The following is a 288,358-nucleotide window of genomic DNA, read 5'->3' as shown; positions in this document are numbered from 1 at the left end:
ATCTCACCGATCGCTGCGGTGAGTCGGTAAAAGCACCGGAGGGTGGCGGGAGGGGGGACGTTCCCTTTCGCCGTCCGTAAGAACAATCAAGCAGTGGAACAGCCGATATGATAATTTTTATGGTGTAGGGAATCGCCGGCTGAAAATGCCGATATCTGAATGATGCCTGTAGCCTCAGGCATCATTCAGATATACCACCGTAAAGTCGAGACCATCATATGATGGCCTACCAACGTCAAGTGGTTAATTAAAGAAGCCTATCCTGCTTCTAACACTGTTTTACTTCCTTCATCAGCTCATCCCCCCACAGCTATTAACTTTTGTATTAATTGGCCCTCCCTTTTTAGATTGTAAGCTCTAATGAGCAGGGCCCTCTGATTCCTCTTGGACCAAATTGTAATGTAACTGTAAGGTCTGCCTTCATTTTGTTAAACACTGCACAAACTGTTGGCGCTATATAAACCCGTATAATAATAATAATACTAATAATATATACATACACATATAACACACACACACACACACACACACACACACACACACACTAGTATATACGTCATATATGAATGAAAAAATGCAATTCAATACATTTTTACAGTTCTCCAGTTGTATATGAAGCAAGCTGTGTATTATCTAATAAGTATTCCAAGTAATTGCAGATGTATAATGTACAAGCATAAGGGGAGGAAATAAAAAAAACGTTAACAAGCACTAAGCTTCATAAGACACAAGTATACACTTGGAATATATATATATATATATATTCCAAGGGCCTGATGGTGACCCCCAGTGCCAGGGAGAACTGGCATTCCTACTCAGGGTGCAGGTTACTAGGCATAGTGGGTGTGGTGCAAGGTGGAAAGATTGGGCGCCAGGTACTTTTTGTAAAAAATTAACAAAGGTATTTTTCTTAACAGGAATGGTGGAGGGAACGTTAGGGCACACGATCAAACAATCCGGTGGAAAAGTCCGGCAAACTCAAGTCCGCCAAACAATCCCCCCCTGTGTAGCCTCCGGCATACTTTTTTGACCCGACAGTACGGCGGACTTAGAATTTCGGTTTGCACAACAATCTGCCCGCCGTACTCGCATTTCGGCAGACAATCCAGCCGTGTGTATGCCAGTCCGCCGTACTTTTGAAATGAGCGGACTTTTCCCGCCCGGAGAAAAGTCCGCTCATTTCGAGCGGGTCTCCAGGTAGGCGGGGCCCGCGAAGGAGACGTCGCTGGCCCCGCCGCCTGGTATGGACTTAAAGGGGAACCCCAACGCCAAAAAAACTCGACGCTCTCTCCGGCCACAATGCCAGGGACGCGCTGCGCGACGACTTATATAGGGACAAGGGGCGGTGTCACATGGCTTTATGTCACATGGGTTGGTCACATGGGTTGATGTCACATGGGGACTGTGACATCGTAAGGGGCGGGGTCACCATGTGACACCAACCCATGTGACATAAAGCCATGTGACACCGCCCCTTGTCCCTATATAAGTCGCCGCGCAGCGCGTCCCTGGCATTGTGGCCGGAGAGAGCGCCGAGTCAACATCTCCAGGAGAAGAAGGAGAAGAAGAAGAATAAGAACGGAAGGCGGCAGAGGCGACAGAAGACCGGGCCACCGCCTGTAAAAGAGCTATAAGAAGGCGCGGTGGCCCGGCAGAAGAACCGAAGAGGGGGACAAGACCCCTGAAGTCAGGAGAAGAGGCCGGCGGCGAGGTAGAAAGCTGGACTCTTCCGCTAGCAAAAGAGCTACAAGAAGATAGTGGAGGAGTCCGACGAGAAGACCCCCGAAGACGGAAGACCCCCGGAGCTGTGCAATAAAGTATTTTATCTCGTGTGTTGTGTTTTTTTTGTACTTTTATTTTACAGGTGAATGAGTAGGGGTACATTGTACTCCATACTCATTCACATAGGGTGGGGGGCCGGTATCCTATTAAAGGGGGCTCCCGGATTCCCGCCCGCCCGCAGACCCCGACAACCAACGGCCAGGGTTGTCGGGAAGAGGCCCTTGTCCTCATCAACATGGGGACAAGGTGCTTTGGGGTGGGGGGCCGCGCGGCCCCCCCCTTCCCCAAGGCACCCCACCATGTTGAGGGCACGCGGCCTGGTACGGCTAAGGAGGGGGGGCGCTCGCTCGCCCCCCTTTCCTGGCCGGCCGGGTAGCGTGCTCGGACAAGGGTCTGTTGTGGACTTGGGGGACCCCCACGCCGATTTTTTTCGGCGTTGGGGGTTCCCCTTTAAGTCCATACCAGGCGGCGGGGCCAGCGACGTCTCCTTCGTGGGCCCCGCCTACCTGGAGACGCGCTCGAAATGAGCGGACTTTCCTCCGCGTGTGTGGGCGAGTCCGTTCATTTCGAAAGTACGGCGGACTTAGTACGGCGGACTTAGTACGGCGTATTAGTCCGCTGAAAAAGTGCCGTGTGTGGGCAAGTAGCCCGTTCGAAAATTCCGACGGACAGTTTGGCGGACGTCCGCCAGACTAAGTACGTCGGACAGACGGCTACGTGTGTATGCGGCTTTAGCAAACCCTGCAGACAAAAATAGAACTAGGCAGACAGCCATACAGAAAAAAGGCCTTTAAGCTGAATGCAGCAATCTCTCACTAGACTTCTTGGACTCTCAGCTACCTGCTGGATCCCTCGAGCTTCACCCACAGCTGACCGCTGTACTTATCTTCAAACTTTACTTACAGCTACCTGCCGTATGCCTTCAAGCTTTAGGCCCCTTTCACACAGGCGGATAGAATTCAGCTTTTGGCTGCGGATAGATCAAGTTATCTAACACAGCTAAACATAAACAATGCTTTCCTATGGCCCCATTCACACACTGCATTTAGCAACGGTTTCCTTACATGGGGTTTGGTGCAGATAGAAAAAATGTATTTGACTGTGTCCAGGAAGGATTTATTGCAGCTATCTGCACATAACTATACTATTTCTCCTGCAGATAGCAGCGGCAACAAGGAAAGAAAAACAACAGAAAGCACAACAGAAATGGCAAGAATGTTCCAACGCAGCTAAACGCATGTAAACGCAACTAATCGCAATGTACAACTGCAAGTGTGCCAGGATTCTCTGGATTTCAAAACAAAACATGTACAGCCATCCATGTGAAAGGGGCCTTACTCATAGCCAACTGGTGTATTCCTGGATAAGTTTCCACTGAAGCTTACCCATTTACTTCACCGTGCCTGGCTAGTGAAGCGTCTGCTCTGGTACTCTTTCAGAACTTTATCCCTTCCAAACTTGCCTCTGGTAACAGGAGTGACCGTTCCTCCGGCAACTGTTTCTCCTTTACATCGGGCAATGAACAGGCCCCCCTTGGACTGAGCCTCTAACACACATGGTTCTGCCCCAGGCTTAACCTCTGCTGCTCCTCCTTTGTGGACCCTTGAATTACTGGATATGCTTCACATAGCCCTAACAGCCAAAAGCGACCTGAAGCTGTTTGACACACACCCACCCAGACCACAGCCCTGGGCAGAAAGAACCCCAATCACCTGACTCCTTCCGAAGAAATAGCCTATCCCAGCCAAAAAGAAACTACTGCTAATTGGCTGAGACAGCTTATTTACTCATCACCTGAATTCACTGTAATCCATCATCCTATTGCTAAAAGCAACAGTGCCACCTATTTACAGAAGAGAGAGACTACGAATTGGCTTAGGACAGAAATCAGTGGATCAAAGACTACCAATTACCCAGGCTAGTTACCGCCCAGCACAACTAGATTTATTAGCAGCCCTGTTTAGGACCAGGGTGCTACATATATATCGGAGTAGTTGATATCAGACAATGTAGGTTTCCTTGCTTTTACATAGTACATGTCTAGCCATCACAGAAATAATCCATATGGGAATACATATAACATCATATACACAGTAACATGTTTACTTCCCTTATTAGTCTGCCTTACTACATTTTAAGGATTCATATCATATGTGACTTGTCATTGAAAAACAATTTATGATGGACTGACACGTGCAAATTAAATGAATGACTAAATGTATTTGCCATCGCAATTGTAAACATTTTAAGGACATTGTTAGCATTGTTTTATAATTTATATTTGAATTGAAAGACAGCATATACAGTATTTCCATTGGTGATCAATACAGGTATTATTGGTGCTGAAACCTTTAATTAGGAAGGTAATTGTGCATATTTAACAACATAAGTAGTATATGGCTTTAGAGCTACTAGCCTTTATCCACATAACTCTTAAGAGGGAGAACATTAGTCAGTTACATGACTACGCTGTCATTTTTTATGGGGTGGATGTTAAAAGGGAATTTTTTTATATGCTTTATGCATATGTGAATGTATATTGTTTTCTATTTTTAAGTGGATAAATCTTGGTGGCATCTATTTTTCGCTATTTCAATTCTTTATTGATTTAATGTGTTTAGAGTAAGGGCACCTGCTAAAAATGTGGAATATTACCTCCCAACTATTAGCCGCAGCTCACCCCCAACATTTTACTTTTATCTATTAAATTTTCTATGAGACGCAGTCACTGCTCGGGTACTTGAGGAAGCTGTGGGTGCTTTGGTTGCCTGAATACAATAGCCACAACTGGAGATTTCTTCTATTGATTTTTTAGCTGTGCATGGCTAGCATTAGGGTTGTTTGAAAGTCACATGCAGCTGCTCTATAGCCTATAAAAAGACCATACCTTCTACCTGCCAATTAAAATCAGCAGCCCATACCCAACTAATTATCATTACGTAAGATCCTAGATAACCTTGTGTACATGTAACATGCATGCATATGTAGATTATTCATTTTTATAAGATGTATAATTGTTATAATTATAATTGTATAATTAATTAGCTATAATTATAATATAATATTATATATATAATTATAATTAGCTATAATTGTTATAATTGTTAGCTAAAATATTGTAAAGTTGTATTCTAAAGATTGATCTATTTTAATGCTATGTTTTTCTAAGCAAATGCTCTAAATAATGTATAACGTGCTACTCCACTACTCTGAGCAAAATCATAATGTACAGTCTGTGTGCAGGCTGTATGTTTTTCACAACATTCAGGGTACACCCTAACTGATGTAAGGTGATCTTGGCACAATTAAAAAAAGACTGTAATATATATATATATATAGTAATATAATATATATAATATAATATATTTGTAGCATCTACCGCCGAAGGAGCTGCTAATTTGAATTGGGCCTGCACTCTTCAGAGAAATCCCCCTTTAGTGTAACTCTGTCCCCTTGACACTGTGGTGCAATAATACAGTACAATATAAACAGTATAAGATACCTGTATCGATCCCTCAGGATCCTCTGGACAGACAGTATGCCACACAATTGTACTCTTAACCAGAAATACTTTTACTGAAAGTATAACAAGTAAATGGTTACATGGATTGCACTGTCGTCCAAACGTAGAACGTCAGTACAGCATGAATCAACAGTCAAATACAATAAGCAATATACAAGTGTGTTATTATCTAGACCTGGGAGCTCCCACCACTTAAAGTTTTACGTGAGGCCTCACTTAAAGTACTTTCACCTTTATCTTCGTTCTTTGCTAGCTTAAGTAGTTCCTCAGATATTTGTAATCCAAAGGGGTAAGTGAAAAAGTTAACTTAGAATGCTCCAGGTATAGTTCCAAGAACTTGTACACACTTGGGCGCTAGAATGAAATGGGCCTTAAGCCTACTCAGTGTCAGTTGCTCAGTTGCGCTCAGGTTCCAGCAAGGCCTACGAATGAGTCTAACTGCGTGCAATAGTAATAAATAGTAATAAATGGTGGGTCACAACCCACTCACCAACTGGATCAGAGTTCTGGATGATAGCTTGAGTCCGGTAACTGCAGCTTGCTTCAGCTTAGACTGGGCCAGATGCTCTGTGTAGCTCTGCTGACTGGATCTGGTCTTCCACTACTTCGACAAGCGTCTCCATACCTTGCCAATCTGATCACCAGCTTTCAGGCTCCATCAAGTCACCTCGTAAACAGTCTGATTTGCAGTCCGCGGTGACTTTCTGCCTATGTGTCCGAGGATCCTCCTCACAGTTCCGCACAGGCAGGCAGCGTGGTCCCAAGAGATCAAATATGGCCACGCAGTCCCTTTTATACCCTACCCAGCATGCACTGCATATCAGCGTGTTCATGGGTAGGTCACACAGACTCCTGGGTAACAAGGGTCAAACCTCTTAGCAAAACAAACAGTACTTCCTATGAAAGTCTTTGTGTTTATAATCACCATATCTTGTGCGTTAACAGATTTTGTCAATAGATGGCTCCAAACACTGAGCCATCTCAATGTCCACAGATTTACCATTGACATATACATAACCACGTTAATAAATGAATATGTCCCTGTTACACACTCCCCCTACTTGATCTCTTTGGTCCCCAAAGAGGCTTTGCACTTTAGCATCTATATGGCTATATAAAACGGATAGAGGAGCCTCCCACCAGTTGTCGTATGGTGGGGAGCTGTCCTGTGCACTCACAGCTGATATTACCATGTTTGGTACAGATGTGCCAAGGGGTGAGGTGGGGTTGTCCCCTACTGAATCAGTAGTAGGTGGACCAGGCAGTTCAGAGTTTCTTTTACTAATGTACTGTGATCACTCAGAGCATTCGCCCAATGTGTCATAAGTCAGTCTATGGGGTGAGCAAATGTCTCTCTTTTCTCTTGGAACTTTTGGGGTTTCCATTTCCAACTGGCAGGTATCTTCAACCCCTTTCTCAGTTTCAACAGGCAGAGAGTAACTAGGAGCATCCAGCTCCTCAATAGAGTCAACTACCGGCACAAACTCTGGGGCCTCTGCTCTGAGAGTTTCAGTATGATCCTCCTCTGCTTCAGGGAGGACCTCCATATCTATTTCTGGAGCCTCCGTGGGCCACAACCAACTCATCCCTAATCCTTTATCTTCTTCCTCCAAGGGCTTTGACTGAGATCTGGTTGTCAGTCTACTGACTTCACTGGATGTGGATGGGAATTCCTTCTCAGTACTTGTCCTAACCGCCTCTGTGAGGGGCAACAGGTAGTTCCAGTGCCAGGTTTTCACTGGTCCAGTGCTCCCTTCAGGTTTGATTTCATATACTGGAATGCCTGGGAGTTTTCTGCACACAACATTTCCCTGGGATGCCCAAGTTTCTTAGCAGTACCCGGTCACCTACTTGAAGATCTTGAATCTTTACTCTCAGATCAAAGTTCTTTTTGTTTCTGCTCTCTCTGGACCTTGAGGTGGCTTGGGTTTGCTCATAAGTGATTTTCAAGTTCTTTCTCAGCCTGTTCACATACCCTTTATGAGAAGACTCTGAAGTATGGTCCAGAGATGTTCCAAAGACCAGATCCACTGGTAGCCGGGCTTCTCGGCCGAACGTTAACCGATAGGGTGAATAACCTGTGGCATCACATTTGGTGCTATTGTAGGCATGAACTAATGCAGCGATGTGTCTACTCCAGTGGGGCTTCTGCTCTGCGGTTAATGTGTCAAACATGTTCAGGAGGGTCCGGATAAATGTTTCTGGCTGGGGATCCCCTTGTGGGTGATAGGGTGTGGTCCTTGACTTCTGTATGCCCAATAACCTCAGTAGTTATTTTATTAGTCTACTTTCAAAGTCTCCTCCCTGGTCTGAGTGTATCCTTTGAGGTAATCCGTAATTGACGAAGAACTTCTCAACAAGAGTCTTTGCCACCGTGATTGCTTGCTGATCCCTAGTGGGGAAAGCCCGGGCATACCGGGTGAAAAGGCCTGTCACCACCAAGATGTCCCCTGTTCCACTCACATCATTCTCCAGACAGAGAAAATCTATGCAGACCAGGTCCATTGGGCCCTGGCTTTCCAGATGGCCCACTGAAGCAGCCCTCTGTGGCAGCGTTCTTCCATTGTATGCACCTGAGGCAGGAATGACAGTAACTCTCCACTTCTTTCCTCATTTGGGGCCAGTAAAATCTGTCTTTTACTAACTGTAAAGTCCTTTTGACTCCCAGGTGGCCATAGTGGTCATTTAAAGCAATTAATACCCTCTCTCTGTGCTTCTCCTGTAAGAGCAACTGCCACTTTTCTTCTGGATTGTCGGAAAGGGCCCCTTCGGTAGACCACTCCCTGTTGCAGCTGCAACCAATCCCACTCTTTCAGCAACAGCCGGGCTTTCTTACAAGGACTCTTCTGGAGCACATCTGGTTGTTGGCGCTCCAATGCCTTCCTCACCAGTTCACACAATGGATCTTCTAACTGATCTTTCCTGAGATCCTTCCTGGACAGCTTGGGAAGACCCTCTTGCACCACTTGGGAGACATCACAGTAACATCTGGGGACTCCTGCTGCAGATACTCCTACATCTTTGGCTCTGGCCCCACCCTTTTCGTAGTGACTTGTCCCCTCACATAGGGCCCTGACTCCTTCAGGAGTGAGTGGAGTCCGGTCTTCTGGGGAACTCAAGGGGTCATGAGGTCTTCTGGATAGGGCATCAGTGACCAGTGGCACCCAGCTTGGCAGTAGTGAGCAAGTAAGTGAAGGGGTTGTTGTCTGTCTTCACCACAAACTCAGCCCCATACAGGTAGTCTTTTAGCTTGTCTACCACTGCCCACTTCAGAGCCAGGAACTCCAGCTTATGAGTTGGATAGTTCTTTTCTGTGGGAATCAGGCTTCGGCTCACATAGGCAACGGGTCACAAAGACCCTTCATGTTCTTGGTAGAGCACTCCCCCCAGTCCCTCCCGACAGGCTTCCACATGGAGCTCGTAGGGCCTGGTAGGGTCTGCATAGGCCAAAACTGGAGCAGTGGTAAGGCTCCACTTCAGTGGTCAAAAGGCCTCTTCACACTCTGAGGTCCACTGACTCTGGATGGACTCTCTCTTCCTCCTGGGTCCTTCTTTCGGCTTCCCGGGCCGTTCTGACTCTTCACCAGCCTCCTGGTTCTTCAGGAGCTCAGTGAAAGGATGGGCTATTTTTGCGAACCCATCCACAAACCTTCTATAGTATGAGCAGAACCCCAAGAATGACCTGAGTTCAGTCACGTTGGAGGGCCTGGGCCAAGAAGTGACAGCCTCTAGCTTCTTTGGGTCAGTTGCTATGCTCTCTTTAGACACGACATGTTTCAAGTAAGTCACTGAGGGTTGATAGAACTGGCATTTTTCCATGGAAAGCTTCAAGCCCTCTTCGTGGAGTCTCTTCAGAACCTTTTCCAGACGTGCCTCATGCTCTCCCAAAGTTCTCCTGAAGACTATTATATCATCCAGGTAGACCAGCACTCCAACCAAGTTCATGTCGCCCACTGTCTTTTCCATGAGCCTTTGGAAAGTTGCTGGGGCCCCAATCCCTGGGGCATCCGGTTAAACTCAAAGAACCCCACTGGGGTTATGAAGGTGGTCTTTTCCCTATCTGATCTGATAATATCCGCTCTTCAAATCCAGCACACTGAACCACTTGGTCCCTGATAGGCTCTGTAGGGCATCTTCTATCTGAGGGGTGGTGTACTGATCGGGAATGGTCCTTCTATTCAGGGTTCTGTAGTCGATACACAGGCACAGCGACCCATTTTTCTTTCTCACCACTACTATGGGGGAGACGTATGGGCTTCTAGACTCCCGAATAATGCCTGTTCTCTTAAGTTCAGCCAACTGCTCTCTCAGATCTTCTAGATCTCCTAGTGGGATTTGCCTGACCCTCACTTTAAAAGGGCTGTTCTCCTCCAGGCAGATTCGATGGGTGGCACTTTTAGCTAGTCCCACGTCGAACTCACTTTTTGAAAAACGTCCTTCCATCTTAGCAGTTGGGCCTTTGCTCTTTTCTTACAGGCAGTGGTGTATTCTTGAGACAAACCTCCTCCAGCGGAATCTCTGTCTGGCTTTCTTTCTCTTTATCACTCGCCTAGACTGGGACGACTGAGCTAACCTGTCCCAGTAACAATCTGGGTGGCACCTTCACTGGGGTAGTTCCCGTGTTACGGATACTGACGGGAATCTTCCCGTGAGTCCTCTTCAGTGCTCTGGTGGGCAGCACCTCTGGGATGAGTTCTAACCCCTCTGGGCTCTCTCGATTTGCATCTTCAAAGAGAATGAAGGGCCCTGGAGTTTTCCATCTCAGCTTGACAAAGACCTTTAGGCATACTACTCCTCCTGGCGGGACACACTTCTCTCCTCTGCCCACAAACAAGACCTTTCCTTCTCCCCCTTCAGGAGCCTCTGCTTCTTGCTTGAGATTCCTGTATGCCTGGACCAGCATCGGATGTATTTTTGCGGGGGAGGGCCCCGGATGGATTACCAATGGAATCAGGAGCCTTCTCACCAGGTCGGTGTTCGTCCCAATAATCAGGGAATTCTTGTCAGCCCCTCGGGGGTCTTTCACACCAAGACTAAGGTGTCAATGTCTCAGCCTTTCCCACTGTGCTGGGGTCAAACGTGAGTCTGACCAGTAGGTAACCGTCGTATGGGAAGTTCTGGGTACCTAACCCCCATATTTCCAGTTCTTCTAATTTCTGTAGCGGTAAGTGCTTGAGATGTCGGTCGAAGAAGTCCCTGTATAATAAGGTCACCTGGGCTCCGGTGTCCAGCAATCCCTTTGTGTAGATCCGTTAGACTTGGATGGGGACAATTGGTGAGAGTACCACTAGATTGGGAGGGATCCCACTGAATGTAGTTCAGTTGGCTTGTTTGGTGGCCCGTATCTTTGCTTTTGGCTTTGGGGGTCTTTTGGAGACGGAGGGTGTTGAAGTCGGTGTAGCAGGTTTTCCAATACCCGGGCACCCAGTTGACTCCTTCACTGGGGCCCTCTGAAGTTTTCCGCCGGCTGTTTGCTGACTTTGTTTCTGTCACTGGACTCAGGCACATTCACCTGAAATGTCCTACCCCTCCACATTTAAAGCAGGTTCTAGGTGTGGATTTGGTAGGGCGGTCAAAGGTCTCCGGGGTTTCTTTCAATAGTACTTTCTCCAAATGAGGGTTCGCCAGCTGAGTCACCAGTATTATCATCATTTCTAGTATCTCTCTCTGGGTCTGGAGCAACTTTTCCAGTCCGGTCTGACTTGCGGAAAGGTGATGATTGGGCGAGAGCCGTGATCCCTGTTCAGGGCTGGTGCAAGGATTTTTGACACCCTAGGCGAAACCTCATTTTGTTGCCCCCACTTTGGCTCCGCCCCTGAATCCACCCCCTTTGCCCCTGTAACACATGTGACTTGACACATACATTGACCTACCTGACACATACACTTGCCTACCTGACCAGGGCCAGTGCTAGCCTATTTTGTGCCCTAGGCAAGACCAGCTAATTGGGGGGAGGGGAGAGGGGGGCTAAGAGAAAGGGGGACTGAGAGAGGGCTGAAAGAGAGGGGGTAGGAGGGAGGGCTGAGAGAGAGGGAGGCTGAGAGAGTGGGGGCTGAGAGAGGGAGGGCTGGCTAAGAATGGAGGGAGGGCTAAGAGAGGGAGGCTGAGAGTGATGGGTGGGCTGAGAGTGACGGGTTGGCTGAGAGAGGGGGGCTGAGAGAGAGGTAGGAGGGAGGGCTGAGAGAGGGGGGTTAAGAGAGTGGGGGCTGATAGGGGGGCTGATAGAGACAGGTGGGCTGAGAGAATAGGGAGGGCTGAGAGAGAAGAGAGGGGGCTAAGAGAATAGGGTGGGCCGAGAGAGGGGGGCTGAGAGAAAAGGGAGGGCTAGGAGAGAAGGGAGGGAGCTTAGAGAGAGGGGGGATGAGAGAATAGGGAGGGCTGGGAGAGGGAGGGTGGCTGAGAGAGACTGGTGGGTGAGAAAAGAGGAGGGCCTAGAGAGAGGGGGGTGGCTGAGAGAGAGAGAGAGGGGCTGAGAGTATAGGGATGGCTAAGAGAGGGGGGGTGGCTGAGAGAGAAGGGAGCGGGGCAGATCGAGGGTGGAGGGCTGAGAGAAGGGGAGGACTGAGAGGGGAGAGGCTGAGAGAGAGGGGAGGGGGCTTAGAGAGAAGGGTGCTGAGAAAGAAGGGAAGGGGCTTAAAGAGAGGGGGAGGGCTGAGAGAGGGATGCTGAGAGAGAGGAGGGAGGGCTGAGGGAGAGGGGGATTAAGAGAGTGGGGGCTGATAGAGACAGGTGGGCTGAGAGAATAGGGAGGGGTGAGAGAGAAGAGAGGGGGCTAAGAGAATAGGGTGGGCCGAGAGAGGGGTTGAGAGAAAAGGGAGGGCTAGGAGAGAAGGGAGGGGCTTAGAGAGAGGGGGCTGAGAGAATAGGGAGGGCTGAGAGAGGGAGAATGGCTGAGAGAGACTGGTGGGTGAAAAAAGAGGGGGACTTAGAGAGGGGGGGTGGCTGAGGGAGAGAGGGGGGCTGAGAGTATAGGGATGGCTAAGAGTGGGGGGGGTGGCTGAGAGAGAAGGGAGGGGGCCTGATCGAGGGGGGAGGGCTGAGAGGAGGGGAGGACAGAGAGGGGAGGGGGCTTAGAGAGAGGGGTGCTGAGAAGGAAGGGGGGCTTAGAAAAAGGGGGGCTGAGAGAGGGTGAGGGCTGAGAGAGAAGGGAGGGGGGCTGATCGAGGTGGGGGCTGAGAGGGGAGGGGCCTGAGAAAGAAGGGAGGGGGGCTTAGAGAGAGGGGGAGGGCTGAGAGAGAAGGGAGGGAGGATGAGAAAGAAGGGAGGGGGCTGAGAGAGAGGGGGAGGAGGAGTTGAGGGGAGATGAGAGACTCCCTAGCCCTGCTCCTGCAGTCCCACCTCTGTCCCAGTCTCTGTCTGCAGCTGTGTGTGACACACAGTACCTTCTATACCATGATGCCAGTCTCCTGCTTTGATACGTTCAATTCTAGCGGCTCCCGCTGCAGCCTGCACCTCCTGCCCGTCCTCTGTGACAGCTCTGTGCCCCCCAGTGAGCGGCGAGCCTGTCATCAAGCTTCGGAGAGGAGCTTGGAGCAGTCCGTGCTCTGGAAGCATGGGGTACACTGCACGTGCTTGCCTCCTGGGGAGGCGGGGTCAGGGGGTGAGGTCAAGGAAGAGGCGGGGCCCCGGCGGAGCTCTTCTCCCGAGTCCCCGGCTCTCCGGCTTATCTGCTCTCTGCCAGCCCCTCGCTGTTCACGGCCATGTAGCGATGGATGCCCGGCCGCCCACACCTCCCCAACTTCACACATTAGAGAGCACCCAGGGGGTTTCTGGACCTGTGACCCTCATTGGCTGATAGAAGAGCAGAGGGGGGGATTACTCGACTGGAAACACATAAGAGCGGAGAGCCAGGGCGGGGGCGCTGTGTGACATGGCTCTGTGGAGGACAGTGTAAAAAAGCCAGCAGCCGGGCGCCCTAGGCGGCAGTGCGCCCTAGGCGGTTACCTAATCCGCCTAGTGGTAGCACCAGCCCTGTCCCTGTTCAGCCCTTGCTGCCAGTACATTGGGCTCTCAGACATCCGAGGGAGCATCCACTTGCCGCACCTGAACACAGGAAGGGCTGGGGGATGGCATTTCCTCTGTTTCTGGTCTCTCTCAAGCTCTATTTTCTCTGCTTCGTTCACCTTCTCTATAAGAACTTCATCTGGCGTGGAGGGTTCTTCCAAGTACTGTCTCAGAGCCACCTTGACATGGTCAATCTTTAACCCTGTGGTTACTGATCTCCGGAATTTCCGTTTTATGAGCTCAGCCCCAAAGTGATCTCCGAGTCCTTCCTCCTGTGTGGCTGCCAACAGGCGATCTTTGAGTTCAATAGCCCGGAATAAAAAGTTTTGGGAGGTCTCGTTATCGCCTTGCGTAATGTACTTCAGTTTATAATACGACTCGGGAGTATCTTCCTCCTCATTAGTAGCTCTTCAGAACCCTCATCAACAGATTCAGGGCCAATCCAGCTTTCCTTTCCAGCATAGTTCTGACACTAGACCCGGGACTGATAGCTTGGATTACTGCCTCCTTAATTTCAGAGTCTGAGTATCCTTTCTCTAGTCCCAACTCTACTTGGTGTGATAGACTGATGTAGGACAGTTTATCTTTCTGCCCCTTTTCTCCTATTTGACCGTCTAAGCGTAAATCCTTCCAGATGGTTATTTCTTGCAAAGGTCCCAAGGGGTGTATCTTCTGCACAGGGCTAGGGCTCTCAGCCGGTTGGCTGACAGGAGTGCCTTCCTGAAAGGCGCTTGCTCCACTAATGCGTTCAGCCATAAATCTGGAGGACTCATTCATTAATTTCTTCAAAGTGTCGTTTCAGATCAGCTACTTGTTGTCCAGTTCCCTGCTGAGTAGAAACCCTTGTTTCATGACTTGAGGGTTCCAGCTGCTTCTGAATTGGAGAGTCCCACACTTTCTTACTAGGGTGTGTCAATAGAAATTCCATTCTCTCAGATATTTTTATGCTAGCACCATTTTGCCTCCTCTCTATCAACGCGTAGGTGCAGTCAGTCTCATAGCCGGGCCTCACTGAGACCACATAAGCTTTTTTGTCTGGGGACAAGGTCTGTACCACCTCTTTAATTTCTTATAATAATATATATATATATATATATATATATATATATATATATATATAGATAGATAGATAGATAGCAAAGTCTAAGTTCCCCTTTGATCTAATAGATAACCCCCAGAGTTGGGGACAGCTGACATCCTTCTGTGTACAGTGGGTTACAAGGCAGGGTGGGTGTAATGCAAGATAGATTCATGGACGCCAGACACTTCTTGATTGCAAAGAGATTTATTTTCTCTTGAACAGAACTGTGGGAGAGGGGGTTTAGGGTCAGGACACCCTTTAGTAGTTGTAATGGTAATTAGCAGACTCTGAGACGTCTATAGGTAGACAGCCATGCAGGAAAAAGCACCCAGCAAGATACCACATCTGCATATGTAGGATTGCAGTCTCCTATCGCAACAGTCTTTTATAAAAGTTTCTAACACAAGTTGTAATGAACATCTGTACTTCCTCTACAATCACTTCTTGTAGATCTTCACTCCACTGAGCTCCCAGTCTCTTCTCACTAGACTTGCTGATCCACTGCCACTGGATCTTTTCTTTTCACTGAGTATCTTCCTCAAGCGTCACCCTTACTTCCCTGCTGGGTCCCTAGATTGGTACTCAGAGATACTCGTCAAGCGTTACCCCACTGGCCTGCTCGGACCCTGGCTTGGCACACAAGGCTGCTCTGCAAGCATTACCTCCGCTGGCTGGGTCACTGGCTTGACTCTTGCTGAAGTTTCCCAATTGTTCACCGTCCCTGGTTGGTGAGAATACTGCTCCGGTACTTGCTTTAGCTACTCACTGTGGTGCCTGGTAATAAGGTGGTTGTTCCCTTAGTGGCGACAGATTCCCCTCTACCTCCAACCATGACAGTTTCTCCAGCTGGCAGAACCATCACTTATGGTTGGACTGCAAGCTACAGTCCCAACCCTGCACTGCTCTCTTGTTTCTGGATAGGCCCTCAGACAGTCTAGCAGCCAGATGTCCCTGTGATAGGCCTCAGGCTCTGGCCTAGCAGCCCTGGGCAATACAAACATGTCCACCCAGACAACCTTACAGGTGGCACAGAACCCCAATCACCTGACCTCACCTAAATAAATAGGCTCTCCCAGCAGGCCAAGGGACCCAAGAAGTTCCCTGCCCATTAGCTGAGATACCCCATCTATTCCCAATCTGTCCTTGCAATGCCCTTGTCTTATCTAATGTCACCAGATACCCAGCCATCTAGTGACAGAAGAGGGAAGTGCAGCAATTCCAGAATTAGGGTGGAATCAAATGATCTCCTATCAACTGGCCAAGGCAACTACACCTGGCAATATATATATATATATATATATATATATATATATATATATATATATATACATATATATATATATACATACATATACATATATATATATATATATATATATATATATATATATATATATATATATATATAAAATAAAATAAATATATTATTTATTTATTATCAATGCAACATGAGTTGTGAAAAATCTATAAGAAGTAATAAAGCTGTATAGGCCTCTTGAATCATGTACAGTGTGTTCAGTTGAGGAATTGTGAGGAATTTATTCAGTACAAAATACATGGTGACTTACTGCTGATCTGTTAACTGAAGCTGGAATTTTGCTGAGCTGCAACTTCTTAGCTGAATTATTACCAGGGGATCTGGCAACTGCTTCTCTCCTCTGTATTACTAATGACTTCTCAACTAGCTTGTAATTCATTGTCAGTGGATACAAATGAAAGCTATAAATTGATTGAAATCCCACTTTTAAGTCCCAATAAGTTTAGATACCAACCCATAATCATTTGGTTTACAGTGTACTTAGCCAACAAAATCTGTGTCTAATTTGTAATGTTTCCACTTTAGTACATATTTATGGAAACAATTACTTGCTGAGAAAAAAAAATACAAAAAAGAATCTACTAAAATGACAAGAAAATGTAGAATGACTGCTCTTTGGCATACTGTATGTGCACGTTTGTGAGCTGAGGAATTGCTTCCTATTTGCACTAATACAAGATAACTATGAGTAACCAATTAAAAATTCCAAGATGCGCCTATCGTATCATATGCTATGCTTACATGAAATTACATCACCATCCTACCAAGGCAGATTCCTAGGTGCACACAGGCTATTGCATCAGAGTGTGCACCTTAAAGCTCAAACACTCACTATGGTGGTTATTTATGAAAGGCAAATCCACTTTGCACTGAAAGTGCACTTGGAAGTGCAGTCGCTCTTAATCTAATGGGTAGTTCTGAAATGAGTGGAAGCTCTGATGATTTATCATCCAATCATGTGCAAGCTAAAATGCTGTTTTCCTTGTATGTTCCCCTCGGATCTTTCAGTGCAAAGTGGATTTTCCTTTAGTAAATAACCCCCTATACACACACACACATATATATATATACATATACATATATATATATATATATATATATACATAAATATAAATCACTTTAAGCTTTCTTAAAATCACTGCTCCTGAAAAAATAGCATTTTTTTTTTGCATTGATACATGTCGCCTGGGCCAGGACCCAGGTCCCCAAAACACTTTTTATGACAATAACATGCATATAAGCCTTTAAAATTAGCACTTTTGATTTCGCATCCCATAGATTTTATCGGTGTTTGCACACATTTTTTGTCTGTTTGCAAGTTCTGGTGTGAACCGAACCAGGGGGTGTTCGGTTCATTCCTAGTTATGATGTACTCTCTATTGCTATTATCATAGATTTAATTGATATTAGACACTGTCGTTTATCTTCATATGTAAGCTCGCCACTCACTTTTGGCAAAAAGAGAACAATTCTTTCATCTTTAAAAGTATGCTTAAAAAGGGCTATCTATCGCTCTTTACAAAGGTGTTTCAAAATCCTTACTTAGAGGCAGGGGCGGACTGACAACTCATGGGGCCCCCGGGCAGTAGGGGATCATGGGGCCCCCCTTGTCCCCACCCAAACACAAGCCACACCCTCACAAAGCACCACGTATATATTGCACTGGTGCATCATATGCATTGGTGACAGAATTTCTCTACTGTATGTTCAAAATAAAGGTTTAAAGAGTTAGGAAAATAAAGAAAAATAAACTCACATTAACCACGTGCATTTACTGCGGGGCTGCGTCTCCTGTGAGCAGAATCACATACAGGTACTCGAGTCCCCAGAGAACCCCCCCCCATACATCAGGGTCCCCAGAGAGCCCCTCCCCCCATACATCAGGGTCCCCAGAGAGCCCCCCTCCATACAGCAGGGTCCCCAGAGAGCCCCCCTCCATACAGCAGGGTCCCCAGAGAGCCCCCCTCCATACAGCAGGGTCCCCAGAGAGCCCTCTCCATACATCAGGGTCCCCAGAGAGCCCCCTCCATACATCAGGGTCCCCAGAGAGCCCCCCCATACATCAGGGTCCCCAGAGAGCCCCCCCCATACAGCAGGGTCCCCAGAGAGCCCCCTCCATACAGCAGGGTCCCCAGAGAGCCCCCCCATACAGCAGGGTCCCCAGAGAGCCCCCCATACATCAGGGTCCCCAGAGAGCCCCCCATACATCAGGGTCCCCAGAGAGCCCCCCCCATACTTCAGGGTCCCCAGAGAGCCCCCTCCATACTTCAGGGTCCCCAGAGAGCCCCCCTCCAATAGGGTTCCCAGAGAGCCCCCTCCATACTTCAGGGTCCCCAGAGAGCCCCCCTCCATCAGGGTCCCCAGAGAGCCCCCCTCCATCAGGGTCCCCAGAGAGCCCCCTCCACACTTCAGGGTCCCCAGAGAGCCCCCTCCACACTTCAGGGTCCCCAGAGAGCCCCCTCCATACTTCAGGGTCCCCAGAGAGCCCCCCTCCAATAGGGTCCCCAGAGAGCCCCCTCCATACTTCAGGGTCCCCAGAGAGCCCCCCTCCATCAGGGTCCCCAGAGAGCCCCCCTCCATCAGGGTCCCCAGAGAGCCCCCTCCACACTTCAGGGTCCCCAGAGAGCCCCCTCCACACTTCAGGGTCCCCAGAGAGCCCCCTCCACGCAGCAGGGTCCCCAGAGAGCCTCCTCCACGCAGCAGGGTCCCCAGAGAGCCCCCTCCACGCAGCAGGGTCCCCAGAGAGCCCCCTCCACGCAGCAGGGTCCCCAGAGAGCCCCCTTCATGCAGCAGGGTCCCCAGAGAGCCCCCTCCATGCAGCAGCAGGGTCCCCAGAGAGCCCCCTCCATGCAGCAGCAGGGTCCCCAGAGAGCCCCCTCCATGCAGCAGCAGGGTCCCCAGAGAGCCCCCTCCATGCAGCAGGGTCCCCAGAGAGCCCCCTCCATGCAGCAGGGTCCCCAGAGAGCCCCTTCCATGCAGCAGGGTCCCCAGAGAGCCCCTTCCATGCAGCAGGGTCCCCAGAGAGCCCCCTCCATGCAGCAGCAGGGTCCCCAGAGAGCCCCCCTCCATACAGCAGGGTCCCCAGAGAGCCCCCCTCCATACAGCAGGGTCCCCAGAGAGCCCCCCTCCATACAGCAGGGTCCCCAGAGAGCCCCCCTCCATGCAGCAGCAGGGTCCCCAGAGAGCCCCCTCCATGCAGCAGCAGGGTCCCCAGAGAGCCCCCTCCATGCAGCAGCAGGGTCCCCAGAGAGCCCCCTCCATGCAGCAGCAGGGTCCCCACAGAGCCCCCTCCATGCAGCAGCAGGGTCCCCAGAGAGCCCCCTCCATGCAGCAGCAGGGTCCCCAGAGAGCCCCCTCCATGCAGCAGCAGGGTCCCCAGAGAGCCCCCCTCCATGCAGCAGGGTCCCCAGAGAGCCCCCCTCCATGCAGCAGGGTCCCCAGAGAGCCCCCTCCATGCAGCAGGGTCCCCAGAGAGCCCCCTCCATGCAGCAGGGTCCCCAGACTTAAACACCCCCCCCCCCCAGGTTTCCCTGTACCTGGCTGTGCACCTCCAACCCCCAGCACGAGGAGGTGGGAGGGGCGATCGTCAGCTCTATGGTGCCTGTGGACCGCGGGATCTCCCTGGGGTTTGTATTTCTCCTTCACAGTGTATAGAGTGGAGAGGGGAGGAGCCTCTGACCCGGGCAGCAGTCGGCAACAGTGTACAAGCTGAGCAACTCACAGAAGAGTCAAACTTATAGCTGCCCGGGTCAGAGGCCCCTCCCCTCCCCTCTCCACTCTATACACTGTAATGGAGAAACACAAGCCCGAGGGAGATGCCGCTGTAACGACATATTCGATCGCCGCCTCCCATCTCCCGGGCCCCTACTGAACTGAAAGCTAGAGGTGCAGGGGAGATGCTGTGTCTTGGCCGCCCCCCCCCCCCCCCCCGCAGCGGCAGAACGGCTCCACCGCAGCACTGCCAGCAGCATAGGAGCTTCTCACGGGCCCCCTACTGGCCGCGGGCCCTCGGACGGCGTCCGAATGCCCGAATAGTCAGTCCGCCCCTGCTTAGAGGCTTGGAGGAGCAATAGCTGCATATCGTGGCAGTACATCATCTTTTCCTCTGCAAACCCTGATCTCTACAGAAATGCAGCCTTCTCAGTTCAGGCCCCTTGCAATCTGTTGTTTTTATTTCACAAAGAGGAAACACAAAGTAAGGTCTGTTTTGGGAGGCCCCATCTATTAAGGGCACAGTCTTCCCTATCCATGCATCCATCAAGGACACAGGAGCCCGATGCCCGCTGCGGATGCCCGATGCCCATGCCCGCCACCTGTCATCTAGATGGGGTAAGTGCCAGGCCGACTGGCAGACAGCGAGTGGGCGCGGGGGGGGGGGGGTTGAGATGCTGCGGGTTACTGGGGGGTGATTGTTTGCTGCCCCTCCCCTAAAAAAAACCCACCAGACACCACTGGTCTGTTTGATATCCTTTGTATAATGAGAAACTGCCAGAAAGTAAAATAAGCTTTTAGGCAGGTTTAGTCTGCTTTCTCCACTGCACATAGCACTGCAGTTTGCAGTTGGAGAGGAAGTCAAGAGAAACATGATTCCTCTATGGTTTCCTGGGTCACGGTAGAAGTTATTAAATTGGATGCTGCTACTCCATGTAACTCCAGCAGCCATCTTGGGTCAAGCAGAGCCTATTTAAGGCTCCATTCACACCTAGATGTTTGTAATCGTGGGCAGAACCTGTCCCTACTCTAACCACTTGAAAAATGCATGACTGGGAGCTCCATTCCCACCTAGGCATTTGGAATTGCATGTGGAAGCTCAGAGATTCTGCCCACGATTCCAGAATCATGGCAAAATGTGATTGCAATGCCATTACTTGTTTATAGCAGCCTAATCGTGGTGCAATTTTGCCACGATGAGCGGACAATAAATATTGCTACATTCATAACAAAATTGCAACTCGTGAACTTTGTCACTCAAAAAGGAGCAGGAGCTTCTTTTTGGCAACAGTGTAGTGCGTTGCGATTTTGCTGCGATTGCAGTATGATCGCACTATGATTGGGATGTAATTAACAAGTAATGGCATCACAATCGCGCCTGGTGTTTTGCCATGATTCGGAAATCGTGGACAGAATTGCAGCGATTCTGCCCACAATTCCAAACACCTAGGTGTGAATGGAGCTTAAGGCCCTGGCTCCCAGGCTTGGTGCACATATTTCGAGTAGGTAGAGTAGGGACAGGTACCCCCCTGACAGAACTAGCATCAGGGAAAGGTTCCTGACAAGGAGGGAAAGAGTAGGACTCGCAAATTCATTGGGTATCTTCCTGCTTGGGCATGAGACGGCCAGGCTGCATTTTGCCTCTCCCAACAGGTACTGTCAGTTCAGCTGAAATCTACCCTCTACATGCTTTTGGACCTGTGAGTGTTCATGGTTGGGCTGACCTCCCACCAGGTTTATTGTGAACTGTCTTTGCATTATTTCAATACAAGTTCTTTCACTGCACTGGATTGTATGTGTTATTGCCTCTGCACCTTGATGCACCCCACCTACAAGCTTGCTGTAGTAAGTTTGCATAATAGCAGGAGTTCCTAAACTTTCTAAACAAAGGGCCAGTCTATTGTGTTTCAGACTTAATAAGGTCAGACTCTATCCAGTAGCAATTTAAAATGCCCTGGAATCAATGGTAGTAAGAAATGCCTGAGGTCTGGTGGACATGCCAGTGGTTGGTGGAAGGAGGAATAATGCCACATTATTGGTGCCAGCAGGAGGAACAGTGCCCCATCATTTGTGTCAGTTGGAGGGATATTGCCCCATTGTCGGTGTCAATGAGAAGGACAGCTTCCAATTATTGGCATCAGTGTGAGACATAGTACCCCATTGTTGGTGTCAGTGAGAGGAATTGAACCTTATCGCTAGTGTCAGTGGAAGGAATAATGTCTTATTTATGGTGTCAGCCGAGGGAACAAGGTAACTGATGCTCTGCAAAGATAAGGACTTATCGAAATAAAACACTATAAAAAACACCAAGGCAAAAATAATCCTTATGGTTCCGCTTCCTTTAAGAAATATTTGACAGTTTTGAATTCTTGAAAACATTAACTTCATTCACAGCTTTCTACAGTTAAAAAACAGTCGCAAAGGAAGCTGATGATGGAAGATCACAAGTCTGAACAGGGAGCAAGTAGATATATGACAACAAATCAAATAAATGGTGTTGCGCTCCCTTAAACTAAATAATATTAATCCATGAAATGCTAACCAATAAACACATAAATTATCTGTGCATAAATTCTGATTCCCGTGATAAATCGTGATCAGTGATCAAAGTGACTAGTGCAACAAAGCATTCCAAACGAATATATATATATATATATATATATATATATATATATATATATATATATATATATATATATATATGTATATGTATATATATATATATATATATATATATATATATATATATATATATGTGTGTATATATATATATATATATATATATATATATATATATATATATATGTAAAGAAATAGAAACCACATATATAAAATCGCATAGACCAAAGTAAAAAATCACATAAAATCACCCAGTGATAGTGATGATTACCAATAAATAGATTTTCTTACTCGGTGTAAATAGAAACACAATATTTTTGCGATTTTATGTATTTCTATTTACACCGAGTAAGAAAATCCATTTATTGGTATTCATCACTATCACTGGGTGATTTTATGTGATTTTTTTACTTTGGTCTATGCGATTTTATATATGTGGTTTCTATTTCTTTACATATATATATTGTGGCAGCACGCAGGTAAAATCACCTGGTTGTATTCAGGATGGGAAATATGTGTGTCCTAGATTCAGGCTTTATGCAGACTTTTACAATTAGAGGGGAAGAGTTAATGAGCCCAGCTGTAGTAAGTGGGCTCATTAAGGCCTCTACAAAAAACCCCAGCATGCATAGGGAGATGCTCCATCCTGGAACCAGTTTTGTGTGTATAGACTGGGGAGTCTGAGATCTGTTCTGTGCGGTGAGTTAACGCCTGTGTGGCAAACCCCTACAATAGAGACAGGGACTGGGGCAGCACAAGGCTGCACCCAGTTGTTAGACAGGGAGTCTACGTGTGTAGTTAGAGGTCAAGCTGACCAGGATTTATTTTCTTGTTTTATTTTGTTTGGCTGTTTATGTATCACTGCATGTAGCAGAAATAAACCGGATCTTTTGTTTTTTGAACCTACACCGCTGTCTGCTATGCCTGACTTTGTGTTGTGAACCCATCCAGGGGGTCACACACACCCGCTACCGAGCAAACCCCCCCACAGTTGGTGGAGAATGCGGGCAGTTTTTTTTTTTTTAAGGCCAGCATGGAGGAGATACTGAGACAGCTGGCTCTAGCCAATGAAAATCAGCAGCAAACAAATGCGGGTTTACAAAGGAGCCTTGCAGCTCAACAACAGACAAATGCAACTTTGCAGCAGAGTATGGAAGCTCAGCAACAAGCCAAGCAGCAGGCAAATGCAAATCAGCAGCAGACAAATGCAACTTTGCAGCAGAGTTTGGAAGCTCAGCAACAAGCCCAGCAGCAGACAAATGCAACTTTGCAGCACAGTTTGGAAGCTCAGCAACAAGCCCAGCAGCGATCTGAAGCCCGCTTCATAGACCTGTTGCAGAAGCAAGAGCAGAATTTTCAACAGCAAATAGAGACATTGATACAGCAACGTCCGCAGACCAATGAAGCAAGTGGGTACAATAATACCGCATCCTTTGGTGTGAGCCGTTTACTGACAAAAATGACTGGAGAGGATGATCCGGAGGTGTTTTTGACCACATTTGAAAGGACTGCTGAAAGGGAAAAGTGGCCTAAGGAGCAATGGGCTGGACTGGTGGCCCCTCTGTTAACTGGGGAATCGCAGAAAGCTTATTATGACCTAGAGCATGACCAAGCAAAAGACTATGTGGTGCTAAAAGCAGAAATATTGGCACGGCTGGGTGTCACCCTGGCAGTCCGGGCTCAGCGTGTGCATAACTGGACTTTTCAGGTTGGAAAACCTCCCAGGTCTCAAATGTATGATCTCATTCACCTGAGCAGGAAGTGGCTGCAGCCAGAGATTTTGACCGCACCAAACGTTGTGGAACGTGTGGTTATGGATCGTTTCCTGAGAGCTCTTCCTACTGCCATCCAAAAATGGGTAAGCCATGGAGACCCAGAAAATGCAGATAAACTTGTGGATCTGGTTGAGAGGTACTTGGCTACAGAGAACTTGACCACCTCTTCCAGGGACTCACGGACTTTCCACCCTAAGACCAGATCATCCCCAGTGGCGGGTAAGATGACTCCAAGGGGTGAGGGTGGAGAGAGTGAGAGGGTGGGAGTTCTACCTAAGGTCTGGCGGGAGCAGCCCAGGAAGCCCATGCTGCAAGAGGCAGCGAAAAAGATTATTTGCTACCGCTGCCGGCAAGAGGGACATATTGCAGCCAATTGCCCAGTTGTGGATGAGCCTATGCAATGTGACTTTATAAGGGAGAGACGCCAGTCGCTGTTTGCGACAGTTGCATGCACTGCCATTCGGGGACCTGAGAAACATTTATGTAAAATGTGTATTAATGGTAGACATGTTGATGTGTTGCTAGATTCAGGTAGCCTGGTAACATTGATAAAAGCTGAATTAGTTACTACAGAGGTCTCTGGGAAGAACAGGGTGGCTGTTATTTGTGTACATGGGGACACCCGAGAGTATCCTGTAACTTCAGTGTTTTTTGAGACCCCCAAAGGTAACCTCTCTCATCAGGTGGGGTTAGTGTCTCACTTACCACATGATGCTATTGTGGGAAGGGATTTTCCAAAATTCTGGGAACTCTGGGATTGTCCTGAGCCCCCCACTGGTGCCCCTATAGACCAGGAAGATGACCAGAATTCCTCTGGGAGTGGTGAGGACTCTCCTGAATTTCCCTTGTCGGTATTGGCGGGGGAAACTCGAGAAACTGGGGAGGAGCCAACATCCTCAGTTGAAAACATGCCGTCTGTGGAGTTTTCGGATCTTGAGGTTCACAGGGAAAATTTTGCCACAGAACAGTTAAAAGACCCCACCCTAATAAAGGCACGGGAAAATGTGGTGAAAATAGATGGCGAGTTAGTGAACCCAGATAAGACTTGCACTTACCCGTACTTCACTGTGGAAAGGGACCTGCTGTATCGAGTGGCTCAAAGGGCAGAAGAAACCATTGAGCAACTTGTGGTGCCCAAACCTTACAGGAAGTTGGTGTTAGAATTGGCTCATGGGCACATTCTGGGAGGTCATCTGGGGACCGAAAAAACCAGAGAGAGGGTACTGCAGAGATTCTATTGGCCTGGGGTCATGAAGGAAACAGAAAATTATTGTTCCTCCTGCCCTGTGTGTCAGAAGTCGGCACCTATGCCACATTTCCGTAACCCGCTGGTACCTCTTCCTATCATTGAGGTTCCCTTTGAAAGGATCGCAATGGATTTGGTAGGTCCGATAATGAAGTCTGCTAGGGGACATCAGTACATTTTGGTTATATTGGACTATGCCACCCGTTATCCGGAAGCAATTCCTCTCCGAAATACCTTGGCCAAAACCATAGCCAAAGAGCTATCCCTTGTTTTTAGCCGCGTGGGTATTTGTAAGGAACTGCTTACGGACCAAGGTACACCCTTTATGTCCCGGGTTATGAAAGAATTATGCAAGTTGTACAAAGTGAAGCAATTGCGTACATCTGTGTATCACCCCCAAACAGATGGGTTGGTTGAAAGATTCAACAAAACCCTAAAACAAATGTTAAAGAAGGTGGTGGATAGAGATGGAAAGAATTGGGATTGTCTAATACCCTATCTGATGTTTGCCATTAGGGAGGTACCCCAATCCTCTACGGGTTTCTCACCCTTCGAGTTGCTCTATGGGAGACACCCAAGAGGGCTGCTGGATATCGCCAAGGAAACTTGGGAAAATGAGAGTTCTCCTCACAGGAGTGTGATTGAGCATGTCGCCCTGATGCAAGATAGAATTGCACAGGTAATGCCAATTGTAAAGGAACATTTAACCCAAGCGCAGTTAGCACAGCAGAGAGTGTACAACCGTGGGGCCAAGACCCGTACTTTTTCCCCGGGGGATAGGGTCTTGGTGCTAGTCCCTACGGTTGAAAGCAAATTTCTGGCCAAATGGCAAGGTCCATATGAAGTAATTGAAAAAATGAGTGAGGTGAACTACAGGGTTAGACAGCCAGGAAGGCGAAAGCCGGAGCAGATCTATCACGTCAATCTGCTGAAAGCCTGGAGGGATAGGGAATCCCTAGTCGCAGAGACTTTGGCACAAGTACAGCCTGATTGCTTAGTTCCTGAGGTTGGAATAGCAGACACCTTATCGAAACCCCAACAACAGGAGGTTAAAGAGTTTGTACTTCGTAACAAAGAGATTTTCTCTGAGCTTCCGGGACAAACATCTGGCGTAGAGCATGACATTATCACCCCGCCAGGAGAAAGGGTAAAACTAAAACCTTATAGAATACCAGAGGCCAGACGGGAGGCAATACGTGGGGAGGTTCAAAGGATGCTGGAATTGGGTGTGATAGAGGAGTCCCAGAGTGACTGGTCCAGTCCTATCGTACTAGTGCCCAAACCTGATGGGAGCTGGCGGTTTTGTAACGATTTTAGACAATTAAATAAAGTTACAAAATTTGACACCTACCCCATGCCACGTATAGATGAGTTGATCGACCGGCTGGGAACAGCCCGATATATGACAACTCTTGATCTCACCAAAGGGTATTGGCAAATTCCCCTGGCCGAGTCGGCCAAGGAGAAAACTGCGTTTGTAACCCCAGATGGGGCATTCCAATATAAGAGAATGCCGTTTGGGTTACAGAATGCACCGGCAACATTCCAGCGGAAAATGGATAAGATTCTGAGGCCCCACCAGAAATATGCTGCAGCTTACCTGGATGATGTGATTATCCATAGCACAGACTGGGTCTCACATTTGCCAAAAGTACAAGCAGTCCTAGACTCTATCCGGGAAGCTGGGTTTACGGCCAATCCAAAGAAGTGTACCATTGGACAGGAGGAGGCCAAATATCTTGGGTACACTATTGGGAGGGGGGTGATAAAACCCCAAGTCAATAAAGTCGAGGCCATACAGAGTTGGCCACGTCCCAACAGCAAGAAACAGGTACGAGCCTTTCTGGGAATCGCTGGCTATTATCGACGATTCATTCCCCATTTTGCTTCTCAGGCTGTGCCCCTCACCAACCTGACAAAAGGGAAAGAGTCGATTATGGTTAAATGGTCCCCAGAGGCTGAGGAAGCATTTCAGTCCTTAAAAACAGCCTTATGTAGCCAGCCAGTGTTGTACTCACCAGACTTCTCTAAGGACTTCGTTGTACAAACTGATGCATCAGACGTTGGGTTAGGAGCAGTGTTATCCCAGGTCTGGAACGGGAAGAGCACCCAGTCATTTACCTCAGCAGGAAGTTGAAGTCCCATGAGGTAAATTACTCCACGATTGAGAAGGAATGTTTAGCAGTGAAGTGGGCTCTAGATTCCCTTCGGTACTATCTGCTAGGTAGGCACTTTGACCTGGTGACTGATCACGCTCCTTTAAAGTGGATGGCTCAAAACAAGGAGACCAATAGAAGGGTAAATAGGTGGTTCCTGGCCCTACAGGAATTTAACTTTACAGTTAAGCATCGCCCTGGTGTTAAAATGGGGAATGTGGATGCTTTGTCTCGGATACATGCATGTCTGGCTGCTTGTGTTACAACCCCAAGGTTGAAACAAGAGGGGGGGGGGTATGTGGCAGCACGCAGGTAAAATCACCTGGTTGTATTCAGGATGGGAAATATGTGTGTCCTAGATTCAGGCTTTATGCAGACTTTTACAATTAGAGGGGAAGAGTTAATGAGCCCAGCTGTAGTAAGTGGGCTCATTAAGGCCTCTACAAAAAACCCCAGCATGCATAGGGAGATGCTCCATCCTGGAACCAGTTTTGTGTGTATAGACTGGGGAGTCTGAGATCTGTTCTGTGCGGTGAGTTAACGCCTGTGTGGCAAACCCCTACAATAGAGACAGGGACTGGGGCAGCACAAGGCTGCACCCAGTTGTTAGACAGGGAGTCTACGTGTGTAGTTAGAGGTCAAGCTGACCAGGATTTATTTTCTTGTTTTATTTTGTTTGGCTGTTTATGTATCACTGCATGTAGCAGAAATAAACCGGATCTTTTGTTTTTTGAACCTACACCGCTGTCTGCTGTGCCTGACTTTGTGTTGTGAACCCATCCAGGGGGTCACACACACCCGCTACCGAGCAAACCCCCCCACAATATACATATATATATATATATATATATATATATTCGTTTGGAATGCTTTGTTGCACTAGTCACTTTGATCACTGATCACGATTTATCACGGGAATCAGAATTTATGCACAGATAATTTATGTTTTTATTGGTTAGCATTTCATGGATTAATATTATTTAGTTTAAGGGAGCGCAACACCATTTATTTGATTTGTTGCTATATGTTTCAGTGGTAGGGCTTATACCTCTGTCGGTGTTTGGCTGCAACCCTAATTGAGGCTTAATAGATTTTTGATAGCGCAGGGATACTTTTGTCTATTAAAGTAGATATATGAAGTCCAGCAGCTGGCTTGACGGCAGCTACCATTCTTACTGAGGTCTTATTGGGGAAATACCTAATTTAGAGCCACCAACTCAATATTTATTATGTGTACTGTTCCAGGGGGCAATTGCCTCCCAGCCCAGTCCCCCCATGACCATGTACTAGCATGCGTCCTGGTCGGCCTTAGCATAAACACAAACAAATACCCATTTGCTCAGGTTCCTCCTATGCAAAAAAAAAAGTATGTATATATGCTCTACTACTGGCAATATAATTTGGTAAATGGAGATTCCTGTAAATGTAATTGTGATTTTTTCAGTTCAATAAATGCAAAAAACAAAAGTGCTTACGCTCTAAAAATGTCACAATGTAATCATGATGCCAGTCTAACTTTATCTCTGCAGTGTGCGGGGGCTTAAGCAGGATTTAGGGTTTATGCTGAACTAGTTTCAGCCAATACATCACATAGCAGGAGTGATTTTTAATCACAGTTTTCAATAAACCAAAATCATTAAAGCGTGATGATATTGTCAGGGGAAAGAACCTAACACAGACATTGCAAGTCTGAAACATAATTAGGCATCAGCCCCCTTGGATAATCCCACCATAACACCGCAAATTTTTATTTTTTTTATTTTCTGCTCTTATGATCTTGAATTTGCTGCAGGAGGAAGGCTCAAGCAATGTGCAAGTCTGCCTTCTTTCTGATATTGTGGAAGACAGTACAATGACCAGAGAGTGAGAGGAGGGCGATGCCTGCAATGCTACAGGCAGGGGACATAAGGCAGGAGCAATCAGAGGCAGTGAAGTTCCAGCAACTGGAGCTTACTGCAAAGCGGGCTCCAGTGAGAAAAAGGGGATGGATGATGAGGTGGCAGACCATCCACGGGTATCACAGATTGGAGGGGAGGAACATTCAGAAGGATGGGCTGTATAGTAGCATTGCCCAGAAGAAGGGGCACCTCCCAGAGAATAGAAGGGAGCAGCCATCCAATTTCATCTACTGGTACTGCCCCACAGGATGCTGCTATCCCCAGGGCAGGTTTACAGGGCTCTGCAGTGTGGGCCATTTTTAATGTGTGCTGCTGGGTGGGAGCAGCACTTAAAGAGGAACTGTAGTCTGCTCAAATAATTTGAAATAAAAACATCTTTGCCATTTGGAAGCTTCCCTCCTGCTCTGCAGCTCTCATTGGCCTTTTTACAACTCCCCCTCCCTTCCTGACAAACCCTCATGTGAGAGAGAGAGAGAGAGAGAGAGAGAGCTGTGCATCGTGTCAAAAGCCTAGGCTTTTTTCCAGACAAGAATCAGGAAGTGGGGTGTATAAGGTATTTACTGGCAGAAAAAAAAGTTTTACTATCCACAGAGAAAACAACAAGGGCAGAAGATTTAACAGATAGAAAGATGAAAAAATTAGTGAAGTTCCGCTTTAACCAAGACAAGTCGGCAGCAAAAGGCCTGCACTTCTTGTTCCTCTGTTGCTCCTTCCTCCGTCCTTCCCAGCATTTTCTTGGTGCAGTAACATCAACATTCAGCCATACCATCTTTCCGCAACATCCTATCCATGGTGGACTGACCTTTCCAAGTTACTGGAGTGGAAGAAAAAATTTCCCCAAACCACCCCCTTGTCAAGCAACTTAATGTCAGTTTGGCATTGGCATTGTAGTAATATTTATAATTAGTAAAATAATTCCAATAGTGCGGTGATCTCATGATTTCCCACAATCAAAGTGGCTGTAATCTTCCTCCACCAACACCGGTCACTCAGTCTACTCCCCAGATATACATGACCCTCATTACAGAAGTCATATACAGCATTAGGATACAAGATGTTGCCATGATTCGTCACAGAACCCGGTGATGGAGCCTCCAACCGCTCATCAAAAGAAAGAACACCCGCAAAATCTCTGGACACAGGATCAAAAAATGAAAGAGGAACAATCTCTCATGATGAAGCATGTTGGTGTTTTATTTAAAATAGCGCTTAAAACCACTTAAACAAGTGTACAAAAGATTTAAAAAGAACAGATGAATGTGGGGACACCATATGCGCTCCACCTGTGTTCCACTGTGGGTGAAAATAACGGGTCATGCTCGACAACACCAATGCGTTTCATCAGCACATTTGACACAATCAGGGATCCCTGATTACGCCAGACGCGCTGACAAAACGCGTTGGTTATGGTCGAGTGTGACGCGTCACTTCCACCCACCGTGGAACGCAGGTGGATCACATACAGTGTCCCCGCGTCCATCTGTTCTTTTAAAATTTTGTACTCTTGTTTAACCACTTCCCACCAAGCTTATAGCAGATTGATGGCTGGGAAGTGGTTTCGTTATTCTGACCGGACGTCATATGACATCTTTCAGGATAACATGCCAGCGGGGGTGCGCCAGTGTGGAATATCAGTTTGGCACACCGCATCTCCGATTGTAGTAAGGAGCCTCTAATAGAGGCTTCTTACCACGTGATCAGCTGTAACCAATCACAGCTGATCACAGCGTGAAACAGGAAGTGCCGGTAAATAGCTTTCCTCTGACCGTGCTGACAGGAAGAGCCGATCGGCGGCTCTCCCTTTCAGAGGGGGGGGTCTGTGCTGATGATTAGCACATTGATTATTAGCACAGCCCCCATCAGATGTGCCATCTACAATGCCAATCAGTGCCCATCAGCTGCCAGTCAGTGCCCCATCAGAAACACCTGTCAGAGCCTATCAAGTGCCAAATCAGTGCCCATAACAGTGCTAATCAGTGCCCACCACAGTGCCAGTGTCCATCACTGTGCAAATCAGTGCTCATCAGTAACACCTGTCAGTACCTCATCATCAGTGCTGCCCATCAGTGTCATCTATTATTTTCCATCAATGCCACCTGTCAGTGCCGCCTATCAGTGTCCACCCATGCCACCTGTGAGTACCACCTATCAGTGCCCATCAGTGCTGCCTATCAGTGCTGCATATCAGTTACCATCAATTCCACATCAGTGCCCATCAATTCTACATATCAGTGCCTCCTCATCAGTGCCCATCAGAGCCGCCTCATCAGTGCCAATAAGTGATGGAGAAAGCACAATTGTATAATAGAAATGAAGAAAAACATTTTCTTTTTCATTAAAGTCTGCCTTTTTTAGATTGTTTAGCAAAAAATAAAAACCCCAGCGGTGATCAAATACCCCTAAAAGAAAGCTCTATTTGTGGGAAAAAAGGGAAAAAAATTATAAAAATTTAGTTTGGGTACAGTGCTGTATGACCGTGCAATTGTCATTCAAAGTGCGACAGCACTGAAAGCTGAAAATTGTCCTGGGCAGGAAGGGGGTAGAGTGCCTGGTATTGAAGTAGTTAAGTGGTTATTTTAAATAAAACATCAATGTTCTCCACCATGGGAGATTATTCCTCTTTAATTTTTTGATCATGTGTCCAGAGATTGTTTGGTTCTTTCGATGACCGATTGGAGGCTTGTTTAGCAATTTGTAGAGCATCATTATCACCCACTGGGGACACCTAGTGGTTGTTCATGATATTGGACTTTATTGTATATATTTGAAGGGTGCGCAGTTCATTACCAAATTTTAAAAATACTATCAATAATTTGAGATATATATACACAAACACACAGATGTTTTGTCTTTCATTTCTATTTTAAACTGACTGGGTTGTTTTACAAGTTGACTGTTTACAATCACTTTAACTTTAAAATACATTTCAATGTAACAGAGCCGTGACTAGCTGACATTGCTGGCTCTCCGTCAAAATTACCCATATAAAAATATGAGCTGTATTTAAAAGCAAATGTTATGTTTTCCTTCTCTAAACCTCAACACATGCAGCAGTTACAAATAACTTTATAGTTTATATTATATAATAGAAAATTGTTATTAATACCATTAATTTTCCTTTCCTGGTGTGTCCTCATGTCAGCACACTATGGATTAACTGTTCCTCATTAACCCTCAGGACCACCTTCTTCCAGCCTTATAAATCCCTATCCTCCCCTCCCACTCGTGTTCTTTTGTAGCGGCGACAGACCACTTAGAGAGGGAAGCAAAGTTGTGCTGACGTAAGGACGTGAGGACGGACCAGAAAAGGAAAATTACAGTGAGTATTAATAACAGTTTTTCATTTTCCTGGTCATCCTCCCTTCAGCACACTGTGGGATATACCCAAGCCAATATAGCGTGGGAAAGAAACAACAAAGACTCACCCAATTCCATGCTTCACCACACTTTAATTAATTAATCAAAGGAGTCAACACTAACGCCGCTCCAAACATCGAAAAACTAGCGGCGACAACATCCAGTTTGTAGTACCGATCAAAAGTCTCACAGGAATTCTAGCTAGCGGTCCTGCATATGTCTTCCACCAGGATCTTTGCCACGGACACTCACGAAGCTGCCATCCCTCTTGTAGAATGAGTCCGTATAGTCTGCAGAGGAGCAAGGCTCTGTTGCTTGTATTCCAAGGAGATAGTTCTTGTGATCCAGGTGGACAAGACTCTTGATGGTGCTGCCTCCACTTTCTTGGGTCCCAAAGGGAAGATGAACAGATTATTCAATTTGCGTATCTGTTGTGCCATTTGAAGATATGTTGATCTTAAGCTGACTATATCCAGAGGTCTCAAATTCAGCCGGTTCGCCTGCTCTGGAGGCTGCGTAAGGCAAGGTAACACTTTTTCCCAGTTTACATGAAACCTTGACACCACCTTGGAGGCCAAGGCTGAAGCAGGTCTCAGGATCACTCTGTCCGGATAAATAATGCAGAATGGTTCTTCACAGGATAAGGCTGCTAATTCCGACACTCTTCTGGCCATTGTAATGGCCGTCAAAAAAAACAGTTTGATTGTTAGAAATCCCAGTGTACATGATTCAGCCAGGCTGAATGGGGGCTGCAACAGTGCCTTTAGGACCATGCCCAAGTCCCAAGTTGGGAAGAGGTTCCTCCTTGGTGGCCACACTCTTATTGCGGCTCTGAGGAATTGCTTTATCAAAGGCTTATTAGCCCATGTCTGGTGAAGCAGTACAGGGCTGACAGTTGTTCCTTTATTGAGACAAAAAAGGTCAAGGTGTGGTACAAAGTTTAAATCAAAAGACATAGTACAGGCGAGTTTTTAAGACAGGTAATAAAGTGTACATCAACTATGCGACAATCCACATCTATACAGTTGGGCTCTGTCTTCATTCTACTTTAGCTAGAACCACAGCTGGCACTGCGGCCCTATATACCAAGATTCATCAGCAGGGAGTTACTACTACCTATGCCGTCCATGGCTGCCATATCTTATTACATTTCTTAGGACAGTTTCTATTAATGTATGTCAATTTGTAAAGTGGAAGAACAGCATTTATTGACTTTTCCCAAGATCCTAACGAAGGGGGGGGGTTCCCTCTCTGCATAAAAGAATAAGCTAGTAACAGCAGCAAAGTCTCCGATCATCGTCCTGGATACCCAGAAGCACCAGTTCCGGGGAGACAGGAAGAGTCAGTTGGAGGCAGGCATTAACAGAGTCTACTACCTCCCCCCAATATCTGGCAATCTTTGGACAGCTCCAGAACATGTGAAAATACATTCCTGTTCTGTTTCAGCACCTGAACAGTCCTGCGACCCTTGTGGGTATACCTTGAGTAGTCTCTGAGGGGTGTAATAAACCCAGTGTAGGAATTTAACCTGTTTTAACTTTTCTTTTGCGGAGATAAGCAAACTAGTGCTATCCGCTAAGCAATCCTCCCAGTCCACTTTATCTAAGCCCAGTATGTCTGCCTTCCACTGGTCCCAGAGTCTGTCTATTTTGGTGGAGTCAGTTCTCAGTAGGTCCAAGAATAGAGCGGAAAGGGGTTTCAACAACTGTTCCTGAGCCAACAATTCCTCTATGGGGTCCATGCTCAACCTAGGGGGTGATGGGAATTGGGCACGAGCAGCATGGTGTATCTGGAGGCGTCTAAAATACATCCACCTGGGTAAGCGGTGTTTGGTTTGGAGAGTCGCAAATGGCAGCAGGACACCGGCTGAGAGAATGTGTCAGCGGATCAACAGATTACAGTCCTGTCAGCGTCTGTTCTTCCCTGTGCACCTGCGGGATAGAACGGCGCAATGGCGCACATGGGTGCGCAATGCGACGCGCATATGGGTGCGCAAATTAGCAGGTCCACGCGCACACAGTACTGCGGGTTGGCGCACGCATGTGCGCTATGTGGCGCAACGGTGGGCGCGCATGTGCACGGCTATGCACACAACGTAATTTCCCCTGACAGGCCTATAAAAGGCAACATTGTGCTCTATGTCATTGCTGGTTTGTCTCTTCAGCTCCTGTGTTCCTGTACCTTGCCTGTGTTTCCTGTGCCTATCCGTTGTGACCCGGACCGTACCTGACTACTCTTGGACTTCTCCTGCAAATGACCCTTGGCTTGCCTCTCGGACCTCTCTCTGCTGACACCCATGTTTGACCCTCTGCCTCCTCCTGGACTTGTCTCAGTCTACTCCCCGTGTTTGTCGCCCACGATCTGCTGCTTGACCTCCTGTATATCACCTTGGCTTGCTCTCTGACGCTGAATCCATTTGGACTTCCTTGTGTTTGACCCTCAGCCTCCTATTGTACCAAGCTCCAGGTTCTAGAGCCTCAGCCAGGCCTTTCTCCAGTCAAGTACCAAGTCCATCTTGCATGGGTACCTCTTCTCCCAGAAGACCTTCAGCCTATGTGTCACATGCTGGCAATCCGTGCCCCTCCATGCCCAGTGCCTGCTGTTCCACCCCCAGGGCCTCTGTGCACCCAGTTGGAAGGGAAGCTGCTCTCGGCCCTGGTGAGTACCTTGCCTCTAAGAAGGTTCTAAAGTATGGGAGGCTAGGATTCCCCCAAAGGGGACAGAAGGGGGACCAGCTTCAGGGACTGAGGAACCTCCATCTGGCCACTGTCCAGACCTTGAAGGTTGTTTTAGTGGGCTGTAGAAGGTTACCATAGGCCCTGTGTCCCCTGTAAACCAATATCCCCAGTTCCCGAAGTTATTCCAGAACAGCTGCCTCTAGGCATACCGCAGCATTGCGCTTGGAAATCACATACCACCATCTGACTGGGTAAGATACCTGTCAGACTTTACGGACCTGACTGATGAGACCGAGATAGCAGGGGAAGGTCTCCCTTACGTGTTTGGTTTGCGGCCCCTGGTAATATGGACAGGAAGCACGGGAGCACAGACTGGTATGAGAGCCTGGTGGGTTAGATGCTGGAGAAGAGGCCAAAGGCCCTGATGCAGATGGGTTGGAGGTCTCCAGACAGCTGGACGTAGGCAGTGGATACAGAGCAAGAGATGGTGAGGCAGGTCCAGTCACAGGCAGGGTCAGCAACAGGCAGGTGGTGCGGTACAAAGGATCAATCAAGTTCAAAGTCTGGGTCACAGGCAGGGTTGGCAACAGGCGGGCAGCGTGGTACAGAGGAGCAGGCAGGTTCAAGGTCACAGACAGGCCGAGGTCAAGGGCAGGCAGCAAACATGACAGTCCAAGGGTCAAGCTGGGTAGTCTGTAGATCTGGAATTCCAAGCAAGGTTACGGGTACTAGGGCACAGGGAGCTGCAGATCAGACAGCACCAAGCACACTGTGGGGGACAACTAAATAGGCCGCTTGGCACCAAACGCTGTGCGCATGCTTTTCCTCCTGACCGAAAAGGGGCCCAAGAACTTAGAACCTAATTTTCTGGAAGGGCAGGCCATCTTTAGGTTAGCCGTAGAGAGCCAAACGAGTTCTCCCCGCTTCTTCCTGTCAAACATCCTCTTGTTGTATTCCTGAGTTTTGGCCTTAGTCTCTTTTCGCCATAGTAGCAATTTGTTGTTGGTCAGGAAAAAGTCCATTGTTTCGGACACTGCGGGAATGGCACACTCAGGTACAGAACCAGGCAGGAAAGATGGATGGTAACCGTAGTTTGCTCAGAATGGTGTCTGTTTGATAGCCGAATGCAACGAGTTGTTGTAGGCAAACTTGGTAATAGGCAGGAGAGAGACCCAGTCATTTTGTGAGAAGGCAGAGAAACAGCGGAGGTATTGTTCCAAAGTTATATTAGTTCTCTCCATCTGCAAATTCGTCTGGGGGTGATAGGCAGACGAGAAAGCCAACTCAATTTCGAGAGAACCACAAAGAGCCTTCCAAAATCTGGAGGTGAATTGAACACCTCGGTCGGATACGATGCTCAATGGGCCCCCATGCAACCTCACTACCTCATTGATGAACACCTTTCCAAGGCCGAAGGTGTGCCCTTCATAGGCAGGAAATGGGCCATTTTAGACAGCCTGTCGACCACCACGAAAATAATAGAGAAGCCTTCTGCCTGAGGCAGCTCCACGATGAAATTCATTGATATCATCTTCCAGGGTCTTTCTGGAACAGGTAAGGGCCTCAGTAAACCCTAGGTTCTTGCCCAGCTAGTCTTGCTCTGGGCACAGGTGGTGCAAGACTCCACATACTTCTTACAATCATTAGTTAGTTGCGGCCACCAGAATGCAGGCTGCACCAACTCCGCCGTTTTCAGAGAGCCAAAGTGACCGGCCAGCTTGTGGTCGTGGCAGAGTTCCAGAATTGCCACCCTCAAATTCTCCGGGACCAGAATTTTGTCCTTGTCCCAGAACACACCATCCTGCGACCTTACATCATTTTCAACCGATGGGGTCCAACCCACAGAGGCTTGCTTAATTCAGGACAGGAGGCCCCCCTGGAGTAACAAGAAATTTCCAGCAGGAAGCATGGTATTTGGGAGTAAAGTTTCTTCAGTATCATGAAACATGCAGGAAAGAGCATCCGGTTTGATGTTTTTGGAACCAGGTCTGTAAGTAATGTGAAACTGAAATCTGGAGAAAAACAGGGCCCTTCTCACCTGCCGTGGTTTCAATCTCTTCACTGTCCTGAGATACTCCAGGTTTTTGTGGTCAGTATAGACCAGGATTGGATATGCAGCACCCTCTAGCAAGGTAACGCCATTCTTCCAAAGCTGCCTTTATGGCCAGTAGCTCCCGGTCTCCCACGTTGTAATTTTTCTCCACTGTGGAGAGCTTACGTGAGAAGAAGGCCACTGGGTAGAGGAGGGCCTTGGCACCTTGCCGCTGGGAAAGCACCGCTCCCACCGCAATCTCCGATGCGTCCACCTCAAGGACAAAGGGCAAGGCAGGGTCCGGGTGCTTCAGGATGGAAGCGGAGGTAAACAACTCTTTCAATTTTTCGAAGGCGGCTTGGGCCTTAGGGGACCAACATAAACGATTCCCCTGCTTGGTGAGTTCAGTGATGGGGCACTTATTGCAGAGAAGCCCCTAATGAATTTCTGATAAAAATTTGCAAAGCCAATAAAATGCTGGACTCCTTTCTTATCGGTAGGTGTGGGACAGTCCAGGATGGCGGACACTTTTTGGGGTTTCCATCTTGATACCGTCAACGGAAATGATCAGACCAAGAAACTGTATACACTGGAGCTCAAATTCACACTTCTTCAACTTGGTGTAGAGTCCGTGCTGCCTAAGTCAGGTCAACACATTTCGGACGTGCCTGCAATGGTCTGTGACTGATGAGGAAAAAATTAGGATGTCATCCAGGTATACTATGACATACAAGTCCAGAAGATCACGGAAGATATCATTTACGAATTGTTGGAACATTGCGGGTGCATTGCATAGACCGAAGGGCATGAGAAGATATTCAAAGTGCCCGAATCGCTTGCAGAAAGCTGTTTTCCATTCGTCCCCCTCTCGAATGCGGATCAAGTTGTAGGCACCACGGAGGTCTAACTTAGTGAAGATGACAACGGATCCCAGTCTTTGGAAGAGTTTGGGTACAAGAGGCAACTGGTAACGATTCTTGATTGTTATTTTATTTAGCTCCCGATAGTCGATACAGGGCCGTAGAGAGTGGTCCTTTTTTCGACAAAAAAGATGCCAGCTCCAGCCGGAGAAGTACTGTAGACAGGCGAATAAAGCCTTTCTTGAGGTTTTCATCAATGTAAACCTTTAGAGTTTCCAGTTCTTGCTCTGTTAATGGGAAAATACTCCCGAAGGAAACTTTGGTTCCTGGTAGAAACTCTATCAGGCAGTCGTAGGGCCTATGTGGGTGTAAAGTCTCTGCACCTTTCTTGCTGAATACGTCCATGAAATCCCGATAGGGTGCAGGAATCACTTGTAGTAATTCGGGGTCTGTGTCCAGGCAAAGGAGCCAAGTAGATATTGTAGGGACTTCATGCAAGCAGTGCTGCTGACAATATCCAGAAAGAAACTTGATTTCCCCTGTGGCCCAGTCGATGTTAGGATTGTGGGCCTGTAACCAAAGCATTCCCAGGATAATGGGAAAAAGAGGTGATGAGATGGCGTCCAGGCTTAAGAGTTCTTGATGATTAAGGCCCATGGTGGTCAGTAAGGGGATGGTTTCCTGAGTGACAGGACCAGAACTGAGGATGGAGCCATCAGCAAGGTGCACCGCAAGGCTCTGAGGTTTCGGTCGGAGGGGAATGTGATGGTTAGCGGCAAAAGTCAGATCAATAAAACATCTACAGGCACCGGAGTCAATTATGACTGGAACTGGGATATCCTTGTGGGGAAGCTGTAGGATTACAGAGAGGGCAAGGTGAGAAGCAGATTTAGGCAAGGTAGATGCATGCTTGGAAGGAATTGGAAAAGACTTACGTGTCTTGTTGGGACAAGATCTCACGTAGTGACCAGGTTCACCACAGAACATACATAGGTTACTGGCTCTTCTGCGTTGCCATTCTTCCAGAGTGAGGGATGGATGGATGAGACCCAGCTGCATAGGTTCGGGGGAGTCGAGGCCCGGAGCTGGAGGGTTAAGAGCGGTCGGCCGAAAGGAGCCGGTAGCACTAGGGACCTTGGGGAGGACCCAAGTGGGCCGAAATTGGCTGGAGGACCTCTCAGAACGACGTTCCCTGAGGCGTTGATCAATTTGAATGGAGAGATTTATGAGCTCTTCCAGGGACTGGGGAATACTGACCCATGCTAGCTCGTCCTTGAGCGAGTTGGACAATCCCATGCGGAATTGGTAATGCAGAGCAGCGTCATTCCATTCGGTATCAGAACTCCAACGCCTGAACGCCACCACATAATCTTCTACTGCCCTGTGCCCCTGCTGCAAGGCATGCAAGGTGAACTCCGCAGTTGCTTTTAACTGGGGATCCTCATATAGCTGGGACATAGCAGCGAAGAAGGTATCCAGGTTATCAAGGGATGTCGACTTCTGTTCCATGAGGCAGTGGGCCCAGGTCTGTGGTTCTCCGGATAAGAGAGAAATTAAACAAGCCAACTTTAGTCTCTTCCAAAGAGAAGGTGCGGGGTTGCAAGGCAAAGTAGAGCTCGCAAGCGTTGCGGAAGGACCGGAATTTACTGAAATCTCCAGAAAATCTCTCGGGGGGTAGGTACCCTGGGCACAGGAGGTAGCATTACTACTGAGGGTGCTGATGCTGCTCCGGCAGCAGAAACACCTTGTTGATGTGCGGGAGAAGACAGGACCTGGATTTGACCTTCCAGTCTGATTAAGCCTTCTTGAAGGCTCTTCACGGCTTGTGTGAGACCTGCCAGGTGTCTGCACAATTCCTCCATGGGGGAGGCTCCCTGCTCGGGCTCAGACATGGCTGTCCGATACTGTCAGACTTTACGTACTTGACTGATGAGCCCGAGATAGCAGGGGAAGGTCTTCCTTACGTGTCTGGTTCGCGGCCCCTGGTAGTATGGACAGGAAGCACAGGAGCACAGACTGGTATGAGAGCTTGGCGGGTTAGATGCAGGAGAAGAGGCCCAAGGGCCTGATGCAGATGGGTTGGAGGTCTCCAGACAGCTGGACGTAGGCAGCGGATACAGAGCAAGAGCTGGTGAGGCAGGTCCAGACCCAGGCAGGGTCGGCAACAGGCGGGTGGTGTGGTACAAAGGATCAAGCAAGTTCAAAGTCCGGGTCACAGGCAGGGTTGGCAACAGGCTGGCAGCGCGGTACAGAGGAGCAGGCAGGTTCATGGTCACAGACAGGCCAAGGTCAAGGGCAGGCAGCAAACAGGACAGTCCAAGGGTCAAGCCGGTTAGTCAGGAGATCAGGAATTCCGAGCAAGGTTATGGGTACTAGGGCACAGGGAGCTGCAGATTGGACAGCACCGAGCACACTGTGGGGGGCACCTAAATAGGCCGCTTGGTGCCAAACGCCATGCGCGCGCACCGGCACACGCACACACAGGCATCAGTTAGGGTGAAGGTGCTGGCCCAATCAGCCAAGCCTGGTATCCAGCGGGATACAGAGTGGAGTCTGTCTAGATCTGAAGCAGGGGTCAGATTGAAATCTCCCATCACGAAAATATTCTCTAACCCATAGTCGATCGTTGCCTACATAACTGTATATAGTAGGGCCGGGTCAGCCGGAGGAGGGAGGTATAATCCCACCAGTACACAAGGACTTTTAGCAATCAATGCGTGGAGGACTATATATCTGCCCCATTGGTCCGTCCTGATATCCCAGAGCTGGAAAGGCAGCTGCTTGTGCATCAGGATGCTGACTCCCCTAGACTAAGTGGAGTACATTATGTGGTAATGAGATCTCACCCAGGCCTTTTAAAGGCTCAGGATCTGGGAACCTAGTAGGTGAGTTTCCTGTAACACGCAGATGTGAGGGGAATATTTCCTAATGAAATTCCAGGAAATTATAGATACCTGGGCCATATTAGTGTGAGTGTGCTATCATGACAACTATGATGGTCTAGGTGAGAATACTCCATCTCTCCAAGGGGGCAGCCAGCCATCACCCGTCCTCCCAGTCCTTCCCGTACTATAGTCAGAAATAACAAAAAGGTGCCACAAAGGAACATACAAAATTTTAAATGTTGCTAACTTCCAACTATAAAACAGCCCCAACAATACAACCAAAAATTGTCCAGCAACAGCTGACACCCCCCCCCCCCCCACAGATCCCACCCAAGGTAAGTCTGCATGTTACCCAATTAACCTGCCCGAAGGCAGCCAACGTCTGGGAGGCATGTGTGTATATACCAACCATTCCGAACCTGGGGGGGGGGGGGGAGGTTTGGTAGGGGGGTGGAGCTGGAATTCAGTCTGGTGGCCTGGCGACCAATGAAAAAATAACACGAGGGGGAGGGGAGGACAGGGATTTATAATGCTGGAAGAAGATGCTCCCGGGGGTTAATGAGGAACAGTTAACCTATAATATGCTGACCAGAGGACGACCAGAAAAATAAAATTGTGCAAACTATGATTATATGCAAACAGTGCCAATAATGAGTGCAACAATATGCATAAACATTACAATCAGAAATTCCTTATAAATAAATTCATACAAAAAAAAAAAAAAAAAAGTTCCAACCAACGTGCTATAATGTTTCTTAATAAATTGCTTATAAATCAATTCAAGAAAATTCTTCCAATTCATGTGATACATACTGTAAATACATACATACATTCCCAAGTAACTCCAATACAACCAATGTGCCTTTAAATCTACACTGCAATCCATTGTGTTGTGACTTTAACTTTGAAGTTCACATGCAATCCTTCACTCAAGCCCTTTTAGGTGAAGACACCCACCAGATGTCTAGACCCCTCACTCATTTCTAAGGGGGCCTTGCTTTGCATTCTAATGTTCCCCATAGGTTTATTTAGGTGGACTGGTGTTGAACTGATCTTTTACACTAATCACTTTCAAAGATCACTCCTCATGGCAACCCATATAGGAAAGTACCAGATGGAAATAGAAAACTCCCATGACGTAAACCATTTATTTTGAATTAAACATAATACTCACATCTTATTGTGCTTCAGGATAAACTGCTTACTCCCTCTGTTTTCTTTACTTAAAGTGGTTCTAAAGCCTTACATATACCCATGGAAGTGACTGGCCTCAAGTGATACACAAATGAAAAAAATATCCTCTTGTAAAATAAGTACCTGTTTCTCTGCACCCCTCTCTTCTCTACAGCCGTTCAAAGTGCACAATTTATATCCCAAACTTATTAGCTGCGCTGAAAAACCTTTACATAAATTATTAAATTAATATAATTAAATAATGAATATAAACATGCAGTGAAATAACAATCCCACAATGAAATGAATTAATAATTAGAGCAAAAAATAAATAATACAGTCCTGGGAAAACCAGTCAAAAAGTGAAAGTCCATCAAATGGATTAAATCCTTAGTGATCTGTTAATCCTGACACCACACCAGAAACACCCGAGAAACAGTGATGAGTTCCAAAGGAAAAGTCCTCCACCTCTAATCACACTGTCGCTTACCAGATTCTGAGATCTCTTTTTAGGGAGATCTACAAACGCCTGCAATTCCTTTCCAGCCAAGGGTTCACTTTAAGAGTCAAGAGGGTAGTCCCCACTGCAAAATCCCAGATGGGTAACGAGATATCGAGATATCCTAGGCAGTATTCCTCCCCCATGTAAAAGACAGAAGAGCCTCCATAGTGTAACTCTCACACAAATAGTTTATTAAATAATAAAAATTCCACACTTACAAACATTCATTCACAAGCGCGCTTCAATTAAAATCATCAAGCCGGCCGGCTCCTGAATGCTGCCCGTGTCTTCCGGGTCCAGCACGGTATGCGGTGCCGTGCCCCTGGAAGACATCATCTGTGACGAAACGGCGCAAGAAGGAGCGACGTGCTGACGTCACCGCATACCACACTGGACCCGGAAGACACGGGCATAATATCACACACATATACGTTGGACTTGATGGACTATTGTCTTTTTTCAACTATGTAAAGGATAGCTGATTGGAGGGAAGGGACACTTCCCCTCCCTTCTCACAGCAACAGAGCTGAAGCTGTCAATCACAAACTGCCTTCCCATCACCTTTTTTCTCTTGGTGTCAGGAAATTTGTCAGAAGTAACTCATACAGATAGCAGAGGAACAAGGCAGTGCACAGAAATGACACTTAGTGCTGTGGATTGAGACAAGTATACACTGCAGAGGGATACATTTTGTTCATGTTTCATGTCAAAGGTAAATAACCACTTTAACCAATTCCCACCCGCGCTATAGCTGAAAGATGGCTACAGCACAGGCTTACATTGCCGGGAGGGCATCCATGGATGTCCTCCCGTGATTGTACTGTCCACTTGCCCTCTGCAGCGTGCAGGGCTGCAGGCTCTTTGATTGCTGCATCCTTAGGACATAGCTGATCACAGATTGGGGTAAAGGGTCAATCACAGCAGCCCATTACCACATGATCAGCTGAGGAGAGAAGAGCCGATAACTGGCTTGTGTGAAGGGTTACATCTACACTTATAATTAGTCCCAACTGTGTCTACCAGTGCTGCCAATCAGTGTCTACTCATCAGCGCACCTATCAGTGCCACCTATCAGTGCCCACCAGTGCCACCTCATCAGTGCAGCCTAACAGTGCTCATCAGTGCAGCCTCATCAGCACACATCAGTGAAGGAGAAAAATTACCTGTTTGCAAAATTTTATAACACACTATGAAAAAAAATGTTTTTTGTTTATTTAGCAAAAAAGTCAAAACCCCAGTGGTGATTAAATATCACCAAAAGAAAGCTCTATTGGCGTGAAAAGAAAAGACAAAAATTTGATATTTGTCATTTAAAGTGTGACAGCGCTGAAAGCTGAGAATTGGCCTGGGCAGGAAGGGGGTTAAAGTGGTTAAGTAGAATTCCCGGATAAAGTAAAGTAATCTTAAAACTGTTTCTTCCCCTCTCCTGCAATATAACACCTATACTAACTAACCTGTGTAAGAAAGATCTGTTTATTTGCCTATTTTCAGGCCACTCTGGTCTGGTAATGTGATCCAGCTCCTCTGAGTCAGCTAGCGTTGCTTCAGGGGAGAGGAGGGAGCGTCGATAACAGGTCGGCCATAGTAATCCTTATGCCGCGTACACACGATTGGACTTTCCGGGAGACTTGGTTCGGTGGACCGGAATCCGTTGGACAATTCGATCGTGTGTGGGCTCCAGCGGACTTTTTTTTCCGAAAAGTCAGACGGACCTAGAAATAAAACATGTTTCAAATCTATCCGACGGACTCAAGTCCAACGGACTAAAAATCGGGAAAACCGTTCGTCTATGTGCTAGTCAGACGGACCAAATACGATACAAGGGCAGATATTGGCTACTGGCTATTGAACTTCCTTGTTTAGTCCTATTTACGTCATCATGTTCAAAACGAACTGACTTTTGAATGGACTTAGTCCGGTCGTGTGTGGCCAAGTCCGACAGACCTCCACCAAAAGTCCGTCGGGAAGACCATCAAACCTAGTCTGTCGAAAAGTCCGGTCGTGCGTACGCGGCATAAAGCCTTGTACACACGATCGGATTTTCCACCGGGAATTGTATGATGACAGACTGTTGGTCTATAATCCAACCGTTTGTATGCTCCATCGTACAATTGTTGGATTTTCCACAGACAAATGTTGGATGGCAGGCTTATAAATTTTCCACTGACAAATGTCTGTTGTCAGATTTTATGATCGTGTGTACACAAGTCCATCAGACAAAAGTCCAAAGTACAAAACACACATGCTCGGAAGCAAGGATGAGCTGGAAGCAGTCAGTCTTGTAAACTAGCGTTCATAATGGAGAAAGAACATTAGTGACGTGGCAAATTATGAAATATAGAAATGCAGCGCACATTCTTTTCTTCTTTAACCGCTTGCCGACTGGCTCATGCCAATATACGTCGGCAGAAGGGCACATACAAGCAGATTAACATACCTGTACGTTGCCCTTTAAGAAGCGGTTTGTGGGTGGCGCACGCACGCGCCCCCCGGTGACCTCCGTGAGGGCAATCGTGGGTCCCGCGGACTTGATGTCCATGGGGATACCCACGATCGTCTCACGGAGAGGAAGAATGGGTAAATGCTGATGTAAAAAAGCATTTCCCCATTCTGCCTAGTGACAGGACATTGATCACTGCTCCCTGTAATCGGGAGCGGCGATCAGTGTCATGTCACACATAAGAAGGGGAGATAATACTGCGCTAAACCAAAAAAAAAAAAAAAACAGAAAGTTAAGGAAATAACTTTCTATAGCAGCTAACACTCAAACAAAGTCAAACAGATTTAGAGAAACATATGTGTAGCGCTTAAACACTTAAGGTCATAAATGACATGAGCCCAAATAAATATGAAATCAAAACATTCAATAGTGCACAATATTCAATGTGAAGTCCAGTGACCAGTAATGAAACTGGTTCGTGAAAGTCTCTCTTGGAGAACTCAAATGCAGATAAAAATGATCAATGATGTCTCAGGGACAATAACTCTGACAATAATCCATTGGATTCCCCTGTTGAAGACCACTCACGTCAAAACGCGTAGAGATGCTTATTTGAGATTCCCGCATTGCTTTTTTAAAGTTTTTTATGCCACTATATTATTATTGGACTATTGTTCCTTTTTTCATGTCTCCTTTATTGTGAGAATATATCCCAATAAAGCATTATTGGTTGACCTGCAGTTCATGAAGCACTTTTCTCCTATTTTTTATATCATATTCCACCATCTGTGATCACTGAGGAGTTGGAGTTCGAGGTCCCAGACGAGCCAATAGACTATCCTTGGCCGCGAGTTTACAGCCTCATGGTGTGCCCTTCGTACCAGGACTCGTTGTTACATCCAACGGGAGAAACACAAGCGTATTTGACTCACTGACATATGGTATGTGCGTCCACCATTGTTGGTAAGAGTACCTCATTGTGTGTCCATAGTACCGGTGTTCTCCGTGTTTCAAGAAACATATCCCTTCTCAGTTATTGTCTCTGAGACATCATTGATAATTTTTATCTGCATTTGAGTTCTCCAAGAGAGACTTTCACGAACCTTTCATTACTGGTCGCTGGAGTTCACATTGAATATTGTGCACTATTGTATGTTTTGATTTCATATTTATTTGGGCACATGTCATTTATGACCTTAAGTGTTTAAGCGCTACACATATGTTTCTCTAAATCATGTCACACATAGCCCCTCCCCCCCACTGTTAGAATCACTCCCTAGGACACACTTAACCCCTACAGCGCCACCTATTGGTTAACCCCTTCACTGCCAGTCACATTTACACATTAATCAATGCATTTTTAATTGCACTGATCGCTGTATAAATGTGAATGGTCCCAAAATCGCTCCAAAGATGTCCAATCTGTCTGCCATAATGTCACAGTCATGATAAAAATCGCTTATCACCGCCATTACTAGTAAAAAAAAAATATTAATAAAAATGCCATAAAACTATCCCCTATTTTGTAGACGCTATAACTTTTGTGCAAACCAATCAATAACCGCTTATTGTGATTTTTTTTAACCAAAAATATGTAGAAGAATACGTATCGGCCTAAACGGAGGGAAAAAAATTATACATTTTTTGGGGATATTTATTATAACAAAAAGTTTAAAATATGTTTTTTTCAAAATTGTCACTATTTTTTTGTTTATAGCACAAAAAATTAAAGCTGCAGAGGTGATCAAACACCCCCAAAAGAAAGCTCTATTTGTGGGGAAAAAAGGACGTCAATTTTTTTGGGGAGCGACATCACAGGAACACGCAATTGTCAGTTAAAGTGACACAGTGCCAAATCGCAAAAAGGGGTCTGGTCTTTGGGCAGCCAAATGTTCCGGGGCTTAAGTGGTTAATGGGATAATAATGAAGCTGCTTTGCTGGTGATACTGATGGCATTCAGCCAAACATATTTTTTTTTTAAAAAAGGCTTTTATTTTCTAGTGATATCAAGAATAATATTATTCTTTTTTTTGTTTGTTTTTTGGGCAAGTTACCACAACACCATTATCCCATAGTTTATAAGATCAAAGATACAACTATGTTGGTGTCCCTTGTTAATTTTACATTGTATTTTTTAAAATGTAACTGTCTACTCCCAAACTGTCATTTGAAGTAAAACACACAGTCAAGTATTATTCTCCACAATTTTTTTTATTGTGCATTAAAAAAAGAAGAAAAGAAAAACAAATAAAATTAGACATGCTATCTGCCAATAGATCTTAACCAAAAAGTGCATTCTATGCATCCAAAAATATAACAAATCAAACCATTATGCAACCAAAAAATAAAATAAAAGCCTCATGCATGTGTCCTGCTTCTTAATATATTGTGTCAACAATGCCAAGAATTCGTGAAAACAGGGGTCCGTCATCCGGAGAGAATTCTGAAAATCATCCGGATTATTCTCCTGGAGCTCCCGCAGCAAAAGCATATGACATAATTGGTCACGATTAATAAAGCAACCAATTTTTGGTCCAAGAAATCCTCCTCCTTCTGTTCCTGGACTGGTCCGGGGTCAAAGCAATAACTCCAAGGCCAATTATAAATAGCACGTTATCTCCTCCGATTTCGCAACATGTCTGGTTGACGAATGCTCGTTCAGAAACTAACTGAGTAGCGCAAAATGAAAAGTGCGACTCAACACTCACCAAACTTCTACTAACACGAAATTAGCAGAAAGAGCCCAAAGGGTGGCGCCTAACAATTTAACTTCCTCTTTATCGGCTCGTAGTACGTCTAGTACGTCACTACGTTTGTGTTTGTTGGCAGACAATAGTGTATCGTTTGTATGCAAGACAAGTTCATGGCACACGCCCTTCGGACAAAAGTCTGATGCTTTGTCTGCGGAAAAATCCGTATATATGAGGCTTAAGGGTGATGTCTTCTGTATCCAGCCGCTGGCTGATACAGGGGCGATCACGTAACCAGAATGGAGCAGCCTGTGAATAGCTAAGTATAAACATTTTTCTTCTATAGGATAGTGTTAGTATAGCTGTTAGGAGGAGGGGAGGGAGCAGTTTTAAGATTAGTTAGAAATATTCTAGAATTCCACTTTCATTCAGAAATTCTTTAAATGTTGTTTTGATAACATTTGTTGTCCTGAATTCATCCTGATCTTCATCTTACTTACTTAGTCAAAGTATAGCACAAGTTGTGAATATTGCTCCCTCTTGTGGCAATTCATTGATATGTTAAGCTGTTTAAATTGGACACGTTAGCATGTGCAGTTCACACAAACAATACTTTTTTATTGCCAATATTTATTTTTTATTTTTAAGCAGTACAGCTTGGCCGATCCATGCATCTTATTACAAGAATCCCATGTCAGGGCTCCCAAAAATAAGATAGATTTACAGTTACTGTAGCCTTTGACTGGGGCTACATATGAGATTTTAAAAAGCTAAATAGTAAGCAACTGAAGTTGTTTGTAGTTAAATGCCTCCTTGATATTAAAGTGTTAGAGCACTATAGATATCTACATTTGAACTAAGGTGCTATAATTAACCCCGTCATGAACTCTTTGGAGTAAGAAGACAATAGGGATGTTTTAAATAAAAACAAACAAACAAAAAAAATATATATATATATTTTTACTTTGTAAAGTGAATTTTAACTTTAACTACATTTTTATTTCCCTTGCACATGACTGGGTATTCAAAGGAAACATATATCCACCATATTCACTAAGTTAGACTAGCTAAATATTGTCGGCTACCTTAAAGTGATTGTAAAGCTTTGATTATTTAAAAAAATAAATAAATAACATGTCATACTTAGCTTCACTGTGAAGCTCGTTTTGCACAGAGTGGCCCCGAACACTGTCTTCTGGGGTCCCTCTGTGGCACACGCAGCTCCTCCTCACATCAGATAACCATCAGATAACCCCCTAGGAGAAGCGCTCTCCCGGGGGGTTACCTTGCAGGAGTGCTCCTGAGTTCATAATTTGGCGTCCATAGCCGCCGAATGTATGACTCTGCCTCGCCCCTGGCATCCGTGTCATTGGATTTGAGCCAATGGCTGCGCTGCTATCAATCTATCCAATCCAGAGCCGAGAACCCCTGGGCAGAGGGACAGCGCATCCCCGCCAGGTCAAGTTCCAGGGCTCAGGTAAGTAAAACAGGGGGGGAGGGGGGGCGGTGACTACCAGGTGTTTTTTCACCTTAATGCATAGGATGCATTAAGGTGAAAAAACACAAGGGTTTACAACCCCTTTAACAAATTTGATGGTGAAAAACTGCCACGGTACTGTGCAGTAACCTCTAGCAACCAGGCAGTGAGTGATAATGTGTAGTAACCTCTAACAACCAATTGGTAAGCGATAAATATGTAGTAACCTACATGTAGTCTAGCAACCAATCGATGAGTGGTAATGTGTAGTAACCTCTAGCAACCAATCTGTGAGCAGTAATGATACGTGGCAACCACTAGCAAACAATGGGAGGACAGTAATGCTGTGCATTAACCTCTAGCAACCAATGGGTGAGTTCAAAGGATGTGCAGTTACCACTAGCAACCAGAGAACCTGGACTAATTTGTGAGTGTGGACCAGCTCTTTTTGTTTACATGATTAAAAAATTTTGAGTTACGTCTATGTGTGTGTCTGTTATTATAGGTTTCCTGTGCAAAGGAGGTGAGCTTTAGGCTAGGTTCACACATATGTGTATTGGATGCGGGTTCCCCCCCATGCAATTCACATGACTGGAGAGTGTGACCGACTCTCAATGGAGCCCGCTCACACAGCTCCGGGGTGGCTGCAGTCTGCATTTAAAAAGGGCTCTGTGCATTGATATGGACTTTCACTGTATTGTTCATTTAAGCACAAGAGACTACATTTTGTTCACAGTGTTGAAATGTATTCTGTAACCGTCACCTAACACACAGACACATTTTCTGCTAGAAGCTCTCTCTGTCTTTACTCCCCTCTCCCCTCTCAAGGTTTACTTTTTGCAATTATTCTATTCGCTATCTTTTAATAACATAGTTCTATTTGCTAGCTTTTAACCACTACATGCCCATGCTATAGTCAAAAGACGGCTACAGCGCAGTGCTGAATTGCCAGGAGGGTGTCCCTGGACGTCCTCCTGTTTTCCAGTTCCACGACAGTGCGGTTGCACATTGGGGAAAATCTGTGTTGGCTGTGTCCCTTGGACACGGCCAATCACAGATCGTGCTAAACGGCCAACCACATCGGCCATTTAGCACTTGGTCGGAGTGTCCAATGAGAGATGATCTCATATGTAAACATATGAGCTCATCTTTCATTGTCGGCTCTCCCTCCTCACACAGAGACCGCGTGTGAGGAGGGAGAGTGACCTGCGGCTGTAGCGTGAGTGTTTGAACACTAACACAGTGCCACACACACAAAAAACACACATGCCCACAGTACCTATACCCAGTGCCACCTGTCAGTGCCATCTATCCCCAGTGCCACCTATCGGTGCCATCTGTCCCCAGTGCCACCTGTCAGTGCCATCTGTCATCAGTGTCACATGCCATCTGTCATCAGTGTCATGTGTCATCAGTGCCATGTATTAGTGCCATCTGTCATCAGTGCCACATCAGTGTCACATGTCATCAGTGCCCCGTGTTAGTGCCATCTGTCATCTGTGCCACATCAGTGTCACATGCCATCAGTGCCATGTGTTAGTGCCATCTGTGCCACATCAGTGTCACATGCCATCAGTGCCATGTGTTAGTGCCATCTGTTATCAGTGCCACATCAGTGTGACATGTCATCAGTGCCACGTATCAGTGGCATCTGTCATCAGTGCCAAGTCAGTGTCACGTGTCATTGTTCTGGTGCTTAATGGTCTTCAAAAGTGTAATAGGTAGTCAACAAGTTAAATGTGTCATATATGCTCCTAGAACACCTGATGGTGCTCCCTGCATGTTGGGCCTCTCTATGGCCAGGCTGTGTAAAAGTCCCACACATGTGGTATCATAATACTCAGGAGGAGTAGCAAAATGTATTTTGGGGCTTCATTTGTGGTATGCACATGCTACGTGAGAGAAATAACCTATTACAATGACAATTTTGTGGAAAAAAAATCTTAATTTTGCAAAGAATTGTGGGAAAAAATGACATCAAAAACCTCACCATGCATCTTACTAAATACCTTGGAATGTCTACTTTAAAAAAGGGGTAATTGGGAGGGTATTTGTACTTCCCTGGCTTGTTCGGGTCGTAAGAAATGAACATCAGGGGGAATCAATTTTTTATGATTTGCACCACAGCTTTTAGACTCTCTAACTTTCACAAAGACCAAATAATATCCACTAATTTGGATTATTTTTACCAAAGATATGTAGCATTATAAATTGTGGCCAAAATGTATGAAGAAAAAATTATCATTTGCAAAATTTTATCACAAAAACTAAGAAATTTTTAATTTTTTTTTCCAAATTTGTTCATTTATAGTGCAAAAAATAAAAAATAAAACAGAGGTGATCAAATACCACCAAAAGAAAGCTCTATTTGTATGAAAAAAAGGGCAAAATGTGTATTTGGATACAGTATTACATGACTGAGTAATTGTCATTGAAAGTTTGAGAGCACTGAAAGCTAAAAATTGGTCTGAGCAGGAGGGGGATTTAAGTGCCCAGTAGGCAAGTGGTTAATAACATAGTTCTATTTGTCAGTTTTTAATAACATCTCACGCCACCACTTTCTTATCCAAGTATAAAATAACATGTAATAATACATTTTGGCATGAAAGCACATTTTAAACACAGTGATTGCATCCTATGAATCTGTTCCTGCATTTGCAGTATTAACTTTTGTTTTTAGAGTCACAATCAGAAATATTCCCATTACAGTTGGTGAGTCATAACAGTTGGCGAGTTTGGCAGAGTGTCCAAAAGGAACCATGTTTTGATCGGTAATGCAGACCCCTAAATGCTGGCTAGGTAAGCTGTCCTTAAGCTTGCTATATTTTCTGCCTCTCCTATGTATTCTGACAGTTCTCAAGGAAACCAGACCACTCTCTGACATTTCTGGTTGTGTAACATGTGTGTGAATGTGTTTGTGTTCCCTTCACCGGTTGGACTGTGTGTGGATAGGGAGAATCCTCTGCATTTCCCTGCATTGATTCCATGTGGGCAACCTAGGTCAGAGGCGCATGGTAGGCTCAGATAAAACCCATAGAGAAGAGAAGAGATGAGGAGGTCTCTTAATGAGTGTTTTGTCAATTGTCATAAACCCCTTCTATCCACTTAGATAAGTGGAGACTATTCTTGTAAATCTGCAGATTTGCTATACTATTTGTTTTAGAGACAAGAGGGTATAGGCACAAGTAGAGAAGAGAAAAGCCCAGAACAAAATGAGCGCTAGAGAAAATATGAACCGAAGGTACGGTTCCGCCTATACAGAGCCTCCAGATAAATGGGTAGAATGGACAAAGGGATGAGCTAAATCTTTAAAATCTGAAGGGTCTTTTGATTTACAAGTATGGCAATCTTTTCTGCATGATTATGGTCCACTACCGTGCAGTGAGGGAGCATGGAAAGTAGCTTGCACATGGGAGACAGAAGCTAAAGTAGCAAATCAAACTGATTTGATGAAGATATTTAATAAAAGCACTGCCCAAATTTACTATGTTTGGCCAGAAGTCTCTGTAGAGAAGGATCCCCACCTTACGTGTCTGCCAGTTTTGCTTTAAGAGGTCAATCCACAAAAGAACAAGAATTAGATTACATAAAACACACAAAAGATGAGCTGGATAATATAATAGAGAGCAGAGGTTTAACAGTCCCATATCAACCTAAAAAGAGGGATTTGGCTTGTATCTTAGAAACAGAAGATGGCATAAATCTAAAGGCACATAAGCAAAACTAGGTCTCTCTTAACTTAGGCTGCTTTCACACTGGGGAATCGGCAGCGTCGGTGGTTAAGCGGTGCTTTACCATCGTTTTTGCGGAGGACTTCATCTGCTAGCGGGGCACTTTTAACCCCCGCTAGCAGCCAAAAAATTGTTAATACGACCCGCATTAATTTTAATGGGCAGGGGCTGTGTATACATTGCTCCTTCACCGCTCCAAAGATGCTGCTTGCAGGAGTATTTTTAACGTCCTGCCAGCACATCGCTTTAGTGTGAAAGCACTCAGGCTTTCACAATGAGACTGTTTTTCAGGCGCTTTACAGGTGCTATTTTTAGTCCAAAAGCACCTGAAAAATGCCTCAGTGTGAAAGGGGTCTCAAGGTTGTGGCCAGAGAAAGAGAGATAGAGTCTGAACTTCCGGAGCAAACCATCATTTTCAAATTGTGGCAGCAAGATGAAGAGAGAAGGAAGGGAGAAACCACCCCTTCTGCCCATGTCACAGAGCAATCTGTTGAAGTTTATCCTGTAAGAACTCTATTTGTTTTTGAAGGTAATGCTGTTGACAGTTTTAAATGGCATGCACTTTTTAGTCCTCAAGAAATGAGAGCCATATTAGAGGGATTGGGAGATCCTATAAATAATCTAATTGGGTTTGCAAACAAACTTAGTGCTGCACAGGAAGCATATGAGGCTTCTGCTACTGACATTCAGCTTCTTTTTAAAGCAGTGGGAAGCAAAATGTCTGGGTATATACTTAAGGAATGTGATGTAGACGTCACAAATCTAGATACGATGGTTAGTGGATGGAAGATTTGTGATAAATTGCAGAAAAAATTGCCCTAAATATATGGACAAACCAGACATGCTGAATTTATGAATGCTAAGCAAGGGAAAGAGGAAGCCACAGGGGCTCATTGGAGGCAGATAAGCGATATGGCTGAGGAAGCAGGCCTTAAAATAGAGGAAGAAAAGGCAGGAGAAACTGCAAGTCCATCTACACAACTGGTGAAACAAAGGTTTCTTGATAGTTTAATACCTCAGTTGAAAGAAAAGTTGTTCACAGCAAGGCCTGAGGCAGGCAATATGTCTATTCGAGACCTCCTCCAGGGCAGCCATCAGAAATTTTGGGGCCCCTTACACAGCTTTAGGTCTGGGCCCCCCTGGGCCTGACCACAAACATTCCTGAAGGCCTGCCCACTGGCTGTCCTACCAAGTTCTTCAGTGCCCCCACTTTTATTTTAATTCTCTTACAACACAATATATCCTCCATCCCATGTCCTCTTCCTCCTCCACTCCCATATCCTCCATTCCATGTCCTCCTCCGTTCCATGTGCTCCTCTTCCTCTTCCAGTCCCTTCTCCCCCTTTCCAAGTCCTCCTTCTCCAGTCCCATATCCTCCATCCCATGTTCTCCTCCTCCAGTCCCTCGTCCTCCTTCCCATGTCCTTGTGTTCTCCTGCTCCTCCAGTCCCATCTCCTCCATCCCACTTCATCCTCCTTTTGAAGTCCCATCTTCACCATCCCATGTTCTACTCTTCCTTCATTCTAGGTTCTCCACCTTAATCCCATGTCCTCCATTCTCATCTCTGCTCTATGTTGGTTATCTCTTGCAGTGTCCTCCCTCTGTAGTCCTTCTATCCCTTCTGTACCGTCATTACAGCCTAGATCCAGTGTAATCCCTCCAGTATGTACAAGAGAGGAGTGTGGAGGGTATGACAGTGGCAGAATGGGGAAGGATTTATTTTAATGGCAGTCTGCGGGGTGACCAGGGAGTGATGTTGGGTAGATAAGGGTCCGAGTGAGTTCTGTCAGCTGGATACATGAAGTGGTCTGAGGGTGATACAAGCGGGGGGAGTAGGGGGCTGAGATGTGGTCAGATAGTGATGTTTATAATAATTAAAAAAAGACTATTGTGCTAATCTACTAATATATACAACAATACATAATACAAAATTGATACTCAAAGAAAACATCCTCCTGTTATATGATGTAAATATGTATCTATATAATCCAGCCCCTAGCACTCTATATTTAGAGATAATATGAAATTACCACGTTTATCGGCGTATAACACACACACAGGCATATAACATGCACATTCATTTTAGGCCTCATGCACACGAGACGCAGATGAAACCTCTGTTAAAAAAAAGCTGAAACGCGCGTTTAGAAACGCGCGTTTTGCCGCGTTTGCATGTCGCGTTTAGACGCGTTTAGACGCGTTTGCGTTTAGACGCGTTTATAAAGATAACATCATGTAGACCCTCCCCAAGCTCTCAAAGCATTTTTTTTAACTATTTCTGCTATTTTGATCAGAGTGAGCAGCAGCAGCATAGAGAGCAGTTGTACACTTGCATTTGCCGTGTCACTTGCCACGGCACCTGCCACAAGTTGTGGATTGTCCACTTGCCACGTCACTTGCCACAAGTTGGGGATTGTCCACTTGCCACATCACCTGCCACGTCACCTGCCACAAATTGTGGATTGTCCACTTGCCACGTCACTTGCCACATCACCTGCCACGTCACTTGCCACGAGATGTGGATTGTCCACTTTCCACGTCATCTGCCATGCCACCTGCCACAAGCTGTGGATTGTCCACTTGCCACGTCACCAGCCACATCACCTGCCACAAGTTGTGGATTGTCTACTTGCCGCGTCACTTGCCACATCACCTGCCACGTCACTTGCCACGTCACCTGCCACAAGTTGTGGATTGTTCACTTGCCACGTCACCTGCCACGTCACCTGCCACAAGTTGTGGATTGTCCACTTGCCACGTCACTTGCCACAAGCTGTGGATTGTCCACTTGCCACATCACTTGCCACGTCACCTGCCACATCACTTGCCACGTCACCTGCCACAAGTTTTGGATTGTCCACTTGCCACGTCACTTGCCACGTCAGCTGCCACGTCACTCGCCACGAGATGTGGATTGTCCACTTTCCACGTCATCTGCCATGCCACCTGCCACAAGCTGTGGATTGTCCACTTGACACGTCACCAGCCACATCACCTGCCACGTCACTTGCCACGAGATGTGGATTGTCCACTTGCCATGTCACTTGCCACGTCACCTGCCACGTCAGCTGCCACGTCACTTGCCACAAGATGTGGATTGTCCACTTGTCACATCACCTGCCACATCACTTGCCACATCACCTGCCACAAGTTGTGGATTGTCCACTTGCCACATCACCAGCCACGTCACCTGCCACAAATTGTGGATTGTCCACTTGCCACGTCACTTGCCACATAACCTGCCACGTCACTTGCCACGAGATGTGGATTGTCCACTTTCCACGTCATCTGCCATGCCACCTGCCACAAGCTGTGGATTGTCCACTTGCCACGTCACCAGCCACATCACCTGCCACAAGTTGTGGATTGTCTACTTGCCGCGTCACTTGCCACATCACCTGCCACGTCACTTGCCACAAGTTGTGGATTGTTCACTTGCCACGTCACCTGCCACGTCACCTGCCACAAGTTGTGGATTGTCTACTTGCCGCGTCACTTGCCACATCACCTGCCACGTCACTTGCCACGTCACCTGCCACAAGTTGTGGATTGTTCACTTGCCACGCCACCTGCCACGTCACCTGCCACAAGTTGTGGATTGTCCACTTGCCACGTCACTTGCCACAAGCTGTGGATTGTCCACTTGCCACATCACTTGCCACGTCACCTGCCACGTCACTTGCCACGTCACCTGCCACGTCACCTGCCACGTCACCTGCCACAAGTTTTGGATTGTCCACTTGCCACGTCACTTGCCACGTCAGCTGCCACGTCACTTGCCACGAGATGTGGATTGTCCACTTTCCACGTCATCTGCCATGCCACCTGCCACAAGCTGTGGATTGTCCACTTGACACGTCACCAGCCACATCACCTGCCACAAGTTGTGGATTGTCCACTTGCCACGTGACTTGCCACATCACCTGCCACGTCACTTGCCACATCACCTGCCACAAGTTGTGGATTGTCTACTTGCCGCGTCACTTGCCACTTCACCTGCCACGTCACCTGCCACGTCACCTGCCACAAGTTGTGGATTGTCCACTTGCCACGTCACTTGCCACAAGCTGTGGATTGTCCACTTGCCACATCACTTGCCATGTCACCTGCCACGTCACTTGCCACGTCACCTGCCACAAGTTTTGGATTGTCCACTTGCCACGTCAGCTGCCACGTCACTTGCCACATCACCTGCCACGTCACCTGCCACAAGTTGTGGATTGTCCACTTGCCACGTCACTTGCCACATCACCTGCCACGTCACTTGCCACGAGATGTGGATTGTCCACTTGCCATGTCACTTGCCACGTCACCTGCCACGTCACTTGCCACGTCAGCTGCCACGTCACTTGCCACAAGATGTGGATTGTCCACTTGTCACATCACCTGCCACATCACTTGCCACATCACCTGCCACAAGTTGTGGATTGTCCACTTGCCACGTCACTTGCCACATCACCTGCCACGTCACTTGCCACAAGATGTGGATTGTCCACTTTCCACGTCACCTGCCATGCCATCTGCCACAAGTTGTGGATTGTCCACTTACCACGTCACCAGCCACATCACCTGCCACAAGTTGTGGATTGTCCACTTGCCACACCACTTTCCACGTCACCTGCCACGTCACCTGCCACAAGATGTGGATTGTCCACTTGCCACGTCACCAGCCACATCACCTGCCACAAGTTGTGGATTGTCCACTTGCCACGTCCCTTGCCACGTCCCCTGCCACGTCACCTGCCACAAGTGGATTGTCCACTTGCCACATCACTTGCCACATCACCTGCCACAAGTTGTGGATTGTCCACTTGCCACGTCACCTGACACAAGTTGTGGATTGTCCACTCGCCACGTCACTTGCCACATCCCCTGCCACAAGTGGATTGTCCACTTGCCACGTCACTTGCCACATCCCCTGCCACAAGTGGATTGTCCACTTGCCACGTCACTTGCCACGTCACCTGCCACAAGTTATGGATTGTCCACTTGCCACGTCACATGCCAGTCACCTGCCACAAGTTGTTGATTTTCCACTTGCCACGTCACCTGCCAAGTCACTTGCCGCGTCACCTGCCAGGTCACTTGCCACGTCACCTGCCACAAGTTGTCTATTGTCCACTTGCCACGTCACATGCCAGTCACCTGCCACAAGTTGTTGATTTTCCACTTGCCACGTAACCTGCCAAGTCACTTGCCGCGTCACCTGCCAGGTCACTTGCCACGTCACCTGCCACAAGTTGTCTATTGTCCACTTTCCACGTCACTTGCCACTTCACCTGCCACGTCACTTGCCACAAGTTGTGGATTGTCCACTTGCCACATCACTTGCCACCTGCCATGTCACTTGCCACAAGTTGTGGATTGTCCACTTGCCACGTCACTTGCCACAAGTTGTGGATTGTCCACTTGCAATTGCAATTGTTTAAAATATTTTTCTAATGGTTTTTCATCATTTGCAATCATTTTTGAGATTTTTAATGTAAAAAAAAAGGTCACCTTTAAAAACGCATATAAACGCAAACGCGGCTAAACGCGGTAGCGGCGTTTTGCCGCGTTTTACCGCGTTTTGCCGCGTTTTGCGTCTGAAACGCAGAAATTTTTGTTTCTGAACGCATTTTTTTGCTTCTGGAAAAACGAGATTAAACGCAACTGCATATAAACGGAAAAAAACGAGACTGTGTGCATGGACACATAGGATAACATTGAATGAGTTCAGGTGCAGTTGAAAAAACTGTCCAACTGCATCTGAACGCGCGTTTAACTGCGTCTCGTGTGCATGAGGCTTTAAGAGGGAGGTTTCAGGAAAAAAAACGTAAGTTTTAAATAAGGAACCTTGAAGCAAAATATGGGTCAGTACCCATCTGCAGCCTCACCATTGCCATTAATGCAGCAGCCACACTATTGCCTTCAATGCAGCGGCCTCACCATTGCCATCAGTGCAGCCAGATCGATGCCCAGCTGCAGCCTAGAGGGGACAGGGAGGGGGGCTTGATGAGCACCGACAGATTACATACAGTGAGAATCTCCTATGATAGACAGTGGTCCATTGGCGGCACAGGAGATGGGACTTCCTATTACAGAGGCCGACAAGTAAATAGGAGATTCTCACTGTATGTAATCTGATGGCACTCATCCCGCCCCTCTCCCTGTCCCCTCCGAGGTAGCTAAAATTGAAATATTGGTGTATTTGCACCCAATTTTCAGGGTGAAAAAGTACATATTATATGCCAATAAATACAGTAATTTATGACAATTCATGTAACCCTGTGTTGATCCAAGCTTGGAGTCTGCACCATCAGAAGTGTAAACTCCCCACATAAACACAGTTTTACATGAATAGTCATAAATTACATTCACATTATCTGGACATAGTGGTTGGGGAATGTTTATATAGATAGGGCTGTGTGCCAGCTTGGGAGATATCTGTCACACCATCTGTCTCTTCATCCTCATCTTATCTTCAATACCTACAAGACAAATCCTACAGAAACTCTGGCAGCTTTTCTTCCAAGGAGACTTTACTCTGTAAAAAAAAAATCTTGCCTCCTCCCTGTAGTTTGAGCAGCCATCCTGGCCAGCAGTAGATACAGTGTGCGCCCCCCCAGCACACCGCACTGGTGATTGGAGGATGGGGTTGAGTAAGAGATCTCACAATGCAGAAGATGGGGGAGGGAGGGTGCAGGAGCTTTGGACATTCTAAATACATACACCGCCGGCACAGTGTATGTATTTAGAAGCTGCTATACCCACAGTGACAAGTGTACCCCCCCCCCCCTCCACTTACCCTGGGCCTCAGTCTGCCCCTGGTCAGAATGGAGGAGCCTGGCTCCATCGGCTATGTGTGCTGCTGTGATAAGCTGTCACAAAGAGCTTCATTATAGCACTGGTCCTCAGGGGATATGTGTGGAAAATACCCAAGGAAGCGGTCCCTGCTCGGGCCCCTTATAGGTGTATGGGCTGTACCGCCCTGATGGCAGCACTGCCTCCTGCCTATCCTGTTATCCAGAGAAAACAGAATTAACCAGAAAGACAGCAAACCCAAGGTTATGTACATGGGGAAGCAGAGAGGAAGAGCAAGAGGCAAGAGCAATTTCAGAAACCATGGCAATCAGAGAATAATTGTAATTGTAACGTAGCCAAATTCTAACAACTTCCTGACCGTAGACTAGGAAGGAGCTTAGATGCACTTCATGCTGATCACAGTTGTCTGCCAAAAGCACTGGATCAGGCATTGATATTGGCATTTTAAGACAATGGTCCAGAGGCCAGAATAAAAGTATTTTTACAAAAACTCCCCTATCCTGGAGGAGAAACAGAATTAACCTGTTTGATCAATACTAGTGCAAGCCAAAGCGTTTTTAATATAGAGGACTTACCTCCAGGATTATTATCTGAAAATGTATTCTCTGGTGTTGGCCTAACTGGGACCTCTACTGATTTGGTAGTCCAAGCCACTTAAACTCAGGCTAGGGCAACAAACAGAAATTGCCACTAAAGTGTTTGTTTCAGACACAATTCCTACCAATCTTTTGGGAGCTGACATTTTTAACCAAATTTTTAGCAAACAGACTACACTCCTACAGGAGTCCAAGTGGTCAGTAATCTGTCAGGAGAAGTTTTAAATTCTGCCTGTGGAAACTCCACTCCACCATTGATTGGCGCTGATTTATCGGCCACCAGCAAATATGGTGTAGGTGTGCTGGACTGTACCCCAGTTATGATAAAAATTAAACCAGGAGCCCATCTCCCACAGATTAAACAGTACCCACTGAGTATTGCTTATACTGAAGGGATAAAGAATCAGATCACTCAACTGAAAGCAGCATGGGTTGTTGTACCAATTAAGCCCCAAGCCAATACCCCTCTGTTCCCAACTGCAAAGAAGCCAGACAAGAAGGGTGGGCAAGTAACATACCGCATGGTGCATGATTTGAGAGCCCCAATTATGCCAAACCTCCGCACTTTACTAAGTGGAATACCTGCCTTCAGCACCTGCTTCACAGTGATTAATCTTGCAAATGCTTTTTTCGGTGCCACTACACCCAGATTGCTGGCACCTCTTTTTATTTACCCATGATGCTCAAAAGTTAGCATGGACAAGATTGCCCCAAGGCTGTGTGAGTAGCCCCTCTGAATATAAAGCAATAAAGCAAGTATTGGACCACTGGTACCCCTCACACTTCAACAGTTTTTCTTCAGTACATAGATGATGTGCTTATTTGTTCTGATACAAAGGACATTTGAAAGCAAAGAAACAGTAAGCCTTCTCATGTTTCTCTATAACAGTAACAACAAAGTTAGCAACGATAAGCTACAATACTGCCAAGAGAGAGTGATCTTCCTAGATCACTGCATTTCACATGGAATTCATAATCTAACCCCAGATAGAGTTAAAACTCTACAAAAATTTGAAAAGCCAAGAAATTTATGGCAACTACATGCCTTCCTGGGGTTAGTGGGTAGGGATGGGCGAACGGTTCGCATAAGTTTGAGCTGAACTTTGGTTGTTCGGATGTTCTGCAAACACCGAACAATATGTGGTGTTTGGGGCAAATTCGAAAGCTGCTGGAACACCGTTAAAGTCTATGCGGCACTAAGATGAAAAATCAAATGGTAGGGTTCATGAGAGGGGGCTCTCTCGTCCCCCCTCTTTTCCTGCGGCCTGACAGGTTTCGTGCTTGGATAAGGGTCTGGTATGGATTTTGGGGGGACCATACGCCATTTTTTTAAAATTTTGGTACAGGGTTTCCCTAAAATCCATACCATGTACTTTTGCTGTGGCACTGTTCTAAACGCGGGAAAAATGTGCCACTTTACAGGCATACTATAGACACCCCCAGGGCATGATATTTTAAGGAATATTACATTTTTATTGTTTCACTTTAAGCATTAAATAAATCACTGCTCCTGAAACAATAACCATTTAAAAAAAATGTTTGCATTGATACATGTCCTCTGGGGCAGGACCCGGGTTCCCAAAAACTTTTTTATGACAATAACTTGCATATAAGCCTTTAAAATTAGCACTTTTGATTTTTTTATGTTCGTGTCCCAAAGACATTAACAGTGTTTGTGTGTTCTTCCAAATTTTTTACCTGTTCGGTATGTTCTTGTGCAAACTGAGCCAGGGGTGTTCAGATCATCCCTATTAGTGGGATATCGTAGAGACTGGATTCCAAATGCATCAGAACTTATGGCTTCTCTGTTTGAGGCTATCACTACAAACCCTTTCAAACTCGCATGGGACAATGAATTGCAGATGAAGGAGCTTATTAAAATTTTGTCTGAAGCGCCTGCCATTGGACTTCCTGACTATACTAAGACCTTCTCATTGTTTTTTCATGAAGTCAATGGATTTGCTGCAGGTATACTCACCCAGCTACATGAAGACAAACAGAGGCCTGTGATGTATGTATCAGGCTCATTAGACCCAGTCAACATAGGCTCCCCCAGTTGTATGCAAGCCATAGCAGCCTGCATTTTGCTGCTAGACATAGTTACTGAGCTTGTACTAGATTCTGCTCTGATCCTGTATGTGCCACATGCAGTACAAGAAATCAGGTAAATACCAAACATATGCCTGCAAGCAGATTTGTCAGGTACCAGTCTGCTCCTTTTGCTCCATCAAATTTAACAATCAAACAATGTGTTACTTTAAATCCGACTACTCTTTCTATATCTAGTGAGGAAGATGCAACAAATGGTACAGGGGGTACCTGAGAGTTTTTCTCATGATTGTATGGCTCTATTTGATGTAGAAAGGGCCTGTCACACCAGCAAAAGATGAGTCTTTATCAGATTGTGACACACACATATTCGTAGATGTTCTAGATTTTACACTGATGATGGTCAGCCACACACAGGGTTTGCTGTAACCACTACAGATACTACTTTACATTAGGAAGCACAAGAAGTGGAGTTGTGTGCTGTAGTCAAAGCATGTCATCTCCTAGAGAATCAAAGAGGAAATGTTTACACTGACAGCAGTTATGCATTTGGAATAGCTCAAGATTTTGGGCCTATTTAGAAAGCACGGGAACTTTCTGACTAGTGAAGTTAAGCCAGTGAGACATGCAAAACTCACTGGTGTCAGTCATCTTGTCTTGCTAAGGGTGCAATGGTGGCACTTACTGACTACTATTGGGTAGCACCTGGATTTAGTGCACTTGCAGCCAGGTTTTGTGCTTCATGTCTCACTTGTGCTCTGTACAATGCACGGAGGCCTGGCTATGTTCCCCAAAAGAATTCTCCTAAGTCAGATTTCCCTTTCCAAAGAATTCATATAGACTACATTCAGATGCCCAGAATAGGCTAGGCACCTATGAGTACGCTCTAGTGTGTGTTGACATGTTTTCAGGTTTGCCTGGCAGGTAGCTAAGGCAAATACAAAAACAGCCAAGAAAATTTTTAATGAAATAGTTTGTAGATATGGAGTTCCAGAATCTATTGAGAGTGACAGAGGAACCCATTTTACTGGGGAAGTACAGTAGTAAAAGAGGTAATGGAAGCCCTTTACATATAACAAGCTTTTAACACTAAATGTACATGGTTGGGCAATTTGGATTGTGACAGGAATTCTGGTTCTGGGAGACCACACTGATTAACTTTGGCAGACCACCGTGTCCCCCGGTACAGTGAGACACCCAATGAAAATAGGGTGTGATTTTAAAAGATGTCTGTCTTCAATGAGCAGGTAAGTAGCTTATATTCAGTATAGAACAAACGAGAGGGAGTGGTTAGTTTAATGCCTACGTGTCTAGGGTTATCAGGTTTGTTAGCTGATATACAGTGCCTTGCGAAAGTATTCAGCCCCCTTGAACTTTTCAGCCTTTTGCCACATTTCAGGCTTCAAACATAAAGATATAAAATTTTAATTTTTTGTGAAGAATCACCAACAAGTGGGGCACAATTGTGAAGTGGAACGAAATCTATTGGATTTTTGAAACTTTTTTAACTAATAAAAAAATGAAAAGTGTGGCGTGCAAAATTATTCGGCCCCCTTGCGTTAATAATTGTAGAGCCACCTTTTGCTGCGATTACAGCTGCAAGTCGCTTGGGGTATGTCTCTATCAGTTTTGCACATCAAGAGACTGAAATTCTTGGCCATTCTTCCTTGCAAAACAGCTCGAGCTCAGTGAGGTTGGATGGAGAGCATTTGTGAACAGCAGTTTTCAGCTCTTTCCACAGATTCTCGATTGGATTCAGGTCTGGACTTTGACTTGGCCATTCTAACACCTGGATACGTTTATTTGTGAACCATTCCTTTGTAGATTTTGCTGTATGTTTGGGATCATTGTCTTGTTGGAAGATAAATGTCTGTCCCAGTTTCAGGTCTTTTGCAGACTCCAAAAGGTTTTCATTCAGAATGGTCCTGTATTTGGCTGCATCCATCTTCCCCTCAATTTTAACCATCTTCCCTGTCCCTGCTGAAGAAAAGCAGGCCCAAACCATGATGCTGCCACCACCATGTTTGACAGTGGGAATGGTGTGTTGAGGGTGAAGAGCTGTGTTGCTTTTACGCCAAACATATCGTTTTGCATTGTGGGCAAAAAGTTCGATTTTGGTTTCATCTGACCAGAGCACCTTCTTCCACATGTTTGGTGTGTCTCCCAGGTGGCTTGTGGCAAACTTTAGACAAGACTTTTTTATGGATATCTTTGAGAAATGGCTTTCTTCTTGCCACTCTTCCATAAAGGCCAGATTTGTGCAGTGTACGACTGATTGTTGTCCTATGGACAGACTCTCCCACCTCAGCTGTAGTTCTCTGCAGTTCATCCAGAGTGATCATGGGCCTCTTGGCTGCATCTCTGATCATTCTTCTCCTTGTCTGAGCTGAAAGTTTAGAGGGACGGCCAGGTCTTGGTAGATTTGCAGTGGTCTGATACTCCTTCCATTTCAAAATGATCGCTTGCACAGTGCTCCTTGGGATGTTTAAAGCTTGGGAAATCTTTTTGAATCCAAATCCGGCTTTAAACTTCTCCACAACAGTATTATGGACCTGCCTGATGTGTTCTTTGGTCTTCATGATGCTCTCTGCGCTTTCAACAGAACCCTGAGACAGAGACTTGATTACACACAGGTGGATTCTATTTATCACCATCAGTCATTTAGGACAACATTGGATCATTCAGAGATCCTCGCTGAACTTCTGGAGTGAGTTTGCTGCACTGAAAGTAAAGGGGCCAAATAATTTTGCACGCACCACTTTTCAGTTTTTTATTTGCTAAAAAAGTTTAAAATATCCAATAGATTTCGTTCCACTTCCCAATTGTGTCCCACTTGTTGGTGATTCTTCACAAAAAATTAAAATTTTATATCTTTATGTTTGAAGCCTGAAATGTGGCAAAAGGTTGAAAAGTTCAAGGGGGCCGAATACTTTCGCAAGGCACTGTATATCTCAGGGGGTTTAGTACATGCCCCACACTATATAAGGCCGCCAGCGCGGCGGCCTTGTGTAGTGTGTTCCGGCGTGCAGGGAAAGAGCAAGATAGGCAGGGACAGTATTCTTACGCATCTGCAGGAGTTAAAGTGGATGTTGTGTGCCTCCAGCACAGTATACACCTGTATCTACCTATTTTTGCTGCTGTTCTCTAATACAGGCATTTACAGGAGTTAGTGGCTGCTGTGTGCCTCCAGCACAGTATACACCTGTATCTACCCTTTTATGCTGGTGTTCTCTAATACACTCAGCACACGTCCCGGCGACCCTGGGAGGACTACAGCACCCAGCAGAATGCCCAACACAGATGGGGAAAGAAGAAAACAAAAACAGGTAGACACAGGGAACAGATAGAATGGACACCACTGCATTATGGCCAAGCCTGTTTGAGGCTTATATGCCAGAGTGTTAAAGCTTATCATGTTGAATAGGAGGCGACACCCGAGTCTATTTAAGACTCAACTGAAGATAGCTGAGGACAACTTGAAGCTGTTTTAAGCCCATTTAAGGCTTTTCCCAAGGTCACAGAGAGAGTTTTGAAACATACCTCTGAGATCACCAGAGTGGGGTTCCTTCCATTTAGCTTAGTTTAGAGGCTGTACCGGTAAGGACTGCCAACCAGGAGAGGCTAGAACCTGGCTGGAAGCAGTAAGGGGGTGCTGATCCGTGCGGTCCCAACAGGTGAGGAAAAATAAGAGAATGCTGGGACAGGGGCCGTATCGTCATCTTATAGTTATGTGGTCCTATCAGTTTGTGGAGGCGGAGTTACAACCCAGAGTGTATGCTGCCATGATGCGACAGGAAATGCATTTGGGTTGGTCTAGGCATGCTTAGGGACTTTTTTGTGCTTTTTGGGTGTGAACAGCACTTTTATTTTTCTGGGTATGCTCAGAGCGTGTGTTTTTGGGCTAGTAATTTAAGGACATCCTTAACAGGTGTACCCACTTTGAAATTCTGTTTATACACTGGGTGAACTTGCATTTTGTGCGTTTCATGGAGGCCACATTGCTTGATGGTCTGTCCGTCGGTTGTAATACATGTATTTTCTCTTTGTAAAACAGACGTGTTTTAGAGCAAGTATTTTTTTTACTTTTGTTTATTTTTCCCTGAAATATTTTTGATGTTGTCAATGTGTGTTGTTTGTAGGTTATAAGTTTCACTTTGATTTACTTGTCTGTGCTGCATTATTTTGCAAAACCTTCCTCAAGATGTTGTGACTAATAAATGTTTAAATCCTTAAGAGAATGTCAGTTTGTGGGTGCAGCCCTTTTAACTCCTGTTAATTTCCTCTGCAAAATGGTCAGACCTCAAAAACATATTCTGTTAGTATCTCAAATTAACATACATGTATTTTTTGCTATTCTTGCTCCTTTCCAAGTCCTGTTTTCTTGACCAATAAAATTTGTAGCAATGTTTTATGTGTTTTGTCAATAATTTGTTTTGCAGATGCATGCTCAATCCAAGTAATGCATTTTACACTCCCCCAACTAACAATTTTCATGCAATAGAGGTGTGATTTGTCTAAAAGCTACTTTCCTGGCACCTTCATGACAGCATACGCACGGATTGTGCGCATTCTGCCATGGATGGGCACCAGGATATGAGAATTAGAAGTATTACACTTTCCATTTTAGTGCAGTGGTTCCCAGCCTCAGTCAAGTAACGCACAACTGGACATGTTTTGGGAATTTATCTTAGCTAAAATAGCTGTCCAAAATACCAAGCCATTGACTCTGATTTAAAGCACCTGTGCAAGATGAAGAAAAACCTGAAAAGATGGCCTGTTAGAGGTACTTGAGGACAGGGTTGAGAACCCCTGATTTAGTACACGGATCTAAAATCTAGCTTAAGACAATCCTATTCTAAGACCCCATACACGCTATTAGATATTCGTCTGCAGATTTACCAAAACCATATAATATGAGGTTAAACTTAAGAGTTTCAATTTGTATGCAATCGGGCAGGCTCTTACACTACATGGTTTTGGTAAATCCAAAGACAAAAATCTGCGGAAAATCTAATAGTGGGTATGGGGCTTTATTGTGGGCATTTGAGGGAAACCAAGTGAGTGTTAGAACCCCAGCTTGTCTTTTTTAGGTTGGGCTTTGTGTCCCTTTTTGGAAAATTGGCTTCACTTCCTGTCACATAGCCAAACAGTAAGTGAGGGTAAAACCCTACCAATGTCTTTCCTTGGGGACACACAGGTCAATATAACTAGTGGCCCCATTAGACAAATTGCACTCTAGCACTTTGTTGTGTACACCCCAATTTATTAGGTATTTTGGGGTTTATTAACCACTTGCTTACTGGGCACTTAAACCCCCCTCAGTCCCAGACCAATTTTCAGCTTTCAGCGCTGATGCACTTTGAATGACAATTGCGCGGGCATACAACACTGTACCCAAATGAAATTTCTATAATTTTTTTCCCACAAATAGAGCTTTCTTTTGGTGGTATTTAGTTACAGCTCGGAGTTTTATTTTTTGCTAAACAAACAAAAAAAGATGCAAAAAAAAAAAAAAAAAAAAAATCATGTTTTAATAGTTTGTTATAAAATTTTGCAAACGGGTCATTTTTCTCCTTCATTGAAGTGCGCTGATAAGGCGGCACTGATAGGCTGCATTGGTGGGCACTGATGGGCTGCATTGGTGGGCACTGATAGGCTGCATTGGTGGGCACTGATAGGCTGCACTTGTGGGCACTGATAGGCATAGTTAAGGAGGCACTAATAGGCACAGATAAGGCGGCACCGATGGGCACAGATAAGGCGGCACTGATGGGCAAAGATGGGCACAGATAAGATGGCACGGATGGGTGGCACGGATAAGTGGCACGGATGGGCACTGATAGGTACCACAGATAGATGGGACTGATGGGCACTGATAGGTGGCTCTGATAGGTGGCACTGCTGGGCACTGGGGTGCAGCACCTTTGAGGCAGATTGGGTGGCACTGTGGGTGGCACTGTGGGCATTATGGGCACAGACGGGGGGCACTTACTTTTACTTTGTTATATTTCAGGATGGCACTGCGGGAGGCAGGTGGGCACTGGCAGGTGGCATGTGGTGCCTTTCATTGCTGGCCGTGATCGGGACTGATGTCCCGATCACGGCCGCCGGTGATCGGCTTTTTTTTTTTCTCCTCGCGCTGTCAGCGCGAGGAGGAATAATAGCCAATTACCGGCTCCGTTCTATCACATGATCAGCTGTCATTGGCTGACAGCTGATCACGTGATAAGGGGTCGGGATCGACCCCTTACACGGATCGGTGATCAGGCGAGTCTCACGGACTCGCCGATCACAGAGCGCGCCGCGCGCGCCCCTCAGGGGGCGCGCAGGCCGCTCGTAACCAGGACGACGTCAATAGACGTAGTCCTGGAAATCTAGGTCCGCGCTAATGCCGTCATTCGGCAATAGCGCGGTACCCAAGTGGTTAAAGGCAATTCCACTCTGCAATATAAGTGTACTCGCTGTAAATCGGAGGGTAAGCACTGGTAATTTTATCATTCAATCATTTGGAAGCGACAATGCTGTTTTTTTAAATTTTCCTTGCATGTCCCCCTCGGATCTCCAGCAATTACACTTCCAAGTGCACTTGTAGTGCAAAGTGGATTTGCCTTTAGTAAATAAACCCCAAAGTCCAAGATACCTAATAATTTGGGGTGTACACAGCAAAATGCTAGCGTGTAATTTACCTAATGGGGAAACTATTTAGATTAACCTATGTGTCCCCAAGGAAAGACATTGGTAGGGTTCTACCGTCACTTCCTGTTTGACTAAATGACAGGAAGTGAATAAATTTGAAGGAGAAACTGGCAAAATTTGGGAGGTCGTTTCACCCTATCAGGGGTGCAGATCTTCCCAAAAACTGACAAGACTTCTAATCGCTCTGCACTCTATTCCCAAGCAAAAATAAGAAAGGATTTCATTTAGTTCAACTTTGCAAAGCCACATTCCTAAGTTTAACTGTTATGCATGTCAATGGCCCAGTTAGACCTTGTTTAAAAGAAAACACCATTTGCCTTTCACTATAAACATTTGTTAATCCAGTCCTGGAAATCTACATCTGCTTTATTATTAATTTCCATAAAAATTGGGTTCCTGCAGCTAGATGCGCCACCGCTCTGTATGTGAGATGAGCAACTGCTGTGCGTGGCCGTATGTACCCGTGACGCATATCTGGTTCCCGGAAGTAGCAGCCAGCACACAGGAATGACATCACACCCCTCCAGGAATCTGCTTGTACTGCTGCTAATTTCTTCCCATCACCATGCCCCACTAACTGTTCTCTGAGGAAGCATAGATCCTTATTTGCAAATTAAGATACATTTTTATTTATTTTTACATGGGGTGGTGTTTGCGGGGGTCATGGATGTACGTCTAAATGATTTGGCCTCAAAACACACACCTACTTCCTGGGTACAGATTCACTTCCAGGCCAATGTATATTGCTTCCTGCTTCAGTGGTTGTGTGTGTATGTGTGTAAATATAAATATATATATATATATATATATATATATATAGATGTAGGTTCTTGTGTCCACCAGCAGAAAGAAGTTGGGTAGATGCCACACTCACCATTCTGGAGCCATAATCATGGTCTAGCACAGGGGTCTTCAAACTACGGCCCTCCAGTTGTTCAGAAACTACAATTCCCATCATGCCCATGTCTGTGAATGTCAAAGTTTTGCAATGCCTCATTGGATGTGTAGTTCCGCAACAGCTGTAGGGCTGTGGTTTGAAGATTCCTGATCACTCTCGCATGTCTTGAAAAAGGGTGGTTTCTCATGTGCCTTGTATAATGCCCAAGAAATATCGTTTGGAAAATACAAGTGGGTTATGGCACATCTACATTCCACATTTGGTACTTAACCACTTTCAGACCGGACCATTTTGCTGGTCAAAGACCAGACCACTTTTTGCGATTCGGCACTGCGTCGCTTTAACTGACAATTGCGCGGTCGTGCGACGTGGCTCCCAAACAAAATTGACGTCCTTTTTTTCCCACAAATAGAGCTTTCTTTTGGTGGTATTTGATCACCCCTGCGGTTTTTATTTTTTGCGCTATAAACAAAGATAGAGCGACAATTTTGAAAAAAACGCATTATTTTTTACTTTTTGTTATAATACATATCCCCCGAAAATATATATAAAAAACATTCTTTTCCCTCAGTTTAGGCCGATACGTATTCTACATATTTTTGGTAAAAAAATCGCAATAAGCGATTATTGATTGGTTTGCGCAAAAGTTATAGCGTTTACAAAATAGGGATAGTTTTATAGCATTTTTATTATTTTTTTTATACTAGTAATGGCGGCGATCAGCGATTTTTATTGTGACTGCGACATTGTGGGGGACCCATCGGACATTTTTTACACATTTTTGGGACCGCTATATAAATGCAGTGATTCCTGTGTAAATGACAGTGGCAGTGAAGGGGTTAACCAGTGGGTGGCAGTGTAGGGGTTAAGTGTTCCTAGGGGTGTGTTACTAACTGTGGGGGGTTGGGCTTTCATTTAGTGAACACTGATCTCTGCTCCAATCACATGGAGCAGAGATCAGCGTCACTAGTTGCTAGGCAGAATGGAGAAATGCTGTTTACACGGCATTTCCTCCATTCAGCCGTCCCGTGAGACGATCGCGGGGATGCCCGCGGCGATCGAGTCCGCGGGTCCCGCAACCGGACTCACGGGGGTCCCGACTGGCGCGGGTGCGCGCCGCTGGCGGCACGCTCCCGATGGCAGGGCGGCATTGAATATTGGACGTACATGTATGCCAATATGCCTGCCCGTGCCATTCTGTCGACGTACATCGTCGTGCGCTGGTCGGGAAGTGGTTAAAGTGTAAGTAAACCCCCCTATCGTTTTCAGCAAAGGAAGCGGCCATCTTTGCCTCTGTTTAATATAAAACTACCATGATGCTGCACATGTGATCAGTCATGACACCAGCCATTGGATGGTTTAACAGTTTGAGAGCACAACCAATGGGAGTGTTACATTGCCGGCATGCCCCGGAAATGAAACTGTTTTATGGATGGGTTTACTTCCGCTTTAAGATGCTCATGCACTATGCAATGTGATTGGCTAATCTTTGTACAACTCGATATTTAGCCAAAATAGGTAATAGGACGACATACTTGAACAATTAACTCAAATTATAGGAAATCAAACAAGCTCTTGCACTAAATCTAATTTATTTAAGATCTAACTAATTGCAGTGTATGGCCACCTTTAAAGATCAAGATCTGAAAATATTAATTTATTGGGTTTAGAAAATCTTCTCTGTTCTTTGTAATGTATTGAAAGATTTGGGTAAAAAAAAAAAAACACATTTCAAAGATATATTAGAAGAGATCGGAATAAGATTAGCATCAAAAGTGTTAATTAACTGAGAACACCTACTAATTGCCTAACAAGACACATCCAATTAGTTGAAATTAACCAACTGTATTGGACGTGCGCTATTATCATTGAGAAAACTGCCGTTAGCCTAGCAGCAGTTGCAGTTTACATATGTGGGTATTATCGCTATTTGGCTTCAATGCATGCCAGTATGTACATTCAATTAATGACTTTTCCAGCACACCAATTAATGTATGAACTGGTGTGGTGCCTTCTTCTTAGTAAATCACCCCCATGTCTTTCTTCATGTCAGGCTGCAAAGCAACAAATTGTATATTTTTTTTTTTTATAGGGGGGGCGATTCTTTTCGATACCCTCTGCAAGTGAAAAACATGTTAGAAACTTCAGTATAGGTACTTTTGCAGTGTACATAAAAACTAGAGATTGATGTTTTTTCAATGATCATATCCCATACTGACTAATGATGTCACAATATATAGAAGTATACATTTTACACAAAAGCTATAGCTTGCATTATTTGAAAAAAAAAAAATTGTTCTTGAGCTCCTCAGTGACTTTGTCCAGGCTGGGATGTGTCAAGGTCTTCTGCGAGGAGGAGGAGGAGGAGGAGGAGGAGGAGGAGGAAACATTTCCTCAGTCGCTCCACCCCCAGTGATCAGACTGCAATACTGTAAACTCATAACTAATCACAAGGGAAGAGGCTGAAGCAGGGGCTGGTCGGGGTCAGACGTGTGAACACAGCCAAGAACTGAACAGGCACTAGGTTTTGTCAACTCCATGCAAGCATCTCAGTTAAAGTGGATCCCGACTCTGGATGATGGTTGAACAAGGATGGCTTAGATGCAGGAATTGTCAAGTGGAATACCACGAGCTCTGTAAAAAAGCACTAAATACCTAAAGTGGCACAATGACATTACCTGGCATGCATGCTCTGATCATATAAAAAAAAAAAAACATACACATGATGCTAGATCAATTTTAAATGTTATGCTGCTTTAGCCATGACGAGCATTATCTAAGACATGTTACATTATGAAAATATTAAAAACACAAATATATTACTCTTCAGCCATTTAAAAAAAAAAAGTTATTAATCCTTTCACCATGTGCTCATTATTGACGATGGCAAGGTCCAATCAGTTAAGAGAAAAACGACAGTTTTGAAACTTCTGCTCCAGAGGGCAGTGTTTATCATTTTATTCTCAAACATTTTGTAGTGTCTTATGTTCTTTGTTGCAGATTGAAATTCGTAACTTGTGCACCGGTTGTAGCTTGACTCCCTGAGACGTTTTTTTTCCTTTTAAAAACAAACAGTCACTCGTAAACAGATCAAGTAATAAACTTGTAAATCACATGAAGTGGAGTAATGAGGTAAAGAAATTTCAGGTTAGCTGAAACAAAACTCCATAGCACCAAAAGTAAAATTATTCAGAGAGGCTTAAATCACTAGAAGAATGCAGTCAATTTCTGTCATAAATGCAAACTTTTCAAAAAAACAGGAAGGCGAATTTCAACATTTGAAAAACAAAATTTCTATAACAAGTTTAAAATCCAAGTAAACAGTCCGTTCTCATCGTAAAACTTTCTGCTGCACCCAGTTTAATACACAAACGGTATCAGGATTTTTCGTGAATTGGGATAGTTGTCAAATTTCTCAAGATACCATCTGAAAGACACAAAAACAAGTGAGCTTAAGTAATAAAAAACAACAAACAAAAAAAAAAAAACCCCCAAAAAAATAATTACAATTACGGTAATACGAAATAGCCACTGGATGATAAACAGTGCACAGAATACAATGGAGAAAGACACACAAACAGATAGCATGGCACTACTTGCGCTATGAAGAATTTGTCATGGCTTATAAGAGCTAAAGAGATTTGTAATTTTGTTTTTGTTCATTTAAAATATTACTTCAAATCTAGAGCTCACAGTCTATTGTCTCAACCAAAGCCACATTTTACAAGAAAACACAGCAGAATGTTTATTTTTGGATGGTGGGAGGGAGGAAAGCAGAGCGCCCTTAGGATATCAATAGAAAACAAAAAAGAGACTATAGAATATACAGTCAGGGACTACTGTATAAGATATCACTAATATAAAAAGCAACTCATGTGGCTTCAATTTATTACAGTGCCTTGCCAAAGTATTCGGCCCCCTTGAACTTTTCAACCTTTTGCATTTCAGGCTTCAAACATAAAGATATAAAATTTTAATTTTTTTGTGAAGAATCACCAACAAGTGGGGACACAATTGTGAAGTGGAACGAAATCTATTGGATTTTTGAAACTTTTTTTAGCAAATAAAAAACTGAAAAGTGGTGCGTGCAAAATTATTCGGCCCCTTTACTTTCAGTGCAGCAAACTCACTCCAGAAGTTCAGCGAGGATCTCTGAATGATCCAATGTTGTCCTAAATGACTGATGGTGATAAATAGAATTCACCTGTGTGTAATCAAGTCTCTGTATAAATGCACCTGCTCTGTGATAGTCTCAGGGTTCTGTTGAAAGCGCAGAGAGCATCATGAAGACCAAGGAACACACCAGGCAGGTCCGTAATACTGTTGTGGAGAAGTTCAAAGCCGGATTTGGATACAAAAAGTTTTCCCAAGCTATAAACATCTCAAGGAGCACTGTGCAAGCGATCATTTGGAAATGGGAGTATCAGACCACTGCAAATCTACCAAGACCTGGCCGTCCCTCTAAGGCTGCTTTCACACTGGGGCGAGAGCGCCGTCGGCGGTAAAGCGCCGCTATTTTTAGCGGCGCTTTACCGTCGTTTTAGCAGCAGTCTGCGGGCGCTAGCGGGGTAGTTTTAACCCCCGCTAGCGGCCGAAAAAGGGTTAAACCCGCCCGCAAAGCGCCGCTGCAGCAGCGCTTTGCCGGCGGTATTCCATTGATTTCAATGGGTAGGAGCGGTTTAGGAGCGGTGAATACACCGCTCCTTCACCGCTCCAAAGATGCGGCTAGCAGGACTTTTTTCACCGTCCTGCCAGCGCATCGCTCCAGTGTGAAAGGCCTCCGGCTTTCACACTGGAGTGAAAGGGGCCGGTTTTTTTCAGGCGCTACACAGGCGCTATTTTTAGCGCTGTAACGCCTGAATACCGCCCCAGTGTGAAAGCAGCCTAAACTTTCAGCTCAGACAAGAAGACTGATCAGAGATGCAGCCAAGAGGCCCATGATCACTCTGGATAAACTGCAGAGAACTACAGCTGAGGTGGGAGAGTCTGTCCATAGGACAACAATCAGTCGTACACTGCACAAATCTGGTCTTTATGGAAGAGTGGCAAGAAGAAAGCCATTTCTCAAAGATATCCATAAAAAGTCTTGTCTAAAGTTTGCCACAAGCCACCTGGGAGACACACCAAACATGTGGAAGAAGGTGCTCTGGTCAGATGAAACCAAAATCGAATTTTTTGCCCACAAAAAGGCATAAAAGCAACACAGCTCTTCACCCTCAACACACCATCCCCACTGTCAAACATGGTGGTGGCAGCATCATGGTTTGGGCCAGCTTTTCTTCAGCAGGGACAGGGAAGATGGTTAAAATTGAGGGGGAAGATGGATGCAGCCAAATACAGGACCATTCTGGATGAAAACCTGTTGGAGTCTGCAAAAGACCTGAAACTGGGATGGAGATTTATCTTCCAACAAGACAATGATCCCAAACATACAGCAAAATCTACAAAGGAATGGTTCACAAATAAACGTATCCAGGTGTTAGAATGGCCAAGTCAAAGTCCAGACCTGAATCCAATCGAGAATCTGTGGAAAGAGCTGAAAACTGCTGTTCACAAACGCTCTCCATCCAACCTCACTGAGCTCCAGCTGTTTTGCAAGGAAGAATGGCCAAGAATTTCAGTCTCTCGGTGTGCAAAACTGATAGAGACATACCCCAAGCGACTTGCAGCTGTAATCGCAGCAAAAGGTGGCTCTACAAAGTATTAACGCAAGGGGGTGAATAATTTTGCACGCCCCACTTTTCATTTTTTTTTTTTTATTAGTTAAAAAAGTTTCAAAAATCCAATAGATTTCGTTCCACTTCACAATTGTGCCCCACTTGTTGGTGATTCTTCACAAAAAATAAAAAATGTATATCTTTATGTTTGAAGCCTGAAATGTGGCAAAAGGTTGAAAAGTTCAAGGGGGCTGAATACTTTTGCAAGGCACTGTATATACACAATGCAGACAAAATTAAGCAGTTCAGTTCTACTAAACAGCATGGGGTATGATGTAGGATTTGGATGACGATAGAACGGCTGTTGTCATTGCTGGTGAAAGATGTCGTGGTTGCAGCATCTGAGCCTGAAAACCTTCTGAGGTCTTCAGGAGAATCATGCAAAAAAAACAAAAAAAAAAAAAACAATACAAGTGGGCACTAGTTCTGTGTTAATAAGAGAGGTCAAACTTGAAAAGTCAGGTTTATTTAAAGCACACAGGAAGTTCACACCAATTCAGATAACTAATCTGTACATTAAATTGTGTGCAAAAGCCCATTAATTCATACACAACACACTAAACATAGTAAGGTTGAATAAAGACACCAGTCCATCTGGTTCAACCTGAGTGAGTGTCCACAATTGTCCCCATCCCTGTACACTGCGTTTCATTAAGATGCTCATCTATAATATTACAGTATATATTTACGGTACCCACATAGTGCCGTCAATTTACACAGAGCTCCACACATAAATTGCGCACTCACATTGGTCCCTACCCTCAACGAACCCACATTTCAAGGTCCCCAACTCACATTCATATACTAGGGCCAATTTTGGACAGAAGCCAATTATCTTTGGAAACCCACGCAGGTGATCGGGTAAATGGAATCGCCATTTATTTATCAAACATTTAGTTATTATCAAAACATGTATTCTGATTAAGCAAATGTTTTTGTTGCAAATGTTCAGGATATATGTAAAATAGCTTTCTTGATTGCATCCAAGTGCCATTCACACCTCCAGCTGTGAATAGGCATTTTCCCAGAGAACTTTGGAAGTGACGTCTAGGTGCCAAATGACCATCTGTCTATCAATGTAAATAACCAACAAATTGATTAGGCCTACAAAGAGGCTCACAAAAGGTACTCCCACCTTCTTTAGAATTGTATAAATGTTTTAAGGCTCCCAGCCTCAGAGAGCAATTACTTCACCATGTGTACTGTATATGCTTGCTCCCCTGCCTATGGCTAAAACTATAGGCTTGAATATTAAATACATTTTTTTTTTTATGTGGTTCAGCAGTCAACATGTTATTGGAATCCCCTAAGTTCTGGGATTTCCCTATCACAGGCATACAGAGAACATGCAAACTCCAGGCAGGTAGTGTCGTGGTTGGGATTCAAACCAGCAACCCTTTTTACTGCTAGGCGAAAGTGCTACCCACTACACCACTGTGCTGCCTAAACCTTGACTAAGGGTTCACACTCGTGCACTGAAGTTTGAATACAGTACAACAGTATCTCATTTTACACATGGTTTTAGGTGTGCTCCCATTGACTTCTATTAGACATTGCATGCGTTTCCATAAAAGTGTATCAAAGTCCTGCATGCTGCATCTTTGATGCACAGTCAGAAAATGTCTAATAGAAGTCAATGCAAGTATACCTAGAACCAATGGGAAAAATGTGTGTACCATAGCACTGTACCCAAACAGTAAGCACCACTGTGTACCTTACCTAAAACGCCATACAGCAGCAGGAAACCATGCCAGCTTCTGTGGGCTAAGAAAAGTAAAATTAGGCTAAGCCCAGGTTCACAATACTACGATCGCAGACACTGTACGTGATTCGCAATCGCACCTGTGGTGGCGATCACATGTGATGTCTGTGAGATGCAAGTTTAGCCATACAGTTATTAGATTTGAAGGAAAAAAGTGCAGGGACTTTTTTTTGACCCCGCACTGAAATCAGATTGCATGAGTGTTCTCACCTATGCGATCCGATTACTGTGCGAGTTCACAGTTCGCACTGCGATCCGTGAACTGATCTGGAAGGGTCATTAATGATGTAATGACACCCGCAGCGGTTCATAGAAGGCAGTAAGAACTGCCTGCAGGAGAGGTGCAATGCGGGAACCAGTGCTGTAATTGCACTGGTTCCCACATTGCATCAGTGTGAACCTAGGCTAAATCAGGCACAGATCACAAACAATGGAGGATTAAAGATCAAAAACACTTTGCTAAATGCGCCAAACATGCAGATGACTGTGTAAAGATATGGTGTGTACATAGCATGATTCTTTGAGCAAAAAATTTTGTATCTAGACATGTGCAGAATGGAAAAATTTGTTTAGTTTGGTTTCGGAATTAATTTAGTTTCATTTAGAATTCGTTAGAAAATTCTTAAAAGGAAACTAATTTTAATGAATTCCAACTTTTCAGAATGATTAGAATTCGGATTGGTCTAAAAACGAGCGACCGATTTGAATTCTGTGTGAAAAAAATAGCTGGTTGTTAAGCAGCGCACCGAGAAGCCAGCCGCCCATTTCGTTAACTACCATGACGCTGGCTTCCCCACTGACAGATTGTTTATCCTGTTTTTATTTTAGTTTCATAGTTTCGTAGTTAGTAAGGTTGAATAAAGACACCAGTCCATCCAGTTGAACCCAAGTGAGTGAGTGTCTACCCCTATCCCTGTACATTGCACACTCACATTAGTCCCTACCCTCAAGGAGCCCACAATCTAAGGTCCCCAGTCATATACTAGGGCCAATTTTGGACAGAAGCCAATTAACCTACCTGCATGTCTTTGGATTGTGGGAGGAAACCGGAGTACCCGGAGAAAACCCACGCAGGCACAGGGAGAACTCCAGGCAGGTAGTGTCATGGTGGGGATTCAAACCAGCAACCCTTTTTACTGCTAGTTGAGAGTGCTAACCACTATACCACTGTGCCACCCTGAATGTAAAGAAAACAATGCTGGCAAAAAAAAAAAAAAAAAAAAAAAAAAAAAAAACAAACAAACACATTGTGCACCCCCCCAGTCCATACCAGGTCCTTCAGGTCTGGTATGGATTATCAAACGCCAAAATTAAACATGGGGGGGGGGGGGGGGGGGGTGGAACACAAAGGAATATGCTTGATTTTCACTTACGTTTTTGAAACTATAACAAAAAGAAATAACTCAGAAATTAAAAAATTAAGATAAAATGCTCCACCTCCTGCTCTGCTCTGCACTTTGATATTTCTTACATAGACAAGGGCGGTGGCCCCACCCATTCTGACGTCACAACCCAGCATGCATTAGTCCGCGACGTCATAAGGGTAAGTGCCACTGGGTGATGTAGCCAAGTGGCCCTGCCCCTTACCTATATAAAGAAATGTCAAAGGGTAGAGCAGGCATTCGGCAGGAGGCCTCCCAGGAGGTGGAGCATTTATCTTTTTATTTTATTTAAATTTTTTTTGGATGGGTGAGCAGCGTGCTTGACTCTTGTGTTTTATTGCTTTTTGCGGCTTTTTTGGTGAATGGGTATGGGTACTACATAACCCATACTCAGTCACACAGGAGGTGGAGCGTTGTGTTTATTTTTTTGGGTCAGTGGGCGGCGTGATTAACAATGAATTTACATCGAGGGACACCAATTTTTATCCTTTAATAAAGGAATTGTCAAAAACTTGTCTCTTGTGTTTATTACTTTGACATTTCTAATATAGGTATCAATTCACCAAAAATTGTCAAAGTGCAGAGTAGGCATTCGGCAGGAGGCGGAGCATTTTGGATTTTTTGGATGGGTGAGTGGCGTGATTGACTCGTGTTTTTTACTTTGACAATTTTTTGGTGAATGGGTATGGGTACCATGCACCCCATACTCATTCATATAGGGATGGGCTGGATTCACTTGGGGGGCTGGGATCTGGGGGGCCCCCACTTGTTAAAAGGGGCTTCCAGATTCCAATAAACCCCCTGCCCAAATACCCCCACAACCACAATTGCACACAGATTTTTTTTATTTTTTTAACTTCATGCAGGCATAAAAGGTAATAAACCTTCAGCCTTTAGGACCAATTTAAGAACAGTACAAGCCTGGCAATTTTTTTTTAACTAATATACATAACATTCTCATAGAATATAAAGACCTACCCATTGCAGATAGCGTGAACCAAAAGCATTGAAGGCCCGAGGCATTCTCTAAGTTGCAGCAGTAATTGGGAGACATTTAAAAGGGCCTGGTGTTGGCTGTAGGTAGGTTCTACCTAGACATTTCTGAAGTCAAGGGCTGATTTGGCCATAGCTAGTTCAGGCAGGTATGGTGTTGCTGTAACATGAAGACATTGGCCTGTTTCAAAAGGGTCTGTTGTGGATATAGGTTACGGTAGAAGTGGGAGTAATGTAAGAGGCTTGGTTTGGCCATAGGTTTCCCAGTAAGTCACTGAAGTGAATGCAAATTTTAAAGAACATTTTTTTTTATCCCAGTTTAACGTTTGACAGAGTTGTTAGTAACACAAAACAGTTCAGGGAAAGTGTTGTAGGTTATACTGTCTATAGTTCAACTTTTGAAGTGGAAGGGACACGACCTGCCAAAGAAAAAAAAAATACAATTTAAGCATTGTTCCTTTTCAAGCCTCATGCACACTGGACATTTCTACAGATGCTGTTTTTGGCTTCAAATGTTTTTTTTTGTTTTTTTTTGCAGCCAGTAAACTCCCTAGCACGTTAACTTAAGTGTCCATGCACACATCGGCTGTTAACAGTTTTTGTCAAGGGTGTTTTCTGTCTGGGAAAAAAACCCCAGAACTAATGGGCTGTAAGAGGAGTTTTTCAGCTGTAAAAACACTCAAACGCTGACTAATTGTGGCTATTCTGCATTTATCAGTGTTTTTTGAGCCATACAGTATCCTTTTCTGGGAGTATAGTTTTGCCAATTGTGGTGCAACAAAAAAAAAAAAAAAAAAATGTTCAGCATAGCATATGGTGGAGGTTGTGATGTCCGTAGTCATGCTGCAAGTTTCAAGCACAAGTCTACTGCTGCAGCTAGGCATGCAAACTCTGCAATTAACCACTTAACAACCGCCCATTCCCGATTAACGGCTTCAGGGCGGTTGTTTAACTCTAGGAGGCCATTAATTAACGGCCTCCTAGAATTCTGCTCTCGCACGCCCCCTGGGGCGCGCACACGAGAGCATCCATGACCGCGAGAGCATCGCGGCCGTTTACCACGTGATCGCTCCGTCAAATGACGGAGTGATCACTTGTAAACAAGCCGGCGTCATGTTATGACGCCGGTTCCTCCCTCCCCCTCTCTGTACCGATAGGTACAGCGGAGGGGGAAGAGATCGGTGTCAGCAGCGATGTGGGCTGCATCTGCAGTGCCCACATCGCTGCTCACCGAAAATTAACCCCTCAATTCCCTGCAAATACTCTGCAATTCCCTGCAAATACTCTGCATTACTCTGCAATTCCCTGCAAATACTCTGCATTGCTCTGCAATTCCCTGCAAATACTCTGCAATTCCCTGCAAATACTCTGCAATTCCCTGCAAATACTCTGCATTACTCTGCAATTCCCTGCAAATACTCTGCATTACTCTGCATTACTCTGCATTGCCCTGCAAATACTCTGCATTACTCTGCAACACTCCGCAATGCCCTGCAACACTCCGCAATGCCCTGCAACACTCCGCAATGCCCTGCAACACTCCGCAATGCCCTGCAACACTCCGCAATGCCCTGCAACACTCCGCAATGCCCTGCAACACTCCGCAATGCCCTGCAACACTCCGCAATGCCCTGCAACACTCCGCAATGCCCTGCAATAACCTGCAACACCCGCCAATACCCTGCAACACCCGCCAATACCCTGCAACACTCTGCAACCCCCGCCGATACCCTGCAACACTCTGCAATGCTCTGCAACCCCCGCCGATACCCTGCAACACTCTGCAATGCTCTGCAACACCCGCCAATACCCTGCAACACCCTGCAATGCTCTGCAACGCAGTACTCTGCAACACCATGCTCTGAGATACCCAGCCATAGTCGGTGATACCCTGCAATACCCAGCCATAGACATCTCCCGCCGCCCTCCGGTGCTTCTACCGAATCGCTAATACGATCAAAGCCAGAATCTTTTTTTTTTTTTTCCAGGCTTCCCAGCTTAGAGGTGAGATGTGGGTCTTATTGACCCCATATCTCACTGTAAAGAGGACCTGTCCTGCCATATTCCTATTACAAGGGATGTTTACATTCCTTGTAATAGGAATAAAAGTGATCAAAAAAATTATTTTTGGGGAAAAAAAAAATGTCAAACTAAAATAAATAAAGTAAAATGAACAATAAAAAAAAATGTTTTTTTAAAAGCGCCCCTGTCCCCATGTGCTCGCATGCAGAAGCGAACGCATGCGTAAGTCCCACCCACATATGAAAACGGTGTTCAAACCACACATGTGAGGTATCGCTGCGAACGTTAGAGCGAGAGAAATAATTCTAGCCCTAGACCTCCTCTGCAACTCAAAACATATAACCAGTAAAAAAAATGTAAATCGTCGCCTATGGGGATTTTTAAGTAGCGACGTTTGCCGCCATTCCACGAGCGTGTGCAATTTTGAAGAGTGACATATTAGGTATCTATTTACTCAGCGTAACTTCATCTTTCACATTATGCAAAAATTGGGCTAACTTTACTGTGTTTTTTTTTTTTTTTTTTAAGCACAAAACAGTTTTTTTTCCAAAAAAAAGCATTCGAAAAATTACTGCGCAAATACCGTACGAGATAAAAAGTTGCAAAGACCACCATTGTATTCTCCAGGGTGTTTGCTAAAAAAAAAAACATACATAATGTTTTGGAGTTCTATGTAATTTTCTAGCAAATAAATGATGATTTTTACATGTAGGAGAGAAATGTCAGAATTGTCCTGGGTGCTCCAGAACACCTGATGGCGCTCCATGCATGTTGGGCCTCTGTATGTGGCCACGCTGTGTAAAAGTCTCACACATGTGGTATCACCATACTCGGGAGTAATAGCAGAATGTGTTTTGGGGTGTAATTTGTGGTATGCATATGCTGTGTGTGAGAAATAACCTGATAATATGACAATTTTGTGAAAAAAAAAAAAAAAAAAAAAAAAAAAGTAAAAAGAATCTTGATTTTGCAAAGAATTGTGGGAAAAAATGACAACTTCAAAAAACTCATCATGCCTCTTACTAAATACCTTGGAATGTCTTCTTTCCAAAAAGGGGTCATTTGGGGGGTATTTGTACTTTTCTGGCATGTTGGGGTCTCAAGAATTGAAATAGGCCGTCAGTACTTCAGGTGTGATCAATTTTCAGATATTGGCACCATAGCTTGTGGACTCTATAACTTTCACAAAGACCAAATAATATCCACCAATTTGTACTTATTTTTACCAAAGATATGTAGTAGTATAAATTTTGGCCAAAATTTATGAAGAAAAAATTACTAATCTGCTAAATTTTCTAACAGAAACAAAGAAAAATTCGTTTTTTTTACAGAATTTTCGGTATTTTTTCTTTTATAGCACAAAAAATAAAAAACCCAGCGGTGATTAAATACCACCAAAAGAAAGCTCTATTTGTGTGAAAAAAAGGACAAAAATTTCATATAGGTCCAGTGTTGCATGACTGAGTAATTGTCATTCAAAATGCGAGAGCACCGAAAGCTGAAAATTGGTCTGGTTATTAAGGGTGTTTAAGTGCCCAGTGGTCAAGTGGTTAAGTTTGCTAAAAAAAAAAAAAAAAAAAAAAAAAAATATGGCCACTATTTTTGCTAGATGATCTTATGCTGCGTACACAGGATAGGAATTCCGGCCAGAAAAAGACCGATGAGAGCTTTTCATCGGAAAATGCGACCGTGTGTATGCTCCATCGGAATTTAGCTGTCTGAATTCCCGTCAGCCAAAAATTGATAGCATGTTCTCAATTTTTGCGACAGAAAAACTTTGGTAATTCCGATCGATCATGTGTATGCAATTCCGACACACCAAAAATCATGCATGCTCAGATTCAACTACGAGACAGAAGCTATTGGCTACTGGCTAATGAACTTCCTTTTTCTAGTTGCGTCGTACGTCACCGCACTATAAACAATCAGAATTTGGTGTGACCGTGTGTAGGCAAGACAGCTTGAGCCGAATTCCGTCGGGAAAACCCATCAGAGCTTTTTCCGACGAGAATTCCGAACGTGTGTACGCTGCATTACTGATAGAATGGCTCCCTGGTTTCAACCAGCTGGAATCCAAAATTGCTAAATCCCTCAGTTGTAAGTGTACCAAAAGATCCATGCTAATTAAAAAATGTATTGCCAATTGCAATAAAGAAGCGTTGTGTCAAAAACCTGCATGTTGTCACTTTTCACTACTGATCGATGAAACTACAGACATAACAACTCAAATTAGCCATGGTTGTCATTTACTTTGATGATTCTAGACAACCCAGTATCATTTCTTCTACCTTGTTGACCTCACTGGAGGTTTAAGCTGATGCTAAATTTGAGCAGATTAGACCATGTTTTCTGGTAGAGGGTATTCTTTCAAAAAGGTTCTGGCACTTGGTACAGATGGTGCAAGTGTAATGTGTATGACTATGACCACACTAATAGTGCAAACTTCAAAGCAAACAACATTTTCATTGGCTACCAAACAAGGGAACCTCTCTCTATATTAGATGATTTGTCAACTGTTCAACAATTCATGGTCCAAGCAACAACATTTTACAGATGCTTGTTGCAAACAGAATTATTAAGCTGCTGCATCTGGGGACATTATTGAACTTGCAAAGCATTTTCCACAAATTGTTCCCCCCATCTGACTTTGATGCACTACATTCAGAATTTATTGAACACCAAGTGACGGATTTCACCGATACCACAGAGACCAACACATGTGATTCTTATTGGCACATGGTAGAACAAAGCTGTATTATCCATCAGGACAATCTGAAAGTAAGTAAATTCCAACATTGGTAACATTTGCAAAAACCATGCTTTCCCTTCCCCATAGGATAGCAGAGGTAGAACAAGTGTTCTCTAATGTTAAGTTAATGAGAACGGAGCTTAGGAAAAAAAAAATCCACTCCAATGTTGTAAGGACTGCTGTCAGTTAAGCATGACCCAGAAAGAATTATATGCCAAACAATTAAAAATATTGATATCACAATGTAGGACCACAAGGTTGAAACTTCCTCTAAACCACTCAGTGTTTCTGATCCTGCTGGTGGTCACGGAGGGTATAAGGAGAAAGCTGAGGTGGTGGTGTAGAAAGATCACCGACTGCAGAAGTATGTGTACACAGTTGTGCTCATAAGTTTACATACCCTGGCAGAATTTATGACTTCTTGCCCATTTTTCAGAGAATATGAATGCTAACAAAAAACATTTTTCACTCCTGGTTAGTGTTTGGCTGGATCAAATTTTTTATCAACTGGTTTTATGCTTTTTAAATCATAATGGCAACAGAAATTACCCAAGTGACTCTGATCAAAAGTTTACATACCAGTGATTTTGGCCTGATAACATGCACACAAGTTGACACAAAGGGGTTTGAATGGCTATTAAAAGGTAACCATCCTCACCTGTGATGTGTGTGAGTGTGTGAGTGTGTGAGTAAAAGGCCAATGTGTTTCTGCACTCTTGACAGATCCTTGCATCTTTCATCCAGTGCTGCACTGAAGTTTCTGGATTCTGAATCATGGGGAAAGCAAAAGAATTCTCAAAGGATCTGCGGTAAAAGGTAGTTGAACTGTATAAAAACAGGAAAGGGATTTAAAAATCTGTCACTCAGCTGTTGGCTAATTACCAGCTCCCATCTCTCCACAGTTATTCAGCTGTTGATAACCCGCTTGTCAGTCCTGCATACTCAAGCCGTCCAGTCCAAAGGAGCTCTAGCTTCGCCTTAGTCAACATCACAGAAACTATCGCCTGCGATCTTGTTTAAGAGTTGCTGTCAGGAAATGTTCCATCCGCTGATAATATCTGTCTCTTGGCGTGCAGTACTGAGGTCCACCAGCAGGTGTCTCCTGTCAGTTTTGAGCTGTCAGGAGAGCTTTTCCCTGCTGATGCTAGATCATCTTTGGGCCGCAGTACTGGTGTCCACCAGCGGATGGATCCTGGCAGTATGGAGCAGGCAGCACCTCCTGCAATCAGGTGTCACTTGAGGCCAATCACAGGCCTATAAATAGCTGGCAAGCAGTCATATGTTTGCCTCGGTATTGTTCCTTGTGCCCTGACCTGCTGCTTGCGACCCTGTACCCTGTACCCTGTACCCGTGGCTCTGATCCTGTTTCCCTGTCCTGGTCCCAACCCTGTCCCACCTGTTACCATTATTCCTGTCCTGAAGTCTGATCCATCCATCCTCTCCCTGTCCTGTGTTCCTTACCCCATTTGCTGATCTCCCCGTGTATGACCTTGGCCTGGCTTGTGACTCTGATTCTGGACTGCCCTTGTTTATTTGCTGATCCTCTGTGTATGACCCTGGCCTGCCTATCGTTTACGGTACTTGCATTTCCCATTTATTGTACATATCTGTCTGTTGTTGTTTGGGGGTCTTTGTTGGTTGGTTTATTGCACTGTGTGGTTGTATTCATATTATTCACTTTCTTTAATAAATCATATTTCACTTATACACGTTTGGGTTTCCTCTGTTGCAGTCCACACAGTTCTGGTCTTATCTGATACGTGACAGAATACCGAGGCACATCCCTGACCAGAAGTGGCTACACAGAGGAACCATCTTGGTTCAGGTTGCTTACTAAAATGAATTTAGAGGTAATCCGTTATTATGCTTTGTTGGCGTCTGAGAGTGGTGACTATCTCCGCCAGACACTGAAAGAGTGGACCAGTGATCAGCTGTTGGAAACCATTCGTTTAGCTCACTCCTGGGTTGATCAGGGCTGTATGTTGTTTGGGGATGTTCAGCCGTTAATTAAAATCTGCACAGAGCTGGCCCTGCCCTGCATCCCAGAGGGCCAGGATGATTTTTCTCCCCCCTTCAGTATTAATCAAGTCGCATCACTGGTATGGCTTCTGGAAGATGATTCCCCTTACTTTTTTGAGCATTACACAGCCTGTTCCCAACAGATGATAATAGAATGTGTTGATTCCGTACAATCCCTTGTTAGACAGGCAGTCTGTAACCCGCAGTTTGTACAACCACTACTTTTAGCATGGTCTGGTATTTTGCAATCGGCCACAGCCAGCCCACAACTTACCCTCTCTGCTACCAAACACCCGCCTGCCCAAGAGTCTCTTCCTCCATCACCTATGGCAACCTCAGTTTCAGCCCAATATACTCTACTTCCCACCAAATATCAATACCCTGTTTCTTCCTGCTGCACATATCCTGCCTTTAATCCAACGGCCTCTTTACTACGGCCCACTATCCCTCAAGAACTTCCCCCAGCCACTGTTACCTCTTCCCTGCCATATTCCAACCCTTCTCTCCAGTCTTCTTCATCCCCTACCTATAGATCTGCAGCTACCTACAGGCCTTCAGTAGCTAAATCTAAAAAGAAACAGAAGTTCTTTCCTACCCATTTGATCCTGCCAGTAACGCAACCTGCCTCCGCACCAACCAACCTGCTCCAGTCTGCCTGCATGCCAGCCGAACCTGATCACCCTCCTGATTCTGCCAATCATCTGCCTGCTATCCAGCCTGACGACTTCCAGCCTGATGTCCCGGCCTTCCAGCCTGACGACTTCCAGCCTGATGTCCCGGCCTTCCAGCCTGATGTCCCGGCCTTCCAGCCTGACGACTTCCAGCCTGATGTCCCGGCCTTCCAGCCTGACGCCTTCCAGCCTGATGTCCCGGCCTTCCAGCCTGATGTCCCGGCCTTCCAGCCTGACGCCTTCCAGCCTGACGCCTTGCAGTCTGATGTCCCGGCCTTCCAGCCTGACGCCTTGCAGTCTGATGTCCCGGCCTTCCAGCCTGACGCCTTGCAGTCTGATGTCCCGGCCTTCCAGCCTGACGCCTTGCAGTCTGATGTCCCGGCCTTCCAGCCTGACGCCTTGCAGTCTGATGTCCCGGCCTTCCAGCCTGACGCCTTGCAGTCTGATGTCCCGGCCTTCCAGCCTGACGCCTTGCAGTCTGATGTCCCGGCCTTCCAGCCTGACGCCTTGCAGTCTGATGTCCCGGCCTTCCAGCCTGACGCCTTGCAGTCTGATGTCCCGGCCTTCCAGCCTGACGCCTTGCAGTCTGATGTCCCGGCCTTCCAGCCTGACGCCTTGCAGTCTGATGTCCCGGCCTTCCAGCCTGACGCCTTGCAGTCTGATGTCCCGGCCTTCCAGCCTGACGCCTTGCAGTCTGATGTCCCGGCCTTCCAGCCTGACGCCTTGCAGTCTGATGTCCCGGCCTTCCAGCCTGACGCCTTGCAGTCTGATGTCCCGGCCTTCCAGCCTGACGCCTTGCAGTCTGATGTCCCGGCCTTCCAGCCTGACGACTTCCAGCCTGATGTCCCGGCCTTCCAGCCTGACGACTTCCAGCCTGATGTCCCGGCCTTCCAGCCTGACGACTTCCAGCCTGATGTCCCGGCCTTCCAGCCTGACGACTTCCAGCCTGATGTCCCGGCCTTCCAGCCTGACGACTTCCAGCCTGATGTCCCGGCCTTCCAGCCTGACGACTTCCAGCTTGATGTCCCGGCCTTCCAGCTTGATGTCCCGGCCTTCCAGCCTGACGACTTCCAGCCTGACGCCTTCCAGCCTGAAGCCTTGCAGTCTGATGTCCCGGCCTTCCAGCCTGACGCCTTGCAGTCTGATGTCCCGGCCTTCCAGCCTGACGCCTTGCAGTCTGATGTCCCGGCCTTCCAGCCTGACGCCTTGCAGTCTGATGTCCCGGCCTTCCAGCCTGACGCCTTGCAGTCTGATGTCCCGGCCTTCCAGCCTGACGCCTTGCAGTCTGATGTTCCGGCCTTCCAGCCTGACGCCTTGCAGTCTGATGTTCCGGCCTTCCAGCCTGACGCCTTGCAGTCTGATGTTCCGGCCTTCCAGCCTGACGCCTTGCAGTCTGATGTCCCAGCCTTCCAGTCTGATGCCTTGCAGTCTGATGTCCAGGCCTTCCAGTCTGATGCCTTGCAGTCTGATGTCCCGGCCTTCCAGTCTGATGTCTTGCAGTCTGATGTCCCGGCCTTCCAGTCTGATGTCTTGCAGTCTGATGTCCCGGCCTTCCAGTCTGATGCCTTCCAGTCTGATGTCCCGGCCTGCCAGTCTGATGCCTTCCAGTCTGATGTCCCGGCCTGCCAGTCTGATGCCTGCCAGTCTGATGCCTGCCAGTCTGATGCCTGCCAGTCTGATGTCCCGGCCTGCCAGTCTGATGCCTTCCAGTCTGATGTCCCGGCCTGCCAGTCTGATGCCTTCCAGTCTGATGTCCCGGCCTGCCAGTCTGATGCCTTCCAGTCTGATGTCCCGGCCTGCCAGTCTGATGCCTTCCAGTCTGATGTCCCGGCCTGCCAGTCCGATGCCTTCCAGTCTGATGTCCCGGCCTGCCAGTCTGATGCCTTCCAGTCTGATGTCCCGGCCTGCCAGTCTGATGCCCTCCAGTCTGATGTCCCGGCCTGCCAGTCTGATGCCTTCCAGTCTGATGTCCCGGCCTGCCAGTCCGATGCCTTCCAGTCTGATGTCCCGGCCTGCCAGTCCGATGCCTTCCAGTCTGATGTCCCGGCCTGCCAGTCCGATGCCTTCCAGTCTGATGTCCCGGCCTGCCAGTCCGATGCCTTCCAGTCTGATGTCCCGGCCTGCCAGTCCGATGCCTTCCAGTCTGATGTCCCGGCCTGCCAGTCCGATGCCTTCCAGTCTGATGTCCCGGCCTGCCAGTCTGATGCCTTTAAGCCTGCCGTCCCGGTGCCTGCCCTGCAGCCTCCCGGTCTGATGTGCCTGCCTCCCGGCCTGAGGTGTTCCTGCCCGCTGTCCAGCCTGAAGTGCCGGTGCCCGCTGTCCAGCCTGCGGTGCCCATTTCACCAGCTTGAAGTGCCTGTGCCCTCTGCCCAGCTTGATGTACCCGCTGCCTCGCTTGATGTGCCTGCTGCTAAACCTGTTATGACTCTGCCTGTTGCCCAGCTTGATGCCATGGACTTGTCCCAGCAGCAGCTAGTTGGAGCGTCCGGAGGCCGCTCCTTTGAGGGGGGGTACTGTCAGGAAATGTTCCATCCGCTGATAATATCTGTCTCTTGGCGTGCAGTACTGAGGTCCACCAGCAGGTGTCTCCTGTCAGTTTTGAGCTGTCAGGAGAGCTTTTCCCTGCTGATGCTAGATCATCTTTGGGCCGCAGTACTGGTGTCCACCAGCGGATGGATCCTGGCAGTATGGAGCAGGCAGCACCTCCTGCAATCAGGTGTCACTTGAGGCCAATCACAGGCCTATAAATAGCTGGCAAGCAGTCATATGTTTGCCTCGGTATTGTTCCTTGTGCCCTGACCTGCTGCTTGCGACCCTGTACCCTGTACCCGTGGCTCTGATCCTGTTTCCCTGTCCTGGTCCCAACCCTGTCCCACCTGTTACCATTATTCCTGTCCTGAAGTCTGATCCATCCATCCTCTCCCTGTCCTGTGTTCCTTACCCCATTTGCTGATCTCCCCGTGTATGACCTTGGCCTGGCTTGTGACTCTGATTCTGGACTGCCCTTGTTTATTTGCTGATCCTCTGTGTATGACCCTGGCCTGCCTATCGTTTACGGTACTTGCATTTCCCATTTATTGTACATATCTGTCTGTTGTTGTTTGGGGGTCTTTGTTGGTTGGTTTATTGCACTGTGTGGTTGTATTCATATTATTCACTTTCTTTAATAAATCATATTTCACTTATACACGTTTGGGTTTCCTCTGTTGCAGTCCACACAGTTCTGGTCTTATCTGATACGTGACAGTTGCTGTGCTGACAGCCCTAGCTCCAGATCCTGCTTGCTGTTCCACTACATTGATCCCTGACTTCTGGCTTAGCCGACTTTCAGTTCTGGTTGCTGAACTTTGGCTGTGTTTTGACTATATTTGTTCTTTTGACTTTTTTTTATTAAACAAGTGCGATTTAACTGTACTTCTGTCTCGGCCTGATTTCATGGTTTCTGACAGCCCCGTAATTCCCACGCTGGAGACTCGCTCTTCCTCTCTGGCCATTGTCTCGGCTTGATTGGATAGATTGATAGCAGCACAGCCATTGGCTCCCGCTGATGTCAATCAAATCCAATTATGCGGGGTCGGGGTCAAATCCGGCATACTGCGTTTATGGACACAAATGCTGGGCTCGGAGCATGCCCGCAAGATAGCCCCCCCCGGGACAAATCGCTTCTCCTCGGGGGTTATGGGATACGGGGAGGAGCTACCAGCGCCGCTGGGGGACTTTTACATAAAAAAACAAAACAAAGCTTTACAATCACTTTAAGAACGGAGGTATGTAAATTTTTGATCAGGGTAGTTTCTGCTGCCATTATGATTTAAAAAGCGTTAACACAGTTGATTGAAAATAAATGGCTTCAGCCAAACACTAACCATGAATGAAAGAAGTTTGTGTTATTCATATTCTCTGAAAAATGGCCAAGAAATCAAATTTGGCAGGGTATGTAAACTTATGAGCACAACTGTACATATAGTTATATAGATACATACCAAATTCCTTCCTCGTGGGACTGAAAAAAGGAATAATTTGTTTCCGTCATAGCATTTACAATGGGGCAATTTAAGACACTAAATTAGGGCAGTTAGTGGTAGGCCTGGGTAGCTTTAGGGTACCCAATAAAGGTTTAACCTCCTCGATCACTCCCCGTCAACAGTGATCACCGTATTAGTGTTACGGATGATGCTGGTTAGTTATTTTTTTATAGTATCGTGGTACCCGTCATATTAAATAAAAGGTATAAACCCCTGATCACCCGGCGGTCAGTTTCAGGTTTTAGCGTCAGTTAGGGTCTGCGTCGCCCCAGGCAGCAAAAGGTTAGTGCCAGTAGCGCTAACACCCACAGATGCCATTTATTACCCCAGGATGGTTGACTGACAGGCTGCATTTTCTGGTAGACCAGGGGGTACCCAGGCCACCACTCTCCAGTCTTCCTTCACCCCCAGCTGAGGCTTCCAACGTCCAACCTGGGCCTTCCAGGCAGCAACATGTGGTGGGGCCCAGCTTGAGACAGGTATTGCATTGTTGAACATATTTCTTGTGTTACATTTAATGATCAGTAAGTTGTGATTTATCAAAGTGGTTTACATCTCAAGAGGCAGTAGAGACCAAAAATGATTGGGACGGGAAAGAAAAATGCTGGGCTCAGATTGATAGTCTGTTCTATTTGGTAACATTCAATTAACAAAAGCCAGGAGCACAAAATGGTGTGATTGATGATCAAAAAACTAAAACTATGTCCCCTTTTCATACACAGGAAGGCCTCAGTCGGGGGGAGACTGTGGCAAGTGGCTGTGTGTGTGCGCGCGTTTTCCTTCCAAAAGGCCAGTTTATTTGTGAGCAGGCAGGTACATTTCCCAAAAAATAAGTGAAATTAATAACAAGGGGTACCAACACTAAACAACCTCCTGTAGATTAAAAAAGAAAATCTCAAAAATACAATAATGTTGTGGTAAGTTTACACACACAAAACACCCCCCACCCCCCCCCCCCCCCCCCAAAAAAAAAAAAAAAAAAAAAAAAAGGGAGAAATGAGCAAACTGTCTTTAAAGGAGTTTTTTTTTTTTTTTTTTGGATTCCCTAAAAAAGCATCCAAAAAAGAATAAACAAAATCTAAAATTGTGACGCAAACTAAAATTGTATTGCTGAATTGGTTAAAAATGAGTAATGAAAAACGTTCGGGAGAAGTGTGTGCGACTATGAGCATCAAAAGAAGTTAGTTCTTGCAGCATTGTAAAGAACAAGAGAATGCACTTGATGAAAGAATTTTTTAACATTGCAGCGTGACGAATGTGCTATATCGCTTATGAGCAGTAGTTTTACCTGAATGAGCGCTACACATGATCGGAGTATGTCCGATCGGACCAGTTTGTCAGAAATTATTTCCAGCAAGTTGTAAAACTTGGTCCGACTGATATTCCGACGGAATCAGTCCGATGCATACCACACACAGTCGGATTATCCGACAACACGGTCCGATAGGACACATTCCGACTGGTTCTCCGACCGTGTGTACAAGGGCTTAGAAAGCCTGAATCCTGTACGTGGCTAGACTGCCAAAAAGTCCCAACATGGTATCCCTGTACTCAGGAGAAGCAGCAGAATGTATTTTGGGGTGTCATTTCACATATGCCCATGGCATGTTTGAGCAATATATAATTTCAATGAAAACTTTTGGTACATTTTTCAATCACTTATGACAAAAATAAAATGTGCTTTAAGAAATGCGATGGCAGTCAAACTAAAACCTGCGTAAATTCCAGAAAATATACCCTAGTAGACGCTACAACTTTTGCACAAACCCATAAATATACGCTTACTGAATTTTTTTTTTTTTTTTAACTGAGACATGTGGCTAAATACATTTTGGCCTAAATTTATGAATAAAATTGAGTTTTTTTTTTTTAATAACAGAAAGAAGAAAAAAAAAAAAAAAAAGAAAAAAAAAAGTACAGTATTTCAGGATCACGCAATTGCCAGTTAAATCAGCGCAGTGCCCAATTGTAAAAAGTGCTCTGGTCAGGAAGGGAGTAAAACCTTCCAGGGCTGAAGTGGTTAAACAGAAACTTAATGTTTGAGTTGTGAAAACATTGGGACTTATGCCCCGTACACACGATCCGAAAATCGTACGGAAAATACCGCTTTCGAAGCGATCGTACGATAATCGAATCGTTAGTACAGAGCTTTCGAGAGCCGATTAGGACAGTTCATCCGATATTATTCTATCGGACATGCACGGAAATGTTTTTCGTACGATGCCAGATCGTACAATTTTTGTTTAATCAGTACAGCTATCGTTCGAAAATGCAATACAAATGCATTACAACACATGACATCACTTCCGAATTTTTTTTCTGTCGTGCGGGAATTTGTGACTTTAGTAAACTCATCAGATTCGATCTGAGATTAGCATGCAATAAAAAACGGACGATCATTCGTCCGATAATCTCATCATGTGTATGGGGCATAAGGCTAGGTTTACATGCCTGCAATCTGATTTTGAAAACACTTTTAGTGTGACTATGTATGTAGTGCTACTTGGATGCAACTTAAAGGAAACTTTGATAAGCTTGATTATTCAATGCAGCCAAGACTGCACAGGAGTTGCACCCAAGTAGTACAGGAAGAACTTTTCCCAAAATTAATCTTTGCTGCTGAGTCACTGTGATGTGAATGGACACCATTGAAAACAATGATTTAATTTCCCTTGTCATGCAATTCCACGTGACTAAAGTTGCACCTCAATTCACCGCAATAGTGTGAACTAGGCCTTATTTTTGGTTGTTTCTCTGGCCTAAAAAGGGCAATTTAATTTATTTTGCTTCATTTTTTGGAAGCAGAGCTATTGCCGTGTGTTAGAAGGGTCAACCTTTTTTTCTTGGCCAATATTTGGAATCCACCAACATCCCTTTGATTACAGGACAAATAAAAAAACAAAAACACACACACACACACACACACACACACACACACAAAAATGCAGCGTTCAACGCCCTCGGGACCAGGGTTTGCAATTCAAAAATACATTTTGATTCTGGCCAAGTACCCCAATTTTATTACATCCCCCAAAAAGTAAGGCCCTTTTGATCCTGGTTATGGGCTATAGTACATTTCTTGTAGCAGATATGCAACAGATATATTGTACACATGTTCTTGAATACGTTTCTCATTTTCCTTTTGTATGCCCACTATACTGAAGCCCACATGGACATTGTATACAGTACAATGCCTTCTGTATGACATGTAATACAAATCTCTAATAGAATATTCCCTCCCAGTCACTCAGGACTGAAAGGACTTTCTTCCTTTTTATATTATTCCTCACTTTGGGACAGCCATAGCACCTACTCCAGGCATAAAAATACATGACTATCCTTTCACATGGTGGGTCCATAATGTTCTTTGCCATACAGTTGTGTATTATAGGTGCTCTTCTATATACGAATTTGGGTTACACCCAAGGTGTCACAGATCAGCTGCGGAGCTGATCTGTGTCTCACCTTTACTGCTGTAGGCTGGCTGGCACCTGTTCCACTAGCTTGTGTTAAGCTCTGCTGCACTCTGCAGCTATGGGTGTCGTCGGCTCCAGCTGTTGCTTAACCACTTCAATACCAGGCACTTAGACACCTTCCTGCCAAAGCCAATTTTCAGCTTTCAGCTCTGTAGCAATTTGAATGACAATTGCGTGGTCATACAACACTATACCCAAACAAATTTTTTATCATTTTGTTCCCACAAAATAGAGCTCTCTTTTGGTGGCATTTGCTCACATCTGCGATTTTTATTTTTTATGCAACAAATAAAAAAGACCGAAAATTTTGAAAGAAAAAAAAAAAAAAAAACACACACACACACACACACACACACACACACACACACACACAAGTTTCTTTGATTCTGTAATTTTTTTTGTAAATAAGTATGTTTTCTTCTTCAATGACGGGCACTGATATGGCTGCACTGATGAGGTGCCACTGATAGGTACTTTTGGGTGGCATGGATGGGCACTGATAGGTGGCACTTCTGGATAGCATCGCTGGGTGATGGGTGGCACTGATAACACTAATTGGTACATGATGGTGCCAGTCAGTGCCCATTTGTGGGCACTGACTGGCACAGATTGGGAATAATTTGCATATGTGGATGGCCAGGGGGTGCATACCGGGCCATCCACATATTGCCCACTTGCCTGGTGGTCCTAGTGGATTCCCTGGTGGTCCAGTGGGCATCTGAGGGGGGCTGCGCTGATAAACAATCAGCGCAGACCCCCTCTCAGGAGAGCCGCCGATTGCCTCTCCTCTACTCACGTCTATCAGACATGAGTGAGGAATAGCCAATCACCGGAATTTCCTGTTGACATCGTGATCAGCTAGAGGCTCTTAACCAAAATCAGTATAGTGGTGTGTCAGATTGACACACCGCTCCACCGATCGCCGCGTGGCGGCATGTTATCCTGAAGGACGTCATATGATGCCCAGTCAGGATAACTAAACCTCTGCCCGGCTGTCATTCTGCTATAGGCCAGGCGGTAAGTGGTTAATATAGGATTACTTCCTGACACTTCCTGTCCAGCCCCTCATGTGCTTCTCTATTTAAGTCCCTCTCAGACTAACTGATTGCTTGAGCAACATTTGTTTCTGAGCTCCCTTCATGTAACCTGCCTTAACCTGACCTCTCGTGAACTGATCTCTTGTGTACCGACTCAGCTTGTTCCGATTACGTTGTCTGCAGCCCGCCCTGACCTTGTCTCGCTATCCGGCTCTCCTTTGCTTCATCCATCCACCCATGTCTGACAGGGTCTTCTGGTACTTCCCTAGCGAACGGGGTGAACCCGGGGGTCGTGACCTGGGGTCAGAATGCAGTTAAGCCCAAACCCTCATGAGGGGATCCCTCGCAGAATACCAGCTGGCCCTTATACTGCACGCCCTGGGGGATCCCGTGTCACCTGCTTGCCTGTGGACTCACTGAAAGTAGTACCGTGACACAAGGTGTTTGTCTGCCCTCAATATGGGACTTAATTATGTTTTCCACTTTCTTATATTTTTTTTATTGTAGTCAAAGACTTCCACCAATGTGTAATTTTTATTCCCACGTCTCTTCTGTTGGGGACAGGGAAGAAAGAGGGGATATGTTCCCAAAGCACATGGCTCTGCGAGATGTGGGAGCTGCCTATGATTTAGTCTGTCAGAGGGATGTCTGTATATATATATATATATATATATATATATATATATATATATATATATATATATATATATATATATATATATATATATCTTTCCTCCGAGCTCTGAAAGGGATTATCAGATGCAGGGAGCTGGAGTACTCTTTCTTGCAATCTTGCCTGTTAACAATGCAGAGGAAGCATTCAGATGTTGTCTCTGGCCAGGACTACAGCCATACATCAGTGGCAGGCTGTGAAAGATGCAAACCTTTGTCGGGGGTGTTGCCTAAAAGTTTTTATTTCTAGATTAAAATATTTGCATACTTAAACATACTTGCTTCAAGTATGTAGATTCTCACTTACCTGGCTGCATATTGGTTTAAGGCTAATGGCAGAGTTAGAGACTGAAGCAAAGGATGAGAACCACATACAAGATGTTGTACCTTTTATAAGCATTTATTCCCTATATAAGCAGTATTTCCTTAAAGGGCCGATCTTAGTAATGCAATACTTACTGATGATGCTGCTGTGCACGGGATAAGAGAACCAGCAATGTGAATATGGCAAAAGCAGATCCAGGTGCTGACCAGCCAGCTACTGCAAATCCTGTCCATTCAGCAATTTCACCAAAGAAATTTGCCCCAGAGACATATTCAAACAATCCACCTATGAAATAAAGGGCAAATACATTTTAACTATAAAAGCAAAAAGTACTTATACCACCCCCCCCCCCCCCCCCCCAACACATATTACAGTAATCCAGTGGTACTGATTAGCTTTCATTATTTTTCAACTGATCTTACATGTTAATAGGTAAATATTGAATGGCTATGGATTAAAGTACAGATAAGCAGGAAATAAAAGTCATGCATATCAGAAAGTCTGACTTCAAATGACACATGCTGGTTCTGGGTTCAGCAATCCGAAGGTCAACAATAACAGCCAACATTTTTATCCAGAGAAATATTTATTTAAAGGACATCTCTACTCTGAAGGATGACCAGGATATAAAAAAAAATAATAAAAAAAATTCAGAACACAGCATCACGTTCCCATAACCCCAATTCAATCATTCATTTTTTTTCCTTAGAAGAAGTTGCTTGAAAACAGAACAGTAGGCTCATATAGCCAATCACGGAGGAAGCATTCCTCATTACCGTATATTACTTCTCTATTGAAACGGTATTCCATTGTTTGGAAAACATTGCAAATGCCTGTTAATAAATCTGATATTGATATAGGCTGCTTTGTGTGCAAAACTCAGCTGCTCGAATGAGCTGAAAAGGTTAAGAGATCTAAATATGATGCAGACAGACTAGGTGCAGTTTCTTTGCAAGTCTATAATTAAAGACAAGGCCATAAGCCAGACATGACACATACTACGCTTCATCTTAAAATTTTAAAAGATTTCTTGAATTGGATGATATATAAAAAAAAAAAAAAAAAAAAAAAAGAGAAGGAGAAGGAGAAGGAGAAGGAGAAGGAGAAGGAGAAGGAGAAGGAGAAGGAGAAGGAGAAGGAGAAGGAGAAGGAGAAGGAGAAGGAGAAGGAGAAGGAGAAGGAGAAGGAGAAGGAGAAGGAGAAGGAGAAGGAGAAGAAGGAGAAGGAGAAGGAGAAGGAGGAGAAGGAGAAGGAGAATTTACAGTGGGTTTATTTCCCACAAAAAAAGGCTCAAAATTGTACCAATAGACTGCAGCACATTAGGAAGCGATCACTTCCTTTGAAAGATTAAGGGTTTTAAAAACACACACACACACACACACACACACACACACACACACACACACACACACACACACACACACACACACACACACACACACACCCCCAACTGTAAGGCCCCTTTCACACGGGACGGATCAGTAATGATCCGCCCTGTGATGATCCGTTTGCTCAGTGGGGATCGCTCCGTTGTCCCCGCGGATAACAGGGCGGTCCCTGAACACTGTTCAGGGACCGCCCTGTCAGCTCTGCCGCTCTCCTCTATGGGGATCGGATGAGCACGGACCGTCTGTCCATGTTCATCCGATCCACTCTGCAGACGGATAGAAAAATAGGATTTTCCTCCGTCTGTAGAATCGGACAATTGCGGAGGCGGACGATATCGGGTGTCTGCGGATATTCATCCGCAGACACCCGCTATCGCATAGGAATACATGTCCATATTTCATCCGCAGACGGATGGATGAAATACGGACATAATGTCTGCATGTGCCTAAGTGAACAACCATTTATTTATTTTTAATTACAGAACAGTAATCTTAATATGATAGTGTTAAAGAGGTTGTAAACCTCCATGGGGAAGTTTTACCCATTACCTTTTTCTAGGCTTACCTATAGGTACTGTACATATCTCCCAAACGTGTGCTGTTAAGGAGATATTTACTGTTCATTGCACCAATGACGCTCTGAAGGAACGGCCACCCGTGCCATTTCTTCAGACGTGTGTATCGCGACCAGCGGCTCTTGTGCGAGAGTGACGTCACACTGTTCCTGCCAGTCACAGAGCAGGGGTCTGCTGCCCCGGGAAGGAAGACGGGTGAAGATGGATGCAGCCTGCAGCGAGGACGATGCAAGCTTTGTTTGCAGGTGTCACATAATGTGCTAGTATGCAATGTATACTACCACATGCCTTTACTTTGCAGGGAAGAAGGAAGAAAAACCCACCCTGGTTCTTCTTAGAAACTTAGGATTAAAGCGGAGGTCCACCCTAAAATGGACCTCCGCTCATCGGAATCCCCCCCCCTCCGGCGCCACAATCGGCACCTTTCAGGGGGGAGGGGGGTGCAGTTACCTGGATAATCCAGGTAACTGCACCCACTTCCGGGCTAGCTCTCTGCGGAACGGGCGTAGGTTACGCCCCCGTTCCGCAAGCGCCCGCCCCCTTCAGCAAGTGCCCCGCTGCCTGCTGGGAAACACACAGCTCCCAGAGGCAGCGGGGACCGTCCGGATTGCGCCGCGCGGCTCGCGCATGCGCAGTAGGGAACCGGGAAATGAAGCCGAAAGGCTCCATTTCCCGATTCCCATACCCAAGATGGCGGCGGGACCCGGCAGCCGAGCGAGCGATCGGCTTCGGGTGCCGACATCGCGGGCGCGCTGGACAGGTAAGTGTCACTATTTAAAAGTCAGCAGCTGCAGTATTTGTAGCTGCTGGCTTTTAAAAAAAAAAAAAAAAAAAAAAAACGCGGAGTCCCGGTGGACTCCCGCTTTAAGTCTTCAAGACTAGGCTTCCTGACTCAAACATTACTGCAGGTCAAGTCAGGGCTGTCAGGTCCTTAGGAAGGTATTTGTCTTTAGTGCCAACATTTTTCTAGAATCATCATTAGGCTGACATTTCCCTGGATTGTGAGATAGGAGTTTTAGCCCTGATGATTTATTGGCCAATAAATCTGCTCAAGATTGTGAGTCTCATGGAAAGGACTAGTAATTTTTGTCAAGAGGGCAGAGACTGCTCTGCATGGCAGTCATATTTGTGGATCACTGGACTTAAAACAACCTCTAAATTATTAAAATCGGGAAGGATATTGTTGACTTTTTGGATCCTAGTGGGGTTATGTCGGACCTTAACTAATATCTTTGTAGGAGTAAGGAAACTATTTACCATTAATGCTGGTTTCTACATATTAATTGGGTGGCATTTAGGATCATTTATTGGGACTTACAGGCTAGTTCAGTACAGGGTATGGATTTAGATTACCCTGTTATTTAGGGATAAGGGGGAAATCTATATTTGGCAATGAATTGAGAGTGACATACAAGTCTTTTGCCTTCATCAATTCTCGGTTAGTAAATAATGAGGCAGTCTGTAGGATAGCAGGAAATGGGGGGGGGGGGGGAAGAAGCACAGCTCACAAAACCATTTTTCTTGACCAGATCCATTCCGTTCCCCCCCCCTCCCAACCTCCATTTCAGACAAGAGAGGTAACTATCCCATGTAAAAACCCAGCAGCACAAAAGAGCTTATCTAAATCGAAGTATCTATTTCTTTATATTTGTATTCACCATAAAGAAAACTTTTCTATAAGGCAGGTTTTTTTTGTTTGTTTTTTTTATTTATTTTTTTTATTTCAAATATACTGTGCCTTTAGGCACTCAATTGTATTTTGTCCAGATAAATAACAGCAATGAAAAGCAGCATAAAAACGCCCATGAATTTGTATTTTCACAACGTTTCTATATTTGTCAGGTGAAAATACAAATTCATAGGCGTTTTTTCCAACTTTCCTGGTCTCTCCTGTATCACATAACTAAATCCTATTAACTACAAACAAAACATACCAACCTTGGGTGGCTACTTACCATGGGGTATTTTGTAGCCCGACTCCCCAGGTTTTCTCAAATTTCGTAGTATGTGGTCAGAATAAATATTGATAGACATTCCACAAAAAAACAGTGCCAAACCTAATAAAAAAAAAGTTATTATTATTAGGAAGATGTTTTTTCAGTAAAAAACAAACACACAAATACATTCAGAATTAGCTGGTAAAATACTGCACAATTGAGGATAACCACTTTCAGTAAGTTAAATCTCCCTAATGGGGTCCTCGGCTTCTTACCCTGGTGACCATTTTTATGCAAATTGGATAATCTACATGGAGAAAATAAATGAACATGCTATGTGCATATGAGGCCTGGAAAAATAAGTGGACTTTTATTTCATATCTTACTAAAAACAAACCCAAAATTATGTAAAACATGCACTGAGAATGTTTCTGAAGAAATCTGTAGTCTTAATGGGTATTCTTATCCAGTCAAATTTTTGGAAATCCAATTCATTCTTGATTTTGTTTAATTTCTTCACCCAAATGAATGAAAATTCACTACTTTTCATGTACCAGTGGGCAATCAAGGTTGAGGCAGTTGCAACTAATTACTAATCAATTGCAATTGATCTTTTAATGTATTAAATCTATTTATATCCATAGAATTGATTGAGCTTTGGCGGTCAGTCAAATTTGTCATTAGTAAAGTGTCGGGGGGGGGGGGGGGGGGGGGTTTCAATCATTTTTGAATGTATTAACAATCTAAAGCTATGAAGGTGGCAGAAATGACTACATGCATGGTGAGTAGTGACCTTAGCTGTGTACGCTTTTATTTTATGATCTTTCCGTGCCACATCAGTTAGGTCAGCTTAGTGTCTGTCTGGCTGTAAAGGCCTTTATTGGTTTCTCGATTGATAACTGACACTCTGGGCTGCTGGCAAAAAAAAAAAAAAAAAAAAAAAAAAAAAAAAAAAAAAAAAAAAAGAACAACTGTCAATTAACAAAGCCTTTAAATGTTCTTAATCTAATCACGATAGGTCCTTGGTTTATGACAGTTTATTCATTTGTTGTTATCAGCACTAAGCCCAAGGCCAGCCATAGATGGAGTGTGGTTGGAGAAAAAAAATAAAATAAAAAGATAATTGCGCGTTGATGGTGGAACCCCCTCCTGCGGAGCCATTGTGTTCTCCCGATGAAGGGGTAGCTGTCCCCGCTGGGAGAACCCAGCGATTATTGCTAGTGGCATTAACAGCCGCTAGCAATAATTGCATGTAAAATCCGGCAGACTGGTTGTACCCAAGTTGATTGCTCCAGCGATCAACTTGGGTGCATTCAGTCTGCCCTTACATGGTTCTAATCTCAACTGGTTCCTGCTGAACCGGCTGAAATTCAAACTTTCTCTCTGACTTAAAGAGAATAAAAGTAATAGGCTGCACATTAAAAAAAACAATACAATAGTGGTTATCTAAATTACTACAATATGCCCACAGATGACTGGTTCTCTTTAAAGTACAACTCAAGCCAAAACTCTCCTAGTTTTGTATAGACTTTGGAAGAGTAAATACTTCTGTCAAGTTTTTAAATTATGTCCATGGCCCTGTTGGAGAGATTTCACCTAATTTCCTGTCTCGTTGACAGTAGGACAAGAAATTTGGTGAACAGTCTTCATTGGCACAGGCAATAATGACCTGACAGAAGGTTGAAACTCTGTTCCATTTTACAATAAAATAAACCAAAAGAAAACATGTATTATGTTGCTGCTTACTAATTCTTAAGTGTGATGGCTACATTCATTTCCTTTTTAAGGCTTTCCTTCCAATTTCATCTGATGATCCAGCCAGTAAGTCTGTTTAACATAACAAACTCTTTTGCACTTAGAGATGAGACAAACTATTTACTGGTTCGTCTCATTTGTTGGTTTTTAGTCAAACAGGAAAAGCTTTACCTGCAATAAAGCGTGGGTCATGCGTCCAACCAGGGGGGAATGTAGAATGCTTGCACAAGTAACTGCTTTGTAAGTAACCATTATAACAACAGAAAATGAATGCAAGAGCAAAGGGAATGAGCGGTGTAGGCTTTCCTCCACGAATCAAAACTGGAAAAATTAGTGTCCTGTGGAAACAATCAGATATGTATATTCAACATCTGCTGTACTGTAAAGATCCCAATTCTTCAGCTTAAATGTTTATTTTTCTAAATAGCAGGGTGGATTTGATTTAAAATTATGATTTGAATCACTAGTAAAAAGGCTTAAATTTAAACCCATCATTTTTAAAGAGCAACTGTCATCTGTCCTGCAGCGGCTCCTCCTCTGACCCGCTGTTGACTCGCCAACAGTCTCATTCACTTTAATGGGACAGTTGGTGATGCGGCAGTGACACGAAGTGAGGGACGAGGTGGCAGCAGGTGAGTGGATGCCCACTAACAGACGTTACCATCATGGATCTGAAATGACAGGTGCTCTTTAAACGCAAGGACTCATTCTTGCTGGTAGTTAGAATTTTTAATATTTGCAAACAAAATGAAGGTTTCCTATTTAAAATAATAAGCGGTCAGGTTAGTAAAACAGCGATATCAGAGGCATATATTATGAGGCACTCGCTCTCACTATGCAATGTTAATACAGCAATCTCCCTGCTGAGCCATTGTATTCTAACAGGGAGGTGCCAGCACTAATCGAATGCTGGTTTTCCAGCATGCCTGTTCTACAGAAGCTGGCCGTTTGGCGAGTTCTGTTAGACAGGCTGATGTACATATGGGCTGAATGCCTGCAGGTTTCTGTTGAACCGGCTGATACTTGGTCCATGAGTACCATGCTTAAACAGTCCCAGTCACTGTCCATTAGGGCACTTTCACACTGGGGCATTGATGTTTTAGCCATTTGCTGCTTTCCGCTAGCAGCTGAAAAAGGGTTAAAGGCTTTGCAAGGGCTTCGGCGGTGCTACCCATTGATTTAAATGGGCAGGGGCGCTTTAGGAGCTACATTGCTCTTAAAGCGCTGCAAAGATGCTGCTTGCACACTGGAGTGACAGGAGAGGCACTTTACATGCATAATTTTTAGCACTATAGCCCCTGTAAAGCGCCTCAGTGTGAAAGTGGCCTTAGAGGGGTTAGAAACCCTCATGTTTTTTTTCACTTTAATGCATCCTATGGGAGAGCGCTTCTCCTAGGGGGTTATCTGATGGCGGGGGAGCTGCCGAGGGACCCCAGAAGAGGATGTTTGAGGGCCACTCTGTGCAAAACGAGCTGCACAGTGGAGGCAAGTATATGTTTTTTTTTTTTGTCAAAATAACAAGTTTAAAAATAAAAAAACAGTCCAGCATGATCAAGTAACCTTTATTTTGTAATTCCAAGCTTGTAACCTTTCCATTGAAACATGTATATGTAAATAGATGGAGGTTCTGGTTGCCTAGTTGTTCCAAGTGGCATCTTCTGCCAATAAATAGGATTATAAATAAAAGTAGTGTTGGATATTCTAGAATGAATACATGCTATGTGGAGTGTTAAATAACATGTAAACCCTATATTGCATATTCCTGGTATGCGTCTGTGCTGTACGATGTACTTGTATTAAAATGTATCCTGTTATCTTCGTAGTTCTTTCATGTGAAATACTGTACCTGGTATTCCTGCTAGTCCCTCTAATCTCTTAACAAAAACTGGCCACGCTAGGCATGAGAGCACAGCGTGGTAAGTTTTCTAGTTATGCTCAGTCTGCTCTGCTTCGATGATCAAACTTGTGCTGATATGGCCCCCTGCACAGCCAGTCACTGGAATGATCAGTGTGCTGCAGTTTCTCCACCCTCACTTCTATGCAGCTGAGAACATAGGTTATTTGAGCACCTTTAAAAAAAAAAAAAAAAAGAAGGGGGGGGGAATTATTTATATATCTATATCTATATCTATAATTCCCCCCCTTTTTTTTATATATCTATACACAAATATTTTACCTTTCATTTCTATTTTAAACTGTATGGGTTGCTTTATAAGAAAGGGGATTACATATACCAGGGATATGCAATTAGCAGACCTCCAGATGTTGCAAAACTACAAGTCTCATTATGCCTCGGCCTCTGGGTGTCATGCTTGTGGCTCTCAGAGTCTTGCTATGCTCATGGGAATAGTAGTTCTGCAACAGCTGGAGGTCCGCTAATTGCATATCCCTGACATATACTTTAAGCAATTTCATTTTAGTCTTGAAAATGGAGGAAAACAAAAGCACTTGGATGATAGATAGATATTGGTGGAGGATATACATAAATGGTGGTTCTATTAATGAACACAAAATGTAATATGGGAAATGGTGTAGAATCTCAGAACTTTTATATAGTCATAAACTTATACTGTATATGCTAGATCTATAAAATGGGGAGGTTGTAGAGGGTATGGGTATATGTATGCGTGTGTAAGTGTACGTATATGTATGGATAGATTCGTTTTGATGAATAATAAGTATTCGCTGTATGTCCATGGAGTGTCTAACAAGATCACTGGAGACAAGTGTTTTGTTTATTAAATTGTATGTACAGCAGCTCACAAAAGGTGAGTACAACCCTCACATTTTTTGTAAATATTTTATTACATCTTTTAAAGCGGTAGTAAACCCGCACATTTTTTTTTTTTTAAACCTTCAAAGCAAAAGGGATAATGAGCTAGTATGCACCGTATACTAGCTCATTATGAAATACTTACCTTAGAACGAGGCCCCGACATCTGGCCCGATCCACGCCGAGGGAGCTGACATGCTCCCTCGGCGTTTCTTCCGGGTATCGCGGCTCCGGCGCTGTGAGTGGCCGGAGCCGCGATATCGTCACTCCCGCGCATGCGTGCGGGAGATTTCAGTCCGGCCGCTGCCGGATTTTGACGGCGAGAAACCCCTTGTGCGCATGCGCCACTGCAGTCAGCGGCGCATACTGAGGGGAATATCTCCTAAATCGTACAGGTTTAGGAGATATTTTTTTACCTACAGGTAAGCCTTATTATAGGCTTTCCTGTAGGTAAAAGTTAAAAATGTGGGTATACAACCACTTTAATGTGACAACACTGAAGAAATGACACTTTGCTACAACGTAAAGTATTGAGAGTACAGCTTGTATAACAGTGTAAATTTGCTGTCCCCTCAAAATAACTCACACAGCCATTAATGTCTAAACTGCTGGAAACAAAAGTGAGCACACCTCTAAGTAAAAATGTCCAAATTGGGCCCAAAGTGTCAAAATTGTGTGCGCACCATTATTTTCCAGCAATGCCTTAACCCTCTTGGGAATGGAGTTCACCAGAGCTTCATAGGTTGCCACTGGAGTCCTCTTCCACTCCTCTATGATGACATCACAGAGCTGGTGGATGTTAGAGACCTTGCACTCCTCCACCTTCCATTTGAAGATGCCCCACAGATGCTCAATAGGGTTTAGGTCTGGAGACATGCTTGGCCAGTCCATCACCTTTACCCTCAGCTTCTTTAGCAAGGCAGTGTTCATCTTGGAGGTGTGTTTGGGCCACAGGGCAGTATTCCAACATAACGACCCCAGTCTCTGAAGGGAGGGGGGGGATCATGCTCTGCTTCAGGGGGTCACAGTACATGTTGGCATTCATAGTTCCCTCAAACTGTAGCTTCCCAGTTACGGCAGCTCTCATGCAACCCCAGACCATGGACACTCCCACCACCACGCTTGACTGTAGGCAAGACACACTTGTCTTTGTACTCCTCACCTGGTTGCCGCGACACACATGCTTGACACCATCTGAACCAAATAAGTTTATCTTGATCTCAGACCACAGGACATGGTTCCAGTAATTCAGGTCCTTAATCTGCTTGTCTTCAGCAAATTGTTTGTGGACTCTTGTGCATCATCTTTAGAAGAAGCTTCCTTCTGAGATGACAGCCTTGCAGACCAATTTGATGCGTATGGTTTGAGCAGAGACATGCTGATCCCCCACCCCTTCAACCTCTGCAGCTATGCGCTGGCAGCACTCATGTCTATTTCCCAAAGACAACCTCTGGAGTTGATCTGAGCTGATTTACAGGGCTTAATAAATGTGTGGGTATCTTCATGCAATATTTATGAGAGAATACCAGGGGCCAGTTATGGGTCATTGTTTTTATTTCATTTAGTGAGTTTATGGCCAAAACTGTAAGAAGATAGTTTTTTTTATTTTTTATTATGTTTCTCAATAAAAATGTGTAATTTGTATACCACACAAGCAGGGCTTGTTTTTCTAAGAGAATAGGTACTCTCCCCTTCCAAGCCACCCCTTGTCTCCATCCCCTACCCACCTCTGAGCACGAGCCTGTACAGCCAGCAACAATAGATCCCCCAACAAGAATAGACTCCCCAGCAACAAAAGCCGCCCCCCCCCCCCCATATTTAACAAAATACAGTGGATCTCCCAGCAGCCAGCATCAACAGATTCTTGAAAAAGTGTAAAGGGTGCTAACTGGACAATTAAACCATAACATGTATAAATAAAACCATAAATGAAAAACAATCAATGGACCAATACTGTGAATCAATTCATAAATAGATCAATATATAATCAAATCGTGCATAATCATAAAAAAAAAAAAAAAAAAAAAAACCACACCCCCACATAAAAGTTCATAATTGCTGTGATTAATAAAGCTTCAGTATAGTCTCCAAACACTGTGCTCTTGAATAAATAAGTGCTCCAATACTCCAAAACAATGGTGCTCCAGCCAGCAAGTGACCATAAAGCATGGATATCAGAGATAACAGACTCCTCGGTTCAAGAGTCAATCTCTATTTCCATCCGATTTCCCATATAATGCTCTCCTCCAAACTTGGGTAGGTACGATCACAATCCATTATACAGGGGTATGTGAAATAGAAAAACTCTCCAGTATCATATCTTCCACACTAATCATCTGTCTCCTTCTCTCATTACAGATTGCTGTGAAAAATTGGCTCAGCCAAAAAGAGCCACAGGAGGCAGATATAGTGTAGTATATTATTTATTAAAAAGGAAGCTGCACTTACAGCGAATCCTCCAAAAGGAGGAACCCTAAAACCTAGTACACATGGGCTGAATGCCAGGGGAAATTGGCTGGTTCAATAAAAACCATCCAACATTTGGCCTGTGTGGCAGCTGGTCTGACAGAAGGTGGCCGTTTGGCCGGCTTCTGTTGGAGGAGCATGCTGGAAAACCAGAAGTTAACAGGCCCCTGATCAGTGCTCTCAGCCAATGGCAGAGCGCTGACCAGAGTGTTCTGGCGAGGGGGGGGGGCATCCCCCTGCCATAACACAAAAGAACAGCTCCGATGGATGTCTTCTGCAGGAGGAGCCATGATCGCCCTCTGACGTCAACTGGGGAGATCACGTGGCTGCTCCTCTCCACCGCAGAAGCTCTGTCTCATAGCTGTAAAGCGGATGCAAGTCATGTGACCAGCCCGACGACAGCTCAAATTCGGTATTTAGAACTCTCATTTTTGAGGAGGTGAACAGCCATTGGTTATGGCTGTTTACCACGTGATCGGCTGCGACTTCATCACGGCCGATCACAGATGGTCACACCCCGACTGTGCACGATCGTGAGTGCTCTGCGAGTGCACGTCGGTGGCGGCGTGTTCCCCAGGAACACTGCTCATCACCAATGCTGGTAAAAAGACATTGGCCGGCTGTTTACCCACGTGATCGGCTGTGATCCTTTCACAGCCGATCACTAAAATGTAAACAAACAGCGGTAACGAGATGTTACTAGGTTCTCCTCCTCACACATCGATCGTGTGTGAGGAGGAGATTGCGGTAACATCTTGTTACCGCCTACAGTACACATCAAGCACACTGATTGCGCCCCCCCCCCCCCCGATTGGTCACCACCCCTTATAGTACCTGTCCATCAGAGTACCCGAGTACCTGTCCCGGCCCATCAGAGCACCCGAGTACCTGTCACTGCCCTTCAGAGTACCCAAATACCAGTCACCAAGCCATCAGAGTACCCGAGTACCTATTTGCAGCCCATGTCTCATAGAAAATACGTTGGGATGTTTGCTTTCCAAAATGGGGTCATTTTGTGGGTAATTTCACTGTCCTGGTGCTCCAGGACCTTCCAAAGTGTGATGGGTAGGAATGAAATGAGATGTGTCATTTATGCTCCTAGAACGCCTGAACGTACTACTTCAATGTTCGGCCTCTCTATGTGGCCAGGCTGTGTAAAAGTCCTACACATGTGGTATCGCTAATCGTAATTTTTGCTATATACATGCTATGTGTTAGAAACATCTTAAAAAAAAAAATAATAATATTGTCAATTTATAACACAAAAGCGTTTTCATTTTTTCCCCACATAATCCAAAAACTTCTGGAAAAAAGTGAAACGTTCAAAAGACTCATTATGCCTCATAGATTATACGTTGGGGTGTCTGCTTTCCAAAATGGGGTCATTTTATGGGAAATTCCATTGTCCTGGTACTCCAGGGCCTTCAAAAGTGTAATAGGTGGTTGAGAAATGAGATGCGTCATTTTTGCTTGTAGAACGTCTGAAGGTACTGCATCAAAGTTGGTGCTCTGTATGTGGCCAGGCTGTGTAAAAGTCTCACACATGTGGTATCGCCATACTCGGGAAGAGTAGCAGAATGTATTTTGGGGTGTAATTTGTTGTATGCATATGCTGAGTGTGAGAAATAACCCGATATGACAATTTTGTAAAAAAATAAAAAATAAACACACACACACACACCACACTTAATTTTGCAAAGAATTGTGGGGAAAATAAAACACAACTTAAAAAAAACACCATGCTACTTAATACCTTGGAATGTCTACTTTGTAAAAAGGGGCCATTTGGGGGGGGGGGGGGTATTTTTACTTTCCTGACTTGTAAAGGTCTCAAGAAATGAGATACACCTGATGTACTGAAGGCCTGATCAGATGTGATCAATTTTCAGCGATTGGCAGCATAGTTTGTAGACTAACTAACTTTCACGAAGACCAAATAATATACACTAATGTGGGTTATTTTTAGCAAAGATAGGTAGCAGTATAAATTTTAGCCAAAAGTTATGAAGAAAAATTACTAATTAGCAGAAACAAAGAAAAAGGCATTTTCTTCACAAAATTTACGTTTTATTTTATTCATAGCACAAAAATAAAAAACCCACTAGGGATTAAATGCCACTAAAAGAAAGCTCTATTTGTGTGGAAAAAGGACGCAAGTTTCATATGGGTACAGTGTTGGATGACTGAGTAATTGTCATTCAAACTGAGCACTGAAAGCTGAAATTTGGTCTGGTCAGGAAGGGGATGTAAGTGCACTGTATTGAGGTGGTTAAAGAATTTCTCTTCATTATCCTAATGTGGCCATAGTGCTTTTCTCCTTATGCCTCTTAACAGCTTGGGGGGGGGGGGGCTTCCTTTTTTTTTTCTCCTCCTCTTCTAGCTAGGATGGAACACAGCAAAACATTGTTTAGATTAGAAGATGGTGCTACAGATGGGTAGACAGGCTTAGAGGTTGAAGGTAAATAGTAATCTAGGACCACTCCAAAGGATTGGAAGGTCAGGACCATTTCAGTTCTCAGAGTCTGTACACCCCATTCATCAGTGAAGATGTTTCTACTGGTCTGCTACCAATTTATGTATGCATAAGACGCAAAAAGGTTAAGGATTAGAAAAGGAAATTCTCTCGTTAAAATTGCCACTGATTTTCCTGGGTTGGTTAGACTTTGGTGCAGAGGCCAAAGAGAGGGCAGCAGTAGACATTAGAGCAGATGGTTTACTGGATATGTGTGGGAGGAGGCAGGTATACAACTACCAAGCATGGCCAAACCTTCAGGAGCACAACCCCCCTGTGTAAAATGCATGGGGAAAAAAAAAAAAAAAAAAAAAAAAAATTTTAAAAAATAAATAAAAAGCAAAAGCACAAGGTTCCAGTTGTGTCCTGTTGGCAGGCTGAGTCCCCCGATTTTTCGTGAAGGATTTATCCCGCTCACTATGTGAGCTGGGTATCTTCGCCTCCATGTCAGCATGGCCAAGCACATTACCCATCTTGCTGCCCAGAAGTGACGCAATGCTGGGTACAAAAGAGGCTTGAAATGCTTGCTCCAACCTACTGCACTTTCCTCACAAAAGCAGGCGTGGCAAAGAGGCAGGGACAAGGGCCATAAGAAGGTGGATTCAGGAATTGGCGCAATTAGTAGGAACAACCGCAAGCACACAGAAAGCAAAATCAGTGAGAACTTACAATATGTATACTTGTTTCAGTTCAGTAACTTTAGTACTCAAGTGTAAATATTAACATGACAGGCAGGTAACTAGAAATTTCCAAAGTGGTCAGCAATAGCGGCCCATAGTATTTCTTAGTACAAGTTTCTTTTAAAGACCACAATATTTTAAACAATAACACCATCACAGTAGATTCTCATTAGTTATTTGTAGGTCTAAATTATATTGGATTGCAATGTATATTAGACATGTGCATTCGTTTTCGCTTGAATGCATTTTCGTCCGAATTTCAGCTATTTTCGTTTTGACAAACGATAACGAAAGCACAAAATCCGAAAAACGAAAGATCCGACATAAATAAATGCTTTATTTTCGTTTTCATTGTTACAACAGTTCGATATAGAATAGGAGATTCGACATGACTGACAACAATCTGTGTCTATAGAACCTGTGGTCGAATGTGCCTAACCTTACCTCTATTAGTCCAAGATTATATAGAGAAAATATTCGACAGAAAAAAAAGATTTGACAGAGAGAAAAGATTCTGCAAGTTGCTGTCCTAAAAAGTGTTTGGGGACCCGGGTCCTGCCCCAGGGGACATGTATCAATGCAAAAAAAAGTTTTAAAAACGGCCGTTTTTTCGGGAGCAGTGATTTTAATAATGATTAAAGTGAAACAATAAAAGTGTAATATTCCTTTAAATTTCGTAGGGGGGGGGGGGGGGGGGTTGTCTATAGTATGCCTGTGAAGGGGCGCATGTTTCCCGTGCTTAGAATTGTCCCTGCACAAAGTGTCATTTATGCAGGAAAAAAAGTCCTTTAAAATCACTCGCAGCTATTATGAATTGTCGGCTCCGTAATACAGAGAACACTCATTGAAAGTCATTGATAAAAAAATAAATAAACTAAAAAAAAAAAGCGTGGGGGTCCCCCAAATTCAATTACCAGGCCCTTCAGGTCTGGTATGGATATTAAGGGGAACCCTGCCTCAAATTAAAAAAAAAAATTGACGTGGGGTTCCCCCTAAAAATCCATACCAGACCCTTTATCCGAGCACACAACCTGGCAGGCCGCAGGAAAAGAGGGGGGGACGAGAGAGCGGCCCCCCCTCCCTCCTGAACCGTACCAGGCCACATGCCCTCAACATTGGGAGGATGCTTTGGGGGTCCGTGACCCCTCAAAGCACCTTGTCCCCATGTTGATGAGGACAAGGGCCTCATCCCCACAACCCTGGCCGGTGGTTGTGGAGGTCTGCGGGCGGGGGGCTTATCAGAATCTGGAAGCCCCCTTTAACAAGGGGACCCCCAGATCCCGCCCCCCCCCTGTTTGAAATGGTAAGGGGGTACAAAAGTACCCCTACCATTTCACAAAGAAAGTGTAAAAAATGGTTAAATAAAACAAACACACTTTTATAGCAAGAGTGGATTACCGCCGCTGGAATCTTTTTATTTTTTTATTTTTAATAAAGGAATTTTTCAAAAGTGTGTTTGTTTTATTTAACCATTTTTTACACTTTCTTTGTGAAATGGTAGGGGTACTTTTGTACCCCCTTACCATTTCAAACAGGGGGGGAGGCCGGGATCTGGGGGTCCCCTTGTTAAAGGGGGCTTCCAGATTCTGATAAGCCCCCCGCCCGCAGACCTCCACAACCACCGGCCAGGGTTGTGGGGATGAGGCCCTTGTCCTCATCAACATGGGGACAAGGTGCTTTGAGGGTTCACAGACCCCCAAAGCATCCTCCCAATGTTGAGGGCATGTGGCCTGGTACGGTTCAGGAGGGAGGGGGGGCCGCTCTCATCCCCCCCTCTTTTCCTGCGGCCTGCCAGGTTGCGTGCTCGGATAAAGGGTCTGGTATGGATTTTTAGGGGGAACCCCACGTCAATTTTTTTTTAAATTTGAGGCAGGGTTCCCCTTAATATCCATACCAGACCTGAAGGGCCTGGTAATTGAATTTGGGGGACCCCCACGCTTTTTTTTTTTAGTTTATTTTTTATTTTTATCAATGACTTTCAATGAGTGTTCTCTGCATTACGGAGCCGACAATTCATAATAGCTGCGAGTGATTTTAAAGGACTTTTTTTCCTGCATAAATGACACTTTGTGCTGGGACAGTTCTAAGCACGGGAAACATGCGCTCCTTCACAGGCATACTATAGACAACCCCCCCCCCCCCCCCTACGAAATTTAAAGGAATATTACACTTTTATTGTTTCACTTTAATCATTATTAAAATAACTGCTCCCGAAAAAATGGCCGTTTTTAAAACTTTTTTTTGCATTGATACATGTCCCCTGGGGCAGGACCCGGGTCCCCAAACACTTTTTAGGACAGTAACTTGCAAATTAGCCTTTAAAATTAGCACTTTAGATTTTGAACGTTGGAGTCCCATAGACAAAATGGCCTGTATAACCCAGGCTTTGGAGTTACTCTTCCACACAACAGGAAGAGAGTCCTTGGCTATAATGTTTAAGGGCTCTTGGGTTCTTGAAATGATAAACTAAGAGGCTTCGGTTTCATATTGCCGAAATAATTGCCACCACAACAATGGAACCTGCTCTTTTCTGCTTCGTAGCGTGGCATCAACTTTTCCTTCACACTGATGCAACTTTGGTCTGGTATCCTTTTCAAGTACAGTCCTGTCTCATCTACATTCAAAACCTGCTCAGGTAAATAAGCGCCTTTATCTATAATTTCTCATGTTGATTAAAAGAAGCAGCCGGCAACTCCATAACTTCAAGCGTATTTATTTGATGTTGATCCTGAATCCAAACTTTAAAGTTTCTCTTTTTCCTCTATCACTTTTCCAAACTTTGATATTATTGTCAAGATCATTGGCACAGCAGACTTCACATGTTCCATCATCTTGTCCAGTGTTATTTTCGTTGACAAAATATTTTCATCAGTGGCATGTTTTCAGTGACACCTGTCTGTTAAAGCCCTTTCCCCCTGACAAGCTGTATTATATGTGAGATGCAGGCCTCCTCTATCTGCCTGCTGCCTGGGAGTTCTGGAACAATTCCCTGCCAACCATGCAGTGAGTGTTTCCTCTCCCAACAAGGTAGCAGTGCTTAGCACTGTGTAAACTAACAGCCTCCCCAGATCAGTTCTCTGCCCTGTACAACTCCCTCACTCCCATTTATTTCCCATCCCCAGTACATGTTATTTGATTTTTACTCCAGAGAGTATATAATAGTTTGGAAATTCTAGAAAAATGCTTAACCGTTTCCTGACCGCCTCAAGCAGATATACGTCGGCAGAAGGGCACATACAGGCAGAATCATGTACCTGTACGTTGCCCTTTAAGAGGCAGCGGGGGCCTGCAGGAAGCTCCGTGAGTCGGGTCGCGGGTCCTGTGGACTCGATCGCCGCTGGGATACCCGCGATCGCCTCACAGAGAGGAAGAACAGGGAGATGCTAAAGTAAACAAGCATCTCCCTGTTCTGCCTAGCAACAGTGACACTGATAACTCTGCTCCCTGTGATTGGAGCAGAAATCAGTGATGTGTAAAACACAGCCATGCCCCCCACAGTTAGAAACACACACCTAGGACACACTTAACCCCATACACTGCCACCTAATTGTTAACCCCTTTACTGCCATTTACACAGGAATCAGTGCATTTGTATAGCACTGATTGCTGTAGAAATGACAATGGTCCCAAAAATGTCTAATGTCATGATAAAAAAAAAATAAAAAAAAATAAAATAAAAGTACCAGTTACTTACCGGTAACTGTCTTTCTGGGAAATCTTCCAGGACGGCACACCTGAGAGATGAGAGGCTCCTCCCTACAGGAAACACAATCAATCGACAGCTGTTTTAAGTCCCCACCCTTCCCCTTGATCCTCAGTTTGTAGAGAAGTAACTCCTGAACCAGGTTCACAAGGGAAATCATTCCTCATAGGTACTCACCTTCTAGTGTTCTAGAATTTTCCCTCCTCCAACGGGCGGGAAGTAGGCCTGCCGTCCTGGAAGATTTCCCAGAAAGACAGTTACCGGTAAGTAACTGGTACTTTTCTCAAGTCATCTTCCAGGACGGCACACCTGAGAGGATAAACAAGTACCTCAGGCCTACCTTAGGGTGGGGCCACTGCAAAACCCTCTTGGCGAACCTTGGCTCTGCAGTGAGCTTTACCTCCACTCCATACGCTCATATGCTTGATGAAGGCATGTTAGCTGGATCATGCGGCTGATCTGCAGGTCTGCTCCACAGATGTTCCTGCCTTTTCCGCTTCAGATGCAGTATCTAGGTGAAATGGGCTCTTAAAAATGGAATCAGAAAACATGTTAAACTTGTAGGTTAGCAATGTTGCCTATCTCACACATCTAACAACCATGGCCTATTATGCCTGTAGGTGCTACTTAGAACCACTAAAAAGATAAATAAGAGACCTGTGTAAGACAAGGACACTACATTAATTAATAAGAGGGCCTGTCTTAACACTATCCTGTTGAGGGAAATAAAACTGCTTCCCTTTTATCTTTATGTCAGCAAAAGACTAAAGGGAAGCCTACTTAAGGGAAACAGATTAACAGAAGCTTGAACCCTGGGTTTAAGGCACGCCCAATCTATGTCCTTACTTACGCCTGAGAGCCTTCTTCAGGAGATTAAAGTCCCTAGCAGGAGTAGACTACCCATATTGCTATGTCTAGTTTTGCTAAAAGGGCAAAATGAAGGCCATGCACCGAGCCGAAACCTATTCGATCGGGTATACATCTTTATACTTCATCCTCAGGCCCTAATACTCCTCTGAACAGAACTCTCCAAGTTCTTACTAAACAGGGCGATTCATTATCCCCTTCCTCCAGTGTCCCATAACCCTACAGGGCTTCAACCCTAGGAAATGGTTCTGGCATCCCTGAATGCAAGTGGTCAAGGTTTTCTGACATGTGGCATCTGCAGCCCGAACTCCTGGCCCCTCCATGGAAAAGAAGGCTGAAATACAAAAAGGTGATACATGTATTATTAATATCACAAATAAAATGATCATAGATTGTGGGCACGGCACAATCGATTTAGACAGAAAGGACACAAGCATAGACAACAATGTTGTGTGCCTAAGTGTGAGTAGCTAAACCAATATATCAAATATGGGAAGAGACCCAAATCTGAACCTCAACGTAGACGTAGACAAACAGTCCTCATAGTCTGGTTTTCTGATGTGCTGCCAAGATGTAAAAACATTAAGACTCAAGCAAACCCTAAGTGCTGCGTATTTCTTTAGTGCAGCTAGCTAGGTCATAACTGATCTATAAATACGGAAAGGACAGGAACCCCCTTTACTGTTGTGCTTTACCTATGTACAGCAAAACAAGGCTATAAAGACAGAAAGACCCAAACTTCTATGTTGTGTATTTCTGACAAACCACCACAGTTATAAGATTAATATGAACACCAACTCCCGTGTTGTGCATTTCTGCTATGCCACAGGGAAAAATATGGAACACAAGACAATCCTTTCTGTCATGCACTTCTGTAGTGTAGTTCAGATAGAACCAACACTGAGAAAGGACACAAGCAACCTGCAGCATTGTGTTTTTCTGAAACAGAAAGCACCAACAAGCTTCAATCTTGAGTATTTCTGCTGTGCAACAACATAAAAGCAGACACTGAGGAAAAAGACAGACAGCCTTTACAGCTGCAATCTTTCTGGTCCGCTGCAAAATAAAACAATAACGCCATGATGAGTATTCCTGCTGTGTAGCAAAACCTCAATCAGAAGGGACAGATAAGTTTAGGGTTCCCACACCCGTGCGACCCAACCTGCGACTTGGGACTGCAAGACGCATGAGAAGTCATATACTATGGCTTCCAATGGGTACCATTTGTGTCTGTGCGACACCAGCAGTCCCTGATTCCTGGATCCACAGACCTCAAGATTACACAGGTCTCAGGGAAAAAAAACAAATAGCAATTTTCAGGTCGAACAAGTAAGGGGTCCCCAATGCTGTGACTTCCTGGAGGATTGCAGCCAACAAACCCCTGCTGTGTATCCCTAAGATGCAGAAAGGTAGATCCATGAGAAACACTGCTTAGCCTGATATACAAACGATTAGGCAGTAAATATAGGACATACAGGACACAAACATTCAATCTTTGTGCATGTCTGATGTGTAGCAATATACCAATACTGAGCAGAGAGGCCACCATCCTCAATGTGTCTCTCAGCTGAGCAGCAAAAACAAAATCAGAAAAAGACAAGCAACCTTCACTGCTGTGTTCTTTCTGATATGCAGTCAATAAGGCAGTATATGCAAGACATAAAAGGACAGACAACCTTCAATCTTGTATATGTCTGATGTGCAACAATATAACAATTCTGAATAGAGATAGCACATCCATATTGAAGCGATTTGGCCTTGCGACTCAACATGTCAAATCACATGGCTAAAATCAGCACAACACCACTTTGTGGTGCTACATGGATTACCAAAGGCAGTATATGTACTACACCTGGCAGGGGTTCAATTTGTATTTCTGCTATGTAGCCCAACAAATTCGAACCATCAATTTTCACTGCTGCCTTTCTGATAAGGCAGTAATACAGGACACAAAAACCTCACAGACCTTAATGCTGTATAAATCTGATGTGCAACAATAAAACACTATGAATAGAGATAGCACATCCATATTGAAATGATTTGTCATGCGACTCAACATGTCAAATCGCATGTTTAAACTCGGCAGCCATTGCTGTTAATAGCACTGTCTGAATCAGCACAACGCCACGCAAATCAGGACCATCAGACTTCACTGCTGCCTTTCTGATAAGTAACCAACAAGGCAGTAAAACAGGACACAAAGCCCCACAGACAGACCTCAATCTTGTGTATGTCTGATGTGCAGCAATATAACCATTATGAGCAGAGATGTCACCAGACTCAATGATGTGCATTTCTGCTGTGCAACACAAAACCAGAAAGTACAGATCACCTTCACTGTTGTATTTTTCTGATCTGTAGCCAAACAAAGCAGTACCTTTAGTATATAAAGGACAGCAAACAAGCTTCAGTGCAGTGCATTTCTGATGTACAGCAATATAGTCCTTATGAGCAGAGATGTCACAAATCTCAATGTGTATTTCTGCTGTGCCACAAAAACATCCCAGCAAGCACAAACCTTCACTACTGAGGTCTACTGGTGTGCAGCCAATGAGGAGTCATGGTCTATCCCTTTATGAAATAACCAACAGGCAATTTATTTCATAGGCATAGCCAGGGCTGTAGATACTAAACCTTCACCACCAGAGAAGGAACAGATCCTAAAATGGTTGGACACCCTACTATTAGTAGTAGTTGTTGTCCTACCTTACCTCCATAGACTGAGAAAACACTAGCCAGCACAAATCCAGGTGGTGCTGATTAGCAACTAAAGTCTCAATGAGCCCAGCCCTAGAGACCGATTTAAGACCTCTCTATAAGAGGTGGTTACCAGTTTAGCCTGGGAGGTAAATAGCCATTTGCAGGCTTCAAACAATCAATTATGTAGCTCTTGCATAGGTTTGCACAGAAAATCCTCAATTAAAAGGATGTAGGGAGCGATCTATGGTGAATCGCCTTTAGATCTGCCACTGAGTGGATTGTAGCCCAAACCAATAAAAAAAAAAAAAGTTTCTTCTTACCTCCTACACTATAATATAAACACAGTGTAAAGGTGGAGTGGGAGGTTGGAGCTTATGAAAGTTAACTATAGCAGGCAACCCCCAAAAGGAGGATCTGTGACAAGGGAACCCCTACTGTGCCACACAGTAGCTTGGTCTCTGCCCATCCTTGAATGTTAGGTCAGCTCTTAAACATTGTGAAGCAACTTCAGATTCCTAGCAGCTGGGCTAATAGGGCCGGTAACCTAGTGCACCTGCTGACCAGGGGAGCTGCTGAATCCACCAACCACTGCCCAATTAATAACTTGTTCAGTGGTATACCTGGCCTGTAAGTAACTTTGTATCTACCAGGTCCCCTCTGTATGCTATATTCATCCCTACTAATGTACCACACCTGGGCATGTAGGGAGAGGCTGGCAACCTACTGCTGCGATAACCACAGTGTCTCTGCTGTAAGAGGGAGCTGTGGTTGGTGGTTTTAGCAGTGGTGTCTGCGCTATTTGTATCCCGACCCCAAGTTCTGCACTGCACCAGTCAGTATATACACGGGGAAGGGGGAGCAATGGCCTACCTGCCTCTTTCTCATCTGAGGTGGTTTAGGTACACTCGTTCCTCTGCACCACCTGTCCACCATACAGCTTCTCTGATGTAAGAGGGGCTGCAGCTGGTGTTTTTAGCAGAAGCTTAAGGGCTATTTGAATCCAGACCCCAGGTGAGATCTCAAATGCCCAGAAACCCTCTGGCTGGAATTGGGGATTTTGCAGCTAATTTCCCATGGCAAAAGGAAAGTAAAGTACTCACCGTTGTCGTCTTCCTCTTTTTGCCACAGCCAGCGGGCTTGCTTTTCCATCCTTATGGTCCACACGCAAGGAGGATAGCCGCCAAAGTGCCCCCCCCCCCCCCCAACTGCTGTCCCCATAGGGAGGTGCTAGGTTAGGCTGTGTCCTGCACTGTACCAGTCAGTCAGTCTATATACATGGGGGGGGGCAATGCCTTCCATTCCTCATTCCCATCTTCATATCTGAGGTGGTTAAGGCAGACATCCACCGTAGTAAACTGGTGCCTCCTCGCTCTAGAGAAAGGAGGATGTGGGCGCCTGCTCCTACTGACTCTCAGCCTTCCCTCCTGGGTAAGAACGCCGCTGCCATTTTTCCCGAAGTTTGAAAATGACGCGGGTGCTTGTTGCCACGCGAGCTACCGGGGACCCAGGAGTCGGGGACAAGATCCCCCTGGAAAGAACCGATGGCCAGCACCCCCGTCTGAAAAGCCACCTGTACAGGTAAGGAGGGGGAGACAGGATAATGGCCCCTGAAGTTCTGGGTACACCACTGTACCCAGGGTCCTTCAGCTCTCAGGGGGGCTCTTCCAATTTCTGCTGCCCGCCCTGAGGAAAAGATAGGGGAACCCCCCAGGAAGGACAAGAATATCCTACCAGACCCAGAGGCTTCCCAGGCTTGTGGTCCGGCTCCCAGGGGGAGACCACCAGCCCCAGGCTTCGGGTCATTTGGAAAAAAACAAACAGTTTCGCTGTGTAGGGAGAAACACAATCAAAAACTGAGGATCAAGGGGAAGGGTGGGGACTTAAAACAGCTGTCGATTGATTGTTTCCTGTAGGGAGGAGCCTCTCATCTCTCAGGTGTGCCGTCCTGGAAGATGACTTGAGAAAAAAAAAGCCATAAAACTATCCCCTATTTTGTAAACGCTATAACTTTTTCAAACCAATCAATAATCGCTTATTGTGATTTTTTTACCAAAAATATGTAGAAGAATACGTATCAGCCTAAAAAACGGAGGAAAACATTTTTTTTATATATATTTTTGGGAGACATTATAGCAAAGTTAAAAATGTTTTTTTTTTCAAAATTGTCGCCCTTTTTTTGTTTATAGCGCAAAAAATAAAAACCGCAGGGGTGATCAAATACCACCAAAAGTAAGCTTTATTTGTGGGGGGGGAAAAAAAAAAAAAAAAAAAAAAAAAAAAGGGATGTCAATTTTGTTTGGGAGCCACGTCGCATGACCGCGCAATTGCCAGTTAAAGCGGCACAGTGCCGAATCGCAAAAAGCGCTCTGATCAGGAAGGGGGTAAATTCTTTCAGGGCTGAAGTGGTTAAATAATGCATTACAAATTAACGAAACCCATTTGTTTTTAGTCAACTAAAATTCACTGGAGATTGTATTCGACTAAAACATTCAGATGACTAAAATATCAGTAAAACTGTATTTTTGTCAAAAGACTGACTAAAATGAAATCGAAGTTGGTGTCAAGATTAGCACCGACATTTTCATTGTTCTTCTCTTTAGAATTGTGCAGATGGTGTTATAAGAAAAAGTGATGTCAATCTACCATTTTTCCTCCTCGGACCACTCAATTATTTTCACTTTTGTTTCCATGGTGATTGCTTGGCAATAACCATTGCTAAGCAGACCTCCAACATCACCATTGCTTTTACGCTTGCTTCCGGACATCCTGGGCTTGAAATCAACACTGTACTATTATACCGTAAAGTACACAGCAGCACAACCACTTGCAGGAGAAGGTGCACACATGTGACAGTTTTCAGCAGACATGTGAGTATTTTCCATGATTTGACATGTGAACACATGTTCGCATCTTTGAAAGTTTACAACTTGAAGATTTTCACATTCCTCCAGGACAAAGTTAAACTGCAGACTGCATCTATGACAACAGCATAGCCCAGGTGCTTCATGGGTCTGCTTACAGTCCAGACCTTTCACCAATTGAAAATATTTGACACATCTTGAAGGGTAAAAATATGAAAGAGATGACCCAGGACTAGGGATGAGCTTCGTGTTCGAGTCGAACATACGTTCGACTCGAACATTGGCTGTTCGTCCGTTCGGCGAAGTCCGAACATTTTGGTCCGTTCGCGCCAAATTCGTGTGGCGCTCACGGCCCACAATGCACTGCGATGGCGCAGTGCATTGCTGGCTCATGATTGGCCAAGCATGCACTGTGACCCCGCATTCTTGGCCAATCGCAGCGCCAGCAGCGGAGAGCCATGATTGCCAACAGGCAGGATGCCTGTGGCCAATCATAGCTCAGGCTGTGTAGTGCACGCCCCACACTATATAAGGCCGCCAGCGTGGCGGCCTTGTGTAGTGTGTCGGCGTCTGAAGCAGTGGGTGTTCTGTGTACCTTCAACACAGTACACACCAAGCCTTTTCGGCTGATTTTCGATCTTGCCGTTTAGTGGTTATTGTCTGCATGCCCTGACCGCAGTATACACCGCTATATTCACCTCACCTATATAGCTAGTGATCTATCTTTTATAATAGAGCTTGCAGTCAGTAGTGTTAGGAGCTTCTGCGTGCTGTCTGCGTGCTCTGTACCCAGTACATACCGCTATATCCACCTACATAGCTCTTCTCTATTTGAGCCCACTTGCCATCTGCAGGAGTTATTGGAAGTTGTGTGTGCCTCCAGCACAGCACACTATACATCTGTATATACCCCTTTATCTCTGGTGTTCTATAATAAAGGCATCTGCAGGAGTTAGTGGGTGTTGTGTGCCTCTAGCACAATATACACTACCCAACTGCTTTTTTACCCAACTCCCTTCAGGCCATTACCATGTCTGGAAGGCCAGCAAGGAGAGGCAGACAGGCGCGAGCCGATAAAAGAGGGCAAGCAGGCTCTGTGTCTAGAGACAACAGTGCTGGTCGTGGACGCGATGCATTGTCATCAGCACGTGGTCATGGGACACACTTGTCCTTTTCGGCAGCTGGACATGTTGAACCACAACATGCCAACGACTTGGTAGAGTGGATGACCAAGCCCTCTTCATCCTCCTCATCCTCTCTCACCCAGTTTCAGGGTACTAGCAAAGCAGCTGCCAACGCATCGTCTTCCCTCCTCTCAATGTAATCATCAGCGACTCCTTCCCTAGACCCACCACGTCCTCCTGAGGAGTCTCCTGAACTCTTTGAGCACAGTGTTGGGTACATGCTCCAGGAGGATGCCCAGTGTTTTGTGGGCTCTGATGATGACACTCAGCTAGAGGAAGGCAGTAGTGTGAGCGCAGAGAGAGGGGATGCTCAAGAAGGACAGCAATCTGGCAGTCATGTTCCACAAGCTGCAGCATACTGCCAGGTTTGCTACAGCGATGAAGAGGGAGGGGATGATGAGGGCACTGACTCTACGTGGGTGCCTGGAAGGAGAGAGGAGGAGGAGGAGGAGGAGGCACATGTCCAACGAGGCAGGATGCCCTCCGGGGGCCAGCTTAGGGGCAGCACACCGACTGAATCACACCGCAGAGCTCCGCCTCTGCAGAGCGCTGCCTCTGCGCGTTATTCTAAAAGTTCTTTGGTGTGGGCCTTTTTTGAGACGAGTGCATCAGATCGCACCGCTGCCATTTGCAACATATGTCTCAAGCGTATCTCACGTGGCCAAAACATCAGCCGCTTGGGCACCACATGCTTGACCAGACATATGTTGACCTGCCATGCAGCTCGTTGGCAAGCGTACCTCAAAGACCCACACCAAAGAACAAAGCGGACCTCTCCTTGCTCCTCATCAGCTGGCATCTCCAACCCCACTAGACCTTCAGTCCTCTCTGAAACCTGCTCTGAGAGGAATGAAGGTGTAGAATTAGGTGTGTCACAGCCAAGTGCTTCCGGGAACTCTGCTAGCGGTACACCCACGTCCGATTATAGCAGGCAAATGTCCCTGCCCCAGCTGCTGGACCAGCGAAAGAAGTTCACTCCCAGCCATCCACATGCCCAGCGGTTGAATGCTAGCTTGGCTAAATTGCTAGCACTTCAACTGCTGCCTTTTCAGTTGGTAGACTCGGCCCCCTTCCGTGAGTTTGTACAATGTGCGGTTCCTCAGTGGCAGGTCCCCAAACGCCACTTTTTCTCACGGAAGGCGATTCCGGCTCTCTACCGGCATGTGGAAGGCAATGTCCTTGCCTCGCTGGACAGGGTGGTCAGCGGTAAGGTGCATATTACCGCTGACTCATGGTCCAGCAGGCATGGACAGGGACGTTACCTGTCTTTCACGGCCCATTGGGTCACTCTTCTGGCAGCTGGGAAGGATGCAGGACAAGGTGCAGTAGTGTTAGAGGTTGTTCCGCCACCACGCCTCCAAAATGCTACTATTGGTTGTGACTCTCTCCTCCACCCCCTCCTCTTCTTCTTCCTCCATGGCCTCTTCCAGTGCTCTGTCCTCAGAACCAGCGGTGCTTTGTAGGCGTTCCAGGGGCTACGCAAGTACGCAGGCAAAGCGATGCCATGCCGTGCTTGCGCTGGTTTGTTTGGGGGACAGGAGCCACACTGGGGCGGATGTTTTGTCAGCTCTGCAGGGGCAGGCCGAGAGGTGGTTGACGCCACGCCAGCTCAAGCCAGGAATGGTGGTTTGCGACAATGGCACCAACCTCCTCTCCGCACTCCGACAGGGACAACTGACCCATGTGCCCTGTGTAGCTCACGTCCTTAACCTGGTGGTGCAGCGGTTCTTGGGCAGGTACCCCGGCTTACATGATGTCCTGAAGCAGGCCAGGAAAGTCTGTGTGCATTTCCGCCGATCATTTAATGCCTGTGCTCGGCTGGCTGAGCTCCAAAAAAGGAGTTGAACCTGCCCAAGAACCGCCTTATATGTGACATGCCCACCAGATGGAACTCAACATTGGCCATGCTGCAGCGGCTGCACACGCAGCAGAGGGCCATCAAAGAGTACCTGTGCGACTACGGCACCAGGACAGGGTCAGGGGAGCTTGGTTTTTTCTCACCACGCCAGTGGGGCATGATCAGGGATGCATGCACTGTCCTGTCACCGTTTGAGGAGGCCACAAGGATGGTGAGCAGTGACAGTGCATGCATCAGTGACACTGTACCTCTTGGAGCATAGGCTGCGTGGAATAATGGACAGGGCACTTGAGCCAGAACAGAGGCAGGAAGAGGACTTCCTTGCCTCTCAAGGCCTCCTTTATCCAGACAGTGTTCCTGCTGTGCCACCCATCACACAGGACGAGGATGAGGAGGAGGAAGAGGAGGAGGAGGAGGAGGATGATTGTGTCAGCATGGAGGTGGAAGCTGGCACTCAGCATCAGCAGCAGCAGCCTTGTAGGGATGATTTACAGTCCCAAGAAACACGTGGACTTGTACGTGGCTGGGAGGAGGTAGCTGCGGATCATGTTGTCCTTAGTGACCCAGAGGACTCCGGACCGAATGCCTCAGCTAACCTACGCTGCATGGCCTTCCTGATCCTGCAAAGCCCGCGGAAGGATCCTCGTATTCTTCGGATCAAGGAGAGGGACCATTACTGGCTGGCCACTCTCCTTGATCCACGGTACAAGGGTAAGGTTGCCGACCTTATCTTGCCATCGCAGAGGGAGCAGAGGATGAGACATCTCCGGGAGGCCTTGCAGAAAGGTCTGTGCAACGCGTTCCCAGAGACTGGGAGGTTACAAACTCCTGGTCCTGGACAACGTGTTGCTGAGGCATCGGTCAGAAGGAGCGGTGGAGAAGGTGGGCGTCTGACTGATGCTTTCAGACAATTTTTTAGTCCGCAGCCCCAAGGTATGATCGGTTCCAGCACCCATCGCCAGCGTCTGATTTACATGGTGCAGGAATACCTAGGGGCAAGGTCAGACTTGGACACCTTTCCCACCGAAAATCCTCTGGCTTACTGGGTCTTGAGGATGGATCACTGGCCAGAGCTTGCACAGTATGCAATTGAGCTACTGGCCTGTCCTGCATCCAGCATTCTTTCGGAACGCACCTTCAGTGCTGCTGGTGGCTTTGTTACTGATCACAGGGTGCGCCTCTCCACCGAATCAGTTGATCGACTGACCTTCATCAAGATGAATCAGTCTTGGATCACCCACAGCTACCAAGCACCTGAAGCTGATGTAACAGAATAATTTTTTTGAAATATCACATCCCTTCAAGACTGCCTATGCTGATGCTGAGTGACTGTCCTGTTATGTTGATTATCTATCCTCTTCCACTGATATGTTGGAAGAACATTTCTGGTTCTGGTTGATGCCATCAGCCCAATTTTTCTGCCCCTGCTTAACAGGGGCGTTTAAGTACAATTTTTGATGCAATGCTTTGCAGCAGGGCTAATTCCTGCAATCAAACAAGAGTATATGGCAGAGGTTGCAGTGTGGTGGCACCAGCACCAGTGCCTAAGGCCCAATTTTTCTGCCCCTGTTTAACAGGGACATGCAATTACAATTCTTGATATAATATTTCACAGGAGGGCCCCTTCCTGTGACCACCCAGAGTAACGGTGAGGACTTATAGTGTTGTGGCACCAGCACCACAACCACCAAATGTCAATTTTTCTACCACTGTTCAACAATGGCATGTAATTACAATTCTTGATATAATCGTTCACAGCAGGGCGCTCCAGCGCCCACCAAGAGTCACTTTGAGGGCTTACAATGTTGTGGCAAAACCAACACCTTGTTCCGCCATTTCTGCAGAGCATATAGGGCAGGCCCCTACTTTCAAACATCCAATTTACAAACATCTCCTACTTGCAAACAGAAGGAGACAACAGCAAGTGAGATGAAAAAAGATGGACGACAAAACAAATTATACAGGGGTGATAACCCTTCCCTATGTTTTCCAAAAAGCTTAAAAATAGTTTTTTTGACTGGAGCTACACTTTAAAAATGTACCAGTTGAAAATTACAAACAGATTCAACTTAAAACAAACCTACACAGTCCCTGTCTTGTTTGCACCGCCTGTATACTGCTGTTCTGAGTATATAGGGCCTGGGGGCCAAACGCATTTCCTTTTTTTAATATGGGTACAGGGTTCCCCTTAATATGCGTACAAGACCTAAAGGGGCTGGTAATGGGCAGGGAGGGCTACCCATGCCATTTTTCTCAATGATTTTCAACCATATTGCAGGAACCAGATATAACATTAAAACCGCAAGCAGTTTTAAATGGCATTATTTCCGTTTAATGTCATTTTGTGCAGGGACTGTTCTAAACACGGGAAACACGTGGCACTGCACAGGCATACTACAGACACCCCCCAGGCACCATATTTAAAGGAATATTTCACTTTTTTTTTTCACTTTAATCGTCATTAAAATCAGTGCTCCCGCCAAAACGGCCATTTTTAAAATCATTTTAGGCATTGACTCATGTCCCCTGGGGCAGGAGCCAGGTCCCCAAACCCTTTTTAGGACAGTATCTTGCATATTAGCCGTTAAAATTAGCACTTTTCATTTCGAACGTTCGAGTCCCATAGACTTCAATGGGGTTCTAAAGTTCGTTCGAATTTGGGGTCCGTTCGAAAGTTCTGGTGCGAACCGAACCGGGGGGTGTTCGGCTCATCCCTACCCAGGACTGTTGAGCAGTTAGAATCCTATATTAGCCAAGAATGGGACAACATTCCTCTCCCAAAACACCAGCAACTGGTCTCCTCAGCTCCCAGACTTTTACAGAGTGTTAAAAGAAGAGAGGATGCTACACTATGCTAAACAAGACCATGTCCCAACTTCTTTCAGATGTGTTGCTGCCACCAATTTCAAAATGACCCTATTTTTAAATGAAATTGGTACATTTTCTCAGTTTAAACATTTGATGTGTTCTCTGTTTTCATTATGTGAATAAAATACGGGTTTATGAGATTTGCGACAGACCCAACCAGGACAGGGGCTTTTGGAGAGGCCCAGGGGCAGGCCTCCTACCTACCGATTATGGCCCATGGAGAGAGCAGATCATGCTCTAATGATGGACAGCAATGTGATGAATGCTGAAAGTGTGGTTTGGATTACTTCTCTGAATAAGGTCAATAAAGCTTCCCTTCTGGAGTGGCTGGAAAGGTGTAATATTAATCTTGTACAGGGTAATAGTTAGAGGGAATATGGTGCCCTCCTTCACTTGGAACAGAAATATATTTATCAACAAGATCCTTTGAGAAATATATAAATTGATCAGACTGCTGGAACATTGTTTGTCTTCTGATGACATGTCTAGTGGACAGAATACACAAGTTTGTGTGCCTCCTAGGTGTCCATTCCCATTGTTATTTGAGTCACCTATTGTTTCTGTCTGTTGGCTAATTTGTCTAACTTTTGGAGGATCCTACATGATGGGATTAGCCTTGTGTCAACTCTACATCGTTATATAACCACTGTGCTGACTGCCCTACTTTTGAAGTGTATAAACACCTGTATTTGTTAGATAAACAGTCATTCCTTTGGGTCTAGCCAAACATCTTGTCTGTGTACAATGCTTGGGGTAAAAAGAGCTGGTAGTAGCGCTTGCTCTGCTGGAATTGTTTGGAGGGCAGGAGGCACTGTTTGGCGGAAACACCCAATCAGGGTGCCAAGAGGTTCCATCACAAGATTTGCAAAACATTGCATTGTGTTTTTATGTAGATTGAACATAGCATCCCAACTTTTTTGGAATTGAGGTTGTAGGTTTTTGATCAACAGTTGAGTGGCATATAAAACTGGAAGTAGCACATTTTATTCTCCAGGGTCTCTCCTTTTTTGAAAACACATGGTGTGTGTGGGGGGGGGGGGGGGGGGGGAAGGGTTTGATTTACTAAAGTTGGAGAACGCACACTATGGTGCAGCTCTGCACAGAAACCAATCTTCCAGTTTTTTTGTCAAAGCTTAATTGAACAAGCTGAAGTGAGAAGTTGATTGGCTACTATTGACAGCCACACCAGATTTTTCCCCTCTAGAGTTTTAGTAAATCAACCCCATAAGCTTTGGAGTTTGTAATCTTCAAGTCTAAAATGTCCATTTTTATACATACGTGATAAAAAGGCAAAAACAGCCCTGCCAGGAAGAGGTTAAACTATAATTAACTGCTTTAGGAATGCTTTCAGTACCTTTACTGTAGGTGAGCAGCACAGCCAGGCTCAGCAACGTAAATGTACATTGCTTCACACATGCACATCGGCGTGCTCCTTAGGGCGTGCAGCGTGCTGCTTCCGTGACAGTTCCAGTTCCCAGCTGCTTTAAGGGGTCGAGGGTTCACATTATCACAATGTATAGACAACTGTTATAAATGAGTTTCATTCTTAACAGCTCTGCTTACAGTAGTGATTTGCCCACAGCTATCACATGGCACTCTGTACCATGTGTTTAGCTATAGCCAACCACAGCATGTCAACAAAAAGCACAGCTGTTAGAGCTGCACAATTAATTGTTAAGAATCATTATTGCAATTTTTTTTCCGTTGTGATTTTGAAAAAGTGTTACAGGATTCTTGTTATGCAAAGAATTCTCTCTGCTCTTCTGAAGCCACAGCCATCAAAAGCAAGGAAGAGAAAAACTGGGCAGTCTACCAAGACTCATAACATTCTTTATCAGTTGAACTTAAGTATAAACATTGTAACAATTTGTCAATGGAAAAGACTTCATGTGTAAGTAAAAAATGTTTAACCACTTAAAACACTAAACTTTTTTCTGACATTTGTTGGTTTCAAGTTAAAATCATTTTTTTGCTAGAAAATTTATAATATATATATATATATATATATATATATATATATATATATATATATATATATATATATAGTAGACACCCTAGAGAATAAAATGGTGGTTGTTGCAATATTTTATGTCACACTGTATTTGCACAGCAGCCTTTCAAATGTTTTTTTGGGAAACAATTACTTTAATGAAAAAAAAATAAAAAATAAAAAAAAAATAAAAAAAACACACCACACTAACCAGTAGAGTAGCCCATTTTTTTTTTCTTTTTGTATAATGTGAAAAAAAAAATGTGATTCTCATTTTTGGCCAGAATTGTGCAGCTCTACTGTTATTAATGAAACATATTCATAACAGTTCAAATGAATCCTGTTACAGTGATCATCATTGTAAAAAACAAAAAAACAAAAAACAAAGTAGGTAATAAAAGTTTAAATGAAAAGTTAAATAAAAAATATTTACAATTATATATATTTTTTTTTACATACTGCCATCAGCCAGTATCCTTCACTGCTACACCAGTAATAGGATACTGATGTAATGCAATTCGGTAAAAGAAAATTGGGAAAAAAAAAATACACCTACAAAAAAACTCATCATGCCTCTTCCTAAATGCCTTGGACTGTCAGGTAATTGGGGGGGTATTTGTCCTAGCATTTTAGGACCTCATGAAATGAGACCGGCCACCACTACCTCAGAACTTGTCAGTTTTCAAAGTGTGTGTGTGTGTGTGTGTGTGTGTGTGTATACACACACTATATTGTCAAAAGTATTGTGACACCTGCCTTTACACTCACACGAACTTTAATGGCATTCCTGCCATAGTCCATTGGGTTCGATATTGAGTTGGCCCGCCCTTTACAGCTATAACAGCTTTAAATCTTCTGGGAAGGCTGCCCACAAGGTTTAGGAGTGTGTCTAGTAGAATATTTGACCATTCTTCCAGAAGGTGTTCATCGGGTTAAGGTCAGGACTCTTAAAAAAAAAAAAAAACGACATAAACTTTATTTGGGTACAGTGTCACATGACTGTGCAATTGTCAGTTAAAGTAACGCAGTGCCATATCATAAAGAATGGCCTGGTCACGAAGGGGGTAAAACTTGCAGAGCTGAAGTGGTTAAACTCGCATGCTAGCTGATAGACGGATTGCCATCAGTTTTTAGCGGATTGGATGTCGGAGGGTGCAAAATGACACACGTCTGTTTATACCCATCGCACTAGTGGCTCCATATATAGGAAGAAAAGACGATTTGTTTTTAGTTGTACATTCCAAAGATTAGAAGTAATAGAAGTCTCATACCGATGCATGTAGTGACAGATGAAGAGTCCCATCAGGAACAGGGCGGGTGCTGGGAGATCAGGATGGACTGACACATAATACAGGGGCACAACCAAGCATGGCAGCTCTTGCGTAAACCAAGCCAACCTCACAGGAACCGGCGGCCCAAACGCCGAGCTGGCATGGCGCCCATAAGGCAAACGGATACACCTAAGTAAGGCAAATGATAGGAGTCCCATCAGAACCATGAGCAGGGACAGGAGGTCCAGCAGGCGGGCCTCGTCTTCCACCAGCTCAGCCATCACTACTGACCTCCAATCTAGGCGGCGGAGGGGGCGGAGACCTTTGTCAAAGTCCAGCTAATCAGAATAGAAGAAGGCATAGTGGGCGGTGACGTTGTACACTCACACCACACCACAACTTTCCAAAGGCTAGTGTGGTCTCTCCAAGACGTAAGTTGGCGTGGTCGCCGCTGCTGGAAATACATGGCACAGCAATGCATGTCTTCCGAAGAGAAAACAGCTGCACAATAACCAACACTTATTTCTGCCTCCATAAACTGTTTATACTATAGTTTTGCCACTACTGCCCTTTTCAAAGATGGCAAAAGGAGACAGCAGATAGGTGGGCGAGGCTTGCCCCGTGATTGGTTGGTAGTTCGGACTTCCTTTGCACGGGCTCACACGGCTTCCGTAATTTTTTACGTCAGCGGTGCGGTCAGATAGGAGTTTGGTGCGTGTATACACGTGGGTTCATGACTGATTGCTCCGCTACAAAGTATACTGCTCCTACAGAATAGACGGTGGAGTGCTGCTGCCGGGACCTTACTCCTAAAACCGTGTACAATCTGTGACTTGCTGTACATTAGGAGCTGCAGTCTGGCGATATTGTCCCCGTTAGTCACACTTTCCAGGCTCTGCGTGCGAGCTGTCAGTGCGGGGATGGGGCGCAAGAACCGGAGGAATCGGCGCAAGGATCAGCGGCCTGCAGTGCAGAGAACCCCCGCTGAGGAGGAGGAGAGGCGCCGGGCCAGAGAGCAGGCGGTGAGTTCTCATCCTTATGTCACAACCCATTCCTGCCCACGGCAATTGGCATCTTTTAGGGCTCTCACACTTTTGTCATAGAAAATTGAGTGCTGTCCCTGATACTTTTATTTGCATTAACATACAGTTTTTTAGGACAAGCTTTCGGGGTATGTCCCCTTCTTCAAGGTCCAAGCAGTACTGATTTACACATTTTTAAGCTGGGACCTTGAAGAAGGGGACTTACCCCTAAGCTTGTCCTGAAAAACTTTGTTAGTGCAAATAAAAAAAAGTATCACGGACAGTACTCAATTTTCTCTGTCACAATTGCACTAATACGGCTAAAATCACATTAAAGCGGTTGTATACCCGCTGTTATGTTTTTGTTTTTCCTACCTGCAAAGGAAAAGGCATAATGAGCTAGTATGCACCACATACTAGCTCGTTATGAAATACTTACCTTAGAACGAGGCCCCGACATCTGGCCCGATCCATGCCGAGGGAGCTGACATGTTCCCTCTGCGTTTCTTCTGGGTATCGTGGCTCCGGCGCTGTGAGTGGCCAGAGCTGCGATATCATCACTCCCGCGCATGGGCGCAGGAGATTTCTTCCTGGCAGGGTCCGGCGTCTGCTGGACTTTCAGCCGAGAATCCCCTGTGCACATGCGCCGCTGCAGTCAGCAGCGCATTGTGAGGGGAATATCTCCTAAACCGTTCAAGTTTAGGAGATATTTTTTTTACCTACAGGTAAGCCTTATTATAGGCTTTCCTGTAGGTAAAAGTCCCCAAAATGACTATACAACCATTTTAAGTAGGTGAAAACTCTGCTAAAAAAAAAAAGCTGAAACGCGTGTTTTGCTGCGTTTGCGTGCCGCGTTTAGCCGCGTTTGCGTTTATAAGCGTTTATAAAGATAACATCATGTAGACCCTCCCCAAGCTCTCAAAGCATGTTTTTTTTTTTTTTTTTTTTTTTTACTGTTTCTGCTATTTTGATCAGAGTGAGCAGCAGAAGCATAGAGAGCAGTTGTACACTTGCATTTGCCTCTCTTTCTGTGGTATATATTTTGAAATGGATCCCATATTGAATATATGTCAGGAAATGCTCCTGATGTTTCTCTTGATGAGACAGCAACGTCATCGCAAATTTCGTGAGAGGTCCAGAGTCAGAGCTCATCGATATTGGACCCATCCGTTGATGGGACAGCGAATGTCTGTTGGATATTTCACAAACATGTATGTGCAGCTGCGTACCTACCCCGACAAGTCGGGTTACAAAATGTCATTCTCTGATGCAGAAAAGTGCATGACATTTTGCGACCCAATTTTGGGGCCCCCTATGTCGGGGTCACTTGGTGATAGTAACCTCAAATTTGGATATTTTGTAGTGCTAGTTCCACAGTGTCTGCATACCGAATTTGGGCTTCTTGGCAATAAGAGGCCCCAAGCTATGGGCCCCCCAAAGTCGGGTCACAAAATGTCATTCTCGGATCATATTTCTGAGTTTTTAGGTCCAAAAAATTGGGTTCCTTTAAAAACGCTTATAAACGCAGCTAAACGTGGGTGCCGCGCTTTGCATCTGAAACGTGGAAATTTTAACGTCTGAACCCATTTTTTTGCTTCTGGAAAAACGCGGTTAAACGCAACTGCATAAAAACGGCAAAAAACGAGACTGTGTGCATGGACACATAGGATAACATTGAATGAGTTCAGGGGCAGTTGAAAAAAGTGTCCAACTGCATCTGAACACGCGTTTAACTGCGTCTCGTGTGCATGAGGCCTAACACCTATGAAACTGGTATAATTTCCTTTCTTTTGGTGGGATTTAATCGCCTATGGCAGGGATATGCATTTAGTGGCCCTCCAGCTGTTGCAAAACTACAAGTCCCACAATGCCACTGCCTCTGGGTGTCATGCTTGTGGCTGTCAGTCTTTCTATGCCTCATGGGACTTGTAGTTCTGCAACAACTGGAGGGCTGCTTATTGCATATCAGCATATCACCTATGGTGTTTTCTGTTTTGCAAAACAAAAAAAAAGCTAACATTTTAAATAAAAATGACGGCGCTGCGCTCTGGTGGTCAATACCCTGATTATCAATGTAAACCATGTTCTCACAGGCTTGCTAGTTACTGGCTCTCCTTTCTTCCCATAGACATAATCAGCAAGTCTGTTTACATGTGATCAGCTGTGGTTGGACACAGCTGATAGCTTGGTAAAGGGCTCCTGTGTTTTTGATTTTTACTTCTGTATTTTATTTTTGACAGGAGCCTGAAAAGTATTGCACCTGCTACTGCAAATTTTCTATTCAGCTGTCTGCCTGTGCCTCTGTAGTGGCTGCCAGTTGCAGAGCTGGAGGATTCTCGGGCTACGGTTGCACCAGTTTAGGGCTGCAACAAACAATAATTTTCATAATCGATTAGTTGGCCGATTTATTGTTTCGATTAATTGGTTAACTAGGGATGCACCGAATGGGTTTTTTTGGTGCCAAAACCGATACCGAAAATGAAAAATACACTAGGCCGAAAACCTAAACCTAAACCGATACCGGAAACAGCACCGATACCGAAAATGACTGTTTTTAAAAAATATTTTTATACAGGAGGTGGTCAGAGACTGGCGACGTGGTACAGGAGGCGGTCAGAGACTGGCGACGTGGTACAGGAGGCATCCCCTATTGCAGGCCAGTGTCCCCCTATTGCGCGCCAGTGTCCCGCCATTGCGCGCCATTTTGCAGCCAGCCTGTGCAGGGAAGAGAGCCACCTCCGCAGCCTGTTTGATCACAGCGCCGAGAACATAACGGCTTTCATTTCAATAGCTGTGTGTTCCCGGCCGCGCGCCGTCACACGCAGCCCCTCCCCCTTGTCCGGGCACTTTGATAGACAGATCATCCGCAGGATTGGACGGATGATCTGTGTAAGTGCCCGGACAAGGGGGGGGGGCTGTGTGTGACGGCGCGCGGCCGGGAACACACAGCTATTGAAATGAAAGCTGTTATGTTCCCGGCGCTGTGATCAAACAGGCGGCGGAGGCGGCTCTCCTGCGCTATACACCCCCCATGATGGGCATCACCAGGGGCGGGGGGCGGAGCCCCGCCCCCACCCATGCCACGCCCCATTTTCAGCTCCATTATCGGCCGTTTTTCTCTTTCGGCAAGTTGCCGAAAAGGGCATTTTCAGCCGATATGTTTCGGCGGCCGAAATTTTGGTGCATCACTATTAATAACCTTTAAAAAAAGTGGGTCAAATTGACGTTCATTTTCAACCACAGTGATGGGAAAATTTGGAAATAATAGAAAACTTCTTAGTCAAAGGAATTTTCAGACGGTGTATGTGGTTTTCGTTCAGAAATTACAAATTACAGAATGTTAAAAACAAGTGAAAATTCCAAACAAAATTCTTTCATTCAGCGAATGTACAAAGATTTTTCGTCTGAATATTCTCACCTAAAAAAATTGATCCATGTGGCCTGCATAAGGCTCGGTACACACCTATGCAGTTTGCTTTTTATCTGTTTCCGCAGTGCTTTTTGCTGTACATTTTGATTTTTGCGCACATGATTTTACTGCAATTTGCATTTTTGCATTTTTTTGGGCAGATTAAAAAACACAAATTGCTGCAAAAACACATAACATGCTTTTCTGCAGCTTCTCCATTGAAGTATATTGAACCAATAAAGCACCATTTTGCGTTAAAAGTCCCTGACCCTTTCAGATGTGAACGTGTCCCATAGGAAACCATGGAAATGAACTGTAGTGTATTTCTGCAAAAAGCACCAATAAACAGATGTGAATGAACCAGGTCTAAGATGTTTAGTAACAAAATGGGGGTTAAAAAAACTAAAATGAGCCCTTTATAGTAGAAAAAAACAGATAATCACTACTGTAAAGGGTTATTTTTTTAATGTAGAATTGTGACTGTAATATTTACAGTAGCGATTTTTGCTCTTTCTGTACTATAAAGGGCTCATTTTAGTTTACGGAACGAATTAAAAAAACATGCTTGTAATCCAAAGCACTTGTATATCAAAGCAAATTTCCCCATACGAAATCATGGAAACAAAGATGATTCGTTCCACACCCATTTATTCATGGGTCCTTCAGTTTATAATCCTTATAAAAAGAATATAGTAATGTGACCAGGTTGTGTCATCGTAAAATGTCCATCCACAAATGGAAGCCTCCACAGAGGGGTTAAAAGCAAAATCCAGCAGGAGCTACAGAGTATTAGAGAAGAGAACCATTTTAGTGTAGCACTATGCTACTAAGAGCCGGTTCCCACAGGGGCAACACGACTTCCAGCGAGACTTTGGGAGGCAACTTGGACACGACTTGAGTATTAATCACAGCGCGAACTTACAAGGCGACTTGAAGTTGCCTCCAGGACAGGAGATTTTGCCAGTGGCCAATCACATAATAATCAGCTCTGTAGGAGGGACGGGTTAAACTATTTTTTACTTCCTGGAAAGTTGCTTCAGTTAACACAGGGGATCCGACTTGGAGACAACTTCCATTGAAATCAATGGGTACAAGTCACCTAGAAGTCGGATTGAAGTCGTACAGAAACCTTTAATGAAGTCAGAGTGACTTCAATAGTGTACATTTAAGAGGACTCAATTCACTTCCATTGATTTTCTGAACCGGGCGACTTTAAGTCAGATCCCAGGTCGCCCTTGTGTGAACCTGCTCTAAATGTTCTACCTTCATTAAATGTATCCATATTTCTACACTTATGCCCCATACACACAATGAGATTATCGGATGAATGGTCATCCCTTTTTTATTGCATGCCAATCTCAGATTGAATTTGAGTTTACTAAAGTCATAAATTCCTGCACAACAGAAAAAAAAATTGCAAGTGCTTTCATGTCTTGTAATGCATCTGTATTGCATTTTCGAAGGATAGCTGTACGGATTGTACGATTTTTGTTTAATCTAGTATCGTACGAAAAAAATTTCTGTGCATGACCGATAGAATAATATCAGATGAACTGTCCTGATCGGCTCTCGTAAGCTCTATATGAACAATCTGATTATCGTATGATCGATTTGAAAGCAGTATTTTCCATACGATTTTCTGATTGGGGCTTTAGAGGCGCCTCTCTTCTCTTTTTTGTACTCGGTTGTGACATGACACTACTTGTATATCAAGTCAACATTTATAAAATTTTGCTTGTCCTGCAAAACGCTCTCAAACCAAGGTTTTACTGTATTCCATTGAGAAATAAAAGTCTGTCTGCCAAGGTTGTGGACAGGACTTGTTGTTTGTTCATTCACAGATCCGTGAATAAATGATGTAGCTGTGTGGATGGAGCATTGCACGGCAGCAGAAAATTTAAAAGTGACAGCAGCTGCAGGGGAGAAAAAGCAAAAATTTCATATTGCAGCTTACCAATGCTTAAAATATAACTAGAGGCAAAACTTATTTTTTTGTTTTGGATAGAATGCAGAGGGATTAGAATATTTCAGTTGTTACTGCTGTCTGTAAAGGAGATTCACCTATTTTGTTCTGTTTACCATTGTCATTGAAAGAAAAACATTTTGGGTTGTCCCCAGAAAAGTAATAGTGGGGAAATCTTCCAATAGGGACACTAGTTCTGGTGACCGGGGGGCCCCCAAGTTATTCCCCTAATTAGCAGGAATTTCCCCTCACCACTTTGGCTAAGGAACAAGAAGTGAAGGGAAATCTTCATAATTGGACACAGATGGTGAAACAAACATGACCGGTTTATAACCTTCCCTTGCTGTATGCAAAATGTAAAAAAATAACATTGCCTATAGTTCTACTTTAAAGTGGAGTTCCAGCCACAGGGTTTTTTTGTTTTTGTTTTCAGGTATCTAATCCATTAAAGCGGGAGTCCGCCGGGACTCTGCGTTTTATTTTTTATTTTAATTTTTTTTTTAAGTCAGCTACAAATACTGCAGCTGCTGACTTTTAAAATAGTGACACTTACCTGTCCAGCGCGCCCGCGATGTCGGCACCCGAAGCCGATCTCTAGATCGACACTCGAGTGCGGCCGCCGCCATCTTGGGTATGGGAATCAGGAAATGGAGCCTTTCGGCTTCATTTCCCGGTTCCCTACTGCGCATGTGCGAGACGCGCTGCGCAATGAGGACGGTCCCCGCTGCCTCTGGGATCTGTGTTTCCCAGCAGGCAGCGGGGCACTTGCGGAAGGGGGCGGGCACTTGCGGAAAGGGGCGTAATGTACGCCCCTTTCCGCAGAGAGCTAGCCCGGAAGTGGGTGCAGTTACCTGGATTATCCAGGTAACTGCACCCCCCTCCCCCCCTGAAAGGTGCCAATTGTGGCGCCGGAGGGGGGGAGGAATCCGATGAGCGGAAGGTCCATTTTAGGGTGGACCTCCGCTTTAATGACACAAATAATGTTTATATATGTTTGCTAGTGGATATGAATTTTATCTTTATACTTGCTATTTAGTAAATCCTCTTCTGACCATTGCCATGATGATTGTGGGAATGTGAAGCCCAATCGCAACCTCTTCTGGGATTACCAATGGAGAGGTGCATGCTGGGTAACCAGCATGCACCTCTCGATATCGTGCGTGTGCGGTGCTGTAGCGCTGGTTGTTTAGAAAGTTGCCATAAGGGAAGCCAATGGAAGATGGTCCCTCCCTGTTGTCATGGCAACCGCCTTAAATCGTGTCATTTCCTGCCGGGAAATAACGCAATTTTTGCTCACAGTACTGACTCCTGGGAAATAATGACTCGCATTTCCCAGGAGCACAGGCGAGAGAGGAAGTGATGTGGAGCTCAGCTGACCCGGAAGTGGCAGATTAGGAGCCACTACATGGCAACAGGGTGTTTCTGGTGAGTAAAATCCCCCCCCCCCCCCACAAAAAATGTTTATTAATACTATGAAAGGACTGTGAATATGTAAAAAAAAAAGTTTGAGACACTTCTCTAGTCTAAAGTTGTGACTTTAGTTATACATTAAAGTCCAATTGCAGGTTTTGGTGAACTAAAACGTTGAAACAAGCTGGTCCAAATGAACTATTCCTTTCATTAACACATGCAGCATTACACATAAGTAGTGCAAGTAAGATGTCAGTGACAAATTCACTTTACTGGAAATAAAAGAAGCATCCACAGACATCCTTAATCTTTCATATAAATGGATGCTCATTTTATTTCCAGTAAAGTGAATTTGTCGCTGACATCTTGTTTGCGCCTTGGCTTGCTCTGAGGCTGGATCTTCTCAACGGGCCTTTTCATGTGAATGCTGCATCCTGATGTATGGCAAAACCAAAGAAGACGGTATACCACCAAGCATTTCTTTCCAGTTAATGGACGGATGTAGGATTTTTTTTTTTTTTTTTTTTTTTTTTTTAATCCTTGAATATCGGTTCACATAACAGCTGTGTTTACATTGTTCTTTACTAGAGGTCAATATTTGGCATTTTTTTTAATTTATTGGCATCGTTCAGCGCAACTTGCAAAATACTTCTGTAATAGAAGTCAATGTAAGTTGCCTGAAGTTAATCAGTGGAGTGACTTTCCTCCTCTCTGGGCAGTCTGCCAAGAAAAGAGCAGAGAGATACAATGTTTCTTCTTCAATGAACTGAGCTCTGTGGGTAGCATCTCTGTTTAACCATTTAAATACTAAATCTTTTCTGACACTTGTTGCTTACAAGTAAAAATCCTGTATTTTCTGATAGAAAATTACTTAACACCCCCAAAAATGATATATATTTTTTTAACAGAGACCCTAAGGGAATAAAATTGCGGTTGTTGCAATATTTTATGTGATGCGGTATTTGTGCAGAGGTCTTTCAAACGTCATTTTTTTGGAAAAAATACACAGATTTAAAAATAAAACAGTAAAGTTAGCCCTTTTTTTTTTTTTTTTTGTCCAAAAGTTTTAAATTATACATACAAGTGAACTGATTGGAGGTTTGTTTTGTTAAATGTAAGAAATTTTCTGTATTACTTCTTACTGAAGGCTGCTTTCACACTGGAGTGGGCAGGCGTTGACGGTAAAATGCTGCTAGTTTTAGCAGTGCTTTACCATCATTTTAGCGGCGCTATTCGGCTGCTAGCATGGCACTTCTAACCCAGCTAGTGGCCGAGGAAGGGGGTTAAATGCGCTTGTGAAGCGCTGCTGCCAAATCGCATTGAAGGTGCTTCAGCAGTGGTGCCCATTCATTTTTAAATGGGCCGGAATGGTGGAGTGGTGGTATACATCGCTCCAAAGATACTGCTTGCAGGTCTTCATTTTTTTTTTTTTTTTTACTTCCTGCCAGCGCGTCGCCTCAGTGTGAAAGCACTCAGGGTTTTCCCACAGACTGCAGGGGAGCCGTTTTGAAGGCACTATTTTTAGCCTGAAAAACGCCCTGGTGTGAAAGGTGTCTAATTTAGATTTTGAGATGAAGGGGGAAAAAAAAAACAGCATCGTATATCTGCCGCCGTGATTTCTGAATATTGGCATCAGCCAGAGAAAAACCCATATCGGTTGACCTTTATACTTTACCAACACATGCAGTGGCTCGACTAAATACAGTATACTGAGGTGTGTTCCAGCAGAAGGATGTCAACCTCTTGCTCGTGGGACTAACTTGAATCAGACTGCTCAGCTATTCATAGAAAGCTTTGTATTTTATGAATGACTGCAGGGCTTCCTCTGATTGGCTGAGGTGAAAAGGTGGGCAGATGACATCATCTCCAATAACCCCCCCAATCCCCCTCCCCACCCCCCCCCCCCCCCGTGAATAGCTGAGCAATGCTCACCCTATTTTGTTCCATCCAATAATATAAAATGCACTGCTCCAGGCCACTCCACCTCTATTCTAGCCCCCAAATCCACACAGAAAGATACTGGTCTGGCTCACAGCCACATAGTAGTTCAGAACTAAAGGTGGTGACTGCACTCTGATGTTTATAAGAAATAACCTATCATTAACCACTTGCCAACCAGCCGATGTAGTTGCACTGCGGCAACATGGCTCGGCTGTGGGAATCGCCGTCATGTTATGGCGCTTCTTCTGGTGTCCACTAGGAGCGCTCGCTTGCCCCTGGAGCCGATGTGAGTGCCTGGCGGTCAACAGATCCCGGTTCTCTGAGTGGAGAAGAGAGAGATCGTGTGTTCATACAAGGTATGAACACCGATCTATCTCTAACCCTAGCAAGTCCCACCCACCCCCTTCAGTTAGAACACACAAGGGAACAATTAACCCCTTGATCGACCTAGTGTTAACCCCTTAACTGCCAGTGACTTTTTTACAGTAATTAATGCATTTCTATTGCACTGATCGCTGTATAAATGCCAATGGTATAAAAAATGTGTCAAAATTGTCCCATGTGTCCGCCATAATGTCGCAGTCACAAAGAAAACAAAAACGCAGATTGCCACCATTACTTGTGAAAAAATAAATAGTAAAAAAAAATGCTATAAAATCTATCCCCTATTTTGTAGATGCTATAACTTTTGCGCAAACCAAACAATATACGCTTATTGTAATTTTTATTACCAAAAATATGTAGAAGAAAACTTATCGGCCTAAACTCAGAAGTAATTTTTATTTTTTTCCCCTTTTTAAAAAACAAAAAGGGGGATATTATTAAAAAATGTACAAAATATTGCGTTTTCCTTTTTCAAAATTTTATTTAAACCAAAGTTAAAACAAGTCCTTTTTCATAAAAGTTGTACTTGTTTATTTGCAGCCATTTGTTCTGTAAATTCTTGTAAAAATCTGAGATGAAAAGGATTTTTTACAGATTCACAAAGCAGGTGGCAGGGAGCTGCAGTTACACACTGTACAAAAGCGCCGAGAGCCGATTGGAGGGAAGGGAAACCCTCCCCTTCATTCAGTACAGAGACCAGAGCTGTGGTATCAATCACAGGCTGTGTGCTTGAGCTCCATCCCGTCAACTTTAGCTCTTTGTATCTGGAAAACTGGTCAGAAGTGACTCGTGCTGATAACAGAGGGACTAGACAGCAGAGAGAAATAAAGAGCCAATTAAACACTATAGAGATATGTTCTCTGTTCAGATTTAAGGTTTATATCCACTTTAAAGCAGAGTTTCACCCCAAAAATTTTGTTCAGTCAAGGCCCCCTTTAAAATTATGCACAATCTTGAGGCACCCCACTATAAAATGTAAACTAATCGTTTTACATAACGCAGCAACATTCACACATGTAGGACACCCAACGATTTATTCGTCCAAAGCAAATACACCTTTACACACTGGTACTGACTAGTATTCCAATGTTTCTCCTCTTCCTCAATTTCTCTCTTTCACTCAGCTAATGTCATCCCAGTGCTAATGGAGGGGGCCTGGGAGAGCCCAATAAGGATGCTGTGCAGGCACCCAATGTCCTCCTTATCAACCAATGACGTTATTGGGACATAGTGGCTGGAAGGTTGTAATGGTGCATTATGAAAACCTGTGGTTTTGTGTAAGTAAAAGGCCGGTTTGATCTGCCCACTGGATTGTATACAGTTTTTGGGTATCTAGACATTTTGCTAAGGCACCATGGTTTGAAAAAGGCTGGGCTAAAGTGCAGGGGGATTAGAACATCGATCAGGTTTGCAGTGCTGTCTTTGCCCCTATTGGGGAGATTTACCCTTTATTTGTTCTGGTGACCTTCCTCACTGAAAGTGAAAAAATCCCCAATTTTGGGTTGTCATTGGTACATGTTTATCAACTAGTAAGAACGTTTGTATATATGTAAGTGTGTAAATTAAGGCTAAACAAAGGGGAAGAATAAATGATCATAAAAACAAATTATATACGCAAGTATTTTACTGATCATTACGCAGGACGTTTACTTTTAGAAAGCTTGTATAACATCAGTACAGGGGTCCCTTTGAGGCCAAAATATTTATTTAAAAATAGGAGCTAGGTATATTTGGCAAGTACAGAATCACAGTAATATATAAAATAATATACAAAATGGTTGGAGGGAAGCTTCAGAATGGCAAAAAAAAATGTATTACCAGTTGTGAGCAGACTACAGTTCCTCTTTAAGTTAGTCTTTATACAGTATAAGAATATATTGCTTGATGTAATCTATAACTTTGTGTTCTCTAAGGCCTGGGATGGTGGCTATGCTGAAATCGTAAAGGAAAACAAACTCTTTGAACATTATTACCAAGAACTGAAGATTGTGCCTGAAGGCGAATGGGAGCAGTTTATGTCTGCCCTCAGGGAACCTCTCCCGGCCACAATAAGGATTACTGGATACAAAAGGTTAGTGTGTGCATTGAAAAATAAAACAAAAGAAGGAAAGGGGCTAGCAGTGTAAAATCCTGTTTCAAACAAATGAAATCAAGTTTCCCTCAAAACTGGTAAATGCTGTTTTAGGGTGCTTGTTTAATGTTAAGCCCCAGAGAGTTTATTTTTAGTCAATTTCTACCTGCCTCTGAAACCCACCATGTCTTCTTCCTCCCTGTATTCTTGGGCATGATTCCACTTGTAATTAGAATATGAACATTCTGTCTGAGAACTAGCAGTGTGCATAGTTGCGCACCAATGCATAATGCTAGAGTGCATAATACACAGCGCAGTGCTGCTCCTGATTGGCTCCCATTTCATCCCTGTAAATCATTAGGTGCCTGTCCAGCTCATCGCTGATAATAATCTACTGCATAAAGATGGCACTACTATGTAATGTTGCAGATACTTATTGCAACTCAAGTAGATGGATCTGTATTTCCATGTATCTAAATTCATGCTTAATCGTAGAGACTGCTGAGTTCTGAGACTGCATTGTCACTTGGCAGCTGCAGATCACAGGGACTAGTTGGCAAGAGGCCTTATTGTATGATCACCATGACAGTCGGGTTTGCTGCTTAAAAAAAAAAAAAAAAAAAAAAAAAAAAAAAAGCCTTTTATTATCGTACATCTCAGGACACAGATCCATAGTAGTTACTATGTGGTTTATAGGCCACCTTCAGGTGATGGACACTTGCACACTCTAAATTAAAAAGTGCACTCCCTATATAAACTCTCCCACTGGTGGGAGTACCTCAGTTTTTTCACCAGTATCTAAGGTGTTGGTCACGAGTAAAGATGTGCTATGCTGAGCTTCACTGGAACAATCCTTGCTGGGGCTAGCCATGCTGGCTGGATCCATTCAAAGTGTCTTTTTTGGCCAGATTGAATGGTACCTGGGCTTCGTAGCCGAAGAAACTAGGTTTTTGCCTGTGAATGCTTCTCTTTTTAGAGAGCTGGACCCTGGGATCCAGTACTTTTTAGTAGTAAGGCCATAATTATTTTTTACTGGCAGGGGGCTATTGTGGGTTTCCCCAGCTCCTGAAGGTTTAATGTAACCCACCGTAGACAATGCGCAGATGTTGACGGATCCAACAGAAAAAAAGTAGAAATTTGTTTAGCAACAACATTGCACTTGCAGGTTCAGCCTGCACTTGCGGCAATTGGAGTATCTCAGTCCATAAAAGTTTGTAGAGGTACTCAAAATGTATTCCTGATTAGCAGGCCCAGCAGATGGCTGGCATATCAGAGGCACTGTGTTTCACAGTGGATGCTATGAAAAATTCTATTATTCAAGCCTCACGACTTATGCTAGGGCTGGTACATATGCGCAGAGTCCTATGGCTGAAAAATTGGTAAGCCAAAGCGCCATGTAAAAAGCTTTTGGCCAGTTTCCCATTTCATGGTGAATGGTTGTTTGGAGATGATCTGGATAAGTATATCCAAAGAATTACTGCTAAAATAACTTTTCCCATTAGAAAAGACTAAGTTTCAACGTGCATCTGCCTTCAGGCAGTCTCGACGGCCTCTACCATCAGGTTCAAGAGGAAGACCAAGGGCAGTCGCAGGGCCAAAAGAGGACTTGGGGCAGGAAACCCATGAAGCAAAAAACTAAAGCTTATGAAGGGGCACCCCCACTTGCTCAGGTTGGCGGAAGGCTTCTATACTTTTCAATGATCTGGCAGGAGCATTATCAGGACAGATGGGTGGCTTCCTCAATTTCTCTAGGTTACAAACTATAATTCCTAGAATTCCCATTTCCCCCGTATTTTAAGATCGAACGTTCCCAGAGATCCAGGGAAAAGGACATTTTCTGGATCATCTATTGTCTCAGAAGGTGATATCGGAGGTTCCCACAGAAGAGCAGGGATCAGGGTTTTATTCAAACCTCTTCACGGTACTAAAACCAAACTGAGAGGTAAGACCCATTTTGCATCTCAAGGATCTAAACTGGCACTTGAATATCTGTTCCTTCTGCATGGAGTCAAATCCGATCGGTTGTCTCCATTCTACAAGGAAGAGAATTTTTGCCATAGAGCGACATCAAAGATGCCTATCTCCGTGTGCCAATTTTTCCCACTCATCAGAAATTTCTATGCTTTGAGGTAGAAAATTTTAATTTTCAGTTTGTGGCTCTGCCTTTCGGTCTCGCCACTGCACCTCGAGTGTTCACAAAGATCCTGGCCCCTCCTTTAGCCAGGTTAAGGGCTCAGGGTATAACAATTATAGCCTACCTAGACAATCTACTCTTAGTAGATCAGTCGCCTGTCTAAACCAAAGTTTAGTCTCCGCTGTGGGTTACCTAGCATTCCTAGGCTGGATTCTCAACCTAGAAAAATCCTACTTAAATCCATGAAGGAGATTGCAGTACTTGGGGCTGATCATAGATCCCGTTCAAAAGAAGGCATTCTTACCCCAGGGAAGGATCAGTTCCATAAAGGCACTGATTCGGCTTGTCAAAACCAAGTGAAATCCTTCAATTTTGGCTTTGCATGAAATTGTTAGGAAAGATGGTGGCCTCCTTCGAGGCCGTTCCTTATGTGCAGTTTCATTCAAGACTGCTGCAAAACAGTATTCTGTCAAATGAGAACAAGAAAGTCCAGGCTCTGGACTTTCCGATGCGCTTATCCCTCGAGGTGCGTCAGCCTCAATTGGTGGTTGATATCCAGCAACCTTCAACAGGGGAAATCCTTACTACTAGTATCCTGGAAAGTGCTAACAACGGATGCCAGCCTTCTAAGCTGGGGAGCAGTCCTGGAAGAGGCATCTGTCCAGGGGAAGTGGTCCAAGTCAGAAAGGACCTTGCCCATCAATATTCTAGAAATTCAGGCAGTTCGTCTGGCCCTAGAGGCCTGGACGCTCAAATTACGAAATTGTCCTGTCAGTATTCAATCCGACAATGCCACAGCTGTGGCCTACATCAATCAGCAAGGGTGCACAAGAAGCCGCGCAGCCCAAAAAGAGGTGAATCATGTTCTATCCTGGGCAGAAAGCAACATTCCTTGCTTATCGGCGATTTTCATTCCAGGGATAGAAGATTTGGCAGGCGGACTAGAGTTGCCAACAATTGTTTCAAGGAGACTGGTCCCTTCAGCCTGACTTCTTTCTATCGATATGTCAAAGATGTGTTTCGGATGTGGATTTGTTCGTGTCCAGATTCAACAACAAGGTTGACAACTTTTGAGTCAAGGACGAGGGATCCGCTGGCGTTCGGAACAGGCACCTTGGTCTTTCCATGGAATCAGTTTTCACTATGTGTTTCCTCCTGGGTTTTGCTGCTTCCACGCTTTTTTTCACAGGATCAAGCAGAAAGGTCAGGAGGCGATTCTGGTGGTCCCCAGCGTGAGATCTTGGTTTGCCGAGTTCATAAAGATGGTGGTAGGGAAACCTTGGACCCTGCCGCTGTGGCCAGACTTTCTCGCCCAAGGTCCGGTATTTCATCCTACCTTACAAGTGCTAAATTTAACGGTTTGGCTATTGAAATACACATTCTAAAGGACCGTGGGTTGTCTTCTTCAGTAGTGTCTACTTTGGTTAATGCTAGGAACCCAGCCTCCAGAGTCGTATACTATAGAGTTTTGAAGGCATATGTCTCCTGGTGTGAATCCAGAGGTTGGCATCCCAGAAAATGTCATAGGTAGGATCCTTGAATTCCTACAGATGGGATTGGAAATGGTACTCAAGGCCAGCTTCATCAAGAGCCAGGTCTTGGCCTTATCAGTACTATTTCAACGGCCTCTTTCTTCTCACACTCTGGTTCGCAACTTTATTCAGGGGATAACTTGGATTAATCCACCTGTCAGGACATCCCTGAATCCTTGATTTGAATTTTAGTCTTGTTGGCTTTACAAAAACAGCCTTTTGAGCCTATATGGGATATTCCCTTGGTTCTTTTGATGAGGAAAATATTATTTGCTTGCCATGTCCTCTGCCAGAAGAGTATCGGAATAGGCGGCTCTTTTTCTTGTGAAGAGCCATATTTTATTATTTATAGGGATAAGATGGTATTGCAGCCTCATCCTAAATTCCTACTAAAGGTAAGTAGTGACCGGTTTTAATTTAAACCAGGATATTCTGCCTTTTTTTACAGAACCTCATCTGTGGAAGAGAGGTCACTACATTCTCTTGATGTAGTGAAAGCGGTCAAGGTCTATTTAAAGGTGACCGCTCAGATTTGCAAAACACATGTTTTGTTTGTATTGCCAGAATGTCCTAAAAGAGGACAGGCAGCATCAAAATCTATTTCCAAATAGATTCCTCAAGTGATTGATGTAAATGGTCATGAGGATATTGCCTTTGGGCCCAGTGTTCTGCAGTATGAGTCCTCTAGTCTCTTCCTTTTTATGTCTTGTATCTCCCTCCCTTCAGTTCCAATTGCTATGGGACATCCCACATAGTAACTACTATGGCTCTGTGTCCCGTGATGTATGATAAGAAAATAGGATTTTTAAAACTGCTTACCTGTAAAATCCTTTTCTTTTGAAGTACATCGGGGGACACAGAGGTCCTTCCTTTATTTGGTATACACGTGTATTGCTTGGCTAAAAAACTGAGGTACTCCCATTAGTAGCAGGGGTTATATAGTTGTCTTAGGGGGTGCCAGTGTCCATCACCTGAAGGTGACTTATAACCCACACAGTAACTACTATGGCTCTGTGTCCCGTGATGTACTTTAAAGAAAAGGATTTAACAGGTAAGCTGTTATTAAAATCCTATATTTTTCCAATCATATATATTTTTTTTTTTTTGTATAGTTGTGTTTATTCACTTTGGACCAATGTAAGAATGCGTATTCCATACCTGTGGGATCATTGTGGCAGCATAAAATCACTGTAGTAGAAGCGCTGCTACAGTGAACCCCACTGTCCTGTATCGAGCATTTTTCTCCAATGAATGCAAGATGTTCTGATTGGAATAGGTGGAGATCTTGATGTAGCTGCCCCTCCTCTACACCTCAATAAATAAGTGAACACCTTGTATTAAGAAAAATGTGAATCATGCCTGTGCAGGGCAGCCATTGTGGGGTCCAGAAGACAGCAGTGATCACTGTAGAAGCAGTTCACACTGTAGCTGGTTTGGGAGCATGTATAAATCGCACATGTTCCTTTACCCACAGGGAAAATGTGCTGCTCTTTAATGGACGTGGACGCTGCTATTCTTAATGGCACCCCCATGCATTGGAAAACACAGCACCGTTTCAGGTGCACAATGTACCATGCAGTTGTGTATACCTGTGATTTGAAGGATTAGGGACTTTTTCCCTGCATCCCTGGAATAAATATGCTATGTTTCAAGCTGGACCAGTGTAACTGTAATAAAATTCATACCTAGATTTCAGCTTTAAGTCCTAGCGGTCGGTTTTCAGAGTGTTTAGAGTTAAATTTTATGAAAATCTTCATTCACACTTTTTTATTTTTTTCTTTTTTTTTCTTTAGCCATGCTAAAGAAATTTTACACTGTTTGAAAGAAAAATACTTCAAGGAGTTGCAAGATATTGAAGTTGATGGTCAAAAGATAGAGGCTCCCCAACCACTGAGCTGGTAAGTTATTTATTGTCATAGAAAGGATACTTTCCTTTTAGGAGTCCTATACATTCTTAAATGTTCTTAAACTACTTTTGAAGCGGTAGTAAACCCCGCTTGGTCCTTTTAACAAAAATGAATTTGTAAAATCAATATCTCCTAAACCTGCACTGGAGATATATCAGGAGATATTCACCCTGGTTGCAGCCAGTTACATTGCATACTAGCACATTATACTATTGCCTTGAAGGTGTTTATTTTGATTTATTTTTTTAATTCTAGCTTTTTTTTATTTTAACCACTTTTAATATTTCAAGCCCCTTTCACACATGCAGACCGTTCAGTTAATTCACATTTTTCACAATTCACAAGTAAAACATGGATGAAGTTTCGATCAGTGTTTCATCTGTTCTCATCAATGTCATAGGTTTTTTTTTTTTTTAAACGTAACTGTATTGAAAATTCGATACAGCAGAATAGAGACATCGCTAAATGGGCATACCCAGGCGTCCTGCATATATAAAGGTTAAATGGTAACAGGAGTGAGGTGTCTAAACCTATTGTATCTAAATAGTTGCATTAAGGACTTATGAGGTTGGCAATGGGTAGACATTGCTGGATAGGGGAAGGGGGGGGAGGGGGATGAAGAACATGACTGCAAATAAGTAATGTCATCATTTTTAACAGCAGTTTTTTGTTTTGTTTTTTACATCTACTACCAATGCTAAAGTGGGGAAAAAAAAGACTTTTTTTTATTTTTTATAGCCGTTTTTTAAAAAGGAGCAGATCCATTTAAAAAAACAGATGTTGATGGATGCAGAAGTAAACTGATGTAAAAAGTTGATCATCTGTTTTACATCCATCTTTCCATACAGATGAATTGATGTCTGTTTTTCATCCGATAGATGGAAAAACGAACAAACGGTCCGTATATGTAAAAGGGGCAAAAAACTGATTTCCATGTTTCCTATGACTTACATTTGTTTGGGCCAATTTCCTTTACTAAGTGCTGTGCTTCTTCAGCTACATACTGTACAGACTTCCCATCCCACACTCAGAACAATGCAGGTTCGGTCTGAGCTGCGCTTAGCCTTTCGTAGGCAGCTTTGTATTCTACGAATGAATACAAACCTTCCTCTGGCTAAGTTGGGGCTTGCTGATGTCATAATCTTTGACTCAGTTTATTGCGTGGGGATGTCCCATGCTCCTATAACCACAAGCCCTGTATCCTGCACTGAACAATTAAGATAAAGTGAATTTTGACTTGCTTCTAAATGCCTTTATAGGCTACATAGTGCAAGACCTTCCTCTCTGCTTTCTGGTTCTTCCCTGTTGCAAGCTAACGAAAAAATATTGGAGCCTCATGGTGTGGATAAGGTTATATGAGCTTGTGCTAGGACGGCCCTAGTAAAGTTCTTTTGCCAGTGTCCAGTAACCAGAATGTAGCCTGCATATACAGTAAACATGGCCCATAACTACAAGCCCTTTGTTCTATACTGTACTCCCGAGATGAGGAATTTACAAAATTGTCAAAATTGATTTTTTTTTTTTTCCCTTAGGTACCCTGATGAGCTTGCATGGCACACAAACTTGAGTAGGAAGATAATCCGCAAGTCACCAGACTTGGAGAAGTTTCACCAATTTCTTATCAGTGAGACAGAGTCAGTAAGTAAATTTTAGTTTGTGTGTTTTTTTTTTTTTTTTTTGATGCTCTCGCTCTCTCGCTTTTTTCTTGATTTTCTTAGTGAGGTTAACAACTAAAAATAGCAGCAACAATCTTAACTTGATAATATATAAGCATTGTATATGCTTTTAAAAAGGGTTTCTATACAACTTAAAATGTATAGTAATAAAAAGTAGAGATGCATTATTATCAAGAAGGTGTAAATCCCAGTCAGAAGCTGGCTCCCTTCCTTGTGTCGGTGCCAGTGACCTTGGGTGGGTGGGGTGGCTGGTCAGCCAGTCAGTCATCTCGTCTCATGTGCGATGTTTAGGGAGTGTGAAGTACTTCCTCCACCGTCCCAAGGGTCTGTGCTGCAGCTTATTGCCTCCCCCGGAACCCTACACCTCCGATAAGGCATTTGGGCATTCTTCTCTGCAGGCACCTTATTCCAGCTCCCCTGCTCCAGGACTACTTTGGTTCAGTCTGTCCCTCTGGTGCAGCCTGTGGAATGGGAGGGGCAGTGCTCAGAGCAGATTAGCCATGGGAGAAGTGTGGTGGCTGCTAGCTGACCTCTCGGAGGCGGGGCTATCGAGCAGCTGCATGGCGGGGACTCCTACAATGCTGTCTGGGGAGAGCTGGACGATGAGGCCATGAAGAGGACAGGTAGATCAGTGTATGTTATGGAGTATATTCTGGGCACAAGGCATTCCTGAACCCTGTATTCTGAGTGAATCTCTCAGAATCATAAATTTTTGGTCCCTTAGGGCTCATTCAGAGGGATGATCAGTCCGGTCCTCTGTACAGAGTCGCTGGTAGGTTTAATTCTCTGTTGGCAGTTTGAAAGAAATAAGTTGGTTTTGTGTCACGGTTTGGGCATTTGGGCTCAAAAAGGTTCGCCATCACTGCTCTATAGTGTACTTGTCTCAAGTCAGGTTACGAAGTGTCATTTCTGTTTGCTGCTTCATTCTTCTGTTATCAGTGTGCATGGTTTAAAGCAGTTTTGTACTCAAAATTGCAACTTAATGTTCTTCCAATCGCTTTGGAGCATAGATGCAGAAATGACCATTAAAAATTATTATGCACTAATTACCTTTTAGCAGAAATTATTATATTGACTTCCGGGCTCTCCTCCCGTGGGAGTAGGCGTGTTTATCGCCTTTCCCCGGCTTCGCAATGACCCCTGGGAACTTTGTTATATTCTTCCCAAGAATCCGTGGGGGGCGCCGTCATGCCGAAATCTCGTGCGATTTCGGAAGGAAGACGCCGGTCACGTAACGAGGTTGTTGCCATCACAATGGGGTGGGAACTTCCGGCGACGCCGCCCGTTGTGATGGCAACCCGAAATTCTATGGCGCTGCTCACTGATATCACTGAGCATGCGCGGGATCGAGCAGTGAATGCTGGGAGCACAGCATTCACCGCATCCAGGAAATCAGTGCTTGTGGGCTTCAAATGCCCACAATAAAAATGGAAACCACCAGAAGGAATTTTTATAAGTTTACCTCGCGAACTAAATCTGCAAGCAACGGATCTAAAAGCTGCAAGAAGTGAGTGATAGCATAATACTTTAAACGTATAGCAATGTGACACAAAAATAGAAAATAGGTCAGTGGAATCCTGCTTTAATCTGTGCTTTTTAAAAGGGGATATATTGCCTCCTTACTACCTGATTTAATCCTATAATGTCGCACTGCCTCTCTGCATACATTGCACATAGTGGTGCTGCCCAACTCAATGGGTGTTTGACAAGCAGGGCCGTAATGGGTGCTAGGAGAAAATGATCTGCTTTTGTAACCAATAAGCAACTGTTTGTTATCCTTTTTTTATTTTCAGGGTAATATAAGTCGTCAAGAAGCAGTCAGTATGATTCCTCCTGTTCTTCTGAGTGTCCAGCCACATCACAAAGTATGTTTTACAACCCAGGGAATTTAATGATATAAATACAGTACTTAAATTACCCAAAGTAGTATATTGATGGTTCTTTAGGAAATCATCATTTTACTTTAAATAGGCATTTCTAATTCTTGGTTTTCATCATAGATCTTGGATATGTGTGCTGCTCCAGGATCTAAAACAAAGCAACTTATAGAAATGTTACATGCAGACATGGATGTTCCATTTCCTGGTATGACATGACTTAACTAAATTCACACGTTTTTACTTGCAGCCCCTGATTACAGTTTGAGGGCTTCCAGAAAGGGCTGTGGGTTCTGTGGGGTGGATTTATTAAAACTGGAGAGTGCAAAATCTGTTGCAGCTGTGCATGGTAGCCAATCTGCTTCTAACCTCATCTTGTTCAAATAAACTTTGAAAAAAAAAAAAAATGGGAGCTGATTGGTTTCTATGCAGAGCTGCACCAGATTTTGCGCACTCCAGTTTTAGTAAATAAACCCCTGTGTTTTTACACAAGCTTTTCAATTACACAGGATTTCTCTAACAATTTTTTTTTTATGTTTGATGTCTTTCTATCTTCTGAGTCCTTCTGGCAAACACTCTTTGCTCATGTGAAAGTATTAATGATAAAATGACTGGTTATTCCAGAAGCCCATGGAACTGTTAACACAACTGAAAGGGTACACAACTTTCCATGGGTTGAAAAAGTATTGGCCCTCCAAAGGGCCCCATCGCATTTTATTTTATTTTTTTTGAAAAACTTCACCAAAGATGCAGCATGCGGTACTTTTCAAAGCATAGCACACCTACAGTGCAAAGAGGTACATGGGATTAAATGGGAAATCATTTTTATGTGCTTTTTCCACCCTAAAAAAGCATTGCAAAAGCACACCACTGTATGAAGGGCCAAAAGTTTTTTTTTTTGTTTTGGCTTCAAATCTGGCCCAAATAGAGGAAAAATCCAAATTTGCAATTGGCCGTTTGCTAAACCGTATACAACATATTACCGATGCCACCTGCTGTTTTGAAAAGACACCTCTTTCGATAGTTGGCCTGGGAAATGTGATTTTTTTTTTTTAAGAAAATTCCAGTTCTGAATGTAAAAATATAAATAAAAAAAGTGGTTAAAATGTAATGACAAACGTGATGGATGATAGGTGATTAGAAAGGGGAGCATCTTGGATCAAGGTGATCATATGTGAGACTTGGGACCATATTTAATACTGGCAATTACATCACACCGTGTCTGCATTTTAAACTGTATTGATAAAATGCAGAGCAGACTGTAAAGCTTTCAGTGTCCTATATAGTGTTCTATGACCGGTCTCCAACTTCTCATTTTTTCCCCAATAGGACTTCATTTGCATAGTCGCAAAGCAAGGTAAATTGTGGGCACGTCAATACATCACACAGCTGTGCTTTATAAAATGTGCCCCAGGAGCTCCTAATAGAAAAGCAGTGGTTGGGCTATACTAATACAATACACATTAGAAGTGCCTAAAGCATGGCAGGGGGACTGTTTGTGGGTGTGCTAATGCTGGTAAGGGGGATGGGGGAGGGGGGGGGGGGTGAGAGCAAGAAGAAATGGATTTTTTTTTTACCGTACTCACTGTGTAGTGTTGTACCACCTCCTTGCTTTCAGTGCTTAATGTCTACAAGTTTAAACATGCATTAGGGCAGTGATCCAAAGAATACTTCAAAGCTATGAAAAAGCTGTCTCGTGAAGGTCCAGGTAATGGGAGCACTGTTCTAAATGGACTATCTGGCACAATCGGCAAGTGTCAAGTTTATCGACATATGACATTTCCAAAGTGTTGACTATAGTTAGATAATACATTTAATCAAAACATTGGTGTGTAAAAAAGCATTCATTTCTGTTGATATGTTGAGTTACTCTGAATAGCTAGTATATACATGAAAGGAATAAACCATCTGTATAATCTTTTGTGCTTTAAAAAAAAAAAAAGTGAAAAAATATTTTTTATACAGCCATAATGGTGGTTTGCTGATTTTTTTTTTTTTTTTTTTTTTTTTCCCCCACTGCAAAGACTATCGGAAAACAAACTAGGCATGAAACACCCGTAATCGGAGAGCTAGAGACCCTGTGATCTTGACCTTCTTTGGAAGGTTGTGTGGGGGCGGGGGGGGGGTTATTTTTTTTACAAGATTTTTGTTATAAGAAGAATGTCTCTTGTGTAAGAATAACCACCTTGCCAAGTTGTTCATGTGAATTCTAGCAATAAATACAATTTAAGTTACAATTGATATCGCTGCTAGCTAACTTTATTTATTTTATTTTTTTTCTGCAAATTTTAGAGGGCTTTGTCATTGCTAATGATGTGGACAACAAGCGTTGCTATTTGTTAGTTCATCAAGCTAAGAGGCTAAGCAGTCCCTGTGTTATGGTGGTGAACCATGATGCGTCGAGCATTCCCCGGCTCCTAGTTGAAAATAATGGTGCTAAAGAAGTGCTGTACTATGACCGGATACTTTGTGATGTACCATGCAGGTAAAACAGGGATGAGACATTTTGCTCCAAATACAATTTTTTTTTATTTTTTTTATTTCGCTCTTTTTTTTTATTTTATTTTTATAATATTTATGTTAATACTATTAAGGGGCACGTATACCTTATATCAAAATATACCTGAACACAGAGTGCTTTAATGGCCTTTACCCTGCAAAAAGCAAGAAAGCCCACTGACTATATAGTTGACTGGTTGTGCATACTGAAATTTTAGGTCCATCCCTGCAAGCAGAGAGAGCGGGGAGGGTTGCGCCCCTTATTTAAATCATCCATTGGTGTGCATAATCTTGTATCCAGGTTTGATAACTGAGGGTTTTCAAATTATAGCAGTAAACCATGCTCTGGAAAACTTGCAGGCATCTGAAGAGCACGTAGCTGCAAATAGTACATGTCAGCTAATTGTATGTGCCATGTAATATTTATCCTATGTATTATTGAAGAGGATTTCTACTTCAGTTTTCACATTGAGATAATTCCATCATCGGGGTCCTTGTCCCATTTTACTTTTTAGTACTTTTATAGATTTGCCTTAGGTGATGAGCCCTGACCAGCTGTTCTCAGACCTTCCTCCTGTGTGGTGTAAAGTGGTGGTTTTTGTTTTTTTTGCCATCACTTTTTGGAGGTGTCTGCCACCATACATGACCCAGGACTTTTTTTTTTTTTTTTTTTTCCTTTCTTTCTTTCTTTTTTTGGTCTTTCAATTGTGTTTATTCGGATTTAAAAAAATGACCTATAAGCGTACATAACAATAGTCTGTTACAGATTTGTACATAAGATGTCAGAGGAGAGTAAATACAGAGAAACTTTGGCTACATCTCTTAAAAAGGAAAAGAACAGATAATCAACAGTGATGTGAGCAACTGAAACAAGGCAGGGGTACCTAGGGGGTTCATATGTGTGTATTACAGATGAGCAGACCCAGGAACTTTTTATTGTCCAATAATGAGTCAACCAACACAGCATGCAGCTTTGGGCCACTTTGTCTTTTCTGTTTAATTTCCCTAGCTTTGAAAGCCCTTCCTCCACTCTTGGCATATTGTAGGCCCATTAACTCAAGTACAGAAATTGCATCAAATTTATTCCTTGAAAGGCTTAAATTGTCACCTGGTTTCACATTTTTGCATATCAAAAGTAAAACATTGGATGTGGATGAACTGACATTTTAAGGGAATTATTTGAGGAAAGTGGAAAAAACACTGGACCCTTAGGGTTAGCGCACTGGTATTACTATCTTAAAGTGTTGATGTAAATTATCTAGTATCTTGGTAGGCAGGTTCTACACCCCAGAAGATCGTCATGGTCACCTTGGATTGTAGTGTTAAAAAAAAAAAAAATGGAATTTGAAGCACCATACCAATGCTAAGAGGTTCAGATACAAATGTATTGCAATAAGTCAGGGGGACAATCCAAAAAGTATTGAGCGCATTTTAGCGGTCCAAGAGTGGCTCTTCATTAGGCTTTTTTCCAGTGTGATTGCAAGCACAGACCTTATCAGTAGCTGGTTTGGCAGCCTAATGCATTGGCTACTTTTTTGGATTGTCCCCCTGACGTTTATTGGAATAAAGTTGCATCCACACCCTTTAGCAAGGAAAGGAGGAGGGAGGGCGCTTCTGTGTGAATTATACTTCAGTATCAACCAGCAGGCTTCTCGGTAGTATGCATGGCAACAAAGTGGTGGAAGGAATGACACTTGCAGCAGCACTTCAGGGGAGAAGAAGCAACTCTATGTGCAGAATTCAGATATTTATTTAAACAGTGGTTAAAAACACAAGATCCAATATAAATTAGGCATGTCAGCCAGCATGGTAACATCTTAAGTCCTTTTCACCTCTAGGGGGAGGGTCAACCAGCAGCTGTATCCAAGGAGGGGAAGCAAGGTGGCAAGAAGACCTGCTGGTTTCCGGGTCCACACTGGAATGCATCTTTCTCCTTTTTCTGACTTCCGCAGTGGTGTGGCACTTTAGTTTCCATTTTTGTTACTTTTAGGAAAATTGGTTATAATCCTCCACCCCTTAAGGCTAGTAATTCACTCTTATATAATTATTGGGTGCTTTATTGCATGTGTCTTGTGAAACTGAACACATACCATTTAGTAGAAATAAGATTTTAAATCATAGATTAACATATAAATAATCATAGGACCAATCAAGTGGCCCCATTTGCGGGCCCCCCCTGTGCATTGGCAATTGTACTGCTCTTTATTGTGATCCATGTTTTGTGTTCAGTTACACATGCCTTTTTTTCTAAGGCCCATGTAGAGCAATTTTCAGCTGTAATTTTTATATGAGCATTTTTGCACATGAATACAAATGCTATTTACTTGAATTCCAAGTGTTTTACATCCAAGCCTCTCATGGCTATTATGTTAAAGAACTCTCTACTGGGATGTCTTCTCTTAAGAACGCTAAGAGTCTGGGTCCAGATGGGTATATTGCTCACTTCTATAACATTTTTCAAGACCTCACCCCTTTCATGACTAAATAATTTAATGCGGTTGGCACTGACTTCCCATTCCCGACGCAGACACTTGAAGCACATATTACGGTCTTGCCCAAACCAGGTAAGGACCCTACTTCATGCGTCAGCTACCACCAGCATAGACATTCGGTTGCATTCTAAAATTATGGCTAACCGACTCACTCCTTTTGATTCTCAATCTTGTACATCTTGATCAGGTGGGGTTTACCCCGTGCAGGGAGGCTAAGGGATAATACCGTTTAAAACCTTTACCCTAATGGAACATGCCCAGAAGTGCCATATTCCAGCTTGCCTCCTTTCAGTTGATGCCGAAAAGGCGTTTGACCAGGTCCGCTGGTCCTTTTTACAACAAACACTTCAACAGATTGGTATTGGCCCTAAGTTGCTGACTAAAAAAATTGAATTTATATCCTCAGCGAGGATTCCAGATCCTATACGGATCTGCAACTGCACGCTGCAGGGAAGGTCCTCTCCTCCCCACTTGTATCTTCTCACCATGGAACACCTAGCAATTGCCATTCGTCAAGGCATAACGGTAGGCCCCCCCATCGGTACAAACTCTCCCCTTTATGCAGAGGACCTTCTGTTATATATCACCAACCCCCTGACCTCACTTCCGTCTCTGCTATGGACGTTTTTTTTGTTCATATTTTTTAATAGTGCAGGGGCTTATGTTAACCACTTCATACCCGTCCCAATTCTGACATTTCTCTCGTACATGTAAAATTCATAATTTTTTTGCTAGAAAATTACATAGAACCCCCAAACATTATATATGTTTTTTTAAGCAAAGACCCTAGAGAATACAATGGCGGTCGTTGCAACTTTTTATCTTGCACGGTATTTGCGCAGCGATTTTTTTCGAACACTTTTTATTTATTTTTTTCAGAAAAAAAAAAAATAGTATCATGCTTTAAAAAAAAAAAAAAAGTAAAGTGAACCCAATTTTTTTTGCATAATGTGAAAGATGAAGATACACCGAGTAAATAGATGCCCAACATGTGACACTTCAAAATTGCACGTGTTCGTGGAATGGCGCCAAACTTTGCTATTTAAAAATCCCCATAGGCGACGCTTTTAAATTTTACTGGTTACACGTTTTGAGTTAGAGGTCTTGGGCTAGAATTATTGCTCTCGCTCTAACGTTTGTGGCGATACCTCACATGTGTGGTTTGAACACAGTTTTCATATGCGGGACTTACGTATGCGTTTGCGGATTCTGTGTCTGACTCACCGATGGAAGCAGTGAGTCAGTAGAAGCACCGAAGGGCGGCGGTGGGGGGGGATGTCCCCTCCCGCCGCCCGTAAAAACGATCAAGTGGCAGAACAGCCGCTATGATCGTTTTTATGGTGCAGGGAATCGCCGGCTGAAAAAGCCGATATCTGAAGTCTGTAGCTGTAGGCATCATTCAGATATACCCCCAGAAAATCATTCGGCGGGAAGTGGTTTTAATATGTAGACACAAACCAGACTAAGGGCGTATGTTTCTTGTATCCAATGTTTAAAATTGAATGCATTTTTTTTCTTTCCCTTTTTTTTTATTTTGTTCTACAATGCTTATAGCTTACCATTATGAATGTCCAAATTTGGACACCATCTATGCAGTAACAAGCTGTATTTGTATTGTAAACCTGTATGTTCTGCAAATACTTAAGAGATTAAACATAAAACTATTAAAAAAAATAAAAAAAAATCTATATCTATAATCTATCTCTAAAAATGAGGTGGGTGAGGTGCTTTATTGTCCAGGACCTATTTGCCTTTTTAGTCTGGAACTCTGCTTTAAACCATATATGCACTTCATATTTCTAAAGAGGCGCACACTACCATTTTAATATTTTTATTTTTTTTGTGATAAAAATGTTGTCTTGAGTTTATTAAATGCACTTTGAGCGTGATCTGTGCAGCTTTTCTTGTCTTGTTTTTTAAGCTGTGCAAAACCTTCAATAAGTGTTCAGTCTTAATTTTACAGAAGGCTATTTTGGTAATTGTATCAATTTATTAAAAAAGTTTAAATTTTTTTGTTTCTGGTCTGCGTTATTATGGTAAGTATGGTCATTCAGTGTGGAGTTTAATTATTTTGTTCTTTGTTGCAGTGGGGATGGCACTATGAGAAAGAATATAGACGTTTGGAAAAAATGGACAACATTAAACAGCTTGCAGTTGCATGGGTAAGAATAAGCTTTTTAATTGGTGGTAGTTTTTTATTTTTTAATAAATATTCCTAGTATAGGAACTGTTGTCACTGCATGTTATGTCATTGTTTTTTTTTTTTTATTTTTTTTTTTTTTTTCTAATTAAAAATGTTTAAATTACAATTTGTGCAAGTCAAACATTACATTTAAAATTGATACCATTTTATAGCAGTCCTGTCCAAGTTAGGCGGCATGGGTTAGGTTTTCCTTTCTAAACATGCTGTAGGACACGATTTGCTGTAGCGTACTGTGTGTATATTGTTTGAGTAAGTTATATGGACATGTATTGACCCTTTCACATTATAGGCTGCGATAATGTAACTGTCTGTGGAAGTACAAAGTGTATTAGTGGAGAAAATATCTATATCTATATCACATAGTGGGGAAAATTATTTGATCCCTTTCAGATTTTGTAAGTTTGCCCACTTAAAAACAAAGGGTCTATAATTTTTATCATAGGTGTATTATAAATGATAGAATATCAGCTAATAATCCAGAAAAAAACACACAATGCAAATGTTATAAATGTGAGTTGCAGGAGATCTGTGTAAAAATGGTCCAAAATCCTTCCTGAGATGTGTGCTTGTCAACAAGATACTTGGTGGAGAAACCAAAGTCATAGTTTGCTTGGGGATCAAATCCATTTTACTTATTGAACTGCAATTTAAAATGCTACTAAACCCAGTAATCTGAAAATAGTTCATTCAACCCCCCCCCCCCCCCACATTGCCCACAGCTTATCGTTTTTTTTTTTTACAATAACTTTTTACCACTATATACCTTTTTGAACGATCTGCATACCAAGGTTACATTATAAACTGCACAGTTTCTACAGTGCTGAGAGTTCAGGAATGTGGAGAATTTCAGCCTGTATACACATGCATGTGTGATGTCATCATTGTGTGACTTGGCGATCTGAGAAGGTTACAGCTGACTAAACATTGCAGGAGGGGGAGGATCTATGCATACAGGGTAAAACGGCTTTTTTTTTTACACAATGCAGAGGATTAACTCCTAAAGTTCCAACGCAGCGCTGTACCCAAACAAAATTTGTTCTTTGTTTTTTTTTCTCCCCAAATAGAGCTTTCTTTTGGTGGTATTTGATCATCACCTCTTTTCCTTGTCTTTTTTGCACTATAAACAAAAAAAACAATTTTCAAAAGAAAACATATATATATTTTTTTTACTTTTTTTGCTATATCACTGTATGCCTATGTATTCTGCTACATATTTTTGGTAAAAAAATCACAATAAGCATATATTGATTGGTTTGCGCAAAAGTTATAGCGTCCTACAAAATATAAATATATTCTCTGCGTTTTTAGTGTGTGTGTGTGTTTGTGTTTGTTTTTTCTCTAGTAATGGCAGTGATTTTTAGTGGGACTCTGACATTGCAGCGGACGCTTTTTTACTTTTTTATTTTTTTTTATTTTCTTGAGACCATTGACAATTATACAGTGGTCAGTGCTATAAAGATGTACTGATTACTGTATAAGTGACACTGGCAGGGAAGAGGTTAAGTGTGTCCTAGGGAGGTGTGACTGACTGGGAGTACAGAGAGATTTCTGTTCCTAATCGCTAGTAACAGACAATCACACTACTCCCGTGACAGAACGGTGATCTGCTTTGTTGGCAGATCAAGGAGATTGGAGTACTTGGGTCTGATCGTAGATACAGCTCAAAAGAGGGCGTTTTTGCCCCAGGCAAAGATCGGTTCCATAAGGGAACTCATTCAGGTGGTCAAAGCAAAGAAGAATCTTTCTATTCGACTTTGCATGAGATTGTTGGGAAAGATAGTGGCTTCATGCGGGGCCGTTCCTTATGCTCAGTTTCATTCCAGACTGCTGCAAAACAGTATCCTATCAACTTGAAACAAGAAGGTCCAATGCGTTTATCCCCAAAGGTGCGTCAAAGCCTCATTTGGTGGTTGGTGACCAAGAATCTCAAAAGGAAAATGCTTTCTACTAGTTACCTGGAAAGTGGTAACAGATGCCGGCCTTCTGGAAGCATCTGTCCAAGGAAGATGGTCCAAATCAGAAATGATCTGGTCCATCAATATTCTAGAGATTTGGGCAGCACACCTGGCCCTGAAGGCCTGGATGCTCAGATTACGGAGTTGTCTTGTCAGGATCCAATCCAACAGTGCCACAGCAGTGGCCTATATCAATCACCAAGGGGGCACGAGAAGTGGTGCGGCCCAGAAAGAGGTGAATTATATCTTAACTTGGGCAGAAAACATACCTTGCCTATCGGCAGTCTTCGTTCCAGGAATAGAGAATTGGCAGGCAGACTACTTGAGTCGCCAGCAGTTGTTCCCAGGAGAATGGTCTCTTCACCCCGACATCTTTTTATCAATGTGTCAAAGATGGGAAATTCCGGACGTGGCTCGGTTTGCATCCAGTTTCAACAAAAAGATCAACAACTTTGTATCAAGGACAAAGGATCCGCTGGCATATGGAACACATGTTTTGGTTTTCCCATGGGATCAGTTTTCACTGATTTATGCGTTCCCTCCTGTTTTCTTGCTTCCGCGACTTCTTCGCAGGATCAAGCAGGAAGGAAAGATGTTGATTATTGTGGCCCAGGAGATCTTGGTATGCAGAGATCGTAAAGATGGCAGTAGGGGACCCATGGATCCTACCACCATGGCCAGACCTTCTCATCCGGTATGCCATCCTTCCTTACAAACGCTAAATTTAACGGTTTGGCTATTGAGACCCACATTCTGAAGGCGCGTGGGCTCTCAGGTTCATTAATATCTAATTTGGTTAATGCTATGAAGATGGCCTCCAGAGTCATATATTATGTCTGGAAGGCATATGTTTGTTGGTGTGAATCCAGGGGTTGGCACCCCAGGAAATATGTCATAGGTAGGTAGGATCCTTGAATTTCTACAGATGGAATTACAAATGAAGCTGGCCTTGAGTACTATCAAAGGCCAGGTGTCGACTTTATCTGTATTTTTTTTCAATGACCACTTGCTTTGCACGCTCTGGTTCATAGCTTTATTCAGCGGGTAACGTGGACTAATCCTCCAGTTAGGTCACCCCTGAACCCTTGAGACTTAAATTTAGTCCTGGCATTACAGAAATGGCCTTTTGAGCCAAAATGACATATTCTCTTGGTCCTTTTGACAAGGAAATTTCATTTTTCTGGTTGCCATATCTTCTGCAAGAAAGGTATCTGAGTTGGCTGCTCTTTCTTGTAGAGCCTTATTTGATTATTCACAAGGATAAGGTTGTATTCATCCTAATTTCCTACCGAAGGCAGTGTCAGGTTTTCATTTAAGCCAGGATATTGTTCTGCCTTTTTTTTTTTTTTTTTTTTTTTTTTTTTTTTTTTTTCCAGAACCCTGTTCTATGGAAGGAAAACCACTGCATTCTCTTGATGTGGTGAGAGCAGTCAGTCTACTTAAAGGCGATTGATCAGATTTGGAAAACTGATGTTCATATTGCCAGAAGGTCCTAAAAGAGGACAGGCAGTATCGAAATAAACTATTTCTAAGTGGATTCAACAAGTAATCGCTCAAGCTTATGGGTTAAAGAGGTAAATTCCACCCTCCCAAATCAAAACCCACTCCTCTAGGGCTGTTAGTGCTCTGTGGGCAGTGCATCACTAAGCCTCCATGGCTCAAATCTGCAAGGCCGCAACTTGGTCTTCAATCCATTCATTTACCAGATTCTATCAGGTGGATGTAAAAAGGCATGAAAATATTGCCTTTGGGCATAGTGTGCTGCAGGCAGCAGTATAACTCCTCTAGTCTCATGTTGCCCTAATTCTGTTGTCCCCTTCTCCTCACCTGGCATTGCTATGGGACATCCCACATGGCGAGTACTATGGCTCTGTGTCCTGTGATGTACGCTTAAAGAAAATGGGATTTTTAAAACTGAGGAGGCAACTTCCTGTTTACGGTGTGCCAGTGTCCAGCACCAGAAGGTGGCCTATAACCATATTGTGATTACTATGGCTCTGTGTCCTTCAAAAGAAAAGGATTTTTTATTTTATTTTTTGCAAGTTTACAACCACCCATACACAGAAAAAAGAACAATAATAAATTGTGGCACTTAATAAACCATCAAACAATTCACATGCTACATGTAATTTACATATACAAAGACTTCCAACTCTACTGAAGCATATATCTAAACATTCAAATGAGGATGCTGTAATCTGATAAGATATATAGGATTACATGGTAATATGTTTTGGAAACAACATATCTGTCATACTATAAACACAATGCCTCAAGAAACCGCGTCCCTGCTACTTAAATAGTCTAAAGCATTGCACCTCCTCTGTGTTATCACACTCATTGTAGGATTTATAATCCATCACAAATGTACCTATTTGCCAGAGTAAAATATTGCACACATGTCATTATGCAATATTCAGTATCCGCATAAGTGCAACCTTGGTGGCATTTTTAGCTACCTTGCAGTATTCTGAGGGAGACCAATGAGAATGGGGCTAGTCATTGCCAGCCACGGCTCTTATAATTTGTAAAATGTATTCGGTGTGCTTCTATTTCGATAGGCCTGTTCTTTCAAGAGGGTGTCCTTTACCTGGAGGTGCCATTCCTCAAATGGAGTGCTCGGTGAAAACCATTTCAGAGCATCAAGTTTGCATGCTATAAACAATAGCCTGTTGGTGTTAATATCTCCGGCGGATATACTTCCTCATCCAACCATCCCAACAAGGATATTTTGGGATCCAGGGCAACGGGCATGGAAAAAGCCCCTTTTAATGGTATTCACCAGCTCATGCCAGTATCTGACCAGCTTGGGGTTAACTCCATAGCATGTGGAGCAGGTCCGCTGGAGATTGTTGGAAACTTGGGCACATCTGGGTGTCCCTTCTGCCTCAATTAAATAGCTTCTCTGGAGTTCTATACGTTCTGTGTATGATAAACAGTTGGGTCAGACGTTGCACAGATGACAATGAAACATTGTCACATATATTACTTGGGTCTTTCTCCCATCCTCTACTGCCTGAACATTTGGAGGTATCCTGGGATTTTTCCATTAACTGGCCATACGTAGATGAGACCTTCTCCCCACCGGTAGCCCACACCAGAGCCCCGGGAAAGTGGAAGCCCCTCCTGCCCCTGACTGCTGATGGGACTCCTCCCATCCGGAGGCCGGAGGCTGTCACATCTTCGTCTCTCTGAGGGTGTCATGCTGGGACCTGTAGTGCTTCACTTTTGGGGGTCACGTCCCCGCAAAAGTGAAGGATTACAAGGCTCAGCATGAACCCCTGATATCTAAGGATTGGATGCCCACCAAATTGAAAGACTATAGGTCCCAGCAATGGACCCCTTAGAATTAAAGGTGTGACCCCCATAGATTTAATGTGCTAATGCTGGGACCTGTAGTCCTTCACTTTGTTGGGGGTCACATCATCTAAAAGTGAATGACTGACTAAAAGTCCCAGCATTAACCTTGCCTGACATCTAAGGGTGTGTACTTTCATCTCTGAGGGTGTAATCTAATCTGTCAGTGTTCTCTCTCCTTCTGCCAGCATACTTACAGTCCTTATCAGTGCCACACACACACACAAACACACACACACACAAACGCACACACAAACGCACACACAAACGCACACACAAACGCACACACAAACGCACACACAAACGCACACACAAACGCACACACAAACGCACACACAAACGCACACACAAACGCACACACAAACGCACACACAAACGCACACACAAACGCACACACAAACGCACACACAAACGCACACACAAACGCACACACAAACGCACACACAAACGCACACACAAACGCACACACAAACGCACACACAAACGCACACACAAACGCACACACAAACGCACACACAAACGCACACACAAACGCACACACAAACGCACACACAAACGCACACACAAACGCACACACAAACGCACACACAAACGCACACACAAACGCACACACAAACGCACACACAAACGCACACACAAACGCACACACACAAACGCGCGCGCACACACACAAACGCGCGCGCACACACACAAACGCGCGCGCACACACACAAACGCGCGCGCACACACACAAACGCGCGCGCACACACACAAACGCGCGCGCACACACACAAACGCGCGCGCACACACACAAACGCGCGCGCACACACACAAACGCGCGCGCACACACACAAACGCGCGCGCACACACACAAACGCGCGCGCACACACACAAACGCGCGCGCACACACACAAACGCGCGCGCACACACACAAACGCGCGCGCACACACACAAACGCGCGCGCACACACACAAACGCGCACACACACACACAAACGCGCACACACACACACAAACGCGCACACACACACAAACGCGCACACACACACAAACGCGCACACACACACAAACGCGCACACACACACAAACGCACACACACACACACACACACACAAACACACACACACACACACCTACACCTCATGTGAAATGCTGACAGTTGAGCACAGAACGCTGGCTGATGGGAGAGGCTGACTGAGGATTTTAATTCCTCCCTTTGTGCACTTCTGCATGCTGCTGGCTGGACGATGCACAGAGGAGGTGGGTGGCGCTAATCACTAGGCATGGAGAAGGAGGAAGATCATCCTCCGCTGTGAATGCTGGGCCTCTGCCTCTCTTCCTCATGACTTCACTCGCTGCTAGACGCCAGGTGAATAGACTTTGTCCAACAAAATAATAAATTGTAGCAAGCAATGGGGAATACAGACCAAGAGGGAAAGTTTGTGCGTGTGTTGATAAACTCAAAGATGTATTTTACAGGTAAATTTAAAAATTCTAATTTTTGTTAATCGTACGATGTCCTGATTTTATTACTTGGAATGAGGTTGCACAATACAGCAACAAGATCAACATGCCCAAATGCAAAAACATAAAAGGGGAAACCTCCCACTACAAAGCTGCCTGTAAGACCTTTTGCCCCAAAACTGGTATTCGGAAGCGTGAAGGTCTGCCTGGTAGGACTTGATAGAGGTGGTGGCCTTACAAACTTGAAAAACAGAAGCCTAATACTGAAACACCCAGGAAGCACCCCTTGCAAGGACCCCAAGATAAAACGGATGGTCAAAACCAGCTGCTGAGGAGACCTGTTTGTAATCGCACTGAAAGAAATACCATAAAAGGTTAAGTTTATGTCTAGTCCATTTAAATTGTTTTTAATCAAGCCCTCATGAGGGGGGGATGTGTTTTGTACTGCCGAAACTTGAGGTCTACTCCTTTTTTGGATTGTCCCCATAACTTCTAATGGAATAAGACTGTTTTCTTAGCAGTGTGATTTGGCCTCCCTCGATGGTTGATGTATTGATGCAACAGCACTCATCAGACTTCACCCTGACAGGGAGACCATGTTGGCAGACAGGCCAGTGTAGGCGAGCCAGTCAAATTGTCCAAAGTTCCAGTATGTTTATCAGCAAATTCTACTCCTCTAAAACCACCTGCTTTTCCAGAATTCCTCCGAGCCCTGTAAGTTGCCATCCATCATCAAGACTTTTAAATTCATTGGAAGGAGTCTCCTGATATCCAGCATCCATGTGCATGGATATTCACCATTCCATATCTGACCTGTGAAGGCAGCTACCGTCTTCCCTCATGCATGCCCAAACGGATATTTCAACAACCTCTGGGATAACACCTGGGATTGAAAGGAACAGGCACTTCTCCTGCGGAAGTACTTTTACCTGTGCCATGTCTGGGACTATTCCCAAATACTCCAGCAGTTTTGTCAATTACTTCTGAAGGTTCAGCACCCAACTGAATCTTTCCAAAACCTGTAAGTTTTGCTTGAAAATTGATGTTGGCTTCTGAGCCAATTGCTGCCAGAGAAAAGTTTAGTTGCCCCATAATAGGGATACTCCATGTCTTCAAGATCCCCAGAATTGGAGCTAACCCCTTGGTAAGCATCCTTAATATTCACTGATGCCAGGTAGTCCCCCTGATGGGGCAAAGCAGTCACCCACTGGGTCGACTCCATCCTCCACTTTGGACCTTCAGAAAATGGAAACCATTGAGTTCCATAAAAGACCACATGTCTCCATTTAGCTTGAGACCTAAAAACCAGTTTGGAAAGAAACCTTGAGTCCACTTTCCTTCCAGCACAGGTGTGATGACTCCCTGGTACAGCATCCATATCTGCAAAGAAAATTCCAGCTTTTAAATTCTTCACTTCACACTGAAGACCCAGTCGTTAGTGACTCCCTGAGTCCAGAAGGCTGCAAAGGCACATAGATGGCCCCCCTACCCATGGGATTTGGGTATCCTAATTAGTTAGACCAGCACTGGATCTAGGTCCCTGCTGCTGTAGCTGGGAGCTGCCATTCACATGTGCTTCCATGCTAAGGAATTAGAAAAAAATGGCACCTATTACATATTTGTTGTGCCCAATCAATTCCTTTTTAAATGCTGCTATTGGGGCTGGGTCACACCGCACACAGTAACCAGCGCGTACTGCATCAAATACACAAGAAAAAACTGCCACATCTTCCACCACAAAGGCACTCGCCATTCCTTGGTGCATTGTCAGAAGACCCAATCTTCAACTCTCTCGGTGGTAGCGCCCAGCAGAGCCTTTAGGCACTTAAAGGGGGTTCATTGCCCTGGACCTGTACAGCACTCTGCCAGGTAGGTCATGGGATACAGTATACCCTGGAGATCACTGCTCGCAGGATCCAGCGCTGGCTGGCAACATTACAGGCCACCCCTGCTCTTGCATGGGGTTTCTCGGGGTACATTCCCTCTTGGTGTCAGTGCAGTAGGCTGCAGACAAAGCCTTTCCCTTTCCCAACAGGGGTGTTTAGAATAGGCTATAAATATGGAACTCAAGTCCACCTTCTTAGATAAACTGTTCCTACAGCTCTCTACGAACACTAGCTGAAAACTAAGGCTTAGCTGAGCTTGGATAAGTTTTTTCCTGGGTAGGGATTCCTGCCTTATTTTGGGACCGTGTCCATTCATCTGATGGTTGTAGCATAACCCAAGTAGTCATGAATAGCAGGGTAAAGTGTTTCCTGTGATGTATGATTTAATACATCCAAACTGCTGGTTGGAAGCTAAACAATGGGGACCTTGAGTGGAGAGTAAACAAGTCTTGCTTTTTGACTGCTGCTGGTGATTGCTGGATTCCATTTATAGGTTCTTTTTGGGGATTTTCCTTTGTAGCTTTTTAACACCTTTTTCTGACCCCTTTTTTTTTCTTTGCTTCCTTCAGCCTACTAATTAAGGGGAGTGGTTAATTGGTCACAGGTGCTTGAGGCCTATATAACCTTCTGTAGGTTATATTGTGAGCCTGCTCATCTTTTGAGCTTACTGAAACCTAGACCTAGTGGAACTGGTCTAAGTGGCGAGTTAACCACTTCAGCCCCCGGACCAATTGTCAGCCTAAGGACCAGAGGTTTTTTTACAATTTTTAGCACTGCACTGCTTTAACTAGTAATTGCGCGGTCATGCAATGTTGTACCCAAACAAAATTTGCGTCCTTTTCTTCCCACAAATAGAGCTTTCTTTTGATGGTATTTGATTGCCTCTGTGATTTTTATTTTTTGCCATATAAATGGAAAAAGACCGATCATTTCGAGGGAAAAAAAATATATTTTCTACTTTTTGTTATAAGAAAAATCGAATAAACTCAATTTCAGTCATACATTTAGGGCAAAATGTATTCAGCCACATGTCTTTAGTAAAAATGTCAATAAGCGTATATTGGTTTGCGCAAAAGTTATAGCGTCTACAACCTAGAGTACATTTTCTGGAATTTACACAGCTTTTAATTTGACTGCCTATCATTTCTTGAGGTGCTAAAATGGCAGGGCAGTACAACCACCCCCCCCCCCCCCCCCCCATGACCCGTTTTGGAAAGACACCCCAAGGAAATTGCTGAGGGGCATGTTGAGCCCATTGAATTTTTTATTTTATTTTTGTCCCAAGTGATTGAATGACACAAAAAAAGTTTACAAAAAGTTGTCACTAAATGATATATTGCTCACACATGCCATAGTTATATGTGGAATTGCACCCCAAAATATTTTCTGCTTCTGAGTACGGGGATACTACATATGTGGGACTTTTTGGGAGTCTAGCCACGTACGGCACCCCAAAAACCAATCACTGCCTTCAGGATTTCTAAGGGTGCAAATTTTTGATTTCACTCCTCACTACCTATCAGTTTCGAAGGCGATAAAATGCCAAAATAGCACACCCCCCCCCCCCCCCCCCCCATGACCCCATTTTGGAAAGTAGACACCCCAAGCTATTTACTGAGAGGCATGTTGAGTCCATGAAATATTTTATATTTTGCCACAAGATGCAGGAATATTAATTTTATTTTTTATTTTTTTTTGTACAAAGTTGTCACTAAATGATATATTGCTCACATGCTATGGGCATAAGTGAAATTACACCCCAAAATAAATTCTGCTGCTTCTGAGTACGGGGATACCACATGTGTGGGACTTTTTGGGAGCCTAGCCGCATGCGGGACCCCGAAAACCAAGCACCGCCTTCAGGATTTAAATATAAAACCCTACCAATAAAACTGTTAGCGATCGCAGGGATCAGGCCTGACTCTGCAAACGCTGCAGTTATGTGTTTAGTGTTTTGTAAGTGACAGCGATCGATACTGCACTTGGGTGGGCTGGGCGGAGGGGCAAAACGCAGGTGCTAGCAGGTATCTGGGCTGATCCCGTTAACAATGCGTTTTTTTTGGAACCCTAAACTGCTGGGGACGCTAGTATGGCTCTGATCAGATTCTATACCACTACAGGAGGTGTATGCTTTGCGCGTGGGTGTTGGTGGTGCTGGCACTAACCTAGCGCTGCCTGGGGCAACGCAGACCCTGGCCCTAAAACCTAATTGATATCACCTGCCGGGTGATGAGGGGGTTAAACCTTTATTGGGTAATAAATGGTGGGTGCTGACGGGGGAACCTAAATAACTAACTGGCTAACCAGCGTCACCAGTGGCACTTATACGGTGATCGCTGGTGAAAGGGTTTACTCTAGGGGCAATCAGGGGGTTAAAATCTTTATTAGGTAGTATATGGGGGTACCTAACGCTATAAAAACCTGGCGGTGAACCTAAAAAAATAGCTACCTAGCGGCACCAGTGACACTAATGCAGCGATCAGAAAAACGATTGCTTAGTGACACTGGCAAAAAGGGGTGAAGGGGTTAACTCTAGGGGCAATCAGGGGGTTAAACCTTTATGAGGATGGGGTAGGGGGCTACCCTGGACCTAACACTAACTGCCCTGACAGTTTTTACTGTCACAACTGACACTAAATGCAGTGATCAGTAAAAAAATGATCACTGCAATCAGTGACACTGTGGGGGGGGGGGGGGGGGGATGGTGTAATTTGTGTGCCTATGTGTAACTACATGTCAGTGTAGTGTTTGGTGCACTTACTATTGTGTTCTCACAGTCCGGTCAAAAAGACCGCCCCAAGGAGAATGACATCACTTACTCCATGCCTGTTTTTACGCTATACAGGCGGGGGAAGCTTCTCATTCGCCAGGAGCGGTCGAGAGGGGATGGCTGGAAACCAACGGCCATCTCCCTCATCCCGGATCACTCCTGAAGCGAAACGGACCACCGCAGCCAGCGGGAGGGGGTCCGATGGGACCCCCCACCTGCTGGAAGGCAAGCAAGTACATGTACGTCCTTGTGCCTGTCGGTGCCATTGTGCCGATGTACATTGCCATGCGGCGGTCCTTAAGTGGTTAAAAACCAGACTTGAAAATGGGTTATAACAGGGGTCATAGTACCTGGTGTAGTGTGAGTACCTGAGTGTTTGAGTAGTGTGTGTATCGTTAGTACTTGTGTATTGCGAGTGCGCCTGGGTCTACGAATACTTGTGTATTGTCTTGAGTATTCGTGTCAGGAAGCTAGTTTTTAAGGAAGTTTGGTCAGGGTATAATCCCCAATCCTCCAATTTATTAGGTACAATGCCCGGCGGGTGTGGAGAGGCGACTTGTTGTACATCTTGCGGCATGTATGCGTTCCTCGATCATCCAATCGAGAGTGAGTACTGCTGTGCAAAATGTAAGCCTATTTCCCTGGAAGCCCAGGTTCTGAATCTGGGGAAGCAACTGTCAGCACTGAGAAGTCCCTCCTTACTAAAGGAGAGCCAGGAACGTGCACGGCAGGTGCAGGCTGGGGCCAGCACAGAGGCGGGTGGAGACAAAGGGGTGCAGGCAGTAGCATAGGGTATATGGGTGACAGGAAGGGTAGAGGGGGAAGTGCCAGAGAGGCTGATCCAGGGCTGTAGCGTTCCAATAAGTATGCTCCATTGAGTGACATTACTGAAACCAGTCAGGGACCAGCACTGCTGGAGCTGAGGGGACTCTTAGCTGCCGGGGGGGAATTACTCCTCCAGTGAGAGTGGCGGGGAAGCGGAGGTAAAGGAAAGACAGATTCTGGTGGTAGGGGACTCGATTCTTAGGACAGAGAGGCAAATCTGTAACAAAGACCTGAAGCGCCGAACAGTATGTTGTCTACTGGGCGCTCGGGTTCGGCACATAATGGATCTGCTGGACAGATTACTGGGAGGAGCTGGGAAAGACCCAGCTGTGATGGTGCAGGTTGGCACCAATGACAGTCAGCGGCAGATGGAGTGTCCTAAAGTACGTTTTTGCGGACTTAAGAGCTAGATTGAGGAAAAGGACCTCCCAAGGTAGTATTTTCAGAAATACTACCGGTACATCGAGCCACACCAGAAAGGCAGAGGGAGATTAGGGAAGTTAAAAGTAGCTGAAGTGTAGTAAGGAGGGGTTTGGGTTCCTGGAGGACTGGGCCAACTTCTCAGTCGATAACCGGTACTGTAGAAGGGACAGATTGCACCTAAATGAGGAGAGTGCAGATCAGCTGAGAATGAAGATGGTCAAAAAGTTAGAGGGTTTTTAAGCTAGGCGATTGGGGGGCATCCAGAGGTAGAGAGAGCGTGGAACATATTCCAGAAGGTAGTACTGGGGGCATTAGTGGTAGGTTGACCAAAGCACATAAACCCAATGTAAGTATAGTAGCAAGTCCTAGTAGCAAGTCCTAGTTGCAATCTCGGAACACCCAATAAGAGGATATGTGACAGGTTTAAACTGCGTGGCATGTTCACCAATGCCAGGAGCCTGGCAGACAAGATGGGTGAACTAGAGATACCGTTTTACGAGGAAGATTTGTGATTTTGTGTTAATTTCAGAGACCTGGTTCAACAGCTGTCATGATTGGCTGGCAAACATTCAAGGGTATACCCTGTCTCGCTAGGATAGAGTGTAAAAAGGGGGTAGGGGTATGCCTATATATCAAGAATAATGTGCAAGTGAATGTGAGAGATGACATCACTAAGGGAGCTAGGAAGGAAGTGGTATACTGGGAGTATGCTATAGGCCCCCTAACCTGAGGGAGGAAGGGGAGACGGATCTATCACAATTTTGGATTGGCAGCAAGGATGTGAAGTGTTATCGTAATGGGGGATTTTAACTATCCAGACCTAGACTGGGTGGAGGGAACTGCGCATTCATCTAAGGCTTGCCAGTTCCTAAATGTCTTGCAGGCCAATTTTATGGGTCAGATGGTAGACGCACCAACTAGAAATAAAGCGTTCCGTATCTACTGATTACCAACAATACAGACCTGATCACAGATGTGGAAATTTGGGGCAATTTAGGAAACGGCGACCACAGGTCAATTGGCTTCAGTATAAATCACACAAATGGGAAACATAAGGGGAATACAAAGACACCAAATTTCAAAAGAGCCAACTTCCCTAAACTACGAGCCTAAACTAAGAACACGGGGGAGCAATGGGTTTGCTTTAAGAGCATATTAAATAAGGGCATTAGCCAATGCATCCTATTGGGTAATAAATTTAAGAGCGAACAAAAGTTCTGGATGGCTTAATTCCATGTAAAAATGCATATAAAAGCAAAGAATAAGGCCTTCAAAAAATACAAGGTTGAGGGATCGTCCTCAGCATTCAGACTTTATAAAGAATGCAACAAGAAATGTAAGGGTGAAATAAGGACGGCTAAGATAGAACATGAAAGACAAATAGCGGAGGATAGCAAAAAAAATCCCAAGAAATTCTTTAAGTATGTAAACAGTAAAAAAGGAGGACAGACCATATTGGCCCCATAAAGAATGAGGAAGGACATCTGGTTGCAAAGGATGGGGGGATGGCGAAGGTATTCAATTTTATTCTTCTCCTCATTCTTCGCAAGGGAATGGGGTGGGGGGGGGGGTGGGCTTCAGTAACCAAAACTGCAGTGTTTATCCTCATGATACATCACAGGAAGCACCTCCATGGTTAAGAGGACAGAATTAAAATTAGACTTGGGAAACTTAACATTAATAAATCACTGGGACCACATGGCTTAAACCCAAGGGTACTTGGGGGGGGAACTCAGCCAAGTCAATGCCTGACCATTGTTCCTAATTTTTACTGACAGTCTACTGACTGGATGGTACCAGCTGATTGGTGAAAAGCCAATGTAGCACCAATATTTAAAAAGGGCCCAAAATACATCCCTGGGAATTAGACCAGTTGGCCTCAAAAAGAAAAAATGTGTAGGTTCAATTGGACTTATTAGGCATAAAAGAAGTTGTAAACACAACCAATATAGTCAAGAGAATTTATCTCTATTTATTAAAAAATTAGATGGTAGATGAAGAAATAGATTACAATTGGTGGGATCACTTCAACATTATGTTGAGCCCTAGAGCTTCAAACATACAGTTTTAGTAGATGTTCAAAGTCTGTAGGTAGCCAGATGGTAGATGGTGATAAATACTCTGGGTATCCCCTGAGCTTTAAATATAGTGATCCCCTTCAAAGACACAAGACGAGCCAAGTTCCCACTGGGTAAAGAGGGAAGAGGAAAGGGGGAACCAAAAAGGCAGACTCCTCTTTCACCCTGCCCCTTTTATTTTTTCCTTATTTTTTGGAAAAATGGGTGTCTGAATTTTTGTCAATCCTTGTGCCTGCCTTGCTGGCTTGAGTTCCCTATTCCTGGGATATATTTGAAGAAATAACATGTTTATCAGCTCCTGAAGAAGCGTCATCTAGTAGACGCGAAACATGTAGAGCACCAAAACATATGTCATTTCTGACTGTATGGTTGATATCCTCTATTTTATATTTATATAAATATGTATTTTGTTTTTTCCTTTTTGGAAATTTTGAGTGAACTGTACTACCTTTGATAGGATATCTTTTAGGTCATAAATGTGTATGTATAAGGAGGAACAATATTTCTGTTTTTATATAAAAAATTTATTTTTTTCAGTTTTTTTATCTTATCTTATTGGCTGTCTATATATTTTTTTTTTTAATAAATAGAGATAAATTATCTTGACTATATTGGTTGTGTTTACAACTTCTTTTATGCCTAAAAAGTCCAATTGAACCTACACATTTTTTCTTTTTGAGGTCTTTTATGTGTAAGGTTCTTTCATTCATATTTTTTTCTCCCCAACTTTTTCCCCATTCCTATTAATGTCTATATTTACTAAGTGATAAACAGGACGTGGCATTTTGTTTAACCAGTGTATCCACAGACACCACCCTGTGACAGATACACGTTCCTATTCATTTAAAGACCAGTTAGCCTAACATCAATAGGATGTAAACTCTGGGGGGATGATAAAGGGACTTTATACAAGATTTTAGTAATGAGAACGCTATCATTAGCTGTAATCGGCATGGATTCATAAAGAATCCTTCTTGCCAAACCAATCTATTAACCTCCTATGAGGAGGTGAGTTACCATCTAGATAAAGGAAAGACCATAGACATGGTGTATCTGGATTTTGCAAAAGCATTTGACACCATTCCCCATAAATGTTTACTGTACAAAATAAGGTCTGTTGGCAGGGACCATAGGGTGAGTACATGGATTGAAAACTGGCTGCAAGGGCGAGTTCAGAGAGTAGTGATAAATGGGGAGTACTTGTAATGGTCAGGGGTGGGTAGTGGGGTCCCCCAGGGTTCTGATCTGAGACCAATCCTATTTCATTTTGTTCATAAATGACCTGGAGGATGGGGTAAACGGTTTGATCTCTGTATTTGTGAACGATACTAAGCTAAGCAGGGCAATAACTTCTCCGCAAGATGTGGAAAAAGTGCAAAAGGATCTGATCAAATGAATGGAGTGGGCAACTACATGGCAAATGAGGTTTAATGCAGAAAAATGTAAAATGCATTTGGGTGGCAAAAATATGAATGCACTCCATATACTGGGGGGCAAACCTCTGGAGGGGAATCTAGGATAGAAAAGGGCCTGGGGGTCCTAGTAGATAGCAGCAGCTTGCCATTGCTGAGCCTAACAAAGCAAACAGAATATTGGCATGCGTTTAAAAAGGGGATCAACTCCAGAAATAAAACAATAATTCTCCCACTCTTCAAGACTGGTCTGGCCGCACCTAAAGTGTGCTGTCCAGTTCTGGGCACCAGTCTTCAGGAAGGATGTACTTGAAATGGAGCAAGTACAAAGAAGGGCAACAAAGCTAATAAAGGGTCTGGAGGATAGTAGTTAAGCGGAAAGCTTGCGAGCACTGAACTTATTCTCTCTGGAGAACAGACGATTGAGAGGGGATATGATTTCAATATACAAATACTGGTGACCCCACAATAAGGGTAAAACTTTTTCACAGAAGGGAGTTTAACAAGACTCGTGGCCACTCCTTAAAATTGGAAGAAAAGACATTTAACCTTCAACTGCGTAGAGGGTTTTTTTTACTGAAAGAGCGGCAAGGATGTGGAATTCCCTTCCACAGGCAGTGGTCTCAGCGGGGAGCATCGATAGTTTCAAGAAACTATTAGATAAGCACCTGAATGACTGCAACATGCAGGGATATACAATGTAATAATGACATATCACACACATGGGTTGGACTTGTCTTTTTTTTTTTCAACCTCACCTACTATGTAACTATATAATAAACTTTTTGTCTTTGGACTTTTTTGTTTTTGCAACTGACAAATTAACTCCCTTCAGTGCACTGCTTCCAGATAAGCTTTGGTTTTTATTCTCTATGAAATATGTCCACATTTGAGATAGTCACCTGTGTTAGGATAAGAACCACATTTTGCAGAGAATGTATGCAACCGATACCTGTGAAGAAGCAGGTTTTAAATAAGTGCTGGGGGATTTTTTTAAATACATTTTTACATCCTTCATGTTTACAAGGCCTGATTTTATATAGACCTACAACCAGTTACATTGAACTAAAGGCTGTAATGTAACAAAATGGATAAAAAGCCAAGAGGGTTGAATACTTTTGCAAGGCGCTGTACGTGTCACGCGAAGTTAAAGGGTTTTCCATTTGATACTGGATGAATAATGCTTTCTCCATTTTATGCTTATTTCCTCTCTATTCTCTTGCTGTTTTGAAAGTGTTAATTTAGTCTTTTAACTGATGTCTGTATAGATAAAAGAAGCAGCATACCGTGTTCTCGGGAGAAGAATCTTTTGAAATTGCATGCAAGTTGTTGTTAACCTTAATTTTGCATTTTCTAGGTTACAGATTAGAATTGCTACCCGTGGTGTTGAGCAGCTGGCAGAAGGGGGAAGGATGGTGTATTCAACATGCTCACTGAATCCTATTGAAGATGAAGCTGTTATATCCTCCCTGCTGGAGAAAAGTGAAGGCAAGGCCATGCATTCTCTCTTCACAAGCCGTGCAAGACACATTTTAAATCACTAGACAGAAAAACATAATGTTCTAGAGAAGCCTATTCAATTATTTCTCAGTGAGCAAAATGATTTACATATATTTTGTAATCTGTGACAGCTTTGTGTCAGTACTAAAAATTGACTTCCTTACCTTTTTTAGTAATTGAAAAGAAAAGCTTTACTTGTATATTGGGGGGGGCAATGTATTAGATGATACGCTTGTGTATATTAGTAATTCTTGTCCATTTTTTCATAAATAACCAGACTGACAATGTACATTGCAATTGTTTTTTCCCCCTTTTATGCTCGACAAAGTTTTGCCTCTTGATGCCATTCCCTTCATTCTTTTACCATGCTCTTGAAGTTTAAACCGGGCCCATACTAGCCTTGTGCGCAATAGCCCTGGTAGATATTGCTGCTGGGGAAAAAGCCGTGGGACAAAGTCAAAGTTCATTTGTTTTTTAGAGAATCTGTAAGGTGCATTGCATGGTCAAAGCACCAGAGTTCTGTGAGCAGGTGTTGCAGCAATTGTCAAATGCAAATTACTGAATGTTTTATAGATGTGAATCTGAGAACGTTACTAGGTGAGTTTATTTTTAATTTTTTTTGTGCACGTTGAAAATGGTGCTCTACTATGACAGGATGGGGCAGAATATGCAAATCCTGTTTAGAGTGAGACGTACGCTCCCATTCACACTCGTAACAAGCGGCTCATGGTCCATCCCATCATTGCTGTGTTAGTAGAATCCCTCACCAGCTGCTCCCCAGCCCTCAGTGTTAGTTTTGGAGGCTGAATGGCAGCTTGGGTTATACCCCTTCTCTCTAAAATACGGCTAAAGTAAAACATGCAGTTAAGAGATGATGGCAGGCACTTTAACATCTGTCCTGTCTTCAGTGCTGCTAGTGTAATGCTAGTGATTAATTTTTGCTTGTTTGTAGTAGGTGAGTAACCAGTAGAAACTTCTTAATTTAACGAAGAGGCTATGGATTAGTGAATCTTTTAGTTTGGCAATTCACTGTTTATATATTAAATGTGAACCATGGGTTGCTCATTTCTAGCTTTTCTTCTATTGCTGGCCATTATGTTACTCATAAAATACAATCTGTGGTCATCACAGCATAAAATACAGTCACTATAATCTGTGAATTAGGCTTTTGTAAATTGCTGATCAATTAGCTTTTATCTATTTAATTGGCCATAATTTGCATATTTAATATACCGCTTAAACTGTCTACTTGGTACAATTTTATATTCATCTAGGTCACTAGGGCTGGTGTTTATGTAAAAGTGTAGGCACATTCCTATCTTTCAGATAGCATGCTCTGGCATACACATTTCTTTAATATTCTCTAAAGGAGTATCTATAAACACTTCATTACGGATTGTAACTTTGTCTACTCGCTTTTTATTTTTACTAGGATCACTCGAGCTTGCTGATGTTTCTTCTGAGATTCCTGGATTGAAGTGGATGCCTGGAATCACCCACTGGAAGGTATTTATGTTCAGTGCTGGATTGTCAAATATAATTAACTTTGTTTTTTAAGCACTTAATGCTTTTCCTCCCCAGTTATCTTCCAGGACCACCCCCTGGGATGTAGCTCCTTCCTTCTTGTGACTGGAAACACATTGTCTTAATCATTTACGTCAGGCCCTTCATTCTGCCCTTTCGTTTAAAATTAGTACTGCTGACTGGACCTTAAAATTATTGCATAACCCCAAAGGGGTGGGAAGTTGACTGTCTTGAAAGCCTACTGGAAATGAGAGTTAAATATACATCTAACTCGGCTTGTCCTCCTTCCAGGACAGTCCCTGAAATGATAAATTTTGCGTATTTGGGGGGTGGGGGGGAGAGGAGTGCCGTGCCTGGTCTTGACATAATTGACATCATAAAAGATCCATATGGTAATGGCGGTCAAAGGTTGCAATGACCAAGCTACCGCTTTGCACATCTGTGCCTGGGTAATGCAAGCTCCTTCTGTCCATGAAGTGGACAAAGCTCTAGTAGAATGAGCATTAAACCATGCAGGAAGGACTGCTTTGTGCATTTGTATGATTCCAATATAGTTTGTTTTAATCCATCTTGCTATGGTGAATTTTTAAGCTTGCTTTCCTTTCTTGGTGCCTGCATACAAAACAGTGCTTTAGAATAGTGTAATCCTTTACTTCCAGGTGGGCCAAAACACATCGCCCCACATCTAAGACGCTTGTCGTTTTTTTTTTTTTTTTTTTTCCCCCACTCATTTTGAGGGATTTCAACAAAATGTAGGTAGAGCATGTCTTGAATTCTATAAAAAAGATTTTGGTGATGACCCTGGATCAGTCATTAAAATAGTCTTCCAGAACCATCAAATAAGGTTCATTAATAGACAGGGACTGAAGCTTGCTGATCCTGCCAGCAGAAGCGATCACCACTACTAAATAAATATGCTGTCTTAAAGTGGAGGTCCATGCAAAAACTAAAATCCCTGCATCTATAGACACCAGGGATCGAACACTAACCTCCTGTATCCCTGTAAAGATAAAATGAGTTTAATACCCTTTTTTTTGGATGCCGATCTGTCCCGCACCAACCTGATCTCCAGCGGCGGAAGCTCTGTTGAGGACATGGCCGACAACAGCTGTGAAATGAATGGTAAGTGACATCACCCATAGACTTATTATGAGGAATCCATTGTCTTCCTTCTGTGCACCCGCCTCTACGGTGAAGCTGCAGCTGACAGCTCAGTGTGGCATCCGGCCGGAGCAGCTCAGACTTCCAAAAAGGTATGTTTACTAATTTTTTATCTTTACAGGGCCAGAGAGGTTAGTCTTAGATCCCTGGTGTCTATAGATGCAGGGATTTTAGTTTTTGCATGGACTTCCACTTTAATGCTGTTTTCAGAAATAGGTTCAAACGAAAGCTTGCTTAGACCATTCAAGACAATCAAGTTTCCATTTAGAAGAAGAAATGCCTTTAATAGGCCTTACAAAATATTTTAATTGGAGGATCTTCCTGTAGAGGTAGCTGCAGGTAAACACTTAATGCTGCTATATGCACCTTCAAGGTGTTAAGTGCTAAATTCTAGTCAGCCCCATCTTGCAAGAAGTCCAAATGGTAGGAATAGTCTCTGAAATGATACTATTCTCTTACAGCCATGAATTCAATCTTCTGCACACTTTCCTGTAAATTGCTGTAGTGAAAGGGCTACGACTGTTAAAATATAATTACTTTGTATGATGAGACTTCCAGATTCTTTAGGATATCTTTCTCAGAAACCAGGCCTGTTAGTGATTTGTAAAGTCTTTTTTTTTTTTTCTATAAAAAGAACATGTTATACTTGCCAGCTCTGTGTAATAATTTTGCACAGAGCAGCCCAGATCTTGCTCTTCTCGGGTACCTCTTTGGCTTTCCTGGCCCCTCCCTCCTTTTAAGTGCCCCCACAGCAAGTGCTGTGGGGCACCGGAGCCGAGTCGCAGCTCCCTTTGTCTATTCAGACACAGAGCTCCAGTTTGGCCCCACCCCCTCTCTCCTGATTGACCAATTGACATCAGCGTGAGCCAGTGGCACCGCTGCTGTGTATCAGTCAATCAGTAGGAGAGTCCTGGATGGCTGAGTCACTCGTGGATATCACTGGACAGAAGTTGGGCTCAGGTAAATATTAGGGGGTGCTGGGCGTCTGCTACACACAAGGATTTTTATCTTAATACATTAAATGCATCTTTTTTTTTTTTTTTTTTAATTCATAACTAGATGGATGCAGCTTCGGTCTGATGCCAAGTCTGTCCCCTGGCGCCTCTTCTCTGAGAACCGAGCGATCAAACCCTGCCAATTGCTTGTTTCTCGCAGCTCCCCGAGCAGAGGGCTGGTGACTCAACAAGCAGGAGTCTAGTTTTGGCCATTTATTCTAAAGATGAATATCTTCTCCAATGAGCTGGCAAAAAATGTCTTCTCTGCAGTCTCCCACTCTTTCAAATTGTCTTCTGAAAGGACTTTGTCCTGGAATTAAACTGCATTTTCTCTTTTTAGTCCCTGATGCATTAAATCATGTCTGCTCAACTCTACTCTTTCTTCTTCCATCCCAAGGTTGTCATAGATGGTGTTTTAAGAGCTCATCTAGTCTTCCAAGTATAGTTTGTACCTGGAAACATTAGATCTACCTTCTGGGTTTTGCTCGCTGTTAGAATCTGAGTCCAAGTCATCAGAATCAATGGTTTCAATCATGCTTTCTCTATCCTGTTTTACTGCATTTTTACACGACAAAGGTAAAGATACTGGCTGCCACGAGAAGGCAATACATCTTCTCCAGGTGGAGAAAACAATAGCTGAAGGGCAGGTTGGAGTGCCTGACTTTTTAACTAAAGATGCTCTGAAATTTTGTCAGTCAAAACATATAGGCCGAAAATTGTTATCTGCCTTTTACCAATAGGAGAAAAGGGTGCCGATAATGGTGCTGAAAACGCACACTATTTACCACAAATTTACCGTGCTTATGCTTTGTTTTCCATAGGTCATGTGACAGCTGTGTTAATGATGGGTTCTTGCTGCGTTTTGAATGGGGAGGTGTGTTTTTTTATTTTATTTTTTATTTTTTTCCCCTTAACTGCTCAAAAATGCAGCAAGCAAGATTTTTTTTTTTTTTTTTAACAGCACAATAAAAGTGCAATGGACCAGTATGATGACATACATAGAATTTTCTATAGCAATTTGTTTTTCTTGATCTTTTCTTGCGCAAAAGGTGCCAATTGGGTTCGCACTGATGTGTTTAGACATCCCATGTGCTTCGCACCACATTGCTGTGCAGGTCACATGCGATGTCTGTGCAATGCGAAGTCAACCATACAGTTTGTATGGCTGAATTTACATTACATTTGGACCAAAATGTTATAGGACCCTTTTTTTGGTCTTTGCTGGAATTGGATTGCACCCATACGATACAATTTCTGTACCATTTCACAGTTCGCACTGCGGTCTTCCGAACTCATCTGGGGGTGACATGAACTTTACATGGACACCCACAGCGGTTCGCCGATGTCAGTGTGAACATCTACGATTCTCGTGCGATGCTGGAACACACACAGGATTTGCAGGGCTTCCCGTATCGCACCAGTGTGAACCCAGCCTAATGGCCGAAAAATTAATTAATTTAAATCGATATTAAAATTTTTAATTATAGTCATTTTAGGTTTACGGCCAAGTGTATTCTACATTTTTGGTTTCGGAACCAAAATTTCCATTCGGTGCAACTCTACGTTTGACCATTTAAGGCAGAGGTCTCAAACTGGTGGCCCTCCAGATGTTGAAAAACTACAACTCCCATGAGGCATTGCAAGGCGGACAGTTACAAGCATGACTCCCTCAAGCAGAGGCATGATCGGACTTGTAGTTCCGCAACAGCTGGAGGGCCACCAGTTTGAGACCCCTGGTTTAAGGCAATGTGTTTCCTGTCACAAGGAGGAGCTATATCTCAGGGGCTGTCCTGGAAGACTATTGGAAATTAGTTACCTGTAAGTCTAACTCAGATTTTCTTTTCTAGGTAATGACCAAAGAAGGCCAGTGGTTCGATAAGTGGGAAGATGTGCCTACAAGTAGACATACTCAGATCCGTCCAACAATGTTTCCTTGTGACGAAGAAAAAATTAAAGGAATGAATCTACACCGTTGGTATGCAAAGTATAGTCTTGATAGTTTGCTTGTAGGTGTGTGAACGTCAATTGTCATTTTCAGCCTGGTTCACACCAGTGCAACTGCAATTTCATTAGATTTCCATTGCAATTATGTAGTGCAACTGCAGTGCAACTTTCATACTATTGCCATTTTTGGTGGAGGAGACTTATTGAGGGGAAAGGAATTGCATCAAAAATGTTAGTAGATATGTTTTTGATTTGTTATCATTGGAGACAATGGGGCACAGAATCGCACTGCATTACACCAAAGTAGGACAGTACCCTTGCCCAAAGTCAAGTTGCAGTTTTGTTGTATTTGTGACCAGGCCGCACTGAAATGAATGTGAGTTCCATTGCCATGCAGTTCTGTGACCCAAGTTGCATCTGAAATCGCACCAGTGTGAATCAAGCCTTAGAGAATGGTTCTTGCCCCTTTTTAGTGTTTTTTTTTTTTTTAATCATATACAGTATGTCAAAATGAGTGGTGGACAGGTGTGGCTGTATTAAGGAGGGTTAGCATTTGTTGTAAGCTGACTCTATAAAGATTTGCTACCAGGATCGAGGTTTGGTAGCTTTTCCTGGACTTAACTGAGCTGGATGTGCAAGGCCTACCTTTTTATGTGATGATCGAGCACAGGGCTCTGCGTTGTAGTGCTTTCCAGATCTCTGTTTATTCTGTTAGCTGCGGAACCATGACATGGCCACAGATGTGACCTGATCTCTGAAGTTTCATTAAATAAAGCTGAGCAGGCTGAAACATTGGGAGCTACCTCAGTTTGCACTGTTGTGTGCTTTTCTTTCAAATTTCCTGCTGATTACATCCACTAGGTGGACTGCTGTGCATGCTTCACTATTGTCCTCTATTCAGCCTAGAGGAATCGCTGTCCAGCTGCCGCTCTTGCTCCGTAAGCACTGCATGAAAAGAATGGCACCCAAATGCTGTTTCCAGGCTTCAACCTTTAAGCTTTAAAACTCAGCCCTTCTTTTTGGTGCTTTAATGTCTAAACCGCTGGCAACAGTGAGTACACCCCTAAGTGAGAATGTCCAAATTGGGCCCAAAGTGTCAATGTTTTGTGTGGCCACCATTAGTTTACAGTACTGTCTTAACCCTCTTGAGCATGGAGCTCATCAGAGCTTCACAAGTTGCCACTGGAGTCTTCTACCACTCCTCCATGATGACATCATGGAGCTAGTGGATGTTCGAGACCTTGTGCTCCTCCACCTTTCCGTTTGAGGGTGCCCCACAGAAGCTCCAATAGGGGTTAGATCTGGAGAAATGCTTGGTCAGTCATTCACCTTTATCATCAGCTTCTTTAGCAAGGCAGTGGGTCAACTTAAATGTGTGTTTGGGGTCGTTATTGGAATGCGGGCTGGTCTATAGGGAACTATAGCTCCCCAGTGCAAGCAGCACTCATGCAGCCCCAGACCATGGCACTCTCACCAGCATGCTTGACCGTAGGCAAGACACACTTGTCTTTGTACTCCTCCCCTGGTTGCCACCACACACGCTTGACGACACCATCTGAACCAAATAAGTTTCTTGGTCTCGTCAGACGATGGGTCATGGTTCTAGTAATCCATGTCCTTAGTCTGTTTGTCTTCAGCAAACAGTTTGCGGGCTTTCTTGTGCATTATCTTTAGAAGAGGCTTCCTTCTGGGACGACACCCATGCAGACCAATTTGATGCCGTTTGTGGTATATGGTCTGTGAGTGCTGACAGGATGACCCCCCCCACCCCTTCAACCTCTGCAGCAATGCTGGCAGCACTCGTACGTCTCCCAAAGACAACCTCTGGGTATGACGCTGAGCACGTGCACTCAATCTCCTTGGTCGACCATGACAAGGCCTGTTCTGGGTCAAACCTCTCCTGTCTTGGTCACCGTGGGGCAGCTCCGTTTCTGGGTCTTGGCAATCTTATTATATAGCCTAGGATATCTTTATGTAGAGCAACAATTCTTTTTTACTCAGAGCTCTTTGCCATGAGGTGCCATGTTGAACTTCAAGTGACTAGTGCGAGAGTGAGTGCGATAACGCCAAATTTAACACACCTGCTCCCCATTCACACCTGAGACCTTGTAACACTAACGAGTCACATGACATCGGGAGGAAAAATGACTAATTGGCCCAGTTTGGACTTTTTCACTTGGGAGTACTCACTTTTGTTGCCAGTGGTTTAGACATTAATGGCTGTTATTTTGAGGGGACAGCAAATTTTCCCTGTTATGCAAGCTGCACACTCACTACTTTGTAGCAAAGTGTCATTTATTCAGTTTTGTCACTTAAAAAAGATAAAATATTTACAAAAATGTGAGGTGTGTACTTTTGTGAGATGCTGTAAGTAGTTGGTAAGGTTGAATAAAGATATCAGTCCATCTGTTTCAACCTATGTGGGTGTGTTTGTCAATACCATTTTTCATATCCTGTATATTGCGTTGGCTAAGAGATAAGGCTATAATTCTACCACTTTACAAAACACTGGTCCAGCCCCATCTTGAGTATGCTGTCCAGTTCTGGTCACCAGTCTTCAGGGGGGTTGTACTACGACTGGACAAAGACAGCACAGCTAATAAGGGGGCTGGAGGACCTCAGTAATGCGGAACCACTACAAACATTACATTTATTCTCCCTTGAGAAGAGTCCCTTAAGAGGGGATATAATAGTGATATACAAATGGCTTTCAATTAAGTTGGAGAAGAAGCGATATAACTTGAAACTCTGTAAGGGCTTCTTTGCTGTCAGAGTGGGAAGAGAGCAGAAATGCCAACAATGACCCCTTGGCCTTACATTTTTTAAAAGGGGTTTTTTCTTTTGTTTTTTGTATTGTATGCCTTTTTACCTTAAAGTTCAGCCATCCAAGTTTAACCTTGCCTCTTTTATATTTGATAATTGTTGGAATACACTGACTAATGCCATTATTTAATATGTTCTTAAAGCACTCAATTTTTCCTCCAGTATTCATTTCTAGAATTTTTGATTCCATTTAATATGGCGCGCAGTTTAGAAAAGTTGTCACTCTTGAAATTAAGTGTTCTTGCATTACCCTTTTATGCCTTCTTTTTCTATGAATTTTTCTCTGAATGCAATTTACTCTGTGATCACCCTTTCCTAAGTTATCCCTTATTTCCATATCTGCAATCAGATCTGTCCTGTCCGTAACTGGTAGATCTAGCAGAATATTTTCTATTTGGTGCATCCATCAATTGACATGTATGAAGTTGTCCTGCGAGCCTTAACCACTTAAAGGCCGAGCCTCTTTCTGAGATTTGTTTAAAAGTTAAAAACATTATACAACATAATTTTGTTTATTTAGGGATGTGGTGTTAAGTTTGCTGTTTCTGCCCTTGTTTATACCCCAAACATTATACTCCCTCCCCCCCCCCCCCCCCCCCCAACACCCTAGAGAATAAAATGACGGTCGTTGCAATACTTTCTGTCGCATTGTATTTGCACAGTGGTCTTACAAGCGCGTTTTTTTTTTTTTTTTTTTTTTTTTTTTTTTCGTTCATTGACAGACACAGTACCTTTTAATCTTGACCTTAGGGTTATATCGCCACCTTAGGAGAGAACTAGGCAGAACACATAAAAACAGCTAAGCTGGTACAGTACCACCCAGGGGGACATTCCTACAAGCTATAATCCCTCACTCTGCTACCAGCAGCTCATTTTTCTTCTGCCTAGTGTAGAAGGACCTGGTTCCCTGTGGAGACCAATGGTCCTTGGAATTTTCTTTTTCTGCTTTTTTATTTATTTTTATTTATTTTTTGATCCCTGTGATCTACAATCAACAGCCATCGAGCATGTGCAGACCTTAGCTATGCACTGGGTCAGCCACGACATGCCCCGTCTGGTCCAGGGGCGGCCAGTGAGCTATATGCTCTGGAGCGCATATATGACTGGGCTACTGCTGTCCGTGTCAGTGTGCCGTGGCCGACAGCCACCCCGTACTACTTGGGTGATGGGTCTGTCTGTGGACTGCGTCCAGCAGTCCCATCAGGAGGGCTAAGCATGGTTCCACCTGTTTCATTTAGGATGGAGTAGCTGGTCATTCCCTGGAAGGTTGACTATGGGGTCTCTCCCCCTCCCTTCTCTCGCTGTCCCTCCTGCCTATGGTAAGGGGCCGCTGAGCATAGGCGGTGCGGAGCACGTACCTACCTGGGGTCCTCTGGGTGGTCTCTGGGTCCTGGCAGGGGCCTGCGCTGGGTGGTTGGTAGTCTGCTTGTTTTTTTCCCTTTTTATTTTTTTATTTTTTTTTGTGCCATTTTTGGGGTGTCTGTGTGCTGTCATGTGGGGACTGCCCGCGGCCATTTTCTTGGAGTCCAGCGACCATTTTCCCAGTGGTTTTGGATGCTTTTGCTAAGGAGGCCGGCGGCCACTTTTTAGTAGCCTCAGATACTCGGGCGTTGGTTAAACCTGGAACAGCGCAAAACTGACACAGATCACCTCGTGACAGGCAGAGAGCGGACAGCGGCAGCACAACCAGACTCGTGTCCCGCTGTGACATACGGCCCCTGTTCTGACTAAACAGAGTATGCGGACCAGGACCGTTCGGACAGTGAGGATGACTCCATGTCTGGGCCAGCACAGGAAAAAGCACTGGTAGGGGGGCACTTATCACAGCGGTGCAGGATACCCTAAAGATAGAGGTTATGGCAGGGGTATCTGCAGATGTCTCTCTCTTTTGGGTCCCACAAGCCGGTCCACATTGCTAAGGTGTTTCCATATTTAACTTTTTGATAAGTTAATTTACAAGGAATAGGGAAGCCCACAGCGGGCCTTTTCAGTCCCGAAATGAATGACGGTGTGTTACCCTTTTGAGGAAAGTTTCCTGAAAAAATGAACATCTCCAGTCATTGACCCCCCTCTGTATCCAGGTTAAATAAGGTAACCACGATCCCAGTGGAAGGGTACACCACTTTCAAGGACCCTGCCGACAGAAGGGCCCAGGCGGTGGCCCGGTCCATGTTTACAGTGGTTGGGTCAGCATTGCGGCCAGTGTTAGCCATGGCCTTGGTGTCACAAGCGCTTATTGAATGGGTTAAATTGGGTTGGGGAAGGAACAGGTTTCCAGAGTCTGTGTGTAACTGGCAGACCAGTTGGTGCATGGCCTTAAGTATGTCTGTGATACAGCCCCTTAGTTTTCTAGAGCCTCGGTATCAGCAGTGGTGCTGTCGCTTGATTTGGCTCAAGGTCTGGTCTGGAGACCAGACATCTAAGAAAACACTGGCGGATTTGCGTTTCCAAGGTCAGAGGCTATTTGGAGCCTCGCTGGACAACATTATTAAGAATGTTACTGGGGGAAAGAGTACTTTGCTTCCACAGTCCAGGAAGGGTAAGGAGCCACGCCGTAGGCAGGGGCCCTTGTTTTCTGCTTTTTCGTCCGCCGGGTCGGCAGGTATGCGTTTCCAGTCCGACAAGGTACCCACAGAGGGGCAAAAACGTCCCTGGTTTTGCAAGCCGAACAAGCCTGTGAGCAAATCTGTTGCTGTATGAAAGTCCGCTCCCACCGTACTCTCGGGTGGGGGTCGGCTTCAGGAGTTTGCAGTCCGGTGGACCTCTCTCCTTTCCGACCAGTGGGTCTGCGAAACTGGTTTAGTCAGGCTACAAGAGTTTTTCTTAAAAATTGATTTTTTTCCCTCCAACCTTCATCTTCTGCCGGGTTGTTGGGAGGCCCTGTCTGGGGCAGTACAGGACCTGCTGCTGCTCGGGGTGATAGTACCTGTACCGGCGCCAGAAAGGTTTCGGGGATTCTACTCCAATCCGTTTGTAGTCCCAAAGAAGGAAGGGGTCCGCCCGGTCCTGGATCTCAAGGCCCTCAACTGCTTTGTGAAGGTGTGAAGGTTCAGGATGAAATCGGTTCGTTCCATGGTCGCTGCACCCTATCAGGGGGATTTCTTGGCGTCTTTGGACATCAAGGAAACATACGTGCATGTCCCCATATGCGTCGGGCATCAGAGTTTTCTATGAATTGCAGTCGGGACGAGCGCTTCCAATTTGTAGCTCTGCTCTTTTGGCCTAGCGACTGCGACAATTGTCTTCACCAAGGTGCTAACCCCTATTCTGGCTTTGCTAAGATGATGGGTCGCAATCGTGGGTTACTTGGACGATCTCCTTCTGAGAGCACCTTCTGCCTCAGAATTGAGAGAGGATGTGGAGATCACCATACAGACTCAGTGCCTGGAGTACCTGGCGAGGGTTTTTTCTCCCTTCAGATAAGCTGAAGACTCTTCAATCAGTGGTGCAGTTGTTGTCCCACCGGTGAGCGTCACTGCGTTTTTTGCATGTGAGTTATGGGTCTCATGGTAGCCACTTTCGAGGCGGTACTGTATGCCCAATTCCACACGTGAGTCTTGCAGAAAGAGGTCCTGTCCAAATTGGACAAATCTCTGACATCCCTGGATTGTCAAATTCGGGTGAGCCAGCTAGTCAGGGATTCCCTTCTCTGGTGGCCGAGGTCTCCGCCCCTTGGGTCCGGGAAGTTGTTCCTTCCTCTTCATTGGACGGTGATCACACCGGACGCCAGCCTGACGGGTCTGGTGTGGAGTTTGGGACTTAGCCGGCCCAGGGTCGCTGGACACAGGAAGAATCCCACCTGCCGATCAATGTGCTGGAGCTTCGGGCGATCAGGCGGTGTCTCTCCACATGGTTACAGATGCTGCAGGGGCTTCTGGTCAGGATTCAGTCGGACAACACATGTCGGATATCAAGGAGGGACAAGGAGCTCAGCTGCAGCGCTGGAGGTCCCTCACATCCTACAGTGGACAGAGGCGCGTGGCAGCTCTGTCAACCGTATACGTTCCGGGCGTAAAAAACTGGCAGGCGGACTACCTCAGTAGTCAGCTGCTGGACCAGATGGAATGGTCGATGCATCTGGAAGTGTTTCGGCTCATTTGCCTAAGGTGGGGCATGCCAGATGGGGCTCTTGGCCTCTCGGATCAATTGGAAGGTACAGAGGTTTGTGGGCAGGTCAAGAAATCCCTGGGCGGACGCGTCAGATGCGTTGGTGGCTCCATGGGGGCGTTATCATCTGACTCGGTGCTTCAGAAACCACCATTTGAAAACATTAGGGAGATTCCCTCATTGACACACACAGAAAGTATTCTTTTTAGTGGCTGTTACATCTGCGGATTTCTAAGTTGGCGGCCTTGTCATGTAGGTCTTCCTACTTGATTCTCCACAAGGATAAGGCGGCGCTGTGCCTGCAGCCTTCGTTTCTTCCAGAGGCTGTTTCGGCCTTTCATCTAAATGAGGTCATTGTGCTTCCTTTATGTCCTCAGCTGTCGCATCCCAAAGAGGTTGCTTTAGGTTCTTTGTACGTGGTTCGGGCCCTGCGGGTGTATCTGTCTGCTACAGCTCCTTTCCGGAGGTCGGATTCCCTGTTTGTATCGGTGGCTGGTCCAGAGAAGGGCCTGGCAGTCTAGTTGGCCAACATTTCTTGGTGGATCAGACAGATCATGGTTCAGGCTTATGCCATAAGGGGGCGGGTGCCCCCGTTTCCTGTCACAGTACATTCTACCAGGGCAATTGGTGCCTCCTGGGCTTTCCGTCATCAAGCGTCTGTTTCCCAGGTGTGTAAGGTGGCGACCTGGTCGTCCGTTCATGCTTTCACTAAATAGGTTGATGTGAGAGCATTTTCGGGTTGCATGCTTCGGGCGCAAGGTTTTGCAGGCGGCCGTTTACAGTTGCTACCCCTCTGTTGAGGAGTTATTTTTGTTATGGGTGAAGTCAATTTCCTTTCTGTTTCCACCCCTCATTTTTAGACACTGCTTCGGGATGTCCCTAAGCTTAAAGGTGCTGTGTCCATCAATGAACGAAACTGAAAATAGTATTTTTTTGTACTCATCGTAAGATCCTTTTCTCTGAAGTTCATTGACGGACACAGCACCCACCTCTCCTGTTTGTACTGCTTTTTGACAAACTGAGCTGCTGGTAGCAGAGTGAGGGGTTATAGCCAGTAGGACTGCCCCCTGGGTGCTACTGTACAGCTTAGCTGTTTTTGTGTTTTTGCTTAGTCCTCTCCTAAAGGTTTGGATATAACCCAAAGGTCAAGATTAAAGGTGCTGTGCCTGTCGAACGTTAGAGAAAAGGATTTTATGGTGAGTCCAAAAATCCTATTTTTTCCATTGGTGACTTTAACTGATTCCCGTATGCCATCCTCTGCTTTGAGCAGGGATATCTGAATGATGCCTGTAGCTACCAAGCAAGGCGTTCTTTGGTTTGGTGAATTTCCAACAGTCTTGACAATAGAGAGATTGATTCTAACATAGTAGTTTCTCCAATATTTCCCTGTCAATCTCCTCTCACCAAACAATTTGATGACTGCTGTACAGACCATCACCAAGAGATTTTGAAAGCCCTGATATTTTGTTAGGCACGTTCCAACCTCATGGTTGGGTACCCTTCTTAGTGGTGCAGGATTGCCTCCCAGCACTCGGTAAACTGCCATGTCAGGCAAGTCTCACCTAGTGTGATGATAGGGGACCCCTTCCTAGATTATTCACATTCCTCATCCTACAACTTCTTCCATTTCAAATCACAAAATGCCTCTGTCTTAATTAGGCTTTGTATATCTCCGTTCCTAACGCCTTAGCTTTTCCACTCCCTTTGGTAAGAAGTTAGTGGGCAAAATGGGAGCTTTTGCCAGTATCCAGTCACCTGAAGGTAGGAACTTGTATCCCTGTATTGTACTCCAAAATATGGAAATTACAGGTATGTCCAAGTTTTTATTTTAAAAAGAAAGTAGATGGCACAATGCACACAGGTTTAAATAACTTGAGTTTCAGTTCATTGGTATAGGTAGATTGATGTGGAAAGCTCTATGATCCATTCATTTTTTTGTCTGTCCTTATCATAGAATCATACAAAATTGATTCTTGTAATGATATTTCTAAGGCCACATGCACACTGGATGTTTTGTTAACTCTCCTATAGTCCTCTCCTCGAAGTAGTTTTGGCAGAAAAAACGCCTGTAAACTCGTTTAACTCAAGTGCTAAACGGCTCACGTTTTAGGCATGTCAACCTTTCTTTCTGCTGCTCCTTGGCACACTGGCAGTGTTTTTTTTTTTTTTTTCTAAATGCTCTTTCCTCCTCCTCCCTAAACTCTAAATGCCTGTATATATGGATCCACAGGCTAACATGCAAGGGTGTGTTAAAAAAGAAACCCCCCGCTCCTATGAGCAGCCAAAAAAGTCCAGTGTGCATGAGACCTAATGGTCGAAACATGCTGGATAGAACAGACGGGTATTGTTTTACTTGATATTCTGGAGGTCTGCTTTAGGGTGGGAGTTTTGAGCCGTGTGCCAGGACGTGGTAACTTTAGCTGCTCAGGTGCATATGTATGATGCACTACATCTGGCCATTCATTATTATACAATTTTCTTAAACGAAAATTGTAAAAAGTATGGCCAACCTTATGTGCATTTCACACACAACAGTTTTTGCTGGCCGATCACATTATTTTTTGATTTCTCATTCGTACAGCAAAACATTTTCAAACCTTTTTTTTTCTTTTGCGGGGTTTCCAGTGGCTGAAACAAATGTTCTAAATTGGAAAATTTCAAACAATTTTTCCCGATATGCAGTTTGAACGATGAATATTCCTGCTGTCCTGAGGCAGCTGATGTGGTTCCGGGGAAACAAGGGTAGCTCCTTTTTTCTGCAGAAAACCGATAAATGCCATTTCTCAAGGCATCTTCCAGGACAGCCCATGAGACCTAGGGCGGCTCCTACCAGGACAGGAAATGCGTTCACCCCTCCAGATAAATGGGGTCCACCAGGCCTCCATGTCGGTTTTGGTGTTTCCAACAGACGGAGGGGTTAACCTGTTTTCCTGGAACCTAATGTCCCTAGTTCTCATGAGTGATGCTCCTGTTTCTTGGTAAAGAGACTTCCTACCTTCTCCTGACCCAGAGCGTCTCCTCCCTGGGGGAGTAGAGGGGCTGCTGCTGTCCTCGGTGCCTGGGGAAGGCCAGGACCTCTGCTGATGTTCGATAGCCCCAATCCAGCGCTCCGGCTGCTCAGTGTCTGGGGAAGCATGCATTCCTGCTGGCAGCCTGGCTGAAAGTGCAGGGGAAGGCAGAGAGCTGCTTTGTGAGCCCATGGAGGGTGGGGTGGTCGGAGCCACTGCGCTCCAAGTTGGCCCATAGGAAGTGCCGGACAGGTCACTTCCGAGGTGGCTTGATGTCCTCAGCAGACGCGGGTTCCGGTCTTCAAAGTTTCAGAGGACACTGAGTGGCTGTTGTACATTAGTGAAGACCCAGTGGAGACTGCAGGACCATTACAGGAGCAGGATGGCTTCCTCTGCAGCACTTGCACAGCCAGCGGATGCAGGCTCTAGCACCCCACAGGTAAGCCTGAAGTACATGTACCCCTGTGGGTCCTGTAGGTTTTTTTTCTCCCTTTGTACCTAGTGGGACTTGGTGAAGGGGGCACCTTCCCCTTTCCTGCACTGGATGTGTTATGGAGTATTGGGCTGGCCTAATTTGCAACCTAAGAGTCGTTTGTTTTCTGTTTTCAGGCCAAGACCAAGGCTCAACCACCCAAGAGGAAGTGTGCAGTCTGTGACAGCAAATTGAGCACGTGCATAGATAGCAAAGTTAAGGGTCACCTAGCAGTATCTTGTCAGAAGATGCTTCAGTTAGGGATGAGCTAACTTCAACTTTTAGCTCTTTTAAATCCCCAATTGCCAAGATGCTGGTCCCCTCTCAGTCATTTGCCAGATAGGACTCCAGCACTTTTTGGCGATCCACTGCAGCTCGTGGAAAGTGAGGATTCAGAGGCAGAAACTAGACCTCTCCGTTCTTTGGCAGAATCGGTCAGAAGGAGGGCTTAAGGATAGAGAATCATTCAGGGACTCGAGGTACAAGCTGTTGGCTTTTAACAGGTGATTAACATCTATCTGTGACACTTGAGATTGAAGAGAAGGTGCAAATGTGCAAGCACAATCTTATTTTTGAAGAAATGCATAAGAGGCTTGAGTTTATTTTATTTATTTTCCTGTGCAATGCTCCCTTCTAGATGCAATTCAATTACAATGGGATAACCCAGAGAGGAAAAGCCATGAAACACCCCTAGTTGGATGCACCTCTGTCAAATTTCCGCAGGGCTTGGGACTCATCAATTGTCAGTCTTAAACTGGCCTTCACATCTACCTGTGTAGCCAGAAACCTCAAGTTGTGGTTATCACAGATGCAAACTCATCTTTCTGCACGAACTGCAAGAGATAAGATCCTTAAGGCCTTTTCCATTCCTCTTTCGGGCAGTAGATTTTCTGGGGGATTCCTCCGCTGAGTCGGTTAGGATTACAGCCAGAACTTCTTTTTTGATAAATTCAACCAGAAGTCGTGTATTTTCTTCCAAATTGCACCTATGTGGTCTTCCCCTGTCAGGCCACCATTTGTTTGACCCAGACTACTGGAGGCAGTATAGCACATGACTGACAGGAAAAAGTATTTTCCAGAAAAGCCAGCTGCCAGAAAAACTAATATAAAACGAGGCAACTGGTTTACTTAATGGCCAAAGACTGTTCATTTCCTTTTAATCAATGAAAACTTCTCAATATGTCGACAGGTAATTCCTAGAAGCCATAAGTTATGTCTCATATCATACCATTGTTTCTCTGTGGAACAACGAATTGTTCTGTCCGGAAAGAATTATTTCATGAGCAGCAACCTCAAGCCTATTTTATTTTAGATCTGGTAGCCAATGGGCACAGGCTGGAGTTCGATTCCCATCCTCCAGAGAAATTATTTGTCGCCACCCCTCTCCGAGATCGAGTAAAGGCAACGCCTCTATGCCTTCAGATTGGAGACTTTGTGGAAAAACAAGTCCAACTTAGTTGGATCAGGGCAAAGTATTTTATTCCCATATTTATGTGATAAAGAAGCCTTCGGGAAAGTATCCCTTAATTTTGAATCTTCGGTCTCTAAATCGTTTAAGTACGAGCACTTCTGCGTGGAATCTGTGTTTTTGATCAAGAATTTGCTTTACCTGAAAGTGCTTTATGCCGACACTGGATTTGAGGGATATCTACTTGCACATTCCTATTCATCCAGCATTACAATTTTTTTAAAAACTAGCTGTGAAAATGGGATTGCTGATCCTTAATTTTCAATTCCAAGCTTTGCCCTTCAGGTTGTCATCGTCTCCATGACTCGTTACAATGGTCCTGGGGGAAGCACTGGCACCGTTACGAATAAAATCCATTACAATCATCCCTTACCTGGACAATCGCCTAGTAGTGGCAGAGTTGAACCAGAAACTAGAGCAGGATCTCCATACTATGCAGAAAGTTTCTCCAGTCGCTATGCTGGTTAGTCAACGGGGAGAAGTCTTCCCTGATTCCAGGCTCAGACAGTAACATATCTTGGGTATGAGATTTACTCGGTAGAGCAAAATAATTTTCCTTCCTCCGGAAAAAGTCTTGAGGGTGGTTCAGATGATTGCATCCTTGCAAACCGACCAGTGGGTCTCCCTCAGAGAAATCTCAAGAGCAGTAGGCCTGATGACCTCTTGCTTTCCTGCAGTACTGTGGGTGAGGTTTAACCAACATCCACTGCAATTGTTTCTGCTAAGAAACTCAGATGGATTCACAAGTGTGTTGGTTTTTTTTTTTTTTTTTTTTTTTGATCCGAGGGCTCGAATACCTTCCAGGGTAAATGGGGTCCTGTGGTGGTGGAGGTCGCCACTTCACCTGACAAGAGGATTGTAATGGGTCATTCCAGTATCCCAAAGAATCTTGACGGATGTGAGTTCCTTTTGGATGGGAAGCCAAACAATGCAGTTGCACAGGTAGGATGGTCCCCCAGGGAGACAAAGGCTTCATCAAATCAGAGGGAGCTTCTGGCAGTACAGAGAGCCTTAGAAGCCTTTCAGAATGGAGGTCAATGGTCACCACCTGAAGATTGGCTCAGACAACATTACTACCATAGCATACCTCAACAAGGTGAGTGGAGACAAGAATTTGGACTCTTCAACTCAGGCCAAAAGATCTTCTGCTGGGCAGAAGTGAATCTGGCCTCTCTTACAACAATTCACCTAAAAGAACTCAAAATGGTCTGGCAGATTTACCTCAGTCTCTACCAGGTGTGTCGCGACAATTGGTCCCTCAATCCTAAGATCTTTGTAGAGATTATAGACAGATGGGGTTCCCCCGAGGTACAAACCTTTTTTTATTTTTTATTTTTTTTTTATTTTTTTCTCAAAGCAACTGCAAGACTGATTCTTTTCCCTGAATCCAGCCGATCTGTCTTTGATCATCAGTGCGTTAGCGAATGCCTAGCCATCCAGCCTCTGCTATGCCTTCCCTCCTATCAGGCTAATTCTGAAAGTTCTCCCAAAGTTTCTTCTGGAAAAGGACAGATCTCATCCTAATGGCCCCCTTTTGGCCCAAAAGTCAATGGTTTTCCCTGCTGCAAGGCTCTAGCTTCAGAGCCTCCAGCCTCCCAAAGACTTGCTGTCTTAGGGCCCGGTGTCGCACCACAGGTGGCATCCTTGACCTCAATGGCTTTGTATCTGAAGAGAAGATGCTAAGCTCCCAGGGATTTTCAAACAAAGTGGTCAGAAATCTGGTTAATTGCAGGAGGCCTGTTACAAGCGCTTATATACTCCAATGTTTGGAAGAAATGAAACTCTTGGCTGTCTAAAATCATTTATTTTTTCCCACAATGTTCCATCAATTCTGGAATTTTTTTCAGGAGGGTGTTGACAAGGGTCTATCCCTTCGTACATTAAAGGTAAAGACTGTGTCTATTCATGTTTTCCTCCAGTGTCCTCTCTTGGAAAATCCTTTATTTTTTATTTTTTGTAATCGTTCGATCTGGACCTGTAGTTGTCAGAGCATATCCTACCTGGGACCGGTCTCTGGTCCTACAGGCTCTGGTGGGTTTTCAGTTTGAGTTGCTTAACCGGACCATTTTGCTGGCTGAAGACCAGAGCACTTTTTGTGATTCGGCACTGCGCCCCTTTAACTGACAATTGTGCAGTCATGCAACATGGCTCCCAAACAAAATTGACATCCTTTTTTTTTTCCCCACAATTAGAGCTTTCTTTTGGTGGTATTTCATCACCTCTGCGGTTTATTTTTGCGCTATACACAAAAATGGAGTGACAATTTTGAAGAAAAAAAATGAATTTTTTACTTTTTGCTATGACTGCGGACACTTAGGACAATTTTGCCACATTTTTGGGACCATTGCCCTTTTTACAGCGATCAGTGCTATAAAATTGTGCTGATTGCTGTAAAAATGACACTGGCATTGAAGGGGTTAACCACTAGGGGGATAGGGAGGGGTTAAGTGTGTCCCGGGGAGTTATTGTAACTGTTAGGGGGTGTGGCTATGAATGATACTTAACTGATCATAGCTCCCAATCACAGGGAGCTATGATCAGTGACAGTGTCACTAGGCAGAACAGGGAGATGCTTGTTTACATTAGCATCTCCCTGTTCTTCAGCTCCGTGAGACGATTGTGGGTATCCCCGTGGACATAGAGTTCGTGGGAGCCGCGATCCTACTCGCTGAGCTCTCAGCAGGGTCGCTGAGAGCTCGGTGGCAAATTCATAGGGATGTACCTGTACGCACATTTGCCCAGCTCTGCCATTCTGCCAATGTATATGTATGTTCGGCGGTTGGCAAGTGGTTAAGGATGTGTCCGTAAAGTTGCTTACACTAAACACTATTTTTCTAGTGGCAATTACATCAGCTCTTGGGGTCAGTGAATTGCAGGCCCTTTTCAGTCAGGGAACCTTTCCTCACAATGTATGAGGTGTTAAAATGTGGTGTTAAAAATGGATCCAGGTTTTTTGCCTAAGGTAGCCAGTACCTTCCACAGATCCCAGGATATTTTGCTGCCAACCTTTTCCAATATGCCTAAGGCCGAGAAAGAAAATAACTAGTTTCTTAGATGGCAGAAGAATTATTCTCTGCTACCTAGAGGTCACCAAAACCTTTAGAAAATCCGATGCTTTGTTCTTTTTCCTGGAGCTCACAAAGGTAAGGATGCCTCCAAGGCCACCTTAGCCAGATCGATAAGGCTATTGTTGAATCCTACAGAGTTATGACGGTTTCTCCGCCTTTTTCCAAAGCACCTTCAACAAGAGCCTTGTCTGCGTCTTGAGCTGAGCTGCAACTGGGATCAGTTTTATAACCTTCGTTAAACATCATCGTCTGGACCTCCTGTCTTCTCAGGAACAGGCATTTGTAAGTTCCTTCAGGCAGTGGTCCGTAACCCCCCCCCCCCCCCCCCCCCCCCCCCCGACTGGTACGTTTTTGGCTCATCGTCTCATGGGCTGTCCTGGAAGACACCTTGAGAAAAGCTAAATTAAACTTACCGGTAACTTTTTTTTTTTTCTTAGCATCTTTCAGGACAGCTGGATTCCCACCCAATTATGTCTTGAATTATGTGTATTATGCATATGTTTAGCAGGTACATCCTACGGTTCTCGAATAATGACATGGAGGCCGCCTTTTATCTGGTGGGGTTAACGTGTTTCCTGTCCTGGTATGTGGAGCCCTAGGTCTCATGGGCTGTCCTGCAAGACTCTCAGAAAAGTGTTACTGGTATGTCTAACTCGGCTTTTTGCAATTCTCATCTTAAACATTTACTGGAATGAGTGCTGTAAAATTAATACTTCTCAAACTTTCAGCGGACATGTGGAAACTGATGCAAAAATATCCAAATATACTATTCTCAGTGCATTGTATGAATTCCCTTTCTCTGAAAAGGTCAATGTCTTTACTTGTAGAAAAGGACAGAGCCTTTTCTACATCTTATGAATATTTTGAATTCAATTGACAATAGCCATACTACTGGATACCATAAAAGTTTTAGTAGTCCTACATGTCTGTAATTAAGCTCCTTTTCAAGATGTAATGATTGCAAAAATAGATTCATGTCAGGGTCCCTTTTAGGATTTGAGGGGTTTTGTACTGTAAAGAGCAAGCATATTGTGTAAATTGTACTGCTACATTTAGATGCATAGTGAATATTGAAATGTTACATTTTATTGGTGGAAAGAACCTGGGTATTTTCTGAACCTTTCCATATACCAAGTAATGTTGGCTTAATGTATGCATTTAATGTGCGGCTTTGAAGGACAAATGATAGGGTCTTGAGTACTTTCCCTTTCTTTTATGGAGAAATGTGCAGAAATGGCAATCACTGTTTTTAATATCAAGCTTCCAGTTCCCTGTTTCTTATAGATAGAAGGTGAGTAAAAACAGCCTCCATTTTTCTGTCATCTGAGTGCTACTTGCTTAGCTATCTCTCTGGCTTCAATACTTAAAGTAGATTTTCACCCTTTGAAAGTATGCTCCCCTCCATCCAGTTCCCACCCTGCACCCTCTTTCGCTGCACAAATCTGTTAGCCCTTCTGGATTCAAGCTCAGGCTCCTAATGTCAAAAAGGTGTGAGACCTGATCAGCTGCTGCAGAGAAGTGGATCACCGCAGAACACTGGATGGGCGAGTACCAAAAAACAAAAAACTAAATTGAATGTGTGTTTCCCCTTTAAGGCACTGAGCTGGAACAAGCATGCAGATAACAAAAGTCAAAGCTTATAATCAAATAGGTGTTGGTGACTCCTTAACACACATGCACCTCCCTATTAAGTCTCTGCTGTGCAGTCTCAAAAAACCTGCAGAGCTCTGGATAGCTTTTGTTATGTATTGAATGTTTTTTGTTAATCCAACATTTGCACATATACAAACGCACATAAAATATGCCTTTGGAAACTTAAAAAAAAATAATAATCTAAAGTTGACCTAGACCATTAGAAATCTCCTTTGCTAAGCAAGACCATATGTTTTTATCTGAATACAATAGAGAAGAGTTTTGATTCACTTGGTCCAATAGCTGTTCTAGTAGTGTAAAGGCAGCAGTGTGCCATAGATTGGTATATTGCTTAATCTTCACTCACTTTGTTTTTTTTGCTTTTTAACAGCCTGAGAATACTGCCACATCACCAGAATACTGGAGGTTTCTTTGTAGCAGTTTTGATAAAGAAAGCCCCTATGCCATGGAACAGGAGACAACCCAAGGTATATTTTTATAACTCGTTAGTGTAATCAATGACTCTGTAGCACTTTGCCTGTGATTAATCTGGATTGTTTTCATTACTAATCTTTGGAGTCCTACATGCTGCTTTCCATACTATATAGCCGGCTCGGAAGAGCATGGGGGGGTTTCAAGAGTCCAAAAGAGTGCCATTTTCATCATGGGTATGTGCAATAGACAAAGCCAACACATACCTGTGATTGAACAATCATAGGCGGGTCCTTGCCACTGTCATATGTTACTAATACCTCTCAACTAGATAAAGGGGTCAATTTTATACATTATAATAGAGATGCACCAAACGGAAATTGTGGTGCCGAAACCGAAAATGCAGCATACGCTTGGCCGAAATCTGAAAATTAGTTTTTAAAAATATTTGTTTTTTATATATAATTGTATTCAACTTTTTTTAACAGTTTATTTTTAATAAAACACAGAAAAAAAAACAGCTCCACATTCTTGAGTTATATTCTATAACATGAGTGATATTTCAACAGCACAGTAGCTTACAGCAGATTGAGAGAGTTGAATCAATAGGGGGAGTACATTACATTCAGATGTCAACTCTACTAAGGAGAACATAGTCGCACCCCGACCAGTCACATAATTTCTTCAACCCTTAATCCGAAGTAAGTCGCCTCTCCTGGATCCACACCGCCCAGATTTTATCAAATTTCGTAGGGCAATTATGTCATGGGTAGGTTAATTTGTATAGTGGTAAGACTGCATCTGCTAGGGCTGGCCACTGGTGTACTTCTTTTTTGCCTGTCTTGTGGACACATTGGAAAAAATACCCAGTGGCAGTGGGTCGCAAGGAACTCTTATCTTGCCTATAGAGTTGATGTTGGCCACCACCCCCTTCCAGAAATTTTTTAGATGTGGACAGGACCATACAACATGAAAGAAAGTGCCTGTCTATAGGGCACAGGGCATTCTTGTCAGGGTACATCCTAGTGAGGCGTTCTGGGGTGTAATATGCCCAGTGGATGAACCTGAGCTGGGGGAACCTATCCCTTGTGGAGACAATAAGAAGGTATTTCTGTACATCCCAATCATCAGTGAGAGCAGGTATAGCCGCCTGCCACCTTGAAAACAGCCAGGAAACCACAGAGGTATCAAGGCCAGCAAATTCGGCATAAAGGACCGAGAGGTTTTAAATCCTCGGCCAGGGCCAACATGCGCTCAGTCCCATTAGCCTTCAACTTAATAGGGTGGGGAAACTGGGTCCGATAAGCATGTTGGAGCTGGATGTACCTGCAGAACACAAAATTAGGCAGTCCATGCTCACCCCGTAAGTCGTCAAATGTCCACAACCCATCCGCAGAGACTATATCCACCAGAGTTCTGATACCAAAGCTGACCCATATCACAGGGTCCGCAATGGACCGGAAGTGTGGCAGTCTCGGATTGCCCCACAAAAGGGGTGTATAGAGGACAACAGTTGAGTTTCTCTACCTTTTTTGCCCTCAGTGTCTCAAACCCGCAGCTTAACACATGGAAGGGGTAATGTTCGGGTTAGATCTGGGACTTGTGTATCAAGTTCTGAGTATGAACCCAGCAGTTCCGCCTCCAGCAATGCTGCAGAGTTAGTTGGTTACTCAGCCACCATCTGATTGTCACAAGGACCGCAGTCCATTACTACTTGACAAAACAAGACATCGCTAGGCCCCCCAAAGAGACCGCAAGTTGAAGAGTGGTCTGTGGTATCCTGGGGGTGCTCCCATTCCATACGAAGGAGATGAGACTGTTCAATTTCTGAAAAAACTGATGCGGAAGGGGACCCGGGGTCTTTCTAAACAGAGGAACTTTGGAAGCACAAACGTTTTAGTAAGGTTGACTTTACCAACAGGGGTGAGGGGCAAAGTCCTCCAGGCAGCACACCTCCGTGTCAGGGAGGATAGAACCGGTTCTAAATTGAGAGGTATAAATTTAAACTTCTTTCTGAATAACTACCCCCAAATATTTAAATTGGGAGACTATTTGCAGTGGTCTATCAATAGGTAGCCTGTTATCGCAGGAGTGCAAAGCAAACTGAATGGACTTCCCCCAGTTAACTCGAACACCCGACTACTTACCGAAGGTGTCCATAAGTAGGAGAGCCTCTCTGCGAGGTAGCAGAGTTTCTAAGATACAAGAGGGTGTCATCGGCGTAGAGGGAGATCTTCTCTACAGGCCCTATGGTGATGCCACTGACCGTGGGTGCTGAGTGTAGGAGGATTGCCATTTGGCTCTATGGCTAGCGCAAAAAGCGCTGGGGAGAGTGGGCATCCCTGCCTTGTCCCTCTGTAGGCAAAAGGAAGGTGAGAGGACTGATCTAGTGCGCACGCAAGCTTTAGGGGCGTTTATAAAGGGCATTCACACAAGAAATAAACCTAGGGCCAAAGCGGAGTAGGACCTCCCATAGATATATCCATTCAAATCAAATGCTTTTTCAGCATCCAGGGAGGCCACTGCATCCAAGGTAATTGTCAGAACCCAGAACTGTGTAAAGCCTCCGGAGATTTATATCTGTGCCCTTACCTGGCATAAAACCTGTCTGATCCTCGTGGATTAGGATAAGGATAACTTCATTCAATATCCACGCCAAGACCTTAATGAGAATCTTGGCGTCTGAATTAAGCAGTGAAATCAGTTGGAAGGAGGTACACAGCTCGGGCTCCTTACCCGGCTTGGGTATAACTACTATAATTTCCTCCGTCATAGATGCAGGGAGTGCCCCTTCCTTCAGGGTCTTGACTATCATCTCATGAAGCATAGACGTTAACTGTTCACCGTATTGTTTATAAAATTCTGGGGGGATCCCATCTGCACCCGGGGTTTTCCCTGCCTGAAGGTCGCCCATAGCCTGTTGGACCTCTTCCACAGTTATGAAGCCGTCAAGGTGTTCACGTGCTGTGTCAGAGAGGGTGGGGAAGTTGATCTGTTCTAAAAAGGTAGTAAGCTCACTCAGTTGTCGACCTTGAAGGAGTAAAGGCCACTGTAATATGAGGTGAATCGGGCATTTATGGCCAGGAGGTCTACCACCAATGCCCCATCAGTATCGCAAATCTGGGCAAATGGAGGAGATCAAAGTAAGTTATCGGGTTTTAGGATAACGCGTACCCTAACTCCAGAGTCTGAGCTTTGGCCTCAGCCTCTGCCAGAGTGACAGAGGCTTCCTGCCTGGCCCTAGAGATGGTGGATTGATATGAACCCCTAATATAGTCCTTGAAAGCTTCCCATGTATTAACTGCAGCAGTACTTGTGTTTGTCAGCCAGAAGTAATTTATGTGAGTGGAAATTTTCACCTCCACTATGGGATTCGAGAGCCAAAAGCGTGATCGCTGCCGCAGTCACTCTGAGGGAGGTGTCGGGGTTTGCAAACTACACAGCATAGGGGCATGATCAGATATTCCCCTCGGTAAAATATCCGTCTCGTATATACATGAGAGAACGGCCCATAACTAACAAATATTAAATCAATGTGGGACATGGCTCGGTGAGATGTGTAATGACAGGTGAAGACTCTGTCCACCGGGTGCCTTCACCGACAGACATCAGTCAGGCCGTAGAGACTCCCATCGTGACAGGGGAGTCCACACCGGTGGGGGTGTCATTAACATAACATTGACACTCCCAGCCGTCCGCATAGGGCAGTGTGAACTGCCGGCGGGAGGTGTGCGATGCGGGAAAACGCTGCGGATTCGCGGCTTTCCCGCATCGCAGCGGTGTGAACCTGGCCTGAAGGTGAAAAAGCACAAAAATCATTTATTTTTTATTTATTTTTTAACCACAGATAACTTAAATTTTAAAAGAATTGTGAAGACTTTATATATTCACGGTATATATGCATGTATACAGTGCCTTGCGAAAGGATTCGGCCCCCTTGAACTTTTCAACCTTTTTGCCACATTTCAGGGTTTAAAGATATAAAATTTAAATTTTTTTGTGAAGAATCACCAACAAGTGGGACACAATTGTGAAGTGGAATGAAATCTATTGGATATTTTAAACTTTTTTTAGCAAATAAAAAAAAACTGAAAAGTGCTGCGTGCAAAATTATTCGGCCCCTTTACTTTCAGTGCAGCAAATTCACTCCAGAAGTTCAGTGAGGATCTCTGAATGATCCAATGTTGTCCTAAATGACTGATGGTGATAGAATCCACCTGTGTGTAATCAAGTCTCTGTATAAATGCACCTGCTCTGTGATAGTCTCAGGGTTCTGTTGAAAGCGCAGAGAGCATCATGAAGACCAAGGAACACACCAGGCAAGTCCGTAATACTGTTGTGGAGAAGTTTAAAGCCGGATTTGGATACAAAAAGATTTCCCAAGCTTTAAACATCCCAAGGAGCACTGTGCAAGCGATCATTTGGAAATGGAAGGAGTATCAGACCACTGCAAATCTACCAAGACCTGGCCGTCCCTCTAAACTTTCAGCTCAGACAAGGAGAAGACTGATCAGAGATGCAGCCAAGAGGCCCATGATCACTCTGGATGAACTGCAGAGAACTACAGCTGAGGTGGGAGAGTCTGTCCATAGGACAACAATCAGTCGTACACTGCACAAATCTGGCCTTTATGGAAGAGTGGCAAGAAGAAAGCCATTTCTCAAAGATATCCATAAAAGTCTCGTCTAAAGTTTGCCATAAGTCACCTGGGAGACACACCAAACATGTGGAAGAAGGTGCTCTGGTCAGATGAAACCAAAATAGAACTTTTTGCCCACAATGCAAAACGATATGTTTGCCGTAAAAGCAACACAGCTCATCACCCTCAACACACCATCCCCACTGTCAAACATGGTGGTGGCAGCATCATGGTTTGGGCCTGCTTTTCTTCAGCAGGGACAGGGAAGATGGTTAAAATTGAGGGGAAGATGGATGCAGCCAAATACAGGACCATTCTGGATGAAAACCTGTTGGAGTCTGCAAAAGACCTGAAACTGGGACAGACATTTATCTTCCAACAAGACAATGATCCCAAACATACAGCAAAATCTACAAAGGAATGGTTCACAAATAAACGTATCCAGGTGTTAGAATGGCCAAGTCAAAGTCCAGACCTGAATCCAATCGAGAATCTGTGGAAAGAGCTGAAAACTGCTGTTCACAAACGCTCTCCATCCAACCTCACTGAGCTCTAGCTGTTTTGCAAGGAAGAATGGGCAAGAATTTCAGTCTCTCGATGTGCAAAACTGATAGACATACCCCAAGCGACTTGCAGCTGTAATCGCAGCAAAAAGTGGCTCTACAAAGTATTAACGCAAGGGGGCCGAATAATTTTGCACTCCCCACTTTTCATTTTTTTTTATTAGTTAAAGTTTCAAAAATCCAATAGATTTCGTCCACTTCACAATTGTGTCCCACTTGTTGGTGATTCTTCACAAAAATTTTTTTTTTATATCTTTTATGTTTTGAAGCCTGAAATGTGGCAAAAGGTTGAAAAGTTCAAGGGGGCCGAATACTTTCGCAAGGCACTGTATGTACACTCACCGGCCACTTTATTAGGTACACCTTGTTAGTACCGGGTTGGACCCCTTTTTGCCTTCAGAACTGCCTTAATACTTTGTGGCATAGATTTAAGAAGACGTTGGAAACATTCCTCAGATTCTGATCCATATTGACATGATAGCATCACACAGTTTCTGCAGATGTGTCGGCTGCACAGCCATAATGCAAATCTCCCGTTCCACCGCATCCCAAAGGTGCTCTATTGGATTGAGATGACCGTGGAGGCTGTTGGAATACAGTGAACTCATTGTCATGCTCAAGAAACCAGTTTGCGATGATTCAAGCTTTGTGACGGGGCATTATCCTGCTGGAAATAGCCATCAGAATATGGGTACAGTGTAGTCCTAAAGGGATGGACATGATCAGTAACAATACTCAGGCTGTGGCATTTAAACGATGCTCAGTTGGTACTAAGGTGCTCAAAGTGTGGCAAGAAAATATCTCCCCCGCATCTCACACAATTACACCACCAGCCTGAACCGTTGATACAAGGCAGGATAGATCCATGCTTTCATGTTTACACCAAATTTTGACCCTACCATCTAAATGTTGCAGCTGAAATCAAGACTCATCAGACCAGGCAATGTTTTTACAATCTTCTGTTCTCCAATTTTGGTGAGCAGTGCAATATTGTAGCTTCAGTTTCCTGTTCTTAGCTGTCAGCAGTGGCACTCGTCTTCTGTTTCTGTAGCCCATCCTCTTCAAGGTTTGAAGTGTTGTGCGTTCAAAGATGGTATTCTGCATACCTTGGTTGTTGCAAATAGTGTTTTTTTCAGTTACTGTTGCCTTTCTATCATCTGAAACCAGTCTGCCCATTCTCCTTTGACATCAACGAGGCATTTTTCTTCCAGACAACTGCTGCTCACTGGATATTTTTCTTTTTTGGACCATTTTCTGTAAAGCTTAGCGATAGTTTGCGTGAAAATCCCAGCAGATGAGCAGTTTTTAAAATTCTCAAACCAGTCCATCTGGCACCAACAACTATGCAGTGTTCCGTGTCACTTAAATCCCCTTTCTTCCCCATTCTGATGCTTGGTTGGAACTTCAGCAAGTCTTCAATATCTAAACAAAACCACATGGTACTGTCTTGCTGGGTGCAAATGTGCTGCTTTTGCTAGACACTTTTTTTTTTTTTTTGGGGTGCCATGAACAAATTAAGGCCCCTTTCACACATGCGGATGATATGTCCGTATTTCATCCATCCGTTTGTGGATGAAATACGGGCATACATTCATCCCTATGGGATAGCGGGTGTCTGCGGATGACATCCGCAGACACCCGATTTCCTCCGCCTCCGCAACAGTCCGATTCTGCAGACGGAGGAAAATCCTATTTTTCAATCCGTCTGCAGAGCGGATCAGATGAACACGGACACACGGTCCGTGCTCATCCGATCCCCATAGAGGAGAGCGGAGAGCTGACAGGGCGGTCCCCGCACAGTGTGCGGAGACCGCCCTGTCCGCAGCCGGCTCAGCGGGGACAATGGAGCGATCCCCGCTGAGCGAGCGGATCATCACGGGGCGGATCATTACTGATTCGCCCCGTGTGAAAGAGGCCTAAAGGAACCCATGTCTCGCAAAGGCAGCACATTTTGCATGCTGTGCAGGAACAGTGCATGTAATGTTTGTTTCCCGCACTGCATTCTGGTGTCAACCGGGCCTCATTAGCACTAGTCACTGTTTGTGTATGTAGAGATATTCTACATGTATATATCAGTAATTTTTATTGGTATGCTTGTTTGCATTAAACTTGATGCTAGATGTGTAAAAGAATATCAGTTTATCTTCTGTAGCGTGAGTTTCAGTGTGTTTGGCAAATATTTTTCTCTTGTCTAAAGTCCTTTCCCATGCTGTTCTCTGAAAAATTACCTAAAACGTGACCCCTTTTCTTGCAGCTGCTTCGGAGGCCCCCCACTGTTGCGGCTAGTGTGCCAGTTGTTAATGATGCTGTTGAGGATGTGACAGAAACAACAGATGAACCAGCTGCGGGAACAGATAATGCAACGAATAAGGACCAAAGCCTCAAATCTTGCAGCAATCCAACGACTGATTCTACTAATAAGGACAACGTGTGCGGGTAAAGAAGATGCTGGATTACTTTAACAGATTCTTGTACACATTCCTCTTGTTTGCAACCATTTTCTATAGTGTTAAGTGCTGCTCAGCTTTGGTAAGGCTTAATGCTTGTTATGAAAATTAGTGTTCATCCTGAGAGGATCCATGTCGTTGTCAGGATTATCAGGTGAATATGAAGTTATAAAAGCCTAAAAGTAATGAAGCGGCCTCATCTGAAACTGGTAATTTGGATTATTTTTGTTTTTGGTTTTGGATACATTTTTAAATGGTGAAACCGGTGACTTGGACACAGTCCGTCGTTAACCCCTCCTGTTCTTGCAGTGTCCCAAGGGGTAATCTTTGACAAGATCTCACTGCATACTGTTTAAACGGTGGCCTCTAGTAACTTACCAGGCTTGAGCGTTAAGCCCACTGCTTTGCATTGTTTTGCGAATGTTTAATGTCTCATTATGCACTGCCATAGCGTGCATAGTGAGACATGGTGAGTTTAATGTACCTCCATGAACCCTTTTTGCTCTGCAAGGGGTCAGTGAGTAATTCTTGATGCAATTTCACTTCTGTATAGAATTAGATATTTATATATACTGTTGACTCTTTGTACAGCATTTTGCCATGTGTGTCATCTTCAATAGCATATTGCGATCACTTTACCTATCCCTATCCACCTGAGTCTAATTGTCAAAGTTTACCATATCCCTTTTGGATGAGTTGGTATGCATGCAAGATTTAGTCTTTGGCCATAACTCCTAGCCTAGAGTTATGTTGCATCAGCTGTTCTAGGCCCAATACAAGTCCTTGGATGTCTTCACCCTTAAACTGATCCCAGAACTTTCAGACATCGGGTCTCTGTCTCTTTTGTCTTGGCAAAACTTTACTTCTGACACCTCTTTTCCCTGGCATCTTGGCCAGTTGGGAATCTGATACATACATCTCAATCAGGTACATAAGTCTTGCATGGTAGTAGATCAGTAATTGCTTCCCCCATATTGAGGACCTTCCAACCTATGTGGAACTCGTGGAATGACTACTGCATGTCCCCGTTTTTTTTTTTTTTTTTTTTCCTTTAAGGACAAAGTTTTTTTTTTTTTTTTTTTTTTTTGTTTTTCTCCCGAAGTTGAATAAAGGCAAGCACCTTAACTAGGACAGTGTTATGACTTTTCTCTGCCCTGCTTCTGTAGATCCTTTGAAAGTTTTCCTTCCATTGTCTGGCTGTGGTACACACCATTGAAGTTTTATTTCCCAACAGCTAATCCTTCTCTGAGGCCAGTATCGGATGTAAGGTGCTTTTGGTTGCTCTGAATTTTGTTGAGCTCTTCCTTGACCAATTGACACATGGGCCCATTAGATTTTTGGTTGCAGCTTTGTCTGGCTCACAGTGGGACTGCTTTTGGACGTCCAATAGCTAAGACCTTATGTACGCTGCTGCTGCTAAACGGAACGTTTAGGAGCAGTTGGGCATTTTATTTTTTTTCAACTGCTCCTAAACTCTCCTGTTATCTTAGTACATGTACAGGCTTTTTTTTGGAATGCAAAAAAGGGTTCAGAAGCGGAGCCATCCCCTCTTGTCTTGTCATTGCATACTCCAAATCCAAGGCTTAGCTGACCTGGGAGGGGTTATGCGTGGGCAGGGATTCCTGCATTTTTTTTGCCCACTTTCCATTAACCCAAAGGTGGCGGCATAAAGCAAGTAGTTGATGTACTCAAAGAATTTTACAGGTAAACCAAAAAATCCTATTTTCTTTCTTCCTTTTTTTTTTTTTTTTTTTTTTTCTTTCTTCTTTAATTTTGGAGAATTAAACCTTTTCAATCTGTAATCATTTTTAAAATTACTTTATTGGGCAAGAGAACAGACAAGTATCCTTTGTAAGGCTATTTTCACACTGGGGCCCCCAATGCATTAGCGCTAAAGCGCACTTCATTTTAGCAGCTCTTTTCAGCTGCTAGCAAGGCACTTTTAACCCCCCACTATCTGCTGAAGAAGGGGTTAAGAGCGTTTGTTGCGGCACTTCTGAAACACTTTTCAGGTGCTTTGGAAACACTGCCCATGCTTTCCAATGGGCAGGGGCAGTTTGGGAGCGCTGTATACGATGTTTTTTTTTTTTTTTTTTTTTTTCTCTCATCCCGCAAGCGCGCCACCCCAGTGTGAAAGCATACAGGCTTTTACACTCAGGAAGTTTTCAGGTGCTGTTTCTAGCGCTAAAATGCCTGAAAACTGCCTTCAGTGTGAAAGGGGTCTAACAGTGCATAGGAAATAATGGTAAAGATATCCAGAAATTAAATGGAATAGACGTTCTATTGGGGTTAATTGACGCCACCTGTAGTTACACATGATGTATGTGTTGGTGTGCTGCCTTGTTAATCTTTGTGAATGGCTTCCATACACACCTTTTGCAAGGTGCGTGTGCTGCTATGCAGTGGTGTCCTTTAAGGTACACTGGACAAAAAAATGCAGTCTACAATCGGTTACCCAAAGCAGTGTGCCTCAGCATACATCAACTTGCCTTGCAGGACACCACATTCTAGTGTGAATGGGCCCATAATATTTTGTGTGTGTGTGGTTTTCTAAAAAAAAAAAAGTCTTGGAGTTTCATTTTAATGCCATGCTTTCAGAAATTAGGTAACTATTTTTGCTTTTGTTATATTTGCACTGCAACTTACAAGCATTTGCTTTAATTACAGTCCTCCACCCTCTAAGAAAATGAAGCTGTTTGGATTTAAAGAAGACCCATTTGTGTTTCTCTCTGATGCTGATCCAATATTTCCCCCAATAATGTAAGTATAATTATTATTTTTTTTTATTTTTTTGCAGCATGCAATTTCATGCACCCAAAAAATGCCCTACATTTTCAGATGTGTGGGGTTTTATCAAAAGAACATTTCCCTCCTATTGGGAAGATTCCCTCACATGTCATTGAGTGTACATTTTAGAAAGTAAAGGGAAGCATTAGCGAGAGATCAACCTTAAAATTAACAAAAAATCTGGCAAATGGTTAAGAGAAGGATGGGGTACCGGTATTCGCCCATCTGGAGCAATAAAAACCTTCAAGAATTATTTTCCATTGGGAAGAATAATATGGACTGGGAGAGTCACGGATTAACCAGGTTAATTCAACTGTATGAGAGCAATATATTAAAATCATTTACAGAGCTGCGAATGGAATATGGCATACCTTTTATAAATCATTTTATAGTTACTTGCAGCTCAGACATGCCCTGGTGAAACCGTTCATTGATATACCAGAATGGTGCGAGATTCCCCTTCTCGAAAGAATATTTAAAACCGACAGTTCCAAAGGTTTAATATCAGAGACTTATGCGCAAATGGAGAAATATAATGGCAAGGAAGAAGGGTCTTGTAAAAAAGCAAGATGGGAGGAAGATGTGGGAGAAATTACGGCAGAGCAATGGGTAAGGATCTTGGAACTTGGACAGCGAGTGTCGGTCTCCAACAGTCCACTGACACATAGGTACACATAGGCACACATTTCACCCCAGTCACCCCCCCGATCAGCCCCCCGCCCCCCCCCCCCCCAGTCACAGTGTCACTAATGCAGTGTTCATTTATTTATTGATCACTACATTTAGTGTCAGTTGTGACTGTAAAAAGTGTCAGGGCAGCTAGTGTTAGGCCCCTTTAGGTCCAGGGTAGCCCCCTACCCCCCCCCCCTAATAAAGGTTTAACCCCTTGATTGCCCTCCCAGTTAACCCTTTCACCCCCTTTTACCAGTGTCACTAAGCGATCGTTTTTCTGATCGCTGCAATAGTGTCACTGGTCCCGCTAGGAAGCTAGTTTTTTTTTAGGTTCAACGCCAGGTTTTTATAGCGTTAGGTACCCCGATATATAACCTAATAAAGGTTTTAACCCCTTGATTGCCCCTAGAGTTAACCCTTTCACCAGCGATCGCTGCATAAGTGTCACTGGTGACGCTGGTTAGCCAGTTAGTTATTTAGTTATTTAGGTTCCACGTCAGGTTTTTATAAAGCTTCAGGTACCCCCATATAAATACCCAATAAAGGTTTTAACCCCTGATTGCCCTTAGTTAACCCTTTCACCAGTGATCACCGTATAAGTGTTACGGGTGACGCTGGTTAGGTAGTTCGCTTTTTATAGCATCAGGGCACCCGCCGTTTATTACCTAATAAAGGTTTAACCCCCTGATCACCCGGCGGGTGATATAAATTTGGTTTTAGGATCAGAAAGGGTCTGCGTCGCCCCAGGCAGTGCTAGGTTAGTGCCAGTACCGCTAACACCCACGCGCAAAGCATACACCTCCCTTAGTGGTATAGTATCCGAACAGATCAATATCTGATCAGATCTATACTAGCGTGCCCAGCAATTTAGGGTTCTAAAAAAACGCATTGTTAGCAGGATCAATCCAGATACCTGCCAGCACCTGCGTTTTGCCCCTCTGCCCAGCCCACCCAAGTGCAGTGATCACTGTCACTTACAAAACACAACACACATAACTGCAGCGTTCGCAGAGTCAGGCCTGATCCCTGCGATCGCTAACAGTTTTTTTTTTGTAGCGTTTTATACAGTCGCTGACAGGCTAGGTGCTTGTTTACCTGTGAGTCTCAGTACTGTACCCCTAAATTTAGAGCCCAAAATGGCAAAGCGAAGGTACACTAGTGAAGAGGCCTACACGTTTCTGAGCATGACAGATAGTGAAGAGGAAGACACTGATCTGTCAGATTCAGGCTCAGAATACGAACCTGTAGAGGACAGCGCCTCCATGTCAGATAGCTCTGACGACGAAGAGGTCCCTGCTAACGTCAAGCGTACCCGACCCCGATCTTCTGATGTTGTTGAGGTGCAGGTACCGCAAGTCCCTCGTATGGAGTATAGAGCTAGTACTAGCGCCGCTCATCCTTTTGGTGAACTGGCAAGCACCAGCGGCCTAGTACACCCTGGACGTACATCCAGCACTGCAGTATCACGTGGTGACGTGGCGAGTCCCATAAGTGCAGTTCAAGCTGGCGAGGTGGCAAGCACAAGTAGTGTCCCGCTGCCACCAAGAAGACGAAGACAGGCCCGTCGTTCCCATAGTGCCCTTCCTGCAGAATTCGCCAATCCTGATTGGGTGCCCACCACTTCTGCAGCACCAGTACTTCCCCCATTCACTGCCCAACCCGGTATTCAGGTGGATACAGATGATTTTACGCCACTCGATTTTTATTCTCTGTATTTCACGGAAGATCTCTATAGATCTATTGTGGACCAAACCAATTTATATGCTGGTCAACACATCGCCGCTAATCCCCAGTTGCCGTCTCTTGCCAGAGATTGGAAACCAGTTACGGTTTCCGAATTTAAGACGTTTCTGGGCCTTTCCCTCAACATGGGCACACATAAATTCATGCGGATGCGGGCTTATTGGTCCACGCATCCGGCTGACCACATGCCCGTGTTCTCTAACTCCATGTCCAGGAAACGATACGAGCAGATCTTGCGGTTCTTGCACTTCAGTGACAATGAACTTTGTCGTCCACGTGGAGACCCTGAATACGATCGGCTCTACAAAATTCGGCCCCTCATAAACCACTTCAACCAACGTTTTACAGACTTGTTTACTCCCCAAAAAGTTGTCTGCGTTGATGAGTCCCTGGTTAAGTTTACTGGTCGCTTGTCATTCAAACAGTACATTCCCAACAAGCGTACCAGATACGGGGTCAAGCTCTATGTGCTGTGACAGGGCCACAGGCTATGCATGGAGCTTTATGGTTTAGGAGGGTAAAGATAGTTGCGTAGAGCCGGAGAACTGCCCTGATTACATAGGAAGCGCTGGCAAGATAGTGTGGAAATTGGTGTCACCCTTATTCGGAAAGGGGTACCACTTGTATGTGGACAACTATTACACCAGCGTGCCACTGTTTAGTCATTTATTTGATCATCAGATTGGAGCATGTGGCACCGTGCAACCTAATCGCCGGGGCTTTTCCCAGCGGCTTGTAGATTCCCGTCTTAGGCTGGGGGAGAGAGCCTGCTATCGGTGTAATAATTTGCTCGCTATGAAGTGGAGGGATAATAAGAATGTTTTCGTTCTTACCTCCCTTCATGCAGACACGACGGTCCAAATTTCTACGGTGACTGGTATTGTGGAGAAACCTCTCTGTGTCCACGAATATAACAAAAATATGGGAGGGGTGGACCTCAATGACCAGATGTTGGCGCTGTATCTAGCTTCCCGTAAGGCCAGACGCTGGTACAAAAAAGTGTCTGCTTATTTCAATTGGCTTTGCTGAATGCTTTTGTGCTATACCAAACTTCAGGCGGGACTTTAACCTTTCTTTTCTTCCAAAGAGAGGTTGTCACAGAGCTTCTGTATCCAGAGGGTTCTGCACCTCACCATTCCCAACCAAATGCAGTAAGCCGGCTGCATGAGAGGCATTATTCTTATGTCCTCCCGAGTACCCCTACCCAACGAGCCCCCCAAAAAAGATGTCGTGTCTGTACCAAGCACGGATTTAGGCGTGACACCCGTTCTTATTGTCCACGCAATCCTGGTCTTTGTCAGGGTGAGTGTTTTGAACGCTACCACACACTAGTGAAGTATTAGCGTAGGGTACAGCATTTCACAGGCTAGGCACACTAACACAGAGTCTCCCAAGATGCCATCGCATTTTGAGAGACCCGAACCGTTACAGTTTATAGTTCAAAAAAAGTGTATAAAAAAAATAAAAGTACAATAAAAACAAAAAATATATAAAATATAAAAACCAAAAATAGTTGTCGTTTTATTGCGCGCGCTCTCTCCTCTCTCCTCTCTCCTCTCTCCTCTCTCCTCTCTCCTCTCTCCTCTCTCCTCTCTCCTCTCTCCTCTCTCCTCTCTCCTCTCTCCTCTCTCCTCTCTCCTCTCTCCTCTCTCCTCTCTCCTCTCTCCTCTCTCCTCTCTCCTCTCTCCTCTCTCTCTCCTCTCCTCTCCTCTCCTCTCCTCTCCTCTCCTCTCCTCTCCTCTCCTCTCCTCTCCTCTCCTCTCCTCTCCTCTCCTCTCCTCTCCTCTCCTCTCCTCTCCTCTCCTCTCCTCTCCTCTCTCTCCTCTCCTCTCTAATTTTTTATACTTTACTGTTTACTGTTATTGTTAACCATTTTTCATGTTTTCAGCTGCAGCGTGGATTTATTTATTTTGACAGCAACAGCGTTTGCTCCCACGATACATAAAGCCGTGACTCCAGTGCTGTAGGAGGTGATTTCACCACCACAGTTAAAAAAGAGCATATATGCCGAAGCATGGGGGCATAAGGGGTGGAGGAGCGATTTTGCTCCTAATGCCGCGTACATACGGTCAAAATTCCGACGGAGGGCTTGCCCATGGAAAAGTTTGAACGTATACGCGGCATAACTTTTTTGCGGGAGGATGCCCCCATGCTTCGGCATATATAAATGGTGCATGTATGTCCATTAGAAGTGGGTGGATAAAGGGAGGTATTCTAATGGTGGGCATACCCACCGATCAATCTTTTTTTTCGTTCAGACAACACGACTCTCGGTAAATAGCTTGGGGTGTCTACTTTCCAAAATGGGGTAATTTGGGGGGGGTTTGTGCTATTTTGGCATTTTATGGCCTTCGAAACTGTAATAGGTAGTGAGGAGTGAAATAAAAAAATTGCGCCCTTAGAAATCCAGAAGATGGCGATTGGTTTTTGGGGCCCCGTACGCAGCTAGGCTCCCAAAAAGTCCCACACATGTGGTATCCCCGTACTCAGGAGAAGCAGCAAAATGTATTTTGGGGTGCAATTCCACATATAACCATGGCATGTGTGAGCAATATATAATTTAGTGACAACTTTTTGTAAAAAAAAATATTTTTATTTTTTGTCATTATTCAATCCCTTGGAACAAAAAAAAAATATTCAATGGTCTCAACATGCCCCTCAGCAAATAGCTTGGGGTGTCTATTTTCCAAAATGGGGTCATTTGGGGGGGTTTTGTGCCATCTTGGCATTTTATGGCCTTCAAAACTGATAGGTAGTGAGGAGTGAAAAAAAAATTAATGCCCTTAGAAATCCTGAAGGCGGTGCTTGGATTTTGGGGTCCCGTACGCGGCTAGGCTCCCAAAAAGTCCCACACATGTGGTATCCCTGTACTCAGGAGAAGCAGCAGAATGTATTTTGGGGTGTCATTTCACATATGCCCATAGCATGTGTGAGCAATATATCATTTAGTGACAACTTTGTGCAAAAAAAAAAAGTTTGTAATATTCCCGCAACTTGTGGCAAAATATAAAATATTCCATGGGCTCAACATGCCTCTCAGTAAATAGCTTGGGGTGTCTACTTTCCAAAATGGGGTCATTTTGGGGGGTTTTGTGCTATTTTGGCATTTTATGGCCTTCGAAACTGTGATAGGTAGTGAGGGGTGAAATCAAAAAATGTATGCCCTTAGAAATCCTGAAGGTGGTGATTGGTTTTCGAGGTGCCGTGCGCGACTAGACTCCCAAAAAGTCCCACACGTGGTATCCCCGTACTCGGGAGAAGTAGCGGAATATATTTTAGGGTGCAATTCCACATATAACTATGGCATGTGTGAGTAATATATCATTTAGTGACAACTTTTTGTAAATGTTTTTTTTTTTTTTTTTTTTTTGTCATTATTCAATCCCTTAGGACAAAAAAAATAAATATTCAATGGGCTCAACATACCCATCAGCAGTTTCCTTGGGGTGTCTACTTTCCAAAATGGGGTCATTTGGGGGGGGGGGGGTTTGTACTGCCCTGCCATTTTAGCACCTCAAGAAATGAGATGGGCAGTCATAAATTAAAAGCTGTGTAAATTCCAGAAAATGTACTCTAGTTTGTATAACTTTTGCACAAACCAAAAAATATACGCTTATTGACATTTTTTTTTACTAAAGACATGTGGCTGAATAAATTTTGCCCTCAATGTATGACTAAAATTTAGTTTATTCGATTTTTCTTATAACAAAAAGAAGAAAATATAATTTTTTTTCAAAATTTTCGCTCTTTTTCCATTTTATATCGCAAAAAATAAAAATCGCAGAGGCAATCAAATACCATCAAAAGAAAGCTCTATTTGTGGGAAGAAAAGGACGCAAATTTCGCTTGGGTGCAATATTGCATGACCGCGCAATTACCAGTTAAAGCAGTGCAGTGCAAAATTGTAAAAAGACCTCTGGTCCTTAACCACTTCAATACAGGGCACTTTCGCCCCCTTCCTTCCCAGCCCAATTTTCAGCTTTCAGCGCTCTAGCGCTTTCAGTGACAATTGCGCGGTCATGCTACACTGTACCCAAATGAAATTTTTATCATTTTGTTCGCACAAATAGAGCTTTATTTTGGTGGTATTTATTCACGACTCCGTTTTTTATTTTTTGCGATATAAGCGCAAAAAAGCGGAAATTTGGAAAAAAAAAAACTATTTTCTTTTTTCTACTTCAATAAAAATCCAATAAAATCAAATTTTGTCATAAATTTAAGCCAAAATGTATTCTGCTACATGTTTTTGGTAAAAAAAAATCCGTTAAGTGTATAATAATTGGTTTGTGTGATCACGGACATATGTACGCAAATGATCATGTACATATGTGTGCAGGTGATCACGTACATATGTGTGCAGATAATCATTGGGACATGTGATTTTAGTGGGACATATGTGGGGGACATGTTTTTATTATTAGGGACATGTGTTTTTATTATTTGGGGACATGTATGTTTTGGGGACATGTGTGGGGACATTGTGTTTATACTGTGTGATGTGTTTACTGTGTGGTGTGTTTACTGTGTACACTAGACTGGTGATCAGTGAGTAAAAAGCTGTAAAAAGCAGCTCATACTCACTGATCAGCAGCCGGCTGCAGCGATCTGCTCTCCTCTCCACAGCGATGACTTCTGTGTGAGGAGAGGAGGAGCCGATTGCCTAGCAACCGGCTGTTTGTTTACATCACATGACGGCCGTGATTGGACACGGCCGTCATGTGATCAGGAGGGCCAATCACAGAGCCCTCCTGCCGATCTGAGATGCGCCGTGTCCGGGTGACACGGGCGCATCGGGATCGCGCCGCTGCGCGGGCGATCCCGCTACTCCTGAATGACGTTCCTGAACGTCATATCAGGAGTAGGCGGCTCCCACCCGGCCGTATATGTGCATTGGCCGGGTGGGAAGTGGTTAAGGTGTTCATTGGTCCGGGGCTGAAGTGGTTAAACAATGGGAGGTGCTTTTACTAGGGGAAGGCATGGATCCATGTACTTGCTTGGCAGGAACTCGGGATCCATGCCTTCCCTACTGACAGAACTACAATCTGCCTTGTTTACATAGGCAGACCACCGTTCTGGCTCTCTTCGATCATCGGCAGGTGCCAGCAGACGTGGAGTCTACGGTACCCACCGCTGGGCTCCCGCAGTGTGTGCTTGTACGCCCTACCTGGAAGACATGCATGATCCAGAGCACAGGTGCCACCCTGTAGCAGTAAAAATGCTATGGGCAGGATCTGAACTGGTTAATCCAACATGCTCCTGACTTGAAACTTGTTCAATAAAATATTATGACATCTGAAACCTAGTTAAAGTAGATGTCTACCTCTTGAAGCTGGTGATCATTGTGATATTGTTTGGAGAAACCTAATTACAGCAATGTTTGCAGGAAATTTTATGGATTAAGTTCATCGTTCCCGAAGACAAATCTCTTAACTCGCACTCAGGAGGGGAAGAAGAAACAATTGTATGTGGTTTCAAAGGAGCTGAGGAATGTACTACTTAATAATAGTGAGAAGATGAAGGTATTTTTTTATTTTTTTTTAAACATTTGCATGAACCAATTGGTTTGCATCCTCGATCACCATGCCATATTTCTGTTTTATGCATCAAATGTAATGATTTTATCTCTCTGTATAAAGTATGTAATCTGTATTGTAATATTGAACTATACTTTGTTTTCTTACATCAGAGGACACAGAGCCGTAGTAATAACTATGTGGGTTATATCGGCATATCAGGTGCTGGACACTGGCACGCTCCTTAAGGCGTGAACTTCCCCCATATAACCCCTCTCATTACTGGGAGTCCTCAGTTTTTTCGCCAGTGTCTAAGGTGTTGGGCACGGGTAAGGATGTGTGTACTGAGCTCCACAGGCAGTAATCCTTTGAGAGCCAGCCATCCTGACCGGATCCGTTCTGATGTCTCTAATGGACTAAATGAATGGTACCCGGGCCTCGTCATCTGAAGGCACAAGGTTTTGCTTGCGAATGCTTTTAAAGCTGGGCCCTGGGATCCAGTACTTTTTGGTAGTGAAGGCAATAAAAGTTTACTTGCAGGGTCTTCTCGCAGGTCCAGGATTCAGGGATTATTTGAGTGTACCCTTGTTCCTGAAGGTTTCCTTTCAAGGTCTCGGAGCCTACTGTGACGGGTGAAGATTTTTTTTTTTTTTTTTTTTTTTTTTTTTATCTCTGATAAACCCTGCTGTGAGGAAAGGTAGGGGAGATTTTCTCAGGAATCTCTCCTTCCATGTATTGTGTTATGTCATGTCACCACTGTAGGCTGTATTGAACACTCACCATTCTGATGCTGGAAACAGCAGAAGCTCCACTCTCCTCTCCGTTCAAGCCAGCTCAGACCCTCCGGTATGAAGGGGGGGTTCTGATCACTTCCTGGGCCCCCAGATTGGCGGTTTTTGATCATTTGAATGTCAGCCAGCTGGCCTTTTTTTTTTTTTTTTTTTTTTTTTTTTTTTTTTTCTTCAGGTGGAGGATTTACCCCCACCGCCACCCGCCATGATGCAGGCGCCCACATACTTCCCTGTTGAATGAGGAAGGGGGAGCCCGTTTTTGCACGGGCCGTGGCTAAACAGCGTCAGACGCTGGCCACACATGGAGGAAGCAGTTTAGATCTCTGTAAGAGAAGCTGCTGCCTGGTGGTGGTGGCACAGCAGAGTGGTTGCTGGTCAGGTTTGGTGACGCAGGCTTTTTCCTTTTGACAACATTGTACTGTATAGCTAGGATTAAAGCGAGAGTAAACCCAGTTTCAAAAAACACTTAGCATTTCCGGCATGCCGGGAATGTAACTTTCACATTGGTTGTGCTCTCAACCAAACTTTCAAACCATCCAATGGCTGGTTTCATAACTGATCACATGTGCAGCATTATGGCAGTTGAAGAATCATTAGAGGCCAAGATGGCAGCTTCCTTGACTGAAAATGATAGAAGGGTTTACTTCCACTTTAATAGCAGTTATTGTACTGTACTATAGCCTAGCAAGTGAAACATTATTTTCCTGGTACTGCCTCTGCTTTGTACTGTAAGCTATGAGTGACAAAGGGACCAGGAACTCCTCTAAGGGTTCTAAGGGGTTAATGGTATACAACAAACTAAAAACCCTTCCAAAAGAATGTCTTCCTCCCCTGAGAGGTAAAAAAAAGTACGGCCAGTCAGATGAGCCGTCAAGGGTAGAACACTTCTGTCCCTGTGTATTTCATACAAGCAGGTTTTTTTCTTCTACCATTTAAACGATTTTTGCTACATGTCTCCACAGTAGGACTAAACATAGCAGATTCCCATCTAGTCCTCTAGGCCCTTTTTGTTGAGGTGCAGGAGGCTATTGGAAGATACTTATTTTTCCTCTTTTGGAGGATGCTAAGAGCCCATTCACACAGGGGCAACTCCTGATCCGACTTCAGGTCGCTCCTAGTCGCCTCAGGTCGCCTCAGGTCGGACAACATTTAAAAAGCAATGTAAGTGAATGAGAGCCGTCTTAATGCACACTACTGAAGTCGCTCCGACTTCAGAAAAGGTTCCTGTACTACTTCTATCCGACTTGTAGGCGACCGGTACCCATTGATTTCAATGGAGATCGCCTCCAAGTCGGATCTCCGTCTATACGGAGGCGACTTTGACAGAATTATTAGCTCTGAAGGGGGAACTCCACGGCAAATTTCTGAAAAAAATTTGGCGTGGGTTCCCCCTCCGAGAGCATACCAGGCCCTTAGGTCTGGTATGGATTCCAAGGGGAACCCCCTACGCCGAAAAAACGGCGTGGGGGTCCCCCCCAGATCCACACCAGGCCCTTATCCGAGCACGCTACCCGGCCGGCCAGGAAAGGGGGTGGGGACGAGCGGGCAGCCCCCCCCCCTCCTGAGCCGTACCAGGCCGCGTGCCCTCAACATGGGGGGGGGGTGCCTTGGGGGAGGGGGGGCGTGCGGCCCCCCCACCCCAAAGCACCTTGTCCCCATGTCGATGAGGACAAGGGCCTCTTCCCGACAACCCTGGCCGTTGGTTGTCGGGGTCTGCGGGCGGGGGGCTTATCGGAATCTGGGAGCCCCCTTTAATAAGGGGGCCCCCGGATACCGGCCCCCCACCCTATGTGAATGAGTATGGGGTACAATGTACCCCTACCCATTCACCTGTGGAAAAAAAGTACAAAAAAAAACACAACACAGGGAAAAACACAGGGAAAAAATATTTTATTGCACAGCTCTGGGGGTCTTCCGTCTTCGGGGGTCTTCTCGCCGGACTCCTCCGCTATCTTCTTTGTAGCTCTTTTGCTAGCGGAGGAGTCCGGCTTTCTTCCTCCCCGCCGCCGGCCTCTTCTCCCGACTTCGGGGGTCTTGTCCCCCTCTTCGGTTCTTCTGCCGGGCCACCGCGCCTTCTTATAGCTCTTTTACAGGCGGTGGCCCGGTCTTCTGTCGCCTTCTTCTTCTTCTTCTTCTTCTTCTTCTTCTTCTCCTTCTCCTTCTCCTTCTCCTTCTCCTTCTCCTTCTCCTTCTCCTTCTCCTTCTCCTTCTCCTTCTCCTTCTCCTTCTCCTTCTCCTTCTCCTTCTCCTTCTCCTTCTCCTTCTCCTTCTCCTTCTCCTTCTCCTTCTCCTCCTCCTCCTCCTCCTCCTCCTCCTCCTCCTCCTCCTCCTCCTCCTCCTCCTCCTCCTCCTCCTCTCTCCGGCCACAATGCCAGGGACGCGCTCCGCTGCCACTTATATAGGGACAATGGGGTGGTGTCACATGGTGACATCAACCCATGTGACACCGCCCCATTGTCCCTATATAAGTGGCAGCGGAGCGCGTCCCTGGCATTGTGGCCGGAGAGAGCGTCGTGTCAACATCTCCTGGAGAAGAAGAAGAAGACCGGGCCACCGCCTGTAAAAGAGCTATAAGAAGGCGCGGTGGCCCGGCAGAAGAACCGAAGAGGGGGACAAGACCCCCGAAGTCGGGAGAAGAGGCCGGCGGCGGGGAGGAAGAAAGCCGGACTCCTCCGCTAGCAAAAGAGCTACAAGAATATAGCGGAGGAGTCCGGCGAGAAGACCCCCGAAGACGGAAGACCCCCGGAGCTGTGCAATAAAATATTTTTTCCCTGTGTTGTGTTTTTTTTTTTGTACTTTTTTTTCCACAGGTGAATGGGTAGGGGTACATTGTACCCCATACTCATTCACATAGGGTGGGGGGCCGGTATCCGGGGGCCCCCTTATTAAAGGGGGCTCCCGGATTCCGATAAGCCCCCCGCCCGCAGACCCCGACAACCAACGGCCAGGGTTGTCGGGAAGAGGCCCTTGTCCTCATCGACATGGGGACAAGGTGCTTTGGGGTGGGGGGGGGGGCGCACGCCCCCCCTCCCCCAAGGCACCCCCCCCCATGTTGAGGGCACGCGGCCTGGTACGGCTCAGGAGGGGGGGGGGGGCGCCCGCTCGTCCCCACCCCCTTTCCTGGCCGGCCGGGTAGCGTGCTCGGATAAGGGTCTGGTGTGGATCTGGGGGGGACCCCCACGCCGTTTTTTCGGCGTAGGGGGTTCCCCTTGGAATCCATACCAGACCTAAGGGCCTGGTATGCTCTCGGAGGGGGAACCCACGCCAAATTTTTTTCAGAAATTTGCCGTGGAGTTCCCCCTTGAGCTCATTCTCTGCTTGGCCTCGGCAAAAGTCGCCTGGCCTGGGGCGACTTGTAAGTCGTCCCAAGTCGGGCTTGAAGTCATCACAAGTCGTTTTGAAGTCGTCCCAAGTCGCGCTGTGATCTTAACTCAAGTCGTGTCCAAGTTGCCTGACTCAAGTCGCCTACAAGTCGTGTTGCCCCTGTGTGAATGGGCTCTAACAGGGAGGGAGTAGCCGCACAAGTCAGGTGTTTGTCTACTCCCTTACTTAACCCTTTTGTTGCCTGCAGCACAGGCTCTCGAGGTATCTACCTCTAATAACAAACAGTGGATAATGCACTGATGTTAAAGGATCCAGCAAGTTAAAGTTGGATTTTCCTTTTAAAGACAAGATGTCTTTTGCAGTTCTGGCAGTGCTGCAGTTCTGGCTGCAATTGGAGTAGCTCAGTCCATTAACCCTTTAGTGTCTGCTCTATTTTGTAGCACATTTTGAGTCATGCCAATGCATTGGAATATGGACTGCAAGGGGTTAAGGAACAGGTGTGAGATACCTGAAAGTTGTGCCTGATCAGCGGGCCCGGCAAGGAGCTGGTGTATTTAACGCACTCTGTCTCACAGATGCTATGAAGGATTCGATCACTTAAGCCCTATGGCTTATACTTTGTACTAGTGCATTTTTACAGAGGTCCATGGCTGAAATATTAATCAGCCGAAGCACCAGGTGAAAACCCTTAGCCAGTTTGTGTCTCTTCCTGGGGTACGACTATTTAGAATTGATAAGTACATCCAAAAGGCGTAAAGCTCTTTACCAGTAAAAGGAGGTTCAGACAGTTCTCCTTTAATCGTGCAGCCTCTCCTATGCCTTAGTTCCCAGTGGCAGCACCAGGATCTTGGGGGCAGAAAGCCCATAAAGCAGAATGCTTAGGCCTTCTCATGAAGGAGCACCCCCACTCATTTGGGTGAGGGGAAAGGTCCTGCGATGCTCAGTCTGGCAGGAACAATGTTAAGAGCAGAGGGATTTCTGTGATTTTTCTCTCTAGGTTACATCTAGAGTTTCAAGAGCCCGGATGGCCCAGTCAGCTTTTGATCTGAGGGTACGGGTCCTGTTTGGGTGCTGCCTGTGGGGTCCTTGGGGCTGCTGATTCTCCAGTCTTTATGCAAGAGTATCCGTCTCCTCAAAGAATGCTCCTAAGGTTCAAGAGAAGAAAAAAAAAGGAAAGAAGTCTTTCTGGCCTCTGGATCAGCTGTTGGCCCGTTCGGTGATATCCGAGATTCCCTTAGTGGAACAGGATTATTTTTTTGGAGCAAACTTTTTAAGGTCTAAAAGCCAAACTGAGCTAAGACCCATTCTAGATCTCGGAGATCTGAATCAGCCCTTAAACATCCGATCCTTTCATAATAATATCTCCATGTGCCAAAGTTTGCTGCTTACCAGAAATTTCTGCGGTTTGAAATATAAAATTATTTTTTTCAATCGTGGCACTGCCATTCGGCTTAGCCACAGCACTACGAGTGTTCTGAAAGATTCTGGCACCTCCTATAGCCAGGTTAAGGGCTCAAGGCATAATGGTCCTAGCCTATTAAAAGTATCTACTTTTAATAGATCTCAAGTCTAAAACCAGTTTGATCTCAGCTGTAGATATCTTAAATCTCTAGGTTGGATTCTCAGCCTAGGAAGATTCTCCTTAAAACCATCAAGGTTGTTACTTGGGGGCTGGTTATAGCTACCATACAGAAGCAGGTATTCTTAACCCAGACGTGAATCAGTTCCTTTGTATGACTAATTCAACTTATCAGGATAAAGGAAAAGGCCTTCATTCAACTGCAGGAGATTTCTAGGGGAAATGGGGGAAAATCTTTATCCTGCAAGGTGTTAAGATGCCAGCCTTCTAGGGTGGGGAGCAGCCCTGGAAGAAGATTCTGTCCAGGGGAGATGGTCTAGGTTAGAGGACCTTGCCTATCAACTTTGGAAGTTTCAGGCAGTACATCTGGCCATGGAATCTTGGCGGTTGGATTATGGGACTGTCCTGACAGGATTCAGTCTGACAGAGCCACGGCTTGCATCGCTCACCAGGGGAGGCACGAGAAGTCGTGCAGCCCAAAAAAAGAGGTGAATAATGTTCTAGCTTTGGCAGAACTCAACACTCCTTGCCTATCGGCAATTTTAATATTTCAGGCATATTACTTGAGAATCCAAAAATGTATTTCCGGGACAATGATCTCTTTACCCCTAGCAATATGTCAGATGGGCTACTCCGGACATGGACCTATTCACGTCCAGATTCATTAATAAGGTCGACAACTTTGTCAAACAAGGGGTCCGCTAGAAGGCGGAACAGACTCATTAGTCTTCCCAGGGGATCAGTTTTCACTGATCTATGCATTTCCTCCAGCTCTGCTACTTCCGCGCCTTCTCCGCAGGATTAAGCAGGAACAGAAGGATCCAGCTGGGTCCCAGAAGATCTTAATTTATCAAGATCATAAAGAGGGCAGTAGAAGTCCTTTGGACTCTGCCATTATAGCCAGAGCTTCTTGCACAAGGTTCGGTATTTCATCCTACTTTATGGACAAGGAGTTTAACAGGTTTGACTCTACTGAAGGAGATCACCCACGATCTTTTATAATGTCTACTTTGACTAATGCCAGGAAGCCGGCTTCCAGAATCACTTACTATAGAATCTGGAAGGCATAGGTTTCTTGGTATGGATCCAGGGGTTGGCACCCCAGGAAGTATGTCAATAGGCAGGATTCCTGCATATGGGATGTGAAATGAAGCCGGCCTTGACTTTTATCAAGAGCCAGATCCAGGCTGTGTCGATGTCTTTTCCTATGGCCTCTTGCTTCCCACTCTTGGTGTGTAGCTTATTCAGAGGGTAACACGGTTTATTCCCCCATCAAGGCACCTTTAAAACCTTAGGCTTTAAAATTGGTCTTTTCCCAAGTGTTCTTCCAGGACAGCCCTTGAGAGATGGAGCTCCTCCCATCGACACAGGAAACACATTGCCACAGTTCAAAAGGCGGTCCCTCAGGTCCCTGGTCAGTCATTTGTGTTTCCTCCGTCGGAGGAACATGTTGCCAGGAACCTGGAGGCCCCTCTCAGGGGTTGCCTGAGAACCTGCAAGCCTAAGGGACCGGGTCCTGGTTTATGGCTGCAGTTTGGGTCCATACCTTTTTTCTTTGGCTCGGGTACCGTCCAGCTGAACCGGAGCAGACCCGTTACCCTCCTCCTTCCAGTGCCGAGGTGGCCAGGGGCAGAATGACGCCGGTTTCCCCCAGGAGTGGTGAGTGGAACCTTCCATCTTCCCTCCTCGTTGCAGGGGGTCGGAGACGCCGAGCGTTCACTTCCGGCGGAACCGCGTCATCACTGCGTGCCGAGACTTCCGGTTCCGGGTCTCTAGGGTACAAGGTGGAGAGGGAGAGCCAGCGCTGTGCCTGTGAAGCCCGTCCAGCTATACCGGATTAGTGGCGGGATTCGGAGCGTCAGAGGGGGACCATGGAGGCTATTCCCCAGGATACTCCGGCGGAGACAGGCACCAGCCAAACCCAGGTAGGCTGCTGGGCATGCTATTACTCTGGTGGAGTGGTGGTGTTTGTAGGCTGGGCCCTGTAGTGCCCCACGGTGGCGGTTTACTCACAGTGAGGTTGTTTGTTAGTGGTGATTCTAAGAGGGACATGGTGCTGACGCTAAGAAATCCTTTGTCGTCTTATTTTCAGGCTAAAGAGATGCCAAGGGAAGACAAGACAGGCCGCAAAAAGTGCCCTAATTGTGGGAATAGGTTGTCCTCTGGCTCTAACAAAGCCCTATGCAAGCAATGCATTGCAAGCTTGCTTAAATCTGAGGCAGATTCCCCTTTAGCAAAGTTTTTGGGCTCCTTTAAAGAGGAAATGGCGTCGACCTTTAAGTCCCTCCGGGAGTTAATCACTGACGTGGGATCAGCTGCAGCTGCCTCCACGAGTAAAACAACTATAATCTCATCCTCACCATGCCTTACAACACCCAGCTCAGGGGAGCCCCGTATGGTCAGGGAGCCTAGCCCCACGTTGATTAGCCCCGAATCCTCTGACACTGACTCGGGTCAGGAAGAGGATCAAGCAGCATCTAAAGCCTCAAAATATAGATTATCTCTCGAGGAAGTAGATGAGCTAATGGGGGCTATCTATGATACGCTGGAAATTGAGGAGGAAGAAACTCAGTTATCCAGACATGATCAAATGTATGAGGCTCTGGGGAAAAAGAAAGCAAGGGTTTTTCCTATACATAAGGTGCTTTCTGATCTTGTCCTTAAGGAGTGGTCTGAACCAGACAAGAAGGTTTTCTTTCCTAAATCCCTTAAGAGAAGGTTCCCTTTTGATGAGAGCCCAGAGGCGGTCTGGAATAAAAATCCAAAACTAGACGCCCCTCTGTCCAAAATCTCAAAGCAGGCTGATCTGGCCTTTGAGGATATGGGCCACCTGAAAGATCCCATGGACAGGAGAACAGACATTGTCTTAAAGAGGGCCTGGGATGCCTCTATGGCAGGCTTAAAACCAGCTCTAGCCACTTCCTGTGTAGCTAGAAACCTGGTGTTCTGGTTATCGCAACTACAAGAACACTTAAAGGCAGGCACTCCTAGGGGGGAGCTTTTGAAATCCTTCCCTATGCTTTTTAAGGCCACCAGTTTCATCTCTGACGCCTCCACGGACTCCGTTAAATTTACGGCTAAATCTGCAGCACTTTCAGTGGCAGCAAGGAGGTCAGTATGGATGAAAACCTGGGGGGGAGACACGGCGTCTAAAACCCGCCTGTGCAGCGTCCCTTTTACAGGAGACTTAGTCTTCGGGCCTGAATTAGACTCCGCCTTAGAAAGGGCGGCGGACAAAAAGAAAACCTTTCCCGCAAAAAAGAAAAATTTTCAAAGAAAATTTTTTCGTCCCTTTAAGGAACCCTCTAAACCAGAGAAGAGTTCAACCCCCAAAAAACATTGGTCGGGACATAAAGGGAAAGGAAAAGGGGGCATACTGTTTAGCCGCCCCAATCAGGATCCCAAACCCCAGTGACGTCAGGGTTCCTGTGGGAGGAAGATTAAGCAAATTTCTTCCTCAATGGGAAGAGACAACCTCGAACGAGTTTGTCTTAAATATAATAAAAAGGGGTCATGCGCTGGAATTTCACAGCAACCCTCCTTCCAAGTTTCTGGTGACAAAGCTTCCAAGTCACTCAGAAAAGGCCAGGGCCTTACCTTTACTAATAGGGGAAATGGTAGATCAAGAAGTATTGACACCAGTCCCTATTCAGGAACAAGTGGACGGTTTTTACTCGCACATCTTTGTGGTAAGAAAACCGTCAGGGAGATTCAGACTAATTATGAACCTCCGTCCACTGAATCGCTCCATCCGTTACAAGAGATTTCGGATGGAGTCCATTTATTCCATAAAGAATCTCCTGCAGAAAGAGACATTTATGGCAACCCTGGACCTAAGGGATGCTTATCTGCACATTCCAATAAGGGAGGAATGCCAGAAATTCCTTCGGATGGCAGTGCAGATAGACACAAAGGTTTACCACTTTCAGTGCAGAGCACTTCCCTTCGGTCTATCATCCTCTCCGAGAATCTTTACCAAGGTTCTCGGAGAGGCTTTAGTTCCTCTGAGGCTTCAATCAGTCTCAATTATCCCCTACCTAGACGATCTGCTCCTAACAGCCCACTCAGAGAGTCGTCTTTCTCAGGACCTAGAATTGACTCAACTCAGTCTGAGTCGATTAGGGTGGATTGTCAGTCAGGAGAAATCCAAGACAACCCCAACACAGGAGATCCTGTATCTGGGGTACTGGATCAAGTCTGTAGATCAGAAAATTATACTGCCGGAAGAAAAGATTTTGAATCTGTGGCAGAGAATATCTTTTCTTCAATGCAGCCCCAAGTGTACGGTGAGGGAAGTAATGTCGGTCTTGGGTCTTATGACGGCAGCCATTCCAGCCGTACAATGGGCCAGGTTCCATCAAAGAGAACTTCAGGGTTTTCTGTTAGAACAATTAAAAGGCAGAGATCTGGAGGAGGAGGTATCGATCCCCTCAAGGGTAAAACGCTCCCTCTGGTGGTGGAAGGACAGGGAGAACCTAAACAAAGGGGTTCATTGGGTCCTTCCTATCACTTCAACACTAACAACGGATGCGAGCAGTTGGGGCTGGGGAGCCCACCTAGGCTCAAGCTGGGTCCAGGACAAGTGGACCCCGGAGGAGAAATGTTTCTCTTCCAATTGGAAAGAACTAACAGCAATCCTGAGAGCTGTTCTAGCTTTCCACCCCGCAATACAGGGTCACCATCTACAAGTCCGTTCAGACAATACGACGGCTGTAGCATACATAAACAAACAAGGAGGAACCAGAAGTCCTTGTTTGATGTTGGTAGCCAGACGCATTCTCCAGTGGGCAGAAGCCAATCTGGAATCCATTTCTGCAGTTCACCTGAAAGGGGAGCTGAACAACAAGGCGGACTTCTTGAGTCGACAGAGGATTTCGAACCAAGAATGGTCCTTACACCCAGAGGCATTCAATCTCATAACAGCTCACTGGGGAGAACCAGAGGTAGACCTTTTTGCGAGCAAGAAAAATGCAAAGGTTCCCAATTTTTTCTCGCTAAACCCAGGAGATCAACCCCTGGCGGTAGATGCCTTGCAAACTCCATGGACTTTCAGTCTGGCATATGCATTTCCCCCTCTTCATCTCATTCCGAGGGTCCTAGCAAGATTCCTCAAGGAGAAAACCTGTTTGATTCTAGTAGCACCTTTTTGGCCCAGGAGACCATGGTTCACAACGTTGCTACAATTGACAGATTGTCCGCCTCTAAGACTTCCCTACAGACAGGACCTCCTGTCGCAGGGACCTCTTTACCATCCGCAGGTCGCCACACTGAAGCTGTCAGCGTGGTTACTGAGGAGGAAATCTTAAGGAGTAAGGGCCTGTCAGACGAGGTAATTGCGACCTTACTACAGAGTCGCAAACCAGTCACGAGAGCTATTTACAAAAAAGTCTGGAAAAAATTCAATAGCTGGCTGAATAGCCGGGACATAAATACGGCTAATATTCTACAGTTTTTACAGGAAGGTGTAAACAAGGGTTTAACCCTAAGTACTATTAAGGTACCGATAGCTGCCTTAAGTGTATACCTAGATGAACGCTTACAGGAAAATCCTTTTGTCGCTAGATTCTGTAAGGCAGTCGCTAGACGCAAGCCAGTCAGAATCACAAAAGTCCCATCCTGGGATTTAGCAGTTGTGCTAAAAGCTTTCTTGGGGTCACCCTTTGAGCCTATCTCAGAGGCCTCCCTAAGGCTTATTACCTTTAAGACAGTTCTCCTGGTGGCAATCACTTCAGCCCGTAGGGTCAGTGAAATCCAAGCACTTTCCATCAGGGAACCATTCCTACAGATCCTAGAAGACAGAGTCATTCTAAAGACAGACCCTGGGTTCTTACCAAAGGTAGCATCTAGCTTCCATAGGTCCCAAGATATTGTCCTCCCTTCATTTTGTCAAAATGCAGCAAATGAGAAAGAGGAACGTTTTCATTTATTGGATGTGAGGAGGTGTATTCTAGAATATCTTAAAATAACAAATCCATTCAGAATCTCAGACTCCCTTTTTGTCCTTTTTTCCGGACAGCGTAGGGGACAGAAAGCTTCAAAAGTAACCATAGCTAGATGGATTAGGCTAGCTATAGCAGAGGGGTATAAGGCCTTGAATAGAGATCCTCCTGAGGGTGTTAAAGCTCACTCCACAAGAGCGTTGTCTGCATCCTGGGCAGAAAGAGCTGGTGCCACCCCGGAGCAGGTATGTAAAGCAGCCACATGGTCAAGCTTTTCCACCTTTACAAGGCATTACCGACTGGACTTAATGTCTAGTCAGGATCAGGCCTTTGGGAGGAAAGTCCTCCAGGCCGTGGTCCCCCCCCCCTAATCTGGTAAGTACTTGGGGATCCTCTCAAGGGCTGTCCTGGAAGAACACTTGGGAAAACTGGAGTTAGTACTTACCGGTAACTCCTTTTCCGGTGGTCTTCCAGGACAGCACGATCCCACCCTTTATTTGATTGTAGTGATGTACTAATGTTATTACCTGTTATGGTTTATATGTTTTTCAGTTCCATCCTTCGGTTCTTGGTGAATGACTGACCAGGGACCTGAGGGACCGCCTTTTGAACTGTGGCAATGTGTTTCCTGTGTCGATGGGAGGAGCTCCATCTCTCAAGGGCTGTCCTGGAAGACCACCGGAAAAGGAGTTACCGGTAAGTACTAACTCCAGTTTTTTGGCTTTGCTGAATCGGCCGTTTGAACCTTACGAGAAATTCTCTTGGTTCTTTGACAGAATCTTCTTTTTTTGCTTGCCATTTCTTTTGCTAGAGTATTGGAACTAACGGCTCTGTCTTGTAAGAGCCATATTTCATCATGCATAAGGATGAGGTGGTTTGAGGTCCTCATCCTGATTTCTTATCAAAAGTGGTAACAGGTTTTCATTTAAACCAAGATATTATTCCTCCTTTCTCCCCAGAAGCCTTAATCTGGGGAAGAGAAAGCACTACAGTCTCTTGCTGTAGTAAGAGCGATCAGAATCTATTTAAAGGCAACCGCTCAGGTTTGCAAAACACAGGTTTATTTTATTTTTTATTTTTTTTTGTACTGCCAGAGGGTCTAAGATATGGACAGGCAGCATCAGGATCCACTATTTTCCAAATGGGTTTGTCTAGTGATTGATCAAGCTTCAGCTTAAAGCAAATTCTTCCTTCTCCTATTAAGAGCACACTCATCCAGGGCGATTAGTGCCTTTTGGGTGATGCGTAATCAGGCCTCTATGGCTCAGATCTGTAAGACCGCAACTTGGTCTTCGGTGCAGACGTTTATCCGATTTTATCAAATCGATATTAAAGATCATAAGGATATTGCCTTTGGGCACAGCATACACTGCAGGCTGCAGTATGAGTCCTCTCGCCCCTTGATTCTATTCCCCCCCCCCTTCAGATGGCATTGCTATGGGACATCCCACATAGTTATTACTATGGCTCTGTGTCCCCTGACGTAAGAAAAGAAAATAGGATTTTTAAAACGGCTTGCCTGTAAAATCCTTTGATGTACATCAGGGGACACAGGTTTCTCCCTTCTTCACTTTTCTTGGCTACAAAACTGAGGACTCTCAGTAATGGGAGGGGTTATATGGGGGAAGTTCACACCTTAAGGGGCGTGCCAGTGTCCAGCACCTGATATGCCGATATAACCCACATAGTTAATACTATGGCTCTGTGTCCCCTGATGTACATCAAAGAAAAGGAGTTTACAGCTAAGTTGTTTTAACCACTTGCTTACTGGGCACTTAAACCCCCCCTCAGTCCCAGACCAATTTTCAGCTTTCAGCGCTGATGCACTTTGAATGACTATTGCGCGGGCATACAACACTGTACCCAAATTAAATTTTTATCATTTTTTTCCCCACAAATGGAGCTTTCTTTTGGTGGTATTTATTTACAGCTCGGAGTTTTTTATTTTTTGCTAAACAAACAAAAAAAGATGCAAAAAAAAATCATGTTTTAATAGTTTGTTATAACATTTTGAAAACGGGTCATTTTTCTCCTTCATTGAATTGCGCTGATTAGGCTGCACTGATGGGCTGCACTGGTGGGCGGCACTGGTGGGCAAAGATGGGCACTGATAGGTGGCACTGCTGGGCGGCACTGCTGGGCGGCACTGGGGTGCAGCACCTTTGAGGCAGATTGTGGGCACTGCTGGGTGGCACTATGGGCACTGCTGGGTGGCACTGACGGGACGCAGGTGGGCACTGTCAGGGGGCAGGTGGTCGCTAGCAGGGCTGGCCGTGATCGGGGACTGATGTCCCGATCACGGCCGCCGGTGATCGGCTTTTTTTTTTCTCCTCGCGCTGACAGCGATTACCGGCTCCGTTATATCACATGATCAGCTGTTATTGGCTGACAGCTGATCACGTGATAAGGGGTCGGGATCGACCCCTTGCACGGATCGGTGATTAGGCGAGTCTCATGGACTCGCCGATCACAGAGCACGGCGCGCGCGCCCCTCAGGGGGCGCGCAGGGCGCTCGTACACAGGACGACGTCAATAGACGTAGTCCCGGAAAAGGAGATCCGCGCTGTAGCCGTCAATTGACTATAGCGCGGATCTCAAGTGGTTAAAAATCCTGTTTTCAAGTCTGTGACTCTTATATTGGTCAAGTGGAAAAGTAAATCTCTTGGAAAATATTTAACATGCAAAGGTTGTCATTTGAACAGTGCTTCCAGATCAAGGCGATATAATTAAACAAATGAAATATAAGTAATGAAAGTACACCCCTACATTTATCAATATTTCAAATTCTTGAAATTAGAATTGGTTGTATGCGGTTGAAACCTCCGATTTCAAAGATCTGGTGTACTTTTTTGTAATTTCTGTATGTGTTGTCAATATGCCAAGATCAAAAGAGCTCTGAGGCCCTCAAAAAGCAGGTTGGAGATGCCAAAGAGTCTAGCAAGAGATTTGGGACTGACCAGCCCAGGAAATTCAGTCCATGCTCATCATTTGATCATTTTGGAATAAGCTGGTAACTCCTGCTGCAGTTGTCAAACAATCAGATTGCACTTGTGTAACCTTTATGAGAGGTGTGCCATTAAAAAGCATTTGCTGTGAAAAAACTTTATTTAGACTACAATTTGCCTTAATCATATAGGCAAAGAGCAGGCCTTCCTAGCCAATGTGCTTTGGATGGATGATTCAAAAATAGTAGTTTGACCACAGTAACTTGGACATGTTTGGCCAGGAGAAGAACCCCATACCAACTGCTAATCATGATTATGGAAATGTTGTTCTGCATCATATTAAGTGTTATTAAAGAGAATTTGAGTGTCCAAAAGTTGACGTTGAACCAGAAATTGGTTCTTCAAAACAAGATTGATATGAAACCCACCAAGGAATGGTTTAATGTTTAATGTGTGTTTGTTTTTTTACATATCTTTGCGGGTTTCATATTACTCTTCTGATCAGCATGTCTCTCTTCAAAAGATATGAAAACAGCAGATATGTTTAGAAAGATGGTATGTGTTGCTGGTTAGGGTACACAAAATGCAGTCAGAGGGGTCGTCCTTATGTTGGAGGGGGTGTGGCTCTTGAAGGACATTTGCTCATATAAGGTGGTTCTGCCCAACGACACAGCAGTTTTGCGGAAATAAATTGCCCAGATGGTTTAATAGATCTTACACAGTTACCTAAGGACCTATGGAGATACCTGTTCCACGACACAGAGAGGACCTTGGTACGATATAAGAACTCTAATATACCCTATCCGTTAAATGCAGCTAAGGGGCCAACATTGGTATACACAAAAAATTCTGACTTTTTATATACTTTTAAAGAATGGATGCAGAAGGTTAGCCAGGTATTCGATCTGGATAACTTGTTTCACGCATCTGAAGATATGTTGTATAATTTTATGGATGTATGGAGGGATTAACTAAAATCTGTATTATTACAGTGAAGGGGTGAAGAGGAGGGATGGGGATGGCGTAGAAACAGTGATTTTAAGGATATATTATATGGAGTTGCCCCAGAATGAGAGGGGATCCCACCTGCCATTGTTTTACTATATGGCGGGCATGAGGTAGTTAAAGTGATACTAAAGACTTTATTGCTAACTAAAAAAAGTTCTACTTAACTGCTCTGTGCAGTGGTTTTGCACAGAGCAGCCCGCATCCTCCTCTTCTTGAGTCCCTCTTTGGCACTTCTGGCCCCTCCCTCCTGTTGAGTGATCCCACAACAAGCAGCTTGCTATGGGGTCACCCAAGCCACGCCACAGCTCCCAGTGTCCATTCAGCCCTCTTTCTCTCCTCATTGACTGACTTTGACAGCAGGAGGAGCCAATGGTGCCATGCTGTCTCAGCCAATGAGGGGAGTCCTGGGAGTCCGAGACACTCCTGCAACATCACTGGATCTAGATAGGGCTCATGGAAGTATTAGGGGGGCTGCTGCACACAGATGTTTTTTTATCTTAATGCATAGAATGCAAAAAAATTCTGCCTTTACGACCAGTTTAAGCTTTAAATCTCAATCTAAACCCAAAAACAAAAATTAAATGCGTTGTAATTTACCAGTCCTAAAGTGTGGTGGAGGCGACAGTATTGTCTTTTAATATTCAGGCCAGGGCAAGAATACCTGTTGATATTGCCAGAAATGCAGTGTCCTTGTCACTTCTGAGTTTAAAAAAAAAAAAAAAAAGTATCTTTGTTTTGCGAACTACTAGTTTTCATTCATCCACCATGTAATGAAAATGAGCAAGGGCTCATGGGCAGTTTGTACTTCAGCCTGGGTGAAAACTATGGTTGCATTATAAAACACAAAAAAACCCCAAATAAAAATCAGTGTATCCAGGAAGCGTTTGCAAGATCACCAGGTAAAAATAAAGGGAAAAAAAGCCTTAAAGATGTGGTCGCAGCATTGGTACTGGTGCAAGGCCTGGTAAGCTGCAGTTTGGTTTAGGTGTGCTTTAAAATGCAGCATCATTTCTGAGAACAGTGACTATCATTCACATTTTGATAAGCAAATGAGTTTGAGAGTGTGAGATACATGGTTAATTGAAGGGTAAAGAGAAGATGAAATAACCAACTTGTTTGCATATCTAGTTAAGATTTAAACGTCAAGTGCTTATGAGCTCCCATTATGGTATTAGAAAACAAATCCAAACGTGAGAAAACGAATTTTAACACATTTATAGCCTGCGGAAGATTTACATTTGAGCTTTAAAAGTTGACTTCTGCAAAGACTTTCTACATAGAGCAGTATTGTAATAAGCAATGTTATTGCATTCATTCTTGCAGGTAATAAATACTGGTGTAAAAGTTCTATGCCGGAATAATGATGGAGAACAATATGGCTGTGCTTACAGACTAGCTCAAGAGGTAATTTTATGTTTGTTTTTTTTTTGTTTGTTTTTTTTTTTCTTGCTCATAATCACAAATGTGTTATTAGTATGCCAAACCTAATGGGTTTTGTTTAATTGAGCGTTAATGTAGGTCTGTAGAGTTGAAGGGAAAATAATCAGAGTAGGCCACAGTGCTGTGTAATTAATAGTTCATCGTTGTGTATTGATCCATCTTCCTATATCTGCAGGGCATCTATACACTGTATCCATTCATCAGTTCGAGAATTGTGACTGTATGTGTAGAAGACATTAAGGTACTTCTTACCCAGGAAAATCCCTTCCTAAGTAAATTTAGTAGTCAAACTCAAAAACAAACGAAAGATATAGGTAAGTACATTTTACAATACTTTCATAATATTTGTTAAATGTAATGCTTGTGTTCTAAAATATATTGATTGACCCTTCAAGAGATTGGACATTGGCAAAGCTTTTGAGGATAGGCCCCCTGGGTGCCTATTCAAAAGCGTCCTAAGGCAGTGGAACTCTTCTCCCTTACAGAGAAATCACTGTTCACTTAAAGTGGAAGTAAACTTCCATCGTACCTATAGGTACTGTAAATATCTTTAACGTGCACTGTTTAGGAGATATTTACTGCATATGCAGCTGATGACATCATCTTCTCATGTGGGCTGAAGCAACGGCCACCTGTGCTGCGACCGGCGGCTCCTGCGTACATGCTTTACTCTGGCCAGTCACACAGCCGGAGTCTGACCTGGAAAAAAGACAGACGAAGATGGATGTGGCCACCAGCAGTGACAACGAGGGTTTCACACAATGTAGTGAACGAACGTTCGTGCCAGAAATTTTAAATAACTACTAATGTGGTGTTGCAGCAGCTGTTTCAAATCTAGTGATTGATGATTGATAGTGATTCACAAAAACCTTATTTCCATGAACAAACAGCGCTTGCTAATTAATACGCGGCATTCATTTCCTTGCATAATTTTGCATAAACTACAAAAAACTTGAAAAAAAACTAAAAATATGTGAAATAGTGTCCATAAATCCCATGGCAATTGATATGAGGGAAAAAGTATATTCCAGATTACAGGCTCTCGCGGTTTATATCCCTCAATAAGTGACTAGTTCAATGTGCTCCCAAACAAAACACCTTGTGGAATTTAAGTGAAGGTTCCCACTCACTGAATGTAGTTGACCCTCAATGTCCTATAACAAAAGATGTCAAAGAGGCTTAAGCGGTCTCCGTGACAAGGAAATCCACCAACACGAACCAATTTTTGCAGCATTCCGTAACTCCAAAGATTAATCTCGTGGCAGTCAGAAAAACAAACCATTCTCCACGTAGCGTAAAAATGTCTTAACTCCTTATTAAAAGCCTTCAGGCAGGTTCAGCATATAGCAAATAACCTATGCAAACCCCTGCTGTACAGGCATCCATATCAGCACATATAAAACCTATAAAACCGGTCAGGTGTTTTGGCATGCATTCCACCTTTACCCACCTTATTGTTACAAAACATACTGATGGCATTGGTTACAGAAGGATTTCTAAACTTTTGAATGTTGGTGATCACTGTTGAGGCCATAATCCGAAGTGGAAACAATCCTCTTCAAGGTTCGATGTTTAGTGTGTTCAGAGATGGTATTCTGCATACCTTGGTTGTAACAAGTGGTTATTCTATTTACTGTTGCCTTTCTATCATCTCAAACCAGTCTACCCACTCTCTTTTGACTGCTGACATCAACAAGGCAGTTTTTGGCTACTATTAGTGAGTGAATGTGTTACATCTACAGGTTATACAGTTTTATACGTATGACTATGCATAAAATATGGGTGTGTGTTAAGTGTACTCCTAGGTGTGATCGTATAGTTTAGTCCAATCAATGTCCATATCTTCTTGGTAGCAAGGGAACAGTTAAATGAGTGTGTACTTCATGTGACTGGCAAAAGAAAAAGATTTTGGCAGTAATTGGTCGGTTCAGACTGGTTTTGATAAAGAAGTCATTTTGAGCAGCTTTTTTGGGTTCTTATCTGTAGTTTTGATTTCAGAGGAAATTTCAAAAAAGGAGAACATCTAGGGAAAGTAAAAAAAAGTGCATTGCTAATGCTTAAAGATATAGATATATATATCTATATCCTCTATCACTCTCAGCATTATCAGACCCCTATAATTCTACTCGCTGCCATGTGATCGGCAAATTAGCAATTTGCATTACCAAGCATTTGCACGGGTGTAACTAATAAAGTGGCTGGTGAGTTTATTACACAGTTTGTGCACTAAAAATAGACATTCCTACTGAGCAAGATATTTTGGTGTGCAGTCAGTCTTGGATATTTGTTTGAACTTATAGAAGCCTGCCTATCTCCAGCAGCAAGTACAAAAAATCAATACTTAATCATACATTACAGGGCACGAGCTCTCATTCTTAGACAGTTGTATTGCAGCTACATCAGGCGACTGGATGCTGCTAAATAAAGCTGTAAAGACAGACCTGTCATAGACCCTCCCATTCCCAGTAAATCGGCTATTCCCTCCTCCCTCACTTCTTCCTGATCACTGGCTCGGCGGGGGGGGGCGGCCTTTGTTGCTCCTACTGATCGCTGCCTCTGAGGCTTTTTTTTTTTCTCTCAGGACCATCAACGTAGAGATTTATTTTTTTTTCCTTTTAACACTTGCCTCTGTTCAGCCTACATTTTAATTGGCCTTTTGTGTAAAAATGTGACTCCTGATTTATGTTTTTAAATATAAAGCTATCATATAGTACAATAAGTTTAGTATTTGGAACTTTAAAACGTTTTTTATAAATGCTAATTTGTCTTTGTATTTTCATACTCTTGAGTTTCTGTAGGGTTTAGCATATTCAGCAAATTATCACCACTGTCCATACTCGACGCTTGCATAACACATTAAATTTGAAGGCTTAAAAATAGAGCAACAGAAGGCCGGGGATTAAAAAGACAGACCAAATCTATGTTTAATTTTCTTGAACATGCCACATACTGCATTGCAATTTCAGCACTGGCATACTACCAGACTCTCTCTATCACAATATACTCTAATTGCAGTTAAACTCCTCTATTCATGTAATATAATCTGCTCTCACAACGGTGCACATGTATTTGTTTAGAACATTTTAATCCTCACACTGTGAATAGTTTGTGTTGGCTAGGATGGAGCTGTGCTATAAATACTTGTGGGTTATGCAAAACATATATATTTATATATATTTTTTTATCCTTAGATATGGGAAGCATTGTCCTAAAATTTGAGCCTGATCCACAGTAAGTAATCAATAAGTTTATTGAAGTATTCAGTTTTATTGGCAGATAAAACATTTAGAAGTTTTAACTTGTTGAGTTTTTGCAAATCCGTGCCTTTTTATCAATTCCTCACTGCTCCACCATTAGAAATGCGCTCATCTCAGTGTAACCTCACACTTAAGTTTGGTCAAATAAAGCTTTTTAGTCACCCTAACAGATCATGCTGTCCTCCTCGTTGCTCCAGTGATGTACCTCCATTATATATGTGAGAGAGAGCTCCAAATAGTGCTTATATCATTTTAAACAATATTCAATTTGTTAAAAAAAATGTGCATAGAACTCACATTTACAAGGTGCTCCAGTGCACTGTATGTTATATAAAACCACGATGCTGCAGAAAATTCATGCCTCTCTGTGAAAGATGCAAAAAACATCCTACTGAAAAATCTGCCCCTCCCCGTCGTGTTACATCACTCGTCAGGGGGAAAGGTTATTCTTGACCACTTAAGCCCCGGACCAAGCCCCTTTTTGCGATTTGGCACTGCGTTGCTTTAACTGACAATTTTGCGGTCGTGCGACGTGGCTCCCAAACAAAATTGCCATCTTTTTTTTTTCCCCCCACAAATAGAGCTTTCTTTTGGTGGTATTTGATGCACCTAGAGCAACAATTTTGAAAAAAAATACAATATTTTTTACCTCTTGCTATAATATCACCCAAAAATATAAAAAAAATATTTTTGTTGCTCAGTTTAGGCCGATACGTATTCATCTACGTATTTTTGGTAAAACAAATCGCAATAAGCGTTTGGTTTGCACAAAAGTTATAGCGTCTACAAAATAGGGGATAGTTTTATGGCATTTTTATTTTTTTGTACTAGTAATGGTGGCGATCAGCGATTTTTATTGTGACTGCGACATTATGGCGGACACGGACAATTTTGACACATTTTTGGGACTATTGGCATTAATACAGCGATCAGTGCGATTAAAAATGCACTGATTACTGTAAAAATGTCACTGGCAGTGAAGAGGTTAACCACGAGGGGTCAGTGTAGGGCTTAAGTGTGTGTTTTTGTGTTTTTTACTGTAGGGGGTCATGGCTTGGCATGTGATGTCACTGATCATCTTTCCCTAGAACGGGTAACAGATGATCAGTGACAGGCTCACTAGGAAGCACAGGGAGAGGTTTGTTTACACTTGCCTCTCCCTGTTCTTCAGCTCTGTGACCCGATCGTGGGACACCGGCAGCGATTGGGTCCCACGGCCACGGAGCTCAGGACTGGGTCGCGAGTGCGCCGGCACGTGCGACGCACGCCTGGGCACTTAAAGGGCATCGTACCTGTACGTGCTTGTGCCCAGCCGTGCCATTCTGCCATCTTATATGGGTTTGAGACGGTCCTTAAGTGGTTAAGTTGATCAAAGCATGATGGTGTTGCTAAATTTGACCTGGGTATCTCGTCATAGATTTTCACTGGTCACAAAAGGAGTTAAAAGCCACCACCATTATTTGGATACTGTTAAAGGTATAAACAGTTGTAGCTGATTAAGTCTGACCTACAAAAAACCTCCTATGATTGATTTTGTTGAATGAGATGTGCAAGTCAACCTTTGTTGTATTGGTAGGTAACAGGCATAAAGTGTTTAACCACTTGCTTACTGGGCACTTAAACCCCCCTCCTGCCCAGGCCAATTTTCAGCTTTCAGCGCTGATGCACTTTGAATGACAATTGCGCGGCCATACAACACCGTACCCAAATTAAATTTTTATCATTTTTTTACCCACAAATAGAGCTTTCTTTTGGTGGTATTTAATCACAGCTGGGAGTTTTATCTTTTGCTAAACAAACAAAAAAAGATGCAAAATAAAAAATCATGTTTAACCACTTTCAGACCGGACCATTTTGCTGGTAAATGACCAGAGGTCTTTTTACACTTTGGCACTGCGCTGCTTTAACTGGTAATTGCGCGGTCATGCAATGTTGTACCCAAACAAAATTTGCGTCCTTTTCTTCCCACAAATAGAGCTTTCTTTTGATGGTATTTTATTGCCTCTGCGATTTTTATTTTTTGCGATATAAACGTAAAAAGACCGCAAATTTTGAAAAAAAATGATATTTTCTACTTTTTGTTATTAGAAAAATCCAATAAACTCAATTTTAGTCATACATTTAGGCCAAAATGTATTCAGCCACATGTCTTTGGTAAAAAAAAAGTCAATAATTGTATATTTATTGGTTTGCGCAAAAGTTGTCACATCTACAAACTAAGGTACGTTTTCTGGAATTTACGCAGCTTTTAGTTTACGACTGCCTATCTCATTTCTTGAGGTGCTAAAATGGCAGGGCAGTACAAAACCCCCCCAAATGACCCCATTTTGGAAAGTAGACCCCCTAAGGAAATTGATAAGAGGCATGTTGAGCCCATTGAATATTTTATTTTTTTGCCTCAAGCGATTGAATAATGACAAAAAAAAAAATTTTTTTTTTTTTTTTACACAAAGTTGTCACTAAATGATATATTGCTCACACATGCTATGGGCGTATGTGAAATGACACCCCAAAATAAATTCTGCCGCTTCTCCTGAGTACGGGGATACCACATATGTGGGACTTTTTGGGAGCCTAGCCGCGTACGGGGCCCCGAAAACCAAGCACCGCCTTCAGGCTTTCTAAGGGCGTAAATTTTTGAGTTCACTTCTCACTACCTATTACAGTTTTGAAGGCCATAAAATGCCAAGATGGCACAAAACCCCCACAAATTACCCCATTTTAGAAAGTAGACACCCCAAGCTATTTGCTGAGAGGCATGTTGAGTTCATGGAATATTTTATATTTTGCCACAAGTTGCGGGAAAATTACAAACTTTTTTTTTCACAAAGTTGTCACTAAATGATATATTGCTCACGCATGCCATGGGCATATGTGAAATGACACCCCAAAATAAATTCTGCTGCTTCTCCTGAGTACGGGGATACCACATATGTGGGACTTTTTGGGAGCCTAGCCGCGTACGGGGCCCCGAAAACAAGCACCGCCTTCAGGCTTTCTAAGGGCGTTACAGTTTTGAAGGCCATAAAATGCCAAGATGGCACAAACCCCCCCAAATGACCCCATTTTGGAAAGTAGACACCCCTAAATTTAGGGGTACACTAGTGAGACTAGGTAATAAATGGCGGGTGCCCTGAAACTATAAAAAAATAACTAACCAACCAGCGTCACCTGTAACAGTTATATGGTGATCACTGGTGAAAGGGTTAACTAGGGGGCAATCAGGGGGCTTTATGCGGTAGTATATGGGGGTCCCTGGCGCTATAAAAAGCTGCAGCGAACCTAAATACCTACCTGCCTAACTAGCGTCACCTGTGACACTAATACAGCGATCAGAAAAACGATCGCTTATTAGGCTGGGTTCACACTGGAGCGATGCGGGAACGCCACGAATGCGCGGCGGGTTCCCGCATCGCATGCCTCCCGGCGGCAGTTCACACTGCCCTATGCGAACTGCTGGGAGTGTCAGTGAAATGTCAGATCAGTTCGCATATCGCAGTGTGATCTGCAAACTCGGATCGCATGGTGTGAACACCCATGCGATCCGATTCTGCTGCGGGCCAAAAAAAGGGTCCCGTGCGAATTTGCGGCGGGTGTGGCGGGTGCGGCGAATGGCTGAACTCGAATCGCAACAGAGATCGGATGTGATTTGCACTGCAGTGCGGTGCGAATCACATTCGTTCTCATAAACCGCTGCAATGTGAACCCAGCCTTAGTGACACTGGCGACGGGGGGTGATCACGGGGTTAAACCTTTATTGGGGGGGTTAGGGGGGTACATTAGAACTAAAGGGGGCTAACTCTAACTGCCCTAACAGTTATTACAGTCACAAATGACACCAATGCAAAAAAAAAAAAAAATGACATTGGTGTCACTGTGACTGGGGGGCAGGGGTAATTGGGGGGGTGATCGGGTGGTAAAGGGGGGGTGTGAGTGTGCCTGGCATGTTCTACTGTGTGTGTAGAGTGTTGGTGCAACTCACCGATCCGCTCTCCTCCGTGTCGGAACGAAAAATACCGACACGGAGGAGAGAATACATCACTTCCTCTCCTGTGTTTACATTACAGGAGAGGAAGTGATGTCACGGGGGATTTCTATTCGTCGGCAGCGATCGCGAGGGGGTGGCCATGAATGAATGGCCGCCCCCTCGTCCCGGATCGCTCCCGGACGAAAACCGACCGCCGCAGGCACCGGGCGGGGGCCCGATCGGGCCCCCGACCCGCGGGAGGCAAGGGACGTACATGTAAGCCCTTATGCCTGCCCGTGCCATTCTGCCGACGTACATCGGCGTGCGGCGGTCGGCAACTGGTTAATAGTTTGTTATAAAATTTTGCAAACAGCTAATTTTTCTCCTTCATTGAAATGCGCTGATGAGGTGGCACTGATGGGCGGCACTGGTAGATGACACTGATGGGCACGGATATGTGGCACTGAGGTGCAGCAATGTTTTTGAGGCAGATTGTGGGCACTGATAGGTGGCACTGTGGGCACTGATAGGTGGCACTGTGGGCACTGATAGGTGGCACTGTGGGCACTGATAGGTGGCACTGTGGGCCCTGATAGGTGGCACTGTGGGCCCTGATAGGTGGCACTGTGGGCCCTGATAGGTGGCACTGTGGGCCCTGATAGGTGGCACTGTGGGCCCTGATAGGTGGCACTGTGGGCCCTGATAGGTGGCACTGTGGGCCCTGATAGGTGGCACTGTGGGCCCTGATAGGTGGCACTGTGGGCCCTGATAGGTGGCACTGTGGGCCCTGATAGGTGGCACTGTGGGCCCTGATGTATGGCACTGCTGGGTGGCACTATGGGCACTGATGGGTGGCACTGCTGTGTGGCACATTTTTTAATCATCTGGGGGTTACTGGCAGGAGGCAGGTGGGCACTGATACGCTGGCTCCATTGTATCACATGATCAGCTGTCATTGGCTGACAGCTGATCACGTGGCAAGGGGTCGGGATCGACCCCTTGCTCGGATCCGTGATCAGGCGAGTCTCATAGACTCGCCGATCACAGAGCACGCCGCGCGCACCCCTCAGGGGGGCGCGTAGGCCGCTCGTGCACGGGACGATGTCAATAGACGTAGTCCCGGCAAAGCAGGTCCGCGCTGTAGCCGTCATTCGGCTATAGCGCGGATCTCAAGAGGTTAAAGATGCACTATATTTTTCTAAAATTATCTCTATTTTCATTGCATAAATGGGTGTATAATCCAAATTCTTACTATATATAAATATAGCACTATTGGCATTTTTGAAATTCACTCCAGATTTGTGAAGCCAACAATTAAAACATTAGATTAATTTAAGTTTGGTGCCAGTGCACTGCTCTTTTGTGGGTTACAGACGTTCATAAACGCTGTGCTAGTCCATGTTAACTGGTGGTTAAGTGTGTTTGATGAAATAAATGTACTGTGCTTACTTAGTCTTTGGCTGCAAAAGCCTGGGACCGTATGATACCGATTGGTTAGTTAATGTTTTATGTGAGAATGCATAGGAAACTTCCTTTTAATTAAAAGTATTTATTTATTTTTTATTTATTTTTTATAGGAAACCTGACACACTTCAATGTCCTATTGTTCTGGTAGGTTGGCGAGGTAAAACCTCAATCCGTTCCTTTGTTCCAAAGAATGAGAGATTGCATTACTTGAGAATGATGGGGGTGGAGGTTTTTAAGGAAAAAAAAGAAAACTCAAGAAATACTAATCCTGAATCGGAGGTCATCCTCGACCAGACAGAAGTTGAGGATATGGACTGCGTAAAAAAAGATAAAAACATGCCAGAGAACAAGGACTGTGATGCAAATGATACAGATGAGGAAGGTAGTTGCATGTCTGCAGCGGCTTCAGATTGCCTTGAAGAGTTTATAACCGATAAGGAAGGTGGTTCATTCACTGGTGTGAAGCAAGAGAAGGTCCCAGCAATCCTTGAAGAGTCCAACATGGATTGCCCAGAGAGTGATTCTAAAGAACAACGTTAGCGATTACCAGACTGGAACTAGTAGCCATGTTTGGTTGTAACTTTTAAAGGAAATTTTTACTGAATTACAGAGGTAGCAATTGCTGATCTTTTGAAATGCTTGTAATTTGAGTCACTGACCTAAAACACGCATGCAGCTAGTGATTTTAAAATACTCTGCATACTGCAGAGATCTGCATACTGGTTTTAAATAAACGGCTTGTCAGTAACGAGGGATTGCAAAGGAAGGCTTCAACAGCAACTTATGTATTTTCTCAGTATACATTATGTTTGTCGAGATTTCTGTAAGTATGAACTTGCAGAATTGGGGATAATCGTGTTTTTTTTTTTTTAATATGTGTATTCCAGTGTGGGCTATATTTCCTTTTTAATAAAGTTCCTTAATGGAAAAAAAATTGATTTATTTATACATGGTAGTTTTGTAAAAATGTTTGCATATTGCTATTCAGTTTACATTGCATGTCAGCATGTGTTGAATATATTGAGGCATTTCTTTCGTTGCACATGTTAAAATGCATTGGTAACCTAAAACCCCCCAAAACATATTTTCTGAAAGCAGTGACTCTGTAGAATAAAACACTGGAAGTTGTATTTTTTTTTTATGTTGCACTATATTTGCGCTGATGTTTAAAACCTGTAATAAATGCATTTAAATTTATTTTGGTGCATACAATAAACACAATAGACTATTGTGGTCAAATACACAAGACAGTTTTCAGAAAAAATCAAAACCTTTTAAAAAGAAATGTCCTTCATAAGCAACTGTTAACCACTTCAGCCCTAGAAGGATTTACTTCCTTCCTGGCCAGAGCATTTTTTGCAATTCGGCAATGTATGGCTTTAACAGCCATGTGACGTTGTACCAAAATAAAAATTGGATGTCCTTCCCCACAAATAGCTTTCTTTTAGTGGTATTTGATCACCTCTGTGGGTTTTATTTTTTGCTCTATAAACAAAAAAAACAATTTTGAAAAAAGTGTATTTTACTTTTTGCTATAATATCCCCAAAAATATATAAAAAATCTAAATTTCGTCCTCAGTTTAGGCCGATATGTGCAGGTCTGTTCATACATTTACATACCCTGGCAGAAGTTGATTTTCTTGGCCATTTTGAGAGAATATGAATGATAACACAAAAACCTTTATTTCACTCATGGTTAATGTGTGGCCGAATCAACACAATCAACAGTGTTAAATCTCTTTAAATCATAATGACGACAGAAACTACTCAAATGATCCTGTTTAGAACTTTCCATACCCTGGTGATTTTGGCCTTATAAAATGTACACAAGCTGACACAAAGGGGTTTGGCTATTAAAGGTAACCATCCTCACCTGTGATCTGTTTGCTTGTAATTAGTGCATGTGTGTATAAAAGGTCAGTGAGTTTTTGGACTCCTGACAGACACTTGCATCTTTCATCCATAGCTGCACTTTTGTTTCTGGATTCTGAGTCATGGGCAAAGCAAAAGAATTGTCAAAGGATCTGCGGGAAAAGTTTGTTGAATTGTATAAAACAGGAAAGGGATATAAAAAGATATTCAAGAAATTGAGAATGCCAATCAGCAGTGTTCAAACTGTAATCAAGAAGTGGAAAATTAGGGTTTCTGTTTAAACCAAACCATGGTCGGGTAGACAAACTAAAATTTCAGCCACAACTGGCAGGAAAATTGTTCGGGATGCAAAGAAAAACCCACAAATAACTTCAGGTGAAATACAAGACTCGCTGAAAACATATGGTGGGGCTGTTTCAAGATGCACAGTAAGAAGAAAGATGGACTGCATAGTCAAGTCACCAGAAGAAAGCCATTACTACGCGAATGCCACAAAGTATCCCACTTATAATATGCCAAACAGCACGGAGACCAGCCTCAAACCTTCTGGCACAAAGTCATTTAGCGTGATGAGACCAAAATGTTGCTTGGCCACAACCATAAATTCTAAATTTGGAGAGAAGTTAACAAGGCCCATTATGAACGGCTAGACCATTTCTACTGTGAAACAGGTGAATCGCTCATGTTTTGGATGTGTGAGCTACAAAGGCACATGAAATTTGGTCAAAATTGATGACCAGATGAATGCAGTATCAAAAAATATTGGAGGAACAGTTGCATTCATCAGCCAGGAAGCTGCGCATGGGACGTACTTGGACATTCCAACATGACGATCCAAAACACAAGGCTAAGTCGACCGGTCATTGGCTACAGCTGACTAAAGTGAAGGTTCTGGAGTGAAGGTCTTCTGACCTCAATATCATTGAGCCACTCTAGGGAGTTCTCAAACATGCAGTTCATACAAGATGGCTCAAGAATTAACAGGAACTGGAGTCTTTTTGCCAAGAGGAATGGGCAGCTTTACCATCTGAGAAGAAAAAGTGTCATCCACAAATACCCCTAAAGGCTTCAAGCTGTCTTGATGTTAAAGGGCGCTATATATTAAGAACTGGTGTATGTAAATTTTGATTAGGGTCATTTGGGTAGTTTCTGTTATGATTTAAAGAGTTAACACAGTTGATTTTTAGTGTGTGGCTGAAGACATTTATTATAAATTAGTGAAAGAAACATTTTTGTGTTATAATCTCTGGAAAAATGGCCAAGAAATCCTAAATTCTGCCAGGGTGTGTAAACTTATGAGCACAACTGTAATCTTCTACATATTTTTGGAAAAAATCGTAATAAGTGTTTGGTTTGCACAAAAGTTATAGCGTCTACAAAATAGGGATCGATTTCTAGCATTTTTTTTTCTACTAGTATGGTGGTGATCTGTTTTTTTTTTTTTTTTTTTTTTTTTTATCGGGACTGCGACATTATGGCAGACAGATGGGACAATTTTGACACACTTTTGGGACCATTGACATTTATACAGCGATCAGAGTTACAAATAGCCGCTGATTACTGTATAAATGACACTGGCAGGGAAGGGGTTAAACACTAGGGGCGATCAAGGGTTAAGTGTGTTCCCTGGATGTGTTCGAACTGTAGGGGGAATGGGCTCACTACAACATGAGATATCACTGCTCCTGATGACGGAGCAGTAGATCCCTGTCATGTTGCTAGGCAGAACAGGGAAATTCCTTGTTTACATAGGAATCTCCCTGTTCTGCCTCTACTCGCTGCAATCGCGGGCTGCCGCCAAACGAATCCGTGGAACCCTGCAGGCACGCTCCTGTGGCACGCGGGTCCCGCTAGGTGCCAAATTCAAAGGGATGTGCGGGTACGCCCTTTTGCCTGCTCATGCCATTCTGCCGAAGTAAATCAGTGTGTGGTGGGTCGGCAAGTTATTTAAAGTCTGCATAGGTTCAGGGTGCACAGGTTCCTGCTGCTCCAAAAAAAAAAAAAAAATGGAAGGCAGCCAAAAAAACTACAAGATGCATACAGACCAGGAACAGTGCATGGATCTTGTACAATAAAATAGTTACATTAAGTTAAAAACAAAGTGTTCCAACTTCAACAGCATACATCAGCCCAGAGAGATACGGTCCACATACAGCTGTTGGTACCTCAGAGGACCTGCTCCAAGGATATAAAGGGTGGTGGCGATGGCTCTGTTGGCTGTACTCTTTTTCAAGCCTTGGGGTTAATAAAGAGTAAATCCCTCAAAACACTTTAGGTCCACTCTCTTGCACTCTGCACCACTGGCGCTGATCTTTTACTCCTAGCTAAACTTCTCTATTGCTTTATAAGTTGCCCTTCTCTATACCCTTTCCAGTTTCACAACATCCTTTTTGTGAGCTGGTGACAAACTGAACTGAACACATTCTAGATAAGGTCCTACTAATGATTTGTACAGGAGCAAGAGTACCTCTGTCTTGAGTCGTATACCTGTTACTATACAAGTAAGTATCCTGCAGTCTGAACAAGAGAAATCTAGTAGAAATCTCTCCTCGCTATTTTCCAATAGCCTGCACCTGCGACTGCTAGAATACTCAGTGACTAAATCTGATTGGATGCAGTCACTATTTGGCCAACAATTTTACACCCAGGTCCATCAAAAGCTGAGTAAAAAAATCGCCATAAATGGCAGGCTCAGGTCTATGATCTACCAGAAATATTCTCTAATTCAGGCACCTGAATTCTATGATCTATCAGAAATATATTCTCTGTAATTCAGGCACCTGGTTGTACAACAAAGAAAAATGGAAAACACATTGGTGTAACTTGTGGTGATACACAGCAGCTGGCAACCAATAGTAAGACCAACTAAATAAAAGTATGTATTCTATATGTTGCCACACCAACAGTGAAAATAAATTGCTAAAAACGTCCATATCAAAATGAAATCTAGCAGTATATGAAATCTATATTCACATGTATGTCTTGAGGAAAACACCACTGATATTGTGCTACTCAATGTAGTCACCACATGAGCCATCATTGTAAGAAATGCACTTACCAGACTGAATGACCCCACTACAGAGTCTGATTCTCATTTGTTTTTATCAGCGATTGGTTCATCTTTATAAGTATAATTTCCTGAGCTGTTGCACCTCTGATCATGCTTAATATCAGTGTATGTCCTCTGGACTATAAAGCATTCTCCTGTCATGTTAAAAATCATAGGTTTAGTTATCATATTTACCTTTTGCTATACTATCATTGTATTTATATTTTAGAATACCTGATTCTTTATTAAAAAAAAATGCATAAGCCTCCGAAGGACTACATGGTCCGAAACAACATGTCAGGTGTTATTTCCCGTATGTGCTCTTGCTAGCCCAACAGTGTCTATAGGACAGTTGAGTTTCATACATATGTTTATCAAAGTACATTTTTCTACAAATCGTTTTATATAAATGTATACATCTATTTTTTGCTATTTTGTATATAATAAAATACCTTTTTACTACATTACCTGGTCTGCCTATAAAATCAAGAGGGGTACTACCGTGCCTTACCGGCACTAGGTTCTTTCCTTTTTCCTGTCGGTACACAATAGCACAGTGGGGGAGATTGCTGCACTAACATTGTTTGTGTTAGTACTGCAATCTGTCAGGTTTTTTGTTTAGACCACTGGGTTGAATGAAAAAACTGTGTACCAGGCAATACAGCTCTCCGTTGCTCCTGCAAGCCAATGCAAAGATAGAAGGAGCTGAAGCAAATTGCTGCTGGAGCTCTTGTGCATGAGGACGGCATCAAAGATGGCACTGGGCTGAATGGGGTTTGGTGGGATGGTCAGAGCTGTGCTGTAATTCGTACACAGACATTATTGGTAAAGCATAGGAGGATTGCTCATTATCTAGATTGGACTATTTGTAAGCAGATTACAATAATACATAATTTAAAGGTTTTAGTTAGTGTGTATGTATATATATATATATATATATATATATATATATATATATATATATATAAATTTCTATCTATATCTATCCAAGAGCAGTTTTAATTAGACATACTAATCAAGGGCAGGCTGGGTTCACGCTATTGCAAATTGGATGTGGATTTCTCTGCATCCAATTTGCATGTCAGGAGATTGTGACCAGCTCTCTATGGAGCCGGTTCACACATGTCCAGAGCTGCTCCGCCGTGAATTGCACAGGAGACATGTGCGTCTTCTGGTCCATTTCAGGTCCAAATTCAGCCTAAAATGCAGGCTGAAATCTGACCTGGAAAGGGGACGCACTGGACCACTGTTGTGAGCCGCTCCATGTTGCACTGTGAACCCAGCCTCAAATTTTATTAGTCATATAGGTGCCCAAATAAACCATGCATTCCAATAAGCATGTAAGCCAGACAAATCTTTATTCCACTACGTTACCTCTTTGTGCCATCTGCAAACAGGAAATTTTACTTTTAAGACCACCACATTTTGCCTCAATTCACTGCTACTAAGTAAGTCCTTACCCACTTTAGGACCGCCGCATGTAATTTATACGTTGACAGAATGGCATGTACGGACCCCTCCTGCTGGCTGCAGCGGTCTGTTTCGCTTCAGGAGTGATCCGGGATGAGGGGATGGCCGTTGGTTTCTGGCCATCCCCTCTCAATCGCTCCAGATCCTTCTCCACTATGGATTCCCCCAGTTGTACTCCCCCTAGCATGTATGATGCATGCATATTCTTAGCCCCCAAGTGCATAACTTTACATTCATCAACATTAAACCTCATCTGCCACTTAGTCGCCCAATTAGACCGTGTATTGAGGTCGGCTTGTAAATTGGAGACATCCTGTAAGGACGTTATTCCACTGCATATCTTGGTGTCATCTGCAAAGACAGAAATGTTACTTTTGATCCCAGACCCAATATCATTTATAAAGATGTTAAAAAGTAAGGGTCCCAGCACTGAACCTTGGGGTACACCACTGATAACCTTTAGACCATTCAGAGTAACATGCCAACGTGCTATTTTGGCATTTTATGGCCTTCAAAACTCTGATAGGTAGTGAGGAGTGAAATCAAAAATTTGCACCCTTAGAAATCCTGAAGGCAGTGATTGGATTTTGGGGTCCCGTACGCGGCTAGGCTCCCAAAAGTCCCACATATGTGGTATCCCCGTACTCAGGAGAAGAAGCAGAATATATTTTGGGGTGCAATTCCACATATAACTATGGCATGTGTGAGCAATATATCATTCAGTGACAACTTTTTGTAAACTTTTTTTGTCATTCACTCACTTGGGACAAAAAAAAAATATTCAATGGGCTCAACATGCCTCTCAGCAATTTCCTTGGGGTGTCTACTTTCCAAAATGTGGTCATTTGGGGGGGGGGGGGGGTTTGTACTGCCCTGCCATTTTAGCACCTCAAGAAATGAGATAGGCAGTCATAAATTAAAAGCTGTGTAAATTCCAGAAAATGTACTCTAGTTTGTAGACGCTATAACTTTTGCGCAAACTAATAAATATACGCTTATTGACTTTTTTTTGTTACTAAAGACATGTGGCTGAATACATTTTGGCCTAAATGTATGACAAAAATTTAGTTTATTCGATTTTTCTTATAACAAAAAGTAGAAAATATCTTTCTTTTTTTTTTTTTTTTTTTAATTTTCAGTCTTTTTCCTTTTTATATCGTAAAAAATAAAAATCGCAGAGGCAATCAAATACCATCAAAAGAAATCTCTATTTGTGGGAAAAGGTTGCAAATTTTGTTTGGGTACAACATTGCATGACCGCGCAATTACCAGTTAAAGCAGTGCAGTGCAAAATTGTAAAAAGACCTATGGTCCTTAGGCTGACAATTGGTCCGGGGCTGAAGTGGTTAAAGAGTCTCTAAAATTAGAAACCATAAAAATAAACAGTTTTTCAACCACTTCAATACATTTTCAGCTTTCAATGCTGTCACTTTGAATGACAATTACTCAGTCATGTAATACTATACCCAAATATTTTTTATAATCTTTGAGACCGAGCTTCTTTTTGGTGGTATTTAAACACCACTAGATTTTTTTTTTTTGGTGCGATATAAATGAAAAGAAACAAACGTTGAAATAAAGAAATTTTTTTTTTTTTTTTTAATTATAAAATGTTACAAATTTTATACTTGATTTTAATATTTATCTTTTTTTTTTTTTTTCTTCTTCCTTTTTTTTTTTCTTTTCAAAGTTGCCAATTTAAAAGATATTCTTCATAAATTTAGGCTGCTACATTTCTTTGGTAAAAATAACTAAAATCTGTGTATACAGTATATCACAAAAGTGAGTACACCCCTCACATTTTTGTAAATATTTTATATCTTTTCATGTGGCAGCACTGAAGAAATGACACGTTGCTACAATGTAAAGTAGTGAGTTTACAGCTTGTATAACAGTGTAAATTTGCTGTCCCCTCAAAATAACTCCACACACAGCCATTAACCACTCACTGACCGCCCTCCGTTATACATCGGCTGTCTGAAGTGGAATATTGTTATGGCAGACACTAGCTGCCATAACCCCAGTATCCACTTCATCAGTGGGCAGTTGGCTTTCAGATAAAAGTGGCCTCAGTGGCAGATTTGCCATGAGATCACTTTTATCTGTGGTCAGACAGGGCCACCTCCTGTTGCACTCTGATGCCCTCTGCCGTTTGCCAAAGCCGCCGGCAATCGGGTCCTGTCCCCTCTGTGGTATGGAAGAGCTTGCGTGCAGAAGCAAACGCATATGTATATGAAAACTGTGTTCAGACCTCACATGTGCAACCACTCAAGGGTATACCCTTTATCACATGGATAGAGAAGGCCTTCAAAAATATACAAGGTTGAGGGATCATCAGCATTATTCAAACTTTATAAAGAATGCAATAAGAAATGTAAGGGTGCAATTAGGGTGGCTAAGATAGAATACAAAAGACACAGCAGAATAATTATGTAAACCATAAAAAAGGAGGACGGACCATATTGGCCCCATAAGGAATGAGGAAGGACATGTGGTTACTAAGGATGGGGCGATGGCATAGGTATTGTATTTATTCTTCTCAGTCCTCAGGAGGGAATCAGAGGGGGGCTTCAGTAACCAAAACTGCAGTGTTTATCCATGTCACATTACAGGAAGCACCCTCATGGCTAATAGTGGTTAGAATTAGACTGAGTGAGGGGAAGATGGCCCCCACCTGGTTCCATACCATTACAGGGCGGAAGTGACATCAAAACATCACTTCCGTCTATAGCTCTTAAAGAAACATTTTATTTTATTTTTTTATTGCATTTAGTATAAATGTGGGATCTGAGGACTTTTGACTCCAGATCTCATATTTAAGAGTCCTGTCATAGCTTTTTTTTTTTTTTTAACCTATTACAAGGGATGTTTACTTTCTGTGTAATTGGAATAAAAGTGACACAATTGTGTTTTTGTTTGTTGTGGAACAGTGTAAAAATAAAAAATAAAGTAAAAGAAATAAGAAAAAAAAACATTTTTTTTTTAACATGCCCTGTCCCGTCGAGCTTGCGTGCAGAAGCAAACGCATATGTATATGAAAACTGTGTTCAGACCTCACATGTGCAACCACTCAAGGGTATACCCTTTATCACATGGATAGAGAGGGTAAAAAAAAAAGGGGGGGAGGGGTATGCCTGTGTATCAAGAATAATGTACAAGTGGATGTGAGAGATGACATCACTAAGGAAGCTAGGGAGGAGGTGAAATCCTTATGGGTAGAGCGCCAAAGGGATGAAGATAAGGGGAAAATAATACTAGGAGTATGCTATAGACCTCCTATCAAAATTTGGATTAGCAGCCAGGATGGGAAATGTTGTTATAATGGGGGATTTTAATTATAAAGACATAGACTGGGCAGAGGGAACCACGCATTTGTCTAAGGCTTGGCACTTCCTAAATGCCTTGCAGGACAATTTCATGTGTCAGATGGTAGATCTACTGATTACCAACAATAAAGACCTGATCACGCATGTGGAAATTTAGGAAACCGCTATCACAGGTCAATTGGCTTCAGTATAAATCGTACAAAAGGAAACATAAGGAAAATACAAAGACACTGAATTTCAAAAGAGCCAACTTCCCTAAACTACGAACCTTGCTAGAAGATATAAATTGGGATAAAATCTTAGGAACAAACAACACGGAGGAGAGATGGGTTTGCTTTAAGTGTATATTAAATAAGAGCATTAGCCAATGCATCCCATTGAGTAATAAATTTAAAAGAGCAAACAAAAGTCCTGGATGGCTTAACACCAATGCAAAAATGCATATAAAAGCAAAAGAGAAGGCCTTCAAAAATATACAAGGTTGAGGGATCATCAGCATTATTCAAACTTTATAAAGAATGCAATAAGAAATGTAAGGGTGCAATTAGGGTGGCTAAGATAGAATACAAAAGACACAGCAGAATAATTATGTAAACCATAAAAAAGGGAGGACGGACCATATTGGCCCCATAAGGAATGAGGAAGGACATGTGGTTACTAAGGATGGGGCGATGGCATAGGTATTGTATTTATTCTTCTCAGTCCTCAGGAGGGAATCAGAGGGGGGCTTCAGTAACCAAAACTGCAGTGTTTATCCATGTCACATTACAGGAAGCACCCTCATGGCTAATAGTGGTTAGAATTAGACTTGGGAAACTTAACGTTAATAAATCACCGGGACCGAATGGCTTGCACCCAAAAGTACTTAGTAACCAGCATGGATTCATGAAGAAGCATTATTGCCAAACAAATCTATTAACCTTCTATGAGGAGGTGAGCTGCCAGCTAGATAAAGGAAGGCTGTGGTGTATCTGGATTTTGCAAAGCATTTGATTGGAACTGGCTACAAGGGTGAGTTTAGAGGATGGTGATAAATGGGGAGTACTTGGAATGGGCAGGGGTAGAAAGTGGGGTCCCCCAGGCGTCTGCGCTGGGACCAATCCTATTTAATTTGTTCATAAACTACCCAGATGAAGGGGTAAACAGTTCAATCTCTGTATTTGCAGACGATACTAAGCTAAGCAGGGCAATAAATGCTCCGCAGGATGTGGAAACCTTGAAAGAAGATCTGAACAAATTAATGTGGTGTGCAACTACATGGCAAATTAGGTTTATTGTAGAAAAATGTAAAATAACGCTTTTGGGTGGCAAAAATATGAATGCAATCTATACACTAGGGGCAGAACCTCTGGGGGAACCTAGGATGGAAAAAGACCTGGGGGTCCTAGTAGATGATGGGCTCAGAAATGGCATGTAACTCAAAACACGCAACCTGTAGATTTTTTTAATCATCGCCTATGGAGATTTTTAAGGGTAAAAGTTTGTCGCCATTTCAAGAGCGGGCGCAATTTTGACGTGTGACATGTTGGGTATCAATTTACTCGGCGTAACAACTTTCTTTCACAATATAAAAAAAAATTGGGTTAACTTTACTGCTCTATTTTTTAATTTAAAAAAAGTGTATTTTTTCCCAAAAAAGTGCGCTTGTAAGACCGCTGCGCAAATACTGTGTGACAAAGTATTGCAACGACCGCCATTTTGTTCTCGAGGGTGTTAGAACTCCCAAACATTATATATATATATATATATATATATATTTTTTTTTTTTTTTCTAAGTAATTTTCTAGAAAAAAAAAACTTTTTAAACCAGTAAACACCAAATCTCAAAATGAGGCTCTGTCCTTAAGTGGTTAATGCCTAAACTGCTGTACACCCCTAAGTGAATATTTGACCCAATTAGCCATTTTCCCTCCCCGGTGTTATGTGACTCGTGTTACAAGGTCTCAGGTGCGAATGGGGAGCAGGTGTGTTAAATTTGGTGTTCTCACTCTCTCATACTGGTCACTGGACGTTCAACATGGCTCCTCATGGCAAAGAACACTCTGAGGCTCTGAAAAAAAGAATTGTTGTTCTACATAAAGATGGCATAGGCTATAAGATTTCCAAGACCCTGAAACTGAGCTGCAGCATGGTGGCCAAGACCATACAGTGGTTTAACAGGACAGGTTCCACACGGAACAGGCCTTGTCGTGGTCAACCAAAAGCAGTTGAGTGCACGTGCTCAGCGTCATATCCAGAGGTTGTCTTTTGGAAATAGACGTATGAGTGCTGCCAACATTGCCACAGAGTTTGATGGGGTGGTGGGGGTCAGCCTGTCGGTGCTCAGACCATACGCCACACACTGCATCTAATTGCTCTGCATGACTGTCCTCCCAGAAGGAAGCCTCTTTTAAAGATTATGCACAAGAAAGCCCACAGTTTGCTGAAGACAAGCAGACTAAGGACATGGATTATTGAAACCATGTCCTGTGGTCTGATGAGACCAAGATAAATGTATTTGATTCAGATGGTGATAAGCATGTGTGGCAGAAAACACCTGAGGGGTGTGTCTTGCCTACAGTCAAGGATGGCGATAGGAGTGTCATGGTCTGTGGCTGCATCAGTGCTGCCAGCACTGGGGAGCTACAGTTTATTGAGGGAACCATGAATGCCAACATGTACTGTGACATACTGAAGCAGAACATGACCCCCTCCCTTCGGAGACTGGGCCTCAGGGCAGTATTCCAGCATAACCCCAAACACACCTCCAAGACGACCACTGCCTTGTTAAAGAAGCTAAGGGTACAGGTGATGGACTGACCAAGCATGTCTTCAGGCCTAAACCCTGTTGAGCATCTGTGGGGCATCCTCAAATGAAAAGTGGCGTTGCGCAAGGTCTCTAACATCCACCAGCTCTGTGATGTCGTCATGGAGGAGTGGAAGAGGACTTCAATGGCAACCTGTGAAGCTCTGGTGAACTCCATGTCCAAAAGGGTTAGGGCAGTAAAATAATGGTGCCACACAAAATATTGACAAAATGGGCAGTTTCGCTTAAGGCCTGTACACACAAAAATCAACAAGTAAGTAAAAAGTAAAAATCAGAAAGTAAAATTTCGTCCAACGAATGATCTGACGATTTTCCGATTGTTAGTATGGAGCTTTTCGACAGCCGATTCCAATTTTTTGTCTGACAAAAGCTAGCTGTGCAGACTATAATTTTTTTTTTGTCGTACGTGACCTCAAGGTCCAATTTTCATTTAATTCGTTCGAGAAGCAAACTTAGAAGAGAGGAGTCAAACCAAGATACCACATCCCCATTTATATTAGAAAAAAGAAAAGGGACTAGGGTTTACTTCCTCTTTAACAACCACTTTACATTCACTTATGAACAACTCTGAAATGATAATTAAATCTGCAGGCGACAAGGGGGGTGGCATAGTTATACAGGATAAGACGGACTATATAGTGCAGCGGTTCTCAACCTGAGGGTCGCAACCCCCTGGGGGATCGATTGCAGATTCGCCAGGAGATTGCAAATGCTAGTCCAATCTGGAAAGCTGGCCGAGACAGACCCGAAGTTATTGTGTGTATGTCGGAGTCTGGCCATCTTGTCACTTCCGGCAGAGGAGAGACTGTGCAGAAGTGACGTTCCGTCGCCGCCATCTTAGTACAGTAGTCCGCAGCAAGGCTACAGTTAGAAGTTGGAAAGTGGACATCTTTTTACACCCATTCCTCATTCTTCCCCCCGATTTGGCAGTTTAACCCACTGCAGTGTGAAAAGAAGAAAAAATACTGCGCTATACAAAAGTGAAAATAATGCTACAATAAGCAGCTACATACGAATGTGAAAAAGGAAAAGAAAATGTAGCGCTAATATCAAAATAATAAATATGCCGGGGGCATCTTCCATTTCGGATGAAATGCGTAGGGCCCGGTTTTTCCGCTCCCCATATTGATTTTAAAGTCTTGTGATCACTATTTTATATTTTTTATTAGTTTTTGTTGCAATTTTGTTAATTGCTGGTATTTTATGCAAATAAAAAGCCAAATTGTATTTTTTGACCTACACCATTTTGAGCTTGTTTTTTATGTTTTTCATAACACATAATGAATGTATTGACCACCTTGGGAGATATACCAACATTGGACCTCCTCTTTACCCTGGTTTTGGCCTTATAATGCCGCGTACACACGACCAGATTTATGTCTGACAGACTTCCGAAGGAGTTCTGTCGGAGTTCTGACAGAGTTCTGACGGACTTTCCGAATGAGCGGACTTGGCCACACACAATCACACTAAACTCCGACGGATTCGAACGTGATGACGTACGACTGGACTCGAATAAGGAAGTTCATAGCCAGTAGCCAATAGCTGCCCTAGCGTCGGTTTTAGTCCGTCGGAATAGCATACACACGAGCGAATTTTTGCGGAAAAATTTGAAGCATGTTCCATTTCTAAAGTCTGTCAGACTTTTGCGAATCAAAAGTCCGTTGCAGCCCACACACGATCGAATAGTCTGCCGGAATCATTCCGTCAGACTTTGGATGTTAAAAAGTCCGCTCGTGTGTATGGGGCTTAAGAGTGTCCAGACTCCAGAAGAGTCTTGATCGATGTTGGTGGAGGATCCTCGGTGACCTGCTATCCTGTCTCCAAGTGGCCTCTCGTTTTATGCTCGTCTGATCTGGTGTCACTGACACACAGGTCCATCAACTCTGTTAAGAGTATTTAATTATATCTACCTTTATGGATGCCATTACCCTCTGAACTACAGTGTGCTGTCGGTTTCCCCTGCTTGTGGCTGGCTTTGGATCCATGGTGGTCTTGTTATCCTTCTAAATGGACTTCTAGTGGGCTTATATATATTTAATATACCACTTGTTTATTTCATATTTATTATTTTGATATTAGCGCTACATTTTCTTTTCCTTTCCCCTAACCCACTGCAGTGATCTCCCCTTTCCTCCTGACCTGGCCGCCTTATTCATTGCAGTGACTCCCCCTGACCGGCCATCCAGCCTATCGCAGGGACTTCCAGTTTCTGCCGGAATCACCGTAAGGCTTGGATTGCATTTCTGGCAGCGCAATGAGAATTCCGGAAGGGAGATGTGTAATTTGCATCTCCGATGTGGCTGGTTAACAGCGCATTTGAGGCTTGGAGCACACAGAGCTGGAGCGCAATGACGCTGACGCCTGAGGTTTGGTTAGGTGATTCAAGAGTCATGAGGAGTCATATTCTCAGTGGTGTAAATTGGTAATTATAGGTGGAGGGAGGCGCCAACCTGTGGGAAACACTTACGATTGGCTGACTGAGGGATTTGCTGTCAGCAAAGCACAGCTTATTCTTTTCTGGGTAATTTAAAGGGTAATATATTCAGTGTAGTGACCAACAGTGAGTCAGATGCCCCAGTAGTACTTTCTTCCGAAACATGTCGGATTTTTAACTCACTATTTTTTGTTACCACGCTATGTGTTTTTTATGATTTTTATATGGACTTACCGGAGGGGTGTTGTGCATTTCTACTACAGGTTTTTAATAAAGGATCACCTGCCATCCACCGCTTGTTCCTCTTGGAAGTAGTTAGAGTACGTCTCCACATTGCCAGGGTCTCAGTTGAAAGACCTGCTGAATCTGGCGATCCAAACGCTCATTTGACTCACCGCTATATAGTGTGTGTCCATCTTTTGGGGTAAGCGTACCTTATCTGTTTATTACCTACATATGGATTATCATTGGTGACGTATGGATGGCTACAGGCTTTACAGTGTAGCAGCAGTCTGAAGAGACAGTACTCCTTATTTATTTAATAGGACTATACCCCTCCCAAGGGAGCAAGTTCATGCTTTATATATACTCATGGACTATTCCCTTAATTGTTTGAAGTCAGCTTTTATTATCTTTATATATATATATATATATATATATATATATATATATATATATATACATCTTTCTTTCACACTTTGGAGAAGCAGTTTGCTATTACGGGCCTTCAAAGGTCCGGTTTAAGTTTTGTCTCTCCCCTCAGTTTGGAACTAGTTACATTGTGTCACCGCACATTTCCACTGTTTATGGTGTTTCTTTAAAGTGGTTTAAAATTATTATGGATTATTTTAACACATATCACTATGATATGATTTTGGAGATCCCTACATTTTTTCACTAGCGCTGCGTTTTATTTATTGTTCATCTTTTTACACCCACTGAAGTCTTGCATTTTACATGTATTTTTACCAGGCTTATAGTATATAAGCTCAGTTTACTGGTATAAATGCAAGACTTTGGTGGGTGTAAAAAGATGTCCGCTTGCCGACTTCTAACTGTAGTCTTGCTGCGGATGATTGTACCAAGATGGCGGCAACAAAACTTCACTTCCGGTTAACACATTAGACGGGTTACTGATTCTGACGGAACACCTAAGTGACTTTGGTAAGTTAGAGACACTAATTAATAAAAGCATTTTTGTAAATCAATTGCCATCACTGTGCCATCAAACACAGCCACTGTGCCGATCAATTGCCGCCACAGTGCCATTAATTGCCGCCACAGTGCCATTAATTGCCTCCACTGTGCCCATCAATTGCTGCCACTGTGCCATCAAATGCAGCCACTTTGCCCATCAATTGCCACCACTGTGCCATCAAACGCAGCCACTGTGCCTATCAAAAGCAGCCACTGTGCCATATCAAATGCTCCCACTGTGGCCCCCCACCCGCCGTCTGACCGGCACTTACCCTGTCTCTCGATGGGGCATTTTATTCATTTGTAACTTATATGTTAATTTAAATAAATATTTCACACTATATATTGTTATTGTGATTAATCACTATGTTAAGATGTTGAATTTGTAAGAATGAAAATACATTCTGCATATCAGATATTTATATTTTGATTCATAATAGTCGCAAAAATAACAGCAATGAAGGACCAACGTAAATAATTTTACTGTTATGCCGCATACACATGGTTGGATTTTCCAACAACAAATGTTTGATGGAAATTCCGACTGTGTGTAGGCTTGATTGGACATTTTCTGTTGGAATTTCCGACAAACCAAATTTGAGATCTAGATCTTAAATTTTCCGACAATAAAATCCGTTGTCGGAATTTCCAATCGTGTGTACACAATTCCAACGCACAAAGTTTCATGCATGCTCAGAATCAAGCAGAAGAACTGGCTATTGAACTTAAATTTTATTGGCTCGTCGTACATCACCACACTCTTGATGTTCTGAATTTCTGACAAGATTTGTGTGACCGTGTGTATGCAAGACAAATTTGAGCCAACATCCGACGAAAAAAAAAACATGGATTTTGTTGTCGGAATGTGCGATCGTGTGTTCGCAGCATTAGGGTTCCCTACAACTTGGGAAATTTTATCAAATTTTTGGAGAACCCCTGATATAGTGGAAGCTTATCGACTCTTATCAGATCAATCTTCTTACAAAAAACTGTGTAGGCACCCCTTACAGAGTACACAAAAGAAGCAGAATCTCTCTTATAGCCAAAACAGGAGGTGGGAGAATATCCCTCCAAAGTAAAGGACTCCCTGGTTGTCACCAGAACAGCTGTCTTCATTGGAAGATTTCCCCTCTATTCCTGTTCTGAGAACAACCCAAAATTTGGGATTTTCTTTTACTTTCATGTATGGTGATAACAGTAAACAGGACAAAGAGGGGGTGAATCTGGCTAACTGGGACGTCAATAAAAAAACAGGCAGATGTTCTAATCCCTCTCCAAAACTATGAAAAAAAGTTTTGTCTTACGTTATACTTTAAGTATAGGAGAGGATTTTGTAAGAATGAATGTAATTAAGAAAAATTGTAATTAGATTCCCCTCATGTTTCAACTGGGTTAAAGGGTCATGTCTGTGTGAGGCAGCCCTTAAATGAGTCAGTTTTTCCATTTAACCATGGGTTCAATGAGGTGAAAAGAAAAACAGACTTGAGTCCTCCTTCCACACACTTGGTAGACCGCCGTTCTGCCTCTGTATCTCCCTTCTGAGATATTGTATTCTGACAACAGGGAGACTTCCCCACCATCATAGTACACTGATCAGTGTTGTAGACTATAACCTGCAGAGCTGATCGAGCGGGGACAATCTGCCAGGGTGGATGTAGAGAAGCCGGTTGGTAGATAGACCAAAGTGTGTCGAAAATCAGCTAGTACCTGCCGAAGCAGAAGAATTTTGATCCATGCTTGGCTGGCTTAAGTAACTCCCTTAGTAACAGACAAACTGCTAAATAAACAAATAATTTACATAGAAGTGAGCTGCTTTATCTATTAATAGATGTGCAATTTAATTTAACCAGTGTTGTAACGCAGTAACATAGTTAAATAGTAGGTGAGGTTGAAAAAAGACAAGTCCAACCTTTGTGTGTGATTATATGTCAGTATTACATCGTATATCCCTGTATGTTGTGGTCATTCAGGTGCTTATCTAATCGTTTTTTGAAACTCGATGCTCCCCGCTGAAACCACTGTCTGTGGAAGGGAATTCCACATCCTTACAACTCTTAGCCCTTGTACACACGGTCTGAGAATCCGTCGGAATGTGTCCTATCGGAACGTTTTGTTGGATAATCTGACTGTGTGTGGTATGCATCAGACTGTTTCCGTCGGAATATCCGTCGGACCAAATTTTCCAACTTGCAGGAAATATTTTCCGACAAACTGCTCCGATCGGACATACTCCGATCATGTGTAGCCTACTCCGACGGACAAAGTGCCACGCATGCTCACATTCATATTCCGACACGGAAGCGCTCGTTCAGGTAAAATTACTTCTCGTAAGCGATATAGCACATTCGTCACGCTGCAATGTTAAAAATTCTTTCATGAAGCGCATTCTCTTGTTCTTTACAATGCTGCAAGAAGGAACTTCTTTTGATGCTCATAGTCACACACACTTCTCCCGAACGTATTTCATTACTCTTTTTTAACCATTTCGGAAATACAATTTTATTTTGCGTCACATCTACACAATTTTAGATTTTGTTTATTCTTTTTTGGATGTTTTTTTTTTTTTAATTCCTAAAAATCTCCTTTAAAGACAGTTTGCTAATTTCTCAGTTTTTTGGGGTGTTTTTTGTGTGTAAACTTACCACAACAACATTATTTTATTTTTTAACTTTGGTTTTTCGTTTTTAATCTACAGGAGGTTGTTTAGTGTTGGTACCCCTTGTTATTCATTTCACTTTGTATTTTTGAAATGTACCTGCCTGCTCACAAATAAACTGAACTTTTGGAAGGAAAACACATACACAAGTATTTCATCAAACAAAAAAAACCTTTATTTTGGTCGCAATAAAATAAAAAGAGGAACGCAGCGCTGGAGAAACTTGTTACTTTGGTGCAGCCTTTTGGTCCCCAGGGCAGACATGAACAAATTAGAATATCAAAAATTGGTGGCATGAGGAGTACATATCTCAGGGAGAGAAGTCTGGTCCAAAAGTCCTAGAGAACAGGAAATTTAGATGCCATTTATGTCCCCAGGATGTGGATCTTCAAGAGGCTGCATCTTCTGGCAGACCAGACTGAACCCAGGCCATCACTCTCTCGTCTTCCTTAGGCACTTCCCTCCAGGCATCCTTCCAGACTGTGGCTGTGCTACTGTAGTTGGGGCAGGAGGAGGAGAAGGAGGGCGTTGGTCGACCTCCTGGCTGCCACTTGCCACAGCCTCCCCCCGACTGAGGTTTTCCTGTGTATGAAAAGGGGACATAGTTTTAGTTTTTTGCTCATCAATCATTTTGTGCTCCTGGCTTTTGCAAATTGAATGTTACCAAATAGAACAGACTATCATTCTGAGCCCAGCATTTATCTTTCACTTCCCAATCATTTTTGGTCACTACTGTCTCTTGATATGTAAACCCCTTTGATAAATCACAACTTACTGATCAATAAGAACATCTAGTTAACATCATTAAATGTAACACAAGAAATATGTTCAACAATGCAATACCTGTCTCAAGCTGGGCCCCACCACATGTTGCTGCCTGGAAGGCCCAGGTTGGACGTTGGAAGCCTCAGCTGGGGGTGAAGGATGCCTTGAAGGAAGACTGTAGAGTGGTGGCCTGAGTGGTGGCCTGGGTACCCCCTGGTCTACCAGAAAATGCAGCCTCTCAAAGTAAACCATCCTGGGGTAATAAACGGCATCTGTATCTCCTGCTCTCAAGGACTCCAGGTGCTTCTTTCTCTCCCTGAGATATGTAATCTTCATGGCCCCAATTTTCCTATTCAGATAAGCCATGTCTGCCGTGGGGACTGTGATCCGCACCAAAGAAAGAAGTTTCTTCAGCGCTGCATTCCTCTTTGTTATGTCGTCATAAAACTCGTGGAACTGCCACAGGTAGGGCATCTCCTTGTAGAGTTCGAGGAATAGCCCCATAAAATTTTGGATTTTTGAATGGATCCATATTGTCTGCAAGACACAACACAAGACAAACCCTCAAATACTAATAATGCCATTAAAAACCCTTCTAATCTTGTCCCAACATCGGCCTAGATAGAAGCAGTCTAGTCTAGTGATGCACCAAGTTAAAAATGTTACCTTCGTCTGCACGATCGTCGCGTCCTCACTCTCTTCCCAGATCGTACGGACGATACACGCGTGTTGCGTTTTATATACAGTGCGCATGCGTGAAACTCCGCCTGCCCCTGACGTTCTTTCTATACTATTCCCCACCCCTTCGCTTCCGCCGCAGTGGGGAGAGCACATGGTGGAGAGAACGCAGGTGCGCACTAATAATAGTTCCACTAACGAGAAGGAGGGTGAGGAAAGCCCGGAGCCTGAAACGTCCCGATCCAGGAAGAGAAGATTTAAGGCCTCAAATATGTCTTTTGGAGAGATGTTGGACATATTGAACAGGACCGACTATGATGGGAAGTATGGCCCTTACCCAAACCCAAATATCAGAAAGGCCAAGATCATGTCTAAAGTTGTGAAGAGTCTTCATAAGAATTTTGGGGTACGACGATCCAAGGATCAACTGAGAAAACGCTGGTCAGACCTGAAACTGAGGGAGCACGAGCAGTACCTAAGGATCAAGCGTGTTCTTAAAAAAAGTAAGTAGTTGTCATGTGTTCATATCATTATTCTTGCTTGCATACTGCTCCATGTGCTTTAATTTCATGTTGTGCATTTTAAAATGGCCACTTTCAAGTTCATGGTTTCATTTGTTCGTAAGAAACATCATTCTGCAGGGAAGTATTCCAGCTTAACAAAGTGTCCCCAATAATGTTCTCACCTTGGAACTCGGCCAAAAAACACAATTGTACAACACGTCCAAGCAATGTTTCAGATTCCTATTTCTGCCCTCTGTGTGCTAATTATTCTTTGTTTACATTCTCATAGGGGAGAGAAGACTCGGCAAGTATGAGGACACCAGGGACCACACCCCTCCCAAAGAAGGGCAACTTCCAAAAGCAGAAACAGAGGAGCAGGAGGAGGAAGGAGAGATCATGGAGGTTGGGCAAATTTTCACCATAACAGGTGAGTGTCGGAGAACACAGCTTCCGGTAAGCTCATCAATGTATGTCACCATATTTTTATTACATGGTGTGTTTTTTTGCTTTGTTTTGTAGGTGATGTGGAAGAAGATTCCTGTTTTACCAGTGAAAATGCCCAGATCCTGATTGGGGAGATAATGGGATGCAATCGTGATTTGGAAAATATACAGCAAAACATCAATGATGTTAAAAATAAAATGAAGAACATCATTGATGTTTTGGGGAGAGTGTAAAACACACAAAACTAGATAGGGTTTTATTTTTGATATTTTAAAGAAAAAATTTTGTATTTCTCGAAATTACAAATTTGGAAGATGCACAGAGTGTGTAAACATGCGCTATCGCCCATCATGGGGGATCAATGTACGTGTTTTGTGTAAAGTGTCTGAGATGAAGGGGTTGCAGCCCCAAAGCTTGTACATTGATCCCCCATGATGGGAGATAGCACATGTTGACACACTGTGTACATCTTCCAAATTAGTTTTTTTCAGGGGTAACAGCCCATGTGATGAAGGCAATATCAGCCCAGTTTGTACATACTCATGTCTGATATTATCTTCACTTTTCAAAGTTGAACTTTGTAAGTTCCTGTGTTCTGTATTTTACGGTTTGCTGCATGCCTGTTTACACAAAAACACCAAGTAAACTAAATTTAGATTAAACTCTGTTTTTGATACACACAATTTCTTGGTTTGTTGTAAAAACCTTTTCGAAACGCACATGTGAATGTGCTTGTATTAAAAAGTTTAATTATCAACAATGTGTGGCTTCCTTTTTCATTGCGCCAAAAATGTATTTGTAGTAAAATTTTAGTTTGTGCTGAGAAGGAGTGTGATTTAATAAAGGCAACTCCACTTTGCACTCCAAGTGCATTTTCAGGTGTACTTTTGCAGTGCACTTGTAGTGCATAGTGGATGTGCCTTTAGTAAAAAAACACCCACAGTGAGGTGTAAATTTGGACAATCATGCCATTTTCCTGCCATGGTGCTGAAAATGAGCACGATTTTGGTCAGTAATGCACTACATACATTAGTCACAAAAACAAGGTGTGTGTGTAGCAGACCCACAACATTATTATATTATCTGAAGAAGAGACTGTCCACTCATCTCGCTCTGAACTTGGGTTTGCACTGTTGGTGAAAAAGGCACAACTTCAAAAAAAATGTCAAAGTGGGAGGCTACAGTCTGCCATTCCTGTGGCGTTGAAGGACACTGTGTAGTGAAACAAGAACAAAAATTAGTAATTTGACAAATCAACATTGCAAGCAGATTAGACACCAAAATTTTTGGACAAAATTAGTATAACATTTTGGGAACTGAGTATTTAAAGCCTAAAGTATAAGGTCCCCTTATGAGAGTCATCACCCCCCCATCCCCCCCCATCTGATGGGCCCTTGCTAAAAAAATGAGGGGGGATGTTTAGGACAGGTAACCCTCTCCACTTGATTGAGAGCTGAATGCCTAAATAATGTGTGATACTTTGGGAAGCCCCTCCTTAGTTACACTATTGGCAGCCCACCGGACAGGTAAGAAGTGTCATAATACCAAAAAGAAAACAAAATGGAAGCACATTTTGACATTCTGCTATTATAGGTTAAAAAAAAAAAAACATTTGAAAGTATTGAGGCAGGCCCTTGCACTACATGCTTAGGTGAATTCATCCATAGATGTCACCATCAAAAAGGTAGGTATAGTGTGTATTGGGTTTGGTAAAGTCATCAGATAGAGGATTGCTATCAGCTGAGCTAGCAGTTGGGGAGAGGGGGGTTACTAATGAGTTTGGCACAACCCCAAAAATTTTAAAAATGTCACTATGCATGAATTGAAGCACACACATCGCATTTTTAGACATTTTAGGGGGTGTTTAGGGAAAAGCAATACTATGGAGCTGACAAAAGACATTAGTAAGTGACTAGACTATAGTTTGATGGGCCAAGAAGAGCATGGTGGGGAAGTTAGTGAGGCAAATATGCCTGAGGACAAAGGGGCAGAGCATATGCATTAGAGCATATTGCAATGATGGTAATTAGGGAATAAGGAAAGAAATGCAAGACATTAGCAATCATGAAATACATAGAATGTGATGTTTAACCACTTGACCACTGGGCACTTAAGGCTGAATATATATTTTATTAATCATTTTGCAGTAAAAGTAATTGAGGGTACAGAATAGAGAAAAAGGGGGGGAAGTGGGGGGTAGTGGTAAACAATTACAACCACTCAGATGGTACATAGCGTATGAACATTTAAATGCAATTAACAGTGCAGAAAGTTGCAAACATTATCCTGAGCGTATAACATATCCAAGTAGATGGACATAGTATGCTGTATAACCCAAGGGTAGGTAGGAAGGGAGGGGAAGGGGGTATGGGGGAGGGTAAGGTTATAAAGTTAATATTGAAAACTTGTTTACAACTATAGGCCAGGTAGGATAGCATAGCGTACCTGACAATGAGTAGGTATACAGCTCATGTCACCAATAACAAACAATAATGCACATTGTTAAACACAAAAGATCAAGGGAGGGGGGGGGGGGGGAGAAGGTGAGTACTACAGGGAAATGGGGAGAGGAAGCAGGGAAAGAAAAGAAGAAAGGTGAGGGGGGAAGGGGGAGTGCACAGTAGATTCAGTTAATGAAAACGAAATGATCAACACATGTATCAAAATAGTTGGTTTATGTAAAGGATAAAAGCACCACAATCGCCTAGCTTCAGATGTGGAAACAATTATGTATGTTCTTCCGGTGTTACCTGTGGCCCTCCCGGCGTCACCACTCTCCGCTCAATCGTGGCGGAAGGATTGTTCAAGTGATTTTAAGATTGTTAAGAAATACTTCCTTTTGAGAGTGGTGCCGCCAGACAGACCATAACATAGTAAACTTATCATAAGTATCATCCACCTTCGCCTGCAACTCCTCCATGAGCATGATGTCATTAAGGTTATCCACCCAAATTGAAATAGAGGGAGCGGATTCCCTCTTCCAGCACAGGGAAATGGTGTGGCGGGCTGCTGAAAGAAAGAATCTTAAAAGACTACCTTTCTGGGACCGAATTGTCCCTGGGAGAATGGATAGAAGAGCAGACAAAGGCGAAGGAGGCAACGCGGTCTGATATACTTCATTATAAATTTCGTATATTTTATTCCAAAATGGGCGAACCTTATCACAGTCCCACCAAATGTGAATATAAGAACCTTGTGCTCCGTGACAGCGCCAACACATGTTTGTGGTTGAAGGGAACATCCTGTGCACCGAGACCGGGACCCTGTACCACCTCGAGAGCAATTTATAGTTCTTCTCTTGGGAAAACCCTGACCTGGAGGAGTGATGCGTGTGGGTAAAGGAGGTAGTCCACTGTGTTGGAGTGATCTCTAAATTCAGGTCTCTAGACCATTTACTCGTATAGGCCGGGAGGGCGTCATATGAGCGAGATTGAACATCTTTGTAAATTAATGACAGAGTGTGTCTGGGGGTTTGGGCTAGTTTGCAGAGATCCTCAAACAACGTGAGTGGTCTGTGTGTTCTGCCCGAGAGGTGAAGGTCTCTGCAGAGCTGGTTTAAGGAAATTGTGGTCAGCCAGTCCGAAGGGGTGGCTGCCTGTGAGTCAGGGGGAGGACGGAAATGTCCAGTGGTAGGGTGGACAAACTGGTTTGCTGTCGGCCAACTGTCACGCTTGTAGTTCCCGCAGGACGTTTTGGCTGCTATGGAGGAGAGGGCCAGATTATCAAACAGGGGCGTTAACGGGCTGGGATCTGTGGATAAGGCATAAGGAGTAGCTTTAGTGTACCACAGTGCAAGGGCCGCCTTCGTTAGAGGGGAGAGCCCCTGCATCGTACGATACCTGGTGTTATACCCCCATAGCAGGGCACGCAGGTCCACCCCTGCCATGTCCTGCTCAACTGAGGTGGAGGGTTTGATGTTCGATTTCGGAAACCAGTCTAGAAGTCGGGAAAATACCGCCGATGCATGATATAGTTGGAAGTCCGGGAGGCCCGTACCCCCTCTAAGTTTGGGGGCACATAAAATCTTATGCTTAAGTCTGGGAGGTTGGTGTTGCCAAAGGAACTTGTTCACTAAAGCTCGCAGCGTCCGAAAGAAAGTCCCCGGTAAAAGAATGGGAAGAGCTTGAAATAAGTATAATGCTTTCGGGAGGATATCCATTTTAATAACACTCATTCTCCCCCACCAGGAGAGCTTGAGGTTGTGCCAGCTCTCGAGGGAACGTCTGATAGAGGTCAGCAATGGGCTAAAGTTTAGGGTATATACGTCATGATCGGCTGAAGGAATCTCTGTCCCAAGATATTTGATCGAGCGCGGCTGCCATTTAAAGGAGAACCGCTCCCGAACAAAGTCCAGATCTTTCGGAGGTAGAGAAATATTTAAAGCTTCCGTCTTGTTTAGGTTCAGTTTAAAATTACTATGAGTGCCAAACCGGGCAAGCTCCTCTAGGATGGCTGGGAGACTAATGCGGGGCTGAGTGATATATAAGAGCAGATCATCTGCATAGAGTGACAGCTTGCGGGGAGCCGAGGGGGTGTTGATCCCATGAATGGAGGGATTGTTTCGGATGGCTTGAGCTAAGTGTTCTACGACAATTGCGAACAGGAGTGGCGACAGCGGGCATCCCTGCCTGGTGCCGTTCTGGATCCCGAAAGCTCCCCACGATTCCCCATTAGCTAAGACTTTGGCAGATGGGCTCGTATATAGGGCCATGATTTTAGAGAGCATTCGTGGGCCTAAGCCTATCTGTTGCAGGGAGGCCTGGAGGAACTTCCAGCTCACCCTATCAAACGCCTTTTCGGCATCGCAGGCTAGAAGAAGGGCAGGGATATTGTGGGATTTGGCGTATGAGATGAGATGTAAAGTCTTAGTGGTGTTATCCCTAGCTTCTCGGCCCGGGACAAAGCCCACTTGGTCATTATGAATGATGGAGGGGAGCAGGGGAGCGAGACGTGTTGCCAAGATTTTGGAGTAAAGCTTGAGGTCTACGTTCAATAGGGATATGGGCCTATAATTTCCACATTGCATGTGGTCCTTACCCGGTTTGGGTATAACAACTATCTGTGCCTGGAGAATTTGGAGTGAGAGGGGATGTGCATCATCTATGTCCTCGAATGTTTTGGCCAAAATCGGGGCGAGTTGGTGTGCGAATGTTTTATAGAACTGTGGGGAGTAACCGTCAGGGCCAGGGCTCTTGCCATTCTTTAGGCCTTTAATCGCTGTCAGAAAATCAGATGTGGACAGGGGTAGCTCCAAATCAGCCCTATCAGTCAAGGAGATAGTGGGCAAGGCAGTGTCCTGAATGTAGCAGTTTAAGTCGGACGTTGAAGTGGAGTTCGGGGCACCCGAGGGGGGAAGATTATAGAGGGAGGAGTAGAAGTCCCTGAACTCCGAGACAATCTCGGAGTTCCTGAACCTCTTCTGCTGAGCAGCCGATAAGATGCAAGGGATGGTTTGCCTCTGTTGTCTAGGATGGATAACTCGTGCTAAGTGTTTTCCGCATTTGTTAGCCTGTGAGTAGTGGGTATGGCGGCCCTTGTGGTATGCGGTTAGTGATCTATCCGAAAATATCTGAAGCAATTCCCGCCGCGCGTTAGAGAGCTCCGCTAAAGTCCGAGTGTCTAAAGAACGTTTATGAGAGGCCTCTAGGAGAGCTATCTGAGAGAAAAGCCGGTGAATCTCCTCTGTACGAGCTCGCTTCAATCTAGAACCGTGTTGGATAAAAATCCCGCGAATAACGCATTTCAGGGCTTCCCACTTAGTCATATTACTAGTTTCGTCCTGGGCATGGTCTTTGGTGAAATCTGTGATCGCTTGAGAAATTGCCGCCACACACACCGTGTCAGTCAGTAAGTTGTCGTTCAGCCTCCACGTACCCCCACGGGGGCAGCGAGGAAGCTTCCCAAGTGTCAAGTGTACCGGCGCGTGATCCGACCATAGTCGCATCCCAATCTCGCACTGAGGCTCAAAGTCCAGTAGGTTTTGGCTTAGAAGGATGTAATCTATCCTACTATAAGAGTTGTGTGCAGGGGAGAAATAGGTATAGTCCCTATCCGAGGGGTGCAGCAATCTCCAGGTATCTACCAAAGACATGTCAGCTAGGGCAGCCCTGATTTTGGTAAGTGATGTGGGTGATAGGTAGGACTTACCGGTGGAGGAGTCCAGTCTCGGCACGAGGGGAACATTTAAGTCACCTCCTAGGATCAGGTTAGGAGTCCGGAAAGATTTAAGGCGCGAAGTCACGGAGCAGAGGAACTGAAGTTGGTTCTGATTAGGAAGATAAATATTGGCAACAGTTAGTATATTTTGTAAATACTGCAATTTCAAAAATAAAAACCGCCCTTTTGGGTCTATGTCACTTTCGAGTACTTGTGGTGTAAAGGAACGATGAAAAGCAATCGAAACCCCTTTGGAACTTGCCAGGGGGTTCGTGCTGTGGAACCAGGTTGTGTAGTGTCTATCTGGAATGGAAGGTACCTTGTCGGATCGAAAGTGAGTCTCTTGTAGTAAAAGAACTTGCGATCCGGCCTTGTGAAAGTGGTGTAGAATCTGTCTACGCTTTTCCGGGGTGTTAAAGCCTCTGCAGTTAAGAGAGGAAAACTTAAGGTCTAGAGCTGCGGCCATTGAAAGGAGAGGTGGGAGGAATGTTCCTGGGTGCTACTGAATGCAACTGAGTAGGCGAGTGTACTGGTAGGCTGTGCAACAAAGGTGAGGGGGAAAAGGGAAGAAGGGGAGGTCAAGAAGGGATAGGAAAGAAGAAGATCAGAGCGCTGAGGTAGGAAAGTTCGTATGTGCCCCCCCAGTGGAGCCTGGGGTGCTAAGTGCAGAAGGGGGTGGGAATCTAATTCCTGCAACAGCGTGATACAATGCTTTCTAGGAAGCTGAGGATGTAAACTTATAGGGAGAAAACTCCCACTAGTGTCCATAGGGGGGTAGAATCTATGAGCACTACAGTGAAAAACTAACAAGTACAACAGTAACAAAGTCAGAAACCGACTCTGTACACCCTAACGTGGGGATACGCGGTCAAACTGAACTCAAGGGCTCCGCCCCAACTGTAGTTAACTGTGAAACTGGATGAACTGATGTGTAGCACACAGCGCCTATAAATGTAGGGATCATACGATGGCGTGTGTAGAGGTTAACAGTGGGCTAGCCAACAAGGCAGCCCTCCATCCGGAGGGGCAGAAAAAGTGCACGTCATCTGTATCAATAGAGAGATCAAGTGGGTCTAGCATATACTCATTTACCGTTAACCATATTGAATCTAAAGAGTGTGAAAAAATTACCAAATGACATACAGGTCCGTTTAAACAGTTCATAGACCCATTTAACCGTCCCCCCACCTTCCACCCCCACACCTGAATAGCGTAATATAATAGAGATCCAAAACAATGAGAGCTCAATTCAATAGAAGAAACTCGTAAAACTTATAGCTAGGGGGAGGAGCGGTGGGGATTGATCCACACCAAAAAACAATAAATAATAAAAAAAAAAAAGGGGGGGGAAATAAAAGCAGGAAAGGGGTCGAGTGAAGGACTTTCAAGTCACGAAGTGCAGGGGAATAACCTGAGGCATATGTCTCCAAAGAGACATAGAAACAGAGATGTGGAAGTCAGACAACCACTTTTCAGTGGGACTCAATGCGTTCATCCGGGAGGGGATTTGGTGGTACGGGAGCGGGACCTCTTCTTCTTGGTTTGCGTAACCCAGGCTGAGGTGGTAGGTAGGCCAGGAGTGACGGCCGTCAGTGGCCAGTCCGGAATCCTGATTTGAGGTAGTTCAAAGGTGCCAAGAAAGTTGGGTAAATCTCCCAATGTGCGAAAGGTGGCAGATTTACCATCATGGGATGCAAAAAGGTGGAACGGGAACCCCCATCGAAACTTGATCTGTTTAGCATGCAAAGCGTCCGTTACTGGCTTCAAGGCTTTCCTCATCAGCAGCGTCTGCTTTGATAGATCCGTCAGGAGCATAACCGGTGACCCATTGAACAGAATAGAGTCCTGTGTGCGAGCAGCATGCATTATTTCAGCTTTGACGTTGAAGAAATGGACGCGGCAAATGACGTCTCTGGGGTGTGCAGGATTAGGATTGCGAGGGCCGAGGGACCTGTGAATCCTATCGATTTCGATCGGGGATTCCTTGGGTTTGTTCAGCAACTGGTTAAACATGGTGGAGGCGGCTGACATTAGATCTTTGTTTTCAATCGCTTCTGGAATACCGCGGATGCGGATATTGTTGCGGCGACTTCTGTTCTCCTGGTCGTCGAGACCATAGAGCAAGTGCTGAATTTGATTGGTATGCTGCTGCAGGACGTGGTCATGTTCTTTGAGTCTAAGTGCTGACTCTTCAACATGAATCTCAATGTCCTCCATGCGTTGGCCTATGTCCTGGCGCAAGTCCTTAATCTCCCTCTGATATGACCTCTCTAGCCTGCTGATATATGCTTCAATGTCTCTCTTAGTAGGGAGAGCTTTAATGTAGCTCTCCATGTCCCAGCCTCTATGTTGTGTGCCAGGGGCCGGGGAAGGGCTCCTTGAATGTACTGGGCTGTCAGGGCTCCCACTATGCCGCTCCGGGGATCCGGGAGAGGACCGAGGCGAGGGGGGCCGAGAGGCCTGTACCTTAGATGCGGCGTGCGCCGCGTGTGCTGCTGCCGAGCGGGTCGCCGCCATCTTGGATTCCGGCGCGGCCTTGCTGTTCGGTCCCCTCGCGGGGAAAAAACTGCCGATGTCCCCGGTTTTCTGGGTCCCCGAGGTGCGGGGGGTGTTGGTGCCTCCTCTCCTGCTCATGGAGATGTTCGGGTTGGTGCGGTCTGGCGGCGCTGTGTGCCGGTGGGTGCGATGGAGCGGGAGCTGAGCTCTCACACGTCCTTCTCCTCCATGCGCTTGGCCACGCCCCCACTGGGCACTTAAACACCCTTAATAACCAGACCAATTTTCAGCTTTCGGTGCTCTCACATTTTGAATGACAATTACTCAGTCATGCAACACTGGACCTATATGAAATTTTTGTCCTTTTTTTCACACAAATGGAGCTTTCTTTTGGTGGTATTTAATCACCGCTGGGTTTTTTATTTTTTGTGCTATAAAAGAAAAAATACAGAAAATTCTGTAAAAAAATGAATTTTTCTTCATTTCTGTTATAAAATTTAGCAGATTAGTAATTTTTTCTTCATAAATTTTGGCCAAAATTTATACCACTACATATCTTTGGTAAAAATAAGTACAAATTGGTGGATATTATTTGGTCTTTGTGAAAGTTATAGAGTCCACAAGCTATGGTGCCAATATCTGAAAATTGATCACACCTGAAGTACTGACGGCCTATTTCAATTCTTGAGACCCTAACATGCCAGAAAAGTACAAATACCCCCCAAATGACCCCTTTTTGGAAAGAAGACATTCCAAGGTATTTAGTAAGAGGCATGATGAGTTTTTTGAAGTTGTCATTTTTTCCCACAATTCTTTGCAAAATCAAGATTTTTTTACTTTTTTTTTTTTTTCACAAAATTGTCATATTATCAGTTTATTTCTCACACAGCATATGCATACCACAAATTACACCCCAAAACACATTCTGCTATTACTCCCATGTACGGCGATACCACATGTGTGAGACTTTTACACAGTGCGGCCACATACAGAGGCCCAACATGCAGGCTCATCAGGCGTTCTGGAGCACCCAGGACAATTCTGACATTTCTCTCCTACATGTAAAAATCATCATTTATTTGCTAGAAAATTACATCGAATCCCAAAACATTATATATGTTTTTTTAGCAAACACCCTGGAGAATACAATGGTGGTCGTTGCAACTTTTTATTTCGCACAGTATTTGCGCAGCAATTTTTCGAATGCTTTTTTTTGGAAAAAAAACTGTTTTGTGGCTATAGGGCGGTTATTAAGTGGTTAAGGAGAAAACTTAGCTTCATATAGTCCTTCTGCAGGACCTGAATGATGGCAGAATAGGTCTCTGGAATAATGATCCCCAGAGCCTGGGGGGAGATGCCTGTAGAGAACTTGAGGTCCTGAAGGCTTCTCCCTGTCGCCAAGTAGCGCAACGTGGCAATGAGCCTCTGCTCCGGAGTTATGGCTTGCCGCATGCAGGTATCCTGCCTGGTGATATAAGGGGTCAGCAAAGCCAGCAGACGGTGAAAAACGGGGTCCGTCATCCGGAGATAATTCCTGAAATCATCAGGATTATGCTCGCGGATCTCACGGAGCAAAGGCATGTGCGAGAACCAGTCACGCTGGTGCAACCAATTCTTGGTCCACAAACGCCTCCCCTCCCTGTTCATGGAAAGTAAGAACCCCAACACGAAGCCCCTGCACAGCACAAACTCTACGACGAGTACGTAGACGAAACATGGTTTCAAAACGGTCGGCTGGTCAGAACGGACAACAGAAAGCACCAATAAACAGCAATGCCTGAAAGAACAACATGAATAGCAGAAGCAAGCAGACAATAAAAAATGCCTTTCAAAGCATACTATACCAAGATATAGTCCACAATGAGAAACAAATACTTAATGACTGCATGCACTGATTATCAGATACACAAAAACAAGCACAAACCGAAGAGCAGTAGCGATCTGAATCACTAATCTGAAAAGCGCGAATCGTCTCTCACCAAACTTCTACTAACACGAGATCAGCAGAAGGAGCCCAAAGGGTGCCGGACGTGGTGCTGAACTTCCCTTTTCTAGTCCCGCCGTACACGGCTTACGTCACCGCGTTCTTGGCAACCGCAAATTCCGACAACATGGTCCGACCGTGTGTATGCAACAGTTTCGGACTAAATCCGTAGGACAAAATCCGTCGGACAAAATCCGTCGGACAAAATCCAACGGATTTGGTTGTCAGAATGTCCGACCATGTGTACAAGGGCTTACAGTAAAGAACCTTCTATGCAATTTAACCACTTAACAACCGGCCCATAGCCGAATGACGGCTACAGGGCAGTTTTTTAACTCTGGGAGGCCGTCATATGACGTCCTCCCAGAATTCCGCTCTCCACTCGAGAGCATCCGTGACCGCCGGATCCACAGGACCCGGCGCATCACGAATCATGGTCAAATGACGGAGTGATCACTTGTAAACAAACCTGACGCCGGTTGTAACATGACGCCGGTTCCTCCCTCCCCCTCTCTGTACCGATCGGTACAGCGGAGGGGGAAGAGATTGGTGTCAGCAGCGCTGTGGGCTGCATCTGCAGTGCCCACATCGCTGCTCACCGAAATTTAACCCCTCAATACCCTGCCATTACTCTGCAGTACCAGCAAATACTCTGCAATACCTGCAAATACTCTGCAATACCTGCAAATACTCTGCAACACTAGCCAATACTCTGCAACACTAGCCAATACTACACCCGCCAATAATCTGCAATACCCACAAGTACTCTGCAACACCAGCCAATACTCTGCAACACCCGCAAATACTCTGCAACACCCGCCAATACTCTGCAATACCCGCTAATACTCTGCAATACCAGCTAATACTCTGCACTACCCTCCAATACTCTGCAGTACAATTCCAGCCAATACTCTGCAATACCCTGCCATAAATTGCCATACCCGGAGATACCCAGCCATACTCGGAGATACCCTGCAATACCCAGCCATAGTCGGTGATACCCTGCAATACCCAGCCATAGACATCCCCCCTCCCGTCGCCCTCCGGTGCTTCTACCGGCTCGCCAATACGATCAAAGCCAGAATCTTTTTTTTTATTTTTTTTATTTCAGGCTTCCCAGCTTAGAGGTGAGATGCGGGGTCTTATTGACCCCATATCTCACTGTAAAGAGGACCTGTCATGCCATATTCCTATTACAAGGGATGTTTACATTCCTTGTAATAGGAATAAAAGTGATCAAAAAATTTATTTTTGGGGAAAAAAATGTCAAACTAAAATAAATAAAGTAAAATGAACAATAAAAAAAATTTTTTTTTTTAAAGCGCCCCTGTCCCCATGTGCTCGCATGCAGAAGCGAACGCATACGTAAGTCCCGCCCACATATGAAAACGGTGTTCAAACCACACATGTGAGGTATCGCTGCGAACGTTAGAGCGAGAGCAATAATTCTAGCCCTAGACCTCCTCTGTAACTCAAAACATATATCCAGTAAAAAAAATTTAAAGCGTCGCCTATGGGGATTTTTAAGTAGCGACGTTTGGCGCCATTCCACGAGCCTGTGCAATTTTGAAGATTGACATGTTAGGTATCTATTTACTCAGCGTAACTTCATCTTTCACATTATGCAAATATTGGGCTAATTTTACTGTGTTTTTTTTTTAAGCACAAAACTGTTTTTTTTCCAAAAAAAAGCATTCGAAAAATTGCTGCGCAAATACCGTGCGAGATAAAAAGTTGCAAGGACCACCATTGTATTCTCCAGGGTGTTTGCTAAAAAAACATATATAATGTTTTGGGATTCTATGTAATTTTCTAGCAAATTAATGATGATTTTTACATGTAGGAGAGAAATGTCAGAATTGTCCTGGGTGCTCTAGAACACCTGATGGCGCTCCCTGCATGTTGGGCCTCTGTATGTGGCCACACTGTGTAAAAGTCTCACACATGTGGTATCGCCGTACTCGGGAGTAATAGCAGAATGTGTTTTGGGGTGTAATTTGTGGTATGCATATGCTGTGTGAGAAATAAACTGATAATATGACAATTTTGTGAAAAAAAAGTAAAAAAAAATCTTGATTTTGCAAAGAATTGTGGGAAAAAATGACAACTTCAAAAAACTCATCATGCCTCTTACTAAATACCTTGGAATGTCTTCTTTCCAAAAAGGGGTCATTTGGGGGGTATTTGTACTTTTCTGGCATGTTAGGGTCTCAAGAATTGAAATAGGCCGTCAGTACTTCAGGTGTGATCAATTTTCAGATATTGGCACCATAGCTTGTGGACGCTATAACTTTCACAAAGACCAAATAATATCCACCAATTTGTACTTATTTTTACCAAAGATATGTAGTAGTATAAATTTTGGCCAAAATGTATGAAGAAAAAATTACTAATCTGCTAAATTTTATAACAGAAACAAAGAAAAATTCATTTTTTTACAGAATTTTCGTTATTTTTTCTATTATAGCACAAAAAATAAAAAACCGAGCGGTGATTAAATACCACCAAAAGAAAGCTCTATTTGTGTGAAAAAAAGGACAAAAATTTCATATGGGTCCAGTGTTGCATGACTGAGTAATTGTCATTCAAAATGTGAGAGCACCGAAAGCTGAAAATTGGTCTGGTTATTAAGGGTGTTTAAGTGCCCAGTGGTCAAGTGGTTAAGGTTAACCCTCTTTTCTTCTAATTTTAGTAAATGGCCGTGTGTCTTATTAAATTCCCTTTTAATTAGGTTTTGTTCCTAATGTGGAGTCACCAGTATGGTATTTGTATATTGAAATCATATCCCCTCTCAAGCGTCTCTTCTCCAGAGAGAAGTGCTTGTAACCTTTCCTCATAACTAAGGTCCTGCATTCAATTTAATCGTCTTGTTGCCCTTTTCTGTGATTCACACACCCCTGCCACATTGCACAGGCTGTGCAGGTGACACCACAGATTCATATTTTAGCTTTGTGTGTCCCCTGCCTGCCCATTGGACCATCCATAATGGTTCAATGTCTGATGAGCTGGTGGATGGCATAGGAGGCTCGAATGCTCTTGGCTTCAGAGACAAGGTTAGTTCCCTAAAGTGGCCCTCCTACCAGGTTACACTTTGTAGCCTGAACACAGCATTAGGCCGCGTACACACGGGCGGACTGTTCGCCCAACCTTGTCCGCTGAACAGTGTTTGGGCGGACAGTCCGCCCGTGTGTGGGCTTTCAGCGGACAGTTTCAGCGGACAGTTGGACGGACAAAGTCTTTCGGAAATTCCGAAAAACTGTCCGCTGAAACTGTGTTTGAGCGAACAGTCCGCCCGTGTGTAGGCTACTTTCGAAATGAGCAAACTGTTCCCGCTCGGAAAGTCCGCCCATTTCGAGCGCGTGTACAGGTAGGCGGGGCCCGCGAAGGAGACGTCGCGGGCTCCGCCGCCTGGAATGGGCTTAAAGGGGAACCCCAACGCCGAAAAAAATCGGCGTGGGGGTTCCCCCAAAGTCCACACCAGACCCTTGTCCGAGCACGCTACCCGGCCGGCCAGGAAAGGGGGGCGAGCGAGCGTGCCCCCCCCTCCTGAGCCGTACCAGGCCGCGTGCCCTCAACATGGGGGGTGCCTTGGGGAAGGGGGGGCCGCGCGGCCCCCCCACCCCAAAGCACCTTGTCCCCATGTTGATGAGGACAAGGGCCTCTTCCCGACAACCCTGGCCGTTGGTTGTCGGGGTCTGCGGGCGGGGGGCTTATCGGAATCCGGGAGCCCCCTTTAAGAAGGGGGCCCCCGGATACCGGCCCCCCACCCTATGTGAATGAGTATGGGGTACAATGTACCCCTACCCATTCACCTGTGAAATAAAGTACAAAAAAAAACACAACACAGGGAAAAAATATTTTATTGCACAGCTCCGGGGGTCTTCCCTCTTCGGGGGTCTTCTCGCCGGACTCCTCCGCTATCTGTGTGTAGCTCTTTTACTAGCGGAGGAGTCCGGCTTTCTTCCTCCCCGCCGCCGGCCTCTTCTCCCGACTTCGGGGGTCTTGTCCCCCTCTTCGGTTCTTCTGCCGGGCCACCGCGCCTTCTTGTAGCTCTTTTACAGGCGGTGGCCCGGTCTTCTGTCGCCGCTGCCTTCCGTTCTTCTGTCGCCGCCTTCGGTTCTTCTGCCGGGCCACCGCGCCTTCTTGTAGCTCTTTTACAGGCGGTGGCCCGGTCTTCTGTCGCCGCTGTCGCTGTCGCCGTCGCCGCCTTCCGTTCTTGTTCTTCTTCTTGTTCTTCTTGTTCTTCTCCAGGAGATGTTGACACGTCGCTCTCTCCGGCCGGAATGCCAGAGCCGTGCTGTGCGGTCACTTATATAGTGACAATGGGGCGGTGTCACATGGTATATGTCACATGGGTTGGTCACATGGGTTGATGTCACATGGGGACTATGACATCGTAAGGGGGCGGGGTCACCATGTGACCAACCCATGTGACATATACCATGTGACACCGCCCCATTGTCACTATATAAGTGGAAGCGGAGCGTGTCCCTGGCATTCCGGCCGGAGAGCTCGTCGAGTCAACATCTCCAGGAGAAGAAGAAGAAGAAGAACAAGAAGAAGAACAAGAACGGAAGGCGGCGGCGGCGGCGGCGACGACAGCGGCGACAGAAGACCAGAAGGCGGCGGCGACAGAAGACCGGGCCACCGCCTGTAAAAGAGCTACAAGAAGGCGCGGTGGCCCGGCAGAAGAACCGAAGAGGGGGACAAGACCCCCGAAGTCGGGAGAAGAGGCCGGCGGCGGGGAGGAAGAAAGCCGGACTCCTCCGCTAGTAAAAGAGCTACACACAGATAGCGGAGGAGTCCGGCGAGAAGACCCCCGAAGACGGAAGACCCCCGGAGCTGTGCAATAAAATATTTTTTCCCTGTGTTGTGTTTTTTTTTGTACTTTATTTCACAGGTGAATGGGTAGGGGTACATTGTACCCCATACTCATTCACATAGGGTGGGGGGCCGGTATACGGGGGCCCCCTTCTTAAAGGGGGCTCCCGGATTCCGATAAGCCCCCCGCCCGCAGACCCCGACAACCAACGGCCAGGGTTGTCGGGAAGAGGCCCTTGTCCTCATCAACATGGGGACAAGGTGCTTTGGGGTGGGGGGGCCGCGCGGCCCCCCCTTCCCCAAGGCACCCCCCATGTTGAGGGCACGCGGCCTGGTACGGCTCAGGAGGGGGGGCGCGCTCGCTCGCCCCCCTTTCCTGGCTGGCCGGGTAGCGTGCTCGGACAAGGGTCTGGTGTGGATTTTGGGGGAACCCCCACACCGATTTTTTTCGGCGTTGGGGTTCCCCTTTAAGCCCATTCCAGGCGGCGGAGCCCGCGACGTCTCCTTCGCGGGCCCCGCCTACCTGTACACGCGCTGGAAATGGGCGGATTTGCCTCCTCCTTACGTGGGCGAGTCCGTTCATTTCAAAAGTTGAGCGAACTGTTTGGCAAACAGTTTGCTGAAACAGTCCGCTCGTGTGTGGGCAAGTCCGCTCATGCAAATTTTGAGCGGACTGTTTGCCGAAACTGTTTGACGAACAAGGTTGGGCAAACAGTCCGCGCGTGTGTACGCGGCCTTAGAATGTTTAAAAGAAGCACTTATTTATATTCCTGTTATCCTGGAAGTTTTTTTTCCCTCATGTCAATAAAGGACTCCAAAGTTCTCTTCATCCTGTGGAATATCTGGGAGTGTTGGTGGCTTTCTTGGTCTTACAGTAGCAAATGCTCCAAACTCTTCTGCTGCTCCACACTGCCCTTTAAAAGTTAGAGCTCTGTGTAGCTGTCTGGTTAGGAACTTTAAATGCTATCACCTGTAGCTCCTCTTAAAGGTGAATTCCACCTTTCTGACCATGCCAATGTTACATGCCATGCCAATGTGCCAATGTTACAGCTATATTTGGAGCATAACATGAATAATGGATTTGTCAACCTGGTTCTAAAACCTGCCCTAAAATAAAGACAGAGACTGCATGACATGTGTTTTAATAGGGCCACAGCAGCCAATTTATTTAACACTGAATAAATAACACAACGAAAATACCATTGAACAATGTAATTCTAACAATGTAAATAAGGGGTCTTTGGGTGTCCATAAGGTCCAATTTTACTGAAATCGTCCATGTCCGCAGCCGCACCCCAACTGGCTCGAGTATGTTACAACTTCACCATACTTCCATTCTCCCCCCCCACCAGGGGACCTAGCTCCTGGATACCACTAACCAACCACATGTAGGTGCCATACCTTAGCTGGACCCACAATTTAGCAACAATGTCAATAATCACTGACCCGCCAAGCTGCTATGACAAAATCCCCACCAACACATGCTCAATGGGTGTTTTTATATATATATATATATATATATATATTATTAATAGAAACACAAAACAAGACATATACTCCCCAAACTTAACACATGAATTTTTTTTTTTTTACACAAGGGCGGGTGGGAGGGAAGTTTCTTCTCTGCCTGAAAACTCCCTGAATGGTTGATCTGCCTGTCTGCCATATACCACCTACAGCAGCACCCACCCGCCCCCGGTCTGCTGCCTCCAATCTAGGGGAGCCACATAATCCCCTTAATAAAGGACACATATGAATTACACAGGTTCTGAGGCTGATTTAATGCAGATAAGGAACCAAGTGAGTTTAATTACCACCTTAATCAGCTACAGAACTTGTGTATCTAGGGGAGCCACATAATCCCCTTAATAAAGGACACATATGAATTAAACAGGTTCTGAGGCTGATTTAATGCAGATAAGGAACCAAGTGAGTTTAATTACCACCTTAATCAGCTACAGAACTTGTGTCCTGGTGTCCTGGATTAAAGGGATGATGTGGCAACCCTACTTCAATCAGGTAAGTCTACCATATGCCACCATAGCAGAGGTACTTGTAGATTTCAATGGAGTACAAGTGTGGTGACATTGCTGCACACATAGTCCATTGATTACTTCCTCCAGTCCCATAACCGAAGGTTTGTACCTTTCTTACAGACCTGGGACTAAAGGGATAGTCTATAGGAGCCTCTGCATTACCCCATCCATCCACAGATTACAGTTTCCATGCTTTACAGGCTCCAATGCACAAAATGATTAAATGCATTTTTTTTCTTTTTGCAATGTGTGTGCATTTATTCTTATTATTATTCTTTTTTTTTTTTATTCTGATTCTAATTTTTTTCTTATTCTCTAGGTGAAATAAGCCTTGAAAGCCTCAGTTGCCTATGGCAGTTTCATAGTTTTAGATGTGATTGGGTAGTTAAATTTTAATGCAATGTCACTTCCTGGTAACACTTTCCCTCCTGTGTTCTGTCATTGGCAGACTTTAGCAATGGTGATCATCAGCAGTGATGTGAAGTCTGTAGCAAAGGCTGATAAGCAGGAGGTGGTGGGTGAAGTCCAGGTGAATATATAAATAGCTTACTGATGAATATTGAACTTTTATGTTATAAAACACGGGGGGGGGGGCATAGTAGGGGAGAAGGAAATGTGTGAACGATCAGCAAGTTTTAAAATATTATTAAACCTTCTATTTAAAAAACAAAATTGTATTAAAATAATAAACATATTTTTATTAGGGATGTCCCGATACCGAAACTAGTATCGATATCGGGACCAATACCGAACATTTGTGCGAGTACTTGTACTCGCACAAATGCTCCCGATGCCAGATCCGATACCCGGGAAAGCGTCTCGGTGCACCCGGAAGTCAGTGGGCGGAACAGAGGAAGTGACGCTCTGTGTCGACGTCGGCGGTTGGAGATCGCGACGTCCATCTTGGTACACCCTGCACTTGGCCATAGTAAGCCAGCAGCGGGCATCTTGTTACACCCAGCCCATATAGTTCAGGCTGAGTGCAACAAGATGGCCGCTGCTGCTTTATGCGGCCAGGTGCAAGGTGTATCAAGATGGGCCATCGCAGGCAGCCCATCAGTGCTCATAAATGCCACCTATCAGTGCCCAATGTCCATAAGTTCCGCTCATCAGTGCCAGCCACCTGCCTGTGCTACCTGTCAGTGCCCGATACCTGTCAGTGCCCCCCATCTGTCAGCACCACCTGTCAGTGCCCACCATCTGTCAGTGCCACCTATCAGTGCCTGCCACCTGTCAGTGCCCGCCATCTGTCAGTGCTCATCAGTGCCACCTAATCCTATCAGTGCTCATCAGTGCCACCTAATCTGTATTGTGCTTTGAAAACTGTTCCATGACATAAAAAAAGTATCGGTAATCGGTATCGGCAAGTACTTGAAAAAAAAGTATTGGTACTTGTACTCTGTCTTAAAAAAGTGGTATCGGGACAACCCTAGTTATTATACTTACCTGCTCTGTGCAATTGTATTGCATGGAGCAGCCCTTATCCTCCTCATTTCAGGTCCCATCCTGGCGCTCCTTGCTCCACCTCTTCAGCGAGTGCCCCTATAGAAAGCTGCTTTTTATGGGGGCACTCATGTGGGCTCGGTCCCCAGCCACCCTGTTTGCATCTAGCGACAGGGAGGCTCGGCCCCATGCTCCCCCATCACGGAATTTGATTGACCGCAGCTGGAGCCAATGGCTCCCACTGCTATAAATCTACCCAGTGAGAAGGGAGAGAGCCGCTGCTCTTGTGCACATTGCTGGATCAAAAATGGGCTCAGGTAAGTATAAGGGGGTTGGGGGCATCCTCTGCACAGAAGTTTTTTTTTACCTTAATGCAAAGAATGCATTAAGGTAAAAAAAAACTTTAGCTTTTATAAAAACTTTAAAGTCTTGTTAAAGAGAGACTCCAGGCAAAAACACAAGCAGACTTTTCTCCTCAGGTCTACATTGCCCTATATCCGTGCCTACAAATAACTGTCTTTATTCATTACCATTAAAGCGGGAGTCCGCCGGGACTCCACGTTTTTTTTTTTTTAAAAGCCAGCAGCTACAAATACTGCAGCTGCTGACTTTTAAAATAGTGACACTTACCTGTCCAGCGCGCCCGCGATGTCGGCACCCAAAGCCGATCTCTCGATCGTCTCTCGGGTGCTGCCACCGCCATCTTGGGTATGGGAATCAGGAAGTGGAGCCTTTCGGCTTCATTTTCCGGTTCCCTACTGCGCATGCCTCTGGGATCTGTGTGTTTCCCAGCAGGCAGCGGGGGACTTTCGGAAAGGGGCGTAATCTACGCCCCTTTCCGCAGAGAGCAATCCCGGAAGTGGGTGCAGATACCTGTACTGTACAGGTATCTGCACCCCCCTCCCCCTGAAAGGTGCCAATTGTGGCGCCGGAGGGGGGGAGGGTTCCGATGAGCGGAAGGTCCACTTTAGGGTGGACCTCCGCTTTAACCAGTGTGCAATATACAAAATAAGTTATAACATCAATAATTGTGTGTGTGGTCTGTTCCTGATTGGTTACCCTGAGCCTAAGTGTTTTCAGCCAAGGAAGCTACCATCTTGGTCTCAGTTTAATCTTCAAATGCCATGAAGCTGCACATGTGATCAATTATGACACCAGCCATTGGATGGTTTGACAGTTACATTGAGAGCATCACCTCTGCAGTTTTTATTTTTTGCACTATAAACAAAAAAAAGACAATTTTGAAAAAAAATAAAATATATTTTTTACTTTCTGCTATAAAACATATCCAATAAATGAATTCAAGAGATCAAACTTCTTTTATTTATATTTTTATATTTTTATTTTTGTTTATTTTTTACTAGTAATAGCGGTGATCTTATTGTGGGACAATATTGCAGCAGACAATTTGGACACTTTCTGACACTTTTTGGGGACCAGTGACATTATTACAGTGATCAGTGCTAAACAAAATATGCACTGTCACTGTGCTAATGACAATGGGTAGAAAGGCATTAACATCAGGGGCAATAAAAGGGTTAAATGTGTGCCCAGCCAGTGTTTGTGCACTGTGTGGGACTAGGGGAAGGCATGGATCCATGTCCATGCTTTGCAGGAACACTGGATCCATGCTTTCCCTACTGACAGAACAGCGAGCAGCCTTGTTTATTCCATTTTAATAAATGGTCAAAAATATTTTTTTATCAGAATAATATACATTCTCTGTAGAACAGGATACATACGTTTGGTGTTTTTTCTCAATCTAACTTCTCTGTAGAACAGAAATAGAAATATGTCTTTGTTCAAATCTTTACACATACTGTATGCATAACCCATCATGTGCATCAATCCCCTGCACACTGCTATACATTTTTATACATTTCTTGCAAACTTTTCATGCAAACAGGGATTTATGGTTCACATGCATTGCAATACACGTTTAAGCTAGCCAACTGCATCAAAGTATTTCCTCTGTGGCCAGTCCACATACCACACACACCACACACTGCACATCTATATATTTGGATTGCAGAGCTTGGTGGTTTCTCTGTAGAACAGGGTACAATATGTTTTGTTTGCTTCCATGAAAATTCTCTGCAGAACAGGGTAACAGGCTTGACTTGAATGCTCCTATGAGCTAAGGAATGAAGGCATCTTTGAGAACATCCTGGTGGGCCTGCAAAATATAAAAAAGAAAATGTGTAAGTTGTTTGTTACCGTGCATGCCGCCACGTGTTTTTAAGTTGCACTGTAATGCATTTTTGCAGGTGTCTAGTGCATTTTATTATCCCGTTCTCTTTTTTGTAATGTATACTATTACTATGTCCTTTTTTTTTTTTCAGAGCAAACCAACAATAACCAACAATAGGCAACATGCTATTTTCCTTGTGCTAGCATTTAAACTGTGTTGGGCAACACTGTGTGAACAAACCCTTAGCCTAGGTTCACACTTATGCAATGCAATTTAGCTGAGGTTTTTAATGTGATTTGCAAGGAAATTGTGCAATGTGACTTCATGTGGATTCAGGTGTGATTTTGATACAGATTAGTGTTTCAGAAAGACACTATGGCCTGCTAGAAATTGCACTGGAATCGCTTAGTCACACACACACACACACACACACACACACACACACACACACACACACACACACACACACACACCCCTCTTTTTAAAAATGTATTGCATTCGGAGTGCATATACATGAACGGCCTCCATATAAAGTCATTTTATTTCACTTGTCATGCAAGTCTATGCATTCTAGAATGCATATGAAATCGCATCAGTGTGAACCAGGGCTTAAAGGATTGTGGAAAAGTTCTAGTTGAATGCTCTTACCTTTATATATGCAAAGTCACATCTTGCCTGATTGTAATTCCACTGGGCTTCCTCCAAGATTCTGAAAGATAAAGAAGTAAAACATATAAAAATAATTAACGGACAACTAAAACTGGCAATAGACTTGTAGGGGCGGCTCCTGAAGAGCACGCGCTATGCATTTTTTTTTCAAAGTTAAAATTGCCTAAACTGCAGTTTGGTTTGGGCACAATTATCTAAATTAGATTTCAGCATCAGTCTGACTGGATTGTGAGATGTTCAGCCTGGCCACAGGGGGCACTGTCTCTTCTGGCAGGCATGGAACTATGGTCTGGTTAGGTGCTTAAGTTACTCTCTCTCGGAGCCCGCCCAGTGGGAGTGGCATTCTCGCTGTGCTTTCTGGGAGAGGATATTTAAAATGTGGACGTCACGTGGTTCGGGGTTCCGGTCCAGAATGATGTACTGACTTCATGGTCCTGGTCCTCCTGACCAGCCCCCAGGAAGGCTATGGCCTGGGGTGCGGATCCACACGATTTTGATGTCTCGGGGCTGGCTAGCCAGCCCCGAGACATCAAAGGATTCTGAGATGGTTGGGTGCCGTCCCCAGTTTGGAAGAGACCAAGTGACTTCAAGCATTCCAGTGGAGGACTCTTCAGAAGAAGACCACATGCGGGTTGGTTTCTTAGTAAGAGCCTGGAAGGGCTGAAGTACCCGAGAGAATATGGTCTTGTGGATATCGCCAAGCTGGCTGAAAGATCCAGGTATCCTACAAGTGTTTTCAAGCTTAAGTTTCCCTACATGTTCTACAACAACGTCTGTGGCAGAGACATTATCTTGTACGTTCTACAACAACGTCTGTGGCAAAGACTTGTTCCTGAGTAAGCACCTTGTTGGCTGCTAGGCCTTGTGAGAGAGGGACTGTCCAACTTGAGTGATTATCCAGTTGCGAATGGCTATTCTCTGGATGCAGTCAAAGTAAGCAAGTTCTTCGACATTTTGACTTTGACACTAAGGCCGCGTACACACGGGCGGATTGTCTGGCCAACTAAGTTCGTCAGACAATCCGACAGACAGTCCGTTCAAAATTTGCATGAACGGACTTGACCACACACGATGAGCAGACAGTCCGCTGAAAGCTTGCGCGATGACGTGTACGGCACGTACGACGGGACGAAAAATTCGAGGTCCAATACACTGCAATGCAACCTTCGCCGTGTAAATCCTTTCTGAGCATGCGCCAAACTTAGTCTGTCGAACTAGCCTACTCACGAGCGGACTGTCCGCTGAAACCAAGTTTGGACGGACTGTATTACGGAAATTCCGTAAGACTTTGTTCGTCAGACAATCCGCTGAAAAAGTCCGCTGAAGCCCACACACGAGCGGATTGTCCGCTGAAACACTGTTCAGCGGACTAAGTTGGGCAGACAATCCGCCCGTGTGTACGCGGCCTCAGAGTACCCGAGTTCCCTTTCCAACCCTCTGATCCCGATTTAAGAGACTGTTCATTGTTTATGTTTTGCAGATAAAATCCATTCAAGTGGATTTGTTGTCGGTCTCTCAAGTTACTGAGCCATTACCACAGGACACCCCTAGATGTGCAATGAGGAAGACAGAAGGTAACGGTAAGCCCAAATCTAACCAGCAGCTCCTTTGGGGGTTAGTGCTACATGTGGGAGCTCGTAGTCCTGGATTTACCGTTACCCCACAAAGAACTGTACATGTGGTAAAGCATAGGACAGAGGGTTGTGTTTTTGAACTGCGCCATCAGCGCCATCTTTACTCGGACTTTCACTGAGGTGCGTAAGCGCGGGAGGAGCCCTTGCGGAAAAGCCTGCGAAGTTATGCAGCCCAAGCATTACAGTGGGAGGAGTCTGAGTTGTTCTTTTCCAGCACGAGGCACCGCGTGAGAGTGTGTTGCAGAAGGAGAAGAGGCCAGTAAATTCTTCTCTTGAAGTGTTGGAGAAGATTCTTTGAGAATGTACCGTGCTCCGGGTATGCAGTCTGTTTCAGGACCCAGGATGCCTACTGGAAGGGGTTCCACAGGTATGCAGATGCCCGGTACCATGCTGACAGACACGGGCATTCACCTGCTGCCACAGGGGCGGTTTGTGCTATATACCGCAGGAGATATGGAGGGCCTTGATATGTTATGCAAGAAGTGTGACGGCCTGATCGCCAACCCTTGACCGTTTGCAAGATGCAGAAGATGTGGAGAGTACACCTTCAAAGTGGAACAGACCACCGAATTTCCTCGGGCCTACCACATGGACTGGGTCACAGGCATAGCAACCGAGGAGTC

General features: G+C 44.4%; 2 protein-coding genes across 2 annotated transcripts; one reads left to right on the top strand and one right to left on the bottom strand.

The window, feature by feature from the left end:
- Positions 1-72,900: 72,900 nt before the first annotated feature.
- Positions 72,901-130,543, bottom strand: SRD5A1 (steroid 5 alpha-reductase 1). The gene is made up of 5 exons (XM_077492012.1): positions 130,220-130,543; positions 102,658-102,824; positions 100,750-100,851; positions 96,966-97,116; positions 72,901-73,408 (listed from the first exon to the last, which is right to left on the bottom strand). The coding sequence occupies exons 1-5, from the start codon at positions 130,498-130,500 to the stop codon at positions 73,342-73,344; spliced, it is 768 nt and encodes a 255-aa protein (XP_077348138.1). The 5' UTR covers positions 130,501-130,543; the 3' UTR covers positions 72,901-73,341.
- A 188-nt stretch (positions 130,544-130,731) lies between these two features.
- NSUN2 (NOP2/Sun RNA methyltransferase 2) lies at positions 130,732-244,299 on the top strand. Its single transcript, XM_077492011.1, has 19 exons — positions 130,732-131,241; positions 142,262-142,419; positions 147,879-147,983; positions 149,525-149,630; positions 151,462-151,533; positions 151,669-151,753; positions 153,838-154,030; positions 158,624-158,698; positions 176,245-176,375; positions 177,820-177,893; positions 181,915-182,042; positions 198,981-199,077; positions 206,478-206,659; positions 209,338-209,430; positions 217,256-217,391; positions 234,295-234,375; positions 234,587-234,725; positions 237,603-237,642; positions 243,213-244,299. Exons 1-19 carry the CDS (start codon positions 131,140-131,142, stop codon positions 243,640-243,642), a joined length of 2,427 nt encoding a protein of 808 aa, XP_077348137.1. The 5' UTR covers positions 130,732-131,139; the 3' UTR covers positions 243,643-244,299.
- The last annotated feature ends 44,059 nt before the right edge of the window (positions 244,300-288,358 follow it).

This window comes from Lithobates pipiens, unplaced genomic scaffold (genome assembly GCF_037356315.1).
Source record: "Lithobates pipiens isolate NorthernLeopardFrog02 unplaced genomic scaffold, aLitPip1_a1.2 Scaffold_19, whole genome shotgun sequence".
NCBI lineage: Eukaryota > Metazoa > Chordata > Amphibia > Anura > Ranidae > Lithobates > Lithobates pipiens.
This window is presented reverse-complemented; position numbering and strand designations above follow the sequence as displayed.

What these genes read in the sequence shown, in the direction of transcription:
- SRD5A1 (XM_077492012.1), bottom strand. Translation starts at nt 130,500, where the DNA reads ATGGCTGAGCTGGTGGAAGACGAGGCCCGCCTGCTGGACCTCCTGTCC. An exon ending in ATCTGTCACTACATGCATCG is followed by an intron (nt 102,825 to 130,219) that starts GTATGAGACTTC and finishes TTGTTTCCACAG; the next exon opens with GACACTAATTTTTCCAGTTT. An exon ending in TGACCCACGCTTTATTGCAG is followed by an intron (nt 100,852 to 102,657) that starts GTAAAGCTTTTC and finishes TTTTTTTATTAG; the next exon opens with GTTTGGCACTGTTTTTTTGT.
- NSUN2 (XM_077492011.1), top strand. Translation starts at nt 131,140, where the DNA reads ATGGGGCGCAAGAACCGGAGGAATCGGCGCAAGGATCAGCGGCCTGCA. An exon ending in GCTCCCCAACCACTGAGCTG is followed by an intron (nt 147,984 to 149,524) that starts GTAAGTTATTTA and finishes TTTTTCCCTTAG; the next exon opens with GTACCCTGATGAGCTTGCAT. An exon ending in CCAATATTTCCCCCAATAAT is followed by an intron (nt 209,431 to 217,255) that starts GTAAGTATAATT and finishes CAATGTTTGCAG; the next exon opens with GAAATTTTATGGATTAAGTT.